Source organism: Tetrao urogallus (assembly GCF_951394365.1).
Source record: "Tetrao urogallus genome assembly, chromosome: 8".
In the NCBI taxonomy this organism is placed as follows: Eukaryota; Metazoa; Chordata; class Aves; order Galliformes; family Phasianidae; genus Tetrao; species Tetrao urogallus.
Genome location: NC_136821.1, coordinates 945,486 through 1,233,843, shown reverse-complemented (window position 1 = coordinate 1,233,843; position 288,358 = coordinate 945,486). Strand labels below are relative to the sequence as shown.

Here is a 288,358-nt window from a genome sequence, read left to right as displayed (position 1 = left end):
TCATCTGCACAAACAAGAGCTGCCACGAAGCAGGAGGCACTAAAGGACATCGCCTTCAGCCAATGGCAATGACCAATGGAAGCAACATCAGGCGTCAGTTCTGCCTCTAAGTCTGAGGGTGGGTTTGGCAGTTACTAGTCATGTTTGCTTCTTCAAACAGCTGCTTCTCCAAGGATCTCCTTCTCCAAAGCAACCACTTACCTTTTGTTTTAGTTTATTCCTTTTTTCAATAAGGGAAGCTTTATTCTACCATGTAAATGTGAATACTCTGTAAAGATAAAATCTATTTTTAAGGTGCTGGGTTTTTCCTTCTGTTTCAGCTCTCTCCAAGCAGTAGTGCTTGCAGCATCTGGCACACCTGTAGCATCTCTGCACTGAATGGCTGGGACATATAAACAGGAAGGGGAACGGCTGTTTGTGAGGGTGGGCAGTGATAGGACAAGGGGGATGGTTTTAAACTGAGATAGGGGAGGTTATTATATATTAGGAGGAAGTTTTTCACACACAGGGTGGTGAGGCACTGGAACAGGCTGCCCAAGGAGGCTGTGGATACCCCATCCCTGCAGGCATTCAAGGCCAGGCTGGATGCAGGCACACCAGCAGTGCTTGTACAGCCATTTGTGGGATTGATTCCATTCCAGGGGTCCAGTCCCTTTGCTTGGAAGTGAAGCTTTGGCTATGAGATAGGGAAGGTAGCCATTTCCCACTTAGCACAGGGGCTGGCAGCTGCCTGCTGCATCCATCTCGGCCATTGCTCCAGGCGTGGATCCAGGGATGAGCTTGGCACCTTTCCCATGCTTTCACCTGGGGGGAAAAAGCACTCCTCTCTTCCAACAGCTGTCTCTATTTTTAGTTTGCTGGAGCATAAGTGTGATAAATAATTCTGTTTTTACACACGAGTTTCTCCACATACTGTTGGATTTTTTTCCCCATGGTAGACACTCTGACTGCAACTTTCAGAAAAACATACTCTTATAGGATACAATATTCTTACTGGATATCTGATGGTACTTTATCACAGCCTGACCTCTCTTGTCTAACCTCTGCATTCAAAGGCTCTAGAGGCAGCTGTGCTTTGCTTCATTTATGTTGTTGAACTGAGTGGTCTTCTCCAACCTTAGTGGTTCCACATCCTTTGGGATGAAGCTGGGGGAGGAGCAAACTGCGCTGATGTCATGGAAAGCAAAAAGTACTGTTATCCATTGGAGGTCAGAAGAGTTTCAACACAACTTTCAACAGGACAAGGGGAAATGGTTTTAAGTTGAAGGAAGGAAGATTGAGGTTGGATGTCAGGGGGAAGTTCTTTACAGAGAGAGTGGTGAGGTGCTGGAACAGCTGCCCAGAGAGGCTGTGATGCCCCGTCCATCCCTGGAGGTGTTCAAGGCCACGTTGGATGGGGCCCTGGGCAGCCTGGGCTGCTATGAAATGGGGAGGTTGGTGGCCCTGCCTGTGGTGCGGGGGTTGGAGCTTCATCATCCTTGAGGTCCCTTCCAACCCAACCATTCTGTGATTCTGTGACCTTCACAGCTTTGTGGTTGGGAAGGACGTGTTGTGAAAAGGAGCAGACCCTAAGTAGGGGCTGATGTAGGCAGGTGAGACCTCAGGACCTCAATGTTAATTTCTTTTTCAAAACAATACTATGTTGTGTTGGTTTTTATTTTTGTGGTTGATGGCTTACACGTTTGTAGAATTTCTCAAATAAAGCCAAATGGAGGAGGTTGTGCTCCAGGTGTTGCTCTGTTCATCCCAACTCTATGGCACATCCCAGCTTTGTTCATGGCCTCAGATGAGAAGGAGAAACTAACTCTGTTGCATTTAGATTTTGTTTGCACCGTTCTCATGGGGAATAGCTATTTCTTTAGATGAACAATGGAAGCTTTGCCTCATGGCTTCTCCAGACTTCTCTTAAAAGGCACTTTGGGATTCTGGACATGCAGCTGTGACTGCAGAGGTCTGTGTTTGCATTGAATTCTATGCCTGCTCAGATTTGAATTGTTCTTATGAATTTTCTCAGAAAATATAACCCTGGTTCACACTGCTATATGGATTAGGTCAAGCTCTGTAGTGCTGCTCTCGATTGCTTTCTTTATAAGATGTCATTGAATAAATTACATTCTTAGAAACTCAGTAGAACTTCTATTTTTCATGTTGTTGGGCTTCTCTTGCATTTTGCTGTGCTATTTCCTTCTCCTTTCAGGCAAAGCAGAGGCCCTGCAGTGCAACCTCTGCTTTGCTACAGGGCAGCTCATGGTGTGAGCGCTGCTCTGGAAAAGCAAACGTGGCATTGAGCTCTGCTGCTGTAAACCAGATGAGTGAAATGTAAGAAATTATTCCTGTTTGGATGTAGGCTTTGTTTTTAAACTTGATGGTTGCTGTGATCCCCCCCAATAGCTGTTGGCCCCTCTGATATGCCCCACCATTGGGGATGCTGGGTGCAGCAGTGCCTTGGTTGTGCTCTGCTTGCTGCTCTGCTCCAAGCCCCGCCGGTGAACCATAAATCTGTCACAGCAACAGGACTTCCAGTTAATTTTGCAGCTCTAATGAGGCTAAAACAATGCTCCTGTGCTCAGTGGAAGAGCGTTATCTGGATGTTCTCTGTGTCACCTTCTGATAGAAAATTAATCTCCATATTCAGCAGCTGCCAGAGGTCTCGCAGGTTCTCCCCAGAAAAATGCCTGCATCCTCTGGCAGAACGAGCCCACAGCAATCAGGAATGGCTTTGGTTGAGAGCCATCCCAGAAACAAACGCTGCATCCAATAGGCAAACAAACGATCAGCAGCTGAAGGCTTTTGAGTTTTCTTAGTGAATGGAGAAGGCTACTTTCAAGCGCAGATTGGACACACCTTGAAGCTCCCTTTATGGTCTTATGTAGCTCACCTGCGTATGTATCTTGTCCAATGAAGGAGAAAGCTGTGATGCTTTCTTCACACTGTCCTTGAATAGTCACACTGACTTCTTCAGCTCATCGCTGAGATCTGTTAATCACAGAACCACAGAATGGTGCTGGAAGGGACCTCAAGGATGATAAATCTCCAACCTCCTGCCACATGCAGGGCCACCAACCTCCCCATTTCATAGCAGCCCAGGCTGCCCAGGGCCTCCAACCTGGCATTGAACACCTCCAGGGATGGACGGGGCATCCACAAGCCTCTCTGGGCAGCTGTTCCAGCACCTCACCACTCTGGATATATTTTAAGACCCTCTTTGTGGTAAGTGTTCATGCTTCTCCTCTTGTTACTGTCAAGAAAGGGCAGAGATTTTCCAGAACTCACATAGAATCAGCCTTTCCTCCAGGCTAGCACTATGCTGATGGTGTTACTGGTTCTGAACCTCAGCCCTGATGTCTGGGCAGAAAAGCTGGCCACAGTGTGCACGTATTCAACAAACACTGCATTCAGGAATGTAAGGTGTTGTACTGAGGGATGTGATTTAGAGGGAAATACTGGTGGCAGGTGGACGTTGGACTGGATGGCCTTGGATGTCTTTTCCAACCTTGGTGATTCTATGATTCTATTCCAACCTAGGACAAAGCATAGTTTATTTTAGTACACTGTTAATTTGCAAGGCAAGAAAAGCTTCTGCATCGTGTGTGCCTGTTTCTTTAGTGGTCTTCCTATGTACATGAAAACAAATAGATAGGAATTTACCCCGTGCCAAGGCTCCTGCTGCAGATTGCTGCTGCTCTTGCACAATGCAGGGCCCTGACATTTAACTAAAAGCAGAGAAAGCTGTCAAAGGCACATAGTGCAACATAAGGGGAAAATACACTTAATATTAGCAGAGCAGATTGGTAAGGGTTTTGCTCGTGGTCCCTCTGGATCAGGAGAGGTTCTTGGGCAATGGGAGGCTACTGGTGGAGTGTGTATCCTGTGTAAAACAAACATCTGACAGCAACAGTGAATTTTTTCTCAAGGTTTGCTTTTTGTCTGCAATGTGAAAATAATTGAATTCGGAGTCTCTTTTTATTCAGTAGTGGTCTTTGCAGTAGGAGTGGGGCTTTAATTGCTCCTGACTCTCTCTTTGTTGAAGATATCCAGATTCGTTTGGAGAAGAGAAGGCTGCAGGGAGACCTCATGGTGGCCTTCCAGTACTTGAAGGGAGCACATAAACAGGAGGGGGAACGGCTGTTTGTGAGGGTGGACAGTGATAGGACAAGGGGGAATGGTTTTAAACTGAGACGGGAGGTTTAGGATGGATATGAGGAGGAAGTTTTTCACACACAGGGTGGTGAGGCACTGTTACAGGTTGCCCAAGGAGGCTGTGGATGCCCCATCCCTGCAGGCATTCAAGGCCAGGCTGGATGTGGCTCTGGGCAGCCTGGGCTGCTGGTTGGTGACCTGCACACAGCAGGGGGTTGCAACTGGATGAGCACTGTGCTCCTTTTCAACACAGGCCATTCTGTGATTCTATGAAATTCCGAGCCTGTCAAAGCACAAATTCCATCATGACAAAGCACCTTGGGTGACAAAACACCTGGGGGTGTGCAGTGATTGAAGCCCCCTGGTAGCACGGGTGGTGAATAATTGGAAGATCAGAAAAATGCCAGCTTGTGGGTGCCTGTCTGCTCTCTAGCCATGGGCAGAGCAATTTGCTTGCCACGTCGAAGCTCTGGAGAGTGGCTCAGGAAAGAGTTGGTGGTTAATTCCTGCCAGGCATTGGAAGCTGTGGGCCCACAGAGGGGTTGTTGCCCTGGGGCTCTGGGTTGTATGCAGGAGCCAGACTTTTCAAACAAACATCAGTGTGAAAAACATCCAAAGGAAGCAGGGATGTTCTGTGCAGACAGGGCCCTGGAAAAAATAATTGCCCTACAGCAGTATTGAAAACAAATGGATTTTTCTGTGCAAATCCAAGGCAGGCAAGGGGGGAAAACCAGCTTATTGCAGCAAGCACTGTGCCATTCCCTATGAGGCCGTGCTACAGCTGTTGTGTGCTTCTATGCAATGCCTCTGCAATAAAGCAGGTTCCCTGTTTCTGTTATCCTCATATGGGTATGCAAAAGAGCAGAGAAACTCTGGGAGATCCGAGTAGCACAGAGAATGCCATCATAGGCCACTGTTATATAAATTCAGGTTCTCTCCCTCTCTAAAATCAATTGTCCTGGGAAGCTGCGCTGTGTGCTGACACATGGAAGCACTTTGTCACAAGCAATTATGCCATGCTACAGTAAATTGCCACACAATCTATTACGTTATGGGGCACTGAATGCGTGCTGCATTTTTTCTCTAATCAGCATGCCTAATTACCCGTTAGCAGAAATGGGATTTGTAAGATTGTCCTAAGACTTTTCCAAAGGAAGGGTATTTTAGAAAGGAAATATAACTCAAAACACTAAATAGGGAAATTTATCTGTTGAAAAGACTGTTGTTTCCTGAAATAAGAGAAGCTGTGTGGCTCACAGCTGTGTGCCAGCTGAAAATGACTCGATAGAGACTGTCCCCATTTGTCACAACTAGCAAGTGTGAGAGTGTTCATGGTAGTGCAGAAATATCTGTGGTTATTCCTGAGAGCTGGGGCCATGTTTTGTGAATTCATAATACTGTTAATTTGGTGTTGGTGTCCTGTATAGTGTTATTCAGGGGTGTTGGCCTCAGATTGCACCAAGGTAGGGTTAAGTTGGGTATTATGAAGCATTCCTTCTCCAAAGAGTAGTCAGGCAGTGGCACAGCTGCCCATGGAGTGGGGGTCACCATCCCTGGGGGTGTTCCAGAGCTGTGGGGATGTGGCACTAAGGGATGTGGGCATGGGGAGGGGTAGGGTGTGGAGATCCTGGAGGTCTCCTCCAACCTTAATGATTCTGAAATTTAATGATGCTATCCAAGACAGCTAAATCTGTACTAAGGCTCTTTGCATACTGGAGAATTCTGCTGTTCTCAATGCAGAGCATTCTATGGCCACCTTTATGGCGCTTTGACTTCCTAAAAACTTGAGATGCGTCTCCCATTTGTTTCCAGCTGTGTGTCCTTTTGGTGTACCAGCATCCCCAGACCAGCTGCGTTTGGGCACCTCTGCACTGGGAGGCTGTGAGCAGCTGCTGGCCAGCTGTTGGTGTGGAGCTGTGCTCCAGCTGTGCCCAGCCAACCATAGGGATGCATTTCACACAGAGGCAGCAGCCCAGCTGCTCTGCTGGCATCACTGCCTGCTCGAGCGGCCAGGCAGTGAGACAGCATCTGCTCTCTGCTCATGGGCAGAGACAAGTGCAGAGCAATCGGGGCTATCGCTGCCTTCCCCTCTACTGCTTGCAGATCACTTGTGAACTCCTTTAGCTGTTGAGTGCTGCACTCCTAGCTGCTTTGTCATCGCTTCTGGTAAAGCGTCCTTTCCTTCTTGCCCTTCACTTTCTCATTACATCTTTGTATGTCAACAGCTCTTTTGGCACAATCAGGTCAAGGCTTTAAACTCTGCAACTCTGTTTCTTTGGATCATTATTACTTTTATTCGTTATTGCCCATTCTGGCCGTCTTGGCAAGGACGTTACAGAGCTTTGCTTGTTTTGAAGCCTTGTTTGGGTTCTTATTTCATTTTCACTCCCTTTCACCTTAGGAGCAGGCATAATTTTGCAAAACTTCATTTCTTTGTTCCCCCCAGGCAGTGGGGAAATGCAATCACAGCAAGGTTCTTCTGGTAGCTCCCATCTGTGCTCAGACCTGCTGCATCCGCTCTCATTTCTGGGAAACATGGCAGCTTCACCTCCTCTCCCAGCAAGGTCCTCGAGGCAGTGGCCATGTTTAATTAAGCGGCTAAACGAGATGGATTCCAGCAGCTGCATTCGGGGTCTGTGGGAGATGCTCTCCCCGCAGTGCTGTGGTTCTGCAGCTCCTCCAGCACTGCCCTTCTTGGCCTCCCTGGGAGGGAAGGCAGACCAGCATTAACCTTTCCTTCCGACCTGTGCTCGCTCACCTGCCGCTAATTGCAAGGCTGCACAGATACATAACTGCAATCGATGCTGCTGAGGAGTAAAGGAGGGTAGAGAAATAATTTGGGAAACAAACAGTGAGTGCTGCCATACGAGGCAGCAGAGTGCTCTGCTCGGTAACGCCTGGCCATGTATTTGGAGTCATCTGATTACTTCTAGAAGCTGCCAGGTGTGATCCTCGTCCAAGGCAGGACCAGAACACTTGTGTGAAGAAGTGCCAGTTGGTTGGTTTGTTGGACATTTTCCAATGATGCACAACTCAGGTGATTCCCCTCTTGCCAGGCCTGAACCCTCCGCGTGCTCAGCCAGCAAGGTGAGCTCTCTGCTGATCCCCCTCCCCACAATTGTGGTATACAAACACACACGTGGCTGTGTCCACAGGTACACGCTGCCTGAGCTCTTTGTGCTTGTGCAACAGAGATGGGATATTTTTAAACTAAGGGGGAAAAAAAGCTTCAAGAAATAATTATGTTAATAAAAGCTGATTGGTTCCTGACTTAATTAGAGATGGGAACAGGGGAGCCTGAGTGACATCTGTTACTTCTGCCTTATTTTTCCCATGGACGTCACTCAAGGAGAAGTGTGCTCCTTGCCCATTTGTTATGAGAAGCAGTTTCACTCGCTTAGCAAATAATAACAGAAATAGCTATAGTGAAATGAAGCAAACATTGAGCCTTTTTGCACTGTGCTGTTTTTGTTCGTTCCGCCTACTGAGGATTTTTATTTCCAATCAAGCGCTAGTTAAGACGTGTGAAGCTCAGACCAGTCTGGTCCCATGTTAATGGCTGCATGCTGGTGGTTCTGCATGTCCACCGTGCAGACGGGGCTGGGGGCAGAGGGACTTAGTGGCACTGCTTCGTAGTAATGCACAGGAGATGCTGTGAGATCAGTAAATACTGCTCTGCAGTCAACTGAACTGCTTGAAGGATGTTCGTGTTGAGCAAATCACGTCGCGTGTTCCAGGCGCTACCTTGGTGCTGTGTGCTCCCCTTCACACAGAAACCTTCTCTCTCCCCCTCCCTCCAATACGAGGCATCAGCTCCCATCGGTGGCACTCATTTACCATAAATCAGCTGCAATCAGAAGCTGGGCTCGGGATGGACTCCAGAACCCCAAGTGCCATCGATCTGCACTGTTACCGCAGGCACCGAGCCCGTCTGGCGGCGGTCTGCAGGCTCCCTCTGCCCATCCTCCCGTGGCTCCTGCAGCCATAAACATCCCACTTAGTGCACGGGCTGCAGGAGGGGCTGTTTAACACGGCACTGAGCAGCAAGGGGCCGTGAGGGGCATGGGTTCAGTGCAGAGCCTCACAGCACAGTGCCAGGCTGTGGAGTTTTGAGGAATAGGGTGAGTACCAACAGGCACAGAACTTCTCTTTATGGAGGGGAAGCACTGCTGCAACAGTTTTCTTCTTTATAGCATGGTACTGCAAGACTGAATGGGAAATGAAGATTTGTGAGAGATGGGTTCTTTCATGGAATCGTTAAGGCTGGAGAAGCTCTGTAGGATCCCCACATACAACCCCACCAACCCCCATGCGCACTGCCCACATCCCTCAGTGCCACATCTGGGACACCCCCAGGGATGGTGACCCCCACAGCTACCTGACTGCTCTTTGGAGAAGGAATGCTTCCTCATTCCCACCCTGACCCTCCCCTGGCACATGAGGCTCTCACCTCTCCTCTTGCTGTTACCTGGGAGCAGAGGCTGCCTTCCCCACTTTGCTCCAGCCTCCTCTCAGAAGCTGTTGGGAGCAGTGAGCTCCTCTGCTCCAGGTGTCCCTGCAATGTACAGACCTACAGCTGCCCCAGTCAGCACTGGGCATCACTGTCATTCAGTTAATGATTCAGGAGTGATTTGCACATCACCAATGATGTTAAACTGGGAGGAGGCCAACTGGAGTGGTGCTGGTCTGGGGCGTCGCCTGCGTGGATTAAATGACATTTCTTGCAGAATCAAGGCAGCACAATGCTCCTTAGAAAGCATAAAAGCAGGTTACCATCAGTCACTTAACCTGCTTTCCACATAGGTTGGTTAGTGGTTTGTAGGGATGGCTGTCCGTAGCAGTGTGGGTTTAGGACCCTTCAAAAGGAAGCATGAGAGAACTGGTGGGGAATTCCAGTCCCCAGGCTCAACAGTGGGTATATTAGAAAAGCTGCTTCGAAGCACAGCAGCTGGCAGCTGGTGGAGGTAATTGGTTTGATAAAGCATTTTTCCCTTTCTCACTCTGCGCTATTTGTTTTGATGGTGGTGTAAACGGATAGCTTAATAAAGCACTGGAACCAATGCCCAGCTGGCAAAGCATGTGATCTCCGAGCAAAATTCGTCACATTTGGAGAGCGTGTATTAAAATTAAGTCTCACTGGTATGTTTTTATGATGATTAATATTTACAGTGCTCTGTTTACAACTCGCTGTGGAATGAATACCCGCTTACTATTTTTAAATGCTTAATTTTATGAATCGTTTCCAGCTGCAAACCCAGAATTGTAACTTCTGTGCAGCTGGAACTCTTCTGCCCTTTATCAATTCAAGCAGCCTTGCCCCAAATCTCTGCTTCCTTTGGCTTTCAGCAAACCCCAGCCTTCAGCCTAGGGGGTAGGCGTGCTGGACATCTTAGAAAGGAATCATGGATTCATTAAAGTTGGAAGAGACCTCTGAGATCCCCACCCCACTGCCCACATCCCTCAGTGCCACGTCCCCACAGCTCTGGGACACCCCCAGGTATGGTGACCCCCCACTCCTTGGGCAGCTGTGCCACTGCCTGACTGCTCTTTGGGGAAGGAATTGCTCCTCATACCCACCCTGACCCTCCCCTGGTGCAATGTGAGGCCTTCAGCCATGGGTGTGAGCAGCGTGGGTTTGCCACTGGTGTGCTCACTGCAAGGCAAAGCTGCTCACAGAGGGCAGGATCTGGCTGCTCAGGTGGTGATCTCCAGTAATTAATGCCCTGGGCAGGGCTTAGCCCCCTAGCAGTGCTGCAGCCAGACGTGCTGCCAGTGAGCTGCTTCATCTCAGGGTGATGTATTTCATTTCTGCCGGTCGTTTTCCTGACAGAAAGCAGAAATATTGCCTCGGAACAGAGCAGGGCTCCTCGCACATGCTATTCTTCTTGTTTGCACTTAGAAGAGCTGAAAAATGCTCAGATAAAATGCTCTGCCTCGTTTATGAGCTAATTGATCATCTTAGTGCTCTTCAGTTTGGTATTTATGCAAGGTTTATGGATCAAATCCTGCAACTTTTATTAGTTTTAACCAGGGGTCTGCTCAAGCTGAGTGGCCACTGAGGTGGATGGGAGTTTTTATTGCATGAAAGCATGGTAGGGATGCAAGTGGCATGAATCAAATGTGAGCATCTTCCAGCAGAGGGTTTGTTCAGCACTGATCAAACTACTGTGGCTTCGTCTGAATGAGCTGCAATCAGCTAATTACCAATCATTACCAGATGACATGTTTTCTAGAGCTGTTCTGCTTCAGTCCAGCCTGAATGAATTAAATGGACTCGGAGAGGGCCATAGTGGTGTCCCTTATATTAAGAGCCTTAACAGCTCTCTCAGAATATCACACAGCTGGAGAGATGCTGCAGGAGCCTCATCCCCAAAAACAAAATAACAGCTAATAGAAGTGAGTGGCATGGGAACATGCAGGATTATGTGTTCCACTGGTGCACAGAGGCATCACCTCCCCTCCAGCCCAGCTGTACGAGGTGCAAAGACCAAAACCTGTGCTTCCATAGTTCCCCCATTCCCTTTGTTGGGTGAAGGCACGATGTGTTTTGTTTGGAGTTGAAGAGAAGGATGACACTGCTGTAGTGTGCATCTGACATCACTTCATTAGAGATTAGAAAAGGAAGGAAGAGGGAGAAGGTGATTTTCAGTCATTTTCTCATTAAAAGACAGGAATCTTAGTGAAATTCTCTCTTGTTGTTGGACATTAATCTCTTTAATTATGCTTTTTAGCCCAGCTTCTCTATTTGACCTGATGATTATTGCATCTGAAGAAAACCTACCAATGCATGCACTTTTTTCAAGTCTGTGAATGAGCCAGGTAGAATCTGGATCACTTTGGTTGGAAAAGACCCAGAAATGAAGACCCCCCATTGCAGCCCAGCACCACACCATGTCCCCAAGCATTGTGCCCACACATCTCTTCAGTACTCTCAGGATAGAGATGAGACTGGATGTGGCTCTGGGCAGCCTGGTCTGGTGGTTGGCGACCCTGCACATAGCAGGGGTTTGAAACCGGATGATCTTCGTGGTTCTTTTCAACCCAGGCCATTCTATGATTCTATGGTAAGACTCCTCATCCCTGGGCAGCCCATCCCAATTCCTTACCACCCTTATGAAGAAATGTTTCCTGGCTCCCACCCTAAGCTGCCCTGCATAGGGAGCCTGGGCTGCTTCTTCACCTCTGGGTGGGTCATCTCTCCCTGTGTCTGTCAGTTCATCTAAATGAAAAAACATTTTGCATATGTAACAAAGATTTTCTCTTATTTCAGACAGACTCGGGGATGCTCAGGAGAATAGCAATAAATGCAGACAGCAGCCTGGCTGTATGTACACCCTTAGTGACAATCAGTTTGTTCCTTTTGATTTCCCACAAGGACATTAAGGAGTGATTTCCATGCACATCATCACCAGTGCTCACAGCCACAGCCGTGCTCCGCTGAGCCACCCAGATGGGAACTGAGCACAAATCATGGCAAAACTGGGCAGGTGACTCGGAAATGCCAACTGTTGGGGAGCTGGGATGGCTCCATCCGGAGCAGAGGAGATCAGGGGGAAACCTCATCGCTCCCTGCAGCTCCTGAGAGGAGTTTGGGGTGATGGGGGGGGTCTGTCCCTGCTCCCAGGTGACAGCAATAGGAGCACAGCCAGCAGGCAGCCTCCCTGCTGCACACCGCCCGCGTCAGCATCGATCAATCCGAGGCACAAACAAAGCAATTAAAAATCGATAGCTGTGCAGCTATTAGAGAGCGGAATTTCATTAGGGTTACTAATCGCGGAAATTAAGGAGCTCATCAGCCCTAGTGATCTCCATGAAGAAGCCATCACAGGCTCTGCCTGCATCCAGCCTGCCCACAGACCTCAGTTACTGTGCCAAACACTTAGGATAAATGGCTAGGTATTATTTCCTGACTAATGGTCACCATAATGACCGAAAATCAGACTAGTAGCTGATATGTTACTTGTGTGCCTGGCAGCAGTCCTGTTTGGGTCGGCTAAATGGGAGCAGCGTGCAGTGTAGTGCTGTGCTGGGGAGGCACAGCTGCTTGGGTTCGGCTTCTCTGCTCCTGAAGAGACCATTTTTTCTCCCAAAACCAGTTTGCAGGTGCTTCCATCATTATCAGTTCACATTGGTAGCTGTATCTCTGGGTGACTCTGCCCTCTCCCCATTCGATCCAGCCTATGGCATTTCCATCATCTCTTCTCTGCAAGTTGAATGGGGCCTTGAGGCTGCTGGAAGTCTCAGCAAAGCACCCCAAGCACTCAGGCATTAGCTGTGTTAGTACAGAGCCTCTCCTGCACTGCTTGCTTTGCTCATCATTTCCCAAGCACACCGTTGGGTTGTTAATTATAGCCCATGTCTGAGCTGTCAATCAAATCAAGACTGCTTTTTCTTCCTTTTAATTAAAATTAGCTGGAGTGCTCATTTCAAAACATCTCGTAGGTAGTCTGAAATGTAATTTGTGCTCCAGGAAAATGGCAGCGATGGCTACCAGTGTGGGGTTCACATACAGCCTTAAAGCCTGTGGCAGCATTTGTCTCTGGGTGCATAGCTGCTGTCAGCTGCTGCTTGTAGGGGATGACCAGGGCTGGTGGCAGGAACCTACACTTCTGAGTCACTTAATAGAGGTAATGATTTTAGTTATAACAACTAACGTGAGCCAACATCCTGCTCATCCCCATACAGCTATAGCTGAGGACCTCTCCAACCTGCACTGCGTGGCACTGCTTTGGGGCAGGAACTGCCTTGGTGGGACCCAGCAGGGGCTGCACAGCCCTTCCAGGGCCACCTCCAGCTATGCTGGGCTGTTCTGTATGATGAATAACTCTGAGCGGGGAAATGCACGTGTTGAACTGGGAATAGTCCAGGCAAAGTGCATTGGATTGCTGAAATGCTCACAGGTATGTACATGTTTGCACCATTTTTCTGGATGCAGCACTGTGATTGCAAATTAATGAGGTGACCTGATTTTAATTGGACTAACCTTTACGGATCAAATGATAGGCTTCAATATTTGCTTACATTAGCAGACAGAAGGAAATGGGAGTCTTTTTCATAGTTACAATTGCCAAGGAAACCACTGCTGGTATCCATGCTGGGCATCTCCTCTGCTCCTGCATGTGGTGCTGGACAGCACTCTGATTTTGGAAACAAAATGCTTCCAGTCTGACCAGATTGCTTCAGCATCTTCATCAGTGAGAGCAGTCAGGCAGTGGCACAGCTGCCCAAGGAGTGGGGGTCACCATCCCTGGGGGTGTCCCAGATGTGGCACTGAGGGATGTGGGCAGAAGGCATGGGGGGGTGGGTGGGGTTGGACATGGGGATCCTGGAGCTCTTTTCCCACCTTAATGGTTCTGTGATTCCATGATCATTTCCTGTCAGCTCATCCAAGAGCTGCTGCCATCCCACTACACTCTCTGGTCACAGGGTTTCATTTCTCTAAGTGTGTGCAGCCAGCCAAGTTTGAAAATGTGAACCTTGATGGAAAGCCAGGAATTGTCTGCCCTCAGAATGCTTTCCAGTCCTCTTGTATCTCTTCTGAGCCTTATAACGATGCGATTTATTTCACTCTTCAGTTTAAAGTAGGCCACTCTTAAGATTTTCTACTGCTTGAAACGTTTTAACAAATTGACAGTTCTAACAAATGCTAATTGGACTTTCTGCTTAAAAGTATTATACCTGGAAAAGGAGTTTTCTGCAGCTGAACAATGTGTTTAAATGAGCAGTGACACAAACCTATGACCAGCTTCAGCTCAGGAGTCCCCTGGGGATCTCAGGTGCATTTAAGAGATTGAAGAATAAAGCCCTCATCCAAGAGGCAATCTCATCTATTTAGGGGCCAGCCTGGCCCTCCTCAGTGCAGGCAGAGGATAGAGCCTGGGCCATGGACAGACTGCAGTGAGGCTGTGGCACTGCCCAGAGCTGAGGTTCCCCATGCCTGGAGGTGCCCCAGGCCATGGATGTGCTCTGAGCTGGGGGACAGCCAGCCCACAGCAGGGCTGGAGGCTCTGAGGTCCCTTCCAACCCAACAGATCCATGGTTCCATGACCATTTAGGTCCTTCCAACCCAACCATTCTGTGGTTCTATGATCTTTAAGGTCCTTCCAACCCAATCATATCGTGGTTATCTGAGCTCATTTTTCACCCTTTTGTCTCTACGTGTGCTAATGAGCTGTGATTCAAATCAGCTTCTGATCTGTGATTTTTAATTCAGCTTAGAGCAGGCTCTCTGTGGGGCTTTGCATTTGGGAATATTATTCAGTAAAATTATTACAGGGAAGTTTTCAGAAAGCTGTGTTCACAGCAAAGATAGCATCTCCATTCCTCCCGAGGTGCTCATCAGCTGATGTGAGCCCGCCATAGGCACAGCTTTCTGACCATGCCAAACTCTTACGAAACAAACACTTCAGCTGCAGTTATCAGCCAGCAACATGCCTGAGAAATTACATTACAGTCAGCAAAAAGCCTCCAAAAGCACACATTTGCCACCTCTTTCCCACAGAGAGCCGGACCACAGCGGATTTGTGTTATTGTTCATTTTTCTTCTGTCGTAAAATCCATCTTTTATTCATCTCCTCTATATCCTGGACAATTTCTAATCCTTTGCTGAAGTCCACGCAGTAATAGCTTATTTTTCAGTTTGAAATGAAATATGAGAGCCAGCAGGCTGCCCCAAACTGCTGGTGTTCTTTTTTTTTTCTCTTTTGCTCGAGCTGTAGATGTCCCTGTCCATTGCAGATGGCCTTTAGAGATCCCTTCAAACTCAAATGGTGCCATAATTCCACCATCCTGTGATGGCTTTTGCTGTCCAGGCTTTGCTGTTGCATTAGTGAATTCCAGATGAATGAAGAGTGACAAACTGCCCGCAATGGTGCGATGGCATTGTCAAAAAGCATCAAGAGGGCTGATGGCAAACTTCCCCAGCACTGTGATATGCAAACGCCCGAAGCTCCTTCTGTAATGTTTGCAAATGGTCTTTAAATATGTGCTGAGAAGTCAGTGGCAGCAAGGAGCTGAAAACTGTGTATGCTGCACAGATGCACCGTATCCATTACAGGGCAAGCTGACAGTGTCTGGCTGACAAACAAACAGTTTCCATCTGCTCCTCAGATTAACGATTTCCAACTAGGAAAAATGCATTATTTCTCTCGTGTGAGTTCAGCAATGGTTTTACAAATGCAGCAGGAGCTGTAGGAAACATGTGATGAGTGGGCATGGTGGGGTAGGTTGGGGTTGAGATTGGAGATCAAGGCCAGGCTGGATGTGGCTCTGGGCAGCCTGGTCTGGTGGTTGGTGACCTGCACATAGCAGGGGGTTGGAACTGTGGATCACTGTGGTCCTTTTCAACCCAGGCCATTCTAGGATTCTATGATGCTAGAGACCTTTTCCAGCTTTAATCAGTCTATAAACCAATGCAAGGCTGCCAGTCTGGGAAGTGCTCCTTTAAACATCCTTGTGTATAATTATGGCAACTCCAGCCCATGCCATGCCCTGGGATTGCTCCAAGAGGACGTGGTGGTGCAGGGATGCTGAGTGATGCTGCAGGCAATAGCGCATGGGTATGGCTGGGAGCTGGGGGCAAGTTGGCGCTGTGCTGTGGGTGCATCAGGGACATGCTGAGGACATACTAGGGACACACTAAGGACATGCTGGAGGACAAATGACATTGTTTGTGGTGCAGGACTCAAAGAAGAGGGGGCAAGAGCACTTGCCACAAGCTGAACAACATGGGAGTGGGATGGGGTGTTGTAGCTGCACTCAGTGCAGCACCTTATACATTTCTTCTTCCTTTCTACCTTTTTTTCCCTTTCATTTGAATCCACATTCAGCTTTCTGGCTGCTTTGCTCAGTTTTCCCATCTCCTGGCATTGCTCAAAGACACACCTCACCCCATATGAAGTTCCACCAGCTGCCAGTGGGATGGGGTGCTCTCTGCGTTTATTTCTGTTGTTTTAAGCCCCTGAAGACATGCACTCCCACGATGGCTATTGCAGGTCAGGCACCGACACCTAATCCCTTCCGAATTGCTCAGGTGACAGAGAGCTTCTCAGAGCAGGAGCTTTTCCTCCAGCCTGTAGCACAGCCAGCCCAGCCTCCTGCTGGCTGCAAGCAGCTCCCCTGCAGTTACTGCTTAGGACTGATGTGCGATGCAAAGACTGCTCAGCATCACAGCCATCTCAGTCCCAGCAGGCGCCGTTTTCCTTTCTCAACATGCATGTAGGCATTTTATGTATCTAGGAGAAATATTCATGCCAGTCCCCTCTTAAATCTACTTTCTTACACAGTCCCTTTCCTTTTTGGAAGGTATGCACCTCTAACGTCAAAGATTTGGGCACGCTGTATGCTTTTATTTTGATGTTTGGTGCTCTGATCTTATTTCCTGCACAGCGCTCGCGGGGCGGAACTGGAGGAGAGGATCTGCAGGTGGGAAGCTGGTTGGTATCAACGTGCTGGGCCATTCATCTCAGCCTATTTGAAACACAGATTCAGTACAGCTGATATTGGTGTGGCTGCAGGGAGATAGAGAATTTAATTTTCAGTGTCAGTTCTGGTGACAGGTTCATCTGTAATGGTACGAATTAGTTACAGCAGCTTTACCTGCAGCCGTTGTGCATACACTGATTGTCTGCCTCTTTCAAACACATAAGCCAGCTCTTAGAATCAGTGAGTCAGTAAGGCTGGAGAAGTCCTCTCAGATCCCCACACCCAACCCAGCCCACCCTGCCCACATCCCTCAGTGCCACATCCCCACAGCTCTGGAACACCTCCAGGGATGGTGACCCTCCACTCCCTGGGCAGCCTTCACCACTCTTTTGGAGAAGAGATGTGGATGTCAATCCAACTCAAACCTCTGCTGGGGCAGCTTGTGGCTATCCCCTCTCATCCTCTTGTTCCTTAAAAGCATGAATTTTTTCACTCTTATCTCCCAGAACGGTTTCATTTAATTGTGGATTTATCTTCTTGGATTGCATTTAGCCTTTCTATTCCCATCAGAACCTGTTTACTGGTGGGGATGGAGCTCTGCTGATCCCTGCTTCTGTGGCCACGTGTTGTGGGCTGCTGCTTTAAGGTGGAAAAGAAGTGCTGAGATTCCTCATTTTATGTAGAAGCAGCGGGACCAGAGCGACATTAATTCTCCCCATTAATCTGCATTGGGGACTGGAGGATGGCAAAGCTCTTGCTGGGAATATAAACAAAGCTTGAATCACTTTCCCAGCGCAGCGCCCATCCGCACTACACGGTCAGAGTGCTATGCTCTCAGTTGGCACATTCCTTTGGTCATTTCTGTGAAAAAATCATCAGCTGATTTAAGATGTTTTGCTTTCCTTCCTGCCTGGAACTGGGGGAGTGGGCTGGTGCAGTTTGTTTCTCATTCCTCCACCCTGTGGAACCCCCATCCCACTGTACACTATTTCTCCATCAGGCCTCAGTGCTCTCAGAGCTGGGAGCTGAAATGGTCTCCCCTCACCTCCCTCACCGGCCAGCCTTGCTATGGCACGGTCCATCTCCCTGCCATCAAACAGCCCCCAGCCCACTCCCAGCTGGGCCCCCTCGGCTGGTGAGTCGTGGAGGAGGAGGCAAAGGGACCCAAGGCTCACGGGGAGACGAAGGCCACCCAGCCTGCATGCACATCCCCACTTCTGTCTCCATTTAAGGACTGCCACGTTCTGCCCGCCAAGCCCTGACGGGTCTCGTTCAGCCCCTCTCCCATCTCCTGGTGCCCTGCTCTGCACACGGAGCCATAGATAGCCCTCTCTCTGGGAGGAATTTTTCCAGGGTTGCTGTTCCTTGGAAGGGTGCCTGGTACGTGAGTGTGACCATCCATCACCTCCGCAGCCGTTCCAGCATTCCTCTCTTAGCTGCGCATATCCTGCTTCCCAGAGCTGCTTTCATAGAATCACAGGATGGCCTGGGTTGCAAAGGAGCACAGTGCTCATCCAATTCCAACCCCCTGCTGTGTGCAGGTCACCAACCAGCAGCCCAGGCTGCCCAGAGCCACATCCAGCCTGGCCTTGAATGCCTGCAGGGATGGGGCATCCACAGCCTCCTTGGGCAGCCTGTTTCACAATTGCCTGCCACATTTCTCATGGAATAATCGAATCATTAAGGTTGGAAATGACCACTAAGGTCATCTAGTCCAACCATCCACCAGTTTTTCCATCTTCCCACTTTGGATTTCCATCCCCAACTAAACGGTCACACCGCAGAGCTGAGGCTTTCATCATCAAGTCAAGGAGAGCAGCAGCACTCAGGTGGCTGAATGCATGATGGATCTTAAATGAACTCTGGCTCCAGCATATTGTTGTGGGTACTTTGTGCTGTGCTCCTATCAGGTGGTTATAGCAACGCAGTATGTTCGTTTTACAGTCTCATTAAGTCAGTGCAGGGCTGGATTAAAGTCTCCATCTTATCAATCATTTCTCTAAAATGTATTAGAAATGAACAAAATCTGGACTGGAAGGCAAGTATAGCACAACACTGCAATTAGTTGCCAAGTTCCATGATGCATTGTGGCTTTCTCATAAGCAACACATGAGGTGCTTTCTTGCTACTTGGTGAGTAGTTTTATCCTTAGAATGGGGAGAAACAAAATATGGTTTTTTTTTTCTGAAACAAAATAATCACAGCACAGAGATTTGTGATTATTCCACATTTCTGTGGTGGGAAATAGAGCAGTACCTGTTTTGCAGCTGCAATACCACCTTGCATGTCTGGAGCAGGGATGTACCAGGTTGTCAGTGCTCCAATATTACCTTTGGAAAGCAGTTTGTTTACCCAGATCTAAGTGCCATGGTGCTTGGGAACAGCCCCAGCAGTGCTGTTACACCTCATGCTGCACACCTGGGCTGTGTGCCTGAATTCCTCTGTGGTCGTTTCATCCGTGCTGTCCTTCCAGCACAGACTGCAGGACTGCTGCTGGGTCTGCTTGTGTGTACCACACTGTACAATTTGAGCCTGACCTAGAGACTGGTGACAGCAGCTGCATAAAAGCCTGTCTTAAGCAGAAAAACTGTATTTACTGTAAGGATGGGAAGAATTGGAGTCACTGCAGTACAATAAAGGATAAAAGGCATTTAGAAACAAGTGCAGCAAAGCTTTTTCAAGGAAGGTGTTTTCTTAAAAGAAAGAACACTGCCTATGGAATTGTTACTTGATTACTAGACAGGAACAGCACTGCTGTTAATCATTGGGAGCAAAGGCAGAAATGTTAAATTTGTGATGAAAAGAAGCACTGAGCTTGCTAAAGGCTCTGCATATTTCCAGAACAAGCACTTAGAGAATCCCAGAAGTACAAAATGAAATTTTACATCCAACAATGGGCCAGTGCTTGGAGAGCATCAGAGGAGGACTCCTGAGAACTACGTGTAAGGCAGCCAAGCATTCAACCGTCCGTCCATCCGTTCATCCATCCGTCCATTCCATCCATCCATCCATCCATCCATCCATCCATCCATCCATCCATCCATCCATCCGTGCATCTGTCCATCTGTCCATCCATCCATCCATGCATCCATCCATCCATCCTTGCATCCATAGCATGGTAAAGGAATGTTAAAACAAAGAAATAATGAGTTGTAGAAGACCAGACAACTGCTGCTGATCTACATGGCTTTACAGAAGACAGAAATTATCAGACAAAATTTACCCTTGATGCAATGTGCATTTTGATGCTGCTTAGTATGGGAAATTTATTTGAGGATTAAGAAAGCAGGCTAGACGTGTAACATCTCAGTCTGTGTCCTAAGAACCATGGTTTTGAAAGGTTTTCTGTGTCTCAGCAATTCAATCAGCAGAAGGTCACAGTGAAGTGTGACACTGAAACCAAACAACAGCTGGCATCCATACACTTTTTGGAACAGAGGGATACAGATTTATGTGGCAGGTTGTGTTGTCTCTGTATCTGATTTGGTGAGGCTGCTCCTGGAATGTTGTGTCCAGCTTCCAAGGCTTTGAGTTTGCAAGTCTCATTCATGAAATGCTAATTGATGGCAGAGAGCCTTTCAATGTGGCTCTTATTAAGAGTTAAGAAAGAAGTCTATGACTGACTCTAGGTAGTGTGTAATTTCCAAACACCAACCACAGCTCGCCTTTGGAGTTGTGCTGAGTCTCCACAGTCTGGAGACAAATTAAGCTCAATATTTAGTATTTTTCTAGACATGATCAAACTTTAAAATGGAGGAATTGAGGAAAGAAGGAATGGTGATACCTCTGTGGTGTGTGAACACGTAGATTTCAATATGCAGAGATGCTGTCACCTCAAACAAGGAGTTTTGTGCTCCTTGGCAAGAGCTTTCCAGGACTCAAATGCTTGTTAAAACATGAATCAGATCTACTTATATCCACATCCATGGGTTATGGATTAGTATCTCAGGCCTCCTGGCCCTTTGTTTCTGTGGTTCCACATGGCAAATCCTATTGCTTGCAGGCAGATTGCTTGCATGTTGCTATTAGATGCTGCATTTCCTCAAGGTTTTCCAGCTGGAGCTACATTGGGAAAGGTCTCCAAGATCATCGAGTCCAACCATTGACCCATCACCCCATGCCCACCAAACCATGCCACTTGTGCTGTACCATCCAGCACACGCCTGCAGGTGGAAACACTTCTCTAATATCTACTTGGAGGCCCATGGGCACGATGTCCCTGCCTCCTAGAAGTACTGCTATAACCTCTCCTTGCTCTGTTTTGCTGTGTAAAAATGAAGAGTTTTTCTAATCTTCTGACAACTACAAAGCTCTCACTTTGCTATCACAATGATCACTGCCATCCTGCTTGGGAACCAGGCACAGTGCTGCTGGTTGCCTCGTGCACCCCACCTCCCCTGGTTGAGCAGGGGCCATTGGCCCCACTTGGGCTGGTTGACATCACAACAATCTTTCAGGACTTTCGAAGCACTAAGTTGAATCAATGGCAGTCACAGTTTCAATTCACAGTTTCTGAGGGGTTGGTGCCTTGCTAAAACCTTTCCTTATAATGAATCCAAAGGCAAGACACAGGGGGGAGCTCAGCATGGCCGAGGTGCAGGACGCTGCTTGTTCATCAGCTCCAGAGCTATTGCATTTATGGCATTTGTGTTGTAGCACAAGTTTATCCTATTTTCCCCAAAGCCTGCATTTAATTAATGTATGTGGTTTCATTTTCTGCCCAGGATACGACAAATGTTAGGTATCATTAGCTAATACCTGCTGTGCTCCATTTCTCAATAATGCTGTATATTTTTCCTAAAGCCATACATTTCTCACTCTACAAATATCCCATGGACATGCTTTGTTCAAATTAAAGGTGGTATTTATGTATAAAAGCAGTCACAGTGTACCATTGGGACAGGAGGCAATGCGACAGCAAGCAAATGGAGCATGCAGAGACAAAACTGCTGAAGACAGCACACAATTTCCTCTTTTCTTTGCCTTCATTTGAACTTCATTTGAACTTCAGTGCATTGGAGTTAGGTAATGCTTACAGGGTGTGGGGCACATAGGGAGCAGCAGCATCGTGTTGCTCAGCTGGTGGGAAGAGAGCCAGGTCATCTCATACATATACTCTCCATCACCTCTGAGTTTATATTTGGCAAAGGGAAAGGGAGATGAAGGCCTTGTTAATGACGCAGGGGTTGTAATGAACGCTGGACTGGGTTTGTGAAACTCTGAACACATATTTTGTATGCTGTGAGTGGCAGTTCCATTACACACCCAAATGCCCTCATTGGCAGTCGGGTTTGAGAGTGTCTTGCTTGCTGTCAAACAGCCACCGGTGTTCTGGTGAGTCGAGTGAATTAAAGGGAACGATTCCTTCCTCCATGGCCTGAACTTGCTGGTTCTGATGCAGCTCATTCTCTTTGCTTGAAAACCTTTAAGTAGTTCTTACATGTAGTTAACATTTACAGCGCAGTTGGCATTTTTTGTTCCTGTAGCTTCTGAAACACAGCAGTCAGCTGAGTGGTGGGATGTCCTAAGAGTGATGGAGAGGTTGGGTCAGAGGAGCAGCTTCTGGTGAATGCAGTCTTGTAGGGAACATATTCTCAGGGTAAAAGGATTTTTGTGTCTTTCCAACAGAGGTTACTCTACAACCTGACATTTCCCATTGTCGAGAATGTCATGGAATCGTAGAAATACAGAATCCTGAAAGCTGGAGAAGCCCTCTGGGATCCCCACACCCACCCAACCCCCCTTCCCCCCCCCCCCCCATGCCCACTGCCCACATCCCTCAGTGCCACATCCCCACAGCTCTGGGACAGCCCCAGGGATGGTGACCTGCACTCCATGGGCAGCTGTGCCACTGCCTGACTGCTCTTTGGAGAAGGAATATTTCCTGATGTCCCACCTGACCCTCCCCACCCTATTAACCCTTAGCACAAGGACACTGCTCCTTTAAGTCCATGTGAGGTTTCAGCTCAAATGGCCATTTTTCCTTCTGTCTGCAATGTCAGTGATAAACAGGAAATGAAGGCAGCTAAAATGAAAGCAAGAAACGGATGTGCTCTGAGCAGATGCTGACACAGGACATGAGCACAGAGCAGTGCCTGGTGCAGGGCAGCCTGGCTCCCATTGGGCATGAGAAGCCCAGAAAGCAGCAGGGCCCAGCAAGACCCAACCTGCCTATGCTAGAAGAAAGGACATAAACGTGATAGATGACTTTGTGTATTTTTCATATCATGTGCTCATGACACTTTTTTTCCATGTGCTAAAAATACCTTCCATAGCTACAGAATGGGTCCCCAGCGGCTCATGGCCGGGCTGATGGATACGCTTCGCCCCGAGCCAGCCCAGCTCCCTCCAGTTCCTTCCCTTGGGATCTACCCAGCTACAAGCACTCTATTATTTGGCATTAAGAATAATACAGGTGGGCCACAAGAGGAACTGACCCCCTAGATCCATAGCAGAGGATGAGCTGCATGGCCTCCAAGGTCACTCGCTCTGGGATTAAGTGCAGGAGGAAAGAGAGAAGATGGAGCTGCTGAAAGTGCATGTGGGTGTGCATCATCCTCACCCAAGCAAGCACTGGTGCCTCAGCTTCCCATGGATACCATTGCTTGCTTGGAAACCCACTGTACTGCCATGGGCACTACTTGAAGTCCCGATTCACCAGGAACTTGTTCAACATCACAGAGCTGCTCACAGTGCTTTTCCCATGCTGTCCATTCTTTGCTGCTTGCTGGCTTCTCTTGTCTTTTGTCCAAGAGTCCCACGTTGCCATTTTGGTGCTGGGAAGTGTTGGTGCAGAGGAAGTGGGAGCAGTGCAGTGCTGGGCTGGCTGTGGGGAGCTGGCTGCAGCCCTGGGCACACTGTGGTGTGCTTGTGGAAAGTGAGCAAGTTTAAACCCTCATTATGGAGGGGATGCTGCTGCATTATGATATCAAAGAGCTGGGAGATGTGAGGTCCCTTGGGGCTGCGCATCACTGTCTGCTGAAATCAGTGCAGCAGAAGGAACTGTGCACGCACAGATATGGGAGTGAGGTGAGCTGCTATGGTTCATTCCTTAATGGTATGTGATAATGGCTCAGATCCTGTGTGTTTGGAGGGGTCTGCCCACCTGGATGCGAGCTTGAGTGTCCGCAGGGGATGCTTCCATAGAGTCATGGCCTGAATGTGAACCCTGCAACATGCAGATCTCAGCTGCACCTTTCCAGCACTGTTTATTATTAAGAAGGTGTGGGAAGCATACAATTAAAATTGTGTGGCCTTCGAGAGGGACTGAGCCTGAGCACCTCCAAAGAGTTATCTAAAGGCAATTGCAGCTGCCAGTGAGTTTGTAATATGCGTCTCCCTTTTAAAGCATTGAACACCACTGGCTGAGGAGAAGTGGCTAAGGTACATCCTGGTCTTTGTTCCGGGATATTAGTGCACATTTTGAGCTGAAAGAGTGAAATCCATTATCTCATATTTCCCAGCCTGCTATCCCAGCCAGCTGGAAGCAAAGGAAACTGCTTGTGAGTCAGGGATGTGCAGACCCAGGAGGATGCTCTGTAGATGGGCAGCAATACTGAGCTCTGCCCGAGGCTCTGCTGCATGAGCACCTCTTGGACACTGCTTTCACCCAGGCAAAATTGCTGTGCAACCTTTGAGAGAGTAAAGCACACCAGATGTGCACCAGCCTAAGGTGAGGCTGCTCCAGCCCTGCTTTGGGGGAGTTGGGATCATGCTTTTTAATTTGCTGCATCAGTAGCTGATGTTGTGCAGCTGGGATGCTCTGCCCATGGAGGTGCTCAGGGCTGTGCTGGATGGGGCTTTGGGAACCCAGTCTGCAGGTGTCCCTGCCCTCAGCACGGATTGGGGCCAGAAGGGTTTGAAGGTCCCTTCCAACCCAAACCACGCTACCATCCCACAGTTCTCAGTGAGTGACCATGAAAGGAATTACCCCAGCTGTCCCTCTCTGGTTGGGGCTGTACGGATTTTGGGGCTCGATGACTCCAAACCAGCCATTGAGAGGCTGCAGGGGTGTCCTGCTGTGAGTCCTGTGAGAGGGCCCTTCTGCAAAGCTCCCCCCCGAGCCGATGGCCATCACAGGGCCCCACACACAATGGAGAGCTCACACCTGTCTGTACCAACAAGGGCCACTCAGCCCAACCACTGCCCCTCTGGGAATACCACGAATGGAAACATTACAGAGGAACCAGAATGCTCATCACTGAGTCACCCCTTGGATGGTGATAAAATCAAGTGCATTCTACCAAGGACAAGCACAAAGAAGTGACTTGGTTGTCAGTATTGCCTTGAAGCTAACCGTGATATGACAGGATCCTCCTCTGGGGACTCCTCTGCTCTGTCATAGGAGCCGGTGTGGCTTTGGCCATCCAACACCCAATGCTTACCACTGGGTTGGAAGTGATGGGCTGACAGCACTGCTACAGAGCCAGGACTTTACCATTCCTCAGATTTACAGCATTGGAAAAAACTGTGGCTTCTGGCAAATGTTAATTAAAACGTCTTACACTTTGCTATAATTAATAAAGAACACTTACTGAATCTAGCCCTCAAACAGTGCTCAGGTACGCAGTGCCCTGCTAGCAAGGCAGGCTACAGAGCAACTGTGCTGCATTACCACCAAGTGATGCGAGTTAACAACTTGGAGGTGTTTTGTAATCAGCAAAACATCCCTATTACTGTATTATTAAGTGCTGCATTATCCAGCATTAAGGGGTAAAGAAGGGAGGAGAGCTTTGGTTACGTTTCTTCCCACTGTTTCAGTCGATGGATAGCTCAGTAACATTTCCTTTGATTTAATGACAAATTCCACAGCATATTTGTTCCCAGGAGAACAGGCAGATCTGTTCTTTTTCTTTCCCTTAAATGAGTACACAGCTGAGATTTCTGCTCATCTCAGGGAATTACACCACATTGCGAAATCCTGCTTGGTTTCATTTGCTACCAAAAGTTTACTTTCCGTCTGGAGGCTGCCTCAGGCTCCAGCTGGATTCCACTTCCCAGCCCAAAAAGGACCTAAGCCCCGGCTCTCGTTGTGAATGCTACATTTCATAGAATCACAGGATGGCCTGGGTTGCAAAGGAGCACGATGCCCATCCAGTTCCAACCCCCTGCTGTGTGCAGGTCGCCAACCAGCAGACCAGGCTGCCCAGAGCCGCATCCAGCCTGGCCTTGAATGCCTGCAGGGATGGGGCATCCTTGGGCAGCCTGTTCCAGTGCCTCACCACCCTCTGGGTGAGACTGTTCCCTTTAGCCACGAACCATCAAAGAGGAAACTTCTCTCAGCATCTCCTGCCGATGTCTGTAATGATTTGTGCTCTGATCAGCCCGGGATAAGCCGAGGGACAACGGGGCAGCCCCAAAACCCCGCGGCTCCGGCAGGAAGCTGCCCGGCCCGGAGCGGTGCTGCGGCACAGTAGGGGTGCCGGGGATCGGATCCCTCCCGCACCCATTCCCAGCGCTTCTGCCGCGTCCGCTGCTCCTACAGCAAATGTGGCCGCATTGATTTCTGGCTGGCAACCCTGGGGGATGTGACAACTAGCTCTGTCAGCCTCTCACAGAAAGATGCTATCCCTATAAAGGAAATGGACGACGGAATAAAAAATTTATCAGGGCGTGAATATCTCCCCCTTAAACGCGGCTGTAAGAAGTCACCTGTTGGCGAGGCTTTCGGCTGCGTTAATAAAAAGCGTCGGTGCCGCTGGCCTGGATGGGCAGCACGGCCATTTGCGGGGCCGGACGGGTCCCGCCGCATCCCGACCGCTTCGCGGAGCCGCCGCCGCCTCCCGCTCCCTCCCGTTTCCCCGGCCGCGATCAGCCCGGCTCTTAACGCGAAGGAAAAGAGCAGCCCAGACCTGTTGCCATCAGAGCGCGTTTTACTTCGGCACCGCGGCTCTCCCCGCACCTCGGGGCCGCGGCGCCGCTCGGAGCGGGGCGCGGACGGGCGCGGGCAGCGCTGCGGCGGAGCGCTCCGTGCGGGGCCGCCTCGTCGGGGCGCGGGGAGCGGCGCTTCAGTACGGTCCCACCACCACCGCCTCCACCTCCTTGGACGGCCGCCGGTCCTTCACCAGAAAGTTGATCATGCCCTCGGACTTGATGAGCAGGTTGCAGCCGAGGAAGAAGATGCCGAAAACGACGGTGAGAGCCAGGACGCACATGACGGCGATCTGCACCACCCGCATGATGTAGAGGCTCCGCTCGTCCGCTGCCGCCGCTGCCGCCGCCGCCGCTCCTCCGCCGCCGCCGCCGTCGGTCACCGCGGAGGCGGCCGTGCAGCAGCGCAGCGCCCGCTCCAGCTCCAGCGCCGCGCTCCCGGCGCCCGCCACCAGCCCCGCCGCCGCCGTGCCGCCGCCCGCAGAGCCGTTCATCCCGCCCGGCCGCCCCGCCGCCGCCGCCGCCGCATGCAGCGGGCCGGGCCCCGCCGAGCCGAGCCGAGCCCCGCCGAGCCCCGCCAAAGCCGCGCCGATGCCCGCTCCGCCCGCCCCGCCCGGCCCCGCCCGGGGGGGTGGCACCGGGACTCGGGGTGGGGGGAGAACGGGTTTCTGTGTCGGGGTTTGAGGGCTGCGTGTGCGGGAGAGGGATGCGGAGGAGGGCTTGTGGAGACGGGGCGGAGGGTTTCGGGGATGGGGCTTAAAGGAGGGAGTTCTGAGGGTGGGCTTCTAAGGGGTGGGGTTTGGGAGGGACGGGCTGGCACAGGTCGGACTTGGAGGAGCGGCGTTTTGCGGGTTATTTTGCTTTAGGAAGGAAGTTTTGGGATTGCACGGGCAGACGGTGATGGGACGGGCGGGAATGGCTTTAAACTAAAAGAGGAGATTGAGGTCAGATGTTAGGGGGGAATTGTTTATTCAGAGTACAGTGAGGCCGTGGCGCTGCCCAGAGCTGTGGTGCCCCATCCCTGGAGGTGCCCCAGGCTGTGGATGGGCCCTGGGCAGCCTGAGCTGGGGGCAGCCAGTCCACGGCAAGGCTGGGGCTGAAGGCTGCGAGGTCCCTTCCAACCCAACCGTTCAGTGGTTCTGTGATGTTTAAGTTCTCTTCCAAGCCAAGCCATTCTATGATTCTATGATATGGTTGTGTGCTGGGACAGCTGGGACCAGCATGGTAGGACCAGGAGCAATGTTTGGGATATGGGGTGATAGGGGACAGCTGCTCCTGTCCTCAGGCTGAGTCAGGGCTGGGGCTATTTCTAAGCAGGGATGTGGATGTGGGCAGTGCCCACGGCTGGCTGAACATGGAACATTACCTTATGGGAATGAACTAACAGGGAGCTGAGGGCCAGGCCAGGGAAATGGTGTTTCCTGAGATCCTTGAGGTAAATTCGTCTTAAGCTTGGGGGGCTATAGCTGCTCACACAGTCACCCAGGGCTGGGGGTGCCGGTGCTGTGTGTCCCCCCCCCGAGGTACCTGAGGGCCCTGCTGGCTGAGGCTTGCAGCCTTATCAGATGGGACATGAGGAGAACATTCTGTTTTTATTGCAGGAGGAAGAAGATAATATTAATTCTAATTAGCAGCAGGAGTGCTGGCAGTTGTTTTAGCCGGAGGAAAATGCTGGAAGAGAAGTTCAGCTCCGCACAACTCCTTTGTGCACAACTCCTTTGTGCAGAGTGCAGCTCCCTCCTTCATTTGGAAATGTTTTCTAATAACAGCCTTTGCTCCCCGAGGCAGCAGCAGTATCAGAACTGTGGTAGAGACGGGGCTGCCGCAGCCAAACAGGGCAGATGTGAAAAAACGTGCAAATTGTGCCAGAAAACTGCAGAGGACATCTCTGGTTGTGTGTGTGGTGTTTCTTAACACTGAGATGCCATCTACTTTGGTGTTCTGTGGTGAGGAACAAATATAAAGAAAAGTTCTTGCTCTGGACAGGCACGACTGTGTGCTTGCCAAACCCCCCCACTGCGATCTAAGGCAAGGTGTGCAATTTAGCCTCTCACCATTCCCATCATTGCCTTTGTTCTCATCCTTCTGATTTGCAAGCCAGACTTGGAGGTGACCCCAAATAGGGGCACCCAGAGCTCACCTGCAGGGCAGCCCCCAGCCTGGGAGTTTGGGATGGGATATGGGTGGGGAGAGGAATTATAGGATAGGGATGAGAATGGAGGTGGGAATGGGGGTGGGAGTGTGCATGGGGTGGGGATGGGATGGTTTAGAGAGGGAAATGGAGATGGAATGGGTGTGGGGTGGGTGTGAAGATGGGGATGAGGATGGAGATGGGGATGGGGATGGGGATGGGGATGGGGAGAGGAATGTGATGAGGACAGGATAGGATGGGGATGGGAATGGGGATGAGATGAGGTTGGAAATTGGATAGAAATGGGGATGAGCTGAGGATGGGATGGGGATGGAAATAAGAGGAATGAGAATAGGATGAGGAAAGAATTGGGAGTGAGATAGGGACTGAAACAGTGTGTGAGTGGGATGGGATGGGATGGGATGGGATGGGATGGGATGGGATGGGATGGGATAGGATGGGATGGGATGGGATAGGATGGGATGGGATGGGATGGGGACCGGGGTCCTGAATCTATACCTTAGGCAGCAGCTGGCTTCCAGAGCAGTCACAAAGACACTAATGGGAATGGGAGACACCGGCCGGGCACTGCCTGCACCTTGCAGCCACCGGGACCGCGGCAGTGAACTCGGCGGCTCCTCTGCCCGGGACACGGCGGCTCCCGGGGTGGGGATGCCCGAAAGCCCATCCACGATGTGTTCAGACCGGAGCGGGGCGAGAGCCGAGCGCGGATTTCACGTCGCGCAGTGACACCTAGCGGGGCCGGGGGGCGGGAGGGACCGGCTGCCTCCGCTTCCATCGGGGAAAAGCTGCGCTGCTTTTCCGATGCGAGAGCCCGTCCTCGGACTGCTCCGCTTCTGCAGGACGTCGCGCCCCGCCTCTGTGCGAGATCCGCTGTGCGAGATCCGCTGTCCGTTCTCGGAGCGGTTCCAGGGAGTGTCGGTGGCTGCCCGGGCTTCTCTCGGCTCAGTGAAACACAGAATGGCCTGGGTTGCAAAGCAGCACAGTGCTCACCCAGTTCCAACCCCCTGCTGTGTGCAGGTCGCCAACCAGCAGCCCAGGCTGCCCAGAGCCACATCCAGCCTGGCCTTGAATGCCTGCAGGGATGGGGCATCCACAGCCTCCTTGGGCAACCTGTGCCAGTGCCTCACCACCCTGTGTGTGAAAAACTTCCTCCTAATATTTAAAGGAGGGAAGATTTAGGTTGGATGTCAGGGGGAAGCTCTTTGCTGTGAGAGTGGTGAGGAGCTGGAACAGCTGCCCAGAGAGGCTGTGATGCCCCGTCCATCCCTGGAGGTGTTCAAGGCCACGTTGGATGGGGCCCTGGGCAGCCTGGGCTGCTATGAAATGGGGAGGTTGGTGGCCCTGCTGTGGTGGGGTGTTGGAGATTCATGATCCTTCATGATCCCTTCCAACCCAACCATTCTGTGATATATCTGATCTAAACCTCCCCAGCTCAGCACACAGCTGCCCCTCAGCAGCCTTCTGAAAAATTCACTTTAAAAGTGCTTGCAGCCATGGCTGTTCCATCCCAGCCCCCAGCCGAGCTCCGCGCCAGCAGCCAACACCTCCAGGACCTGTCAGGTCCTAGGTGCAAATAGTCACACCTTCATCCCCCTCCATTTCTTTTATACAAAGGGCACAAACTGGTAATAATTGCAGGGTTTGATTCCGTTCACAGCAAAATGATGATGCAAAAAGGAGTGTCAAGAAATTGAGCAGAACCAGAGCCAGACTGATGCAACGGGGTGTGTGGTTTATCCATAGGTCTGAAATCACCAGTGTGCAGAAATGCAAATGCAGCTGTGGTTGGCTCCTAATGCATGCATCTCTGCTACGAGCACCCCTGCTGTGTGCACTCCTGATTGTGCATCCATGCTTTGTGCATCTCTGCTTGTGCATCCCAATTGTGCATCTCTGTGCACCCCTGCTTTATGCATCCCTGTTTGTGCACCCCTGCTTCATGCATCGGTGCTTTGTGCATCCTTTCTTTGTGCACCCCAAATGCTTTGTGCATCCCTGCTGCATGCATCCCTGTTTGTGCACCCCCACTGCATTTATCCCTCCTTTGTGCATCCTGTTTGTGCATCCCTGCTTCGTGCACCCCTGCTGTCAGCATCCCTGCTGCAAGCATTTGCTGCATTCAGCCCTGCTGTGTGCATCCCAGCATGCAAAGCAGCGATGCTTCTTAGGGTCGAGACCTGCTCAGATGAGTTTACAAGTGGTATTTGAATGGACTATTATTAGCAATTAAATGCGAAGCCATCGAGCAGATTTTTAATAAAATTACTTCTAAAAGAGGATTTAAAAAGGGCATTTTAAATGAAACCAATTTCCTCCAACCCAAACAGGAAGCCCTTTGGATAATAACGGAGTTGAACGAGCTGAAGTGCAGGAATGTTAACATACAGATGAGAGAGGAGAAAATGGCATTTCTCGACGTGAAAGAAGGCAGCTCTGTGCAGGATGGGGGTACAGCCTTTCTCCTCATAACAGCCCCTCTCTCAGCCCTGCTTTCTGCCATGTACTTATTGGAATACAGAACCGTAGAGTGGTTGAAGCAATTTTCAGTGCTGAGTTTTTGATGCTGGCTCTGCCTCACCGGAACGCAGCCTCAATTTTGGCCCTGGTTTGCTCTCCTAAGTGGGCGTTCCATGCAGCTCTGACAGCCCCAGTGCAATGCTTGGTGGGCTCCCAAAAGCGTGAGGAGTGAATGCAAGGCAGGCTTGTGGCTGTAAATGTGATTCTGTCTTATTTTGGCTGTTGGTCTGCCAGGAATGAAAGAAATCGGGGGAAGGCAATGATTTTGTTTAAAGGAAACATCTGCCGTTGTTACTGAAGATTGGGAAGAGCTGTCACTCTCAGTCTGCAGAAACAAATCCCTGCACAGTCAGCCAGGCTGCGAAGTTGGACATAATCTGATGATATTCCATTGGGCTTTTTATTCAGTTTTTCAGTCCCACAGCGTGACTTCATTCACAGGGCAGTGCAGTGGAAGCTGCTGTGCTGCCCAGAGGAGGCGGTGAGGTGAGAGAAGAACCTCAGCTTCCAACCTTCAGGATCTTCTGCTTCTGCACAGCTCTGTGGTGGGCTGACCAACAACCATGGCAGGAGTCTCTGTGTTAAACCTCAGCCTTCTGGAACAGCCAGTCGAGACTCTCCTATCTTGTGTAAGAAGTCATTTAGAAGTTGATTAATGGCTTATGAGGTCTTGAAATGGGAAAAGGATGGGGAATCATGGGGAAAGGATGGGAAGATTGGGAAAGGATGGGAAAAAATGGGAAACGGATGGGTAAGAATGGGAAACGGATGGGAAAATGGGAAAAGGATGGGGGAAATGGGAAAAGAATGGCAAAATGTGAAGAGCGTGGGTAAAGTCGGAGAAGAATGGGAAAAAGATGGGGAAAATGGGAAAAGGATGGGAAAAAAAGGGGGAAAGGTGGCAAAAAATGGGAAAAGAATGGGGAAAATGGGAAAAGAATAGGAAAAATGGGAAAAGAGTGGGAAAAGGATGGGTAAGAATGGGGAAAGGATAGGAAAATGGGAAAAGGATGGGAAAAAAATCAGAAAAGGATGGGAAAGTGAGAAAAGAATGGGAAAAATGAAAAAAATGGGCAAAACTGGAAATGAATGGGAAAAAGATGGGAAAAAATTGGAAAGGAATGGGGAAAATGGGAAAGGATGGGAAAGTGGGAAAAGTATGGGAAAAGAATGGGAAAAGGATAGGAAGATGGGAAAAGAATGGGGAAAACGGAAAAGAATGGGAAAAGGATGGGAATAGAATGGGAAAATAGGAAAAGGATGGGAAAAATGGGAAAGGAATGGGAAAATGATGGGAAAAAATGGGAAAAGAATGGGAAAAAATGGGAAAAATGGGAAAGGGATGGGAAAAATGGGAAAAGAGATGGGGATAAGTCTGTTCTTTATCCTAGCACAGAGTTTAGGAGGAAAACAATGAGTGACAATTTAGTTGGCTCCGTTGGGCATGGAGCATCCTGTGGCATCCTGTGGCAGGTGGGAGGAGCACTTTACTTTCAGACTGGCATCTCTATGGGCAGTGCTGGGTCCCTGGTGGGAGCCATGCAGAGCAGGCAGCACCACGTTGAGGAGCGCATGCATCTCTCAGGCTGCCTTCACCCCGAGTGAATGGGATGCCAAAAACAAGGGCTGGTGTGCAAGCTGCCCTGCTGGAACATTATGGCTGCGTGCAGAATGGGACATGAGTGACGTGCAAAGAACCTGAAACCTTAGGTAGCATTTATGATGCTGGTTGGAGGCAGCCCAAAGGTGTGAGCAGAAGCCCTCGCTGTTGTTACACATTTTACCCCTTGCAGCAGCTGGGATGGCAGCAGAGGGATGGCCTGGCAGCTCCTGGGCTGCTCCTCTCATGGCAGTTTACAAATAAGCCATAAAAATGCAGCATCATCAACTAAGTAAGACAAAAATGCAATCAATATGGTTTATATTTACTTAATTAAATAGTACCTGATGCCTGACCTCCAAGTCTTTCAGACTGAATTAGGTTTGATATCTAATTATCAGTCATGCATTGATTTAAAGCAAGGATGTTTAAGTGGTCTGGTTGCCAGATATATTTAAAAATAAATCACAAAGCTTTCGTTATTGTATATGGTGGGTCCTGGAGAAAGCTTGAAGAAAACCAAAACAGCTTTAAGGTAGAATACCAGAAAGTTAGAGGAGGAAAAGCTGTGCTGAGACTGATTTGTCTTGCTGCCTCTGTTGTGGTTTTCTGACACTTTTTTGCTTTTCTATTTGTTTGTTTGTTTTCCTTCATTAAAACACAAGGAAGTCTGACAAATGCACGTTCAGTCATGGAATCGCTAAGGCTGGAGAAGCCCTGTAGGATCTCCAAGCCCAACCCCACCCTTCCATGCCCACATCCCTCAATCCCCACAGCTCTGGGACACCCCAGTGTTGGTGACCTCCACTCCATGGGCAGCTGTGCCACTGCCTGACTGCTCTTTGGAGAAGGAATTGCTCCTCATGCCCAACCTGCAAGGAAGGACGTGGGAAGTGTGCTTTTGCTCTGGCTCTTCCTGCCTAACAGCTTATTCATTTTTCATTTTGTGTTTTCTTGTATAATGGCTCTATTGGAAAGCACTGGAATGGCAGCACCACAATGCAGCAAATAGAATTAAAGGATAGCTGTAGTTAAAGCATTAGAGGACAAAGAGCCTTTGGCTGTGGGCTGGGCACATCTGGAACATCCCAAATCAGGAATGCGGTGGTGTCGAGCAGCCCTTGGCCACCGGCTGGCCGTGCAGCTCTGGCTTTGGTGGGTCTGCACAAAGCTCTTCTGGTGGCTGTGTGCTGTGGCAAAGCAGGGCTGCTTCCACCTCCAGCATTGCTGGGTGGCATCGGGCTGCAGTCAGAGGGGGATCTCCTGTAATTGCACAGCCCAAACTGGCGTGGAGATGTTGGTGACACAGGAGCAGAAACCACAGCATTGGTGCTGGGAAGGGTTCGTGACTTTTGTGCAAAGCAGTGAAAGAAACGGGTATGAAAAGGCAGGGCTGTACTGGTGTGGTGCAGGGTTGATGCTAATTTCCAGCCCTTAATCCAGCTGAGATAATCATTCTGGGTCCTGTGCTGCAGGATGTGCTGCTGCCAGTTCCTGACTCATTGCTCCCTTTGGGTACCGAGGCCCGGCAGCTTGGGCAGGGGCAGGCAGCAAACAGGAGACAATGCATTGTTTTTTTCTTTTTTTCCCCCTGAAATCCCACCCTGGCTCACTGGGTTGCAGACGAGCAGTGGTTCCACTAAAGCAGCGTCTGGATTTTGCAAAGTGAATGAGTCTCACACAAAATAAGCAGCTTCTTTGCTGTGCTGGATGACAGCCGGACTCAGGGCCTCGTGGAGCAGAAAGCAGGAAGGTGGCCCAATGAAGCATCAGACGTGCAGCTATGGACATTAACTATTAACATAAGAACTCTAGGAGTTCAGCACGGGGTTTGCAAGCACTTAATGTGCTCAAGGAACTTTAAAAATTAAATCAAAGACGCTGAAATATTGAAGCAATGTATTTAGAATGTAACCCATGCATTGCTTTAGGCTGTGCTATGGGGCAGCCAGCTCAGCACCCAGCACAGGGCACTGCTCTGCATGCAGCAATGCTGGGAACATCCCCAGCACCCACAGGCAGGAGGTGCCACAGTAAAATAAATGCACTTTTCACACCTTCTTATAACTTCCCAAAGTAGGTGGGAAGAGCACAAGAGGATCAAACTAGGAAAAAAAGCCTTTAAGATTGCATTTAAGTAAGTTTCACTCTGGGGAGTGGGGCTGGGGGGGATCACCATCTCTGGGGGGGGTGTCCCAGAGCTGTGAGATGTGGCACTAAGGGATGTGGGCAGTGGTGGGATGGGGTTGGGGTTGGGTGTGGGGATCCAAAAGAGCTTCTCCAGCTTCTACTCTATGATAACAGCATGATAATAACAACACAAACATATTTAGTGACTCTATGGGGAAGCCTACAGGTGCATCTTAAAAAGGGCAAAAGAGGTTTGCCATGTGCTCTGCTTAGAAGAGGGTGTGAATGCTTTGCTCTCCCAGACCCAAGCTCAGCTGTTCTCTGTTCACTCTGCTTAGCTGAGCAGAAAGTGTGGACAAGTGATTTATGTGGCTATTGACATTCAGACAACGAGCACATGCTTTTAATTGTACATTTGTATACAAAGAAGGACACGCATGAGAGACCATCACCTACATTTTAATTATGTGAGTAATTGCAGCCCTCTGAACAAGCATTTGGAGCCAGAAAATGAGTAGCCTGAGTTATTTCATCTTCTTAGTTATCATTAAAAGTGTATTTTTATTAAGAGTCAGTTAAAAGGTTAAATTTAAAGCAGTCCTGCCACTCGCTATCATTTTTCAAACAAACATGGCACGGCAGCAGCAGCCACAGCCCTCCCAGGTTGCTTATGGAAAGCTTCACTGCCGTGCTTTAATTCATCATTTTTAATTAGTGCTTTGAAGCAATGAGCCGTCCTTTGCATGGCAGCTCTTGATGCTGGATTGCATCTCACTGCACAGTGCTACCAGGGAAGGTCACCTGGCACATTATGGGTTTTGCTGCTTCCTGGCAGTTCCTAACCCCAGCTTAACATTGATCTTTATATTCTTCAGCATCCTCTCAGGGTTGTTTGTGCCCAGAGCTGAGCATGATCACAGAATCACAGAATCACAGAATCACAGAATCACCCGGGTTGGAAGGGACCTCAAGGATCATGTAGTTCCAACCCCCCTGCCTAGCAGGGCCACCAAACATACACATTTAGATCAGGTTGCCCAGGACCCCGTCCAACCTGGCCTTGAACACGTCCAAGGACGGGGCATCCACAACCTCCCTGGGCAGCCCGTTCCAGGGCCTAACCACTCTCCTCGTAAAGAACTTCCCCCTAACATCCAACCTAAATCTTCCCTCCTTCAACTTGGATCCATTTCCCCTAGTCCTGCTATTGTCAGCCCTTATGAAGAGTTTACTCCCCTCCTGGGTGTAGGTTCCCTTCAGGTATTGATAGGCTGCAATGAGGTCGCCCCGCAGCCTTCTCTTCTCCAGGCTGAACAAGCCCAACTCCCTCAGCCTGTCCTCACAGGGGAGGTGCTCCAGCCCCCTGATCATCTTAGTCGCCCTCCTCTGGACCCTTTCCAAAATCTCTATGTCTTTCTTGTACTGAGGGCTCCACACCTGGACACAGTACTCCAGATGGGGCCTCACAAGAGCCGAGTAGAGAGGGACAATCACTTCCCTGTCCCTGCTGACCACCCCTCTCCTGATGGAGCCCAGGATCCCATTTGCCTTTCGAGCTGCCAGAGCGCACTGCTGGCTCATGTTGAGTCTCTCGTCCATCAGGACCCCCAGGTCCTTCTCTGCCGAGCTGCTCTCAAGATGAGAGCATCAAGATGATCTCAAGTTCTCTTTGTGCAGAAGCCATGTGAAGAGCGGAGCTAATTGAGTGCTGGCCAGGGCACCCCAAAGTTGTGCTGAGAATGGGACGCAGCAGCAACCTTCTTGGAAGGGCTGTGGGATGCACTGCTGGACGTGGATGTGGGGTTTTCTCCTTACAGCAATGCATGGTGTGTGCATGCAGGTAAGGCAATTTCTAGTCTCAGTTGCATGGTTGTGGACACAGTGAGGAGTTTCCCATCATTCAAAGCCTTCCTCTGACTCCTGGAGCAGTGCTGTGCCATCCAACCCCAACCCAGCACCAGGGTGGGCACATTGAGAAGGGAAATGGTGGTGTGTGACTCTCACACCGCCTCACCAATTAGTGAAGAGCAGCACCAATTAGTGAAAAGAAGCACTGCATCTCAGAAGTTTTGTTTTTAGACCCTCGGAGATTAATCACACGAAAGTAGGTCTCATAAATTATTCTGCAATTAAGTTGCTGACTTAACGCCTTTTTTGCGCAAAGGCCAACTATCAAAACAAACATTCAGGCTTATGGTGATCAGTAAATGAGAAGTCATTCCCACGACATGTAATATATGTTTCCATTCCTACATCCCACCAGCACTCACAACTTCAAGTGTCTCCCCCTACACTTTTTTAAAAGGTTCCATTAAAGAATAATAATAACAAAAAGGAAGAAAAGGATGTGGTAAAAATTCACCTGCCAAGAAAGACAAAACTTTAAAGGTCATGACAGCTGGCTTTGCCTCCAGATTAATGGAACTTGATACTAACCAAACTTATTTTACTGGCTTGTGCGAAGCCAATTTTTTGCTCCAAAATGGCTCACTGGGGATGTGTGTCTGAGTTGTGCCCGCTACTGACCCAAGGAGACACTGCTGGCCTGCCCCAGCTTATCTCATGGAATCACAGAGCCATGGAATTGTTGGGTTGGAAGGAACATTCAGGATCATAGAACCACAGGATGGTTGGGTTGGAAGGGACCTCCCAGCCCCAGCCCTGCCGTGGACCCCAGCTCAGGCTACCCAGGGCCCATCCATGGCCTGGGGTACCTCCATGAATGGGGCACCACAGTTCTGGGCAGCAGTGCCATGGCCTCACTGGCTCTGGTTAAACGATTTCTTGCTAAAACCTGATCTAAATCTCCTCTCTTTAGGTAAAAACTTTCCCCTGTACATGCAAGGGAACTGAGGACAGGAGCTGAGGAGGACTTGTTTGACCCAGTGGGGCTGGGCAGGACTGGTGGGTTTTTGCCCAGGGATCTGGGCTCCAGCTGCCTCCAGTTCAACTGCTTCCAAAGATCTCCAACAGGAGACTATAGTAGAAATGCTAAGTCAGGGCTTGAAGCAGTGATGGAGCACCTGGTGGGAAGTCAGAGCCAACCCAGGGGAGCTCAGGTGCATGCAATGTACCTGAATGGAAGGGCTGGAGGCAGGATCCACCCCTTCCCAGACCTTATTTAAGGGTGGGCGGTGGAGATGTGGGTATTTCAGTGGCAAGCCCTGTATGCTTGAGGTCTTCTAAAGGTGAGCAGCTTCTTTCCTTTATTTCTGTACCTATGCCTGTTGCATTTGAGCAAGCCCTTGCTTGCTTCAACCTGAGTTCTTGCAGCTCTGGTGTCATTCCTGTGCTTTCCTTGATGTTACAGGCACGTTCAATGTAAGGCAGTGAGAATCACATCAGGCTGGGTTATCTCACTGCTGGCTGATGTGGAAATGAACCTGGAGTGTGTTACACTGAGATGGCAGCGGGAGACCTGAACCATTTACAGGTTTAACCTGGCTGTGGGTTTGTGGGAAGGGACAGCTATAAAACTGTATGCCTCTGGTGCTTAGTGTTCAGAGAATTCCTTTCTCTTGAGCGAGAAGTGATGGGATCTGGGGGAGCTTCTGCTTTCCTAGATGAGGTGTTCAAGTGATTTAAGTGACTCTGATCTTGCAGAAGAGGCTTTCAAACATCCTTCACTCCTCTGAGAAATGTGGTTGTGGAAAGCTGTTAGACTTTCACCATTATTGTTTGGGTTGTCTTGTGGAAGGATGGATGGCCCCGTTTTGCTGATCGCAAATCAGTGCCATAAACACTGTGTTCTGTAATTGCATCTTGTGTAATAACTTATAGGTCCTTTAGTAAGAACATGCCTTATGGCTCATAAGACAGAAGCAGTAGAAATATTTAGCTAATGGATTCTCTAAGCTGCTACAAAAAGAATTTATTTGCATTATAAAAAGAGGGTTTGGAGAAGTTATACTTGTATCCATTGCCAAAGCGGAGCAAAATGATTTTCATCAGATCGCTGAGGCTTAGAAAGTGGAGGGGATGGGCAGGAAGGGCAGGTTGCCTTACAGCTTGGGTGCCTGGCTGTGGTAGGAGGGCACTTTGCAAGCTGCCTATTGCTTTGGGGCCAGGTGCTCTGGTGTTTCCTTGCAGCCTTTCTGAATGACCTTCCGACCTTAATTTTCTGTAATTCCATTGCTTGTTTTACCAGGAAGATGATGTTTATTCATCAAGCGTCATCTTTGGAATCTCTCCCTACAGATCAATCTGTCTTGCTCTGGTTATCTTTCCCATGTTCGGGCTCCAAAGACAGGTTGGTAAAACTTGAGCTACAGCAGAGATGGTTCTGCCTGAGCTGCTGACAGATGCTGCAGAATATTTCATCTAATTAATGATTACCAGGAGCAACGGTGCTGTGCCTGAACTTAACCTGGAGGGCTGACTTTGTTCTGTGCTAAGACACATCTCCAGTATGCACTGCTGCCCATCCTGCTCACCCAGGCACCTGCTGGAGGTTCTGTGGCCATTGGGAAATACCCCAGAAACCAAGCACCAGAATCATTAGCTGAGAATGGTAAAAGAAATAACCAGCTGGATCCTTACTTGTCTTTGCTTGTTGCTGCTCACTCTCAGCTGTCCTATCTAGGTCAGGTATTTGGGGATTCCTCTCCCTGCTGTTGTATCTTTGTGTCTCTTCCATAGACAGCTGTTCTGTCTGTGGCTGGCAGGGCTTCTGTACAGGGGGACAGGCTTTCCTCCTCCTGCCTTTGCCTCCTTTCTCCTCAGTCCCTCTTCTCTCCCTGGCCAGTCCTTTCTTTTTCCACGGAGGGCTCGTCTTACTTTTCTTCCTCTTTTCTTTTCCTTGCTACCCATGTTACCCATGGTTCATTTTGTCTCCTGTCTTTATGAAATGTTTACTCCCTTGCTGTCTCATGTGATGAAGATAGGGGGTAGCTATGGGTGCTTTGGGGGAAAATGGAGCTCTATACGGAGCAACACAACCAGGAGCAGCAGGAAGTCTGTGCAGCCATCACTGTAAGTCCCCGTGACCCCCCTGCAAAGCGCTCTAAAGGGAAATTCGGAGAGTAATTCCCAGCAATCTGATTTGTATCAAGTGTTGTGTGTGCAACTTGCAGTACTAGGGGTGTAATAAGAACCACCAAGGCATTTCAAAGAAAGCTGGGAAATACGTCTCCCATTGTAAAGTTTTGTGATGTCCAAAAAGTTGGTGCTTGTCTTGCCAACCTTGGTCTATTTTGCTCTCTCTGTTGCAGTCTTCAAGACTTAGTTTGTATGCTATGGCAATAATGAGTACAACGTACGGAATATTTCAGAGATCTGTGCTCAGTGGCATTTAGATACTTCTTTCTGAGAACAATATCTAGGGTTTCATCAATGTGCAGTCTCTACTTTTTATAACATTCTTTATTTATCAACACTGTGATCTGACAGTCCATCAAAGTGATGCTTTGGCCAGAGGCTCTGAACTATAAACCTCTGGAGTTTGACAATGTTGTTTTCGGTTTCTTGTTCAGGTTATCCTAACAGCTTTTCATCCATAATTTCCTGGATTCTTGTAGGTCTGAGTATTATTTGGTGCTGGAGCTGTGTAGCACTTCAGTTTGTTGGTATGATCTAACCTCTGTTCTTTCACTTCCAACTGTCTCATCTTGTCTATCTCCTTTAATAACAAGGTATTTCTTCAGTGTCTACAAAACCTTCATGGATGAATACTTCAGCTTCTCAAGAGAGTCTTTAACCTACAAAATTACTTGCTTTATGCCCTTATGGCAATGCCATCCTCTTGCTTTCTTGCAACTTGCTTGCCCCTGAGGTAGTTAAAGTCCCCCTATTGTTGACTGTCTGACCTTTGCATTCTCTCTCAGCTCATCTGTTACATCCTATGCTTAATTACCAGAGTTTGTTACTTATACATCTTTGAAAGTAAAAGATGTGACACATAGCTTGTGCTGTTGGCACGATGACCTCCAATCTCTACCACTCCATTCTCAGCTGTTAAGCATAATGAAAAAGATGCCTTATAATACTCCTACTCCTTTAAGAGTCGAGTGATTTTTGTCTTTACTTCTTTAACAACGTGTGGGCTTCTTCAGACTGTATGTCTCTCATTGGTGCCCATTGTGTCAATGTTGAGCAGTAGGGGAAATTTCAGAAACAAAATGGGCATCTTAACTGCTGCGCTGCAAGACATGGCGTTCATCTCAACAGAGGCAACACAGCTTCTTTCCACTAAGAAATCATTGCTGCTTCTTCCTCTCCCAATGGACATTCTTACCATGTGAAAATCCTTTACAACGTTACTACAGTGTTGGAAAAATGCTTATATGTTAAATAGCTAAAATAGGCATGGTAAGCCTTTAGTTGGTATTTCACTAAAGCAAAGTCCCCTGTTGGCGCATCTCTGGAGCCCTTTCAATCTTTTCTTTAGAAAAATATTTTATTTCTTAATAGAAATTTAAAACTGAAAGTAAACATTACTAAAAACAGATAAATATTACTTTAACATGGCTTTTCACAAATGGGTAAGCAAAGTTTTACTATCAAGATGATGGTCTGAGGTGAAGATTGCCCCAGATATTTGGCTGAACAAATATTTTGTTCCTAAACATTTTCCCCCATACGTTTGACCTATAGCCTAACAACTATTTCATGCGGACGTTTGTACCCAAAGCATTCCCCAGCCATGTGAGCCTCTTCTCAGCACAGGAAAGTACAGAGGTAAGCAGTCTGGGGAAACAAAAAGGCTTAAATCTGTTTAAAAAAAAAACAAACAAAAAAACCCGAAACAAGCAACCCAAAAAACTAAATGGAATTGTACTTGACAATAAGCATGCACATGAGAAGATGATGGAAACAAAACTGCAATCCAATCTCGGAGCACATTATGAGAAAGGAAGTTACGGAGAGGAAGAATTTGCTGTGGAGAATTCAGGGAACTGCTGCATGTTTAACTGCTAGTTCAAAAGGAAGCAGTAGAGCTGTTTCACCAAGAGGGCCTTAAATTAATTCGCTTATCCTTGATTTCCATCCACACTAGCATGGCAGTCGATCTCTCCTGCCCACACTGTTTCATTCCCATGACATTTCTCTCCTTTGCAGAGCTCCCTTTCACCCCTCAGAACACCCCAAGCCACGTGCATCGATCTGTGTACAGCACAAACCTGATTTCCTTTGATATGGCTGCGACTACCCCTGCAAAATTTATCTCTGAGAAATATGACCTCAGAAAACAGCAGTAACATTGGGCTCCTGGCGTTTTTCAAGTTAACCCACGTAAGGCTGCAGGGTGTAACACCACCTCCATTTCTCACATCATCACTTGATGGTCATGCCTATGTATTAGATTCCCCATTAAAACTCTTAAAAAAAAAAAAAAAAAAAAAAAAAAAATCAGAAAATCTGACATGCAATCACCCCAACAGATGTATGGTGGTATTTTTTTTAATGTTTCTGAGATGCACTAAACATGAACAGACTATTTTTCCTTCACACCCTTCAAGAAGAAGCTCTTTCTCCCTTGCTGCTTTCCCAGAGCAGTGATGAGCAGGCCCATAGACTTGGGTCCCTTAGGAGCAAGAGCACTGAGCCACTTAGAGCACTGGTTACCCAGGCAGTACAGATGGAGGAGTATATTGTATAGTGGAATACATACGTATAACAGGGGCTTTGCAAAGCTGTTGCTCACACAGGATGAGCTGTAACATTATAAACCCCTCACAGTAATGGCTGCTTTTGTCAGCTTGGTCCAGAATGCTGCACTACTGTACTGCAGCAGTTAAAGCAGTAAATGAGGAAGAAATTGAGTTGCTCTCAAGTTATGCAACGTAGTTAATGTTTGCTTAGTTTTATGTAACAATATTGCATTTTTAATGAAAAAACATCTATAAAATGTAAAAAATGGATGCAGCAGTTGCTCTTGGTGCATTAAGGTTTTGATCCCCTTACTCCATGCTGACAGCAGAGGCACCAGATGTAAATGGTTTCCTCAAGTAACACAGTGTGCTCGAGAACCTATTTGGTTTTTTTTTTTTCCTCTTCAAAGTTATTCTCAGATGATAAGCACCCAGTGGATGTGTTAATCATGTGTTAATCAAAGACTCATGTCTTTGAGTGGAGCAGACATATTTCTCCTGGGCACCTATGGGTTTGTCTATGGGTTTATTAGGCTTTTATTCCATCAATAACTCACTGTCACTTCAGACCCCCACTGGATTGGGGTACTAATGGAAGAGATTTCCAGGAGGTCTCCAGGTGAACCTTAATTCCTACAGCTTTTTTGTTGACTCTCAGAAAGCCTCCATGGCCTGAAAAATAGGGATGTCATCAGCATCTCCTGTTCTCACACAGCAGTGAGCAGGTTTGCAGTTCTCCTGAGTAAATGATTACAAATAATGAAAAGCATGCTGCTGGTTCTGTACTTTCTCACTGTTATGTTAACTCAAAGTGGTTTTGAAGCCACCAGATGCAGTGAAATCCCAGTGGCAGTTTCATTGACAGAACAATAGCCCACACATGCTATTCTAGAACAACGTGAAGTTTCAGGCAGCTTTTACAGAATATATGAATTTAACACTACAGATAATTTGCAGCAGTGGCACTACACAAGGGCTTGTGCCTGTGTAAGAATAGCACTGTAACTCTAGAAGCTCACTCTGTGCTTTTAACAGAGACAGAATCCCTAACATTAACTGTGTGCCTACTGACAGCTAAGATGCCAACAAAGTCATCTTTGAAGCCTTCAGAGAAGGGGCAGGTTAATGCTGCATTCTCCTGAACTCAATCTCAATTAATTTTTCTCTCTCCTCAAGCCTGCAGAAGAAGATCAGTATCACAAAGCTCCTAAGGTGTGAGGATAAGTATTCAGTGTTCAAAGCTCCACGGGCAACTTGCTGCCTGAAGAACTTCTGCCCATGGGAAGGGGAGCTGAAGCAGAGGCTGTGAGGATTTCTTGCACTGACATTGGGCAGACATAAGAGTAAGGAAAGGAGGGCAGAAATGAAATGTAGATGCTATTGGTAAATCATGCTGACGCAAAGGAACACACGACTGGAAGAGAAAACAAACAGCTGTATGTTGGTATTGCTGAGGTGCTGTGTTGTAAAGAATGACTTGCTTCAGTGTGAAGGCTAAAACAAAACTTAATGGTGAAAGGACAGAAAGGACACACACAAAAAAAAAGGGATTGGAAGTGTTTTCTTCAGTATCTTTTCCATGTGATAATTATTAATCGGAGAAATGAAATGGGGAAACCAAAGGTAGAAATGATAGCAAGTTTGCCTTTCCAAAGCAAAACGAAACAGAATATTGAGGAAAAATAGATAAAATGCCAATGGTCCTTCAAGATTGGAAAGGGAAAAAGACATGTTTGCAAGGACATGGTGTGAAATGCTCGTCACAAACTCAAATAAGTACTGAATTTGTTTGGGGAAGAACTCTTCATAGATTTCTATCACTGTGTGCTGTGCTGTTGTAATTGACAATTTCTGCGGGTAGAATAAGGGTGACAGTAGGTTCCATATGAGGAAAAGGTTCCCAAAAGCTATGGGAAGTAAAGTTTATCTTTCAAATATTCGGAGACATTTGAAGGTGTTTCCTTTACTAGCAGTTTTATTTTGGAAAGCGCAGAGTAATGAGATCAGATTGGGGTATTTTGTTTCTGTGTGTCTGTGCTGTCTCCCCACGCTGACAAAAAGCATTACAAAGGAAAAAGGGATATTACAGCTTTGTGGTAAGAAATTACATTTTGGATTCAGATGCCAACAGCATTCTTTCAAATCAGAGCTGATCAACAGAAAGAACACGGCCAGGATTAATTGGCTGTCATGGGAGGCTAATCACTGCAGGAAGGAAAGCACTGTCAGAGCTGCTAATGGAAAAGTAAAAACCCTTGAGATTCTGTAATATTACTGAAAAATAATAATTAATAAAAGAAGTTTCATCTTAAAGGGAACAACTGGAATAGAAACAACCAGCAGGGGCAACTGTTTCATAGCGTAAGAGACTGCAACTCTTTACAAGGGTAGATAATGGCAGGACAAGGGGAAATGGTTTCAAGTTGAAGGAGGGAAGATTGAGGTTGGATGTCAGGGGGAAGCTCTGTGCTATGAGAGTGGCGAGGTGCTGGAACAGCTGCCAGAGAGGCTGTGATGCCCCGTCCATCCCTGCAGGTGTTCAAGGCCACGTTGGATGGGGCCCTGGGCTGCTATGGAATGTGGAGGTTGGTGGCCCTGCGTGTGGCAGGGGGGTCAGACCCTTGAGGTCCTTTCCAAGCCATTGTACGAACAGGAAATCTGGAGGATGTGAGTGAGCAGAATGGAGGTGTGGTGCCACAAAATGCTCTTTTGCCACATAACCCAGCAAACCAGTGGAGTCTGTCTCCATACTGGTGTATCTCTGCTAGCAGAACTGCAGCAGTGTGTGCTGGTGTTTGGAGGTGCCAGCTGACTGCAGCCCAGCAACCTGCCTGTGTACAGCCCCTTTCATTCCAAAGATGGAAATGGGGAAACGGAGCTGTTAGCAGTACCCAAGGCATGCACTTATAAACATCACAAATGCAAAGTCTGCATTAAGCCTTCTAAGTCCTGCTCTTAAGAAGAAATTTGTAAGTGGTTTGTGTGCTGTTTTATGCTTACATCAGATAGAATAACTTTGAATGATGTCGATATGTTGAAACAGTTCTCTGCTTTTAATTAATTGGTGGAGAGGAAGAAAAAGTCTCAAAGTAACCAATTCTTAGTTGTAAATAACACACCCTGCTTTGTAAGAACTTAATTAGAAAGCTTTTCCTGTTCAGCAGTGGAACACTCATAATTCTAGGAGTCTGAAATAAATAAGCTCAGAGTTGGGCAGCTGTGCACAAATTAGCACTGTCACAGAGCTCAGCTTTTTTAACCCTGTTGTTACACAGACTCAGAATGTACTTTAACTCACAGTACACTGCTGTATTGCTGTTTAACTCCTTCCTTGCTGTGTGCTTCTTCAATATAACTGAGTGCACACAGCCACCCTGCTCTGTTCAGGACACACAGGGTTGCAGGAGGAAGCACTGCTCTTCCCTTCAGTGAATCTGCAAACCTCCCCAAGCGAGGGACACGTTAATGGCTGACAGCAGCCAAGCCCAATCCATCAAGTGCACAGTGCTGGTAGCAGTGCTGAAGGAGGCAATTAAGTCCCTTCCAGCTTGGAATGCTACCTGAGGGCTGACTGCAGCGCTGCTGATGCTCTCCTAAGGTGTGGGTAGCATTTTCCCACTGCAAGAAAGATTTCAATGAGCGGCAAGGTTTCAGATGGATTCCTGTAGTGCCTTGCAAAATTAAACCAAATGAATGTGTATTTTAACGTGGGGAATTCTGCAAGCAATACAGATGGCATTTGGGTACCACCTTGGGAAAACACTTGGAAAGTGCACTCACAAAGGGAAACGTATTTCCTGCTTTCATTTCATTTCACTTCATTTTCTACAAATAATATTTCTGCTATTACTGTTGGCCAAACCTCTCTTCGTTTAAATGGAGTAAATGCAAATGTGCTGTGAGACACTAAGTTTGTACCGCAGTGGGTAATGACTGTTCATTTATTCGTCAAAAAGAACATTTGTGGTTTACTTCTGAGCCAGAAAGATTGCTGGCCGTTGTTACACATACAAAAATGCGATGTCTCATTTAAGATGTGGCAGCAGTTACCGACAGAAGCAAAATGAACCCCCGGAAAGCACCGCACATAGATCTGTTTTCCAAATATGAACAAAGTGATCTGCGTGCTATTAAAATCAAAGATTTCCCTGGGCAGAAAGCCGTTAAGCCTGAATTAATGTCATAAATATCTAGCAGCTCCTTCAGAACAACCGATCAGAATACTGCTGCAGCTATCTCGCATCGCACTCCATTCGTGTCAGTGTGGATGTGAGCAGCACAGCGCTGTGCAGGTGCTAACGTGCCTGCAGTGTCATGGTGGACAACGTGCACTGTGTGTCCTTGGGCCTGTGGCTCCGGCACATCCTCAGCCCAGTGGCTGCGCAGGATGAGAAGATCTGGATTCCATTTCCTTCCCTGCCTCAGAGAGCTTCGACCCGCAGCTCCCATCTCCCCGGAGAGCTGCTTAATGAGGCAGGAAGGAAATCTCTCTCCGTCCATCCTATTAAAGCCGTATCGCTTTGTACGGAATCATTAAGTATTAATTGGGCCAGAAAGAAGGCAGAGGGATGCTGCGGATAGTTGAGTCCCAGGCCCGCCTCCAGCCAGTATTTAATTTGCTTCCATTAAGCAGAGCAGGGACCCAGACATGGCCTGCCCTCCTGCACAGGGTTGAAGTGACTGTGCCGTGCTGCTGTGTCCAGGGACGCGGGGCCTAACGCCAACCTCAAAGGAAGATCCATCTCCCCATTCACTGCCTGGGTTGCAGTGTGGCTGTGCCGAGTCCTGCCAGCCTTCCCCTCCCACATCAATTATTTCTTTTGTGGCTCACAGGTTGTTCCAAAGCTAGATCACGCTCCTGTTACCATTCCACCCTTCCAAACTTAAGATTGCCATTGCTACACTGTTTTACTTTAATTTCAGGAGCTCTAATTGAGTTTGTAAAGCATTATTTTTCCTCTGAGCTGAGAGCAAGATGACAGTAATCTCCCTGATCGATGCCTGTGAAGTTTCCAAGAGAACATGCTGAAATCCCAAAGGCAGTTTTATGGTGTGAATTCAAGATGCTTCCTATTTCTAACTAGAAAGCCTTATGATTTCAAGTATTCATAGAGCATTATTTCTATGTAAGATTCTGAAGAACACTTTGTCCTTCGCGCAGATATAGATTTGAAACACAGATTAAGGGAAAAAAAACAATTGATGGGATGATGCTGGCAGCAAAGGTTTTAATTTTAAAAAAGAAGACCAATTGAAGGACGAAAATAAATGTATTATGGGAAGACAAGAAAAGGGTCAAAGAAAATTGAGTTGTACTAAAACGATGTCTTAATTCATCGTGTAAGTTTTACTAAGAACCAGTCAGATAAATGGCTATAGGAGACGTGGACAAAATTGTTACTGAGGTTTCTCAAGGCGGCAGGTCCTTACAAAGCCTCTGACAGCGTAAAAAGTTTGGACTATCAAAAGCAAGTATTCCAGGCACAAGGATGTGATGCATTTCAGGGCAGAGGACCAGATTCTCTCATGCGTAGTTGAAGGCCTATTAAACTTGCTTGTGACATAAGGGGCTACAATTGCTCCTGTGCTGCCCAACAAAAATGACCTTTATACAGGTTTTTGAGAACCTTCACCCAAAATTTAGGATTTGGAGGTAGGTTTCTTGAGGCTTCACCTTTACTAGTACACTAAAATTGCCTGGGACCGTTCTCTGGCAATGCAACCACCTGGCATGGGATTTAGTACGTCTCTGGGAGCAAGGATGTTTCTCAAGGAAGCACTTTGTAAAGGACTTGTGTGTGTTGATATCATCACTGCCACGGTGATACAGATGCAAAACCATCCTGTTACAACACAACCACTTTACTCAGTCTTAGCAGTGATTTTTGTTCTGCAGCACATCAGAAGAACAACTGACAGAGCTTCCTCCTGGGAAAAAAATCACGAAAACCTTCTCCTCCCACCCCAAATGAGCTTTCTTAGCTTAATTGACTTCAAGTACTTTTACGCCGTTCCTGTTTTTAACAGCTAGTCAAAATGAAATCACTTCTGGCCTAAAATGAATGATAAGTCGCAGGTAATGAAAAATCTGTACTTCAGACACTCCCACAATGAGTGAAAAAGCTTCGCTGAGGAGGGTATGGAAGTAATAAAGTTGTAATAAATGTCAGAAAGATGCAAGCTCTTTATTGGAGAAAACTCATGTACTGCTTTTAACAACTGAACCTGTCAGTTATATAAATGATAATGTGCACCGAGGGAAAGTAAGCTATAAATCCTTTATTCCTGAAATGAAATTCCATCAAACGTGAAGAAATAGGTTGGCGACAAAATTAATTCTCTGTTATGTCGAATATAGATGCATCTGGACAACTGTGTTTTGAATTCAGAGCAAAAAGAATCATAGAATCACAGAATGGTTGGGTTGGAAGAGACCTCAAGGATCATGAAGCTCCAACCCTCCTTGCTGTAGGCAGGGCCACCAACTCCACATTTAATAGCAGCCCAGGCTGGCCTTGAACACCTCCAGGGATGGATGGGGCATCCACAGCCTCTCTGGGCAGCTGTTCCAGCACCTCACCACTCCCATAGCAAAGAATTTCCTCCTGACATCCAACTTAAATCTTCCTCTTTCAACTTAAAACTATTTCCCCTTGTCCTGCCATTACGTACCCCTGTAAACAGTTCGCTCCCCTCAGGGATTCAACCAAATTTGAATTTTCTTGCCTCACAAATGCTCTGCATCCAGAAGTGCCCGTGTCCTTCAGATCATTCTCGTTTTCAAACTGTGAACAATTTGGGAACGCTATTTTTATCACCACTAACTACTTCAGAGACCTGAGTGCCAGTTCCAGCACACATACAGCCAGACAGCAGCAGGCTGCTGCACTCGAGGAACCCTGAGAAGGAATGCTCTTTGCCATCCCTAAGGCAGGCTGTTTCGGTGAGCAAATACCTCAGGGTGCTCAGTAGCAACTTCTCATGCACTTCCCTTCCATTCTAGAAGGGCATGACCACTCAGAAGTAGCCTTTATACATAGAGAAGGCAAGACAAGGGCAGTTACTATGACGGAAAAAAAAATATAAATTAAAAAATGAAATGAAATCACAAAGATGAAGTGTCTAGGAGGCTTGAGGGAACTGAAGTCTAAAGCAATGGAATCACTGCCAAATGTACATAGTTTATCATTACACACACCTGCTCTATCAGATGAGAGGACTCAGTGCCATATCCTGCTTTAAAAAAGCTCTAAGATTTGTGTTTGAGGCATAAAGCATTTAAATGCAAGGGTATTTAAACCTTCTCATACAAGGCAGGGAAATTTATCTCAGAGGTTATCCAATTTGTTTTCAAGTGGTAAAACCAGGCAGTGCAGTTGTAAAGGAAGCCGCTGTCGGAGGCGGTGTGGGATTAACGGGTGCAATAAGTGTGATGGCTTTAATATCACAAATGATAGTTCCATGAGTTTGATGAATAGTTACTTTTGGTTTACCTGTGGTCCTGCGTTTGAGAAGATAATATAGAAAAAGCAATAAAATTGAGTAAGTAGAAGAGCATAGGCTGCTGTTTGCTAAAAATAATAAATGGATTACACTGAAAGGCAGCACACATGCAATAACTGTCAGTCGGTTATCTATCAGCCCATTTTATTTCTATTGGGTGCTAGGAAAGAATACTGTATTTTGTGTAATTATCGATGTGAAATTCAGATGGAAATGAATTGGCTCTTCCTTCAGCTTTGTTTTCCTTTCTGCATATGACCACACACAAGTCAAAGGATCTGCTCCACGAGATAAATATACATAAAATTTGTCTCCAACCTCATCTGCCAAGAAGAAAAGGTTACCTTCTGGCATGACAGATTGGTTGGAAGGTCACGGTAGATTTTCCAGTAGAGCTAGGAATACATTTTTTGGCACACTGATATGTATATACATTTTAAATAGCACAACAGAACATTTAAAAGTACTTGTCAAGAAAAAACACCGGTTGTATTTCAGTGCTATTCGGTTCCTGTTCAAGCTTAGTGGATGTGAACTTAGGCAGGGCAGAAAGCCAGCCTGCTGCTGAGCGGTCTGACTGTGCTGCTCATGCTTCTGGGCAGCAAGGGGTGGTCTGCAATTCTGTTTTCTCTGGGTGGGAAAAAGTCCTGGTGGGAAAAAATATATATATATATAGGAAAAGAGGGGAAGATGAATAGTAGTGAAGATGCAGAATGGCTTCTGCATAATGGGAAACTGATGAGACCTGGGCTTCCCTTCTGCCTGGTAAGGGTGAGGAAAGATTGGAGCTTATGAGATTGCAGAGACATTTGTCCACTGTTTTCCAAAAGACAGAATGGCAAGCCCCCCCAGTAAGAATCCTAAGCGGCAAGCATAAAGCAAATGTGAAGCTGAAGTGCTTTCATACAAAAGGTACATTTATTCTTGGAACTCTGTGGCTCAAGCTGGTACTGAAACTAGTTAAAAGTGATTAAAACAGCTGCTAAAAGAAAGAAATGCATAGACTTTCAAAAAAAAGATGCTACATGTAACAATTTGAATCACAGAACCATAGAATGGCCTGGGTTCCAAAGGCCCACAGTGCTCACCCAGTTCCAACCCCCCGCTGTGTGCAGGGTCCCCAACCAGCAGCCCAGGCTGCTCAGAGCCACATCCAGCCTGGCCTTGAATGCCTGCAGGGATGGGGCACCCACTTGGGAAATACCTTTCTAAACTTTCAAGAGCTCCAATACCTAATGTCGTTATTAAAGGTGAACAGAGACCACTTGGCTCTTCTGTAGGCAACGTGCACTTCTGCACCTCCACACACTGTACAGAAAGCAATTAACGCTTACAACACCCATGTGAGGCTGGAGATAAGAGCGCTGCAATGCAGAGGAATTGACTTTTTCAGCCTGAGAGAAACACAACACGAAAGATTTCACGTCCTGGGCTCCACGCACTAGGCTAAGTTCTCTCCTTTGTCCATACTAAATCTGCATTGGGAATAATTTAATACTTTAAAGGCTGTCCATCACACGCACTGAACTGCCTTTGCACCCCTGCGGAGGTGTTTTCTCCAAAGAGCAGCCAGGCAGTGGCACAGCTGCCTATGGAACGGGGGGGTCACCGTCCCTGGGGGTGTCCCAGAGTCGTGGATGTGGCACTGAGGACGCGGGCAGCGGGCATGGCGGAGCGGGGATCCTAGCTGTCTTCTCCGACCGTGACACGTCTACTCTTCCCTCAGCGCAGTGCTCACAACCGACCCTCACAGCACGAGCGGCGGCACTGCGGGCCGGGCCGGGCCGAAGCCGCTCCCCGCCATCCCGCCCGCCGCTGTCGGAGAAGCGCCGCCTCGCACCCACCGTCCCGCCCAATCCCTCGCTCCGCGGACTCGCCGCTCGCCGGGTCCGCCGTGCCGGGCCGCAAGTATCGCGGGAGCCGAGCGCCGCCGCAGCCATTGGGCGGCGCGGCGGAGGAGAGGCGGCCGCCGAGCGGCTGAGCCGAGCGCCGGGCAGCGGCGACCGCATCCCCCGTCCCGTTCCCGGCGGCCATGAGGAGGAGGCGGGCGGCGGTGCCGCGCCGCGCCCCGGGCGGGGGCGGTGCTGGGGGGCGGCGCTGAGAGGCACTCCTCCGTGAGGCGCTCCGCCGCGGGTGCGCGCTGCCCGGAGTGGGGTCTGGCGTTTGACAACTTTCAGCGCGTAGCAGCTGCCGCCGGCTCAACGCTTCCCCAGGTACGTCTACATCCGCGGCTCAACCCGTCGCGGGTTTCCCCCTCGTGAGCCCACGGTGTCTCGGCTATCGGAAATAGGACGTGCGGGCGTCCCCGGGGAGCGCGCCGTGTGCGGCGGGCGCGGGGTGACGGCTTGGGCGGCGCGCTGCCGCCTCCTGGATGGCCGCCCCGGGCGCGGCGTCGGCCGGAGAGCCGCCTGCTGTGAGCCGCGTCCCGCTGCAGGGCTTGAGCTGAAGGGGCTCCGGAGGTCCCTTCCTGCCCACACGGCGCTGTGGTTCTGTGCTTTGCGGAGCACCGCGGAGTTGGGTATCCCCGCTTAGTTCTCCGCTGTGGAGCGAGAGCGGACTGAGGAATTTGGGCACTTCTGGAAGCAGCGAGAGGAAAGGCGAATGGGTAAGGCGCGCTCGGGATGATGCAGAAGAAAGCAGGAGGGCTTCTGCCGCTGGGTGCTGGGCACCATGCCTCGTGGAGAGGGAACGGGCCTTAGGTCTCGGGCTGCTGTGCAAGCAGGCTGTGTAAATCCCTCCGTTGGCCGTACGGTGCGTGCTGCTGGAGCTGTGAGGGCTGCCGCAGGAGCTGCGCTCAGCTCCCAAACTGCTGCTCCCTTTCCGGGCGGTGCTCTCGCTTGGCCTGTTGCTGCAAACCAAGGAGTGTAATGTGGCACTCGTTTGGGTTCCCCTGGGATCAGCCGTACGAGGTTTAGGAGTGATTTCTTCACCGGAGCGGTTCTCGAAGAACCCGGATCTGTACCGTGTCTTCCTGTGGCTGCGTTGGTGTGTGAGAGCTCGGTGTGCGCAGGTTGCGGAGGATGAGTGTGCGTTACGGCGAGAGCTGGTGCCGGTACGGCAGGGGGAAGCAGGCTGGCAGCCTCCTCTGCCTGTAGGTGAGTGTTAAGGAAGGACTGTGCCCAGCTTTGCCTCTCAGGCACGAATGAAGGTCTGTGTGAATGCAGCCCTGCGTGGCTCCAGGCTGTGCTGTTAGCTCCTGCCTCCCCCTGCAAGAGAAGTCTGATTCTCCCGAAGCGTTTAGGAAGAGGAGAGGTGGCATATGTGTTTCCACTCTCCGTGCCCCGAGAACCCTATTGTAGGATTAGTGAGTTGTAAAATCATTCCTTACCGTCTACAGCAAGAGCTTACTACCATTTTATGTTTTGAGCATTGCTCGCAGAATCAGAGCGCGCTGCTCTGTTCATAATGCAAAGTGTGCTGCTGCTTTGGGTTGAGGCGGCATACAGCACAGTGCTACCTGTGTCCAACGATGGGAAAATTAAGGCCAAAGAAGGAAAGCAGAAACGCTTGGAAATAGGAAACTTAGAAAGCTGGAAGCTGCCTACAGTTCATAGAATCATATCACAGAATGGTTGGGTTGGAAGGGACCCCAAGGATCATGCAGCTCCAACCCCCCTGCCACAGGCTGGGCAGCTAACCTCCCCATTTAATACCAGACCAGGCTGCCCTGCTCTACTATTAGTATAGAATGGCTTGGGTTGGAAGGGACCACAAGGATCATCACCCAACCCCCCTGCTGCAGGCAGGGCTGCCAACTGCTAGGTCAAGTACTAGATCTGCTTGCCCATGGCTAGTGGTTTGGGGTTTTTTTGCTTGTTTTGCTTTCTGTTAATACTATTTTCTGATTTTATTGTATGTGTGACATTGGTGGATGAATTTGAGGGAGTACTTGCACTGTAAATATGGGGGAGTCATTTTTATCAACACAGGAAAGTATGGTATACGATTTTTTTTTTTATTCAGTGTAGTGAGGCGTGTGCTCTTCTGTTTTCTTCAAAAACACTGAGATTATATACTGATTTTTTTTTTCTTTCTGTTTTTTCTACTCCCTCTTGGTGATTCGCTTTTAAGTTAGCAACTATGATGTGAAATTAAAATTTGGACTGTCAGCAATGGCCTTTTCAGTATTCACAAACATTGCTTTTCGAGGGCTTGTTTTGTGCGATTGGCAGTGAGAGAAATTCTGCAGATTCTCAGCACTGGAAATGGGTTTCTTTGGTATGTAGGAAAATGAATGAAGAGGCCATTCAGTTCACTAGGTGGGCAGACTGCATGCTTCCAGGTGATGCAGCTGCTGCTGTTCCTTGCAGTGAGCTCCCCAGCTTCACATGGGCACAGCACCTAGTAGAAAACTGATTTTGTTCAGGCGTTCAGCAGCTCTTGTATTGGTGTCAGAGGAATGCTGCTGTTGAGCACATTGGTGAAGGCTGTCCCAGCTGGACAGCTGGTTCCACGTCTCTGTGGGATGCCTGGCGCTGCGCTGGCATTGCCAGAGGAAATCCTTTGGTACATGGCTGCGCTGCTTGAGTTGTACCAGGTGCTCGTCCCATAGCTTTTCCCCTGGCTGTTGCCTGGCTTGTTGTACCGTTTCATCAGCGTTTGAAGGGCTGGAAAACTGGTTCTGGGTGTTATCTGTCAATTTGTCAGTACCACTCAAGTACTTGTTACTTCTGAATTTCTGTGTGGGAGAGCACCCACCATCTGAAAGCAGAGCACATGCAGTCAGGTTTCTCTGTTAATTAGTTGCAGGGAGGCTCCAGCAGCTTGCAGGGGGATCCCTGCCTGTTTCCTGCTGGGGAGGATGCAGGTTTGGGGAGGCACCACCTGGCTGAGTTGGTGCCTGTCTTCTTTGAGGTCAGCATTTTCACTGGGTTTACACTTTTAGTGCTTTGTGCTAACAGATCTGTGGAAACAGCACGTCTTGGTGCAAGAATGTGAAGGTGTGGACTAAAGGCAAAGGAATCCTTTACCATTTTGCCATCACTTGCAGGCTCAGTGGTGAACAGCGAGTTTGCTCTGAGCACAAAAAGCTTTTTTTGTCTGGATGTTGGGGACCTGGGAGGTTCATTGCATCGAGGTATTGATTCTGGGAGAAGCTGGTGCTAGGCATATTGCTTGCCTCCAGTCTGAACAAAGCAACAGAAAATAGAGGATAGACTAACAAATAAGTTTGATTAGGTGAATTAATAAGCCTTTTCTACTTTAATTTCGGAGTCATGGAACCACTTTTTAAAATGAAGAACAGGTTGACTTTTAAATGTCAAGTTGTCTATTTCAGGAAAGGAAAGAGGGAGAGAAACTCAGTCTTAAGACACAAAGCATGGGTAGCTCTAACCTGATACACCTGATTTTCTTATTGAAAGTGAAAGCTTCCTGTATTAATCTCTGAGATTGGCAGTCTGAGCATTCTGAGTTCTTCAGGTAACTGTACATTCATTAATAAACTGCTCATGGTATTGGGTGATGATTCATGCTTCTTTTTTTTTGGAGATAATAGTATATATTTAGGTTTGGTTAAATGAGTGTTAACTCTTGGAAGGCAAAATGTGTTTTAAACGTATTTAGCATGTCACAGAAAATAGGATTGCAGTCCTTAGTAGTTTTTTAAGCAAGTTTGCTTCCTCAGCTTTTTAATGATTATTTGTCTGGAAGCAACTGTAATGGACTTTTATTTATAACGCAGAGTAGCACATATTGCACCAAAACATAGGCAGTGGGCTTTGGTTTGTCAGGTCTCATTTTGTGATGTGCTGGCAGTTGTGGTGCAGTTGTGTTTATGTACTCTGTCGCTTCCTGCTGGCCAGCTGCCATTCGGTGCAGTGCTGCCCTTGTTGCATTCTGGTTCTGCAGCAGAGATTGGCAAAAATAATAACACCAAACCTTTCTCTTAGTGGTGCTTAAATGTTGTAAATGAGCTGGTTTTCTCACATACCCTACTCCTGTGGTCAGTATCATCATGGTATCTGTGGCTATCCTGAGGTTTCTAGTTCTTAGCCTCTAGCCTGAATTTGCTGGGATGCAAGAGGAGAGCTGAAGGCTGTGCATGGAGATGGCTTGTGAAAATACAGAGATGTCAAGCAGGGTGAGTTGCAGCCCTGACTGAGGTGGTGAAGTTGCATGCCTCAAAAGCATAGCCCATGTGATAGATTCACTAGAGAAGGCAGCATATCTCGGTTGAATAATGAAAAGGCAGGAAATTACCTCTGGAGTCATAACAGTAATGCAATTCCATCCACTTACTCATCTTCCTAAAGCACCTGTTATCTGCAGTCTGCATGTGATAATTGAAACGTAGCTCTGAAGGTCAGTGGAAGCAGTTTTCTGCCCCCCAGCTCCTGACCGCATGCTTTTCCCTCAGTGTTCATGGTTCAGAGGAGTGTAGGAGGAGAATAGGAAGGGTTCTTCTTGTTGTATGTGATGCTGTTGGAGAATAGTCTCTGTGGAAACGTGTAGCTTTATACAAGGATTTGGGCACTCCATTAAGCTGTCACTGCCACTGCTAAGAACAGCATCCACTTGGACAAAATGGTGTTCACCTCTATTTTACACTCAATTCTATGAGAAATTAGCACATCAAAACTTTCCGTACAGTGCTGATCTTCAGTTTGCATCCCTTCTCATCTGAGCACCTAGATGTCAGTGCAGATGTGTTGGTGAGTGTTGGCACCCCATTGGCCATAGGCTGGTTGTGGCTGCATGCAGCTGGGGCCCAGGCAGAGGTCAGGGTGTCCTCACATTGCTTTGGAAGATGTGGCCCCAGTTCTGGGAGTACACCTAGCATGTAGGTGTGCCCTAGGACTCTCATGGTGCTTTTCCTATTAAATCAGTGAAGGTGCTTAGTAGGCACTGGGTGATGCTTCCGATTTTCTTTGGAGGATCTTCTGTACTGAGTTTGAGTCTTGCCTAAGGCTTAGGAAACTTAATATATACTCAGTTCTAAGAGTGGCAGTAGATTAAGGGGCCATTCAAGGGCGTACTCAGATTGCAGACACTGGCCATTTGGAAATATACAGAGATAAAGCTCCATACATTTTTCTGCATGCAGTTTTTGCTTGCAGTCCCTCAGGTGCTGCTGCTATACCTTCCTCTTGCCCTCACTCCCATGTTGCTGAAATTGCTATCTTGCATCCACAGCTGAGCCATGCTGACAAAGGGTGAGAGCAAAAAGCAGTGAGGGGAAAGCACTGGGCTGTGAAATGGATGGTTGCTTCAGAGAGGAGCCCAGCTTGGGATGATCAACAGGTGTGTTGCTAACAGCACTGGCAGGAAGATGCTGGCTTGAGGTCTGTGGTTTGTGGTGGGATCAGTGCACTGGTCGGGCTGTGTGTCAGCTTTGGGCTGTGTGGATATAACCAGGGAGCACAGCCGGTGCTGGATGTTCCTCAGAGCCCTGGCCCCAATTGATGCTGCCATTATTTGTAACGAAGGGGTGATTCTTTTGGTTTGTAATCTCATAGAAGTGGCATGAAATTAAATTAAAAGCTTTTTAGGCAACTGGACAGAGTAGTGGTGAATGCCACGGTGTTGAGTCCCTGAGGAAATGAAGGGGGTTGCAGGGAGCAATGCTAAGCATGTGCTTCATGTCCCCAATGCTGGGTGGAAGCAAGCTCTGCAGGGGACTGTTTCAGTACCCGATAAGGGTGATGTGAGCTTTTAATCCTGCCAGTTGTACAGAGCTTGAATTTATAACCACCGTAAGATCCTCTTAGCGCTGCATTTTGCTGTGGCAGTTTTAGGAAAGCCTGGCAATGCAACTGAATTCTAAATTTGCATCCTGTTTTCTATTATAAAACCCTGCCTTTATTGCTTCCAGCGCTGCCAAACTGCAGTGTTTTGGGGCAGGGATTTCCCTGCTTTGTTGCTGTTTCAGATTAGCTTTGTTCTTTGCGGTGGTAGCTGGGAGACCTGGCATATTTCTCTTCCCTTTCCTCCCCTGAAGCCTTGGTACCCCAGATTTTAGTAAAATCCCAAATCAAAGCAATTTAGGGCCAGAGTAATGGGGAGAGCTTGTGGCCAGGGCTCTTGGCACCTGGTGTGTATTGCTGCATAGGAACTCGGTGGCCCAGCATTAGCTGGGTTTCAAGTGCTAAAGCAGGTCTGATTATTATTTTTTTTAAAGTAGTGGGGTGAGTATTTAATTGAAATGTTAATTATTAAAAAAGCAAAGCCGAACTATAATTGCCATTGACTTTATAATTGCTTGTCTGGCTGTCTCTATTTTAACCCCTGCAAACTGCATAGCTCCTGGCCACAGTGTTACAGAGGCGATGGTTCCTGCACAGTTGATTTAGAAACTGCACAGATTTGGGAATAGGAGATTTTTCCACTCATCCCTCCGACTGCTACAGTGCTGACTTTCACTGGGTTGTATGAAAGCGAGAATTGATGAAGAAAAGAATTCCTCTGTATGTTGAAGTGCTCGGGGAGGACGTGCTTTTATGTCAGCTGGTGCTGAACAAATAACTGTGCTACTCAAGGCTACAGAAGCCAATTACAGCTGCTGCGGTGACGGGCTGCGTGGGGGGTGAAGGCCTCTGCATGTTTTTCTGTTTTTTTCCCTAATAAAGATCTGTGTCATTTTTCTGTGTTTTTTTTTTTTTTTCTTTGTAATTTTTTTCCTATCACTAACCGTTCCTGTTGACTAGCATGAAAATAAATTGTGCTAACTGGAAGCAAGTGTTCCAAAGCCTATACAGTTTTAAATTAACCGGCCCTGCGTTGCTCTGATGAGAAAAGGAGCTGCTGGCTGTGTTTACGTGGCAGATGAACAGCTTTATTGATTATTACATAGTAAAATAGCACTTCAAGCAGATTTCTAAAAAGCTTATTTAAATTGTTCTGTCTCCTCCATCTCATTTGTTCAAATGAAGTGAAACTTAAACATAAGTTTCTTCATAAAATGTGCTGGAACTAAGATGAGTGGGTTAAAATGCGGACACAATTTATGAGAATGTTCTTTCTGAGAATCTCACAATATCTTGGGTTGGAAGGAACCTTCAAGATCATCCATTTCCAATCCTGAAAGTCCTTTGGCTGTGTCCCCTTTCCCTTCCTACTGTGCCCCAGCACATTTGGGGCACCCCTAGGAGCTGGAGGCCGCACAGAGACAGCAGCAGGCAGCATTGATTCCTTTCCATCCACCCCACAGCCAGCTTAGCCAGGAAGCAAATACTCTATGGGTTTCTTGTTCCCATGCTAGGAAAGGCAGTGGAGCAGTTAGGCTTGTCCTGTGTTTTGTTTTGCAGGTGCTGGGACTGCTATCCCGTGGTTCAGCTCCAAGGCTGTGCGTGGGGACGTGGCTGAAGCACAGCTCCCAGTGCTGGCGTGGAACGCAGCGTAGGACGGTACGAGTGAGGTGTCCACGTGTGGTCATCTGACTGAGCAGACAATCCCAGAGCTGTGGGGGCTGGAAGGGATGCATGCATTAGGAGCTAAGCACAGCTGCATTTGCATTTCTGCACACTGGTGATTTCAGACCTATATATGGTCTATATATATATATATAGACCTATATATGTGGATAAACCACACACCCCGTTGCATCAGTCTGGCTCTGGTTCTGCTCGATTTCTTGACACTCCTTTTTGCATCATCATTTTGCTGTGAATGGAATCAAGCCCTGCAGTTATTACCAGTTTGTGCCCTTTGTATAAAAGAAATGGAGGGGGATGAAGGTGTGACTATTTACACCTAGGACCTGACAGGTCCTGGAGGTGTTGGCTGCTGGCGCGGAGCTCGGCTGGGGGCTGGGATAGAACAGCCATGGCTGCAAGCACTTTTAAAGTGAATTTTTCGGAAGGCTGCTGAGGGGCAGCTGTGTGCTGAGATAGGGGAGGTTTAGATCAGATATATCACAGAATGGTTGGGTTGGAAGGGATCATGAAGGATTGTGAAGCTCCAACCCCCTGCCACGTGCGGGGCCACCAACCTCCCCATTTCATAGCAGCCCAGGCTGCCCAGGGCCCCATCCAACGTGGCCTTGAACACCTCCAGGGATGGACGGGGCATCCACAGCCTCTCTGGGCAGCTGTTCCAGCACCTCACCACTCTCATAGCAAAGAACTTAAGTAAGTGTTAGTGAGAACTATTGATGATCAGTGGATTGTTGGGCTGGGTGATCCTGTGGGTCTTTTCCAATCTTGATGATTCTATGATTCAAACGTAGTGTTGCAGGGAAGAGCCTAAAGAGGTGCGTGGGTAACTGCTGTGTCTTTTGCAGGTGTCTTTGGTGCTGCTATGGTAGTACTCAATTTTTTTCCTTCAGGATTAATTAAAAAAAAACAAAAACAAAAACAAAAAAACCAAATTGCTTCTAGTCCTTGCAGGGCATATTTAAGGCAGCACTGTAAACACAGTATTTGGGGCAAAAGGAAACTTCTTTGTGTTAATGTCTAATGTTCAAAGAAGTGCCCATATGTTTTTTCTTCAGTACTCCAGCAAGAACTGGTTGCAGTATGGGTTAGAACTGTCTGTTAGCACTACTTTGACCTTTTGCATGCTCTTTATTAAAATATATTACATTGTATTAGAATATCATTAAGATGATTGAGGTATACATGGTGTGCTTCTAAATAAAAGCACTATGGAGACTATGAATGAAATCTGTAAATTTAAATAGTTGGTATTCATGGACGAGGGTGGAAAGGGCTTGGGCTGAAAAATGAACAGTGCCTGCGTACTTCACGTGGAAGTACAGTGTTGAGATGTTTACTTTTTTCAATTCAGACTGTATTTGTTAGCTAATTGAGCCCTTTTCTTCTTTTAATCACAGTGGGATGCATGCCTTTGCTTCCATGTTGGATTTTAGCTCTGGGAGTTTGGTGCATCTCAGCAGCGGCGTTCTTTCTTTAGCGCTTTAGCTGGAAAGGAAGCAAAGCGATGAGGAGATTTGTTTACTGCAAGGTGGTGCTGGCCACTTCTCTCATGTGGGTGCTCGTGGACGTCTTCTTACTTCTGTACTTCAGTGAATGTAATAAATGCGATGACAAGAAGGAGAGGTCCCTGCTGCCTGCTCTGAGGGGTGAGTGCCAAGTCTGAGCCATCTCTCGTGGCTGCAGATTTATTATTATTTTTTTAATTATCTTTCTCATATCTTTCTCTGTGCTTCCTAAATTATTTTTCCAATTCAAACAGACAGAATACCAAGATCTGAAGTACTCTGTTTTATTTCGCTGGTTTCAGAATTGCAGATATCTTAGTGTGTGACCTTTTACCATATTGAAGCCTGAGCCTTGTACATTATTTATTTATTTTTTTTTTCAGTGAAAGCAATATTAAATGTCTGGTACATAGAAGAGAAAAAAATAATTATTATTTGGTAATCTAGTATTTGAAGTCATTCTTATTATTAGAGAGGAAAGATCCTGCTTGTGTAGAATGTACATAGAAGTAAGAGGTAAGCTTCCCATGCCTTTTTTGTCGTAATTATTGCTCTGTAAATGATTCATGAAGACAACTTTGCAGTAGGTGCACAGTGTAAGTGGTGACAGTTCACAGACTGAACACAGCTGTCAGAAGTCTCCCTCTGATGTCTGTTGCATCTTGAAGCATACAAGTGACAAGTACAAAAGCTGGGTGCTGTAACAGTGAGCTGTGCTGTGCTGGTTAGTGACACTGCTTAACAACTTGCAAGTGTTATCCCAATTAACATGGAGCTGGCTTCCAGTCAAGCTGTCTTTACTTCTATCTATTTTTGTACCACGATTGAAGGAAAATATGCTTATTTCTTATACCTGCTTCCTGCCCTAGAAGAAAATTAATACTGGTCAGTGTTTAGCAGTCCCTGTTTATCAATGGCATATGCAGAAATTTTGTGAAAATGTCAGCATTCTGCATCCTTTTAGTGTGGGCTCTGCATCTGTAGGGTTGTGTTCTCCTCTTGCTGCTTTCCCCATACCGATAATGCAGGGGGCTGATGCCTGACAAATCTCAAGGTGGCAGAGGAGTAACTTCCCAGGGCATGGACCAGACAGGGTGTGGGATGCTCTTCCAAAAGCAGTCAGTAGAGTCAGAAAAGGTTTGTAGTCCTTCCTTTCCTCAGAGGCACCTCGTGTCTTGTAGCAAACTGCATAAAAGCAGAGATTTCTCTGGAAGCTCAAGTTTTGTCTGGAATTTCAGCAGATTTAGAGCACTTCAGAAAACTGTAAGAGAGGTAAGTTTTATGGAGAGCATCGCATGAAGTGGAAGCTGGGTCTGGCCTCTATCTGGGCTGAAGCACACTGAGGCAGCCAGTGAGAGAGGTCTCAGAGGGCATCTCTTGGCTTGCATGCAGGGCTGCTCCCCTCTACTCTTTCCTGCAGGAGAAGGGACCGCAGCTGTGTGATGTGGGAACATCCAGAGCCAAGGTGTGCTGCTTGAGCCAAGGCTCTGAGGGACAGGGAAAAGTTGGCAAGTTTGCAAAAAAGCCTGTGAAATACAGTGTTAGTATTGATAACAGTTCTGTTTCAAATGCTTTTTAAAAGATACGAGGACAGCTCGGTTCTGAACTTTTGTGGGATTTTTTTTGGTAATTTGTTTTTAAATGGGTGAAATGACAGAGATGAGTGCAGCAGTTGCTGGCCCAAGGGAAGAGATTGGAAATGAAATCTGATGTTGTGAACTAATTGCATTTAATCTAATATTTCTAGCAGATGGTTCTTCTGAAACATGCAAGGCTTGCAAAAGGCAAGGCAGGGTGCCTTCAGGTCTGGCTGAAGAAATAATCCTTCTTGTATTTAAAGCAGGAGTGCTTATGCATGGACTGGAGGTCAGTTTGCTCAGCGCGCTGAGCTTTTAACAAAGGAAGTGCTGTTTAACTCATGGTAGTCCAATGGCCTGGAGCTTTATCAGTTCAGCTTTAATTTTGTTTTCCATGAATTGGAGGAGTTCTGAGGGACTCGAGAGGCTCGTGCTTTGGTTCCTGCAACCCCATCCTTCCCACAGCAATGTCTGGGAGATCAAGTGAAGGCCAGCATCCCTTTGGGTTGTGTGCTGCAGGGGGCTGAAAGCTTAGGATGCGTCTGGGGGACAGAGAAAGGTGCTGTGGATTTGGAATGGAAAAATACTTTCCTGCAGAAAAATACTCGGATCTTTTAATTTCAAAATCAAAATTGTTAATTAAACACAACATTTTCTGTTACAAAAGCTGTCTTTGGAGATACTTGTTTAGAAGCTTTTGGAAAATTACCTGTTGAACCTGGGGAAGTCAAAGCTCTCCAAGCAATAAAGCAGGGATCGTGTGCATTGACTGAAATAGTAATTGTTAGGGAGTGTGATTATTTTAATTAAAATGAGCGAGGGTGATGAGATGGAATTGTATTTTTGAATGCTTGTCTTTGCAGCACGACTCATGTTTTTGTAGCGTGCTGTATGCTTTAGACTTTCATAAAGTAGTGTCAAATCCGTAATGTTTTTGTCTAATGTTTTAATGCAGATTTCTGTTCCTGTATTATGAATTGTATTCTGAAGTAGTACAAAAGGGCTTTCATAAAATCGGTACAAGTTATTAAATTGCTATTTTGAGGACAACTCGGTGTAAGGGAAAGGTTCATTTATTCAAACCCTGTAATGTATTTCTATTTCGAGAGAGAAAAGGTCTGTTGTGATCATGTAAAGCAAGTGAATGAAACATTGGGCTGTGGTATGAAAAGTTTGGGGTTATGGCCAAGTTTAGAAAAGAAGGCATTCATTTTGGTGGTTTCCATAGTAACGTGTTTATCTGTCAAATTACTGTATGCACTGGGCTGTCTGCCTTCACAATGGGAGCAGATATTTTTTAATAGCATGCCATAAAGATTTAATGGATGGAGGGATGAATGTGTACATTGCGCTCAAGTCTTGCCACAGATTTGTTGACAAATAAAACTTGAAGTGCTGATTCGGGTATTGTGATGGGACAGTGGGCTAATTTCTAGATCAGTTCAGTTTCTAGAGATCGAGGGGAAAACTAGAGCATAGCAGATGCCTTTATCTGGTTGCAAACATCTAAAAAGAGAAGAAAGCTTTCCTCAGAGATCTGGTGCCCCCTGATCGGAGCAAGCAGGCTGCAGAGGAACCACATTTTCCAGCAGGCTGTGGAGGACCAGTGGCAGGATGCTTCTCACTGCAGCGATGGAGGATGAACTGGTGTTGTAGGTCACCTTTGCTTTGGCGATGGCAGGATGTGATTTCCAGCTGATGGGTAGGTTTTTAGATTTCCTTTTTATGTTCAGCAGATGATTCATAAAATTACTGGAAATTCTTTCCAGCCGGCAGCTCTCCTTTTTGTGGAGTACCTATCACCTTTTAGACCCGCTTGCTTGCACATCCTTTCATTTTGTGGGAACTAATAAGTGATTCTTGGAAGCTGTGTGCTTCCAGCATCTGTTTTAATAATGGATACTGTCGATGAATTATGGCTCCTTTTTGTTACTGATGCCATGCTTTAGGCCTTGAATGAAACTTCATTGATTTCAGGAAAGCTCTGCAAACACTGTCTACGTGCTCAAGCCCCGTTGCAAGAACTGAGGCTTAAAAATGAAGCTTGATCTGCCATCAGCCTCTTTTAATCCGCTGTTAAACAGTCCCTAGCTTGTTCTGAAAATAACAGTGTAGCTGAGCACGGCTACACCGTGAGTAGGTTTCCATCCTTTGTGAGTTCTGTGTAGGTGTTAAGAAGTGCAAGAAGACATTGGAGCAGTGATAACTGCAGAGAGGTCATAGAGCATTGGAAGGGGGCACAGCACATTGGGTGGCTCTGTGCTGCAATTCTTCTGTTTTGCAAAGGGAGAGAGAGGTTTTTATAATACTGGCTTTAAGCTGTGGTTCTTGTGATTACTGTTGTGGTTGTTTTTCCCCTTGTGAAGTATCAGTGATATGGAATTGGGGGGCAACTTTTGCAAGAAATACTAATTGGTGTTATCACTGAGAAACACTTCTCGATTATGTTTCTCTGTAGTAGTGCAGTATGAGACTTGAATAACAATTACAGATCATGATATCTGTGTGAAGCCCTGGTTGTTTGTGTATCTGAGTGCTGCTCCTGGTGACTGTTTTCTGTAGCTGTCGTGCAGAGTACTTCTCTATCTGGAATGAAAGTTTTCAGCTGCAGACGTTCTCAGGAGCCCTGATTGCCAAACCTGACAAGCTGAAGTGTGCATTCATCTGCATAATAAAGAGTGAAGAATCAGAGTGGAATTTATTCCAGTGTCGTCCTTCTTGTCCTTGGGAGCCTAGTCTGTATTAAAAATCAATTAATAAGAAAACAAAGCCAAAACAAGAACCCCAGGCTCTTACCGTGCAGAAAAATGAGCGAGATGAGTAAATACCATTGGGTACTTTGTGCCCTCTGTGATATCCCAACAACAGAGAGGTGTTGTTCACCTTCTTGTTGGGGTAGGAAGGCCTGTGATTAATGAGAGCTCTGGTTGCCTCCCAATTCCCATGTTACATGGCAGTGTTACAACAGTGCAGTGGAGAGGCTGTGGATGCCCCATTCCTGGAGGTGTTCAAGGCCAGGTTGGATGGGGCACTGGGCTGGGCAGCCTGGGCTGGTATTAAAAGGGGATGTTGAAGCTTGGCGATCTTTGAGGTCCTTTCCAACCCAAGCCACTCTATGATTCTATGATAGGAATTTCTGCATCAAACCGGTGTAACTTTTGACACTTTTGTCTTGAGTTTCATCCTGAATAGTTACAAGCTTTTCTGAGGCTAAGCAGCAAAATAAAACAAATACAAACTATTTTTGTTCAAATGGTCCATTGGGTCGTATAACTAATGCTTGTGTGTACACTATGTGGAGTTTCTTCCTTTTGGGGGTTGGACTCGATGATTTCTGGAGGTCCATTCCAGGCCCTACGATTCTGTGATTCTATGTGATTCCTTTCCTGTCTGTTAAGGTTGGAAGCAGCCTGGAAACATTTAGCCCCTAAATCTCTTAATAGTTTGTCACCATGCCTGGGCTTAGCTGTGGCAGAAATAGCCCTTTCCTCCTGAGGGTCATCATTAATTACGTACTCCATGGCTGTTCTGTGTGCAGAAAACCTGCAGCAGTGCTTTAAAAATTGGAGCTATGGGGTGGGATGAGGGAGAGAGGAAAGCTGCATGTGTGCTGTGTGCCTCCTGAGGAGCCGTTCTGCAAAGCCATGCAGGTGCAGTGTGAATGTACACCTCAATGCCTTCTCCTCCCTCCATTCCCCATTGCTCTTTCACTGATAATCACCACACAAGATGTAATTTTGCTTTCCTTTCATTGAGAGAAAACAGCAGTTGCTATTGAGATTACAAAAACTTGGCTGGCAAAGAGGCTTTTTAAGAGGAATTCCAATAAACATTTGGTCTTTATCGAGGAGAGGGCTGCTTCTTAAATGTACGAATTAAGCACTGGAATTCAATTATCACTTGGTCAGTAAGGCCTTATTTCTAGGCTTGCAGGAGTAAGTATAGCACTGATCACTTAATTGGCTTTTGGCCCTTCTTAAACTAGAGTGTTGCGTGCATTTCTGTGCCAAGGAAGGTGTACACTGCGGTGCTTTGCTCCTCTCCTCCATGGGAGCAGGGACGGGTACGATGCTGTCCCTGTGCTGCCTGATTCCTGGGTTCACACACTCTTGGACAATCTGGTGTGGTTTATTGTCATAGCCATTACTGTGCTTTGCACAGCTTGCTCTTAAATGTTAAGATAATTTCAAGTCTAACCAGCTGGAAAGCGTTTTTATATGCAGAACGCCTGTTTGTATGCTTTGTGTCTTACAGTGCTGCATTCAAGAAAAAAATATGTGGAAAATGATATTTTGTGGTAAATTTTAAGCAGTGCTTTGACAGATTATGTTCTGAAAGTACAGTGGTTAGCAGCACACCGACACTGTGCTGAAGGGCTGTGTTTGCTGTGTTATGCTATGGAATGTTTTCAAGTACAAATAAGCTATTTTTTAGTTAAAGAGTGTTTATTTTATTTTGTAAAGAAGCTGTCTGTAAAAGTGCAGGGATACACTAATGCTTGCTGTAGGTTCTGTTAAGAGCAATTTCTAACACTTTGGCATTGCTCAGTGATGATATGGTTAAAAACAGAATCACAGAATGGTTGGGTTGGAAGGGACCTCAAGGATGATGAAGCTCCAACCCCCTGCCACATGCAGGGCCACCAACCTCCACATTTCATAGCTGCCCAGGGCCCCATCCAACATGGCCTTGAACACCTCCAGGGATGGACGGGGCATCACAGCCTCTCTGGGCAGCTGTTCCAGCACCTCACCACTCTCATAGCAAAGAACTTCCCCCCGATACTCAACCCAAATCTTCCATCCCTCAACTTAAAACCATTTCCTCTTGTCCTGCTGTTATCAAAGTGTTGAAAACCTATCTTCAGTTCCCATTTCTCATTAGCTCTTAAAGGTGGTTGTATGCAAATGTGTGCCAAGCACTGTGTCCTGTGCCCAGTGCCTTGGCCAGTCTTCGCTTTGTTTAATAGAGGGTTTTTGGAGGACATTCTCCAGTCACAAAGCCTTGAACCTAGAGCTGCCATGTTCTTGGTAACTTCACATTCCCAAGGCAAGCATGATAAAGCTGTATTTGTCCAGGTTTTGTTGCAGAGGCAGATGGCTCTGGCCTTGGGACCTTGGCATCGCTGCACTCAGTGTAAGTGCAGAGGGACTGTGACAAAAACATCTAAAACCAAACCAAAATGATCCTCACAATGGTATCAACCTCCACAGTATGGCATACTGTGTCATTTCTGCAGTGAGTTCAGTTGTGTGTTCCTTGCTGCTGCATGGAGATAATTCTGCACTCCGGAGTGCCTTGAATTGCAGGAGCAATATTGCTTGAGTGATGTTGGTATCTGAAAACCAAATAAAACTTTAATCATAAAAGACTTTCTCCATTAAGCGATAAGAGCGCTTTGTAATAAAAGAACTTGTCAGTCTTCCATGGTTTAGGAATAATTTAACCACGTTAAACTCCCTCGATTTAGTCTTTATATAATGGCAATTTCTCCTACTTGCTGCTCGGAAGTTTAAATACAGCATATAGGGACCTTACTGCTGATGGGTTCAGCAGTTGGTTCCACTTTTGATAGTCTTAAAACTTAACTGCATGAAATTATCCTGTTTTAAACTTCATAAAACGTCAATTTGCCTCATTCTTCTACTGGGTGGAAATGATGATTTTGGATTGAATGTACCGTAGCATTAACACAGGCAGCGTGCCGGTGTGTGGGATGGCTCGGTGCTGTCTGCTTGACAACGTGTGTGGCTGTGTTTGTGGAGCTGGCCCTGGGATTGTGAGCTCCTCTGTCACCAGGACCGACCCGTTGCAGTGGGGCGACACGTCACTGATGCTGGGCTGTGTTTGAGGCCTTTGGGTGCCCCAGAATAAGACACGGGTGTTGCTTCCTTAGCGGAGAAGTGCAGAAGTGAGCCCAGGTGGGTAGGAAGAGGTGTTGGTTGGGCCCCGTTTGTTTTCTTTTTGGTTTGTCTCCTCTAAGGTCTGTTGTTGTTTTGAAGATTAAAGGTTTGTATCGCTGATAAATATTTCCTTTAAGCATTTCATTTGATTTCCTCAAGGATTCTCTATTTACTGTCATAATTATTTATGCCTCTGCTTAGCCCTCTGTGCTAGGTACTTTAATCCTTATGTGACACGACAAGACAAGGAAAATGGGAACATACGCTGTGTGAAAGAGCATTTATATTTAAATATAATGAATACTTCATTCATTTCGCTTTCAGAATGAGTTGTTAGATGGTTCTGGTGTGAGTGCTGAGCAGAGAGCTCAGTTCCTTCATACCTACTGCTGAACAGAGAAAAAGAGCAGTGGAGGCCAGCATCTACTGGTGGGTACGGGAGGATCACAGAATGGTTGGGTTGGAAGGGACCTCGAGAACATGAAGCTCCAGCCCTCCTTGCTGTAGGCAGGGCCACCAACCTCCATGTTTCATAGCAGCCCAGGCTGCCCAGGGCCCCATCCAACGTGGCCTCGAACACCTCCGGGGATGGACGGGGCATCACAGCCTCTCTGGGCAGCTGTTCCAGCACCTCACCACTCTCATAGCAAAGAGTAGTGTGCACAGAGTTGCTGTATATCCCTTGCTGCTTTGTTCTAAAGGTGCTGGTATTCAAGAAAAGTGTTTTGCTGTTTGTGTGGTGCAGATTTCTTACACTGTCTTCTTACTGCTGGCTTTAAAACCAGCTTTAATTAAGCTACTGTGCTTGAAGTGATTTTCTTAAGGGACTGTGACTTTCTGTAGGTGTAGAAGTTGCTCTGACATTACTTTGAAAAAGAGCCATGTGTCACAAATGAGACAGGGCAGATGCTCCATAGAAATGCTGTTCATCTGGCGTGTATTTTATGGCAGCATGAAGAATAAAGTGAGAGGAAAGAGCTGCTTCCTCGTGAACAGGTCACGCGCCTCCAATTCAGCCACTAAACCAGCCTTGGTTTGTGTGTTGACCATCAGTGGCCCAAGGTACAAGGAGTGAATAAATAAATCATTTAAATGTATTAAAATTGCTCAGTGTGATGAATATGTATTCTTTCAGTCATTATCCTTTCTGGTACTGTAGAAAATGAATCTCATAGGTAAGTAGTATGGAATGAACTTTGGCTGTAGATGCATAACTTTGTCATTCATTTATCTGAGGCCATGTGCCTCCTGTGTTTCTGGGCAGACATCTGGAACCATGAGGGAAGGTAACCTGCTTGGTGTTTGGGTTCTCAGAGGAATTAAATAGTCGGCTTTGCTGCTCTCATCTGCTCTGGGTGAGCCCTTCTGGGGCTGCGGGTGGGGGGGGAGTAGTTATAGGTTAACTGTGTATGAAAATAGGATGATGAGAAAATAATGAAGCATTCAGGACTTTGTGATTCTGTTTCAGGTGTTGTTATTAAACAATTAAGAGATAGCTGGTTCTCTTTATATTAAAAAAAAAAAAAAAAAAAAAAAGCCCCAACAAAACAGCAGCTAATAGTCTGTTTCTCTTGCAATATGATAAAGTATAATTAAAACGTGCTGCCAGAATGGAAGTGTAATTGCTAATGTCGATTACTGTACCGAGGAGACCTGCAACAAGGGAAAGCGTTGGGCATTCAGTGGCAGTTTGGAGCTCCCATCTCTGTATTTTCAGATTCCTGCTGCTTTTATGGTCAGAATTGTTATCCTGTAAGCGTGGAAAAAGAAGGCAAGAACTTTCCTAAATTATCACAGTGGGTACAGTTAAAGCAACCTCTTGAAACAGTCTGTAGATAATGGTGCCATTGTAAGCCTTAATTTTAGCTTGCAAAGGCCTGCACAGGCATTTTTAATTAAAAACACCTTTTGCTTTTAGCTTTCTGTAATTTAGGGTGGAATTGATATCCAGGCTGGATTCTGTGAAATCCTTGCAGTTAGAGCAGAAATTATTAGTACCAGAAATGCATGCTTTTTGTTCTACCCTGTCCAGTCTCCTGTGGGTGCACTCCAAGCTTTGGAATGCTTGTGATGATGACATTTAGCATTTCCTGTGATTGCTTGCTAGGAGTTGAAACTCTTGTAACCGAAGCTGAACTTTCAGGTAGAGTGAAGGGAGGAAATGAAAAGGAAATCTTTAAATCTTAAATAGGTGATAGCTCTACAGTTCAGCATGATGGTCAACATTTGTAGAGGTAAGAAGTGTTAATATTCCAAATGGCCTAAAGCTGCTAGCAGCAGATTAGGGAGGCTGCTGGTGTGGAAATGAGGCAAGCTGACCCACATAATGACTCTGACTTTATTCTCAGGCCTCCTGCGTTGTGACATCTACCTCTGAGAGTACGTTCATGGGATTTGCTTGGCTGTAATCTCAGTTGGCTGGTATTGATTCAGGCATCAGAAGTCATTCTTCATGCAGGTGCATGATGCTCCAAAGCCCTCTGCTAAGAAGGGGAGAAAATCTCAGAGGAGGCCCTCCATGCAGCGAGCGTTTGGAAGCAGGGAACTTGCGGATGAGAGTCCCCAGCAATGGCAGAACCTGCTCAGTGGATTGTTCAAGTGGCTTATCAGCAGGTTACAAGTGTCACCTGAGGATATATCAGGTTATGCACAAAACTACTGGGTTGGAGCCGTGGTCTAAAGTACGGTGGAGAACACAGTGTTTGCTTTCTTGAAAACGCTGCGTTGTAAACAAAACTTGTGTGTTGTCCAGCAGACTGAGAGGCTGGTAATGGGATTTACCTAACAACCTCTGGGAATTGCCCACTGGTAAGCTCACAATTAATTCCACATTAGTGCAGACTGCTGTCAGCCACTCATGGTGTCTGGTCGCTGCTGGGCCATCTGTGCTCACAGCAGGTGGGGAGAGCAGGAGTGTGGCTGGATGTGGGAGGGAGGGGGACAGATAGGTGCCATGCATCTGTTCTGGGAGATGCTTCCTTCCTTAGGTCAAGTTCTTCATAGAATAGCTTATGTTGGAAGGGACCTCAAGGATCAGTGAGTTCCAGTGCCTTGCTGTGGGCTGGCTGCCCCCCAGCTCAGGCTGCCCAGCATCCACTCACAGCCTTGGGCACCTCTAGAATGGAGCACTCAGAGCTCTGGGCAGCCCTCATTGCCCTAAGTGTACATTCTGAAGTTACTTCCCACATTGGCATCAAAATCATTTCAAGAAGATGTATTTTTCTGGGCTCAGTGCTGTCCTTCTCCACATAATCTTCACAGTTAACTTCTGGGATTGAGCTGTTCACAGCAATGAGAACAGCTCTGTATGTTTGCAGGTATTGGTTTTAGTAGTTTGAGAGCTGTGAAACTAATGGGAAATAAAGAAAAGGAAAGAAGTAAAGATTTGCCTGTCTCATCAGCTTGGGAATAATGAACTAACATGAGAGACAATCGGGTGTGTTTCAGTAGGATTATTCCTATTTTTTTCTCCAGTTTCCTGCCATGGAAGCATCACATTCAGGATAGCTTTAGCCCTGCTCAAGCATGGCTGCTGCCTGTGGTGCAGACAGGGCTGGATTTATGGCTGCCTCATCTGTGCCAGCTGGTGAATGGCAGTGATGGGATGTCACTGGGATGGAGGAGTGGTGTGAGCCTTATTAGTGCTTGGAAATGTTGCTGGCTCTTAAGAGGTGAGACATATTAACCCATTTATTAAATGGTATCAACATTAATTTTAGTTTCCTTTTAAAGCTTGTTGTTATTCTCTTCCTTGTGCTGAAATATTCTGCAGTCAGTCTGCACAGCTCCTTCACACTGCAGGATGAGCTCGAGGCTTTGTGTGCTTGACTTTGCTGTCTCAGTGTATGAGAAATTCCCCTGGATGTCACAGCTTCAGTCAGTGCTTCTTGTGCTGAAAATATGTGTTCCTAAATGGGCTCTGTTCAGGGAGCACAAATAATTACTCTCCTGCTTTTGTGTTTGCTACCTGTTACTGCAGTCTGTGGAGCCGTTGCTTTAGAATTTGTTTGAAGTCTTTTAATCTTTAGACCCTACACTGTGTGCTACCATAATGATGATACTAACACATCCATTAATTTAGCTAATGCTTCACCAAATTTACAGTTGTCTCATCTGTTGCAGCCGTACATAACTGCTGAAACACGCACAAGATGTCACACCCCCACAAAGCCTCTCCAGAAGAACAAACATATTTATGTCCCCTCTAAATGCATGCTGTCTGTTTTCCTGCAGGCTTCGTGCTGTGCTGGAAATAGGTTTCACTCAGTTTTAGAGGTACGTGTTTAAAACATAATTAAAGAGAGTTTGCATAGAAATTACTTGTTTTTTTTCCTGCTCACCCCCACATGTGCTCAAACACACGCTGTTTGCTTGACTGTGAGTCTGCTTTTGCTTTTGGGTTCATTTTGTCTGAGATGTGATCATCTTTGACTGCTAGGTTTCTATTTCTGCATTTTACAAGATTTTGTTGACAGCACACTTCCTGTCCTTTTGCTGTCTTTCCAAATTAATTTTTGTCACTGCAATTTTCAGACTTTTTAGCCTATTCTTTATGTATGTCTCCTTTTTTTTTTTTCCTAAATTAGGTTAGTGCTCTGTCACATTGTTAGTGTTTGAACTTTGTCATCTCACTGCCTCTCATGAGAGGCTCATTTTTATTTTTAAATCTGATCTGTGTGATCTGCTGTATGTTCATGCAGTTCCATGGCAGGTGTTGGTGCAGTGGGCGGTGGCTCTTAGCGGTGCATTGAGCACATGGTTGGACTTGGTGGCCTTTTCCAACCGGAATGATTCTATGAACCAACAAGTGAAAAGTCTGACAAAATAAGCAACACATCAATGACTGTTCTGTAGCGCTGGCAGTCTTGTACCAACTGAAGGGTGAAGCCCTGCTGTGGTTCTTTCTGCATTCTACAACCCCGACTGGTGATAAGGGAATAGAAAATGCTATTTTTGCAGCTCGAGCCCCAGCAGCTCGCTGTTTCTGACATGGGCAGCAGTGAGGACAGGAGCTAAGTGCTTGCTGCTAATCCCTGGGATTGCAGCCTGACGGGCAGAAAGCTTCTAAGTGGGAGATAAGCACATAAGGAGGGATAATGTGTCTGTTACTGCTCAGCTGAGGAAGGAGGAGGCACAACTACCTGACCCCACAGAGGTCCCCACCCCTCATGACAACTCTTCCCTCTTGCTCCAGTTGTCATTGTGATAAGTTTATTGGAAGCAGAACAAATTGATGAGGGTGTCTTCTTGGTACTTCTCAGCAGCTGCTCCATTCTCACTAAGTGAGATTGTGTTCAGGATGAAGAATTGCTCTCAATTTGTACCTGGCTGGCAGACTGCTGGGTTGCTGAGCTGATCGCACCCAGAAGACTGCTGCCGTGGGTCTGGGCCCTTGCTGTGGGGCAGGCAGCGATGCTCCTAGGGGCAGCATCCTTGGAAGGTGGCACAAACTAACCTGCAGCTCAGCGCTGCCTCATGTAAGGGCTGTAATAAATCAGAGAGGATCTACTGCCTAATGCAGAGCTGCTGGTCTCAGCTGGAGAGAATTGGGTGCCCTCTGGAAGTGCCTTTTCGTCTCTGGCAGCTGGAGGAAGGCTTTATCAACCACTGGTAGGTAAACTTAAATTAGCTTAATCCAACATTGTTTGCCTGTCTAATGTTAATGAGATCCAGGTAGCACCTTCTGGTCCCCTCAGAATCAGAGAATGGCCCAGGTCGGAAGGGACCTCAAGGATCATGAATCTCCAACCCCCCTTGCACAGGCAGGGCCACCAACCTCCCGCTGAGTCCCCTAGTGAATGATTTTTTCTTCCCAAGGTGTAGACAAACACCTGTCTGTGAGCATGCTGGGGCTAACATGGAGCTGTTCAATGAAACCACAGGCACCGAGTGGTGTGTGGATGCTGTTTCCCTTCTAGGATATAAAACAAGGAAGAGAAAGTAGACCTCCAGATGCGTGATGTAGGAGGCAGCTGGGTGCTTTCCTTTAGCCTCAGGAGCAGGTGTTCCACATTACTGTCTTCCAAAATAGTAACCCTGATTGCATTTCAACATAGAAAACAGGTCAAATAAAGGGCATAATTTCAAGCTTAGCTTGTTTCAGTAGAGTATTGGAAGGTGTTTTATCATCAATGTAGAAAAACTGAAAAAAAAGAACGCTGATCTGGTATCAAAGTGAGAAAGGTTTTGTGGCTCATATCATCTTCACATTTTTCTCTTTGCTTTTCTTGAAAGGAATTAAGGTTAAGACATGAAGGTTTTCCTCTCCAGGAGCATTATGGCTGTGGGAGATGGAGCTCTGTGCAGTGGTGTTCTCAGTTCCCTCCATCCGGTGCCACCTCTCCATGGTTTCTTTCACCATCCTGCCTGCACCAGCTGCCTCAGTGCACTCCTCCTGCATCACCTGCCTCATCACCTGCCTCGGCTTCCTTAATTGCCACATTGATTGGAATTAATGACATTAGTGGGACAGCTGGCATGTTGCAATAGAAAGGAAAATTAATGAAGGAGGGCACAATTACATCAGCCTGTACCCTTGCTGGAAGTTTTCAGCTGTAAACTGCTCTCAAACTATTATAAATGCAAAATAAGGCAATTCCTGCCTCGGTTTTGCTCTTCCTACAGAGGAAGAGAGGGCAAAATTTAAGTGAGTATTAGAAATGCTTTGTTCCTGCTGTGAGTGCATTCATCCTCACCCTTGCTGAGTGTAATGAATTTCCCAGTTCTGTGGTGCAAGTTAAGTGCAGGTTACGTAAGAACAATTAATATGTGGCAGGATAATATGTGAGGAAGTGAATCTTGTCAGGGAAATTAGAGATTTTTCTCAGAAATTCATGTGGTTCAGCTGGGAAACTGACAAAAGAAAAGCTGCATAATTTAACTATATCACAGAATCATAGAATCACAGAATGGCCTGGGTTGCAAAGGCCCACAGTGCTCATCCAGTTCCAACCCTCTGCTGTGTGCAGGTCACCAACCAGCAGCCCAGGCTGCCCAGAGCCACATCCAGCCTGGCCTTGAATGCCTGCAGGGATGGGGCATCCACAGCCTCCTTGGGCAACCTGTTTCATTTTACAGTTCTGGTTTTCCATTGAAACAAGGAGCAGTCTGGAAGACATTAGCTAAGGTAGTGCCTTAATTTAGTTGCAGCCAATTCTTCGATTGTTTTTCTTTCTCAGTACTTGTGTTTAAATGAAAAACCATCCTACGTTTGTAGCTCTCTGTTTGGAACTGCTGTGTGTTCTCTTCTCAGGAACATCCTTCAGGAAATGAAGCTTTCGTTGTTGACCGTAGACTTTTAAGATGCACAAAAGTCTGTTGTTAGCATGCGTTGTTAATGGCAAATTAGTTTTTATATAATTTTAGGCATTTTTTCTTTTATCAGCTAAGAGAAAAGAATGTGCAAGTTGCATCTTACTGTGTAGTTAGCTTCTGTCAAGGGTGCAGTGCTGTGTTGATCAGCACCTGTGCCTTAGATACATGCTGTCAACCTCTCTATCTAGACAGCACCTTTGATTCCTCTTCATCTATTTCAGCAATTAAAAATGCACTTCAATAAATACATGTGCAGATAGGGTGCAGTTCCTTGGAAGAGTGATCAGTTGTGTGCATGTCTGTGCAAAGAACCATTGGCTGTGCCTGCAGGCAGATACCACACTGCTACTCAGCACCAGGGAATGGAGCAGACATGGGTGTGCACTGTTTTCTCATTAAGAAGAGTGAAAATTCTGAGTTGTAAAGGAGGCAGAGTGAAGGCTGCTCTGGGTTTGGAAGGTTTGGCTTGTGCTGGTGGTTAAGTGCAAGTTTAAATTTTCTGCCTGTTTAACTGTTGGAAGACTCCAGTTTAAACTCAGATTAATTATGTTATGTTTCTTTTTTTTTTTCTGTGCATCTTAAGATGTGCACTCTTTTGGCATCAGTTGACTTGTTACTGCATAAGCTGCTCGACTGGCTACTTATTGAGATGGGAAGTTACTGGTTAAGTAAGCAGTGATGAGATATATTACCATTATGAAAGCAGTCATGAGGTCCTTTCTTCACCCTTACACAGTTTCTTCTGACGAGAAGGATGTTACACATCTGATGCAAATGAAACAGAAATATCTGCAGTATTGAATGTCTGCACATTGTTTTTGTTTTTTTAAAGCTAGTTTAAAAAAAAAAACTGTAACAGAGCCCCAAACCTGTTTCCTTTCTCCTGTCTGTAATTAGAGATGAGGCTTTTGACTCATGGTTGTTTTCAGTCTCCAGGTGTTGCTTATCAAATCCTGGTACACCATTGTATTGCCTCTTGCTGAGGAGCAGTCAGCAAGCCTGATGTATAACCCTGCCCACAGCATTAGCACTTGCTGGTGCCAACAGATGTGTTACAGAAATAGGAACTCTTCCCCTTTTGCATGTGTGATTTGTCATTAGTCACCTGCAGCAGTGCACTTACACTGCTCTCTGCTTCAATCAGTGCATGCACAGCTCTTCTCCCCAAGGAGATGGATGGTTTTCTGTCTCTTTGCTCGCTTACTCCTTTGTTAAGCATGGTTTGCTTTGGAAAATATCCTTTACTGCAAGGCAGTCAGGATATCTTCTTAATATGAAGATTGTATTAAATTAAAATATATATTATATATATTAAATATATATATATATATTATATATATATAATATTATATTATATTATATATATAAAATATATATTATATATATATATTATATTTATATATAATAAATAAAATTATATTAAACCTTACCTGGTTTAATATAAAGGTAAGGGTTTGTTTTATTCATGACTTAATTATTTTCTCAATTATGGGGGTTAAGTCTAGAACTGATTGATATACTTAAAACATTCAGAAGGCCTGACTTGATAGACCTGTGTCATATTGTGTCTGTGAGAAGTGGAAATCAATGTTTGTTAAGAAAGCACATGCATTTTTAAAACAGTGCCAAATCTAGCAGATCTTATTGCAGTAATTAAATAGGTCGTTAGGAATGTTTTTTGCTGTAGAACAGCATTCCACAATTAAAGGGAACAGTGATGGGTGCTGCCCTGTGATGTGGGGTGACCATCAGCAGGAGCACGGCCATAAATCCCTGTCTGCAGATGCACGTGTTGCTTCAAGTGACAGTTGTCCTGAAAGCTGTTAAGTCCAGCAGAGGTAGGTAAGTAAATACATTTTGGGTGAGGAATCACCTGGGCTGTGGCGGGGCTGCTGGGGATGGCGAGGTGTTGGGAGAAGGCTCTGAGGGCAGGGCTGGTAGCTGGCAGGGCCTGCTCTGCTGGTAGAGCTTTGGGCACTGCAATAGAAGGACATACAGCTATTGGAGAGCATCCAGAAGAGAGCTGCAGAGATGGGGAAGGGCCCAGAGGACAGGACGTGAGGAGTGGCTGAGGTCCCTTGGTTTGTTCAGCACAGAGCAAAGGAGGCTGAAAGGGGACCTCGTGGTAACCCACAGCTCCTCGAGAGCAGAACAGAGGGGAGGTGCTGAACAAACATGGAACTGTCTATGGGACAACCACAAAGGCGGCCTTGCTCTGAAGGTACATGTAGGTAAATCCAGGTCGCTATCAGACGCTTCCTTTTTCATGGATGTGGAAACACAAAGCCTGTTGATGAAAGCTGACAAGACCCTGAGACAAGGAAGCTGTATATCCATAATGATTGGACGTTATAAGACCCTCTAAAACGCTGGACTGCCAGCCAAGGAGGTCAGGAACGCTTTAAAAAATAAATGAAAGTCCTCTTGCCTTTATTCCATTCAATTACTGCCAGCTTAGTGTTACCTTGTGGAAGATGGCTTTTCCTGTTGCCATAAATGATGCATTCGCTGCTCCTACGCTCAGTGTTTTTTGCTTTGTTTGTAAGGTGAATTTCTCAGAATAACTGCTGCTGCTATAGGCCAACATGGCATGATGCTCTGTGTGCACACTTGTTTGAGGGCTGCATTGTGGCAGGCTCGTCAGCGTGCCATTGTGCCACGATGGAGCTCCTCCACGCTGATGGGACCAGCTCCAGCAGCAGCAGATGCAATCTGCTGGCTTTTGCTTCCCTAGCAGCTAGCATTGGGGTTTCCATTACATCTTGATTAATATTGATAAGTTAATATATCTTTCCTGGTCTATTGCTCATTAATTATTATTTGGAAGGAGGTAACTCATACCTCGTATGCACAAGCCCAGAATTCATTCATAACAGCCATAAAGGTGATAGATGAGCATCTGACTTACTGGGATGCCATTCTTTCCTTCAAGGGAAGGGGTTGTGCCCACTCACTGCAGCGTCTCCTATGGGCAGCAGTGCTGTGTGAGTGGTGGGATGCTGCAATGCACTTTGGAACGGGTGCAGGCCTTGACAATCCTTCTCTTGGATTTTGCTCCAGGACTTATTTTTATTTATTTACTTGCTACAACGAAGCAGGCAGATGAGTAGACCAAACTTTTGCTGCTTCTTGTGAGCTTGATCTTACAGCCCTGTTTGAAGTGTCTGAATAGCTTGTTTAAATTAGGAATTGTCACATCTTGTCTTGCTTTATGCAGCTTTGCTTCTCTCTCTCTCCAGAGTGTGAAACTGCAAAGAAGAAAGAAATAACTAGATGTTCTAGATGATATCTCATTAGGCTTTGAATTTCTATCAGTATCACAGCTGTTACCATGGTGTAAGCAAGGCCAGTAATGGTGGAGACCTTTAACTTTACGAGATTGCATCATGTGTGCATGATGCAGATAGGAACTCATGAGGAGCATCAGTGCCTTCCTTCAGCTCTCTTAAGGCAGCAACCAGCAGCTATAAGCAGAGCTCGTGTCCCTCCTGAATGCTGCTTAAATCTGATGTGCACTTTGTTTGCACTGCTCGTGTGGGGCTGGCAGTAGCAGTGTGGTCTGATGTGTCTCTGGACAACACGTGTGGAAATGCTATAAGAAATATTTATGGCAGAAATCACAATGAATTCTGATGCTTCTATTATTATTTGAAAGCAAATTTTTTTTTTCGTTCAAATTTGTGGAGCTCTTGTGTTAGAAGACATTGTAAAGCAAATGACCTATATAATGATGTTTATGGCAACTTTGTGGGATTTGTTACTGCTATATAATTAAAGCCAGAATTCCATATGTTTCGGATAAAGATGAGTCTGAGCAGCAAAAGATATATCATCCAAATGGCAAAGGACTGCAAATTGATCCTTTAGTTTATTGGATTCTGTGTGGAGTTTATAACAAATTACTTGGGCATAAACCAGCAGAATAATATTGAGTGTTAGAGCCACTGTAGAGGTGCAATGAAGAAAGAATTACATGTTCAGGATTCTGGACGATTGATTTCATGCCTTGTAGTAAGATATGATGAGGAACTACATAATGCAGGACTGCTTGGGAAGGGCCTTTGCTGGTAGAGGCAGCAGGGCAGGCAGCTCTGCCTGTCTCTCAGATCACACTTCAGTTACCACTGGTTTCATTGATGTTTTATTTATTTATTAATTCTTCTAATTGCAGTTCCAATCAAAGCTGTCTCCCTTGGGCATCTCCAGCAGCTACCTGGATGTGGTCCTGGGCACCTGGATCTGAGTGGCCCTACTCAGTGGAGCAGGGCAGGACCAGATGGTCCCTGCCGTCCTCAGCCTTTCTGCTCTGAAAAATGAACTTAAGTCATGTTCTCTCAACATTTTCAGCATGAGTAGAGACACACTGTCATTTACTGGGGTGTTCTTACCAGTGAGCCGTTCACATCTTATCTTCTACCCATTATGTTTCTGAGATATCTGTGAACACAGCAAATTGGGCAGATGGCAGCTGTGTGTGGCTTACACCCCTTAAGCTATTTTCTTCCCTATCGCTATCCTAAGATTGATTTTATCCTCACCTAGTTATTTTTAACTTTCCAAACTATAACGCCAGCATTCCATTGATTTCTCACAAAGCTGGGAGGTTTTCTATTCAAACTGCACATTTCTGGCAGCTGCAGAATGGAGATTTGGGCTGAAGTCCCTCCCTGCAGCACTCTGCTTGTTTTGAAGCCATCTGACTGCTGCTCTATCATAGCTGTGCTGGGCATCAGTGTTATTTCCAGCTTTCTCCTTAGTGATTTCAACTGATCAATAATATACGAAGAATCATGGGATGATGGAATAGTTTGGGTTGTAAGAGACTTTATAGCCCCCACAGCCCCCTGCTGTGGGCTCCATGTGCCCCACCAGAGAGGGCTGCCCAGGGCTGTGCTGGGAAAGGCAGATTGGACAGGGATGGGTGTACAGGAACCCTGCTGCCTGTCCATCTGCAAACCAGCATCTTTCCACAGCGCTGCTGTGGAGGTACAGGGGCTTTAAGCCAAGGTATGTGCAAGGAAAAGAAGCCTTTGGAGAGAATGCATGGGTGATGAGTCCTTATATCCCCCATGTGTCAACATATCTGAGCAGCAGTCCATGTGCAGAGCCCTTACTGAATCCTTAAGTAAATTGAATGCTTTCAGATCTATCGAGGTCAGCTTTACTTTTCCTTTCCTTATCTTGAATTTTGCACTTGGTATTCTGTGCTCCACCAAAGACCTCAGTGCTTCTGGTAAGCCCTTGTGAGGAGGCTGTATGCATTTCCAAAGCAGGCCTGTTTCCTCTGACAGATGATGTCAAATGTCTGCAGGCAGAATGCTGGATAAATAGCATTTTTATTCTTTGTGGGCATGCTTCGTGTCAGTTCCATTATGCCTGCATGCACCAAGATGGTCACTGAGGAGATGAGTGTTAATTCTTGTGCTCGGAGATGAAGCTATTTTTGATGGACACTTTTTTTTTTTTAAAGCACTTTTTATTGAAAAGCGCAACCTCTGAAATCTGCTTCAGTGAGTTAACAAACAGAAGTGCTGAATCACTGCTCCTCGCTTGCAGCCTTTAAACAGAATGAGCTAAAGCATGGCGAGACACAAGTGGATGCCTTCCTGAGTGCTGGTCTGTATATACAGCTCCTTGTTGAAACCACACGGGTGTGACAGTATTCCTAAAGAGCCCCCGTCCTCCAGTTTTTATGTCTTTAGCTCCTGAAAATTCTGTTTCCTCAGCTGGGTCGAGGCAAGAGTATAATCCACTTACTGCATTGCTTGGATTTCTTGAAAGGCTGTAAAATATCCATGAAGGTAGATACTGAATTTGTGCTGTGAGTGTCTTAAGTCCAGTTAACCCTGTGTGGTCTGGGGGAAGCTTTGGTGACCTTCTGAGATCTGCATCCATCTGTTTTTGTCATTTTTTTCCATCCTGCTTGTAAACAATAGCAAGAAGACTCCATTTTCATTAACCACCATGACTTCCAGAGAGGAGGAGGACAGATCTCTGCTTTTGTAAGGCTTTGATAGAATTGAATTGTTGGTGTGGAAGGACAGAGCTCATTGAAGTCTTTGCAGAAAGGAAGGAATGAGGAGTGCTCACACCTGGCAGCTGTCAGTGGGTTAACATGGCAGCACATACATTCAGCCATCCTCTTCTGTATTTATCATTGAAGATCACAGAATGGCCTGGGTTGCAAAGGCCCACAGTGCTCACCCAGTTCCAACCCCCTGCTGTGTGCAGGTCACCAACCAGCAGCCCAGGCTGCCCAGAGCCACATCCAGCCTGGCCTTGAATGCCTGCAGGGATGGGGCATCCACAGCCTCCTTGTAAAACATGGCTTAGCATGATGCTGCACAAACACACCAGCAGCAGGAAGGAGGCTGATGAAGAGTGACTCGCCTTTCATAAGGCAAAAAAGAAGCTTCTAATGAAGGCATCACAGTTTCCCTCTTCGATGTTAGCATTCCCATTCCATGGCACTGTGGCCTTCCTTGCAGCACTGTTGCGACTTTGTGCCTTTTGAAAGCTTGGGTGACATAGCCTGCAAGCTGTGTGTGTCTTCTCTGCAGGCTTGGCAAGCTGATGTTGCTGCAATTAGCAAAATTAAACATATCTCTTGGTCACAGCATTGCATGTACTCTGATTGAAATGTAGTCAGGTATCACTTTGCTTTGAGAGTGGGAAGGCTGATCAGAAATTCCCAATTAGTTTTGTTGTGAAGCTTCACAGAGCTTCTGCTGTCCTGAGCTTTGTCTCGATGAACCTTAGCAAGCAGCAGAAACACATGGAATCCCTTACTGAAAACTCAGTTTTACTGCAGAGTGTATAAATAACTGCTGCCTTCAGGGAGAGTTACTGGAAGTTTTCAGGCTGAGATGAGCGTGAGGCACTGTTATGGGGCACTGCCATATTGGTGAGCTGGCAGTGATTCCTGCAGCAGCACAGCACAGCATCCTACTGCAGCACAGCATCCTTGTGGTGTTTGGATGGTACCCTACACAATTTCAGGAGATGCACTTCTGTTAGATGGTTTGCTCTGAGAGGCAGCAAACTTCCTGTCATAATGATGACTGTTCTAATAATACACTGACAGATTTTTTTCTCACGCCTATTTGCTTTAATGGAAAGCTTCTGATTTCTATAGCAGAAAACTGTCGCTAAGATATTTTCAGCCAAACCCAGAGTACTTCAGCATCCAAAACGAGCCCATTTCTTGCTGTCTTACTACCTCAGCAGTGTCTCAGCATGGCTGCTTGCTCCCTGCTGGGCTCTCATTGGGCACAGGCCCTTGGGAAGCAGAGAGCTGCTCCTGCAGAACTGCCAGGGGAAGGATGCCGCCCTCAGTCTTTCCAGCAGAGGAAAGAAGAGGCAGAATTTGCTTCCATAGCCAGAATTAGCAGCTTGAAGGACCATCTCTTTCAAATTCCAGTGTGCAAAGTATCGTCCTTCCTCCAAAAAGTGATGGCAGAGCAGAGTTTAATTACCAACCATTGCTTCCAAGTACTTTATGTCTGCATTATGCATTGCATAAATATCCCTTATGAAATGCTCCAAGGGGAATTTTGTTGTGTGGACAGCATGCAACTGGAAATCACACACAGTCATAGTGAAAGCAGTGCACTGTGAGTGCAGCATCCAGCAGTGCTTCTGAGCAGAGCAAGTCATAGAAATATATCACTGGGAAAGTGTTTGCTGCACAATGGAGCATACAGTACAACTGCAGGCAGAAACCTCCTGGGTAAATTTCTGATACTCTTCTAGCAAGTGTGTCTAGACTGTGTTTCTGAGGATGACTGCCTTTTGCAGGGTAGAAGGGATGTTTGTTTTTTAAAGGACAGGTTTATAATGCCATGTGCCGTTCAGTTGGGAATAAATTAACAGCAAAAGAAATAGGTCAGAGCGATTTAATTCACGTGCTGTTCACATTCTTTCAACAGCTATACAAATGTTGCCCAGACCTTGGTTTGCAGGATCTCCCTGAGAACCTGGTGCTGGGTTTTAATCCTTATGTGAGTCTCTCAGGAGCATTCATGCACTGTCACTGTGATTCCAGCTGAAAGCTGCAAATGCTCAAAGACACCCCAGTGTTCAAAGTTGCCCTCTTGCTGTCTTGTGTTGCAGCTGTCATTTCCAGAAACCAGGAAGGACCCGGTGAGATGGGGAAGGCGGTGCTCATCCCAAAAGACGACCAGGAGAAGATGAAAGAGCTGTTTAAAATCAACCAGTTTAACCTTATGGCCAGTGACCTGATTGCTCTGAACAGAAGCTTGCCAGACGTGAGGCTGGATGGGTGAGTGCTGCTCGGGGCTCTGCTGCAGGGGCTGTGGGCTGGCTGCAGGCAAATCCTCCTTGGGCTCCGGGTGCATTGCTGGGCTCTGGTTGCAGCCTGCTTATCTGGGGCTTACCAGCTCTAGGTTTGGCTTCTTGTAACACACGCTGAGGCAAAGAGTTACTGCTTCACAGATGTGCAGTTTATTTTGTGAACTGATGAAAATTGTCAGCTTTCACTGTGGCACGTAACAAAATGCTGTCTGGTTTGTCATGTCACCTGCAATACTTTATTACTTTTTTTTCTCCTGGGAAACTTTAAGCTGTTAAAGTGATTAAAAAAAAAATCCCACCATTGTTGATTTTGTAGTTTTTTGTAATTAAGCCATTGGCATTGAAAAGTTGACATGTTAATTCTGACAAGAAGACAACGCTACCGGTGCCTGAAGTTGTCCTGCACAGTGTGACTTCCTATTAGTTCTGCCTGTAGGCTTTTCTGGGATAATCACATTTTAAAGAATCTTTTTCAGAACACTTTGCACTTGTTTAAATGGGAAGACTTTAAAGTCTGCTTATTCATTTAAATCTGATAACTTCTGATACCCTGTTTGTGACTGCTGCTGGCTCCCCACCTTCTGGGCATCTGCCATTCATGGAAGGATGCTCAGAGGTGACCTCTCCACGTAACTCCCATTTTTGGCACTTCTGCCCTGCCTGGTTGCACAGCTACTTAAACCAGAGTGGTTTGGTGCAGTTACAGGCTGTGGCACTGAATGCTGATGCCTGTTGCTGAATTGCTGACATCCATACCATGCCTTCTTTTGACTAGACGTGCTAACAGCAAGACGCAGAAACCCAGCTGCTAAAGGCACTGATGTGTTTTCAGTGTGATGGGAACAGAAAGATTAGAGGTTCTACACAGCAGCTGCTCTCTGAGCAGGTGAACAAGGCAGTGAATAACTGATCTGTCCTCAGGCACCTGTGCTGGCAGCTGGGTGGCACTGACTGCCCTGCTGTCCATCTCCCAGCTCTGCAGTGCTGCTGAGATTCTGCCTGCTCTCAGAGTTCCTTAGGGTGGGCTCAGCAATGGGTTGATGCACCTGAGCGTCGGCAGATTTAGGAGAACTGGAAGGCAGAGCTACAGATCAGAAAAACCCCATATGTTTCCCGTTTTTGCACAGCTCTTTAAGGGTCATAGAATCACAGAATGGTTGGGTTGGAAGAGACCTCGAGGATCATGAAGCTCCAATGCCCCTGCCACAGGTAGGGCCACCAGCCTCCACATTTAATACCAAACCAGGCTGCCCAGGGCCCTAAGGATGATTTTGTATCCTAGCATTATAGTTGCTGCAGCTTGCAAGAAATGCAAATGTAGAAAAATATGAGCTGATCTAAATGTAGGCAAGTTGCCAGATACTCTAAAATTTTCCATTTCTTCTACTTTTTAAGCAAAATTGTCACTTAGCTGAAATCTTGCTTATTGTGATTTTTTTCCAATTAAGTTTTTCAGGTCCCTATGAAATTTTAAATCAAACAAATACTACCTCCCTCCCACCCATTTTATTTGTAAGTGTCTGCAAATAGCGTAATTGTTCCTTAAAAACCATGCCGAGTTCACAAGCAACATGAGCAGTGCTTCTCCAGTGCATGACCATTTGTAATCTGGTGATGCTCATTTTGAATAGAACAGCACCTAACATTATTGCCAGCAGAGATGCACTTTGTGCAGCAGAAGCACCAGGAAAGGTTTACTACTTATTGCTGCTTTGCTCCTTGTTGCCTGCACTTCCCTGTGCAGGAAGGAACCAAGAAGGGACTTGATCGGCTTCAAAAGCTGCGTCCTCCCCCTGTGAGTGATAGTTGAAAAGAGAAGGAATAATGAGCAAATAGGTAAAGTGTTCATCTCAGTGAATGGATGTGCTTGGTCTAAGGGAGATGAGCTATGTAGTGCTGAGACAAATGTGCCTGTGTGCATTTCTTTTATGAGAAAAGCTTTCACACTCGATCTGCATTGAAAAGACAAAGTATTTTGGGATTTCAAAAAAAAGCATCTTTTTGTTTTTCTCTTCTGAGATTCTTTCATTTCAATTACACGTCCTGTCTTTAAGGAGGATTAAACTGTTCCAAATGCCTATTTATAATGCTTTGCTCTTAGGGAAGAATACAGTTTCTCAAGGCCAGGCTGGATGTGGTTCTGGGCAGCCTGGTTGGTGACCCTGCACGTAGCAGGGGGTTGGAACTGGATGAGCATTGTGCTCCTTTGCAACCCTATGATTCTATGAGTTTTATGGCTAATGCATTCAGTATGCAACAGCAGCACCTGCTGTATTGCCAGGGGTTGGAGGTGTGCTGCAGTATGTGGGTGGCTGAGCCTTGTGTGTTCTTGTGTGTTTCTTTCAGAGCCAGGGAGTTTTCTGGAAGGACTTGCCCCGCTGCCTGGTGCTGATGAGCTCAGCAGCACTCAGGCTGTGTCTCTTGCTTCCCACTATGCCAAGGAATCTCAGCCCCATGGCCTGAGTTGTGCTGGTAATGGCCAGCCTGAAGGTGTTAATCAATGTCTAGTTATGAGCAGTCGAATTAAATGTAGAAATGTGTAATTTTGTTTCTAAACATATTCCCCAGTGTAGGGAAATCTATCTTCAGGCTTTTCTGAAAGAATAAGTTGCCAGTGCTATTCTGCAAATTGTTAAGCCTTTATAATCAGATTTCCTTATGATGGAAATTTAGGTTGAAGTCAGCTGTTGTGCTGTGTCTCTGCTTACAAGCGTGCATATTCTAATCAGAAACAGCTCACACAAGAAAAAGGCTTTTACTTTTGTGCTTTGGAGAACCTTTTGTAAAAGCAGCAGTCCTGGGTGCGCAGAATTTGTGCCCATTACCAGTAAACAGTGTCAGAGGTGCTGCATAGAATCCAGCAGACTGGGCAGGACTGTGAGCTGTCAAATACCTGCACGAGTAATCTTTATGCTGTCAGAAGCCCTTCTGGGGGTTATCCTGGACAGCCGTGCTCGGATCTGGCTGGCCTTGTTGCCTGCGACTTATGGATACCTGGGAATATGAAGGGACTTAGCCCAGCAGTGCCACTTCAGATGAAGGTAAGAGAATCCGTTATTAAATCTGAGGCAGTAGTCATAATAAGCAGTAAGGACACTTCTCAAGGACTGAAGGTGCTCAGCTGCTGCTCTGGCACTTACTACAATGCAGGTCTGGTGGTCACTTGGTGGTGGGTTTGTCCCAACATGGTCTAGACGTGGTCATTGCATGTCTAGGAGGCCTCTTAGAAAGAGCTTGGTACAAACATGAGAAGCAGAAGCAGTGCTTTCACTGTCATCTTGCTTAGCTTCAGCTTTTTCTTAATTGTAAGTCTGGCTTGAGTGCAGAGCTATGGTTTTGTGCTGCCTTCTTCAAGTCCAAAGCCTTGGCTGTTGTATGGCTCTGTGTGCTCAGAGCAGGGAAGGGACTGGGCAAAGAAGGAGCAGCCACCACTGCCTGAAGTCCTTCAGTGCCTCCAGCCCTGTGCCTGGGCAGGGAGCATCCAGTTCAGCCCTGAGAAGGGAGAGCCAATTATTTTGATTTCTGATGGTCTCATCTAGTCCATTTGTCTCATGCCATGAAGTGTTGCCTTATTTCTTCTTCCAGCTCAAAGTGGTCACTGAAGTGTGTTCAGGTTTTACCTGCTTGCAGCTTCCTGTCAGTAACAGCTAACTTGTTTTTAAATATTTTACTGTGCTTATAAAGTTATGCATAGAGAAATTCTAAACCATCCTTAAGCAAGGAAGGTCAGAGAGAAACTAATCAGTGCTTTCAGCTAGAAAATGTGAATGACACATTAGGAATTATTTTGCCTTGTGTATGTGGAGGGAGAATTACCTGGGGGGACCGCCTGCAGGGAGGAAAGGTGCCCATGGGTAATCTGCACAACATGGAAGGCAATTCCTGGTGTCAGATTAGCAGCAGTGCCTCAGGAGGTGCCTACAGCCCCTGCAGTCCCATCAGCTTCTTCCAAATTGCTGAGCTCACGGCCCCCCGTGCTTCCAAAGCAGCTGTGGCCTCGGTGAGGTCCTTATGTATGGGATTGCTGCTGAATTTAAAGATGCTACGGTGCCATAGCGCTCATAGGGGATGAGGGATGCAGGGGGACCTCTGAGCTCTGCCAGGTGTGCTCAGGCTGCTGGAGCACTTCTCACAAGTGGACTTTGGGTTGTTCCTAGAGCCATGTAAGACCAGAGCTTTGCTTTGTTTGGCTTTGCATTGTTATTGCTTAGTGGAAAATGCTGCTCCTCCAATTACTTTATCACAGTGACAGTCAGTTGTTTGTGGTCTTGGCACGGAGTGAGCAGTGCAGAGATGAGGATGTTACATGTGTGCCAAACAGAGCCTGCTCTGTGTGACAGAACACAGGCACAAGGGGAGGCAATTCGGGTCAGGCACCAGCAGCAAAACAACCACGTGCAGGAGGAGAAGGAGAAAGTGTGAGTGCTCAGCAGGGCTGTGTTTGTACTGCAGGCTTAAATCCAAGTGGCTTGCTGTTGTTCCTCTGGAAACAGGGGAAACTTCTCTGTACCAAAGGGGCACAAGTGCTGCTGGAGAGAAGGGAAGGTACCCTGGGCTTGGCTAAGTGCTGGCCAGGTTTTGGTGCTTACTGGTGGCCAAGAGCAGGGCTGTGCCACCTCTTGGCTGTGTGCGGGTGGTTGTCCTGGCTTCTTTATATATGCTTCCTTAATAACTGCTTCATGATGGAACAACACTGCTTACGGTGCTGTCACTTATGTCCAGAAAAGGGGTTGCTGTAGGACTAGAGCAGCATAAATCCCATACTAACTGCAACCAGAACTCAAGGGTCTGCCCTGGGCAGGTGGCAGAAGCTGCAGCTGCATCCCAACAAGCATCTGGCCGCAGTGGGGCTGTGCCCATCTGGTAAGGGCAGGTGTGATGCTCAGCCATGTTTCTGTAGGCTGCTGTCCCACCCCACTGACTCCTGTGCTTTGATGGCATGCAGAGAGAGTTCCCTTTGTTAGTGAGAGCTCCAGGAGAGCCTTATAAAGAGCATTAGCATCAGGGTATGTCTGCTCCACCAGGCATTTTGGGATGGACACAGTGGTGTCTTTTTTCCTGTACTGCAGGTGTGAGCAAGAGATTTGGGGATACAGAGTTAATACTTGCTAAAATACTTTGAAGGATACATCGAAAAGTAATGGAAGGTTGAGGTTAGCCTGGTATTGTAAAATGGAGAAGATTCAGCAATGCTGTCATAAAAAGCAGCGCTGGAAATGGAGCAAAACTAATGATGAAAAGCTGTCCAGGAAAGCCTTATCTGAAGAGTTGTGAGCTCCGTTACAGGTTTGTCCTGAATTAAGCTGCATGCCAGACAATAACTGCTGCTGTGTTCAGGTTTGTGGGGGTATTGATGCTTCCACTTGGAGTTAAGGTGAAAATCCCCTGAGCTGTCTGCTGGAAGGCTCAGGATGGTGGATCTGCAGTATTGACTGCGGGTTCTTTGCTTTTAATAATGCTGTGTTGTGTAATTGTAGCCTTCCTCAACATAAAAGTAACTATGAGCATTCAGTAAACAACTTGGGAAGTGATTTTTAAGATCTCAAAGCAGAGTTTGGGTGGAAAATCCCAGAGGAATATTTGATATTCAGGGCTATACCTGGAGCTTTATGAGCACTGATAGCTGGAGGGATGAGTGAAGGGTTGCTCCTACCAAGTGCAAACCTGCTTGTACTCTGTAATGAAACACCGGAAAACAATTTTCATGCATCTTCACATCCTTCATCTGCTGGCTGTAAAAATTGATTGGCACTGGGACTTATTGATACAGTAAAAGTCAGTGAGACAGCGCGGCTGCAGTGCTGGCACTCTAAGTGAAATAAATTCCTTTTCAATTATTTTCTATTTACAGTTCGTTTGCATTAATTTCAGTTTTAAAACAGGAGCTGGGGCAGTTCAAGTGAATGTATTGAAGCAGAGCTCCAACAGGTGTGTGCTGAAGTGATGGGGCAGGTGGCAGAGCTAGGTTTTGCAGTGGGGAGAGGTGACAAATTAGGCCTAAATCAAGTCTCTTGTTTTATGCAGCTGCTCCAATGAGCTTTTCTCCTGCTCCTAATGTTGTACCATGCATTTCCTTATAGCAGTTTAAATTTCCTCACAGGTCTTATATACAGTATACAAGAGAGAACTGTGTTTCAGACAGCAGGATTCTCTGAGCACAAACGTTATCACTTATGTAGAAACGAAGCACTGCTGACTGCAGGTGGCCAGCGGTGCTCCAAAGTGCAGCTTCTAGAAAACACATTCAGGATTGCACCAACATCCAGCCTTTTCTATGTGTTTCCATCTTTATATTCTTAGTAATGCAAGGTAATAGTGGGTAATGACTAAATAATCATCAAAATCCCCCAGCTCATATAAACTACATCTATTTAACACAGTTCTTTATGTTCCCTAATGCACCGTATCACAAATACTGCATAATAAATTCTACTTACTGGTTACGTTCTCATTTTCCCTCCAAGTGTTTTGCCTTCCTGCATGATTTTCTGTCTTGATTTTCTTTCCTGAGAGCCTCAATATAATTCTGGAAGAGAAAAATCACAGCACAGCCCTTCATGTTCGTGCAATTTGCACACAGCCAACGGGAAGGATGGTAAATAGTCTCACTGTTTCCATATTACTGATCTTGGAAAATGTGTTTTTCCTGCATTTAAACAGCTGTATTTACTTCATGTGTATTTATAAAGTAACATCTGATGAGTGCAGAAGGAAAACCAGTGTTTCTGGGGAAGTCTTGCCAGCATGCCAGCATCAGTTAACATTGATCATTGTTAACACAACTGGTGTGCGTTGTAAGGAGTTTTGAGGTGGTGGAGTGGCAGTCCTCGGATCTGATGGCTGTGTGAGCAGTGCATGGCTTACCTTTACCTCTCCTTCAGCAAGCTGTGTGTTCCTGAAGCAGAAAAAGTGCAGTGTGTGTCAGTGCAGTGGTTGCAGTGAAGGGAAGATGTTATCTTCCGTATGGTTACAAACAGGTGAGCGGTGCTGTGATGGAGATTACGCACATGATGCATGGCTGAAGCAGTACTGATGTCTTGTTTAGCTTCCAGAGCTGAGTGCTGGCATAGGATCCAGGGAGTAGCACATAGCCTCGATGGGAGATACGTGAGCAGCTTGCAAGTGTTAGGTAGCCAACAGGTCAGTGAGCTCATGGAGTTATTGAATCCAGGCAATGAATGTTCTCACCATGGGACTGGTGCTTGTGGACTGAGGTCATCCCAGCAGCCAGTGCAGGAATCACCTCTGTTACACTCATCAATTAGCACACACTGATGACTTTGTGCCTGTGCAGTTTGTCTGCTCCAGAGCAGCTGCTCATTTAAAATTTGATCCTTAGGTCACTTCTTTTCAAGGAGGGAGGCTGTGGGCAGCCTGAGCTTGTAGGGGCAGCCAGCCTACAGCAAGGGTGGGCTCCTTCCAGCCCAGCCATTCCATGGCTCTGTGATGGTTAAGGCCCCTTCCAGCCCAACCATTCTATGGTTCTGTGCTTTTTAAGGCCTCTTCCAACTCAATCATTCTATAGTTGCATGAACTTCAAGCTCCCTTCCAACCCAACCATTCTGTGGTTCTATGGTCTTTAAGGTCACTGCCATCCCAAACCATTCCATGTTTCTGTGAATATTCTGTGAGAAATAAAACAAAATGCAACATGAACTATCCCTTGAGCTCAAGAAGCATACCAAAACATTAGTGAAAAAAAAGCACAAATGTAGACAAGCACAAATGTAGACAATCCCCAATTTTATCTTTGTGCACAGTGTTGCTGCTTAGGTGATGCCTTGCTCTTGGCCTCCCCTTTGCACAGCCAGCCCTTTACTTTTGCAGGCGTGTTTCCAGAACCTCCCAGAAAGCTGAGGAAAGTTGAGCTTCTTGTAGAACTGCTCCTCTGAGAGCACCTTTCAGATCTGATGACTGCATGCTGTGGGGTGGAAGTCAGCATGGGCCCCAGTTTGCCACCCGGAGCAGACTAAATGCTCCTCTGGGTGGGCTGAGCACTGCAGTAATCTACTGAAATATGGATTTAATACCATAATATAGACAAAGTACATGCATTTACATTTTCTACTGAAATCAAATGACCCAAATTAAGCAGAGTGAATAGATTTAATTTGGTCTCTGATGAGCGGACCAGATATCAACAAATCCCAGTTCATCGCTTGAGGTACCCGAGTAACCATACATAGCCAAGCAGCAGAATGAAGTCATTTGGAAATTGAATAACCCTCCCCCAGAGGGGATAATCCCAGCCTGGAAGTGTCTGGGATGCTAAGGAGGGGATGAACAGCAGGGTCTGTTGCTGTGAATGGAGCCAGGGCTGCCAGAGAAGGACTTGACACTTCATGGGTCCCTTCCAACTCAGGAGATTGCATGATTCTGTGATCAAAGTTAGTTAGCCTGCCTCTTTGTGTCCTGGCCTTCAGCTGCTAATGCACGTGTCTGGACGTTTGTAAACAATCCCATGGAGCAGCTCTCTCCCAGTTTTCAAAATTGAGTCTGTTCTAAATATAATTCAAGTGATTGTTGTGAATTGTGACAAGCAGAATTTATGCTGGCTTTGTATATACCCATTCAGTGTGCCTTGCAATTAAATCAGTTCAGAATGTCTGATTTTGGACACACTGTTCTGCTGAGCTTTTGCTCTTTTAGGCACCTCTGTTGTCATGGATGATCACAGAATCATAGAATCCTTAGAATTGGAAGAGACCTGTAAAGGTCACCTAGTCCAGCTCCCCTGCAATGCACAGCTAGGTCAGGTTGCCCAGGTCCTGGTCCAGCCTTACCTTGAAAGTTTCCAGGGATGGGGCATCCACCACATCTCTGAGCAACCTATTCCAGTGCCTCACCACCCTCACTGTAAAAGACTTTTTCCTTTTATCTTAACCTAAATCTGCCCTCTTTCAGCTTGAAGCCATTCAACAGACTCTGATAACAAGTGATGAACTTTTTCTGTGTGAACTCTGAATCCAAATCACGATGTCTAGATGCAAAAAAATTACTGACGTTGGAAAGGTGGGATGGTGACCAGCAGACCTGAATGGTGGTCTCCATCCAAATGATGTGAAGGCCATTATGTAGCTCTGTGTGTGCGTATATTCATATATGTGTTCATGCACATGTTTGTGTATGTATGGTTTCTATTAACACCATACTTTCTGCAGTCAGATCTGGTGTTCAGTGATTATCTTGTGAACCTTTTGCCTGTTCTGCAGAATGCAGTGATGTTCAGTGTTCTGTATTATCACCTCACCTCGCATTTTGAAAGCTGTGATCACGATTTCACATACTTTTTTAATGGCAGTGATTCAGAAGAAGAGATTAAAGTGAGTTTTGTTATAGTAGATAATGCTTATGAAAGAAACCATATGGACAAGCTGACTTTGCTGCAGGGACCTGGATCGTTTGTTTTCCTGGCTCTTAACAGAGAGGTTTGATGTACTGGAGGAGCTCCTCCTAAAGAATTCACGCGTATGAGGATTCCTTCCGACCTTCCTGTCCGTAGAACTCATTAGGGATCTTCCGGATTCACTTTTTTTTCTTTCTCCTGTACTTTTTTTGGTAGGTGCAAGACCAAAGTGTACCCTGACGAGCTCCCAAACACCAGTGTGGTCATCGTGTTCCACAACGAGGCCTGGAGCACCCTGCTGCGCACTGTGCACAGCGTGGTCGCCCGCTCCCCACGCCGCCTGCTTGCCGAGATCATCCTGGTGGACGATGCCAGCGAGAGGGGTGGGTGCTGCAGGAAACGGTTAGCAGCCCTTTGTGCTGTGCTTGGTCACTGCAGAAGGCAGAATTCCCTTCCCCCGTCTCTCTTTTGCTGCATTCCCAAATGGGATCATATCCCCTAGCTGGGATGGATGGGACGATGAGAGGTTTTCCCCGGTGCAGCCAAATGTAACATCCAGTTGCAACCATTCAGTGGAAGGAGGGTGCAAGCCAAGCCATCCTTTACTTCTGCTCCATGTAGCACTAACTTCACTGTAGTCACTGTGCTGGTTTTCCCTGCTTCAGAAAACATACAGGCTTGTTACTTCTCTGTGCCCAAAGGCTGGTCCTAGAGGGCCCAAACGGTGCAATTTATCAGGAATAGCTGTAGTCATATTAAGCCATATATGAATGAGCAGAAGTGTAATCATCTTACACCCTATACTGATTGCTGATTTATTACTGGAAAACAGACTGTGACTTATTTGAAGATCCTTTTATCTCTGTGATGTTTTCCTGATGTGCACTCATGGATGTGTGCTTTGTGGCTGCACAGAGGTAAGTTGCAGCATGAGCCTCTGTAGCTCTGCTCTTGCTCTTCAAAACAACTCCACACATGTCAGGAGGAGTTTCCTGCACTGTGCCAGTGTTGGTCCCTGGCAGGGCAGAGCATGACACACATGTTCTGCAGCTGCATTTGGAGCCCTCAGGAGTTGCTGAACCTAGCTGTAACAGAACAATAGAGCAGTTGGGTTGGAGGGGACCTTAAAGATAATCAAACCATAGAATGGTTGTGTTGCAAGGGACCTTAAAGGCCACAGAGCCATAGAAGGCTTAGAAGAGACCTTAAAGGCCATAGAACCATGGAATGGTTGGGTTGGGTTGGAAGGGATGCCACAGCCCCAGGTGTGGGCTGGCTGCTTCCCAGCTCAGGTTGCCCAGAGCTCATCCATGGCCTGGGGCACCTCAGCTCAGGGCAGTAGTGCCAGGACTTCAGCACCCTCAAATAATGTTTCTCTGTTATTATTATATATATTTTTTTTTCCTACTGCCTTTGGCAGAATTTCTGAAGGCCTCCTTGGAGAACTATGTGAAGAAGCTGGAGGTCCCGGTGAAGATCCTCCGGATGGAGCAGCGGTCAGGGCTGATCCGTGCAAGGCTGCGGGGGGCAGCAGCTGCCCGGGGGCAGGTGGTCACCTTCCTGGATGCACACTGTGAGTGCACCCGTGGCTGGCTGGAGCCACTGCTGGCCAGGATCCGGGAGGACAGGTGAGAGGAGGATGGGGGGCAGCAGATCCTTGCAACATCAACTGGGGCTCTGGGCCATCCCTCGAGCACCGTGCTGCTAAAGCAATAAAAAAGCAGAAAAACATTCACTGATCTGAAAAAGAAGAATTTTGTTGAAGATTTGTTTTGCAGGAAGGTAAAGGATTCTATACAATTTCTATCTGACATACTGAACCACAGAACCTTAGAGGCTGGTAGGGACCTCTGGAGCCCCCTAGCCCAACCCCTACAGGAGTTCCCTACAGCAGCTGCATTGCGCGCAGTGTCCAGGTGGGTACAAATATCTCCAGAGAAGGAGATCCACCAATCTGAGCAGCTGTGCCACCATCCAGGTGAAGAAGTTTTTCTTCCTGTTCATATGGAACTTCCTGGGTTCTGGTTTATGCCATGTCTTGTCACAGGGCACTGCTGAACAGAGCTTTCCTGCAGAGGAGCCACAGAATAAAACAGTGGGGGGATTCAAACAACAGTTTCGTTTTCAAATGCCTTTTATTTTTTTCCTCACAGGAGGACTGTTGTGTGCCCCATCATCGACGTGATCAGTGATGACACGTTTGAGTACATGGCTGGGTCAGATATGACTTATGGAGGCTTCAACTGGAAGCTGAACTTCCGCTGGTATCCCGTGCCCCAGAGAGAGATGGACAGGAGGAAGGGGGACAGGACCTTGCCTGTAAGGTAAGGAGGGGAAATGGAGTTCTAGGGTGTTTGGCTTTGCTGTACGTAGATGATAATACTGAAGGTTTTGCTGCAGTATTGGAGAATACACACCAGATAGCTGTGGCAGAAAGCACAAGCATCTGCCTTGTCCTTAATACTGTAATGTAACTATCAGATAACTATCAGAGCTGAGAAAACTCTGTCAATATTTCCTTTAGAACGCTCAATAATTCAAAATAATACTTGCTTTCTAAGTATTGAGCTTCCTTCTGTGTTTGTTATCTGCAAGTAGCCTTGTTGAACTTGTTTGCAGACATTACTGTTCTCATGATCTAAAACAAATATTAGAGCATGTTTCTGAAATGCAAAATTTTGGACATTTAATGCAAGCATTTGGTTATGGTCTGCACTTCTTAAAATACATACTGCCAAAAAATGACAGTGATGACAGTGCACACCCGGACAAAACTGATCTAAGAATATATCCTGAGTTCCTCTGAGCCTTCCTGACCTCCTCCTCCTAATTGCTGAAATCAAAGTCTGTTACAAAACCTCGAGAACAGTTCTAAATGAAGTTGAAACCAAGCAGATTGAATGCATTACTTGCCATGGGTTATTTGCTCAGCTCCAGTAGCTTCTGTCATCTCCATGAGAACTGAAAGAAAAATTAAAAAAAAAAAAAAAAAAGGAAAATGGAAAAAACCAACTTTTAGTTGTAATAAGTGGATGTAATGGTTTCAAACCTGTCCAAAGAGACATGATGAAGTAGAAAGAATTCTAGTGCTGTAAACCCCCTGACTGTGGGCGACAGGCAGGTTAGGAGAGAGGCAGCTCAGGGGATGGCAGTTCCCAGCAAAGGTTTGCAGAGTTTCCAGGTAAGGCAGAGCGTGGGCACAGAAAAGCTTTTCGGATCTGCTGTGACTGACAGTGGCCAAAATCTGTCACTGTAATTCTTTCAAAGCCTGGGGTCAGAGAAGTGCTGGGTGTTCTACATCTCTTTCTCATCAGACCATCTCTGGAACCACTTTGCTTTCCAGTTCCTTACCCAGTTAAGCCTGAAGTGTGTGTTAGGTTCACAGTGTTAATTGTCATAACGAGCTGCACGGCCCCACGCTGTGCTGGCTGGCACTGCTGGCTGCTCCTCCAACACCCTTGGCTTTGCTCCAGCCCTTCTGTGCTGACATAGGAAGCTTTGAAAGATGGGCAGAAGGGAAGCAGTACGTAAAGTTAATCCAGAATCATACACGTAACTGACTCCTATTAAAGCAAAGCAGCTTTTCATCCTTTCCTCGATGGCTGTAGCTGGTGTTTGCCTGGTGTTTTGGGAGCCCTCCAGGTGAAGATGGGTGTTAGTGAAGGGTCAGGAGTTAATGAACAACACAGCACGTCCTCTAATTAGCCCTGTAACAAGTATTTGAGAGGGAGGTGGTGGCTCTAGAGGTGGTGTAATTGGGCTGCCTGGGATGCAAGCTGTTAGCTTTTAGGCACAGGTGCCCTTTCTGAACACACAGTGGAGATTTTTTGGTGCAAAACAGCAGTGAGATTTCTCCTGGAAACACTGGCAGCTGGTGAGCACTGAGAAGAGGTGTAACAGTCTTCATATGGGAAACGGCATTTAATAAGTCATTGGCTGCTTTCAGTGCTGGCCACTATCTGGAAATGCTTATCAAAAGCAATGCGAGAGATTGTGGCAGTAAATCAGTCTTGAGGTGTCAGAATCACAAAAATGAACTCTGCATCCAACGAGAAAAAAGTCGAATATTTCATTTGAGTTCAGAAGGCTTTTGGCAAATGCTGCTCCTTGTCTGTTCTAAAGATGAGAGGCCAAAAATAAGCCAAAGCCAAACCCACACCAACCATTTGGGAACAAGCTGCTGACTTCATTTTTTTTGCATTGCCTTCCCCATTCTATAACATTATTTCAATCTCATGAAGATTGAATATGTGTGCATTCATCTTTCTTTCTTTGCAATCAATGGAATAAGCCCAGAATACATAAAGATCAGTGACTTATGTGCTTGTATGTGTAATGTAATCATTGCACTCAAGTCCTGCGTTTTATTACACTAAAAAGCCATGTAATCAGAAAAAGTGTTTTACTCAAATTCTTACCTGTCGTAATAACAATGATTAATTCCTACTGTGACTTTTTACGTTTAATACCATAATGCAGATTAGACATCATCAACCTGTGAGTGCAGTGAGGCCGTGGCACTGCTCAGAGCTGTGGTGCCCCATCCCTGGAGGTGCCCCAGGCCATGGATGGGCCCTGGGCAGCCTGAGCTGGGGGGCAGCCAGCCCATAGCAGGGCTGGGGCTGAGGGCTCCCTTCCAACCCAACCGTGATGTGATTCTTTTAATTATCTTATATAAAATGTATTTTTCGTGCATATATTGTTACTGTATATACAATTTTTAATGGAAAAATCACTGCTAAGAGGTCAGTGGTTGGCATGAATGGGTTTCGGCCATCACTGGGACCATTAATCCCAAGGGGGAGTTAAGCACAGACCGTATGTTATCCTCAGGGGAAAGCACACGATCCTGTCTAATTAGTGGATGTGCAGCACAGCTTGTTTGTTTGCTTAACGAATTAAAGAAGCTCTTAAATTGACAAATCAGGTATTTCAGCCCACTGAAATATCCGTCCTTGCAGGAATCTCTGGAATTGATGGGAAAAGGTTAATTAATGCAGTGACTCCGACATCCTACATCTCCCTATTGTGCAGTATGGCTGTAAAAGCACTTTCTTAATGGAATCTATTAGAAAAGTTGGATTGTTTGTCATATTTCTAGCAAAGAGAACAGTGAGAATTCATAGGTGCCTCTCATACCGATGAGCAATGCCTGCCTCAGACAGAATGGGTTCTGATATGGCTGCTCCCACGTACACTGCTCCTTTGCTGGCCATCACACCTCAGCCCCTAGCACTTTTCCCCTTACTTTTTTCTTGTAATGCTTCAGCACCAGCTGTAAAGGACCATTGCTGTCACTCATTGCTGTTTTAAAGTTCCTCAAAGATTTTGTCTTGTTCCTATTCTCTAAATGCTATCACTTATGCTGTCACTGGAGTAACACCTGGTTTGTGCACTCGGTCCATGGCTTTGCAAAACACGTCACTTGAAGTGCAAAGCCTCCTGTTCCATTGGGCTGCCTGGGGGCAGAATCCATGTGGCTGCACAGGTAGAGCTGAGGACGCTGGCACAGGGCTCTGGGCAGTGCAGCTCGGTCGCAGGTCTCTCAGGTTTAGTGGTAAATGCTCATGGAGTGCTAAACCCAGTGGTCTCAGTCAATCTCTCATTGGTGTGCTCTGCTTTCCCCACTGCAAAGCAGTACTCGCACATCCCGTGTCTCCAGGTGAGCTCAGTGGTCCTTCTGTGATTTGCCAGTGGTGGTGCAACACTGTGCTGAGATCACTGTGCAACCAACTTGTCCTACAGCTGCAGGATCCCAACCAGAAAGCACTTCTCACTGCACTTTTCTACGGATATTGCCATATCTGCCTTTAATTGCTTTGGAACAGAAGACTGATGAGACTTGTACTTAAAAATACTCAAATATACGTATATAGTTCCAAAAAATCTAAATTAAATGGGTTAGGAAGAGGAAAGAACACAAGATCGAGGACCTCATTTTATTTGTCCTCTTAGGCTCTAGCTGGTGCTGTAGGTGCTGAGGTGAGTGCTTTGGGCAGCAGTGGGCTGAGGTGTTTGCAGGGGGTTGCCTTGGGCAAGTAATGTGGGCTGGTGCTGGGCTGAGCAGCATTGGGAGCTGGTGCTGGGAGCATTGGGATGCAGCAGAGTGGGGCTTAAACACCCGTCTGCTCTGCTCTTCCCTATGGGAAGGCAATGGGGCGAGCATGGGAATGGGAATCCTGCTTGCTGCTCACAGTCACAGAAAGCAAAGGCAGACCTGTCTCCAAAAGAAAATGAGAAGTGGGTTGGAATGATGGCTAGCATTAATCATAGCACCGTATTGCTAGTGAGACTCCAAGTAGGCAAAACAGAGCTAATAAGCACAAAACTGAGAAAATCTGCAGAGATGCTCCTTCTTGCTCAAATTACTGTTTCAGCTGTTTTTCAGTGAGAGCTCTGCAGTTCTGTTTATGCAACATTAAATTTACTTAGCAAAGACGAGCTCTGCTTGCTGCACCTCAGTTATTTAACATTGTGGCATACAGTGGTTCCTTTGCTTTTACAGTGACTTCTAATCCATGATAGACATTTGAATCTATGAGTAAACCAAGTGCTGACTCTGCTTTTGGTTTTATTTTAAATTAGTTTTGCATAGACATATACACTAAGTAACCAATCACAGAAATTTCTTTCCGCTCTCTCATTTTACAGTGGTAGCATCTCAGCTCTGAGGCAAGGTTGTGCTGGGGCCAGGTGGAACAGGCAGGAATGATCCATAGAATCATAGAATGGCCTGGGTTGCAAAGCAGCACAGTGCTCATCCAGTTCCAACCCTCTGCTGTGTGCAGGTCACCAACCAGCAGCCCAGGCTGCCCAGAGCCACATCCAGCCTGGCCCTGAATGCCTGCAGGGATGGGGCATCCACAGCCTCCTTGGGCAGCCTGAGCTGAACTGGGGACGTGGGGAAAATAGGAAATGTTGGTAAGCTTGGGGCTGCAGGCTGCCCCTGCTCACATAGCAACTGACTACAGGCAGCTCTATTAAATCAGTTTTCCTGAATTGCACGTTAATTCTTATTGACTTGTTTTGCAAAAAAATCCTGGAAGCATGATTGATAGCAGTGTTTGCATAAGGGCATCACCAAACATGTGGAAGCTGCACTTCAGATGGGCAGAGGTGCTGGTGCTGTCTTGTCCTAGAATCACAGAACCATTAAGATTGGAAAAGACCTCTGGGATCCCTTGCCCACCCCCCCCATGCCCACTGCCCATGTACTTCAGTACCACATCCCCACAGCTCTGGGACTCCCTCAGGGATGGTGACCCCCCCACACTCCATGGGCAGCTCTACCAGTGCCCAGCTGCTCTTTGGAGAAGAAATTCTTCCTCATACCCACTCTACCCTCCCCTGGTGCAGTGTGGAATCCTCTTGTCCTGTCACTGCTACCAGTGGGGAGGCTGAGTCCTCCCCTCCCTCGCAGTCCAACCTCCTTTCAGGGTTTGTAGGGAGCAGTGAGCTCTGCCCTGAGCCTCCTCTTCTCTGCACTTACCCATGCCAGCTCCCTCAGGCACCCTCCATTGGACTGTGCTCAGACCTTACGCAGTTCTGCTGCCCTTCTCTGGATGTGCTCCAACACCTCCATGTCTTTCTGGGGCCCAAAGTCTGAACTCAGCACTGAGGTGCAGCCTCACCAGAGGGACAGTCACCTCCTGCTGGCCACACTACTGCTGACACAACCAGGATGCCGTTGGCCTTCTTGGCCACCTGGCACCCTGCTTGCTGACGGTCAGTGGCTGTTGGCTTGGCATCCTCAGATGCTTTTCTGCCACACAGCCTTCAGCCACTGCCCCACAGCTGCAGCACTGTGTGGCGGTGGTGTGTGTGGGTTCAGGGCGCAGAGGCCTCTCCCAGCACCGCACAGAGTGCTCAAAGCAATGCCCTGGGCCGTGCTGCCCTGTGAGCACCCAGTGCTGTGAGCACAGCTGCATCCCAGCAGCTCTCAGCCTGCGTGTGCAGGGCTGGGTGGGAGCACAGGGCTTTGCTGCTGGCCCTGGTGTAGGCATTGGGTGCTGCAAAGCCTGGAGCAGGCATCGGTGTGGGGAAGCAGGGCAGGAGGAGCTTTAAAGGAGGAGCTGCACGCTGATGGGATTTGCCCGTTGTAAGGATCCCTAATCCTGTTGGGAGAGATTACGCCCAGTAATGTTCCGCACATTCAGTCTCCCTCTAAGGCAAAGCTAAGGCATTGAACTCCCTTCTCTAAGCATCTCAGATGGGATTTAAGTGCTGTTCTGGATGCAGTGCCAAAATTCCATCCACTTTACTGTTGCAGTGCTCCTGAACTCATGGCAGAGAGCCGGGGGAACCGCGTGGTTGTTTTGTATTGAAGTTGCTGTGCGTAGAATGTATTGATAGTCAAAATGTCTGAGGAGATGTGTGCTGTAGTATCACGCGATGAATTCCACAGTGTCTTTCAAAAGGTATTTCTTTTCTTTTTCCTTTTTTTTTTTTTTTTTTTTTCTGTTTGTTTTCAACTAGGACCCCTACTATGGCTGGTGGCCTATTTTCTATTGACAGAAACTACTTTGAAGAGATAGGATCTTACGATGCAGGAATGGATATCTGGGGTGGAGAGAATCTTGAAATGTCTTTTAGGGTAATTGCCGTTTTCCTTCATTTTCTGTCAACAAACACTTTTGCTGTAACAGTTCCTACATTGGGGTTAGGGCCGCTGTGTTTTAGCTGCCATGCAAGTCGTGGGTTAATTGTAATGCTGCAGCTTTTTGGGGATGTCTCAATACAGTATTTGGTCCTTTTTACTGCATGAAACGTTTTGTAACTGTTTGGAAACTTTGACCTTGCACTTCTGAGATGATATATATGTATTAGAATATGTCTTTGTATGGAAAAGTGAGGCTTTCTGCGAGATGGTGCAAATGCTAACTGACATAAACAAGGTATGAATGTGTCTAGGTTAAAAAACAACTGATGTCTGTGTTTCTGAAAGCATATTTTCGCTTGAACTTGTGAGTTGTGGCCGTGATGCTTACACTGCATGGGATGGCACTACCTGCAGGAGAGGGTTGGTACATTGCCTGGGACAGGAGGGAATCTGATGGAGTGAAATGCATTTAGTGATTGTCCTTTAGGCGTAAAGGAAAATTGAAACACTGAGTCTTCAATGAATAGTCTGTAGGAACGATACTGGGAATGGTTTTTAATGCCTGTGGTGGATCACAGTTTTTGCACTTGAAGTAAGTATGCAAAATAAAACCTGCCACACCTGTCCTATCCCCGCAGAACTGCACAGGTAGATTCTTCCATTTTTTCTCTCTCTTGTTTTCAGCGAGGGTTGGTTGGTGGAATGTTTTCTATTGACAGAGCGGGCTTTGAAGGGTTCTGTCAAGCAGGTATTTCTAGAGGAGATCAGCTGAGAACCTGAAAGCATCTTCAGGCCATTTTCTATTAAGTACACATCATTCACTTTCCAGTAAAATGGAGAGGTAGAGAGACTTACTCTGAGCATTGACGTTTTAAATCCGATTTCAGCTTTCTTGGTGCACAGCCTTCCAAAGTGTTCCTTGGATGCACACGGGATGCAGGCGTGTGTAGAAGCGTATGCTCAGCAGAAGCCTTTAAGGCAGCACGTTTGTTTCTTGTCTTTTTAGAAGAGATCCCTGCAGCAGGGAATAGCACAGCCTTAGGGCATCGGCCACGTGCCTCTCCTGGGTTAATTCTGTGGGTTGGTGCTGCTGCCCTTTTTGCTGAGCATCACTGTGAAGCTCACCTTGTTCACCAAAATGGTGAAGGGCAGAGATGTGCATTCAACCCCGACTGGAGGAATCCTGCAGCAATTTGCTGTCACTTCATTTCCTTGGTGCATAGAAAAAATCCTTCCCAGAACCAGCTTGGGGCTGTTGCATTCTCTTAGCAGACAGTCTGAAATATGTCACTGCATTCTGAGGAAGAGCACCACAATTTCAGTGTAAAACATTGAGCCCTGGTGGCATGGCTGCCCCACACAGCTCCATGTGCACTGTGCTGCAGAGCACCATCCTGCATCTGCAGGAGGGTTCCCACTGAGCTCAGGGAGCATTACGGGCTGGGAAAGCACTCAGAGAGGAGAACAAACGTGTTTGCAGAGCTGGGAGGTTGTGTAGGATTGGAGTGGAGGCCAAGCTGTGCTTGGAGCATGTGTGGGTGTCCAGCCTGCTGAGCTGCATGGGAAATATTTAATAGAGTTAATGTATACACATAACAAAACTTCTTTATATACATATGCATTTTTATTAAAAAAAAAAAAAAAAAAAGTCAACAAAAACCTTAAACTAGTGGTATGGAGATATATGGCTAGAGCCTTTCTCTTTAAAGAAACCCAGTGAATCAGTTGGGCTTGATCGATGAGGGAGATTGGTTAGATGGTTAGCAGGGAGGTTGAAATTAGATGATCATTGTGGTCACCACCCTGCGTGTGGAAAAACTTCCTCCTGATATCCAACCTAAACCTGCCCTGTCTCAGTTTAAAACCATTCCCCTTGTCTTATCACTGTCCACCCTCACAAACAGCCGTTCCCCCTCCTGTTTCTATGCGCCCTTCAAGGCCACAATGAGGTCTCCCCAGAGCCTTCTGTATAACTGCTTGTACCCAGAGCAGTGCCCTGCTTGCAGAATGGACAAGGGACCAGCAGCAGCCAGTGTTCAGCCTGCTGGTATGGGAGGGCTCTTCTTCTGGCTGCAGAATTACAGGGATGGGAGCATGTTTGGCTGTGGTTTGGTAAGCAAGCTTAGCATGTTTGTTGGTTTGGATGGCAGGGAGACTGGTGCTGTGCTGTTATGGGCACAATAGGATGTGACTCTGTAGGGCTGGAGGGGTCACATGCATGTAGGATTGTCTTACCTTTGAGAGTGCAGTGACATTGGAAGTGAGTTTTTGTGGTCTGAGTGCTGTTGGGATGTATAAAGCCCTGGGTAACCAGTGATGGGATGAGAGGCAATGGCCTCGAGTTGCGCCAGAAGAGGTTCCTATCGGATAGCAGCAGCAGAAATCTCTTCTCCAAAGAGCAGTCAGGCAGTGGCACAGCTGCCCAAGGAGTGGGGGTCACCATCCCTGGGGGTGTCCCAGAGCTGTGCGGATGTGGCACTGAGGGACATGGGCAGTGGGCATGGGGGGGTGGCTGAGTGGGGTTGGGGATCTGAGAGCTCTCCTCCAGCCTTAATGGTCCTGTGGCTCCAATCTCCTCACAGACAGACTGAAAATGCACCTCTGTACAGGTATGGGGGAAAATATCCAAGGTATGCCGACTCAGTTTCAGTGTGGAGGTTTGTGGGTTGACATTAGAGGTATTTCTTAACTCTCCCTTATGCACCACTGCGCAGCAGCCAGCAACTTCAACTCATTTAACATACTCAGGCTGAAGTGTTAACTTTCTGGTTGCAGCAGTCACTGGGGATATTTCAGCACAGCTTCAACCTGTGGGAATGCAAGAGAGCTTTGATCTAATGCCACCATCCATAAACACACATTAGGTAGTGCATACTAAAAAGAGCAATCTTTTATGGAAGTAAATATTTCTAAAATGCTGTAAACAAAGTCATTAACATATAAACAGCAAAACCAAATGCCTTAATTCTCTCCAGCCTGAAACTTTAGTTTTATTTTAATCCAAGCTCTAAGAAGCTGTCTATCTCATTTGGACTTAGTTTTACATATCCTGTCACAAAAGGAGATTGCCTGGCTCCTGGGAGAGCCATTTCCTTGCAATAACCACAAGTGCAGAGCCACCCAAAACGGCCCATCAGCTAACCTGCATGAGTATTTTTTCTGCTCATTTTAATGCGTTATTTTTATCTGCATACAAATTGATCATTATTAGCCTTCTGCATTTATGATGGGCGGGTGGGAAGTGGCTTTACCTGAGCGTACAAAAATGACAGAAGGGGCAAAGGATCTCAAAGGTGGGCTGTGCAGAAACGGGATGGAGTTTAATGCACTCCTTTTGTGCAGTAATGGGAATGACTGCCAAAAGTCTGAGATCAAAAGGTAGTTTTAAATAATTAATGCCAATACTTAAAATGGGATAAATTATCTTGGCAAATAGGAGCTTGCAGTGAAGAGTGATTAATTGTATGCTGTTGTATGCTTGTCTGTGCCAAATCAATGTGATCCTGCAAGCTCTAGCCACTCTGAGCCTGGGGAAAGGAGTCATTTTAGCAGTGAGTATTCAGGAAACTTGGTTTTGTTGTAGGCTTTTCTGGTTGGTTTTTTTTCCTTGTAACGCTGAAAAAATTAAAGCCCTTCTGAGCAGTGTGCAGGTTTATCTGCATTCCTATGACAACTGCAGTAGCTAGCAGCTTGTAACAAGGGCAGCCAAAAATACACTTTAAAATGTGCAGAACACACTTATAAAAGTGTTAGTATGGGAGGAAGCTCCTGCCAGGAAGGAGGGTTGGGGTGAAGCTGTGAGAGCACTGATCACAGCACTGACAGAGGTTAAAATACCCCTCAAACTGTTTGTGTTCACTGCTGTCCTGTGTGGGGGATTGCTGCTGTGTTGCTGTGTAAATACATCAGCAGTGCATATTTTGGGTTTAATAAGTGTTCTCTTCTTGCTGCACCCACCGACCTGAAGTTTCACCTGAGCTGACTGGTTGTCACTGAGCTGCAAAACACAAGATGTTAAACACCAGAATATTTTGATGTTGTCGTTGCTCATCCCAACAGAGTACATCACTTAGCATACTAATGAAATCATATAAAAGGATCTAGTCCTAATTAAACAAAATCTGCATTAAGTTTCTATGGTAACTGTTATGTCTGTGTCGAGGAGCTCTAATTACAAGGCTGTACCAGTGATCTTAAGACACCAAACGATTCTTAAGCCCTGCTTCTTGTTAGGAAGAGGTATTGTGAGTTTTAGCCCTGCTCCCTGCTTAGCAGGAGACCACTGCAAAGAGGGGATGAGCCTGGGTAACAAGCAGGGCAAGCTGATGGTACCTTTGTTGGTGCCAAAACTTGTCAGTGAGCCTCGGTGTAGGGGGAGCTTCAAGAAATCACCACTGTCAGAACAGCCAACCAGAAACAGAAAGTTGGGTAGCCCTATAAGCATCCCTTGGGAATCCTCATTTATTTCTGTACACATCTGCAGTCAGCTGCCTCTAGTTCTGTCCAGTTGGACCTGGAACCTCTGCTGGTTCCTTCTCTAGCTTTTCCCAGCACCTAGAGAGGCAGCAGATTGCAGGGAGTGCAGCAGCTGATGTACATCACACCAAGACTACTGAGCTGCCAGAAGAATGGTACCTCGTTTTCCAGCAGGATACCTAGCTCAGGATTAAAGGATTGTTCATACTGGTGCAGACATATTGAAGGCACTAAGCTTGCTCAGGGTGTAGATTTGGGGATATCTGTGATGTTCGAGGTGCCAGTGCTTCTGGTTCAATATTAACCACAGTCTGCTGTGCCTTCACTAGCGTGGTCGTGGACTCGATGCTGCTTTAAAAGCTACAGATGTGGGTAGATAGATTGTAAAAGTTCTTCTTTGTTTCTTTGAATATTATGTATTCCTTCAAAACTCAAATACATGGTTAGCATTCAAACCCTGTGCTTGGAAACACAGTACAGTTACTCCTTTCTGAGGCAGTGGTTTGTACGTATTTATGTAATAAGATCACACAACCAGTTGTGCCATTCACCCAAGTTTTCACTTTGTGGTTAAGGTCTGTGTGCTTTCATCGCTCTCAGGAATTATGTCCCTACTGTTCCCCTTAAACTTGAGTTTGAAATTCCCAGTTGAATTGTGACCTGGGGAAATAAATGAGCAGGTAGCTGCTAACCTATCAGAGTTCTTCCTGCTGTAAGCTTTTCATCTTTTGTGCTGGCTTCAGTCAACCTTTTCTGCATGTTTTCGTTTCAGGTTTGGCAGTGTGGTGGCTCCCTTGAGATTGTCACATGCTCACACGTTGGCCATGTCTTCCGTAAAGCAACCCCTTACACCTTCCCTGGTGGCACAGGACATGTCATCAACAAGAACAACAGGAGGCTGGCAGAGGTCTGGATGGATGAGTTTAAAGACTTCTTCTATATAATATCCCCAGGTAAGAAATTAGTTTCTGAATCCTTGGGGTGATGTTTAACATGACTTGAGTGGAGAGTTGAGTACTACAGTCACAGATGTTTAATGCGTTCTTCTTTGAGCTTATTTTCAAATTCAGAGGTATTAACTTTAATACTAAATTTCAGCCTTCTCCATGGTAGCTGTTACTCGTTCTGCTGATTTATTTGTTGGTTTGGGTGTACATTTTGTTGAATCACCCTTTCCTGGCCAATATACTTAGAACCACAGAACCACAAAGGTTGGAAAAACCCTCTAGGATTCCTAACCCAACCCAACCCATCCCACCATGCCCACTGAACCATGTCCCTCAGTGCCACATCCCCACAGCTGTGGGACACCCCCCAGGGATGAGGATTCCCTCACTTCTTTTGTGGAAGCCCTTCTTTTTAAAGCCACTGGTATTTTGTCTTTACTTCTAGAGCTGGATAAACAGGCATTTGTGTGCCACACTGTCTTGCTCCAATTTATAGGAGGGAGAGAAGATTCTTTGATTAATGTATACCTGATGTGAGATTCAGAAACAATGGTTCAAATGTTGCTCCAACCAGTATATTACAAATCTTAATCAGGGAGATGGGGAAGGGGAGAAGGGTGATAGAAAAGATAGGAAATAGAAGCAAGGAATCTTTGTAGAAGAGGAAGATAGTCACCACTGTGGATCCAATGTGGTTTGTAGTTGAGTCATTGATCTTCAGTAGTGGTGGGTTGTCGGGCATTGTTCCATTGATGACAACAACTTTTCAATGGTAGTACCAAATTATTTACAAGTCCAAAGTGGTCGAGTCAGCTCTCTTTGGAGTGACAGCTCAAATCCAAAGTGGTTGAGTCAGCTCTCCTTGGAGTGGCAGCTTCTGGCTCTGGGATCTCAGCAGAAACTCCTTTGTTCCCATCTTCCAGGCCTTGCCAGCAAATAAGAGGGAGCAGGGATGCCCACCTGCATTCTGCTTTTCACAGGACACAATGGTATCATTGCCCAGTTTTCCCATACCAGGCTGGAGCTATTTAGTCACAGGCCAGATCTTCAGCCAGTAAACACTCCTGAGCGCTCTGTTCCAGAGGCAAGCAGCTCTGAAGGAAAGGTGCTTTCAAATGTCCACAAAGTGATGTTGATTGTCACACAGTAGCACCCATCACTTGCCTCCTCAATAAATCAGTTAGGGTCTTATCACAAGAAATACCTCAGGAAGCAAGCTTTGAGCCAAAAAACAGGGGGTCTCACACAGACTGTAGGGAAATGCCCTGTGGATGTTCCTCCTTCTGGATTTAGCAGCATGCGGAGAGTTCACCTAATGTGAGTGAAAAGCAGCAGTACCAACAGAATCCTCTTAAATATGGGAAGTGAGCTGTGTGAAATAGGCAGGACCGTGTCCCTTTATAATTGATAATTATATCTACCCAATTGAAAGTAAAGGAATACAGTATGTGATGGAAAATTTGGCTGTTATGAATATAATAGGTTTCTGTGCTCCTGTAAGAGGAGGGAAAAATGCCAACACAAAAAATCCCACTGAGAAATGGATGTCTGTGATGGCACAAAAGTGAACTCAAAGCCGATATAAGATGCAGTAGAGTTCAAGTCCTGAGGTTCTCCCATCAGATAAGCCGTTCTTTTGTGCAGGCCTCCTTTGTTAAGTTCAGCTTTTGTGCAGTCCCATAATACCAAATTCCTGTTGCATTTTTCTTGAACTGTAAATGCTTTTTTAATAGTTGACCCTCAAAGTGTGCATTTGCTAGTGAATACAAGACATGCAGATGCTGCCCATTCATTCCACTTTGGGGCTGGCACTGTGCACTGTCTTCTGCCAGGGCAGCAGCCTTTTCTGGGCTGATGAGGAGTTTGCTGCTTTAATGCCTTTAGCTAAGCTGCAGCTCCAAAAATACCTAACTAAGGGCTATTTAAAATACAGTACATTTAAAATGAGATTTTAGTAAAATACATGTAAATGTGACTAGAATAATGCATATGGGAGAATAATTTAAGAATTCCAGTTTCAAGAGGAGTTCATGCTGTGTAGTTTATTTTTTTTAAAGAAAAAGTGTTTTCTTTTTCCTTCTCTTCATTTCTTTGGTTTTAGGGTCTTCTAATCAGCAGTCCATTTAATTACAGCAGGACTGCCCTGGTCCTCCTTGACTTTTTAATGCATTCTCACCACAGTATTCTGAGTTGAGTGGGGAATTCAGCGCTGGACAGAAGGTTAGGTTTGGGCATTAGCAGTTACAATAAAAAGGACATGAAATAATAAGTCTGATATGAGCATACCTGTGGCAGGCTGAACTATTTCTAGGCAACATCTGTAAAACTGGAGCAATCCCCTCTGCTCCTGACTTCTCCCGGTCTGCTTCTTTGGTTTGATGTGTCAGTGCTCCAGTGCAGTAGCTTAACGTGTTCTTTGCATTGGGATTTTGTTGTGTAAGTGGATATGAGAGCACACTGGGGGGTGTGAGTGAAGGCAGCAGTCCTCCCAGCTGCTGGTTCCTCTGGAGCACTGCAGGCATTGCTTGGGCAAGCAGTCTTTTTCCATAGTGCCCAAGGGGTGCTCCTTTGGTTGGGGAGCAGGGAACAGTGCTGGGTCATCGTCTGAAGTTGCCTTTATTTCACTGCTCAGCTGAGGAGAAAGTGCCTGGTTAGAAGGTCTGGACACACAGCTGGCATTTCTGGGGACAGCAGCCATCGTGAAGCTCTGTGCTGAACCACATCTGCTGTGCACAGATGAAGATGTGTCCTGAAGTTTCTCCATTACAACATGTATCTTGGACAGGAATAACAGGTTATTTTCTGTTACATTAGCGAGGAGTTTCTGCAGTCACTTTGGAAAATACCTTTACAGTTCCCAGGCTTTCAGCAGGCAACGTTTATCAGCAATATTTTTTAGCTTGGATGTCCAATCTTAGGCTTTCTAGCCAGCATTTCATCAGCTGCATTGGAAGGGAAGAGACATCCCTTCTTCCATTGAAAAGCCCAGTTCTTGCCGCGGGCCATTTTAATTTAGGCTCCCAAGCACAGCTATAAATGCAAGGCTATCTTTAACAAACCGTTTTTCAGCAGCCTGTCATCCAGCAGGACACGTGCATTGCTAGTGCTGCTTTCTGCAGTCATTGCCTGGGGAAGAAGGCAGTTGGAGAAGGCACCGCTGTCCTCCTCACACCGAGAAGGACATTTCACCATCAGTTTCCCCAGCAGCATTTCCCCAGGGCTGGCACAGTGCTTTGCCCTTTCTTTTATGCCTGTAGGGTGCCGAGGTGGCTTGAGAAGTGCTCTCTCCATTGGAAGTAATGGAAAGTAGCAAGCCAGAAAATGAAAAAAATCCCTCAGCATTTCAGCTCCCATTCCACCTGCTGAGCTGGACTTTGTCATCACCTCAGTGTCTGCGTGTTCCTCACTGCTAAGTGTGCCTGGGGGACACACATCCCACTTGGGCACTGCAGCTGCTGGCAGCGCTTGCTGCATTGCTGGCAATTCACTCTTGTAGGTGTGAAAGTAGAGCCAATGCATGATAAAATCCTTTGGTTTTCCTCACAGTTTTTATAGAGGCATAGAATATCCTGATTTGGAAGGAACACATAAGGATCATCCAGTGCAACTCCCAGTTCTCAGTGAGGCTGTTTTTTCTAACAAGAAAAGTTAGGTTAAAATACTAATGCATTTACTCTGTGTATTGTTAGATTGAGACTCCTCTTTCTATGAAGAAAGCTGCCTTTTGCTTCCAAAGTGAGCACAAACTGGCAGAATTGAACGCTGCTGAGCATCTCTCTTCTGCACACAGCTATGTGTTTGCTTATTTGCAGCAGGTTTGAATGGAGAACCTACAACACTGTATTAGTGTGGAAGAGTGAAAGCAGGTCAGTGATAACAGTGTTGTTGGCAGGACCAGGTTTGTTTAATTCCAGCCCCAATGCCCGGTGCTATTCCTGTTGTGGGCAGTTATTTAAGGATATGCTATGTAAACTGCCAAGTAAAATGCCATTACAGTGCTCTGTGGGATTCAGAAGCAAAGGAAGGAGAAAGGTGCTTACGTGTTCTAGAAAGATTGATAGAAGTTAATATTTTAACAGCAACAAAAAAATCTTAACAAAAATCCATAGGAAATAATTGATTTGTTTATAGGACATTGCAAAATGTCAGAAATCTTTCCTAGTATCACTGAACTCCTTTTTTTTATCCTTCTGTCTGGCACACATCTCCTTCAGGTTCTTAATGTGAAACGTACAGATCTCCAGATAATTCTGTTGGAGAACAAAGCAAGATGCATTTCAGTAATTAGGTCTCTGAAGCTGTTATCTATCAGCAACACTCATCTTCCCCGCTCTCCTCTGGGCCCTGCTTCACTCTGTTTCTCAGATGATGTCCTGAGAGGAACCCGGGCTGCTCACAGCAGCATTGCCTTCAGTCTCTCTCAGCATAATTAGGGCGCACACCTCGCAATTATAGTTGGAGGTGAAAGTCTTCGTTAATCAAGTTAGGGATTGCTTGCTGGAGGCTGTCTCTGCTCCCTGCTGGTTCTGAGGCACTGGTTTTGCTTTCTGTCCTGAGCGGACCCTGTTTCTAAGTGGCCCCTGAAGGAGCTGTTTGGTGAGGCTGGCGTGGGTCTGTAGCTGTCAGTGGGGTCACAGAATGTAACTGCAGTAAGGAGTGCTTACCTGTTGGATTTGGTGACAGAATCACAGAATGGTTGGGTTGGAAGGGACCTCAAGGATCTTGAATTTCCAACCCCCCTGCCACAGGCAGGGCCACCAACCTCCACATTTCCTAGCAGCCCAGGCTGCCCAGGGCCCCATCCAACGTGGCCTTGAACACCTCCAGGGATGGACGGGGCATCACAGCCTCTCTGGGCAGCTGTTCCAGCACCTCACTGCTCTCATAGCAAAGAACTTCCCCCTGACATCCAACCTCAATCTTCCCTCCCTCAACTTCAAACTAATGCAATGCAGTGTTTGACAAGGAGCTTTGAATTTTACCCTGCCCGGTAACTCAGGAGAGTCTAGAGAATGTCAGAAATACTGGGCACACTTCAAATGGGATTAAAGGAAATCCCTTTCTTAGAGAAGAAAAAAATACATTAAGTCATTCTGAAAACAGCAGAGCTGCTCTGTGTGTATGGCCCACATTGATGTTAGTGGTGCTCTTAGGCATGTTTCACTTGTGGTAAGTCAGTAGGTCCTTGCAGTGTTCCAAATGCAAAGAAAACCTCTTTCCCAGCTCCTTTGCAATGCAGAGTACCCAAAATTGGGATGGTCGACCTCATCCCCTTGGGGCAAAGTATGCCCCACTCTGTCCCACTGTTGTGCTTTCCTTTGCAACAGTTCACTCATGCTCTGTATCTTATCTTTCCTTGGCTCCACTAATGAAAAAACTAATTGCTTAATAGTAGCTCCTCACTGTTAGTCTATTTAGCAGTCATTTTTCTGTTATTTTCACTGCTGGGCATTGTTTTCAGTGTAATTGATGTACACCAGTAGCACAGCATTATGCTCCAGGTGGTGCTTTGCTAATGCCAACATCTTTATCATTTGCAAAATATGCATCTTAGTTTATTATTCCGAGACACCTAAATATTTATGTGTCTGTCTGGGTGGATTTGCACACCCTTCCCTTCTCAGCTTGCTCCACTTACCTGGTGTGGCATTTCCAGCAGCATAGTTCACTTATTTCTCTGGCTCTTCCAGCATATCTCATTCCACTCGGTCTGTGCGTTTCCAAATACAGGCAGCTTTGTCAATCTGTGCATATTAAAATACTGTAGCTAATCACTGCACGGAAATAATTACAGCTCAGAACAGCCTGCTTTTGCAGAGTCAGCTGAAAAGCTCATGCCCATCCTCATTTGGTTCTCTGTATGCCCACTGCATCACTGAGCCACATGTCTGTGGCCTCACTCATCAGCTCGGGGTCAGTTCTCCTGCACCAGCCAGGCTGCTCAAGCAAGGCTAAAATGCAGAGTTCCACTGTTTTTCAGGCACCTTGTTTAAAACATTTTTGAGGATTTAAATATAGCACTTAAAGTTTTAATTTCGGGTTGCAAGATAAGTGCTTGTGTTTACTCAGCGGATGATGTGCAATCCTCCTGTCGAGTGTAATTATATAATTAGGTTGATAATGACTGTATCAATCTTGCAAGTAAGAGCTCTCGGTAAACATTTTCACTCTTCAGCAAGCTTTTCAGCTGGTGGGGAAGAGCAGAAGGAGCCTTTGCTTTATTACTTTTCATGTGATAAAAGCAGAATGAGAAAACAATGCGCTCGTCAGTGGTGTGGATTGTGCCCAATATTGAAGTGCCAAGGCATATAAAACATGGTGGGAATGTGTGGAGGAGGGAGGCTGGCTTGTTTGTTCATCCCTAATGTTATTGCTCTCCATTGGGAAAGCATCTTACTTCATGGGCTCGTGTGGATGTTCAGAATGAAACTCATAGAAGATGGCTGTTGTGGTAGAACTGATCCTCTGCTTGTTTTACTGTCAGGACCAACCTGGTGATGTAGGATTCAGCCTCAGTAGGCCTCTGCTTTTCTCTCTACAATATCCACATATAAATATCATTGCAAGTGTGTTTATGGGGCAAAATGTAATTTAAAGTCTTTTTCAACAGAAGAGGCTGTGCTTGTGGAGGTCTTGGCACTATTGACTCATTCTCTTGATGAATAGTATCTTTTGTGGTGGACACCTGAAATGTGTTTTCCCCAAATGGTGACGTTTTCCCATGCAAAGCTCAGAATCTTCATTCCAAAATGTATTTTCTGTTATGCTGCATACATTTCTCTTGCATCAGTTCTGCAGTGATGTGAGACCCCTTCAGATGTGCTTTTTTGTTACGCATCTTTTTGTGGCGGCGTAAATAGGATTCCAAGGAGTCCCACTGCCAACTTTGTTGTTGTTTTAGCTAATTAGGAAACGTGCTCATTAAGCAGTTAATGCGTCTACTTTTGATGGAGATGTAAAGCGGAGCTTTCCCTGGGCTTTGGAATTGTGCATGATCATGTGTTACCTTTGGAACGGGGCTCTCAGAAGCCTGGGAAGCAGAGGCTGTTGGTTGTCCCTCAACATTGTCCCTTGTCCCTCCTGCTGGCCTCATCCATGGTCCTCTTTTGGCTTCATATTGGGACGCTCCCATTATTTCCTGGCCTTATAAATGGTTTCTTGACCTATTGAGTGACCTTCAACATTGGATGACCATTGGTGGCATCCCTCCTGGTGGCCCTCAAACCTCCTTAGGGACTTTTTTGATCATCTGGGGACACTGGGGACATTTAGATCAGGTTGGGAGCAGTCAGCCATGCTGCCCACGTGCTGCTCTGCTCCCACTTCTCTCCCTCTGAATCACAGAATCATACAGTTGCTCAGGTTGGGAATGCACCAGTGTACCATGGGACACCTTCCTCTTTGACTTCTCAAGGAGCAAATGATGGCAGAAGCTGAATTTGGAGTACGTTTTCTCAGGGTTATCTTCGTATAAAGGCAGTCATTCCCAGCTCTGCAACTTCATCTTACACTCCAGTGAATAGTTTTCATCTTTATCATCGTGAATAAATATCTTCTTACACAGAAATGGTACATTTAGCCAATTCTGAAGCCGTGTCCTTGTATACCAATTTCCAGGACGTGCCCATTAGAAAAAATGCAGGTGTAATGCAATTCTGCAGCTATTCAATTTGTTCCACTGGCAGCGCATCTGCTGCTCTGTTATTATCATCTGCCTTTTTCCCTGGGACATTTGCCTTTGCACACAGCCCTTTCTTTGCCTTCCTGCGATGTTTCATCTTGTTTTTTGCATTCAAGGACATTTCACTTCCATTTTCTTAGTGGAATGCAAGAAGGCTTATTAGTCACTAACTGTTATTTTGTTTGTTTGTTTCTTCTGAGTCCCATTGATTATTTAGTGATAGGATGAGAGTGAATGGCTTTAGGTTGTTGCCAGGGGAGGGTCAGGTAGGTATGAAGAGCAATTCCTTCTCCAAAGAGCAGTCAGGCAGTGAGTGGCAGCTGCACAGGGAGCAGGGGGTCACCATCCCTGGGGGTGTCCCAGAGCTGTGGGGATGTGGCACTGAGGGATGTGGGCATGGGGGGGTGGGTGAGGCTGGGGATCTGAAAGGTCTCCTCCAACCTTAATGTTTCTGTGGCTCCAGTCACCTCAAAAACAGTCAGACTGAAAACGCACCTCTGTGTCTGTATGGGGGAAAATATCCAAGGTGTGCTGACCCAGTCTCAATATGTGGGAACACACAGAGGAAGGAAAGAGACTTGATTTGCAAGGTGTTCTGCTGATCCTGCTGGTGTTCCTGCTACAGGGCTTGGGGCTTTGCTCCTCCTGTGGCATCCCTGGATCTGAGGTTAAGTCTGTGGTGGGCACCCCAAGAGCAGCCAGGCCTCCAAGCCTTGCTGCTGAGCATCATTAAACATAGGGCCCAGTGCCTGTGTGCCTAACACCTGTCTAAATGCCTCTGAGCTTCTTGGCACCAGGCAAGCACATTCCATTTCTTCAGAGATTTTGGTGGTACAGTGCTGATCAACCAGTGCTGATTTAACCAGTGGCACTAATTGATTGGGTATTCCATATTTTAGTTAATTATTTAGAGTTACATCACATCCTACAATTGCATGATGGTACGTAGAACTAATTTGTCAAAGACAGCTGGTAGATACTTGGGAGCATGGATAAGGGTTCAATTTTTGGCAGTAGGAATGAGTAGTTTCCCAGTGCTGGATTTCATTAGGAATGGATATCACCTTGTGTGTTAGGATGGGGCATCCTTGGGGGTTCACCTATGTAATAAGTTCAAAATGAGATCCCATGGATGATGGAAAGCAGGTGATGGAACGCAGCGTGGATTTCAGATGTAGATCTGGTGGTGTCTTTCAAGCTGCGACCTGGAGCTGTGGAGGTACAGCACTGCCACTGAGAAGCAGCAAGCAGTCACCTGTCACCAAAACAAGGGGGCTGTGAATCTGCATGCGCTGCAGCTTGGAATAGACATAGAATTAAATCCCGTAGTCTCCTGCTTACTGTCTGTCAGAAGAAGGCCCAGTAGGTTGCACAGCTCTGTCTAAGTTGTGTTGGTCTCGAGCAGGGCACTGCAGGCTGCTGCTGCAGGTCTCCTTTAGCTCAGAGCCATGTGCAGGCCAACCTGCTTGGTGGGACAGCAGGTATGGGGTTTGCCTGTTAGCCTTCCTTCATCTAGCTCACCAGAAGTCCCTGAGTTGTGTGCTTACCACAAGACTGCCTCCTGCATCCTCTTGTTGTGGTCCTCTCTCCTGGACACGGACCTAAAATGATAGAACCACAGAATCATGGAATTCTTAGAGTTGGAAGGGAGCTGTGAAGGTCATGTAGTCAGCTGCCCTGCACTGAGCAGGGGCTCCACAGCTGCATAGGTCAGCACGCAAATTTGTGACATGCCAAGCTCTTGGCTTCAGAGCATCATCTCTTCTTCTGTCCCAGAGGGATTTCTGGCTGATTTCCTCTCTCATTGAATGTTCATCTGCATTTTTTCCTGTTGTGATCCGTATTTTCTATTTATGGCCCATTTCCCATTCAGTGCTGTGCGATGGAGGTGGTTTCCTTTCTGCCAGTATCACAGTAACTTACTGCTACATCACCTTTGTCAAAGAGGGAACTGGGATTCATAGTTATTCAGTCAGAAATCCTTGGATTCTGTGCAATTGGACTTTGGTCCTCAATTTTTAAATGAACGTTTGAGGGTATGAATTAATGGAGGCATTCAGTGGCCCCACCTATCTGAACTGGTAAATCATCAGAAAAGAAGAAAAGGCACTTTTATCAAGGGTTCCATTTTGCTGAAGGAGTCGCTTAGTGCTGGTAGATAGCTGTGGTGTAGCAGTGTCAGCAGCTGGGCCCGGGTGGGAGGGAATTGGCCAGTTGGTGATGTCTTCCTTTGTGACAACTGCTCATTGACCCTCTGTTTCTCTTAATGAAACGATTTCAGGTGTTGTGAAGGTGGATTATGGCGATGTGTCGGCCAGGAAAGCACTGAGGGAAGCCCTGAAGTGCAAACCCTTCTCGTGGTACCTGGAGAACATCTACCCCGACTCGCAGATCCCGCGGCGCTACTACTCACTGGGAGAGGTACACTGCACTTCCTTGCCTCACTCCATCCTCAGGTCTTTCCCTCTTGCTTTGAGCAGGTGATATTTGCACTAAGCCTTTTTAACGTGGCTGTTGCTGTTGGGAAAGCATTCACCATTAGGGATTTGTCTTTGAAACGGAGCCCCGCATCAAAAAAAAGGGGGGGGTTGTGACTGATGTGTGAAAAGGATTAAATAATACACAGCATTTGAAAAAAAACTCTGCAGCATTGTTTGTCATGTGGAGCACAATAGGGTTGTTTTCGTTTCTCCCTCTGCCCCTGTTTCTAATGAAGTGTGCTCCACAGTGTAGTCAGCCTGCTGCCCAGTGCCGTGTCACCAGCATCCCTCATAACCCTGTGGTTCAAGTACCACTGAGTGTGGAAGGCTCTTTAAAACTCAGATAATTCGCTGTTAAAAGGCTTCTATTGAGTTGTATCTCAGCTGACTTTTGAAAGCTCTTGAATGCTTTGATTTAAAGGTACTGTTGGAATAGCAATCAAAGGCGCAAATGGCTTTATTGCAGCTGGGAAAGCAATTTGCTATTGAAACTTGCCATTGGAGTGGAAAATAAAAGCCACTGTAGGGCTTCAGGTTTAACTACGACTGAATAAAGTGTAACATGGTTTTATAGCAAGCAAAGAACTCATCTAACAAGTGTCAAATGAGGGTGTTTTGTGCGATATTGTCAGACTGGAAAATAAAAGCACGAAGAAGTCATACAATAGTTATTAAAACACCTCATTTTTAACAACAGTGCCTCAGTTTCTAGGGAAACAGGAATTTGGTACCTATGAATTAGAACCTGTGCCTGAGTGTCACAGCTGCTGACTGTGCCTGAAGCCTGAGTTCCACCAGCAGCAGCAGCGGGCAGGTGGGAGAGCACCAGAGCTGGGCCTTCACAGGCAGGTCCTGGCAGTCACTGGGATTTTATTTGCAGCTGATTTTTTCCTTCAGTTAGAATAGAACTGACAGGTGGATGCTGCATTGGATTATTTCCTGGGTAAACAGAAACAGGCGTCAGAAAGTGCATAAGCTGTTGGCAGTGTGGTGAATGCTGAATATTCCTTTTTGCATTTTGATCATTTGAATACAAAGCATAGGCAAGGCAAGGATTGTTTCGTAAAGCTGAGACATAAACATCGCAGATGAGCTTTGGAGTCACTTTTCATTTTAGTCCTCTGATTGAAGGAACCCAGGGACTGCCTTTCTCTTAGAAACACTTGCAACTCTATTCTGCAAAAAGGTGATGTGAGACAAAAAGGCTTAAATGGAGCTTTTCATGATAACGAGTTGGGGAAAATCACAGAAGGACGTGAAACAAGCATTTTTCTCTGAATAAAAATGGTGCTTAGGCCACGTTTCCATTTCCTTGTGGTCAGGGCTGGAAATATTCCCAGTTCCCAGAGCTCACCCCAGCTTGCTGCTCACCCCTGTGCTGTGCTCTGCTGTTCTGTGGGTTCAATGCAGCCCAGAAGCGTTTGGAGGAGCAACACCTTGCTGTCACTCAGGTGCTCCACATTGCTTCTGGGTCTGGTGGTCTTTTCTGACAGATGCATGAGCTGAGCACCACTGGAAGTGGTCTTGTAGTGCATTGTACTGCTGACAGCGTGTCTGTAATGCTGGGTCCTGCACAGCTGTGTTGTGCAAAGATGGCAGAGGGATGGTTTGAGTCAGCAGAAGTGGTCACTGCATTTGTCTGCTCCGCATAGAGTGGGTTCTGAGGGAACATCTGCTGAAAAGTATTGGTGTTTCTGTGGTGATGGGAATGCTCTAGGGAGTGTGACATGTACAAATTGCAAGTTAAAACACATTGCTGTAGCTGAATGCATAGATAGCTGTAGGCTGCAGGAGAAAATACATGGTGTAATTTTTCTCTGCACAAACATGACATTACAGGCATACTGTTCTAAGGCACGTTTCATCTTTTTCTTTCTTCAGATCAGGAACGTTGACACCAACCAGTGTTTGGACAACATGGGCCGCAAGGAAAACGAGAAAGTGGGCATCTTCAACTGCCATGGCATGGGAGGGAACCAGGTAGGAATGACAGTAAGGAGGTAGATGTCCCACAGGCCAAATGGTGATCTGGAAAACCTGTTGAGAATTGGCTCACTGCAGCAGACGTGTTGGATCGCTGCAAAAAAAACCTGCAGCAATCAGTAAATGTAGTAATAAAGGTTCTAAACTGAGATTTTGAGCTTTAAGGTATGCATACTCTGCCCTGTCCCTGGAGGTGTTCAAGGCCAGGTTGGATGGGGCCCTGGGCAGCCTGGTCTGGTGTTAAATGTGGAGGTTGGTGGCCTTGCCTGTGGCAGGGGGTTGGAGCTTCATGATCCTTGAGGTCCCTTCCAACCCAACTATTCTGTGATTCTGATTCTGTGATAAAGCCATTTTTTCACGAGTGGCTTTCTCCAGTGTCACATCTGCTACAAACAGATGAGAGAAGATGAAGGACCTCAGAGCAAAATCTTCCACTTTCCTTTCAGAGGTCATCACAGTAATCCCAGACTTCTCTCTCATTGTTAATTTGACTTAGGAGATGGAAGGGTTATCGTTTTGGTAAGACTTTATACAGCCAAGGTTCTGTTTGCACCTTGGCTGTTTGATGTATCTAAAGATACCCAACAATACTGTGCTTCCTCAGCCTTCCCAAGCCAATATATCTCAAAAAAAAAAAAAAAAAAGAAATTTTTCTCCAATGTCTGTCGCTTATCCTGGACACAAATTTTGTTAGTAACTGGGGAGCTAACAGAGGCACAGTTGTAGCTGTGGTCTATTGTGCATCACAAACAAAAGTTCTCCTGACTGTGGGGATGAGTCCAAGGAGCTGCTGGGGGCACATGGGGCTGGAGGGCCATGCTGGGATGTAGGCATGTCCCTGCCATGGGCAGGAGGAGGGCAGGAGGAGTGCTGCTGTCGTGCACTGCACCACATCGCATGGCATACGCTATTTAATTAGCTCTGAGATGCAACCTGTTGTTCCTCACCCTCTGTTTTTATACAGTGACGTTAATAGGATTATGTATGTAATTAATATGGACGTTAGTAAAATGGTAGCTTGATAATTTTACATTGTCTTAATTAACATTCATTTTTCTTCCTGAAGACTGCGTGTTTTTCAAATCCATCTTCTGTAATTGTTAACTCTGACATCACTTATTCTTTCAGAAGATATAATGGAGTATTGCAGTTATCAAAGAAGAGAGGAAAAGGAAAGATGCAAATGAAAATACATTACAGAATCTGAGTATTTGCTTTCCGTAAAGCACAGCAGAAAACAGCTGCTGTGTCCCTGAGCCTAGAAGATGTCTGATGCAAACTTGTTTACTCTAAGAAAACCAACACAAATAAGTTAAAATTTTAAGTAGAAGTTGCTTCAGGATAAATAGTAATGGATAAATCTCTCAATAATGAGCATGGCAGGAGATAAACTATCTGTACAGTGTGTACATGGGAGTGTATGAGTGATTCCTGCAGCCAAATGCTGCTACTTGCAGTGAGCAATATTTGGTGCTACAAATGTCGCTGAGCCTTGCATTAACAGAAAATTGGGCCTTTTTTCTTGTTCTGGTTATGTCCAGAGCATCTTCTGCACTTGTAGCTCCTCTGGGGAAGCCTCTCGAAGTGACACCCATCTGTCTTCCTTAGTTTGCCCTCAGCTATAAATTTTCCTTTCTAAATCCTTCTGAAAAGTAAGAGAATGAGATGGGCCCTACATACACTTAGCTTTCTGCACGTCAGCAAGCACTGGCAAGGCTAATGTTTGCAAAATAGAGGTTACACAGTGTTTTTAAAGGCCATAGAATGTGCTTTTGTGCACAGAAAAGTGGGGATATGTATACTTACAGCATATGAACATTAACAGATTTCTGATGTGGGCTCATCTCACCCCTTTCCAACAAGACGATGTGCTTCAGAGTGTGACCTCAGCAGAGCACCCCTGGCTCAGTATTTAAAAGTGCCTTTCCTCTTGAGAAAAGCCCATCTGAGTGTTAACTGTGTCTGATGTGTTGAAAGCAGCACTTGGAAAGCCTCAGTTTGATTGCAGAGATTTATCACAAGATGAATAAATGCAACAGGTGGTGGCTGGTACTTCACCATGCCTGTGGAGCCTGGATTTTCATCCAAACGAGTGGCTGCTGAGCGGTGAATAAGAAGTGAGAGAAATGCAGAGCCCACTGATCCTTGCAGCCTGCACTTTCCCATATCTGTCTTACTGCTCAGATTGGGACCTGGCAGCTCCTCTACTGTCTTTGCACGCTATTTCATTTTTCATGGTTGCTCTAATTGACTTATCTGAACCTCAGCTTCCCAATACTTGCCTCTGTTCCCATGACAGCTGCATGCAATTCATAGATTTTGCAAGTTTTTACAGAGTATTGCCTTTACTTAACCTAACGTTGCCTTGTGCTGGGGCCAGCAGCACCATCAAGGCTTTGAACAGTGGGTTGGGAATGCTTTGAGACGCTTTGAGTGAGTCAGGGCCTTACAATTTAACACAACTAGTGGCAGTCCTGCCATCATCCTCCATTTCGTCCTCTTATGGTCTCTACATTTTCCTCCGCCTCCTTTCTGTCTCCAAGGGGTGAATGCATTGCTGAAGGCATTCTGTTAAAGAATCCCTCTGAAGCTTATACCTAGTTTGATAGAATTTTGTTGGCGGATGGCTGCCGTGTCTTCATTTATTTCCTAATTTTATTAAGAGATCTGCAAGTTGTGTAATTCTTGCACACATCAGCCTTTAACATGGATAATCCTTGGTGCCAGCAGTTAAGATAGACGCTCAGGGGAGCGATTCATTTAAGGAATTACGGAATCATTGAGGTTGAAAAAGATCTCTAGGATCCCCAAGTCCAACCCCAACCCATCCCACCATGTCCCTCAGAGCCACATTTCTACACATTTCTTGAACACCACGTAGCAGTGCATGGGGTTGCTGGAGCTGAAGCGCATGACGCAGCACTTGGTCTTGTTGCACTTCATGTGGCTGGCCTCAGCGCAGTGATCACCCTGTCCAGATCCCGCTGTAGGGCCTTCTGACCCCTAGACAGATCAACACTTCTTCCCAACATGGTGTAAAAGAGGCTCAGGTTCTCCAGATGGGGGGGTCAGAGTGTCACTCATGCAATCCAAAGGTCTGTGGGACTACCTCTGAGCTCGGCGCTCACACTTGCGTTATGTTGCAGTCTTTGTTCTGTCTCCGCTGTGTTGTTCCCAAGAGGTAAGGCTGAGTGGCTGATGGCTTTCGGTGCATAAAATGTGTTTTCCTAAACATGGTGTTCCTTTTCTTATGTACTATGGACTTCCACAATTGGAGAACCTTGCATGAAATGCTTATGAAATCCATGATACCACGTGGTTGTTGGGAGAAGAAAGTTGTGTTCCTTCCAACCCCTGCTGTGTGCAGGTCGCCAACCAGCAGCCCAGGCTGCCCAGAGCCACATCCAGCCTGGCCTTGAATGCCTGCAGGGATGGGGCATCCACAGCCTCCTTGGGCAGCCTGTGCCAGTGCCTCACCACCCTGTGTGTGAAAAACTTCCTCCTCATATCCAACCTAAACCTCCCCTGTCTCACTTCAAGACCAGAAATGTTGTCTGTTGCTGCGTTTTGCCAACACCTTGTCACTGCAGGCACTTTTCTCTTGGCAGGTGTTTTCCTACACGGCAGACAAGGAGATCCGCACGGATGATCTGTGCCTGGACGTGTCGCGGCTGAACGGCCCTGTGACCATGCTCAAGTGCCACCACATGCGAGGGAACCAGCTCTGGGAGTACGATGCTGAGGTACTGGGTTCCCCTGTGTGCTCTTGGGACAGCGTGTTGCTGACCATCCCTGTATACAGCAAGTCAGCCACTTGCTGGGCTCAGTGAGCTGGCTGTCTTGGATATCTTTAGAAAACTGAAGAAGCATTCTGCTTGATTTATATAAATGAAATGGAAAACAATACGTATTTGTCTAAGTTAGAGTTTTACTACTTTGTTTCTGCTGGTTCTCGAAGCTTTTAGACTGGATTTGAACTGTTTAGTTATTTTCCATGTGCCAGTCACCTGTTTATTTAGCTGCTGGGATGGGACGTGGCTTTCCCTGGGTTGTGAAAGGAAGAGCAGTTTGTACAGATGCGGTGACTTAGAGATAAGTTGCAGCATTAATACAGAATGCACGTAAGAATCTCAGTATTTTAGGGCTGAATTAGTACCTCTCTTTAAATGCAGCAGGGAACAGCAGGTTGAAAGCGTTAGTTCTGAGCTTTTGCTTTGAAACATGGATATCAGTTTTGCACAGTGAAGTCCACACGAAGGTATTGGCATTTTTTTCTACCAGCCTCTGATAAAAACCATGCAACCCTGCCATTCCACAGCACTGATCTGCCAAGAAGGCAAAAAAAAAGCAGTTAGCTCCAGTGTGTTTGCCAGGTTTTGATTCATTTTTGAGTTTCCCGTCTGAATTGAAACCAGTGTGCTCTGTAGCAAAGATGATTTTCTTCTTACACAGAACGTGTTTGGGTGGTGTTAAGTGCTCATGCCAGCAGTTAATGTTGGGGGTTTAAGACCTTTCATCTCCCCACATTTTATTCCATAAGCAGATTGTAGCACTGGTCAGTAGGTGCACAGAGCTCAAGACAAGGCTTCTCACCAAACGCTTTTTCCCTGCTGCCAGCACAGAGAGCGATCTTTCCTGATAAAAAATCAGAACACTGGTTGCTTTTCTTTGGATATTTCAAGCACAAGCTGCAGCAAATGAATCCCACGTGGAGTTCTGACACTGAGTGCCTGATGGTTGCAGTTGCACGGTTACGCTGTTCTAGGCTTAAAAATGCCACCTTAGCTTTGGCCTATTTCCATGGCAGCAAAGCTGGGAAAGTGCTGCAGAGCTTGGAAGGTACTGCCTTATAACAGCACAGTCATTTGTAACCCTCTCCAGCATCACAGAGCAGCTGCTGCTTTCAGCATTCTGTCTGAATAGGTTCCATTTCTTCCAACCCATTACTTTTCCCTTTACTTTTAGCATTACAGACAAGCTATCTTCTTACGTTCAGCATAATAGATCCCCAGCAGATTGTAGCTGTGTAAAAACGCCGTCAGCCATTAGATGGAGCTCATAAAAAAGAAATACTCTGCCTTTTGTGCTCAGACCTTACATAAGGGATCTCGGAGACGGCTGCTTTGCTGACTGCTCTGTGCACAGAACAGTCCATTGCATCACACACCTTTTTATTCACAGGAGTTATTTGTTTGAGAAAACACTTTTACTCTGCAAACATTCAGACTCAGCTTGTGAACTTTTCTTATGAAACGGTGTTGGTGTTCATTATTTAGGTTCATCTGTGGATAAATCTCAGGTGTTCCTGGCATTAAAATTCCCGTAGATGTGCCTGGCATTCATATTCTTTTCAAAAATGAGCAGGGAAATGGGATAGGAGAAGTAAATCTCAGCCATTCCATACGTATTTGTGAAGGTATCGGATGGAATCAGCTTGAAGGAGAGTATTTAAAATGCCCCTCCTCTCATTTTCCCAAGCCAGAAAGTGTCCACATTTGTGCAAAATGCTTTTGAAACATAAATCACTAATACATGTTAATGTGAACTAGGGATGTAGTTACTTTCTGAAGCAAAGATGCTGCTGTTAGAGGAGTGGGGCACTTGCCTTGCTCTCGGTGCCATGCTGTCTCTATGGCTCACAGCATGGCTGTGCACCTCCTCCTGCAGGTTCCTCCTGCAAATAAAACACGTCTTGTTTAATGTCTGCAAAGAAATGAAAGTCCGTGTTGAAACAAACTTGCTTTCAATCAAGATGTGGGTGGGTTTTTTTTTAATTTTCAGGTTGATTTTCCATGGTTCTGCTGTTTCCAGTGGCTGGAGCACAGCACGTGCTGCCTGCAGCTCTGGGCTGCCTTGTTGGGCAGCACTGCTGGACCTGCATTCTGCCACTGCTTCCTGCCTGCTGGTTTTCCATGAGCTTAATCCATCAGAAAGTAGTGTGCACCAGGAATTGGTGGATGGAATGGGGCTTTGTGGGAACGCGTGGTGAAGAAACCCGGTGTGGGAGCCCTATGAGACAGCTCTAGCAGCCCAGGCAGCTCTTTCTGTTTCCAATGCAGACTGCCCCTGGGCAGTTCAAGCCACAGCAGTTTGCAGCATTTGTAAACCGAGGGGTTTTTTTTGTGTGTGAATGCATTTACATCTTGGCAGGAAATTCATTTTGTTCGATTTTTTTTCCTTCTAATCCATTGCCTTCTGTTATTGATTGGTAATGCTTTCATTTCCTACTCCTTAACAGCCCATTAGGATTCCTGGCCCATTTTCAAGCTGCCTATTTCACTGCAAGGGAGCTGTATAAATCAGCTCTGTCAACGGCATGTGCCAAGGTGGACTTTCTCAGCTTTTGATGGCTTCCCATCAGCACGCATTGTGTAATGGTTTTACAATGCTTGCCTTGGGAAGGGATGGGCTGGTGGATCCCATTGTGTCTCCCCACAACACCCAAGCAAGTTTTAGGCTGTGTAGGATGGTGAAATCTTATGATGTACAGTAAATGCAAATGGTCTCAAGGAAGAAAAAATACTAGTCGTGTTTGAGAGAAAAAGGCTTCATTTCTTCATGCGTGAATAACGATGTCAGGATTTGATCGTGCATAATTACTCTTAAATTTGTCACTAAATATGACATCTGCACAATGCGGTGGAATTTACACTCCCTGGAAGATGAAGGTCTTCACAAAAAATGTGCCTTGAGTCACTGACTCTCGTTTCCTTCTTTTCTTTTTCCTCCTGTCAGTATGTTGGTAAATGGGAGTATAGCTTTGAGGTAAGTTTGGAAACAGCTGCAGCTCCTGTGCCAAACCCTAGAATAGTGCATCTCCTCCTCCCCCAGCAGCACAGTCCTCTCCTTGCGGGTCTCCCCAGAGCTTCATCTGTTCAGATAGCAACTCACTGGTGTCAGGCTGCCAGTGCTGTACCTGCAATACAGGTGTTCATCAAGACACACTGGGAACTCAGAAATATTTACAGCTTGGCATCTTTGGAGCTGATTTCATAGTATCATAGAATCCTAGAATGGCCTGGGTTGCAAAGGAGCACAGTGCTCACCCAGTTCCAACCCCCTGCTGTGTGCAGGTCACCAACCAGCAGCCCAGGCTGCCCAGAGCCACATCCAGCCTGGCCCTGAATGCCTGCAGGGATGGGGCATCCACAGCCTCCTTGGGCAGCCTGTGCCAGTGCCTCACCACCCTGTGTGTGAAAAACTTCCTTCTAATATCCAACCTAAAGCTGCCCTGTTTCAGTTTAAAACCATTCTCCCTTGTCCTATCACTGTCCACCCTTGTAAACAGTTGCACCCCCTCCTGTTTATAGGCTCCCTTCAAGTATTGGAAGGCCACAATGAGGACCGGACCTCATTCCATGGGCATGCCTGTTTGTATGTGTGCTCTGTGCATGTGAGCTGGCCCTGTGAGTGGTCACAGTGCCATCTGACTCCAGGGTATCACAGTCAGTCCCCCCCCTCCCCTCTGTCAGCACTGCTTTTAGATTGACCTGCCTTGCTGCTGTGGGTGTCTAGTCAAAGGCTGTGGCTTTCTCCTTTGCTTCTCCTCCTGTTTGCTGGTTTTGTTTATTTTCACCATTTTTTTGTCATGCAGACCCACACATTTCTACACATAATCACCCAGTCATGCCTGACACTCAGCAGAATAGAGGATGGCACCCATGGTCCCACGGTGGAGGCTTGCAATGGTAGCCCCTTGCAAACTTGGATGCTAAGGAACTACACCAGGCTGGAAGTCTTTAGAAACATTTTTTACAGCCCCACTGATTATTTCCTTTAACAAGCTGTTGGAGGTTAGTATCTGAATATAAAGCATCTCATGCAAGTTCATCCAGACACAGCATCGAAAGTGAATGTAACGGCTATGGATTTAAGCTCCTTGCAGGAAAATGCTTTTCTTTTCTCTGCTTGTTTACCTCAAGAGAATTCCTTTCCTATCTCTTGGTATATATAATAGTATGCGTGTTTATTGTTAGTTGTTAATTACAGCAGACAATTATGAAGCATTAACCACTGAAGGAATCAAAAATATTGTGCTGACCACTGCCTTTCTTGCCCAGATGGTTTCACTGATGTGTATGTGTAGTGGAAGACAGTGGGACCACATAAGTTCAGTGGCACAAGCAGGGGTTGCTCTCATTTCTTATATTTTCATGCAGCAAACTGTTCCCTCCATGTCCAAGTGCACCACCCTGAAGTCGAGGTGAGCACTGCTCTCATTAGTGCAGACCCCCAGAGCTCTGATGAGCTGAGGGATTTCCCCTCAGAGCTATCATTTGCATACATTGCTAAGTGTGAAACAACATAGTTCTTGAGCATCTGAATGTGTGTGCAGCTCGCTCTGCACCCATCCATGTGTTCTCAGCTTTGAGTGAAATAGAAATTTTAGGCTGCCTTGTATGAGTATTGTATTGCCTAGTAATTAATTGTTTCCCAAGCAAATGAGGCCTTTTTTGTAATAGCATAAATAATGACAGAACACAGAAAAAAAATCTATGAGACGGTTGAAAATCCCAATAATATGTCAGTCTAGCACTAAATTATACATTGAAAAGAAGGGAACAGCTGATGAAGGCGACGGCAGCTTTTTTAGACTTCTTTGCATTTCTGGTTATAGCAGAAAATGATAGCTGGTTAATTGCTCAAGAAACAATGTGAGTGAAGAATCAGTGCTGCTTTGAGCTGTGCTGTTTAGTAAACAAGCTGCTTCTGTTCGCACTGCTAACTCTTTCCTCCAGTAATTAGAGAAGAATTCCTTATATTCATCACTGAATGCATGTCAGATGGCCCCCCAGTGATTTCTTGCAATATCTGTAGGATTTTCATTGAGAAGTGCGTAATAGTTTGTTTTAAACCAAGGAGCCAACCTCTAAGAATGAGCCAGTGAAATAACATTTGTAATAGAAATGAAGAGTGTTAGTATGTGATGTGTCAATCCAGGATGGACTGCAGTGTAAAATTACATGGTGCAGTAGCCCAGGTATCTGTCTGCATATAAAACCAAGCAGAATGTGTTGCAGTTGTTAATAAAATCTGTTCCCTTGGGTGTTCTGGCTAGGGCAGGGTTATAACCTGCATGGAGCTGCTGTACAGAGCTCAGTCCGCAGTGATACGTTCACCTTCCCTCAGTCTCTTTATGTATGTGTGCTGCCAGTGCTTTTGAGCAGATGATTTCAGGTAAAGGTGTTCAGCTTCCTTCTGTCCCCTTCTGACTCTCCCATTCCCCAGGAGTAGTGCAGTATAGTCAAATAATGAAAGGGACACAGAGAAGAAAAAATATATTGAAAAGAGAAAGATTATCACCTGTACGATGATGTTGTTCATTTATTACATAACAAATTGAAGTTTGCTTCTGAAACGTAGGTTATCCACTAGCAGTTATTTCTAAACTAACACCAAGTGACCTGAAATGCATATCTGTTTGGGTTGTTGGAGTCTGAATTCCTTAATCGTAGAATTGTTATAGAATCACAGAATGGCCTGGGTTGCAGAGGCCCACAGCGCTCACCCAGTTCCAACCCCCTGCTGTGTGCAGGTCGCCAACCAGCAGCCCAGGCTGCCCAGAGCCACATCCAGCCTGGCCTTGAATGCCTGCAGGGATGGGGCATCCACAGCCTCCTTGGGCAGCCTGTGCCAGTGCCTCACCACCCTGTGTGTGAAAAACTTCCTCCTCATATCCAACCTAAACCTGCCCTGTCTCAGTTTAAAACCATTCCCCCTTGTCCTATCACTGTCCACCTTCACAAACAGTTCCCCCCCCCCCCCCTTTCCCCCTCCTGTTTATCCGCTCCCTTCAATCATTGGAAGGCCATCATAAGGTCTCCCCGCAGCCTTCTCTTCTCTAAGCTAAACAAGCCCACTTCCCTCAACCTCTCTTTGTAGGAGAGGTGCTCCATCCCTCTGGACATCTTGGTGGTCCTCCTTAAAGCAGAGCACTGCTGCTTTGTGGTGATACTGACACATGCTCACTGTTGTGTTTGTGTTCCATCTGCTGTGCCCGGCTCAGCAGCAGGACCCCTCGGTCTGCAGGCAGTGCAGTTGGGGTGGCACAGAGCCGGGCCTCGGGTAGGGCTAAAACAACCCACAGAGCATTTCCAGCCATGATTGTCTTGTTGCTTCAGCTCTTCCACTTCTCTTTTGCAGAAGCTCACCCTGAGGCACGTCAACAGCAACCAGTGTCTGGACGGGCCGTCAGAGGAAGACAAGCTGGTCCCCAGCATGAAGGAGTGTGCGGGCGGCCGGTCCCAGCAGTGGCTGCTGCGCAACATGACGCTGGGGGCCTGACGGCCCGGCCCCGTGGCTCCTGCCGACATGCAGCCCTCGGGGCTGCTGGAAACCTCTCGCCCACAGGAGGCCCCGGCCCCGCTGGAAACCACAGCCCTGTCGGAGGCCTCGCGCCCGCAGGAGGCCCGCCGACCGACGGAGCCGTGCTGTGTTGTTCTCCAGCAGGGCTCCACGTGCCCCCTTCAAACCCGTGACTGCTCAAAAGAAGTGCATCGGAGCTTATAAATATCAAAACCCGCGCCGTTAGCAACGCGAATGTCCTCGGTGACTGTTTCAAGAGAAACCTTTGTGAAGTTTGGTGGGAGAGGTTGGGTGCAGTGTGTTGGCGTGTGTGTGGTACATCGTGCTGCAGAGCAGTGGCACGGCACGAAATGCCTTACGGAGCTGACGGCGCTGGGAACGACGGCCAGTGGTTCTGCAGCCTCCACGTGTTGGTACCTGGCTTTCCTGGCAGGGCAATGGGATGTTGGCAGTGGGGAAGACCTGCACTCGACGGGCCACTGAGGTGGTGTGCAGAGTTTCTGATGTCAAGAGACAGCGGCATAGCCACGTGTGTGTGTTTGAAACAGCAGCAGGATGGAGCGCATTCATAAACTGAGATTGAATGGAACAACAAAAGAGACGTTGGAACAATGCTAAGAAGGAGTGACACGCGTTGAAATCTGCAATAGGAAGACTGGGTCAGGGCTAGGGCCTGCAACCTCACACCTGGCAGACAAAGGGTTTTTGCTGCTTCCACTGAATTGATCCTCTGTGAGAAACAGAGGCCAGGTGTCAGGCTGGACCCAACCTGCAGCTGCTTTTGAGCATCACTGTGTCCCTGCATCCTATGTGAAACGCAGTCAGGAGCGTTCCTCCAGGGATCCCCTGTCACAGTGGGTAAAACCGTGGGTCGGGTCCAGCTCCAGTAGAGATGGCAGATGCTTATTTATATTTTTAATAATTTTGTGGCTTAATCATTTTGCTTTGTTAGCATGGTTATTAAAGAAGCACTGATGACACGTGGTCGTGTCGGAGGCATCCCAGGAGCTAATGTGTCAGCCTGTGGCTGGGTATGGGAAGGCGACCTGTCCGTTCAGTATCATTTCCATTGGCCATCACAGCAGAGATTCACATAATTATGGGTCAGTATTCTCATATGTAGATAGTAAAAATTCATAGCCCTTTATATTTTCTAGATACATATCATTACATGAAATGTAGAAGCCTGTTCAATTTGAGAAGTGTCCATCCTGACAACCCTGCTCAGAACGGTGTCAGGCACTTCCAGTCTCATTTTAAAATCCCCCCAGAATTATTCAGTATGGCTTAAAAGCCAGCAAAGCAGAAGCTGGCTGTAATCTTTCTTCACAGGAACAGCATACAAACCTCACAAACAAATGTAAACCAATCTTCATGCAGATTTTCTTTTTTTAAATTATTTCTTTGTCTCCTTTCCAAGGGCTGTTCGGGATGCAGAGCCACTCAGGCCGGTGGATGATACATCCAGATGCTTGGCTTTTGCTTGCTGTTGCAGAAGTAAAAGTTATGGGAGGTCCTACAGCATCTGTGAGCGTTAGGAGTGAGCACTCCTGGTGCCAACTGATGGCTGCCTCCAGTGTGACGATGTCACTGTGTGACAGGGCATCCTCAGTGCATGAGGTGGCACCCCTTAGAGGCTGTTTGCATTGGGAGGTTCTTCTGGCATCGTTGCTTGAAGGTGCAAGCAGTCTGCAGTGGGCTAGGCTTGAGGTGCAGTCTCAGAGTGACTGAGGCTGAGAAATTACGTTCTGACTTAGGAAAAAAGCACTGAATTTAGCCTCAGACACAGTGGGTGTTTCTGTTGGCTCGAATCCCAGACCTACCTCCTTGATGAGGGGTCAGATCCTGGATCTGCCTCCTTTGTGAGAATGTGCAAAACCCCTGAGTCCTTCCAGAAGAATTTCACATAAACCTCTCGTGTAGAATGAGGTGGTAGTGGTGAGGGGCAATTTAAATGCTGATACAACATCAAGGGTAACAAATTGTGATGTAGGAAATGAATGTAAGTTTCTGAGTGCATGGACCCCAGTCTTTCCTCCATCTCCTAAATTTCTGTGTTTCCTGGGCAAATAATTCGAAATCTCTCCTTTGGTTGTGTGCCCACAAAGGGCAGCACTCAGAGTCACAGACCACATCTGATAAGCATGGTTCTGTTTGGCTCTCCATTGACAAAATACCTCCAAAGGGTGTTGGGAGGACTGGCTTCTATTTGCACAGTGTGTTTAAAATAAAGAGAACTCTACAAATACTAAATATAATAATTATCTCATCGGAGAATTGCTTGTAGTCCTTGTGTTAAGAACTGCACTGATGAAGTGAGGGCCAGCCATCGTGCAAGGGGTCATCAGCACACTGCGAGCCCAAGGAGACAGGAGAAACCAGGCACAAGTGGGGCCTGAAGCAGTGAGGCGTTGTGATCTGTCCAGCTAGATGAGTTTCTCTGCACACATATTTCCCAGTCACTAGAAGGATTTATTTCTTTGAAGGGCGTTTTGAAGAAAAGCTGTGTGCTTTGCTGCAAAGCTGTGCGTTCTGACTTTGGGTCTGCGCCTTCTGGTTGTTTGTGCTGTGGGTGCTGGGCAGAGCCTCCAGGCTCCCTGGGTTCTGTGCTATCTCAAAGTCCTTGCATTCCCCGTGTGGAACAACCTGGGGATACAAAAGGAGTTGGTGAGCCCCAGTCTGTCCCAGCAGCAGGAGCTGTGCTGGGCTGGTGGTGCTGAGAGGGCACCAGCAACATCCATGGCTTTGTGTCAGCGCTGCTTCTGCAACTCTTGGTCACTTTCATCAAGAACCCCTGCTCCAACGGTTACCAGCCCTGTTTATTTCTCTTCTCCACATTCAGGCCAGCTTGGTAAGTGGGCACTGAGGAACATTTGGGGCACACAGTTCCTGGGGGGAGCATTGGGATTGTGGTGGGCTTTGGTGAAGTGGGGAGATGGCACAAGGCATGGCAGCCTGCAGCCTTGCTTAGCAGTGCTCCTGGATGAGGGCAAGGATTGACTTCAATTTACAAAGGTAGACTGTGGATAAAGAATTGCACATTTTAAATGTTGTAACAGTTATTAAATGGCATCCTGGTACTCTTTGCTGTACATTTAAATATTTATACATTTTTGTAGAATTAAAATATACTGGTTTAGTTTTCTTTTGGTGCTTCTGTCTGTTTCTGCTTAAGTGGTGCTGTGTGCTGAAAGGTTGGCTTTGCAGCACAACCCATCTGTTTGCCCAGCCCTTGTTCACGTGCACAGTTTACAATTGGCAGAGAGGTGGGAGGTGGGGTGGTTGCTGTCGTTGCCTTTGGCTTCTCCTTGGGTTGCAAAACCCAAAAGGACACCTCCTGGGGTAAGCATTCTTCAAATGCTCCGTCAAGCAGCTGTGCTTTGGGGAAAAATACCAATGGGAAAGGTACAGCTTTCCTATAAATCCGATTTCTCTCTGGAGTGGGGCACAGGAAGGCCAAAGGATGAGAAATGTGGCTGCTGATGATGCTGCAGCAGTGCCAGTGGTTGCAGAGGTGCGTGCAGCTAACACAGCAGTGATGCTGAACGCACGGTGCCAATAACGGTGTTTTAGGCTTATTTTGGCAGTTGGAGGATTTTCTTTCTTCCAGTCACATCTTGAATGGTGAGGTGGTCGGTTGTGCTGAGGGTGGAGGAGAGTCTGCTTTAAAAATAGAGGATTGTAAGCATCAGTGCCAAAGAATCCTTGGCAGGTGGGGAGGCAGGGGCAGGGTTATGGCATTGGCTCCATGGAAGGGGCTCCAGAGAAATCCAATCCCCAGTGCTAACACGGTTATGTCAGCTTTTACTCTAATTCCAGTTCTTGTCTAAATCAAATCTTCTTGGTATTAACCTTGTGAAAATGAAGTCATGGTGTTAAGAGTCAGGAGAGGTGATGTGGCCTTCATCTACAGTGCGTCATAGAGACTGACAAGGACACTTGTGCAAATAGAAAAAGCAGACAAATCTTTTCTCTCAAAGCATACCTGCTTCTGTGTTTTCTAAGCCTAAAACGACCCGGACAGTCTGTAGAGAAAAATGTATTTGTGTGTTTGCTTCTAATAAGCTGCAGTTTATATAAAACATCCATCGCACAGACGCCGTTAAAAAAACGCCCGTCAAGTCGCTACTCTGATTATTGAACTATTTCACAGAGATGCAATTAACTGTAGAGCTCGTGTTAATTATAGTATGTGAATCATTTAGATGAATCATAAAATAATCTATTTGTGAGTAATGAGTGCAGGCAGAGGTATGTTTCTTTTTGCATTTTGCAGAAGCGTTAATGGTTAGGATTGGTAATGGGGCTATAATTACAGCGAGGGAAACAACCAGCATCTCATTTTTCATTAGGAAAAGGAAAAGCAAAAAAAAAAAAAACAAACTATGTGTGTTTTTCTCTCTTCTTTTGAGGTACATTTAGGAGTTACATGGAGATAAAAAATTCCTGGGGGTCGAGCCCTTAAGCAAATCCCCATGAGTTAAATGCTGTGCATGTGGGGACATGCCAAGCCTGCACGAGCCGTCCCAGACCTGCCTGGTGTCACCCACCATCACTACTGATAAGGCTGTGCTCAATGGGATACGTGAGCAATGGGTTCAGCCTGCACAGCCAGCACAGCTCCTCTGCTCACAGCCCCAGCCATGTGAGAGGGGCAACTCCATTCGCTGTATGATACGCCCTCATTGTCTGCCAGGTGACATCTGCCACAGGGAAGGAGTCACGCCTGCAAGTGATTAAATTGGTGCTCCTTAATTCAACCCTCAGCAACGCAGCCGGGTTCTTCTTTCCTGCACGGCTCTGTCTGGGTGCTGCACTCACTGCAGGACAGGTTGGTGGCAGGGGCCACGTGCCAGGGGCTGCTCACTGCTCATCCCAATGGCTCGGCCCACCCATCCTCTGTCTGCACCTCCTTTGGTCAGGGAAACGGAGAGAAAATCAGTATCTGGCCCTGCATTATATAGGAGCTCAACCCTGTGATCTTCACGTGCCAGAGCAGGATGCTCAGAAATCACCAAGCTGCAACCCCGTATTTCATCCATCTCTGCACAAGTGATCTCTAGCCAAAGCTGTGAAGATAACCTCTTGTATGGTCTGCATGTGAGAACACTTTTTGCTTTATTTACCACTTTTCTAATTCTGAAATACCTTTTTACCACACAGGAATTAAAAAAAGAAGAAGAAACAGCCCTGCTGCTGGTCTATGCTGGCACTCCCTGGGGGCAGCTCTCTGGGACCTCACCAGGCAATTCTGGGGATGCAGGTGTTACTTTCCATTGCAATGAGAAGCTGAAGGAAAATTCCTTAAAGGAGAGTTTACTGAGTAAAATGAGCCAAATGGAAGCAATAGGCTGAAAAGGACGTGGTGGGTCAGAAGGTCTCCAAGGAACCCAAAAAACCCATTTGTAGAGAAGTGCTTCAGCCAGTGCTTTGTGCTGGCTGCGCGTACGTGAACAGCCAGACATGTTAGGAAAGAATGGGGAGAGAAGGGAGGAAACGTGCTAAGGAAGTGCTAAGATTGGTCAATGCTTTGTAGTATTTAACATTTTAAAATTTGTCAAATGGAATTATCTTCCAGCAGAGTGTATGGGAAGGCTGTGAGAACTGGGTTGGAAGAATATACTGTAAGGAGCTCCTGCATTTGCAAAGCAGATGAAGCCAGACCTTCATAGAGCTCAAATATGCTTCATAGTCTCTAATATACTAAATCCGTAGATACAGCTACATTCTGTGTAGCTGAATGTATGTACATACATTTATATATATATGAATGCTGCTGTTTTTCAGCATATCTTCATGGTTTTATTGCAGTTTGCTCCAGGCTTGCCTTAAGGGTTAGGCTGGGAATGAGGAAGAACTTCTCTGAAGAGCAGTTGGGCACTGGCACAGTTTCCCAGGGGGCTTGGTGGGGTTGGGTTGGGTTGGGGATCCTAAAGGTCTTCTCCAACCTGAATGGTTCTGTGATTCCATGGGCACATTTCCTGTGCTCGGGTGGCAATGAGGGATGGTTTTGGTGGGCATAAATTGGGCTGCTGGTGAGAAATCCCCTTCCTTGGGGTGCAAGGAGGTGCTCTTGGAGGGCTCATTATTCCCTCTTCTGGAACATTTTATTTTCTTAAGATCAACTGGCTTGTGTGCAAGCACTAGAAATAGCAGGGCTTGCTTTTAATCAAAACTGAGTAGTGAGGGATGGAAATGTATTGAGGTTCTGACATCCCAGGAACTGCAGTGGGAGCTGCGCGTTTCTGAAATACATCTGAGATGTGAGGAAAATGTATTTTAAATCACACGGTTTTGAAGCACAGCAAAGCTTTCTTTGGCATTTCCTAGGTGCAAAGGCAGAAAGAAAGGAAGGATTTATGTTCCATACATCCAAAACTACCAGTTTTGAAAGCCCTGAGGTTAGGAGTAAGGAACCAGTGAACAAAGCACGTATTGTCTGTCCCAATTTTGCACTACAAGGGAAAGAGAAGCCTTGCCATGTGAGCCCTTCCTTCAGTGCTGATGGTCATTAATGACAAAGTCAGGAAGGAAACGCATGGAGGCAGCTGAAGTATATGCAACCTTACCAACAGACCGTGCAGGGTAAGGCCTCACCCGCCTCCTCCTTGCCCGTTTCCAGTTGCCCACTTCTACTTTTGCCAGCACATCAGGCAGAAATTCTGCCCTGTGCCAATATTTCACATCAGACTCATCCCCTCACCTGGTCTGCTCGGGCATCCCTCATTCCTGCCCCTCCACAACAGCTTGGGGCCATTTCTTGGATCAGCCCAGCAAAGACAACTTAGATATCGATGTAAATGCTGCAGGTGTTTCGCTTTGCTGTGAGCGAATGAGAGAGCAGTGGTTTATGAATTCTGCATGCAGACATCCCTGGGGATGGCTTCCATTGCCAGTGATTCCATTTTGCATCCTGGTGCTCCATGCTAACACCTGCCTCAGTAACACATCTCCCTTGGTCTTGCAGGTGAGCTCATTTCAATAGCGTCCTTCTGAGCATCTCTCTGGAAAAGCTCTGCCTCAGCATACCCAGCTCTATTCTTACATTTTGCCTGGAGATGGGGTAAATGAACTTTTGTTTTATTCCCCACAGTGTTTGCACTGCTGCCCACATCCCAGCAGAGTGTTGCACAGTGAGCTCCTCAGGGTCGAGAGGGTCGCAAAGCTCCTGGCACCCAAAGCCAGCAGGAAGCCCTCCACAAAGACACACTTTTCTCTATTTATTCCTTTTTTCTTCCTTCCTTTCAGCTCTTCCAAGAAGCCCGGCCACATCCAGCATCACTCGCTGCTCTCCCAGGTGCCAGGAGCAGATCCAACTTTCGTCTCTGCTCCGTTATTTAAGATGTGATGGGAAAGGACTCGTTTGCAGACCTGTCTGTGCTGACATTTCAAGCAGAGATAATTGGGTGTATTTTTAGCTGCCCACGTTCCGGAGCACTAAGTGCACATTTTTGTGAGGTGTGAGTTTATTTAGGGAAGAATTCATGGCTTGAGACTTCAAATAAGAAGCTCATAAAAGCCTACAAATGACCCCAGGTCGGCTCTCTGGCACTGTAGCTTTGAAAATACATTTCTAAGGAAAGCAGGAGTGCTGGAAGAGCAGACACTTCTTTCTGGTTTTGTAGCTCCTGTGAATCTTTTTCTTCCATGAAATGTCAGCACTGCGCTGTGCAGACTTCAGGCTTGGTGCTGCCCCTGGGAGGACATGGCAGGAGCTGAGTGCCTGCGGTTGGCAAACAGAAAATGAGCTGCTGGTGCAGCACTGGTGCATACTGAGCAGGTAGAGAACACAGATCCATACAGATCAAGCCAAAAGTTCACCTTTTCATGACCCCATGTGCTTTGTCGGCTGTGCTGCAGGCTGGAGGGCTTTTCCAGCCTTAATGACTGTGATTCTATGGCACAGGTGAGGACACTGCTCTGGCCGGTGGTGAATTGGGAGCAGATCCCAGAGCTGCACCACCTACGCTGGGTGCTGGGCCCAGCCCTGGCTGTGGGATGGGATGGGTGCTGTGCCCACAGCTGGGTGCTGTGCTGGCTCCAGGTAGGGCTGGGCCCCCCCCACTCCCTGTGCAATGCTCCCCAGCCCTGCTGCGGTGATTTATGGCTGTGATTTACGCTCGTTTTATTGGAAAATGTGAGTTTGCTAATAGCACCGATGGGAAATGTAAAGATCATTTGAATGCCTGTCTTCAGCTAACAACCATTTATTGTCTGTAGAAAAGGATGTTTGCTGCATTTCTGCTGTAACTGTTTATCTGAAATGAAGATTGATTTCGTTTTCTGAGCACACCGCTGGACTTCTGTAATTGGCTGCCTCTACCATGCTTAGCTTGTGTGCACTGTGGGTCAGTGCTGTGCCCTTTGCATTACTGAACTGCATTTCACAGAATTACAGAATGGCCTGGGTTACAAAGGCCCACAGTGCTCATCCAGTTGCAACCCCCTGCTGTGTGCAGGTCACCAACCAGCAGCCCAGGCTGCCCAGAGCCACATCCAGCCTGGCCTTGAATGCCTGCAGGGATGGGGCATCCACAGCCTCCTTGGGCAGCCTGTGCCAGTGCCTCACCACCCTGTGTGTGAAAAACTTCCTCCTCATATCCAACCTAAACCTCCCCTGTCTCAGTTTAAAACCATTCCCCTTGTCCTATCACTATTCAAATCCATCTGGTCCTGAAAGCAAACAAGCAACAAATGCAGACAGAATCAGAAATGGAGCCGTGCTGCCTGCTGGTTCCACGCAGCTCAGGGCTGATGTGCCACATCTGTGACGTGCTGGTACAGCTCCTCACTTCCATTCACAACACTTTAAGCCACGGGAGAGCAAAGGGACAAAAGGTTGGGGCAGAAATGTAAATGATAGGGCACATAGTCGGGAGAGATTTTCAAGAAGGGAAGCGGTAGAGCTGGTTTGAACTTTGGGATGTCTCTCTCAGCTTTGCGCTTCCTTAGCTGCCTTTATCCCCTGATTTGAGCTTGTATTTGCTTATGAACCAATCTGATGATTCACGGTGGAATTTTCTGTTCTGCAACCTAAGAACATTTAGGAACTCGATTTGAATTTGAATTGGAAACCCCCACATGGGTTTCCTGAGTGGCTTTGCATCCCAATGAGTGTTTGCTTCTGCTGCCAGCATCACTGTTTGTATCAGCAGCACACCTAATTGCTGAGAAATAATCCGTTTGTGGTTTGGATGGGAAAAGGGTTCTGGGCTTTTCCTAATGGCATCACTGCTGGGATCTGGGCTCGGTTGGGAAGCTGGGTATGGCACCGTGTGGTGCAGAGGGAATGAGAGCTCGAGGCAGTTCCATGGTGCCTTGACCTTCTCCTACAGTTGCAGCGGCACTGTGGAGCTCCTGGCGGCACCGAGCAGGGCCGTGGATCCTAGGGCAGCCTGCTCGTCTCCAGCAGCACTCCTATGCTGAAGGACATTGCTGAGCATCTGTCATTCTCTTCCCCACTCACATTGTTCCCTTACCTCATCGCATGCGACAGGAGACAGATGTTCTCAGTCTGCGAGTCTCTCCAGGAGCAAGAAGAACTGGGGGAATTGAAATGCAGCAATTAGGAGAAAATAAGTCCCTTTGCACTGACGTGGCTCCTGCAGCCGCAGCGTTGGGGTTAATGATGTAACCAGCGATAGGACGGGAGGTGACCGCCTCACCTTGTGCCGGGGAGGGTAGGGCAGGGTTTAGGAGGCAGTTATCCAACGAGCAGTCAGACGCTGGGAAGGGGAAGGGAAGGGGAAGTGAAGGGGAAATGAAGTTTGCGTAAGCTGTCGTAAAGCTCTAATGAAATCCCCGAAATGTCCCCCGCACCCAGACGTGATTGGAAATGTGACTGGAAGTTCTATTTTTGCTCCCTGTTTGAAAACGTGCGATGTGTGGTGGTGCGATGTTCCTTCTGACGCGTCCCCCCCGCAGTGCGCTCCGGGTACCGCCTCTGCCCCCGGGCTCGGGCACGGAGAGAAGGTCAGCGCGGCCACCGCACATCGGGGCTCTCCCGGCCGCATCGCTCAGCGTGCCTTATTGCCGGCAGGTCGAGCGCACAGCGGCTGCGAGCTCTCCATCCCTCCCGCCAGCTTTGCACCTTTCGGTGCCCTGCGCGTCCCGGAGCGCAACCCGGGGCTCCGCGGGGCACTGCGGAGGAGGAGGCGGGGAGGATGCTCTGATGGGCGGTGCTGGGAGAGGCGGTACCCGCACTGCCCGGGGCCGCCCCGCACCGCCTCTGCCGGCGGCTCCGCGTGGGTGGCGGCCGCGCAAAGCGGTGCCTCCGCGCCCGCAGAGCGGCGGCGCCGGGGCGCGGTGCGGTGCGGTGCCGCGCGGAGCGGAGCGGAGCATGTCGGCGCTGAGGAGGAAGCTGGGCGATGAGTACCAGGTGGTGAGCACCTCGGCCAGCGGAGGGGGGCTGCCTCCGCCCCGGGCGGCCCCGCGGGGGAAGCGGCAGCGCTTCGTGGATAAGAACGGACGGTGCAACGTGCAGCACGGGAACCTGGGCGGTGAGACCAGCCGGTACCTGTCCGACCTTTTCACCACGCTGGTGGACCTCAAGTGGCGCTGGAACCTCTTCATCTTCGTTCTCACGTACACCGTGGCCTGGCTCTTCATGGCCTCCATGTGGTGGGTGATCGCCTACATGCGGGGCGACCTGAACAAGGCTCACGACGACAGCTACACTCCCTGCGTGGCCAACGTCTACAACTTCCCCTCCGCCTTCCTCTTCTTCATCGAGACCGAGGCCACCATCGGCTACGGCTACCGCTACATCACGGACAAATGCCCCGAGGGCATCATCCTCTTCCTCTTCCAGTCCATCCTGGGCTCCATCGTGGACGCCTTCCTCATCGGCTGCATGTTCATCAAGATGTCCCAGCCCAAGAAGAGGGCTGAGACCCTGATGTTCAGCGAGCACGCGGCCATCTCCATGCGGGACGGCAAGCTCACCCTCATGTTCCGCGTGGGGAACCTCCGCAACAGCCATATGGTCTCGGCGCAGATCCGCTGCAAGCTGCTCAAGGTAAGGCACTGCCGTAGAGTCGTAGAGCCGCAGGACGGGGTGTGCTGGAAGGGACCTCAGACATCATAGGATCACAGAATGGTTGGCTTGGAAGGGACATCGCAGCCCCGACCCCAGCTGCCCCCCAGCTCAGGCTGCCCAGCGCCCATCCACGGCCTTGGGTACCTCCAGGGATGGGGCACCACAGCTCTGGGCAGTGCCAGGGCCTCACCACCTCTGGGTGAAGGATTTCTTCCTGAGGCATCATCCCCGTATGATAATGTTTACATTCCACACTGTTTCACATGTAAATACCTATGGGTACTAGATTCTTTCTCTGAGAGGTAACTGCTTCTTAGCTGGAATTGCTTGGTGTGTATTTTCAAAGGGACCTGTTTGCCTTTCTGACACATTTCTGTGCTCTTGGAGGCTCCAGCTAGAGAGAACTTCATTTCTGTGGTGCCTGAACTTCACAGACAGCTGAATGTCAGGGTTAGATGTGCAAAAGCCATGCTAATAGCCCTGCACATCTAAGGAAAAATAAGCGTGAGGCATTACCAAGGAAAATTGAATATCTATTTGAGACTCATTATTATGGTTTTATATACAGATGAGCTGAAATAAATGTGCAGTGGGTGGAAGGGGATGGATGGCTCAGGTGATGTTTGGCACACACAGAGCATCCTGCACATTTCCCAGCTGTGGGGGACGTGGTGCTGGGTGTTCTGGGGGCCCCGCTCTGAGGCAGCCCCCTCTGCCTGTGAGGGATGCTCTCGTTCCATCTGCTGCACCCGGCCCCAGCGATACGCAGCTGCCTTTTGCTTGGAGGCATCAGAAGGTGCAGTGCTTTCACCCCAGTGGGTATTGCTGGTGGGGTTCTGTGGGCAGCATTGCCACTGCTTGCACCAAGCAGGGCCCCCACTGCATCCCAAATAACGGGGCTGGGATGGTGCTGGGGATGCTCTGAGCGGATACATCCAGTCTTGGTCCTTTCTTTCTGAGCAGTCGGCTGGGGCTGGGGCTCTCTTGTGCTGCTATGAGTGAGCCCCAATCATTGGCTCATGTCAGAAGTTGGGTGATGGCACAGTGTGCACTGAGCCCCGGGAGCAGCCCCGGTTCTTAGAGCACACTGCGGTGACCACCATGCCCTGCACATGGAATAAGCTGTGTCCATATGGCTTTGGAGAGGCTGAGAGGGTCCTTTCTGTCACAGATGTAAAAAACAAACCAACAAAACAGCTCTGTTTATGTCCGAATGGAACAATTCCAATGGAATTTTGTAAGTTGGTGCTTACTGCTTGGTGTGGCTCCATGCAATCTGCGCAACTTTGAAGCTACCTCCACAAAAGTCCTGCTCTGTGATAATGCTGGAAGGACCCGAGAGCAGAAGGCTTTGCTGCTGTTTTTTGTTTCTTTGTTTGTTCGTTTTTCTTCTAAAAGTGAAAGGTGCCACAGTGGCTTTTCAGCCAAAGTGGTGCTCGTTGCCCGGGGACAAGAGGACAGGAGCTGTGCTGTGAAAGTGCTCCTCTGGGAGTCCTGTCCATGGGCACCTCAGTGTGCGCTCAGTGGAGAGCAGTGCAGAGCGGTGCCTGCTTGCTGCTGCCCTGCTGCTTTCCACGTTGTCCTGCTGGGAGATGCTATGGACAGTTGGAAAGCCTGAGAATTGCTTGGCTGTTATTTTTTTCTCCCTGCTAAGAAGATGGTGTGGGGAAACAAGCAAGCTGTAATGGAAATGCTAGCAGAGAATCACTGCAAAGCCTCGCTCGTGGCGGAGCTCCTTTTGCAGAATGGATCTCCGTGGTTGTGAAGAGCTGAGGGGAATGCTGGCAGTGCTGTGCTTTGGTGCCCATGTGACGCTGGGTCAGAACAGTCCCCCAAGGTCTTTTTTCTCCACAAGTGTATTGAGCAGAACAGCAAAAGTGTGCGTGATGGGGGTGGTTATGCCCTGAGCTCAATCCTGCCTGGCGCTCCCCGAGCAGCTGTGACGGTGCCTGGGATGGGTTTCCTGAGGCCCTGGAGGATCTGCAGTAGGGGCACAGCAATTTGCCTGTTTTTAACCTTTTCCCCATCATTTTCTTCCTCTGTCAGCACATCAAATTGGATACATTTCCTTTTCCAGTGTCCTTAAAGTACCGCATTCTCTTTAACACCCATTTTTATTGATTCTCTCTCGGTTACGATGCCTGTAGTATGGCAACATCTCTTTGCAATCAGCACCTCAGCCTTCACCACCTCCTGTCCTCGGGTTCCTGCCCTGCACCCACATTTTGGGCAGCTCCCTGGCATCCTGCTGGGACCGTGCCATTCCTCTCCCTGTCTGCGCTCCGTGCTGGCTGCCTTGCCCAGCTTCTGCCTTCTGGCTGAAAAGCAGCAGGCTTCTCAGGAGGGAAGGAGCCTTTGGCCGCCGGGCAGATGTTTGTGCAGATGTGCTGTGTGTGTTCCTTGGCTCTGTGCTGAAGCTGTGGTGCTGGGCAGGGCGATGTGGGTGCGATGGGTCGCAGCGCTCACATGCACGGATGAAAGCCCATTTCTCAGCTGGAACTGCGGGGCACTGGGAGACATCATTGTTTCGCTGGGATTGCATCTTCCGATCCAGCCACGTTCTGTGAATATTGTAAAAATAGAAACCAAATCCCAGCGAGGCGCTTAATCCCTTTCTGTTCCGCTCTCTCCCTTTTCCTGCAGCCTCTCTGCAGCTCCCACCCGGCCGTGGGGCTCCATGGGGCACGCAGTGGGCAATGGTGGAAATGCATTTCAGGCAGCGCTGGAGCGCTATTTTGGGGCTCTACGTATGGCAAACACATATTCATAAAGCTTTCCTTAAACCCAAATAGAGACTAATGGGAAACTGTAATAAAAATAATGATTGGGAAGGGGTGTAATGTTCTGTTCCTTCCTATTCACAGCGCTGCGAGGAGGAATAAAGAGTGAGGAGTAAAGCGGGAGGGAGCCCTCGCTGTGGTCTGGGGGTGCTGTGTGAGCCCACGATTTGGGGCTTGGGGCCTTCCTCCCACCCTGACCCCTGTCCCTCTGCTCTCCCCCAGTCCCGCCAGACACCCGAGGGTGAGTTCCTGCCGCTGGACCAGCTGGAGCTGGACGTGGGCTTCAGCACAGGTGCCGACCAGCTCTTCCTCGTCTCGCCGCTCACCATCTGCCACGTCATCGATGCCAAGAGCCCCTTCTACGACCTGTCCCAGCGCAGCATGCAGACGGAGCAGTTCGAGATCGTCGTCATCCTGGAGGGCATCGTGGAAACCACGGGTGAGTGGTGGAGCAGATGCTCCGCCGTGCAGATGGCACCCTGCAGGGCTTGCTGCTGCTCAGGCTGCCTGCTGAAGGCCATGCATGATTCAAATGTGAATATTTCCAGACGGCCAAAGTCTTATTTTCATTGAAAGTAAAAATAATTCAGTGATTTTTCTTTTTTTTTTTTTTTTTTGAAATGTACTTATTACATTCAAAGTGAAAATATTCGACTGATTTTTTTTGGAAATGTATTTGTTACCAAAGCGATGCTCTGTGTGAGGTGGCAAAATCCCTGTTTCCTTTCTCAGTGTCACTGGCTTGTGCTCGGGTAGGATTTCCTGGAGGACAAAACACAACACCGTTAGATCCTGCAGCATTGCCCGTGGTGTGGTTGAGTATCCTCTGACATCACCCCATGGTACGGTTGGGTGATTTTTGGCATCACCCATTGGTACAGTTGGGTGTCCTGCAGCATTGCTCAGTGGTACGGTTGGGTGTCCTGTGGCATCACCCCATGGTACAGTTGGGTGTTTTCTGGCATCACCCATAGGTACGGCTGAGTGTCCTGCAGCATTGCTTGGTGGTATGGCTGGGTGTCCTACAGCACCACCTGGGCACTGGAGCTGTGGTCAGGCTGGGCCTTGGAGCTGCTTGCCATGCCCTGCTTTACTTTCTGCTCTCTGGCTTCATCACAAAGATGCTTAGTGGGGATATTCTGAATGTCTTTACCATTTTTCCAGCATTTCTGTGCTGCACAGCTTTGCTCACAAGGGTGGCAATCCCACAGAAAGTCGGGCTGCAGCATTTCAGCAACATCAGCCTTCAGCACCAACGAGGCCGTAGCAGCAGCTAAGAATCCTTGCTGCTTTTAAAGAAAACTGCTGTGCATTGCTCAGCTGCCTGGTGTTGGGGCTGCCAGGCTGATGCTGCCCAGGGGGCTCCAGGGCTGTTCAGCAGGACGGTTTCAAAATACTACTGCCCAGAGAAAAGGGATTTTGTAAATAGCCCATCAGAATTTGGAACAGGAAGTCGTGTGTTGCTATACTCCACAGATGTTTTATTTTTCAATGTAGACATACACAGAACAAGAAAAACAGGAGGTATTTTCTGGATTTATAAAGCCGAACTCGTGTAAGCTTGCAAATGTTGTGACCTAGTTTTGTGAGATGAGATGAATATTGGGTAAAATCGAGCACAGTGAGTTCTATCTCGATGAAACGTGGAGGGATGAAAGGGTTTTAAAGAATCTTTAATATTGTGAGTAGAGGAGGAAGGCCCTGTGGGGCGGTCTGGTGATATCAGGCACACAGCAGAGGGTTGAAATGCCTTCTGCTGGTGTGGAAAGAGCGGTGGAACAGAGGGGCCAGAAATAACTCGCAGTTGTTCAGAAGCTGGGCTCCTATTTTTGGTTCTGTGTACAAATGTTGACTGCTTTTCAGTTTGCCTGGGAGAATGAGAAATGTGAAAAGTTGCTTCTTTTTGCCGTTAATTCAGATCGCGTCTGTGCAATCCACTGCAGTGCCCACTGCGTGGTGTTTGGTTGGATCACATTCCTTGCTTTGCTGGAATTATGGTTGGCTTTAATGGTGAGGAGACCTTATAGGTGGTCTGCTGTGTCCCCTTCCAGTGGTGGTTTCCTTCCCCATCCCAGGATCAGGAGGTGCTGAGCTGAATGCAGAGCTGCCCTCTTGGCAGCCCTGAGTGCTCCCTTGGAGGCAGTCACTCCCTGCCCTTCTATCACCTCCTGCAGGGAAACCATCACCCTCATTCCACATCATTCATTTTTAAACAATATGAAATTGGATTTTAAAACCCAAAAGACTGCATTGGCGCTGTGAGAATGGGTGAGTTTGAGTCACTTTGCAGTGTTGGTGGCTGGTTGGGTGTCCGGTGGCCGATGGCAGCACCCATTGCTGTGCATTGTAGGGATGCATATTTATAGAAGAGGCTTTGGTATTCATCACCTCTTCAGCTTTAAGGGGTTTAGGGGAGATCCAGTGCCTTCTGCCCATGCTCCTACTTTGTTTTCCAAGTAAATTATTTTCTGTATGTGTGCCCATAAAGTGCTGCAGAGCTGTGCTCAGACTCACAGCATCCCTTGCAGTTCACAGGGCGCTGCGTTTTCAGAGATCTGCTGGTGCCAAAGCCAAGAGAGGGGCAGCCAGCAGATCAGAGAGAAGAACAAAAGTATGTTTCCTGCGATGCTCTTAGTGCTGCTCCTGTTTGCATTGCCATTGCAGGAGCTGCCTTGGGACTGAAGCAGAGTGAGGCAAAGTGAGCATGATGAAGGAGAATCATAGACTTATAAAATCATAAAATGGTTGGTTTGGAAGGGACCTGAAGGATGATGAAGCTCCAACCCCCCGCCACACGCAGGGCCACCAACCTCCCCATTTCATAGCAGCCCAGGCTGCCCAGGGCCCCATCCAACGTGGCCTTGAACAGCTCCAGGGATGGACGGGGCATCACAGCCTCTCTGGGCAGCTGTTCCAGCACCTCACCACTCTCATAGCAAAGAACTTCCCCCTGACATCCAACCTCAATCTTCCCTCCTTCAACTTCAAACCATTTCCCCTTGTCCTGCTGTTATCTCCCCTTTCAAAGAGCAGAGCCAACTCAGGGTTTGCGGCTTGGCTCCATGGCACCATCAGGGCTCCCCACCTGCTTTGAGACTCTCCAGCATTTGACTCTCCTACAAATCACAGTTTTGAATTACAAGGTTTTGTTGATGTTTGTCTTTGGCTTTGTTTTCTGCTTCAAGCTTCTGATGAGCAGCGTTACCCAGGGGTTGGGGAAGTGGTAAATATGTACAATAAATGTTGTGCTGAGTGTCAGCAGGGACAGAACAGTCTCTGGGAGAAGTGAGCTACGTTCCCTAAGCGGGCGGTTCTTGCTCACGAGCCCCACTTGGCTGATTAAAATCACCATTTCCGATGCCTTCTCTCATTAAATCATGTAAAAGTGATTTCTCATAGATGCCTCCCAACTTGATTAAATTATTTCGCTGCCTCGTCGCTGACATTTTAATTTCTGGGAATATAAACATTGCTTTACGCTTTCCATACCCTCCTTAATTACAGCTTCGGGTTGTTTAGATACCAACACGTGGTGCATTTTTGGGGCTTTCTGAGTGTTGCTGTGGTGGAGGAGGAGGGGTGATGTGGGGCCAGGCTCCTTCTGTGCCCACCCCATGGCTGAGCCCCAGGGGCTGCACGGGAACACCCGGGGATGCTCGGGATGTTCTCCAGGCTCTGTTTATTTCGGGTTTTTGGAGCGTTGGCTACGATGGAGGAGCCTCACAGCTGAAGTGCTCAAATGGCTTTTCAGCATTCAAAGACGGTTATGATTCACCAGGGTAATTGCTAATCATTTTGGATTATTTTTGATATATCACCAACCCCTCCATTATTATGATAGCATGTAATTTGGGAGAGCGCTCGGAGCGTTTATTTTCACAGCCCATTGTCCCTGTTTCACGCTGTTGTGATGGAGCATTCCAGCCCCACTGCCAGCACTGGGACTGCCCAACTTGCAGGTGGAGCTGGAGAGGCTGGGAACCCCCCCAGCCCTCTGTCTGCCTTTGGGAGCACAGAGGCCTCCAAACCGCTGCCATTGCTGGATGAGGAGCTGGTAGTATGAGCCTGAAATAGGCATGAAACCAGCAGGGATGTGCATCGCTGTGTCCTCAGAACTCATGAAATGTTATTTTGAAAACCTCTTAACACCGTTTTTCTGATGAAAGAAATCAAACAGCCTGCCAGGTTCTTTAATTGAACGAGCAGAAAGTGGGAATCAAAGGCACATTCCACTGACTTTAACTTTTAGAAGCACGAATAGCGTGAATGGCGGAGATGCGGTCTCCGTGGAAAGGTTTATCTCAGGAGCAGCCACTTGTGAATGATTGCAGAACTGAAGCGACTCAAGGGAACCAAGAGCTGCAATACGAAGCTTTGTGTTTGGGTAATAGGTTTGGGTAATTTCTAGAGCTACTTAAAACACTGTTCCCATGTGTGGTTCTCAAGGTCGCAGAGATGTAAGGAAACCACCGCCTGCATTGAGCGAAGTTGGAGGTGGAGTGAAAAATGTATTTGTTCTCTGTTTTCCTTTTATCGTGCCATTTAAATCTTGTGTTGGCTTGGGAGGGGATGGGATGCAAGGGGGAAACATACTGTGGGCAGAAGGCAGGAGGGATAAAACTGCTCAGGTGCTCTGGACAATCCCAACCCAGTGCTGGGGTACAGCAAGCACTCGAATGTCGTGATACGATTCTGTGGTTGGGGCAGTTCAGCACATCTTTTTCCAGTGCTGGCATCACGTAGAGGCTGCTCGGGGAAAGCACAGCAGGTGCTGTGTGCCTCCTGCTCACAGCACAACCCCCAAAGCTCCCAGCTTCACTGCCTGAAGCCTCCACGGCTCTTCCCTTTTCTTCCTTAGATGTCTTCTGAGATACAGAAGAGACAAATGGTAGTCGTTCTAATCTGGAGTTCTGCAGATGCTTTGCTTTCATCGTATATAATCTAAACAAGCGGTGATTCATCGAAAGTTGTGTCTTTGTAAGGATACTTGTTTGCACTGCATCAAACTGAAATGAACAAAGTGTGAGTGTTTTACAGCCCCTGCAAGGCTGTTGCTGACGTATGGATGCTAGGATGATCTCCAGCCATCAGTGGTGTTGCATGAAACACTTGGAGATGTGCTCAATGAATGCATCTCGTTGTCTGTTGTAGGTGGAGAAATTGGTGGGAAAATACGTGGCTGAAATCTGGAATTTGTTTTGTTCTAGGGGCAAAAATCAGTCGAGTAGGACAAGTAATGCGAGGTGCATTTCTCCCTTCCTAAGTGCAGTCTGAGCTCGTCCCAGCTGGGCTCCTGGGTGCCGTTTTGGGGTGCGCTCACAGCGAGGAAGGGAAGGAGGAATGGTCCTTGGGGACAAGGGAGGATGGCAAGCAGGTGAAATGAAATTAAAAATATTAATTGTCATTAGGGCAAAGAATTGTCTGCTGAGTGTGTTTCTTGCTGCTCCGTGTTGTATGAATTGCGGACTTCCATGCCATCACCGCGCTTGGGATGCTCAGTCTGTGGCGTCTGTCCTTCCTCACCACTCGGGGTGCTGGGGGCCATCCTGCCCCATCACAGAAATGATATAAAACATAAACCTAACTGAAGATCTTCAGCTAAACGTCGTTCCTTGGATAGCAGAGCAGCTCTGTGTTTTAGTGTGCACCCTGTGACGGCTGGGCTGGGCCCATATGTGGCATGCCAAGCTGGCATATGGAAGCCACGTGGATGCTTTACGTGGTTTCCCAGCACGTATCCCATCTCCTGGGCTGCAGCCTGTCACAGTAGCACGGTGTTGAGTGTGCTGAGGCCCTGCAGTGGCTCTGTGCCCTATTGGAGCACATATGGATCTCAGTGCGGTTTCATATTTGCAAGGGCAACTTGATTAAAGAGACGGGGACAATTTAATTCATAGGGCTCAGGGAACATCATGAGCAAAGTCGGTGCTTCAGACTGGGGCTGAGGTCACTTTCTGCACGCTGCTGAATATTTTAATGTTGTTGTGAGCTATTTACTTACATTTTTAGATACTCCCTAGGGGACACATCCAAGTGCCGGGTGATTCTTCACTGTAGTTTAAGTATCATTAAGTGTGTTTTCACCTTTAGACCTGGAGGAAGAAACAGATTAAAGCAGGCAAGGCGAGCTTCCTGCTCTGCACAGATGTATTTGCAGCCCTCCCGAAATGGGCCTTCACGCTTGACTGAGAGCAGAGCCCTTTGGTGATAGTTAAAACTTAGCAAGCATTATGTTCTTTGCATTTATAAACACCCATGTGGCCTCTTGATTTGCAGTGCAATTTAGCTGGGAGGCAGGAGAGATGGAGCATGGTGTGTCTGGTGCTGGAGCTGTATCCTTTGCTGCAGGTCTTCTCCAACCTTAGTGATTCTGTGATTCCCTGCAGGTGTCTGAGGCCATGGATGGGGCCCTGTGCAACCTGAGCTAATGGGGTCAGCCAGCTCATGGCAGGAGTAGGGCTGGGGGGACTTTGGGGTCCCTTCTAACCCAACCATTCCATGGTTCTGTGGTCTTTAAGACTCCTCCCAACCCAACCATTCCGTGGCTCTATGGCTGTGGGACTGCCTATGACAGCATCCTCAGGAGGTTCCTCACTCACTGGCATGATGGGTGCAGCTGGGACCCCTCTGCAGCTCACCCAGCAGTAACAGCACACTGCAGGACCACCCTGCGTCCTGCACCCCTGCACTCAGGGGGGGACCTGCCTGAGTTCCAGCACTGCATTTCCAGAATGCCTCAGATGGCCTTTGCTGTGCAATTATTGTAATAACTGAGTAGCAGTGCCTGATGTACTTTTTCTGAAAGAGGCTGTGTTGGCACATAACCCAGACTTCTCCATTAGCTGTTTTGTCTCTTTTTTTCTCTTGGAGGTTATGAACCGATGGTGCTGATGGGCATCAGCAGGGAGCAGGTGGCAATGGCAGAACTGAGTGCATTCTGAGCTTGCCAGTGATGGGCAAACTGCTGTGAGTGGGTTGGATTTCTAACTAAAAATGGGTTGTGTTATCTGGGTGTGTCATCAGAGAGCAGAGGCTGAGGATGCTGTGGGTCCTGGAACAGCTTCCTGCTCCAACAGCATTATTTACCACAGGTTCATGGACCTTGTTTTTTTTTCTTACCTATTAACTCCCTGGAGATCTGCACCACAGTATTCCCGTTAGTTAAAGAAAACACAAAACGCATTGCATAGCAAACTCAACCTGTCTGTTTTGAACCCATTTGGTGTGGTGTGTGCCTTCTGGCTGCTTCAGATGGAGCTTTCCAGTTCGTTGGCTTCTAAGACTGGGTTTTTTCACACCTGCTCATTGTTCATTTGAAAACAAAACAGCATTCGATGTGGTGGAGATGGGTTGGGGCTGGATGTGATGATCTTAGAGCTCTTTTCCAACCAAGAACATCCATGATTCTGTGAAATAGTCACACTTTGTGGATGAGGCATTCATGGCACACGGCTGCACGTTCTCTGACTTGTATCAACAGCTTTGTTAGTAGCACAGAGGGTAAATGCAGCAGAAGAGGTAGAATTCACATTGCTAAAATAATGCTTTCTTGTTTGACCCGATTCCTCCTGTCTTGTGTGTTTCTCCTGTCACATACGACTTGTCAAAGAGCTTCTCAGTTGCCCAAGAGTTGATCCCTAAATACTCCTCCAAGAGGCTCCCTATCACAAAGGTAGATTCACTGTATTTCAGTGGGAAGGCCTTTAGGAACTCCCAGGTTTTAGGGCTCAGCCTCAGAATTTCCAGAAAGTTTCCAGTTTTTGGAAAAACTTGCCTGATGTGCAGTGGTTACTTTTGTAGTGACTGCCTTGATTGCAGTTTGATTATCAGCATCCGCAGCGTTTTGATAGGATTTATTGTTTATGATCACTTTTAAACAAATTACAAATGTCAGCTTTTGTTTTACTGCACAGCTTATGCAGCAAATCACACAGCAGCTCCTCGTGGCCCTTTCCAGCTGCCAAGAGGTGGCTTATATTGAAAAACCATTGATTTTTCAGAGATATGCTGTGTGCCAAGGCAAGGCATGACCGTAGGGGCAGAATAAGTGATCGCAGCACCGTGACTGCTGCTGTGCTTGCAGCACTGATTGGAATCACAGAATCACAGAATTGCAGGGGTTGGGAGGGACCTCAAGAGATCATTGAGTCCAACCCCCAATGAACACAGCAGCCAAGTGACCAGTGTGTGCTTGGGAGCCTGCTCTGATTTCTGCAGCTAGGTAAGGGTGCTGGGAGACTTGCTATTTCCCATCTGCCTACGATATGGAAGTAAAATATCCAGGAGTTCACCTGGGTGTTAAGAGTTTCTGCATGTTGAAACACACTTCTTCACCATCCCAGCCGTACGGATGGAGCCAGGAGCACTGGTGGCCATTGGATATTGGGAGAAGGTTCTTCACTGAGAGGGTGGTCAGGCATTGGAACAGTGGCAGTGGTGATGGCACCAAGTGTGCCACAATTCAAGATGCATTTGGACAATGATCCCAGACATATGGTCTGTTTTTTGGGTGGGTCTGCGTGGAGCTTGGACTTGGGCTCAGTGATCCCTTTAAGTCCCTTTCATCTTGGGACGTTCCACAAATCAGCACCAGAATACTGCAAAAAACAGAAAATTCAACATGTTGGGATTTTTTTTCTCTTGCACATTGTTTAGAGATGTGCTTATTTCCGTGCATTTCGTATCAACCCTGACCAATGTTGTTGTCTCAAACTCCTCTACCAGATCAGCACTTTGAAGCCTTGGGATTAGTGCTGCTTACAATGAGTGCCTGGACTTAATGCTTGACTTAAAAGCTTGGGCACCTGTAGTAGCAATGCTGATTCATGACTTGAAGCAATGATTGAGCACCTGGTGGGAAGGCAGGGCCGACCCAAGGGAGCTCAGGTGCATGCATTGTACTTGTTTGTCAGGACCCACCCCTTCCCAGATCTCATTTAAGGGTTGGCAGTGGAGATAAGGGTATCTTGTTGGAGATTCCTGCGTTCCTGAGGCCTTCTGAAGGTAAGCAGCTTCTTTCAGTTGTTTCTGCCCCCACGGCTGCTTCATTTGGTCTTGTTCTCATTTGCTGAAGTGAAAAGCTTTGCCACCCTGCTATTATCACTGTACTTTCCATTGCATTACAGCACTGAGCAACCAGACATGTTAATAGTGTTCTGCTTATCTGGGAGTGCCACAGCAGTGTAAATACACAATGCATTGCAGAGGTCTTGGCATTGTTGGCATGCAGGGGTTTCTTGAATGCTTTTGACCAAAATACAGTACAGAGTCATCCTGGGAAAGGCGAAATCAGTCTGTGCCTACAGAAGGAATCCTAATGCCACCTGGAAGTGCTGTTTCTGGGATATCTGTGGGATCTCACTGCTGCTCAGGTGCCCGTCACATCAGGAGCGGTCCCTTTTTTAATCTGGGTTAGTTTCACTAGGGAGTGATAGCACAGAGAGGCAGAGGTAAATGAAGCAAAACAAAGCGGCCTCCTCAAGCAGCAATTTTTCTAACAAGATTTTCTCAGCTCCTTGTTATGATATTGATCTGTGTCTGTGGCCTGATAACTCAGGATGAAGCTGAGAGCTCCCATCCCCTGAGTAAATAACGAAGGACATGGCGTGACTAATTGTCCATGATTAAGGACATGTGTCCCCACCACGTCAGTTTGCTCCACAGTGTGCTCTGCTCTGCGATTCTTCTGTCGATTGCTGTTTGCCATTTCATGGTTCTGCATTGCAAAGCAGCTTCTCTATCAGAGAAATGACGCTTTGCTCCCTTCTGTGTTGTTTTTGGTGTTGAGTAGCTGTGGGTTTCTGGCTGATTTTGGCTTCCAGAGGGTTTCTGAGACCAGAATAACTAGAAGTTGGAACAACTTTAAAGTTAAAATTACAACCACAGAGTACAGAGAAGCGCAGGGGTAATAAAGGTGATGCCTGGACAGAGCTGTGAATCAATGCTATCCTTGTTCCAGTGCTGGATTGGGTTGCCTTTAAGCACAGAGAGCTGCAGACTCATTTTCCTCTTCCATCGACCAGTCGGGCTCTGTCTGCTGCTAATCCCTGTGCCACTTGCACTTCTCAACTGTAATTTTACTTTCCGCATTAAAAACCACATTTCTGCCCAGCTTGTAACCACATCCAAAGTGCAACATCTCTAATTTAGGAATCATTACCCTAGATAATAGGCAGTAAAGAGGCCAAAATTGGTCCAGGAAGTAATCTGGCTGCACTCTGCAATGTGCTCTGTCTGCTCCTGGCGGTCAGATCTGTGTTTAAGTGCAGGAGGCTGGGGTGCTCAGAAAGCTGAGGCTGTGCAGCAGCTGGTAATGCACTGGTTGGTTAGCTGAGCAGTGGCCAGTTAGTTAGTTAGCTGGCATCATCAGCTGCAAGGTGTGCTGATAGGTTTTGGTGAAGTAAGGAAATAATAGGCAGTAAAAGAACTGGCAGAATATTGAAACCAAAAGGAATAGGGAAAATAATAGATAACTGAAGTAAATTGTGAGAATTATTTTCTTTGATGTCTATCAGCATCAATTGTGATGCTGGAAAAGAAGCAGACGTAGATTGCTGTGGTTCTAAAGTGACTTGCTCTAGCCTTAAGATTTATTGTTCAGATCACGTTATTGCAGTTATTCCTAATGGGAAATGACATCTCCAAGTGGTGCTATTGATGTTCCCTTTTGTGCATCTGAGACAGCAATGCTGTCTAACAGTGAAGATCTGTGCCCTGCAATGTAATGTTAAGGTACTGCGGGAGGGATTTGCAGGGCAGCTCGGTGCAGATGCAGTTGTAGCTCTCTGTACTTTGGAAGATGGACATGCAACATTGCTGTCCTTTTTCAGCAAATTAGTTGGACTCAGTGGTCCTCGAGGTTGTCTACAACCTTGATGGATGTAATGTGTTGCTTTTGAACTGGTCTGGGACAATTCACGTGCACCAACTAGTTGCTCTTTGAAATATTTTGTACTTTTCTACCCTTCAGTTTATGTCCATGTTTACCTGAGTTCCAGGGCTGCCTCACTTATTTCATGGGGTTGATGAAAGAGCCATGTTGAGCTTGATACAGGGATGTTTCTTCTCAATGTTTAAGAGTTTCCAGAGGGAGCTTAAGCACATGAGGCTGTGAGAGCAGGAGAATAAAAAAGCAAATTGGGTGTGCTCTGAGGTTTTGGTTTTTCTATCCTCACTCAAAGCTCGCATCTGATGGGTAGCAGGATGGGTGTCACATGGCAGCTTTTGCAGAGCCTGTGTCCCCATCTATGGGCCATCAGACTTCATTAGCAGCTCCCTCTGTGCCAGAGCAGCTGAATGTTTTGTCTTGTTTAAATTATTAAATGGTTCCCAATGTTTTGCATGTACTTTGCTTTGTGACATGACAAAGCCAAGGATATCTCATGGGTTTTGTCTCTTCACCAGCTTCTGAAGTACAGTAATTAGGTACATTTTCTTCTTGGTTTCTTGTCTCTGGGTTCTCATCTTCCCTGTAAGAGTTTGCTTCTTGGCAGGGGTTGGAACTGGATGATCCATTCCAGTGTTCTGTGATCTGTAAGATCCCTTCCAACCCAACCATTCTGTGGTTCTATGATTCTTTCTCAGCTCAGAACGGGACGTGGAGCTCTTGGAACTGTCAGTGTCTACATTACAAGAACTTGGCTGGAAAAAGGCTGGAGCTGACAGTGTCCTCTGGGGCTAGCTGAACATTTTCTCCTTGCCTTGGGGTGCTTGGGAGCTTGCCAAGGAGCAGGGCTCTGGCAGAAAGAGAAGGAGATTGCACATTGCTTGTCATCAGCACTGTGCATTGCTGGCAACCCTGGGAGATGTGGCACTGTACTGCAGGTAGGGAAGGCACCTACGTGGCTCACCCCTGCTTGCACCCATTCCAGCTGTGGGCACCCAGAGCACAAGGAGCAGAGAGAAAGCAGGCCCTGGAGGCTTCCTCCCTAAATATAGATATCTTCAAACTTCCCCTCAGAGCTCTATCAATAATTCATTCTTTTTTGCCCTTTTATTTTTTAGCATGACGCCTCACATCTATTAGATGCAATCATCTAACGGGCACAAATTGTAGTGCTAAGCATATTCCCAGTGTTTCTCTGTAGCTTGTTTCATCTTCTCATTATACTGCAGATGCTTTAAATTCACGCAGCACGCAGTAATGGGGATGAAATTTCCCACAGTGGAACATTGCTGACTTAATGTTGCGTGATGAAATAGCACAGATTTATATTTAATATTTCTTTTTGAGCAGGCATTGCATTGCAGGAATTCTCTGCTCGCGGCTGCTTCTTGCAGCACCGCTCAGCAGCCAAGGCTGGGTAGATTTTAAAGCTGGAGGAAATGCATGCAATGCCTTACGCTGTGTACCTTGTACAGAACAAAAAGGTGGACCTATTTTTCCTCAAAACGCTGTTGTTCAGTATGGGAGCTCGTTGCACAGAGGAGAGGCACCAGCAGAAGGCTGAGCGCTCACGTTGTAATTAATTCATCTGCAAAACTCACTGGAATTACAGCTCACTTCTGCAAGAGCCTTCTAATTGAGAATAAATGCCTCATTAGCACTGAGCAGATCAACCTGAGAACATCAGTAAACACAAACAAAATAATTAATGGTGTTCAGGTAGTATAGCACGGCATCCTGGTGCTGCTTGGCTGCTGGTGAGCACAGAGCAGGGACTGGCCCAGGTATGGCTCAGGGTGGCTGCCTGGGGGCTGCAGGAGTGCTCCTGGAAACGGGCGGTAAGAAAGATGCTGAAATGATGCAGTGCATGTGATGAGCAGGGACTTGTGTACGTTCCTTGTTCCATGGCGGTGTGGTATGGGCAGGGATTGTGTTTGTGGAAGAAAACCACGTTTCATGCCCTCCCTGCCAGGCAGTGTTGCTTAATCCTGCTCAGAGACGTGGGGTCGGGTTGGTGCCCATCAGCAGTGTAGTGGCATGGCTCTTGCTATGGGATTTAGAAACATAGGATATTCTGAACCAGATGGGACCCGTGAGGACCATCAAGTCCAACTCCTGGCTCCACACGCGACCACCCAAAAGTCAGACCATGTGTCTGAGAGTGGTGTCCAGATGCTTCTTGAACTCTTGCTTGCGGCACACGCTGAGCGTGACATCCCATAACCTGAGACCTTGCAGTAGAGATGGGTCTTCTGATGGATGGGAGCAGTTTCCATATACATTCAAGGTGTATTTTTGTTACGGTGAAGGATCTCCCAAGCAAGAAGTTACTAGAGAGACTTTCCCAGCACCTTTTTCTTGATGTGTCAGCATAAAATCAGATATTTAGGAAAATAATTAACAAGTCCTTGACTTGGAGAATATAGCTTGGATAAACTTGTAATATTTTAGGTATCCATTTAAGCTCTTCTTAGTATTTCTTGGATTTATCTTATATAAAATATTTACCCTAAAGCTTAAGAAGTGATGGAAACTGATGCCAGCTTTTTTTGGCTATGAGCAGAGGTAGTAGTGGCAACTACTGCCTGGTGGCAACATCTCTGAGCACTTCAGGTTTGCTCCTTCTGCACGTGCTGCATGGAGGCGCCTCTGTAGCCCAGCTGCAATATAGGATTGGAAGCTATAAGGAATGCCACACATCATTCACAAGGAATTGTCAAAAACATGGTCTGCATCCTGAAATTCATTTTTTTCCCCCCAAATGTCAGAAAGGTCCCCCAGATTTTTAAAGCTGCCTCTGGGTTTGCAGGCTTGGGGTGAGAGCATTGATTCAATCTGCATGTAGGGGAATGGGTTTATATATAAAATTAGAAGCTCCTCGTGGGCATATAGCAGTTTGTACAGCACGGCTTTGAGTTGTCTTATTTATTCTCTGAGGGTGTGCATGGGAATAACAAGTATACTGTGTGATGTCACAGTGCAATCTATATTGTTGCTAATTAACCTTTGCTGACTGCTGTAATAGTCTCTCTCCTGTGCACGCTGCGGGAAATTATTTTCTGCTATATTATCTTCTAGATGCTTTGTATGTAAGGCACAGTGGCAGATGGGCCATGTGAAGAAAGCAGGATTCAATAACTTGGGGTCTTGCCTGCCTGACCTCCCCACCAGGAATTGTTGGGCCTGTTTTTAGTGTGGGATTTTTGTTTGTTTGAATATGGGAGAGGTTTGGGGATGCTGTGAATGAAGTGGCAGCTTTGCAATGCATCTGGTAGTAAGAAGTAAAAGTAAGGAGGGACCAGCCAGATGTATTACCAAGAGGATAACATAAAGCAAAGCTATTGAATGTGTGGTGAGGCTTCTTAAGAGTTTGGGTTTAGCAGAGTGGGCAGGGGAGGTGGTGAGGGATGCTGTGCTATAGCCATTCCTATTGGGACATCTGATGCTTTTCCTACTGACTGCTTCTGGAAATGAGTGTCTGATGCTGACTCTCGTAGCTTTGCTGTCATTTAGGTGTAATTCTTCACATTACAGAGCAGCACAGGCAGTTCCTGCTGGCACTCATGTATCCCCATAGCGACCTGTAAGGCTGTATTGACTTGGAGTTTCGTGTCTGTGGGCAGGGCATTGCTCACCAATGTATGGGCTCAGGAATGTGAGCAACACTTCACCTTCTCACCCCGTTATTTCAGCAACGAGACAGGGTTTTCTTCACTGTGTCTAGTAATAAAAGTGTGGGCAAACTCAGCCTTGTGCTTGATGCTGCAATGAAATGAAGCATGGATGTTTAGACATCATGTTGAGGGACGTGGCACAGTGAGAAATACTGGTGATAGGTTGGACTTGGATGATCTTGGAGGTCTCTTTCAGCCTTGGTGATTCTATGATTCTGTGTGTGGTGGAAAGGCTGTGGTCTGGCAGGAGCCACACAGACCTTATGGGAGCTTTCTACCCCCCATCCCATAACTTGTTTGCTACACACGTGTGCTATATATATATACATGTGGCGTACTGGGGAGAACCTGGTTTCCTGAAGATACTTTTATAGCCCCAGGATTATCAAAGAGATGATCAAAATACTCATTTCACCCAGAACTGACAACGTTAAAGCATCTATTTCTTGGGAAGCTCTGTGTGCCTGACGTGTTTGCAAGAAATGTTTGTCAGCTAAAACTGAAGACGCTGCGGCAAATGCTATGTTTAGTTCAAGGGATTTTGTGTTAAGCACTGCGAATTAATTTTAAATACATGACACGAGCTGTACACATGAGGAGATGCTGGTGATGGAGCTGTGTTTCAAGTGCAAAGCAGGCACTCTCACAGTGGGCAGCCGTGGTGAAGTTGCTGCAGACAGAAGAGCTGCTCTAAGCATAATGCCAGCAGCTATCTGTGCAGCAGAGAGATAGAGTGTGTTCCCCAAGCTGCTGGGCCTAACAGACCAGAGCTGCCTCTGAGCACTGTGCTGGTGGTGCTGAGGGTACGGCAGGAGCTGGGTATCTCTGCTTCCCACCCCTGATGCCCATGGAGGGTGCCCGTGGTCACCTCCAAAGGGGAATTATGGCTGTGGGTCAAGGAAGGGATGGCCTTTAGCAATCCCATGCCCCAGGAATTTGCCATCCATTTGCAGCAGGCAGCCCCTTGCTTGCAGCCAAACCCCCTGGGGGCTATTTGTTCCTTTGTCTGCCTGAATTTGGCTTCCAGCAGCTGAGACCCCATCCTTCAGCCTAAGCCCTAAGATACGTGTGAGCTGGGCATGAGTAGTGGGACTGCCAGTTGTAGTCCTAACTGTAAATACTAGTACATCAAGAGGGGATAGTCAACTAGACTTCCCCTCTTTTGTGGGAGGCTGACAGTCATCCTGGGTGCCTTATGCTAGTTGGAGGCAGCCAGAGGGATGCAGATCAGACAAGTTACAACAGCACTGCAGCTTCATTTGAAGCACCTCTGGGGATGGATGGGTTGCCCTTCAGTGTTGAGTGTTGTGAAGATATTCGCCTAATTATTACGTATGTCAGACCAACAACACTAAGTAGGGAACACTGACTTTCAAACACAGTGTTGTATTTTATCTTCCTTGTGTTGCTGCCATTCAGTATGGCATGCTGTTTTCAGCAGCATTGCTTACAGACTGCTTGCTATGTTTGAGGTATGTGTAGGTGAGCCCCAGCGTCCCCAGAAGCTGCTGTCCTGCTGGGTCCTGCATCTCCTTCCTGCACACAGCAGCTGATAGGCTCCTGCTGGACCTGAGCCCCAAAAAAACCACCAGCTGTGCTGCTTAGTGCCAGTGCTTTTCCATGTGGAGATGCAGTTCTCCATCCCAGGAAGGCAGTCTGTGACGTACGATACTCCTTCAGACTTGCTAAAGCCCTGAAGATGGATGAGCCCTATTTTGGTGCTGAGCAGCATATGGTCTGGTGGGTGTTGGAGGAGCATGGGACCACTGATGGGTTTGTGGATTCCAAGGGAACTGGGACTCATGTTTGCATTGCTGATCTCATAACTAAAATGTTCTCATTCAAAGGGAATAATAATTTTTCAACTTATTTTCAATTTCTTTTTCTTTCCTTTTGTGGTGAATTGGCAGACTGCTCCTATGTTTCCTTTAAGCTGTACAGTCCCACTGCATCCTCTGCCCACCAACAGTTTTGTTCAGATACTGCAAAGCAATCCTTTCTCTGTGGCTTGTCCAGTTACACTGTGCTGCAAACAAAACCACTGTGGTTTGGGTGGGCCTGGAGGAGAGCAATGCAGCATCACCTTTCCTCTTGGCCTGGGGTCTGCTGTTGGCTCTGTGCTTCTTTTGGAAAGATTAGCAGCTATGAGCACGGGGAGAGCTGCGCAGGGGCTGGGAGCACTGAGCATTCAGGCTGGAAGGGGCTCTGCAGAGCACTTTGCTGTGTGTGGTGCAGGGCTGCCATCTCAGTGCTGGTAGGTGGGGAGCAGCACGCAGCAGATGGCTCTGCAGGGAGAGCTGCTCCAAGAGAGGGGCTGGAGGGCTGAAATCAGCCCTGACTCACTGTTGCACGAAGAAGGGAGGGAACAGGTTGCTCTTCCAAAATAGCATGGTTTTTTTTTTTTTTTTTTTTTTTTCATGTTAAAAATGTATATATGAAAAATACCTATAGTATATAGGTATAGATAGTATATATTGCTGCCACTGCATTAACTGTGCATTCAGCTGTTAGGCAGGGGCAGTGTGGCTGTGTGCAGCAGGGCTGGGCTTTGTCACACAGGTTTTGTGACACTGAATGCCCCGTACAGCACACGCTGGCTGCAGTCCTGCTAGACATCAAGGCGAGCTGTCTGCAAGGTGCCAGAGAGCTGTGTGCCTCGCTGATTAAAAACTGCCCTAGGAGGAGCAGCTGATAGAAAAATACCCTGACTGTCACCAGCGCTTTTTAAGTGTGCAGATAGATAGATAGCTGCTGGGAGAAGAGCACAGCCTGAACGAGCTGGGAGGTATTTATAGCACTGGAGCACAAACAACGCATCTAAATCGGGCAGCAAGGCAGCACCCTGCCTTTGCTATTCAGTGCGATGAGAAATTGCAATGTTTAGCACAAGAGTGATGTCTGACTGTTGCATAAATGTGTGCGTTTTGTTACTCAATCCCCCTGGCTTCCCTCTTTGCATACATCCTTCCTTCGTTTGATCTCTGACCTCCTTTCACTCCCGTGGTTTATAGATTTCAGTGATAGATGGTGATTAAGCGTTAAGTGTTCTGTGAAAAGCTGTCTGCGGGTTGGAATTGCAAGGCAGAGCATGCTGTGCCATGGGGGACATGCCAGCACCCTGTCCTGTCACTGAATCCCACTTGTGCTGTCGTCAGAGAAAGTGGAGTGGATCTAAAAGGACAAAACGGGCAGCCTCTCTGCTTCCCTGCTGTGGAAAGCAAAAACTGTGTGGTGCAGAGCTGTTGGAGTCAAAATGTTTTCTTTTCTTCATAGCTGCAGCCTCACCCCTCTGCTCCTTGGCACGTGGATGCTGGGGGTTTGGGTGCAGATAAGGAACAGCTGATGGCTGCCATTCTGCAGCAGTGCCTGTGAGGAAATATGTTGGATGCAAAGAACCATTCCTTCTCCAAAGAGCAGTCAGGCAGTGGCACAGCTGCCCATGGAATGGGAGGTCACCATCCCTGGGGGTGTGCCAGAGCTGTGGGGATGTGGCACTGAAGGATGTGGGCATGGGGGGGGGGGGTTTGGGAATCCAGCAGGGCTTCTCCAACCTTAACAATTCCACAATTCTATAAAATGCCATTTTTTCATCTTTAGGGAAGGTTATTTAATTGGAACATTATTTAAAAATAATCAAAGCCATTAAGCATGTGAAGGTGGCACAGTGTCTGCCTGCCTCTCCTCTGTTCAGGAAAATGGGATTGCAGAAGTGCTGTACCATAAATCAGGCATTAGGCTGGGCAGCAGCCGGGGCTGGCAGCTGCAAATTGACAAAGTTTTATGGCACTTCTAATGATTGTCCACCTAATAAAAAATGTATCCTGGAATTACGGTGGAAGAACACTGGTGCTAAGAATAGCTGCTCCTTCAAAATAGATGGGAACTATTAAGGTTTAGACACCGTGCCTGCTGTCAGGGTAGAAACTGGGCTGTGTTTCTCAGCTGTGCATGGCACAGCTTGTCAATTTAAGTTGTATTAAAAAATAATGCTGCAGCAAACATCGGGAGGAAAAGCCTGAGAGCATCCATCACTCCGGGTTTGGCTGAATTGTTTCTGCCCTCGCATTTCAGGCACCCATTTTCTGTCTTATTGCAGAATTCAGCCATTTGTTTTCATTTCAGGCGGAGAGAGGCTTGGCAGCCAGGTGCTCCCATGGGGATATTGTGCTGAACTTGCTGCCAACCAGCTTGTCGTTCCCTTGGTTTCCAAAAGCCACTGTTTCCCTTCTCTACCATCCTGGAAGCCCAAGAGAAATGGATTTCTGTGGCAACCATGCCACCTCCGTGTTGCTGGAGCTGCTGATCTTCCCTTGGTGCCATTGTAGTGCAGCACAGAGCATGGTGTACCAATATGCCAAGTTGCACACCAAAGTTCTCCCCTTGCATTGCTTTCATGGCCTCAGATGGCAGTGTAAAATTAGTTTTAATGCACAGGGCCCAAGAAACAAGGAGAAGTGGCAGCGTGTCTGCCAGGTTTGTAAGGCTGCATGTTGTGAGTTCCAGGAGTTGCCTGGATACAGCCATCCCCCACACAGGTCCTTTAGAAATTTAGACATAACTTGAGGGTTATTGCTGATAGAATTAGCTTTCTGCAGGGCTTTTGTCAACAACTGCCATCCTTTGAGATGGCCTTGCTCTTTTGTGGAATGAGCCTGATCCTGTAGCGAAGCTTAAAGCAATCGGGATAATGATCTTAATGACTGGGATTTGGGATGCTGAGGGATCCTGTTCTCTGGGTGGCTGGGAGCTGTGCTGGGAGCTCCCCTCCTGCCAGCTGTGCTTGCTGGGATGGGGAGCTGAGCTGCTGGAGCCATGGACAGGAAAACAAAAGCTGGCAGAGCTGCCGCCTGGCTGAGCTGAGTTAATTGCGTTCACTTCTTCAGCCCAGTCGGGGCTCTAACAGCAAATGTTCTACCTCATTAGAAATAATAACTTGTAGTTAATAACTTATAATATGGCAGATAGATGCCTTTTGCTGCGAGTGATAGCGCTCGCTTCAGACAGTGCAAATGATGAAAGGAAAAGGCATGGTTATTAAAAAGATGCCTTCAGATAAATCTCAAGGTTCACCAATTTAACCCATGCTTGGCTTGGACAGCAGCTCTGCTCTACTTTATTCAAGGGCAGTGATGGAAAATGTTCGGAGATGTGCATGGCCAGGCTGTCCCACTGTGACCAGATGAGCATGGAGCACATACATGGGGGCTGGCATCCTATAGAGTTCAGCTCTGCAGCCCCTGGCATCTGCAGTGGTGGAGGGGCAGGGGGCTGAGTGCTGTACATCATTGCATGGCTGCTGGGGTGGAACAAGAGGAAGTTGTTATAGTAGGAAGTTTTTCACACACAGGGTGGTGAGGCACTGGAACAGGCTGCCCACGGAGGCTGTGGATGCCCCATCCCTGCAGGCATTCAAGGCCAGGCTGGATGTGGCTCTGGGCAGCCTGGGCTGCTGGTTGGTGACCCTGCACACAGCAGGGGGTTGGAACTGGATGAGCACTGTGCTCCTTTGCAACCCAGGCCACTCTATGATTCTGTGATGATTCTATGAACATGTGTGGCACTGTCAGCACGGGCAGGAGGAGGAATGGCGGCTCCAGCTTCTGGTGGAAGCACTGCAGGACAGTCTTAGGTGAGGTGGTCCAAAATGCTCAGGATTTTGGCATGCAGTGTATCAGCCAAAATAACATGTTTTGCTAGCAGAAGAGCAGCTTCTGTTTGGAAATCTCTTCCCTCTGGCACTGTGAACAATGTTATTGCATCTTGTGTTGTTTTGTTTTGTTTTTTTAATAATAGAGGGTTTTCTTATTGGACACTCGTTCCTACTTTTCAGGTACATTATTATGATTTTTATTCAGCTAGAGCTTTGTTAATGTGCATTGCAATCAGCGGCTGCTAGCAGCCCTGAAGAGCACTTTGTGGTGGAAGCCCACGTTTGGAGTGATAAACAATGCTCATCTCAGCCTTTTCCTTTGACAAACGGATGGCTGCGCAGCATTCGGAGAGTTTATTCCAAAAGAGAGCTTAAATTTTATACTGCAAATGAATATTAATAATAGACAAGTTGGTAGAAATGCAAGCAGCCCATTAATATGATGAAGGCATGGAAAGAACTGTCAGTATCATACCTGCTGATGGATAACTCCTTGGGAAAAAGAAGAATCTGTAATGACGGAGCAGTTGATTTTTAGAGGTCTTTTTCAACAGTGGTGGCTCTATGAACAGAGGGAGAGCAGAACATGAGCATGGTGCTGGGACCTGGTAGATTTGGTGGGAGCAGAAGGAGCTGTAAGATGGCAGGGCTGCTCACAGCAGAGCATAGATTAGGTATGGAGACATAGAAAACAGTACAGTGGTGGCTGTTCAGATAGGCTGTCATCTGCAGCAGTGCTCCTACGGGAAAGCCTGGAAATAAAACTGCTTTGAGTTTTGGTGTTCTCCCATTTGGATGTGCTGTTTGAGCTGAAGTTCATCATGAAGCAAGGAGGAAGGTGAGGTTCCCTGCTGTGCTCTATTTGGTGCCATGCCTTCCCATCTCTTGCTGTTGGAGTTTGACTCTTGCTACTGGTGGCAGAGAAATAGCTTTTCCATACCTGGCATGTATTGAGTAAGCTGACTGCTTGCAAAGAGGCACTGCCACACTCATAGGATTCTGCCATAAGGAGCAAGGGAGGGAGAGCAGAGCAATGCAGTAGAACTGAAGGAAAATCTGAGAACTGATTTCTTGCCCAGTGCCTTAACAGAGCACGTTCAGCACCTCCTAGCATCTTCTGCTGAGCTTGACAATTATTCCTGGTGCTGACAAGCGAATCAGTAGCTGCAGCTCCTCTGGGGGACTGCTGAGTAATTTGCAACCTTGGCTTTGTTAGTGAATAGGATGCATTGAACTTGAAGAAAAATGATACACCTGCAAATATTCCTCTCTCAGATGAGCTTCCATAGGGTTACATTGATGCAATAAAACATGGATTTTCTTGCAGAAGAGCCTTGCTGCATGAGGCAGCCTGGAGCATGGAGGGTCAGGTTGGGTATTAGGAAACATTCCTTCTCCAAAGAGCAGTCAGGCAGTGGCACAGCTGCACAGGGAGTGGGGGGTCACCATCCCTGGGGGTGTCCCTGAGCTGTGGGGATGTGGCACTGAGGGACGTGGGCATGGGGGGGTGGGTGAGGGATGGACTTAGGGGAGTTCTCAGGTCTTTTCCAATCAGTGATTCCATGGTTCTGTGATCCTATGATCCTGTGATGCAGCTCTGCAGCACACGTCCAACTTTGTATACCATCAGCATAGTTACATTGTCCTTCTCCAACTGTCCTGTAAGAGCTCTGGATTTGAAGTCATTTGCCATCTAAAACACAGGTCATGGAGTCAAGCAGCCCTTGCTCTGTGGGCAGCTCTGAGTGCTGCTCTGCCATGTGCATGCGTTGCTGGAAGCACTCTGTCCTAATGAAGGCTCCCTTGGGGTCAGGTCTAGGGGAGCTGAAGGGAAAGGGCCATGCTTTCCCTGTGAAAATTCAGCTAATGAACTGCTGCAGGATAAAGGCTGTAGATGGCAGAAGTACTCACTGTAATTACCTTCTTTTTGGTAAAAAAAAGGTGGATTTTTTTCTAAACCCATTACACACGCGTTTGCTTCCACTTCATAAAGAAAATAGAAACAAAATAGAAAAAGCATCACGAGGTGTAAAGTATTGTCCTGTTGGTGACAGCAGGGATGGGCTGGGTTTGAAAGCCACACTAGCAGCGGTATTTAGAAGCACTGTGGGCAGTGAGGTTTGCATCCAGGACAAAACCTTACTTTCATCCCGATAGTGGTAACATGAAGCATAATGTTTTCCTTCTCTAGCTGTGTCATCAGATGTATATTCGTGCCCCACTCCCCTTTCCTACAGCCCTGGTAGTGTTTTTCATGTGCTTTCCAAAGTTTCCTTTCACTTGCTCCTGACTTAAAGGCACTGCTGCCAACCAGGCAGAGTGTGTGATTGTCCAGGCAGATTTGACTTGTTCTGAGAATAAAATGTCCTTTTGTTACATCAGGAGTTGGACTTGATGATCCTTACAGGTCCTTTCCAATTTGGGATATTTTATGATTCTATGATCGTAGGATAAAACGGCTGTGTAGCCATATTTCTAGATTGCTGTAGATGCCATTTGGGAAATAAAGACAAGAAAACCCAATGCAGCTGGAAACCTCCAGCTGCCCCAGTCACTGCTTCCCTGTGGTTCTTCAGGTCAGGAAGGCAGCCAGGGGCCAATGGCCCAGAGGAGGAGGAGAAGGCAAGAGGGCATGGGCAGAAGGGAAGGCAAGGGCAGCGCTGGGCCCTTTGGTCGTATTTCTTTGTCTGTGTTAACTTTTGGAACCTTTGATCTCAGCCTGATCACTATATATCTGTGATCTGTGGGCAGGTTGCCATCGAAGCACTTAAAGAGAAATAAATGCGTTTCCTAACCCATGCTTGCTGCGTTCCAATGGAGCACAGTGCACCAGGATGGGCTTGGTTCATTCAAGGGATACATAAAGTGTGAGGGCTGGTTTTGTGCATTTTGGTGAATATGATGAGTATGTGGAGCAGCCAGGCCATCCTTTAAGATCGCAACAAGTCCAAGTTCACACTCAAGTTAGCAGCTCCTGCTAGTCTGTCCTGAGGCTATCAAGATGGCTTGTGTTTTGCCTTCATCAGCAGAGCCTTCAGAAGTGGCCATAAGAACAGACATGAATTATTCATACAGGCAGATCCCTTTCTCTACTTTTTGGCTCCTCTCCCATCAAGAATGACAATTTAATAGTAACTATGTGAGAGTGGTAGACATGCCAGTGTCTTTTCTTTCATATGTTTAAAAACATCAACTCTTTTTTTTTCCTTTAAAACATTCAAAAACCTCCAAGGTTTGTGCACTTCCTAAATTGTGTATAACGGATGCACTTTTGTCCCTTGCTGCTTGCAGGGATGACGTGCCAGGCCAGGACGTCCTACACTGAGGATGAGGTGCTGTGGGGCCATCGCTTCTTCCCGGTTATTTCCTTGGAAGAAGGGTTCTTCAAAGTCGACTACTCGCAGTTCCACGCGACATTTGAGGTCCCCACGCCGCCGTACAGCGTGAAGGAGCAGGAGGAGATGCTGCTCATGTCCTCACCCTTGATAGCACCCGCTGTCAGCAACAGCAAGGAAAGGAATAATTCAGTGGAGTGCCTGGATGGTCTGGATGAGGTTGGCATAAAACTACCTTCCAAACTGCAGAAAATAACTGGCAGGGACGACTTCCCTAAAAAACTCCTCAGGATGAGCTCCACCACCTCGGAGAAGGCCTACAGCATGGGCGATTTGCCCATGAAACTGCAGCGGATCAGCTCAGTCCCTGGGAATTCAGAAGAGAAACTGGTGTCCAAAGCCACCAAGATGATGTCGGATCCCATGAGCCAGTCTGTGGCTGACTTGCCTCCCAAGCTCCAGAAACTGTCGGGCGGCGGTCGGATGGAAGGGAACCTTCCTCCAAAACTGAGAAAAATGAATTCGGATCGCTTCACATAACCCAGCTACCAAGGCCGGACTGCCCCAGCAGGAGGATGGCCTTCCAGAGCTCCATGTGGCTCCGTGCCCTGTGCTGGCAGGGCTGTGGGTGCACCAGCAGGCTGCCCGGGGCCAGCAGAGCCGTCTGCCCCCGGCATGTAGAACCACGATGCGCATGCAATAATAGTGTGCAATTCCTGCATCTAATTTTCTGGCATGGCTCCTACTATATTTATACTGTATAGTCTGAAGAATGCGTCCAGGGGTGTTGCATTCCCTGTGTATTTCTTAAGAGTCAGTAGCAGGTTGAGACATGTGAATGGGTAACTGTCAGCATAGGTTATAATTTGAGTTCATTTTCTTTTTTTTTTCTGACGTTGTGGGTTGTGATGTTACACACTGGAACAGGTTGCCCAAGGAGGCTGTGGATGCCCCATCCCTGCAGGCATTCAAGGCCAGGCTGGATGTGACTCTGGGCAGCCTGGGCTGCTGGTTGGCGACCTGCACATAGCAGGGGTTGGAACTGGATGAGCATTGTGCTCCTTTTCAAGCCAAGCTATTCTATGATTCTATGTTTTGTTCAACAAAGTAGTTACAGTGCATGTGATTTTTATTTTATTTTTTTCTTCTCCTAAAAGGAATTGTATTCATCAATTCCTCACGCCAAACCTGCTGGCCTTAAACTAACTGTTGGTTTACATTTTGCGTTAAGTTCTTCTTGGGTTTTCTTTTCCTGCCTCTAGACTGCTGGGAAAAAAAGTCAGTGTATTTAACAAGATGCTGTTGAGAAAAGAAGCTTTTATTGGTAAGGCTAGGAAAAACTATAAAGAAATTAGTGAAATTGGCCCTTTGGATAAAATTAGAAAAAAAAATCAGAATCCTTCCATCATTTATCTCTGTACAGACAACAAGCTTGGTTTCTCAGGACAGCTGGACATGACAACAGTTATTACTCAGTTGTTTCTGAAGTCAGCCAGGCTTCTGCTGTGGGTGCTCTGCCTCAGGCGCAGAGCTGGGCTCCCCCTGAGCCCCTGTTGTGCTGGGGCTTTGCTCTCCCTTAATCTGAGGCCCCATCCTGCAAACCCAGGTCCCAGTGGTGGTTCTGTGAGCCCACATCTTGCAGCCAGAGCTGTGAGAGCTGCTGAGTCCCATGGTGCTGCTTTCTCTTTGGTGAGAATGTGTGCAAAGACGTTAACCAAGGTTGACCCTGTGGGTTTTGAAATGAGTAATACATTGTGTAAATGTGTGGTTTGGTATCCTCCTGTGGCTCTGTGTGGTTTTGGGGTTTTTATCCTGTTGTACTTGTTCTCTGCTGCTGTGCCCCAACACCTGTGCTTAACCCTGCCTAACACCAGGCTGTTGCAGTGCCTGGGCTGTGCTGAAGGACCCAAAGCAGGGTGGCTGTTTTGGAGCTGGGCATTGACAAGGCTCTCTGTCTTGCTTTAGTGGGAGGTCTGGGTGAGACAGACCAATAGGCAGCACTGGCAGCATGGTGTCATGGTGTTGGAAGCAAAGCACAGCTGTGTGGTGTTGGAGATGTACAAGTGCAATGGCAGTTGTGTAGGGCAGTTCTGGCTTGAGAGCTCTGGGCCACTGGATGTGAATGCTCATGCTTGCTCAATAAGGATGGATCTGCTCTTCACTGGGAGACAATAGTTTGGTTTGGGTAGAAATGATGGCATGGGATAAGAAGTGAGAAATGCAATATTGCTGGAAGGGTTGGCTGAGAGTCCAGAAGGGCTCAGTGCTTGGCCTGGAAGTTGCCAAGTGCTCCATTAGCTGTGCACTCATGGACTTTATACTAACTAAAGGTTTTTTTCACTGTTTGTGATGATTTTTGAGTGGCACTGCATGCTTTTTACACCTCTGGCTGTACTGAAATACTTTGCCTGTTGTTGTTAAAGGGAACTGTGTGTGTGTAGCTCCCTGCACGCTGATGCTGTGCACTCAACAACTGATGAGCAGAATTCCAATGTTGCAAGGTAAGAGCTGAATGTTTTACCTCTATTTGCTAACACTTATTCAGGCCATGTTGTAGACAGAGTTTTGTGCCATTTGGAACTCCTCCACAAGACCTTGGCTGAGTGAAAATGGCCACATACAAAGGTCAAGCATCAACATTAAATATGCCACCTCCAGTCCAAAGCAGAAAGCCAAGGACCCTGAACCAGTGTGATGGAGGCTGATGAGTCAGAGAACCACAGAATGGCTTAGGTTGGAGGGGAATTGGAGGGGACCTTAAAGATCACCCAGTCCCACCCCGTGCCATGGGCTGGCTGTCCCCCATCTGCTCAGACTGCCCAGAGCCCCATCCACAGCCTTGGCATCTCCAGGGATCAGGCACCCCTTGTGCTCAGGGCAGCCTGCAGCCCCTCCTGACACAGCAGGCTTTGGGTCAGCCCCCTGCACCCAGGCCTCCATATGGACAGCCAGCATGCCTCCGTACCAAGAGCAATGGGGTGTCCCCAGCCATGGCCATGTGCTGCACAAAATGAATGTAAGGGGCTGAGTGGGAGCGGTGGCAAGGTGCTGGGTGCCTGTGCACCAACACTGGGAAAGCGCTCTCGTGTCTGTTGAACTAATGCCATATAAAATACTGAAAGTGACAGTTGATTCAATGTTTTAAATAATTCTCCTGTCCTTGTTGCACACAAGTTTTCTGAGGCTTGTGGCTTGTATTGCAATGTATGATGTATGTTAAGGCATCTTCTGTTACTGAGAGTGAATGTAAAAACATGGATGGTTGGTAACTGTCTTTGGTTATTGGGTTCAGGAAGTTATTCCTGGTGAACATTTCATTGTTACTGATGTGGCCCCTCTTCTGTTTTTCCTGACTGTTTTCACCCAGCCCTAATGCTTGTGCTAAGAGAAGTGTAGCTGTTTGTTCGACTGCACAGCCGGTCTGTGTTCTCTACTGCTGAATTTATGCTTGAATTATATTGTAAATTGTACATATTCAAATTAGAATAAACTAAAAGCATTTTCTGGCATGCACTCTATAACTGTATAAATGTACAAGTTTATTTGAATAATGCAAAACAATATCTCTTGTATTCATTAATACTGCAAGCTCAGTTTTATCTACAGCTGTATTCTGTATTAAACTTTCAGAATTGTTCAGTTTGGTGATGCTCTGGGTGTTTGTCTGTCAGCCAGTCCCCTTTTTATTACCTTCATGAAGGGCTGCGTGTCCTAGAGTGGCTGCTGTTATATTGGTAGATGGTATTTCTCTCCCCAGAACTCCATAGTGGCTGTCAGGTCCCTCCTTGCCCATAGCAGCCCTTCCCCTCTGCTTTCTTCTTTCTTAGCAGGAATTGCACAGTTACTGGGAGTCAGCCCTGCTGCTGGGGCTAGGAGTGCCACAATGGGGGAATTGAAGCTCTGTTTAGCATAATTGAATTACTGAGTGTGGCAGAACAAAAAGACATGGCAACACGGAGCTGTATCAATCACGCCGTGCCGCCAGACGCAGAATACATTTGAATTTATTTCCTCAGCTGTGTTGTAGAACAGCGAATTTGCATTGCTTACTGGGAGAAATGGAACTGGAATTGTTTAAATACTTAGAATAAAGATGGCTGGGGAAGAAGGGCAAGAAAGAAAGAGAAGTGCCCCACTGTAATAATAGCTTGAAACAAATTCATGCTCATCATGCGTTGGGGCAGAGAAGAAGAATTTGGTTGCTTTTTGAATGAGATCTAAGGGCTTTCTTCTGCCTGCAGCAGCAAGGGAACCACACGAGGGCAGGACTGTGGGGTGGCTGACAGCTGGAGCTCAACTGCATCCACAGTGTCCTTAAAGATGTTGGATGGCAGTGTTGCATTGCTCCTGAATGTGTGCGACCTGGAGACAGCCAGACTGGGAAAGAGATGGAGGATGGGGAAAGAGACAGGGATGGATACAGAGCCTATCATTTCTATCAGCCTAATTTCCATATGCCTCTAAGCACTGTTTAGCATGAATGCAGCACTGGTTTTGTTCACCTGTTTACAGCCCTCCCAGCACAGCAGAAATGCACTTGAGTTATTATTTCCAAAACAAATACTTGTGCCTCTTCCCCTGCAGGGTGTGGGCTGGGGGTGCACAGATTTCCCCCTCTTTCCTTCCAAGGGATACAGGATGCTAACAAGAGGAGGGCATCCCATGGCACTGAGATAAGCAGGTGTGGGGTTTGTCTTTGCTCCAGCCCAAGCAGTCCTAGCCCACCAGGACCTGCCCTGCTCAGCCCAGTGCTGGGCATTAAAGCTGAGGATGGGCTGAGGAGCAGCAGGAGAGGAAAGTGAGGATGGGCTGAGCTGGTGGCTGCAAACTGTGCGCTCAGTGGAGCTTCCTTGGGTGTGTGCCCAGGTATGGCACCATTTGTGTAAGGAAATACATGTGTTCACATAATATATGTGCATAAATCCCCATGAGACGGCTGTGTATTTATAATACATAGCAAACAGCAAGATAGCTTTTTGCTACTTCAGATGTACTCCCCTTTTCCAACTGCTTATGTTTATTTCTGTCCAAAATGTTTGTGGTTTTTTCGTAAGCAGCTTTTTGGGCACTGTCTGGACTCATTCCACACCAATGGCATGAGACAGTGCTCATGGCAGATGGATGAGCGTGCAGGGCTGAGGCAGCACAGAGCAGAGCAGCGTTTCTGCTGAGTGAATAACCAGGGAGCTCTGTCTCTTGGCATCCTGCAGCAGCTCCCTGGGAAGGTTCCAGCCGTCCCTTCCTTTGGCATTCTTGGAGCCCTCTGTCAGTAGCAGAGGAAATAAAAAACAAATGACACATCTCTCAAGGTGGGGGAAAAAAAACACGCCCTAAGCTGGGATGTAATTGGTGCTCTTAGTTTTACAGGGACCACTTTTATCTCAGCCCTTCACATCGCCAGTTAGGTGGGGAGTTACTGCTGTGCAGGCTGGTTTCCTTGCCTTATTGGCTCCCCCCATCACACCTACAAAGCCCAAGGCTGTCGGCCACTGTGCGATTGCTCACGGCCCCAGTTCACATTGTCACACATTCACAACAGCCTCAGTTGCCATTGTCACCAATTCAGAACATCCCTAATTCGGAATATGTTCAATTCACATCATCCCCAAGTTGCAACATCCCCAGTCCACTTCCCATCATCCCAAATTCACCTTGCCACCAATTCACAACATCCTCACTTCACATCATCTCCAATTCATGCTGTCCTCAATTTGTATCACCCCCAGTTCACATCGTCACCAATTGACAACATCCCCAATTCACATCACCCCATGTTCTCATTGTTCCCCAATTCACAGTGTGAGAACGAACGATACAAAAATAGAAGATACCAATTGGAAATAACATTGATAATTCATAACAAAGGTATTTAAGAAATTTGTGATGTTCGCATTAAAGACTACAAAGCAAAGTATTTTGTTCTTTTTCATTAGCACATTACACTTTTACCTGTATTTCACTATATGTAAACTGCAGAAACCCCTTAATGTATCTTCCCGAATCCATTGCCTGTTATTACTTTGCTCCCTTAGCAGAGGCAGCTCAGAGGGCAGAGTGGCAGCAGTGTGACAGGAGCACAGCAGCACGCGGTGCCGAGGGCAGAGCAGGAGAAACAGAGCTCAGAAACCAATCCCATAAACACATCTGTACTTTCTGCCTCCCTAATTGATCATTTGAATCTTACCGAGATGATGGAGTCATCAAATGGAAATATGCACCCAAAGAGCTCATCAATACACATTGCTGTTACTGTTGATGGGAATAGAGTCATTTAGGAATACAGTCATTTAGGAATATATAGGAATATAGTCACTTCTGCTTCAGCTATCCCCTGTGGCATCAGTGAACAGAAAGCTCTGAGTGAAGAGAATTAATTTCCCTTCTACTGACTTTATGGCATGCAGTAGGGCAGGACCAGGCAAACCCAGTGGTTTCCCCCAGTGTGTAACCTATACTTTAATGTTTAAAAAAAGGAAAAAAGAAGAAAGAAATGACGGTTTCAACAACATATATATGTTTAATGGTATCCCAAAACAATCTGCCACATGAGTAATATGCCTCAGTCACATTGCAGCCCCTGCGTGGTGCAGACACTACCAGCAGTCCCATACAGCTGTGAACGCACACCACATTTACCTGCCCACCATCCCTCTATGCTGATACCTTAATGTCATCGCATGATTTATGTATTTTTTGTACGTATTTCTTGCAGTACATACACACGTGGTTTGTTCAGCCCTCAGGAAATCTGTGTAAAGGAAATGACACACTCTGTAAGAGATGTCAGCTACCTTTCTGATGCTTCAGCACCAAACGTAATGAAGCAGAAAGGCAGCAGCGGAGGAACATTTTAAAGTGCTGGTAGGGCTGGGTGTTAGGGAGACAAGTTATTGTCTTGTTAAATTCAGGCATCAGCATCTTATCCTGTAAGCAAGTGGATGTGCAAAAAAATAAAATAAAATGCTGATGTAGCTGTCAGCCCCAGACCTCTTTACTTGTGCTGCCTTTGTGCATGGTGTGGAAGTGTCCAGCTCCTCCTGCTTCCTGCACTGCCCTGGGCTCACAGCAATGCAAGGAGCAGGATGGCAATGCTCAGTTTGCACCCAGCTGTGCGCTGAGTGCTTGCTGCTCACAAGGGCCTGGACCCAGCCTTCTGTGAATGGGGTGAAGCCCCATTATGCCCCGTCTTGCAAACTGGCTTTGTTGACATGGACCTTTGGTGAATTATCTGTTTCTATGGTGACAGAGCAGAATAAATGCACCATGGGCCTGACTGTCTTCATCTCCCTGTTTTCTGCAAGGTCTTGGCTATTCACAGTAAAAATACAGCATCTCCTTTCCTGCAGATCATCAGCTGAGACCTATGGCCACAGGCTTCAGTCTGTGACAAATTACTCTGGCAGAGCTGCACATAGAAGGTATGGGCTGCACCAGCACAGTTAATAACAACCATTGTCTATAAGGCAGAGTTGCAGGAATTACTAAGAGAGGAAAGAAAGAAACACTTCTCAATTTTGGTCTTGCAGAGACAGAAATACCTGACTGAAAAATCCATAGCTGCCCAACATGGTAATACAAAAGGAGATGGATGTAGACAGGAATTTTAGGTGGTGTATAATTGCTGGGTGGAGTGTAATAGAAATAGACATTATCCTCCTAAATTATGCCCCTCCTATGCTCAGAACTGGAGCAATATGAGGAGTCCCACCACCTAGGGGCACCTGCATGGGCTGGGCCCTAGAGGAGAACGCTCTGCACTGAGAGTTCCAGGGCTTTAAAATGCAAACACTGCCCAACCCTTGCACATTTGTAAACACCACTGGGAACTGAAGTTGTTCTGGATGTTATTTTAAATCTCGCTTTCTTGCCAAGAATGTGAGTTTTGCAGGAGCAAAAACATGATGAATACCTTCCTGTCTCCTTATGATTCACATCACGACTCACAGCCAAAGCAATATCATCGAGCCTCTCCTAAATCTTTAATATTTCAAATGAATATTTAGAAAATGCCTTTCCCGATATGAGAAGCCTCAGCACAGCTCTCAGGAGGATTGCCCTTTGGATTGAGGTAGAATTGAAATATTTAAATGTGCTACAGTTTCAAAAGGCAGCTTACTGCTCTCCTCACTTGTAAAAATAAGAAATAAAATATTGAAAAGTGAAGCATATGATTATCATTCCCCCCAGGACTGAAGATGCGGATTGACTGAAAAATGGTGGTTTTATAGGCAGGAGAGTTCACCCTGTGAGCATGGTCATAAGCAGCAGGGGAGAGCCTAGCGTCAACCCAGCAGAGATCATAGGGCTACAGAATGGCTGGGCTGGAAGGAGCCTTAAAGGTCACGGAACCCTGGAATGGCTGGGTTGGAAGGGACCTTGAAGATCACAGAACCCTGGAATGGCTGGGCTGGAAGGGACCTTGAAGGTCACGGAACCCTGGAATGGCTGGGCTGGAAGGGACCTTGAAGGTCACGGAACCCTGGAATGGCTGGATTGGAAGGGACCTTGAAGGTCACAGAACCCTGGAATGGGAGGGCTGGAAGGGACCTTGAAGGTCACGGAACCCTGGAATGGGAGGGCTGGAAGGGACCTTGAAGGTCACGGAACCCTGGAATGGCTGGGCTGGAAGGGACCTTGAAGGTCACGGAACCCTGGAATGGTTGGGTTGGAAGGGACCTTGAAGGTCACGGAACCCTGGAATGGCTGGGCTGGAAGGGACCTTGAAGGTCACGGAACCCTGGAATGGCTGGGCTGGAAGGGACCTTGAAGGTCACAGAACCCTGGAATGGTTGGGTTGGAAGGGACCTTGAAGGTCACAGAACCCTGGAATGGGAGGGCTGGAAGGGACCTTGAAGGTCACGGAACTCTGGAATGGCTGGGTTGGAAGGGACCTTGAAGGTCACGGAACCCTGGAATGGTTGGGTTGGAAGGGACCTTGAAGGTCACGGAACCCTGGAATGGTTGGGTTGGAAGGGACCTTGAAGGTCACAGAACCCTGGAATGGCTGGGCTGGAAGGGACCTTGAAGGTCACGGAACCCTGGAATGGCTGGGCTGGAAGGGACCTTGAAGGTCACAGAACCCTGGAATGGCTGGGCTGGAAGGGACCTTGAAGGTCACGGAACCCTGGAATGGTTGGGTTGGAAGGGACCTTGAAGGTCACAGAACCCTGGAATGGTTGGGTTGGAAGGGACCTTGAAGGTCACAGAACCCTGGAATGGGAGGGCTGGAAGGGACCTTGAAGGTCACGGAACTCTGGAATGGCTGGGCTGGAAGGGACCTTGAAGGTCACAGAACCCTGGAATGGTTGGGTTGGAAGGGACCTTGAAGGTCACAGAACCCTGGAATGGTTGGGCTGGAAGGGACCTTGAAGGTCACGGAACCCTGGAATGGCTGGGCTGGAAGGGACCTTGAAGGTCACGGAACCCTGGAATGGCTGGGCTGGAAGGGAGCTTCAAAGGTCACAGAACCCTGGAATGGGAGGGTTGGAAGGGACCCTATAGTCCCCCCAGCCCCATCCCTGCTGTGGGCTGGCTGTCCCCCATAGGTCAGGCTGCCCAGGGCTCACCCATGGCCTTGGGCACCTTCAGGGCTGCACAAGGTACTGAGCAGCTCTTGCCAGGGCACTGGGACCCTCTGCAGATTCTTCTCCAGAGAAGCATCATCAGATATATGGTATGTTTGGATTCCCTGCCATTTTCAGACAGTTTCCTCTGTGAAAGCAGTTATCAAATCTCACAGACAGCCCTGAACATAATTTAATTAAAAGTACACAGGGATTATTATTTTATTATTCCATTATTATTAATGGAATTAATCATGTTGTTTATTATTCAAAAAATGAATAATGCATCTTAATAAGCACACAGATTTAGAGCTGAAAAAACACAGCTCCCTCTGAAAGCACTCATGTTGCCAGAAAGGCCAGCCTCAGATAATTGCCCACTAACCTGCAAGTGTTTGCAAGGATGAAGTCTAACTGACCATCCAGCTCCCATTCTTTGGAGACAGGAGCCAGACTTGTCCCGTACCACAAAATTGCATGTTACTTCCATGATCTTACATTGCATTTAAACCAGCTCCTAAGCTCACCCTTCTGGAAGTACACAGCATGTGTTGGAAACGGTATTTGGGTGAGTAAAGCGACTCAGCCATGTTTCTCCCCCTGCCTCACCACTCTTCCTTTGGAAATGACTCTCCCACAGGTTCCCCAGCCCTGTCTCCATCAGCCATTCAGCAAAGCCAAACCCAGAACAAAGCAGCAAACCCAGCGTGCTGCTGGAGGAGTATCTGCACATCAAACAGTGCATCTAATGTGTTGTTCTGTGCTAATTTGATACACACCCCCGTACTTGCATACCATACCATTCACCAGGCATTTCTATTTTCTGGCTAACACAAGTGAAACTGTAACTTGTACCCAGCAGAATGAAGTCTGGTTCCATGCACATTGGCAAATGCCTTAGCTTTGAGCGTTTTAGAAGGCAGCCTATTGCAAAGATGAGATCCAAAGGCTGGTGAAATTCCTCTATTCTTGAAGTCTTAGGATAAAAAAAAAAAAAAAAAAAAAAAAGTATTTACTCTCAAAGCAGCACTAATCTCAGCAGGAGCTTCCCCAAAGAACCCATGGGACAAGAGGTGCTCAGCACCCCGGGAGGAGCCATGCCATGCACCAGGGCTTTTCATCATATCTGATGCAACTCTATATATGTTTATATGAACTGCATCCAAACAAGCTGTTTCATTGGTTTTTGGAAGGATTTAGTGTCAGTAACAAACATAAGCAACATCATGAAAAATCTGCTACATCTACTCAAAGAGATGGAGTAACTTATGGGAGTAGAATATACATGCATGTATGTACACACAACTAGCTGTTCTAGGTTGGGACACAGATTTCCTGCTTAAGCTGGCCAACAAGCAACTTTATCTGTTTTATGGCCTATTTGTGACTTGTCACATTGGCATCCTGGTGGAGCAGTGAAGGGGCACCTAGAACTCTGAGGGTTGGAGAAGACCTCCAGCCCACCCCCCCATGCCCACTGCCCACATCCCTCAGTGCCACATCCCCACAGCTCTGGGACACCCCCAGGGATGGTGACCCCCCATTCCATGGGCAGCTGTGCCACTGCCTGACTGCTCTTTGGGGAAGGAATGTTCCTCATACCCACCCTGACCCTCCCCTGGTGCGACCTGAGGCCTTCATCTCTTCTCCCATCATTATTAGCCTTTCTAAAGCCCCTTCTAGGTTTCTCGCTTTCATCCCAGACTACGTGAGGAGTGAAGCACCACCAAAACAGCTCACATTTAATGCAGCACTTTTCTCACTTCCCAGTTTTTCTGTTCAATAACAACAACTTCTGGCAGCTGCACTATCATGCACATCCAGTCCAATCTGAAATGTTGCTTGTCGTAAGAGAGTTTTTTTTCCAGTATTTGGTGTAGAACTGTTTTTATGTAGGTGGTTGTGATTAGAGCTGACATTAATTAGAAGAAATGCTAATATACCAGATGGGTTTTTTTTTTTAAAAGGCGCATTGAAGGAGCAATAAGCACAGTACATGTGCGTGTGGGGAAGTAGGAGTTGGAGTTGCTAGCAATATATGCCCAGCCCACACACCCCAGCATTTAGGAGACTGCTATAATCCACTGTATTAATAGCACAGGATTCTGGCACCCACCCGTATTTTGGGATGGGGATTTATCCTCACACAGCTCCTGCGCTCTGCCCCTGATGTCCCACGCTACCCCACAGTGCAGCATGAAATCCCAGCCTGGGAACCAACCCTGGCTGGAGGTGTAGGGAGAGCTGCAAAAGGAAACTCTCACAGCAGAGCCCATGGGGCCGTGCACCTGCTCCTGCCCGCTGCTATGCCAGCACCCAGCCCTGGAGCTCCAGCAGCGTAGCAGCAAAGGACACTGGAGCAGGAGTGTGTTCTAGTGCCATGGCAACTGCTGTCCTTTTCTTAGCACCAGCATTTCCAAGGTTGGACTTGGAAATCTTTCAGCATAGCACAGGGTACAGGAAGGAGATCTTCCCTGATCCCATTGATAGCTACGAAGAAAGAGCTCCCCATAGGACTGAAGGCACCAGCACAGAGCAAAGCGCTTTGCCAAATGGTTCTCAAAGCCCTGATTGGGGGTGCTCAGCCTGCCTGTCATTAACCATGCCCTGAACTGAGCTGGGAGAGATTTTCACAGGTTGAGAGAGAGCTTCATAATGACACACTTTAAGGATTTGCTACAGCTCTAAAAGTCACCGAGCTGTAGGTCCCTACTGACCCAAACACGCTTTGGTACAGCATCACACCATCCTGCCTACTGCATCCCAGCTGCATGTGCTGTGTGTTGGTGGAGGCACGGGGATAGGAGCTGGGCTGTCTTTTCTTAATCCTTCCACCTTCCTGTCACTTAACCTATCCCTGACACCAACATGTCAGCCTTTCCAAAAACATCTTAGAAGACAGAGCCAGAAAAAAGCACTTCACTTTCATTTACCAATGCAATCTGTGCCCTCCAAGGCACCATAAGTTACCCCAGGTTGGATGGGACCCATAAGGGTCACTGAGCCCTCTCCCACCCTGCACAGCCTTTGGTGGATAGAAAGCAAAAGGAAACAGAACCTGCTTTGTGGAAACAAGCCTGAATATTCCCATTGTGCAAACTCACCCTGTGGGTGGGTGGGATAAGTGTGAATAACACAGTGGGTATTTCGGGAATCGTGCTATTACAAACCCTGGCCAAGCACCCCATGGAATGCAAACTACACAATTAGGGAACGCTTGCATAATTGCTGTAGGTACACGAGAAGAGCAGCATTAATTGCTTTGAAAGATGCATTTCTTAAAGACTTAAAAGCAGCACAACTACAACACCTATGTTCACCTAAGACTATTTTACCTTGGCATCATTAATTACCTTGCTTTTTAACCTATTAATTAAAGTAACAAAAAAGCAAGTGTGCAAATTTAAAGATTAGAAAACTTTACATATAGAAGCGGGTGACATTTTCTCAGGAAGAACCACAAAAGCTGGGAAATGAGCAGGGCTCATTCATTCATTCAATACATCACGTATCTGTTTTATCTGTGCACAATAGGTGCATGGCTGCACAAATTTACCTTTATGTGCAAAGGAAGAGAGCAAAAACCCTTTAATGTTGCTGACTTCCAATCATGCATTCCACATGTACTCACTGCAGTCTGGATTTGCTTGGGGTGGGAAGTTGGAGACAGATGAATTGCAGCAGCTCCTCTGTGCCTGTGTTGGCACTGACCTCTAAGGGGCAGAGACGCTGATGGTCAAAGGGAATTGTAACTATCTCCATCTCTGGGAGTGCCACAAACAGCAGGAGACCCCCTGGAGGTAAGGGGGACACCTGCACTGACAACATTCCCACTAAAACAGGTAAAGAATCATAGAATCCTAGAGGTCTTCTCCAATCTAAATGGTTCCATGATCCCACAAGTTCTATTTCTATGTCATTCTATAGATACAAAGTGGGATCACACAGATATGTTATCACTGTTTGGGGCTCATTGTCAGAGCAGGGCTCATAGGCCATCACTTCTTATGGTGCAGCACCCCATGAGGTCACTCAGGGCCATCTCCCTTCACCCTGCTGCTGCTGTAATTCACTTCCTCCATTCCACTGCCAGGCTGCCAACAAACAAGTGCAAATAATTATATGCACATTCTTTCAAGTATGAAAAGCCACTTTTAAGCACAATTGCAACTTTTCACCACAATTAATTCCATCATCTTTGCTTCCTCTAGACTTGCTTGATCTATCATCTACAGATACCAAGTTCAAACCGGCCAGTGAATTCCTAAAGCACACATTCCCCACCAGCAGTTCATAAGTATGGAGGCAGCACCAAGAATCTCCTTTAGCATTAAGTAATAACTTGGAGCCCAACACCGTGGGGCTGCTGTTGTGGCTGCTGCAAAACAAACAAGCTGCAGGAGAGCAGCAGCTGCCAGCCCGGATGCAGGGAGCTGTGCATGGCCAGGGATGCTGAGTGCTGCCATGGCAACGGGCGCGCAGCACCAAAAATCCAGGGATGGAGGAGAGATGTGGTGGAGATGATGGGCTGCAGAACTGCTCAGCTGTTGCTGCTGACTTTAAAGACAAAGAATTGTTTGGTGCCATGGATTTTCTACTTTATTTTTAGATAGTGCTTTGATCCTTAGCAGAGCCATTGTGTCCCTCCTGAGCACTGCCCTCCACAACCAGCTTTCCTTCATCTGTGCACAGCAGACATGAAAGAGAAAAGAACTGGAGATAGAAAGACAACTTCTACACCTGTCTGCATCATTAATTCCAGCTCTGACTGTGCAACTCCCTAGCAAACTCCCGAATATCAGCAGCCACTCAGGAAAGGAGCAAAGCTACCAAACTGCAATTTCAATATAGAGACAAAATAGATGCATGAAATGTGATGCTCTATCACACACATAATATTTGTGAGCACACTTGGCACACGTTCCTGTTCAGGTGTCCAGGTGTGCACAGGCAAGAAAAGGAGCAGCTGAGCACCTAGTGCTGCCCATTGGCACCGCCTGGGGCTGCAGACCCCCCCAGCAGATCTCACTCAGCACTGTGCTCCTGCAGTGCACTTTCCTGGGTTTATTAGAGCAGAAATAATGAAAACCTAAAACCCGAATAAGTTTAATAAGTTTTTTTTTCTTTCACAGACGCATTAACTGCCAAATTACAGATTTATTCTGTTCAGCCAGCCGCAAATGTTTTGGCAGAAATAAAATCCATCCTTCACAGAAAAGCAAAAATTCCTTTCCCAGTAGCAACTTTGGTCACAGCAGCACAGAGGAATTCAATGTCCAGCTCTGCAGCCACACCTGTGGTGCTGGTGGGGAGGGCGGGCTCTGGAAGAGAAGGCTTTGTGCTCACCCTCCCAGAATCCAGCCAGGCTCCCACAGGTCCAATGCAGAGAGCAACCAAAGCTGCCCAGCAGCTGGGCTGTTTTCCAGCACAGGATGGCTAAGGAGCCTACAGAGCATCCCCCACATGGAGAGGAAGTAGGAAAATTTCTGTCTGGGGATTCACACGGGAATTGCATGCTCACGGATTCAATTGCAGCCCCATCTCACCACACGGGTCCTGACTGAAGAGCCAGCCTTTGCACCCTGAGGCACCATTTGGAGGATGCTGTTTGCCCACCTGAGGCTCAGGTGCTCTAAGGGCACTGGGCTCCTGCATGCCAAAGCTGCTCTGGCCCTGGGACAGAGGTGAGGTGTGGGCATTCCTCCCCACAGAGCTCTCTGTTGCTTCAGCTGGTGATTTACCTTGCTTTACTAAACTATCCCTGAATTATTTGTGTATTTATAGCAAGGAAACTATAAATACCCACAAACACCATCATTTATAAAGTCCTCTTTTATATCTGTTAACTTACTTAGCATTTGATTGCATGCACGTTCCCTATCGCCCACACATATATTTGGGCTGCTCCCAATAATCCTGTGCACATTTACGCTGATAATTTCTGGACACACCATCATTTAATCACAGAATCCCACAACGTGGTTGCTGAAATGGGCCTCTGGATCTGTCCCAGGTGTGTTTGGCCCCATCTCCCACCCTTCAGTTGTGGGGTCAGCACCACTCACACCCCTCAGCCTTCTGTCCTATGGGCACACAGCCCATCCCCATCAAGAGGTGCTCCAGCCCCCATCAGCTCTGCAGCCCTCCTGGGAAGTTTGGTGCTTATTTACTCAATAGGGTTCAGAATGATATAAAATCCATTCCTGGGCAGTCAGGCTGAGTTCAGCCTGAGGAAAGGTCAAGAAAATATCCAACATCAAACACAACCCCACAACAAGAACTATCTGTATGGCTGTACATAAGAACACATTGAGACAAAGTACTTCCCCATAAAGATTCAGCAGTGGAAGGGAGCACCAGGTCCAGCTGCAATAGCAGCGATGTCACTTGAAATACCACAGCATATCAAGGATTGACCAGCACAGCAGCTAATTGCTCCCAATGATTAGCACAGGAAGGGAGAAGCTGTATTTCATCTTGCAGTGTCTTTCATCCCAAATTGCAGCGTATGAGTTTGGCAATAAAGGAGGGCTGATAAATCCCCCCAACAAACCCCAGGATGCCCTTCCTGGCTGGCTACTTATCCCTGAATGAGACTCCATGCCTGGGAAGTCCCCTCCAGGAGCCCCCCAGCTCCCTTCCCTCCCACCATGACTGACTGGTGCTGGTGAGGCAGTGCCAGCTGCCCACAGCTGTGGTTGGTTCTTGCCAGCCCTCCAGCACCAGTCCAAATCACATCAGCAGGCCAAAACACAACAGCCGCTCCCAAAATAAGCCTGGGCTGCTATTTCCCATTTTATCCCCAGTTCTACAGAAGGGCAATAGATTGAACTGACAAAAGCCAGCACCCCACTGACAAGCTCATTACCTTCCAACAACGCTGTGATCATAGCACCAGCACTTCTCCAGGAAAGCAAAATATTTTCCAAATCACATCACCCATCAGAGCACTCTGAGTCCAATGACCATCATGCAGCTGCCACCAGAGGCACCACCATAGCAACCCACACAGCAACTCATGCACAGCTCCTGCAGCAGCAGAGGCTCCCAATGGGAACTGGGACACGCCTCTCCCCACAGTTCTCCACCACCCCATCTGAGTGCTGGGGTGGAAAAGCTGTTGCGAGTCTGGCTGTGGCAGTGCTGGAAGCTTCCCATGGGGTTCTGCTGAAAACAGGACACAGAGGAAGCTGCAGGATGTGGGAATGGGAACAGCAACGGCCATTGGGACAGTGGGGGAGGCAGCAAAGAAGACAGCCATTAGAGGATACAACTGCTGCCTGCAGCTCTCAGCACTTCCCTCTGTCACCTTTTTGCTCTGACAGTTGGCATATCATCTCTGAGCAATCAGGATTACATGGTTGCAATTAAGGGCCAAGCTCAGAATTGCAGCAGCTAATTAAGAACACACTCCAAGGCAAAGCTCATGCAACTTGGTGTATGCTAACCTGTGCTGAGGTGCATTATAACCTCAGGGAAGGAACCTGCCATTGGTGTCGTCCTTATGGGGGTGGATACATATGTTTTAGGAAAAAAAATACCTGTTCATAAGAGGGAGGAGGCAACCGAAAACCAGCACCTTCCCCAGGACAGACAGGGATATCAGAGGAGAGCCTCATTCCCTGAAGTGTTTAAGAACAAAAAGCCAAGCCATGCTCCCATGGCTATCCAAGCCAGAGGCACCTGAGCTGCTTCATGGTGGAGTCACCAGCACTTGAATGAGATGCCATGTCATGGAAATCCAGAGCAGGATGCCTGCTGGTGTCTTGGAAATCATAATGAAAAACCCAGTCTGCAATTGAAGACAATTTAACAAACTACATTAATTCAAGGACGATGCCTCATCATCATCCCCATCAAAGCTTCACAGGGGCTGTAGGACACAACCCCAGCACCTGTAATGAAGTACACACAGCCTGTTGGAAAACAGAAAGAACAGGGTGTAGTTTCAGATGTCAAACAGCAATATTAAGTAGGGTAAATGTGTCCCTACAGAGCTGCCAGATGCAGAAGTCTCCTCCAAAGAGGCCTTAACTGCATTGGCTGAACTTGTGACTCCACCAGGAGCAGCTTGATCCCCGATAGCCAACACTGCATGGATGGCACTGCTGTCTTTGGTAGCCTCCTCCTGCTGAGCAACGTGACCAACTATTTTTGTTGCGTTCAAATAGAAAGATTGAGTACATAAATAAAATGGAGAAGTTCAAAGCCAACCAGGAGCAATTAGAGGCCATGTTCAGTGGGCTTACATCACAACATCTAAGCAAGTCTCAAAGAGGTTACCAAGAAAACAGTAGGATTAAGGCACTCATTGAAGACAGAAGGATATCAGTACAGTAAATAGTGAACCATGTCTCAGCTTACAGCAGCAGGTAGCTGAGCAGGAGCCAGGAGGAAGCCAGCAGAGCAGCTGCCATGTTTAGAACAGCCTGCTCTGTTGTGAGACTCCCAGTGCTCACCTAGGGATGTTGCAAAGCACTCATGGAGGGGATGGGCTCTGTGGTCCTTCTGACAAAAACAAGGTGCAGTGGCTCAAGCTGGGTGATTCTGGGACTGAACACAGATCAGGTCTGATGGCAAAGCTCGTTTTCTCTTGGTAAGTTGCTTTGATGGTTAGGAGCATGCCTTTTCTAAGAGCAGTTTTCCATTAGAACTCGAAACATTCCCTTCTCTCATGTAATCAAAAAGAAATTACGGCCTACAGGGGGAATGAGTGGAGTGCCCAAAGCCAGGCAGAAGTGCAGTGGACCCAAATGGGCAGCACTGCCTCGGGCAGGAACCCCGCATCACCCACAGAGCATCCCACAACACCACCTTCCCTGGGTAATCACAGTGATCAGAGCCAGAAACAGCACTTTGTGCACGCAGCACAGGGCTCTACAAAGGCAGGAGGGCTTTGAAGCACTCCCTGGGATGCTATTTTCTGAATTGCCTTTAGATTTTTCCAGAAATCTCTAAAAGCACTCAAGCAATAAGCCTGTGGTGGTTTTTTTTTTTTTTTTTTTTTTTTTAAATATGTTCCTCCCCCCCCTCCCCCCGTTCTCATTGGAATATTTCTTTTCCCACTTTGCTTACTTATCAGTGAATACACAGGTTCTTCTCTTCATTTAATATGCCCAAAAGCATTGTGAGCAAGAGCTGCATGAGGACAAGACAGCAGGCATATGTTGTCACTGCATGGCCACAGTGACAAAAAGCAGGTTTCAGCATTTACTACCTGGTTTCTCTTAGATACCATTGTTACCAAAGTCGTCCTAGGAAAGCCCAGGTTTTCCGCAGATGACAGCACAAAGACTCTGAAATGACTCATTTGCAGCAGTAGAAATGTTGCGTTTATTTCACTTTTCATCATACTATTAAAGATAGTGCTCCTGTTGCTGTAAAACAACTGCCCACACAGCCTCTGCTAATGTCATAGCTGGAGTTGTGCGTTCACACTTCTTTTTTGGGGGTTATTTTGGAAGCATAGACTCTTTGGCATTTATTAGAATGATAGAATGGCCTGAGTTGCAAAGGAGCACAGTGCTCATCCGTTTCCAACCCCCTGCTGTGTGCAGGTCGCCAACCAGCAGCCCAGGCTGCCCAGAGCCACATCCAGCCTGGCCCTGAATACCTGCAGGGATGGGGCATCCACAGCCTCCTTGGGCAACCTATTCCAGCGTGAGCAGAAACCCTTCTTTGTATGCAGTTTCTACACAGAGTCACCATTGTGCCAGGGCACAGAGATGAGCAGGAGGCATCTGACTCTCAATATAGGGATGCACCTGGGCACTCTGCAGGCTTTTGGTCTGTAGTGAGAAGGAAGCACAGCCCAGAAGCAGCGTGGGATGAGCTGTAATGCTCAGACCAACAGAAGCAGAGCCACACCGCAGCCAAAGGCTCCATTACTCACAGGGGACAGCCCAGTGACCGACCAGCTGTCTTGTTTCCACCATCTGGATTTTAACCTCATCCTCTCTCTTTTAATGCATGCCCATAAGGACGAGCACTGAGCTGTCTCTGATCTGCTCCTTCTGCCCAGCCTGGGATGCTGGCCAGCCCAACCCCATAGCCAACATTCAAGGCCAGGCTGGATGTGGCTCTGGGCAGCCTGGTCTGCTGGTTGGCGATCCTGCACATAGCAGGGGAGTTGAAACTGGATGATCGTTGTGGCCCTTTTCAACCCAGACCGTTTTGTGATTCTATGATCAGGGTGATGGATCTGTGGCTGGTGCTGTTTAGGACAATTTCTCTCCTAAATTTTACTTTTTTTTTTTTTTCCCTCTCCACTAAGCTGTAGATATTTGATATCTTGTTGGTTGAAAAGCTATTTAAATAATTCTACTCTTTCACATATATTAAACTGTTGATGAAAAAAAATATAAAACCCACCCTAATTTTTTCTTCCCCCCTTTCCGCTCCATTAAGATAAAACATTTCCTTCACTTAAAGATTTGATCCCTCATTGTATCTTCCCCTGCCTTTAAATATCAGAGCATTTATTACACGGAACACTTCAGAAAACCACAGAATCTGTTTCTATAGAGACAGATCTATCCTGATTCAATAAAAGGTTTGCAAAAGGGAGAAAAGACTGGACATCAGGCAGCCCCAGATGCACTGGATAACACTGTCCCACTGTGATCCTCGCTCAGAGATGAGCCCAATTAGTGAGTAGTGCTTTATGAGGGGTGTGTTTGAGCCAGCAGCCTGGGAGGGATGCAATCACAGCACTGCCCAAAGGCCAGCCCCACCTCAGGCACCCAGCTCTGCACTTGTGTCACAGTGAGCACTGCAGGGGCACGTAAATCCAGCTCCAGGACAGATTCATTTCCTTGGTGCCTCAGGTCAGGAGATTTTCTAGTAGTTTGCAGGCTGTTTCATGGCTATAAAGCATCTGCTACAAGGGAAACCAGCTAGAGATGTACACCATCTGTATTCCACAGCCCGTTAGGAGAGGGGGGCACTGATTTAGCAAAGCACCACTCCACAGACATCATTTCTCCTTATGGTTGTGCTGCATCCCACACACAGCACTTCTGTAATCTGATTTAAAGGGTTTGTGTCTCACCCCAGGAAGCAATGCATGGGCATCTCTGGGACGTCCCATGCATGAGAAGAGATTTTATGCTGCCAGCTCACCCCCACCCCTGTGCCTACTGCTATAGGAAAACAAACAGCACAATTCCTATAACTGGTGCACGGAGCCGAGACACTGCTGATCCCAGCCATCGTTTTCAGTTGCCATAGAAACAACCTTGCATAGAAGGGGCAGTGTTTAATGTTCTGTTAATACAAAGTACCGCAGTGAATTATGCTCATTTACAAAGGGGTGTATTTCTCACACGATGTAATTCCTGCATTTGTGCGCTTCACTGGAAGCTGGCTTATGGTGTGGGCAGGCTCTCCTCATAGCACACAGCCAACACTAACGGCCACATCACCTGCAGCATCAGCAGAGCTCCCCAGGAGAAAGGTCCCAGGCAGGAAAGGAATACCAGGACACACGCAAACCAGAGGGAGCTTCCAGCTCCTGTGCTGCTCACCCTGGCTCCCTGCCCCCCTGGATGTCCATGAGCAACCTGCACGCTGCTAACACCCCACACCTCCAAGTTTACCCGTGCTTTATTTGCACAGCAGTTATTTGCTTTGCTGAAAGCTCTTCAAGCACTGCTGAACTTATTTCCAACCAAAGTTTGGCCTTTAAAAGAATCAAAGAAAAAGCAGAATCAAGTCAAATGCCACAGCTTTGCCCCCACCTGTCCATAAAACCACCTCAAGTCTTGCTTCCCGCAGCCCAAACGTGTCTCATTTCTCTTATCATTGCCTTCTCCATGCCACTACCCATTTATATATCCTGCTCAGACATCTCATGTGCCTTTCCTATCATTTTCTCCACTGAAGAATTGTACTCTACTTACTTTTCCTTGCAGAAATCACTTCATACTTCAAAAATTAGATAAAAACATGACATCAATTATCACTGCTGTAGTCTTTTAGACACTGGATAGAAGGAAAGGATGTCAGAATAACATTTAAAATATAGAAACACCATCAATTTATTTATTAGTAAAAGATTCTGTCTTGATGTTGGTCCAACAAGCGTGGTGGATCATGCTACCCACAACAGCCTGAAGATTCTTTTCTACAGTCAATGTTGAGGTCATTTTTACTTCGTACACTTTGGATGGCATCCCCATGCAGTGCTGGGAGTTACGGCCAGGTTCCTAAGTACCTCAGACTTGGAAACAAGTTCTTTATTCATTTTATCATTTAACTACTGTAATTATATTTTCAAAACAAAATATATATTTGTGTTTTCATATAGAAGTGCTGCTCCACACCTGCATTAAGAAGCCCAAGGACTGCTGCTTCACACTCCTGGGGACGTGGCCTTCCACAGGAACACTTACATAAGTCATAGAATGGCCTGGGTTGCAAAGGAGCACAATGCTCATCCAGTTCCGACCCCCTGCTGCGTGCAGGGTTTCCAACCAGCAGACCAGGCTGCCCAGAGCCACATCCAGCCTGGCCTTGAATGCCTGCAGGGATGGGGCATCCACAGCCTCCTTGGGCAACCTGTAACAGTGCCTCGCTACCCTCTGGGGGAAAATAAGCATCAGGATCCACAGCAGGTTGTCACTGCTGTGAGCACAACAGCATCTAGCAATCCTGTAGAAGGACTCTCAGAAGCAAACAACTCACTCCAAGCTATGGAAGAACTCAGACTCTTGAGCACAATCCCACAGAGAGGACAGAAACAGAGCCCCAGCCAAGGCTCCAGCCCCGGCTGCCCCTGCCCATCCCATTGGCAGCTCTGGCTGCAGCACAAGGAAGCCACGGGTGCATTTTTGGGGACCAAGATGCTTCCAGCAGCCAATACACGAAAACCACTTTAGGAACACAGAACTAAATAAGCGCAAGAACCTCAAAACCTCAATTGTCCTGTGGCACGCTTACAGATACAGAGGCAGAAGCTTTCCACACCCTAGGATTGACAACACAGCACACACCACAGAGACAATGCCTACTGCCAGCTACACCACGGCTTTGGCATACATCATGTGATACTGTACTGCACTCCACCCACACGCACAGTCATTATTTGCAGTATTTTTGCATATAGAAAATAACAGCATGATGCAAATAATTCAGCTAGCTTCCAAGAGGCAGAAAATAAATCTCAGATTAGAGCAAACGCAAACATCAGCATGCTCTCTGGCAAACTTAGAGCAAGAAACAATTCTTCAGTAGAATTCTTCTACATGATGCAATAACAGTGCAATACAAAGCGTAACAAGATAGCAGAGAACCAAGATATTCGGCTACAGCAAATTAGGATCTGTTTACACGTAATAGCAGTAGGCACAGAAAGAAAATAACTGCCTACCTTTAGAAGGCCTCTCAGATCCTCTGATATGCAAGGACCTCCAGATGAGATGCCCTCACCTTCACTACCAACCCTTAAATGAGGTCCATCTAGGAAGGGTTGGATCCTGGCTCCACCCCTCTGGTTACTCAGGTATATTGCATACACCTGAGCTCCCCTAGGTTGGCCCTGCCTTGCCACCAGGTGCTCCATCACTGCTTCAATCAGTGACTCAGCATTTGCATTACAAACAATATTCAGGTGTTTGTATTTTCTGAGAAAATCCTAACCTTTGGTTATTCTTAATAATAAGCTTCTACGGATATTACATCAATGCTGGCAACTGAAAACCATTGCCCATGATGGTGGCTGCACTCAGATGAGAAAATCTAACTCACATTGAGGGAAAAACCTCAGAAACAGCATCAGTGCCAGGGATGTGCTGGGGGAGAGGCACTCACTTGCTGCCCATGAGCCTGAAGCCATCCGAATGGATTTCAGCCATCCCAGAGGTGGAATTTCAGCTGATGCAATGTTTTTTCAATAGAAAAGCAAGATGCTAGATGTGTTTATTTTCCCCTCAAACCACCAGAGGTCATTAACTCTTATAGGAAACAATGGAATTGTCTTTCTCTGGGGAAAAATATGCGCTCAACCTACAGCGTTAGGTCTAACCCCACATGAGGTACTGTTACTTCTTTCTTCCTATGGACAGATAAAGTCAATCTCTGCAGGCCCTCAATGGAGTGTTAGGTAGCAAAACTTAAATGATCCAAAATACCATTTTTATTAGAACACACAAAACAGGGTTACAAAAACACAGCGAGTGGGTTGGGTACGTATGCTCTATAGTCCTTCAGGTGCTAAAAAACAAACCAGGAGGCAGAGGAGCACTCAGCAACCATCAAGGGGATATAATTAAGCAAAGAAAGTAACTATTATTAGAAACCCCTTCCTTATTTATTAGCAGTGGGATATTTTAACCAGGATGAAAGCAGCAGCGGCCTGACAAAACCCAAAGAAATGAGGACAGGAGATGCACTGAGGGCTCTCAGTCAGCCTGCACGCAGGAGAGGATGGCACTGGAGAACCCCCTCCTTGTTCAAGGCTGACGTCCAGCAGGAAGGGCTGCAGGACAGTGGGGAACAACAGGCAGAACAGAGAAGCGATGGGGCTTTGGTGGATCACCCAGATTAGCAGACTGGCAGTAGCTGTGAAGCAAGCCCAACTCATCCACCCACAGAGTACAGGGCTGGGCTAAGGGAGGGCAGCTGTGCCACAAACAAGCTGTGAGCCAGAAGAAGCCAGCTAGCATTCATATTGATTTACCCCAAAGATGATTTTTGCTGTTTTATGCAAGAAAGCTAATCATGTGCTTGACCACAAAATTATAAGCTATTAGAAATAATGTTACTCATTTAGTAATTAGAAGATTAACCAAAGCTCTCTCTATAGCAGTTGTAAGAGTTCATCTCGCACATCATCCAGGATACAGTTCATTAGTTGCAACTAACTGCTCTTAATCTAAAGGATAATAGCCCTTTACATTCAGCAAAAAATTCCCATCCCTCTTACAAGGTCCATTAACTTCAGCTGGTAACTACCAGCCCATTATCTTCATTCTGTAGATGGCAAACTGCCCATGCATGGGGTAAATAGACTGCATCACACTTCTTGGTGCTTTCAGCAAGCTCTTCTGAAGACACGTGCCAAGCTGCTTCCACCTGCCCGTGCTGACTGTGGTTGTGCACAAGCAGGTCCCTTTTGGGGCCTGGCTTTCATTCAGTACAACACAGCACTGCAGAGTGGACCTACAGATGAGTGAAGGGAAGCAGGAAGAGGGGACAGCAGCTATGGTTGGGTGTTAGGAAAAGCCTCTTAACAAGAGGGATTGCCAAGTGCCAGGGCAGAGGCTGCAGCATCCCCAGCTGGGGAGAGGCACTGAGCAGCCTGGTCCTGCTGCAGGAGTGGTCACACAGCATCCCAGGGTCCTGCCGGGGCTGTGTGGCTCTAAGAGGCTTTGCTTGTTTGTTTCCTTTAATTTTATTATCATTCCATCAGTCAACCAGCTGATTTTTACTAGCAGTATCAGTCACCTGCTCAGGACTATATTAAGATCCCAAGAGCTCCTGGCTCTGATAGGAACATGTCAAAACATCGCACAACAGCATCTCATGTGATTGCATACATACTGAACATAAAATCCACTCATCACCTGGCTATTAAAAATGAGTCTCATTAGCAATGCTAATTCCAACTCAGGTTACAGGCACAGTTCCCTTAAAGCCAGCCCCAGACCCCACAGGGAATCCTTGGTCCTGGAGTCCTCTCACTGATGCAGAGTTCAACACCACAGAAGGATTACACTGCAATTAACCCCAGCACTTGCTTTAATCCCTTCTGGCATTAACGAGCTATCCTGTTTGCTCCAGCACTGCTCCCATTTCTACACGAGACATTGACCAGGAGCCCTCGTCCTCTGAATCAAAGGGTGAATCTAACAAACAAGCTCTTTAATTACTCAGCTAGAGGATGCCATGAAATGGCTGGAGTGCCTTCCTGCATTTTCCAGGCAAAGCTGCTTACTGATGTTTTGTGCTCAGTACCTGGGAGCAAAGCACAAGCAACATACAGTGCCCAGGGGCTGTTAACGGGGAGGACAAGGGAAATAAACCAAGAAGTCATCCCCCTCACACTTACCATAGGGGTAGTTAGAATAGTTTTTTGACCACTACGTACTTGATTTCCACTATATTCTCAAAAGTCATCTCAACCAAAGTCACGGATTTGGAAGAAGTAGCCTCTCTGGTTCTTGTGAGTGCATCTTAAGATCAAGGAGCCAAAGACCACATACTATTACAGATAGAAAGTCAATCCATCGTCCAATTTCAGAATTCATAAGGCTCCACACACACTTTTATTGGTATTTAAGAAGTAGTATCCTTCAGCAGTAAAGGCTTCCTGTCCTTCTGGGAAGAAGTAATTGCAGCCCGAGTGGATTCCAGTTTGTTTTTTCAAAAAAGGAAATAACAAACAGTGAAGCACAGATTGAAAAGCTCATGATTTTTCTGTAGGGATGAAATAAGATTCCTGTTTGATTTTAAGGCCCTGCAGAGTGTCCGAAGCAATTTTATTCAGAGTCCCAGCTGTATTTGCATTGCCCAGAAGGTAAGCCCACAGTCTGCCCCTCCTTCCCTCTTTCTCCCTGTTAAGTCATATATTAATATATAAGATATTAAGTTATTTATATGCTTTCCTTCCAATACTTGAAGGGAGCATATAAACAGGAGGGGGTGCAACTGTTTGTGAGGGTGGACAGCGATAGGACAAGGGGAAATGGTTTTAAACTGAGACAGGGGAGGTTTAGGTTGGATATGAGGAGGAAGTTTTTCACACACAGGGCAGTGAGGCACTGGAACAGGTTGCCCAAGGAGGCTGTGGATGCCCCATCCCTGCAGGCATTCAAGGCCAGGCTGGATGTGGCTCTGGGCAGCTGGTTGGTGACCTACACACAGCAGGGGGTTGGAACTGGATGAGCACTGCGCTCCTTTGCAACCCAGGCCATTTTGTGAGTCTGTATCAGCTGCATACATTTTACAGAAGCACAGAACTGTAGGGAAGAGACCTCTGGAGATCATTGAGTCCAGCCCCCCTGCAAAGCAGGCCTCCTACAGCAGGCTTAGACAAAATCAAGGTGACCAAGCAGGCAGACTCCATCAGAGCAGGAAAAACACTTGTGCAAAGTAATCAGAAGCCCTTGAGAGATCTCGAGTTCTGCCTCCACAGAGACACCTATGCACTGCCATGTCCTTGGTGCGTAATGAGTCTGTGCAAGGGATGCCAAATCAAAAGGGAGAATTCAAAAGGGAGAAAGGGAGATGACAACATCCAGGTCTGCATGCAAATACAGCCCTATCTGCAATGCAGATGGCTATTTAGCATCAGGTGGAGATCAAAACATGCTCAACAGATTGAACTTCCTCTAGCCTAAACACTGCTTTCATTTCTCACATGAAGCTGGTGATTATATTTGCCATTTTTACCTGGAAATTTCAGCAAATACTCCAGGTGAGCTATTCTGATAGGAAGGATTCATTTCAACAGAAATATGCTACAAACTAAAGAGCATTTCCTTTTGTTTTGTTTTTTAAAGCAGGACTCCTGTTTGCAAAATTAAGCAGGTTTTCAATGTTTTTTAGGTGAAGTCAAGACTCATAGAACCATTAAGGTTGGAGAAGCTCTCTTGGATCCCCAAACCCAAGCCCACCCACCCTCATCCCTCAGTGCCACATCCCAGAGCCCTGGGACACCCCCAGGGATGGTGACCCCCCCATTCCCTGGGCACACAGCCCCTCACATTACACAACTCTGCTCTCTGGGCTTCCCTCTCCATCCCACCCACCCACCCCTCTGCAGCAGCAGAGCTCCATTAGCTGGGTTAACTCCGTTTGCAGCAGAGCTCCAATTATGCTCAAGACAATACAAAACGCTCCAGAAAATACATCTAATGAGGTTATGAAGTAGGTCTGCAAAGTCAAAGTGAAAGCTCCCACTCAGCTGCTGCAATTCTCTTCGCCACAACCCAGCTTCCCACACAGGGTTCACGTACACAAATCCCCTCCAAGGGAGGCACGCAGCATTCTTCCCAACAGAACAGAGAGCTCAGCTGGATTTCAGACCTCAAACATAATATGATCAACAAAAGCAAAGCATTGGGCAGCCCCCAGGAGCAAGCTTGCTGCAAAGCAAGCAGCCCCATCCATACCAGACAGAAGCAACCCCACCTCCAACCACCCCACTCCATCCCCACAATCCTAATACCCCCTTCTACAGGCACCACACACAGCAGCAAAACCTCCACTCCTCCCCCCAACCCTGAGCTGGTCTTCAAAGCTAGGCAGGGCCAGCTGAGCTAATTAGCTAATGAGCTGTAACCTCTTCATGGCCTCTGTGCTGTCCTGCCTGTGCGACTCTCAGAACACCACAAGAAAGGAAAAGGAAGCCCAGATCTAAGGCCAGGCTGGATGTGGCTCTGGGCAGCCTGGTCTGGTGGTTGGTGACCCTGCACATAGCAGGGGGTTGGAATGAGATGATCATTGTGCTCCTTTGCAACCTAGGCCATTCTATGATTCTATGGGGGAAGTGGGCCATGGGGACACGTTCCTTATGGGAAGCTGATTTATGAATTATGAATTACAGGCAGCCATGAATTTAGACAGCTGAGCATTTTGTCTTCTTTCCTGACATCTTTCTCATGACAGGCCATAGCTTGATTCTGCTCTAGAAAATGACTTGGAGTGAATTAGCTGTTAAATCACCACTGCCCTCTTTTCAATCCTTTAGTTCTGATACACAAATTAAATGACCGTCTCTACCCATCTCAAGCAACGTAGCTGACATCTTATTAATTAAGGAAATTTGTACTTTCCATGTACCATGCTATACTCTGGGGCATGCAGACAGAGATGGCGGTGGGAGGAGAGCACACAAGACCTCCATTTGAGGAGAACAGTCCTTCAAAAATAATTTTAAAAAATCACTTGTTTGCATTTTGTAGCCCATTTTAAGATACTTTTTGTGAAAATTCACCCAGGAAAATGACTGAATACCTTCTACAGAGCTTGTACATTGCCTGCACCCGGTGCCTGCAGGGAGCAGAGCTCAGTGCTGTGCCCAGCTGCAGACATAGGCTGTGTGGATTGCTGGGGTCAATGGCTCATGCTGGAATTTGCAGGTCTGTAGGACGGAGAGAAAGACTGTGTGAGCAATTCTGCTAATTTCCATCATTAATTACTCAGTGATGCACTGTGTAACGTGGTGGGTGCCATCACTTGGGACATGCTGCCTTCTCAATTTAATGTGAATATTCACAGATTTGCACCTTCCGGGTTTTCTTGTAAATTAGTGCCCCATCCCTGCAGACACCCACAGTCAGGGCTGGGCTCTGAGCACTGCTGGAGCTGTAGCTGTCCCTGTGCATTGCTGGGAGTGGGACCAGATGGCCTCTAAGGGTCCCTTCCAGCTCAAACCATTCAGTGGTTCTATGGTTCAATGAAAGTCCTGCTCTTGGGCCTGGCCAAAATCCTTTAAAGACAGCCCAGGAATTCATGCAATTGGATTTGCCTCTGAGGCTAATTTAAAAGTAAAAACTGGTAATTAAAATCCACTTGTAATTAAGATCTACTAGTAATTAAAATTTACTTGGTTGCTTTGCTCAAATTCTCGCCACTTTCTTGAGCCTACATTTATCTTAAGATGCTTCTTAAATTTTTAGTTTCCTGCACTTAGTATCTAGCCTTCCAAAGTGAGGAATTTTGGTGATTTACCCAACAGATCCTTCTGGGAATCAGCAAACGCTGTTCCTGCTATGCTTGAGTTTGTGTCTGCGAGGATCCCAAGGTGTGGGAACAATCTGCTGGGTTTGTATTGCAAGGGACACCACCCCTGGGGGCAATACCACCAGTGACACCATCCCTGGTGACACCACCAAGGGGACACCACCAATGGGGCCTCATCCCAGGCACATGCACCAGCTCTCACTCAGTGGATTCCAGTTGCTGCCTCTTTCACGCTTGCTGCTAACATAAACTGTGTCCAACCCAGCTGTATTCATCTGGGAGTAACTCTCATAAAGCCCACACAAAATTAATATCTATATTAAAGCCTGGTGTGTCTAATTTTAGCTCCGTCAGAAGAAGATCTCATCAAAGAGCAAGCCTTGATTAATTTAGATTAGTAGCAGCAGCATCTAAAGCACATAAATGCATTTATCTTCATGTGTTTTCAGCAACACATTCTGCAAATCAGTGCAATGTGTTTAGGAAGCAGGGTCCTTTCCTACCAACACATTAGCACTTCCATGAGATGCTGAGATCCAGAGATCCAGCTCCATAGCAAGAACATCAACTGGCCACACTGATAAACCCAGCACCGTAATTAGTGTGAGAGCAATTAGATGGCGGATTTTCTAGGGCAGGGTGAGGTGTGCTGCTTGTCCCTCACTAGAACACTCTGCCCAAAATGCTGCCAGGCAGACAGCAAAGCCCAAAAATTGGGGCTGTTCTTCCAAAGCATGGAAACGTCACCAATTGCCACTCCAAATTATTTTAACGGGGCAATTAATAGAATTTCTGCAATCAGAGAGAGAGGGAGCTCTGCTGTGTAGCAGGAATTCTATTTTGATTTAGTTCCTTTTTGGTACTGAGGAGCCCCAGAAGCAGAGGGTGCATTTTGTCATCGGTTTACAAAGAAAAAATAAAACAACCTCCATTCAAAATCCTTTTTAACCACTGCCTTATCCTATCAATACCATCTTTTCCATTCGGTGTCTATTATCAGTTATGCTACACAAAGTTTTCTTCCCTGTACAAAGTCCTTGCTAAGAATTGATTTGCTTTGGTGTTCAAGGAACGTTTGGATTTTGTGTTGAAGGACATGGTTTAGTGAGAGCTATTGGCGATAGGTGGATGGTTGGACTGGATGACCTTGTAGGTCTTTTCCAACCTTGGAGATTCTGTGATTCTGATTTGCACATAGGAGCTGCTGTTATTTGGGGTGTGTGTGCTTGGGGTTGCATATTGTGTTCTCAGCTTCCGGCCTTCACAAGGCATCCATTGAGCAGCCACCTCAACCAGCACGCAGGGGCACCAGAGCCAGCCTTTTGCCACACCACATCTATCCATTTTCCATGGGCCATCACACGTTTGTCCATACATTTATTGATATTTATTACAGCTTGGCATCAGATCCAGATGTTGCTGCTCCGAACACCACCTGGAACGTTTCCACTCTTTGCATTGCAGCTTGGAGGCCCACACACTGCAATCAGCAGGAGATCACTGCCTGGTTTCCAGATTCCTCCAAGCAGGACAGGAGTCTGAATGAGCATCAGCCCTGCGCCCCAACCAACCAGCAGTCCCACCACAGCACTGCCTGTTCACCACAGCTCCCTTCTTCTGGGGAGTCCATCACTGATTTTCTTTCCTGACTTCACAGAGCTGCCCTGGGGAGGCTGATGAGGTTCATTTTTATATGTCCCAACCTTCTGTGCAGGAACCTCCACATCGTCAAGCTGCAAATCCAAATAGCAGGGCTCACTCTCCCCTCTTGCAGGCATTGTCAGCTATTTCTGCTCCTAATATTATTCATGAGCTGCGGTTCTCTTCTGAGCCCCTCCTCAAACATGACCTTGCTGGTGGGTAATGCTGCCCCGCTGTAAACTGAATGGGAGAAAACTGCTCTGGGAGGCAGATGGGAAACCCCCCTCCTGCCCTGCTGCTGTGTCATCAGGGGCTGAGCAACACGCAGAGCACAGCACCGACACTGCCTGGGATTGATTTTAGCACCCCACGGGCTCGTAGTTTGCATCTCGCTGCCAACAGGTTTGACTGTGCTTAATTACATCACTGCTAGCCTTCCCCCTTGTTAAACAGCTGAGACCTGAGGAGTCCTTGCAGGCAGGTTTGTGTCATTACTGTGAGAATGTGAAGGTCACAAAGTCAGCTAACCACTAGGTGATGGCTGACGATGCAGCTACATAAAATATAAGACATTCTGAGGTATTTCTGGAGAAAAAAAAAAAAAAAGAAAAAAAGGAAAAAAAAATAGAAATCTTAAATGCTGTAATTGCTCAGAGTTGTGAAGATGCTCAGTTTAATGGATACTTAATCTGGCTGCTGCAGGATGGAGAGTAGATGTGGGACACAAGGGCATCCCTCCTTGGTGCAGGGCTCCCAAGGCAAAGCCAGTGCCCCACAGCTTGTCCTTGCAGCCTGGTGCCCTGATGAAGATTGATCCTAACGATCCTGCAGTCGTTATCTACACGTTAAGTATTGGCTAGGAGTGACCAACTAATTAAACCACTATCTTGTGCTTTGCTAAGCAATTAACGCACCAATTAGCTCACACTTTAGCCTACAAATGGCCCATCCTTTTGCAAGACCAGCCCATTAGAAGTGTGCCTGGGGACGTTGTCAGGCCTCATCTCTCTAACACAGTGCCCAAAGCCCCTCGTGGCACACTACAGGTACATCATCCTCTTTGTGCCTTGTCAGTGGCACAGCAATATGCTGCCTGTGCTTCTGGCATTCATGCCCCTCCTTGTATCCCACGTCCATTTGGAAACACAGAATCGTGGTAATAAAAGCTGGAAAAGACTTACCCCCCGTTCAACCCCCACCCCCATGCCCACTGCCCACGTCCCTCAGTGCCACATCCACAGCTCTGGGACACCCCCAGGGATGGTGACCCCCACTCCGTGGGCAGCTGTGCCACTGCCTGACTGCTCTTTGGAGAAGGAATTGTTCCTCATGCCCACCCTGACCCTGGTACAACTTAAGCCCATTCAGGAACATCTCATGGCTACATGCAGAGCAACATAGAAAACAAAATACAGCTTGCCTGGAAACTGTAATTCAGTTATTTTTATTTCAGGTTTCGATACTTTAATAGATATGAGCAGACTCATCCACATAATCTCAAAAATTACGTGATGCCTTTCATGGATGAGAGCACTCTTTCATTAGCAGCACATCTCCTCCCTGCAGCTCTATCCCTGCTCTTCCCACCCGATCCGTGCCAGGCTGTGGGGAGCAGGGCACAGTGATGCCAGCACCGCTCCCCTGGTGCCAGCAGGTTGATCTTCATGCAGCAGAGCATTGCATGCAGGAGGAGTGAAAGCAGAGCACAAACTGTTCTGGGCACTCTTGCTCTCTCTGTGCCCTTCAAACTCCTCTCTGTCCCGAGGTCTTCCTCCCAGATAAGCTGTATTTTCCACATGGCAGCGGTCACGAGTCTCTGATTCCTTGTACAGAGATCTGTACAAAGAGGAAAGGCAGCTGGCTCCTGCAAAGCCAATGCACACAGGAAACCTGGCAGAGACCTCGGCCTCTGGAACTCCTCTGCCTCCATGGTAGGGGGCTGCCTGAAGGGAGGGGGAAACGCAGCGGCTCTCTCGATGTGCCTTTTGTTACTTATTTTCCCTCTGTGATGAAAGAAGCATCTGACCGTAAGTCATAAAAATAGCTATTTATAGAGCTGTAATTAAACACCACTGGAAGTGCGAAGACACAAAAGCATTGCCATCTGCCTCGCGTTTGTGGCAGCATAAATAGAGATGAAGTGCTACTACCCCTTTTGTCCTTTGCAGAAAACTTTTTGTTTACATGTGCAGGGGCTGCAGCACAGCTCCCATACAGACCCCCACAATCACAGCACTGTAATGGTGGGAAGGGACCTCTGGAAATCCCCTATTCCAACCCAACCCCGAAGCAGGATACCTACAGCAAGTTGCACAGCAAGAGTAGGTCACAAAGGAAAAATCGGCACTAATACTATCACAAAGGCTGCCTCCTGCTGGGTTCCACAAGTATGAGCCGAAGGAAGTGCAGAGCATTTCCTAACACATGGCCAGCTCCTGGTGTGCAGTTGGTGGGGACATGGACATGGGCACCAGCATGCAGGCATCAGCTGAGGCCCAGCCTGCTTCCAGCAGGTCCTGTGCAATCACAGCCCTCACTGGTAACTGCACGTGAGGGTAAATATATACATATAGACTTTGGGCTGAATGGGGATGACTCCCCATTCACTGACTCTCCTGTGTCAGTGATGCTGAGGCTCCCTCCCCACATCCCATATCACAGAACCTTTAAGATCAGAGAAGGCCTCTAGGATCCCCAACCCCATGCACCCCCCCATGCCCACTGCCCACATCCCTCAGTGCCACATCCCCACAGCTCCGGGACACCCACAGGGATGGTGACAACTTCTCCCTTACAGCTGTGCCACTGCCTGAGAAGGGTTTTCTACTAATAACCAATGTGCACATCTCCAGGCACTGCAGGTGCTCCTATGATGCCACGCTCTGAATTTCCCATTGGGAACAGCAGCAATATGGGAACACAGCCTGGGGTGAATTTGGCTGAATTGACAGAACTGGATGGCAGCTGTTCTCTGTCACCCCAGGCTTCATCTGAGCCCACCACAGGCTGTCCCCATGTCACTGCTGCCACTGTCACCGTGTCACCGCTGCCTGCTGGGCACCCGCTCCCTCCCCAGCTGCAGAGCTGGAAACCACTTGCACGCAGATAACAATGACAAATATAGCCTGTGAGGAGCATGTGATAGCCCTCAAATCATTCCGAGAACTGCTTGAGAGTTTTAGATAAGACTTAATTACAAGTGCGTTACCATATAATGAAGAAGATGCAAAAGGGCAATGCGGGCTTCTGGAGAGCCTGGTGCAATTCCCATTAAAGGTAACAAATAGAAAGCTGTCCTCAGCACGGGATGATTCAACTGCTTTAGGCCAAATCCCATCCTTCAATACAGGGGACTTCTGCTGGGAATTTCTGGGGCTCATGGATGAGGACGGTGGGTTTCACCTGCACTAATTTCACCTGGCAGTGTGGAACTCAGAGATGGGAGACAGCTCCAGAAGTTTGGCTGACTGATAAGAATAGCCACCTTGAAATGTAAAATCTTACACAGAACTTTAGAATCAAAAGAGAGCCCTAGAGGAAAGGCATTCCCTGGGGTGAGGGAAGAGTGCAGCTCCTGCCACCGAGCTGTTCCTGGTGGGAGCAGAGCTCCTTGGCTTGGCCAACCCAACTGCAGCCAGGGAAATATGAACCAGATTACACAGCATTCCTCAGCCAGAACAAACTTAACTCCCCAGCTCTGATCATAGTGATATTTATGGGACAAAGGGGATCTCAGGGACCCCCAGCTTTGTCCCCCAGCAGCTGCCAGCCACAGGCGGAGAGATCCCCAACATCAGCTGTGTGCTGCTGGGGATGGCACTGTGAGAAGTGTCTGGCCTGTGACCTCCACCCACACTATGTCACCAGCAAAGAGCTGTAATGTATATGTATAAATATATATATATATACACACATATGTGAATATAAGATACAGCTGTATATATGTATATAAGAGGTCAGAAAAGGGGTTTGTTGGACACTAAGGCTATAAGGCATGAAAAAAAGACCCAGGCTCAGAGGGGCTGGGAACCTGACTGCTTGCTGTTGGTGACTTCAGTTCTACCCGCACTTTAATTGCCTTAAACCATTCTCATTTCTCAGCAATACGCTCTGGATGTTCACTCAGTTATCTTTTCCTAGAATTTTCTAAAATCTCTCCTAAGCACATTAAATTGTGTAATTTCACAGCCAGCTCAAATTGCTGACATCCAGAGCAGATCTGTAGAGCATCAGTGTGAGCCCAGCCATGCTATTACAGGTAATCCCGCGCTCACTTCCCAACAGAAGTGCTGGCAGCAGCCCAGGGGCTGAGCTGGCATCGGTATGGTGCCTTTCACCTCTCTCAACCCCAACACACATTTCAATCACAGAATGGCCTGGTTGCAAAGGAGCACAGTGCTCATCCAGTCCCAACCCCCTGCTGTATGCAGGTCACCAACCAGCAGCCCAGGCTGCCCAGAGCCACATCCAGCCTGGCCTTGAATGCCTGCAGGGATGGGGCATCCACAGCCTCCTTGGGCAACCTGTGCCAGAAAAAGGTGGATGGTTGGACTGGATGGCCTTGGAGGTTTTCTCCAACCTTGGTGATTCTGTGATCACTTGAACACTGTCATAAATGGGTATAACAACCCAGGTTTTATCTGTTCTGTTTCTGCCTTTTGTTCCCATACAGATGTGTGCTTTGACAGTATCACTCTGCCGTGGCACATGCAGTACATATAGAAGTCATCATTTAGGAAGAATACGCATTTCTGTGATGCTGTAAAGCTCAGAATCCCCATACATCGCCTTTGGATCCTTAACAAAAAGAAAGAAAGGGAAAAAAAAAAACAAACCAATAAAACAATGTTTTTTTCTTGAAGAATTAGCTCTGCAAATATACAGGGGGCTGGGACAGTCCTCTAGAGGCTGAAATACGAATTTCTAGGTTTCTGCCGAGAAATTTCCCTTCCCGGCAGGGTTATCGCTGGGGTTGGAGCTCCCCTCAGTGGGCGGCGGTGGGGGCACAGCCTGGGCCGGCCGGACGGACGGAGGGACGGACAGAAGGACGGACAGAGCCCGGAGCCACCTACAAGGCCACGAGCAGGTATCGATCCGTGCTAACACGGCATCAAAAAAGTGCAGAAAGAAGCTCATGGCCACACAGCAGAACATTAAAGGACACGGCAGAAGGGAAGCCCACGTTGGGATCGCATTGCTGGGTACTTTAAGTGTGATTCCTCACTCTGGGTGAACAACGTAATGCTTCCTGTGAACCCTCAAATAGGGGAAGGAGTTCACCTGGACCCTGGTCTGCACTGCAGACATTAGAAAGGAATATTGAAGAAAACAGCAACTTATTGACGGCTCTTTAGAATCACAACATAATCTTGGGGTTGCCAACAGGAAAAGGCAATACAAGAGGTTTGGTTGCACCTGGTGAGGTGATAAATGCCCAGTATGCCTGTGAGCATTCCAGAGGGATGTGGACAACGCTCTCAGTAATGTGCATCCATTTCGGTTGTTTGGGTTGGTCCTGAGGAGGTCAGGCAGTGGGACTCCATCACCTTTGAAGGTCCCTTCAAGCTGAACTTATTCCATTCTATTTCTGTTCTGTTCTACCTTTAGCCAGGAGAAAGCCACCCGTGGGCACCTCGGGGCAATGGCTGCTCATCGTGGTCTCCAATGCTCCTGGTGCCTGGGATTTCCTGCTTGGTGGGATGCATCCTAAGACCCCACTGATTTAAGATCCTTGGGAATTTCTAAAACAGAGCTTTACATGGGCTGTTGGCTGCTTTGTCTCATAGCTCCTAGGAATGGGTTGCTCCTGGGAATAGGACCCCATGCTTTAAAGGCTGCTTGTACCCCTTGGGGTCTCATCCCCAAGGCTTTTCTCACTTGCACACCCATTGCAGTTGGAATCCTAATGCAGGTCCTGCTGCCGGGTGCAGCTGCAGAGGGGTAATCAGATGCTCAGCATCCCTCCCCACACTGGTGGCAGCAGTCAGGGGCAATTTCCAGGCACCTTCTTCTATTGTCTGCCAGAGATTCTTTGTTTTAAATTAGCAGAAGATGCCGTAAGAAAGAGAATGACAGAATTAAAAGGATAAAGAAAAGAAATTAATTGAGGTCTGCAGGCAGTAACGAGAAATATCTCTGTTAATAATACATGTAAAGCCCAATAAATGTAATGATGTAACTACACCCATTGTGCTGAAGTGGGTTTATTTTAATCTCCCTAATAGGTCATTTCATGCCTGCTTTACCACAGCCAGCCTCCCCTCTCGTTCAGAGCACACTGTCCTCTTACAAATGGCTCTTCCTGTGCCTCAGCCCTACGTATTTATGAGCATTATTAAAAATAACAGCATTGTGCTTGCCTTCCTGGCACAGGCACACAGCCAGCATTGCCCATGGCATTGCCCACCATGAGCAATCCCTGCAGGCAATGCCCTTGTCCTGTGTGAGTCCAGTGCTGGGGAAAGGGGAAGGAAGAGGAAGCTGCCAAGAGGAACACACAATCAAAAACAACACCGAAAGACTGAGAAAGTGCAGTAATGAGGGAAACCACTAGGGCAGCACCTAATGGCTGCCCCAGCTCCACAAATGTTGGAACATTTCTGCCCATTCTACTTCACGCTGGGAGCTCCATAAAACAGCCTGAACCATTCCAGAGACTCAGGAGGACTCATTACAGCGTTCATAGAATTGTCTAGGTTGGTAAAGACCACTAAGAGCATCTAGTGCAACCATCACCCCATCACCACCATGCACACTAAACCCCGTCACTCCATAGAAATCATTAAGGTTGGAAAAGACCACTAAGACCATCTCAGTTCCTGATCAAAATTCAATTCACACTTTTCCAAAGGTGCCCCCTTTGGTGGGGCACTGCTCCCCCTGCACCTCAGCTCAGAGCAGGACCAGGAGGACCCTCCCTCGGTGCTTTCCTTCCCGTGTCCCCATCCCAGCCAGTGTGGGATGGGAAAACAGGAGGATGGATGGCCCTCAATGGGGCTTCAGCTGCATGAGTGCGACACAGATTTCGGGGAACCAAACAAACAGCTCTTCTCAGCCAAGATAAACGAAAATGACCATTCAGAAAGAAAGCCATCATCTGTGTGAGGGTCAGACTAGTTGGAAAATAAACTATCCACAACTTTCTGGTATGCCCCAGCTTTTCTTGTCAAATTCTTTTTTCACATTAAGAAATATTTTTTACTGCAAGGAAAAGAGCATCAGAAGCTGATTATGACTGGAGACAGTCACTTCTTTTTCCTAATTCTTCATCAAATCGTATTAAATTTAAAACCATTTATTCACAGAATTGTGGCATGATTTGGGTTGGAAAGGACCTTATCTTACCCCCAAGGCTCCTGCAAACCCTCCATCGAGTTGTTAAATGATACAAAAAATCTTCAGAGACAATGAATGTGAAGATGATCAAATTATAGTAGTATAAAATATTTCCTCCCGCTAACAAATATTTAAATTTGTTTTAAATATACCATTTCCATGAAAACGCCATTTGAGTTAATTACTTTACAGTAAATGCACCTCTTAAATAATTGCTAAACCTCAAGAAATGCTTTCAATAATTGACTGAGTTTTCATAAGGAAAAATGGTGTTATTAAATCAAAATTAAATGCACATTTGAGACACTTAACTTAGAGTGCTAACATACCAAGCATTTCCATACCATATAAGAAATAACTTGGGAAATGAATGGAGGAAACAGTCACTCTGCAGCTATCTACAGCCATCCCCTCCTCATTTTTTGTGAATGCACTCAAAGTCTTTGAGAAATCCATCCATAGGTGAACTGAGAGCAGTTTAAGCACAGGGGCTTTGCGCACTGGACCAGCAGCGCCCTGGGCAGGCGCGTGGCTTCAGGTCTGCATTCTGGGCTCTGAGCAGCTGACTGAGCCATAGGTGCCTGTTTATCACAGGGCAATGGGACCAGGTGGCCTTAAAAGGTCCCTCCTGGTGACTGTGTGGCTCTATGGCTCTGTGGACACATGGGAGCTGATGCACACACGGAGCTGCTCCTCCTGGCCACTGTGCTGTACGGAGGAAACCTCCATCTGTGACTCGGCTCCCCGGAAGCAGAACAGCAATTTCCTCCTTCCAAATCTGCCCTGTATCCTATATTTTTCAGAGCTTGACACGCAGTGTTCATCTGAGCTAAGTCTCCCTTTCTGCTTCTCTCTTCCTTTCGCTGCCCTTGGCCTTTATGGATGCGTTATTCTGCTTCAAAGCAACACCAGCCATAGAATCATAGAATGGCCTGGGTTGCAAAGGAGCACAATGCTCATCCAGTTGCAACCCCCTGCTGTGTGCAGGTCACCAACCAGCAGCCCAGGCTGCCCAGAGCCACATCCAGCCTGGCCTTGAATGCCTGCAGGGATGGGGCATCCACAGCCTCCTTGGGCAGCCTGTGCCAGTGCCTCACCACCCTGTGCGTGAAAAACTTCCTCCTCATATCCAACCCAAACCTCCCCTGTCTCAGTTTAAAACCATCCCCTGTTTTGGGAAGAGCCATAAGAGCCAAGTCAGAGCAGACAGCATCCCAAAAAAGCTCAGCATTTTGCAGCCTAGACTCCACGAGAAGTCCAAGCATCTCCACAGCGCATCCGACCGCACAGAGAGCAGCACTAGAGGGAAGCATTTCCCCACATACCAGGGGCTCAGCACAGCTGAAAATAGCAAAATCCAGCGGCAGAGAAAGGGTAACCGTAATATTCAGCTATGTTAATCAACTGCAATTAATAAGAGTGAGCTGCAACTCGTCGTAATCAGCTCCCATCAGTTGCCAGTGATAAAGATATTACCAAGCAGCAGATAATGAACTGATATTTAAACTGAATTACATTATTTAATGTATAGAAAGTTTCACTGAGCCTTACAGTGCAGATTGTTTACATGTTTATTCTAATGAGCAAAAGAGCTCCAGATCCAGGGAGCGGGAGAGGGAAACCCCACCCTCTCGTAGCATGGCAGGGGCTCAGTGCTCACCTCTTTGCAGCAGGGCCCAATGGCTGTGGTTAGGACACGGCCACATGTGGAGGTTGCAGTGATCGATCAAATGCCCTTATTACACAACTGCCAGACAGAGATTGGTGGTGACGATTTGTGCAGCACTGCCCATACTTCAGCACCCAGGTGTTTCTGATGGAGAGGAGAAAAGCTTGTCATGGATTTTCCCATCTGAAAGAATGTCCTAAAATGGATGACATTAGGGATAAAACATGTGGCAGCTTGTCCCTGTGCCCACCAAGGCTCTGACACACCAGAGGTGTCTCGTTGCCTTCTTTTTCCTACAACTTCCATCAGGTCTCAGGAAGAGATGAGGACATCAATTAATGACAGTATGGGGATGGAAGCGGTGGAGGAGCAGCACACAGAGCAGAAGTAGTGGGTGCTGCAGGACACAGGGTGACACAAGGCAGTGGGTCAGCTGCTTGATTCCCAGCACAACAGCAAGTAGGGAAGGCAAGTGATCCTCCGAAGACATGCAGATATTGGTAAATTAAGACTGACACGTGGTTGGGCAAGAACTGACAAGGAGGAAGAGCAACTCACTGATTATAAATACTGACTCATTAATGAAATACCCTAAAATAAAACGACATTACTATCTCTAGCCACTTCCAGCACTTCAAGGTGCTCAGCCCTCTCAGCACGATCAGGGTGGCAGGGAGCACCTCCAACATTGGGGCAGTTGTACCTGCAGTGCACTGCATTGTTTGTGCTGGACTGGTGCCTGCAGCACCAGATCTGTGCTTAGAGTCATAGGATCACAGAATAAGGGCTTGGGTTGGAAGGGACATTAAGGATCATAGAACCATGGATTGGTTGGGTTGGAAGAGACTTTAAAGACCACAGAACCACAGAACTGTTGAGATGGAAGGGGCCTTAAAAACCACCCAGTTCCAACCCCTGCTGTGGGCTTAACATCCCTGCTCATCTATCTATAAAAGTTCATCTATTCAAACTTCAGAATGACTCAAAATCATGTTTCTTGCACATGATTAACCATTTCCTAGGAAAATGCATTCTGCTGACAGCTGTTTCAAAGGACAGCAACTGTTTAATGTAAAAGAGTGGATGAAGAAACACTGTCAGTTTTTTTATAGCACGGCAGACTCGCAGCTACCTGGCTGTGCAGTTCGGGTCTGAAGGCCACAAATGGGGTTTTGCAGACATCAAAGGCTCACTGGGCTTTGTCAGCCTTCTCTGAATGAGTTAATGTCAGGAATTAAAAAAAATGTAGGAAGGAAAAGTTTCTGGTTTGAGAAACAGCTGCAAAATTGAACCAAGTCCAAATCTGTAGTAAAGATTGATGTTCACATAAACAATTACAGCTGTAGCTTAAGTGTTCCATGATAAGCAATGGTACATCCCAGCCTTTCACTTGCTGTTTCTGTAATAAAGTTGTTATAGCTACATTAATTAATCTAAGGGCACTTTTCAGCGCTGCTCTATCCACCCACCTCTCTGAGGAAGCAGAAATCTGGAGCTCTTTGTAAAACAATAAATAACAGCAGCACAAACTCTTGGCTGTTCCCAGCTCCTCCGAACTGTCAGAAGCCACCGGAGCCACCAGCTCTGTCCTCACCCCAACCTCGGTGGGGATTAACAGTGCAGTGATTTATTCCCCCAAGGAATCTGCCTTTAGATAGCTCAGGGTTGGGCAGCTTTGCAGGAGGATGCTTGGGTCCCCTCATATTTCCTTGGCAAGGAGGGATTGTGCAACACTCGCTCACGTGCTCATGAGCAGCACGTGGACAGGGCTTCCGTGCTGTTATTATTTATGGGACTAATCAGAGTTTCTTTCTTAATGGAACTTTTTTCCCCACAGAAGAGAAGTGCCATTTGTATGGAATCAAGTCGCCTTGTAGGGACCTGCCTCCTTCTGAGGTATTTCCCAGGGAAACCCATTTCTGTGCACACCACATCGTGGTGGCAGCCCCGTATCATGGGGAAAGGGGGGATACCCAGTGCCCCCCTACAGCACCTGGCCCCACATAAAGCTATCTGCTGCCCTTGGTTGCTCTGTGTTGAGAGAGATGGGAGAGATGCTTGGCTATAGGAGCCTTCCTGAGATGAATGATATACTTCAGCCTTACCAGAATGACTGCTTTGGATGCTAAGGTTTTGGGAAACAAACAAACAAAAATCTACGCTATTTGTTCACATTTTCCAAACATTGCAATAACTTCTCTTTCAAAAAACCGAAACAAAACAAACAAACAAAAAAACACCAACAAAACTACCCATGCATTGTTATATATATAAGCAACCATTGAAAAATGAAAGTAGGGAAAGTGACACAGGTTTGGGTGTGCATTGCTTGCTGCTGCTTCCGCCTTCTCTCCTGCCTGTGCTTGCATCTGTGCAGCATTTTTTTTTCCATCCCCAGGGCTGGAAATGCACAGCTTGCTGTGAGTGAAGTGCCACGCATGGGGCTGTGAGGGCAGCAGCATCCCTGTGGTGCAGGAGCTTTCCCCTCCCATTGCTGGGAAGCCTGAGGGCTGTGTTTTCTGAACAGCAGAACAGAGTGGGAATCAAAATAATAATAATTCTAAAAGGTACTATTTAAGAAATTACTGAAATTATAAACAAAATAAATGGTTTGGAAATCATTACAATAAGCAGAAAAACACTGCTATGCAGCTCCCAGGCTTCTTGCCTCCTTTTCTCTATTCCTGATGGTAATTCCTCTTCCCTATTCCCAAACCTCTCTCTCAGCAAACACCAGCACTGCACATCCAGGGTGAGGTGAGAGCACCACGCACTCAAACCATGGCTTTGCCTTTCTTCCAGACCCTCAGTTTCAGGGCATCGCTTCATGTCCCCTTGTTTTGGTCTGAGCTTTGAGGCTGCATTTCTGCACCGTGGGGCTCTCAAAGCCACTCCTCCCAATGGAGTGGGGTGCACATTTTGGGGCCCTTTGGGGCATCCTGGTGGGCGAGGGCCCCACGGGGCCACAGAGCACTAGATGGCATTGTTACACCGGCGCTGTGCTGAGACCCAAATTAGTAGACAATTATCCCTCTTCCACTCCTCCTTTCCTGTGATGAAGCCGGTTCCTCATAGCCCGCAGGATAAATTCTATAGGGTGCCTGCCTCAGTCAGGGCTGTTCCTTCGCAGGCTCGCTCTTCCCAGCTTTCACCTCAATCTGTCATACAGATTTGACACTGCCTCGTTCCAACAGTGCTCAGAAATGACATGTATATAATGTGGAATATTGTGCACATTTACAGCCAGGATTTTTTTCCCCTTAAAACATTGCTCGCTATATTCTGGCAGTCGTTGTTCTGGAAATAAAATAAAATTTAAGGGGGGGGGGGGGGGGGGGGGAGGAGAGAGAAAAAGCAGAAGGTTCTTTTCCTTTCTGTATGTCAGTGACCATATTAAACAAACTTTTGTTTGGATGCTGATGCTGTGCAGGACAACGCGTGTTGGGTTTCCAGCTGTCAGTGCATGTGATTGCTAATTAAAGTGACGACATGTGCAGCCCCGGTGCAGGGCGCCTTTATGATTCCTTTCCATTAATACCCAATATTATAAAGCAAATTAACCGCTGTGGCTATTTGGAAAACAAAAAATAAACCGAGTCCTTCTAAAAGAGCAGTGAGAGCGGCGCAGCGGGGCTGAGAGCCCTTTGCATCAGGTGGGTTAAATGTGTAACCGCAGCTCTGTTTTCTCATGCTGCCTGTAACCAGCCTTCTGCCCTACCATAATAATCGGGGACTGAGTTCACTTATTTTATTCAAGAAAACAAAACAAAAAATCCCAATTACATTGGAATGACTTCACTGCACCCTTGGGCTCTGCTACTACCTCTAGCTGAGAGCAGAACTGTACCCATGTGGGGCCAGCAGTGCCTCTTCCTGCAGTAGGGGCACACGATGTCAGTGCTGATGCTTTGAGCCAGGCCAGTGCTGGCACATGGGGAGACAAGGAGTGGGATGGAGGAGTAAGGGCTGCAATTTGTCATCAGAAAGCAAATCTGAAAGGGATTGAAAACAACGGCTGCCTCCTCTCTAATAATTGCAAGAAGAAACAAAGGTCCAAATTCTTGGGGATTTCCAGCACAGATTTTGGGCCAGCCCAAATGGCTTTCCATTCCCCTTGCAGAATCAACCAGGTTCAGAAGATTTCAAACCAAAGTGCATTATTAATTTCTGCCTTTTAATCCAACACTCAGCGCAGAGCCAGGGGTCCAGCCCACCAGGCAGGATGGTCCATGGTGCTTGCAGGCACTGCCTGCACCCACCACACTGGGCAGTGAGAGCGAGCACTGCTGCCCAAACCCACATTGGTTGTGTTCACATAGAGCTCATGGCCCAGAGCCACATCCAGCCTGGCCTTGAATGCCTCCAGGGATGGGGCATCCACAATCTCCTTGGGCAACCTGTTCCAGTGCCTCACCACCCTCTGAGTGTCAATGGAAGGCTGATGGAACCACAATAAACCTCAAATGCTAAGCAAAGGGCTGCACGCTCTGGCAGCACACAGCCACCCAGGCTGTGCCTCCCCAAAATTCAGGCGCTGTTATTAAGGCAATCCTTGTGGCTGCTGCAGGAGCTCGGGGTGCAGGAGGGGATCTGTGCACCATTAATTTTTGGTGGTTCACAAGCATTGCACAGAGCTGACTGCAGCTCATGCATGCATGCTCTGCTCAGTGCCATGCAAAGCAAAGTTTTCATTGCCAAGCAGAGAGGAAACCTCACTTGGCGGCACTTTATTAATCGTTGTTTATCTCAGGATAAACTTTTGCTCAGGCACTCCGAGGGTGTTTATTTTTACTTCAAGCCTTGTCAAGGTCTGTGGAAAGATAGGAACCACATATAGACCTGCGCTCTGCTGAGCCGTGTGGGGAATCATTTTAACTGTCATTGCAGCAATACTGCACTGTCACTCTGTTTGCTTTTCTGTAGAAACTTAATTCTGATTAAAAATAATACCCCGGGCTCTTCCTCTGCCCTAGAGGAAAGGATGAGGGATTGTGTGCAGAAATCCCAGTTTATGAAAAGTAATACAGAGTTCTGCTGCACGATAGCTGTCCCATGCAGCTGCAGCCACAGCAAGGCTCCTACCTGCAGCAGCAAACTGCAGCTCCACCACTTATTCCTTAACTGCTGTTGTCAACACAGTGCATTTTCCAGTGCTCAGCACAGGCTGCAGGTAAATGCTGATTTTCTGGCGGGGCTGCTGCACGCTCACAGCAGTGATACGTGTATGGAAGACACCTCCCATCCATCAGAGGCATCTCTGGAGCGCCCACCAATCACCATAGTAACTGAGAACCAATTACTGTAATTAAGATTCACATGGAGTTGTCCCTTACAATCAGGAGCTATTCTAATTTTTAATTTATTTATTTATAGGCCTCTGGTGCTTAACGTGGCCGGTAGAGCTCCGGCACGCTTCCTACCAGGCACCACCACCTCTCTCATTGAGCAGTGGCTTGATGGGGAGGGCAGCCTCAGCTCTAGCTCATTTTGAGGACACCACATTTAAAAATAAAATAAAATAAAATGCCCACTGTCAACTGTGGCAGCAGCACTACTTTGTCTGAGTAGTCAGCGTCACACATGGGCAGGCACAGAGCATCTTCCATTCCATTGGAAGCGCACATACAGTGGGGGAATGCAAGGCTAGTGTGTGCTCTCCTTCCCAACTGCCCAAATCTGCTGGTGTTATCATAAAGAGCAGCAGCATCAGATAGGCCAAAATGACAAAAAAAAATTACAACAAGACTGCCTTATTGTTGTATCGTCTCTGTAATGTTTGTTAACAGCACCAGTATACTTATGTTAGCTGTTTTGACTCCACTTCCTTGAGCCAGACATGAATTAAGTACAGAGTTAAAGCAGAAAAAAATGCAGGTTCTGAGCTCCTTCTGCACACTGAATACATCAGTAGAAATACATTAAGAATCCTATACTTAAAAATGCACGCCAGAAGTCAAACTGCCTTCCTTTCCATTGAAAGAGCAGGTACAACAGGTACGTGCTCCAAAATCCCCCACCAAGGATCCCTTCCAGAGCCCCACTGAGCTCCTTCCCCGCTCAACTCTGCACACTGACTGGCACTGGAGACGTTCCCGTGGCGTAGAGTCAAGCAAGGTTAGGCCGGGTTACATTGCATCACTAGGCACAAGACATAACCACATGTAAAATGACATAATGCAAATTTCAACATGATGTGGGTTTCTTCCTACACACTGAAATGCTTTCCAGAACTTGTACACTGCTGACTTTGCGGATGATGAGCGAGGATGAGAGGTGCTTTCGGGGAGCACCACACGCAGCAGAGCCTCCACCTACCTCAGGTGCATCGCAGACAGGATGCTTTTGTCATGGTACAAGCCTCTCTCTTTCCATCTGTTACATTCTCTAGCTCGTCTTTTCTTTATCCGATTCCCAAGAGCTGAGCTAGGTGAGACCACGAACCATACAGGCACAATCCATACATCTGGAATGCCCATTTTCAAAACCTGCAGTTCGGAGGAGGAGGCTCCCAGAAACTCCAGGACTTACCATTATTAGGAAGCCAGCTCTTTTACACTTTAGGAGAAAAAAAGAAGAAAAGGAGGAGCTACACAAGGATGAAGGGATCACAGCTGTCCTCATTCATGGCCACGCTCATCCGCTCACACCCCGGTAGCTGAGCTGCATCAGCCTCTTCTAAGCTGAGAAAGGCAGTCTGCAGCCAGGAGTGATCATGCAGATGTGTAAATATTTATGAACTTGCAAGTTGAGAATATGCAGCCTTGATGGCTGTCAGTCTTCATGGCTGTACAGCTTTTTGGCTTACAGACTCACCACCGAGCCTTTGAGCTGGTCCATTCCAAGCCTGCTGAGCGAGGAGATGCTTTCACACCAACCTCAGCTCACTGATAACCCCACGGGAGCCCACCACCCCAAACGTGCCCCTGAGCTCCTTCCATGCCTCTCCCAGCAAATCCCATGAGCCACAGCTTGCTGTGTGCTCGTTTTTCTCAGCACCAAGCAGGCTGCAGGGACAGCAGGGCAGTGACCACCCTGCGCACTTCAACTCGAACTGCTAACAACAATAAACACTAATCAAAGGTACTCAATTTTCCAACGACCTCATAAGATTCATTGCTGTCAAGCTTCAGATTTTCCCCTAAAAATATTATATATTCCTGCAAAGCAAATTCCATCATCTCCAAGTCGGTGTTTCCCACAATGTTTACAACCCGACCAACTGCAGGGCAGAGCCCGCTCCATCTACAGCCCGCTCCATCTACACACCAGAGCATGAGTTTTATTTATTTATTTCAAGTAAGCCACTCCTGCCAATTTATTCCAAGCTCGTAAGCCTTACAATAAAGATAAAAGGAGCAGACGTCTCTTGGCTCAAATAGCTCAGCTGAGGAGCTGGGAGCTATCTGCAGCCCAGTGAAGCCTGCTGGATGTGTGCTTTTACGTTCGCAATCTCAGGCTCCAGCACAATATAAGGAAGGATTATGAAGATTAAAAAAAAAATAAATACATACAAATGAAACTCCCACTTATTTTATTTAAATCACTCTGTGTAGGATCAGGCTAGCTCTCGGGGTATATCAAAGCCTTTTATAATTATTAATCTACTTATTATTGTAACTGATACTTTCTCCTATCTAACTGAACGCGCTGTTTGACAAATCACTCAGCATCTAGTCAGCTTTTGTGTCACTGAACTTCAATAGAAGTGTGGCATTTTCCACTGCTTTGGTTCTCTTCAGTCTGTTGATTTAATTTAGTTGTTTTTTTTTGTTTGTTTGTTTTTGCCAAGACTGGGAAACTGTGAAATACCTTTTACTCATCTACACGTGAGAGAAGAATAACAGATTACTTTCTGCAGCCCCTTCATTGCTCATCTAGGATCCAGCTGGTGGGAAGAAAACCCAACAAAGTTGTGGACCACCAGGAGAAAGAAACAGCCCTCTGGCTGTTGGCTCTCTCAAGGGCCCTGTGGTAATGCCCTTCAGCCCATGTTGTCACACACCTGCCTCCAGACAGAGCTGACACCAAAGCAATACTTCACAAAAATAAAAGGCTCAGAAACAAATTTTTAAGGCATCCCAGTTCTATTTTCTGCTTTCAAACTACCACAAACGTATGGTCTTAAACAGCAAGGGCACATCTCATCTCACATAAAAGCCTCTCTTTGGTGTGATATTAACAAGCTCATATGGTAAAGGTCAGCCCATCCATGGCCACCCACACCCCATGGGAACAAAACCAAGGCAGTACCTTTCATCCAGCACTAGGAGAAGAGCCAGGATGCATAATCCCACTTTGAGTGCCAGGGACAGCACACCTGTAACATTAACAGTGCTCTTGGCTGCCCATCAGATAGAAAAGCAGCTCTGGTGCACTGCCCTGTGCTAAGCTATCCCCCAGCCAATGAGAGCAGGTGCAATTCATTGCCTACCTGATCACCTTATTAGTTAACCTTGGGGGGGGAAAAACAGCATCTGGGGGCCTGAAGATCATTGATGGGGTTCATCTTCTCATTAGTTGAGATTCTTCATAGACTTAGAGAATTTTGTTTTATGGGTCTAGCCACGAACTTCATCTGCCCTAAACTGTTCTAAATAATGATTTTTCTCTATATTTGATATGTTGTGCAACTAATGGGACAACACTGTGTCTGTCAAGCCTTACTGAGGGAACAGAGACTCAATAGGTAGAACAGAAAGTGGTGAAATGCAAAGCAGACTCATAGCAGTGCTTTGGCTGGTGAGCACTGGAGGAATTGCAGCCATCTGTGTCAGCAGAGCATCTGCCCTCCGTGCCTCTCTCCACTGATATAACTGCAGGAAGAGCTGCTGGGGTGAGCCCTGTGCTTTTTGTTCCTGATGCACACCCAAAGCTGCCTGGGCCCTTCTCAGCAAGGAGCTAATTGCAGAGTCCTCCAGCAAGTTCTCATATTAGCAAAACTTCATTATTTCATCAAAACATACAAAAGAACGTTTCCTAATCTATGCTGAACTGCTATAAATAATTACACCGGAGTATTCTTGGCAAATTAGTGAACATTTGCTTGTGGTCATGAATTTCTGCATGCCACACATTCCTCCCTTCGGTGCACAGTCTGCCCTGGATATCTGAACAAGTAAACAAGGCAGACTATATGTCCACCTACTCATTATTTTCAACATATAATTTACAAAGCATGAAATAACGAGATTACACTATTGATGAAAAACAATTCTTGGAGATGCACCTGAATGGAGACGTGAGTCAATACCTTGCTCAAATCAAGATTTCATTTCCTCCCATACCTTGTTGTGTGTGTGTGAGTATGAGAAGGGAACCTGGGGACAAAGGTTACTGGACTCAGGATATTAATTTTGGGGGCTGAAATCTTGATTTTGAAATGTAGTGTGCCGTGTTGCTTTGGATGCAGAGGCAGACAGCCCTGTACTTCAGTAGGACTATGGCAGTAACTTCATCAGAGAAGAGAAACATCTCCGATGGATGCATGGGCAAAGCGAACTGGCCACAATTCAAAGACCATGGTACCATTTATATTGGAAAAGACCTCCGAGATCATTGAGTCCAACCTTCAATTCACTGGGGAAGCCAAAATATGTATCTTTTCTGGCTGCAGAGAACACTTTCCACATGTTTTGGTTGGGCTGCAGCCCACTGGCTTGGAAGGAGCTATATCTGCCTGTGGGGCTGAGGGGTGGGCTCTGCAGCATGGCAAGGCTAGCAGCTCTTTCATGTCATGCCAGTAATTTAAGCAAGGAGTGGTTAAGGCTCTGGACAAAAACTGCAAATAGGTGCTGTCTGAGTGCATGAAATCCAACAGTTTTCTGTTCCTCATGCTCAGAAGAAGGCGACCACACATCTCTGAGCCCCCAGACTCCACATGTTGTGCAGCGTAGGGCAGCACCCATGCATGGCTCTGCATTATCAGTGTTCTGGAATGCAGAAGCCTGCATTTCTTCCTTAATGCAAATGGCTGTGTATGGTCTGGGGCACTGCAGGACTCACCATACCTTGTACTTTTAGCCACTATCAAGAGCATCGTTTTTTCCAGCATTTATGAGGAACGTACTGGAATGAATCTCTGCCTCTATGGCACAACGTCAAAGAATTGAACAGGCTCAGGGGTAGCTCAGACCCCTGTTCAGGATCAGCCTTAGTTCACAGGAGGTTTTTCCCTAGCCCCAAAAATAACTTGTCTGGAAAAGGCTTTAACATCTAACCAGCCTGAAGTTAGCAAAGTAAATGCCAGGGCTGCTCACCCAGTTCAACGTGTCTGCATGTCTGAAACCCTCAGATCTCAGAAGCTTGATTTGATTATCTTGATTATCAGCATCTGCTTTAGTGGCTCACACTATCAAACAGAAGACATCAGTTTGAATTATGGCTTCTGTCCTTTACCTCCTGACAGAGCTGTCAAGCCCAGGCTGCGAGGAGGAGGATTGCAAAGGCAAAGGAGAGAATAAAGCTGCCTGTGTGCAGGGGCATCCAGAACAGGAGGGATAAGAGCAGAAGCCCTCGGGAGCTGTGGCTGCAGGCCACTGCCCCAGGAGAGCCTGTCCAGGAAGGTCAGATCCTGAAGGAGTCCTGGTAAGTGGGAGCTGCTCTGCACCTCCAGAGGATGATGGAAACCTCGCCATGGTGAGATGTCCAAAAGCACATCCAACCACACTGGTAGCCATTCATGTCTCATCTGGACGCTTCTGGATGTCTTTGGACAACTCCTCCAGGCTCTCTGGCAGGATCTCTCTTTTAGCTTTAACAGCTTTGCTGCATCACTCGGTCCTTCTCTTCCAGCCTCTTCAAATCTGCAGGGATCTGGGAAAAGTCACTTATGGAGAAGCAGTTGTGACTCAGCGTAGGTACCAGACTTCTGTTGGCGGAGATGACGACATTCAGCCTGCACATGGAATGGAGCTGAGCAGAAGGAAGGTCTGTAGGTAGGACCTGAATTTTCTCATATATTTTGTAAGAGAAACTATTTGCCTCACTGGAGTTTGGGTGTTACTGGAAAGGAAATGTCAAATATTAATATTTGCAAAGGCTCTTTTTCTGGTCCACAGATCGCTGCCTCCAAACCAGATTGCTGTGAACAGGCAGATCTGGAGTTGCAGTTATTTCAGATGTTCCCCCAGGTTTTTTGTCTTTTTTTTTTTGTCTTTTTTTTTTCCAGGCCCTTCAATTTTATCTCCTTTTCTTTTTCACTGTTTCAAGACATCTCCAACTCCTCCTTTTACTCAAGGTTTGTTCTTCTCACTCATTCTGCTTTTGACTTCCTTCCCTCCATTTTCCCAAGCTCCCTGCCCTTTCTCATCTTATCATAGCATTCTTTTTTTCCACGGAGCATGAAAATAGGTATTTCCTCTGCTTCATGCTAAAGCAGCTGCTTGTCATTATAATCATCAAGAAAAATACATGTAGAAATGATACTGAATCCTTTAAGCATATTTTCCTTTTATTACTCCAATAATTGCTCCTTTACCAAATGCCGTACCTTTGTTGCAGTGTTTTCCAGTGCTCTCTTTGTGGCCCAAATCCCAGGCCTGATTCTTCCTTCCAACCCCTAGGATGACTGGAGCTCACAACCTGCCTGGGACAGGCTCTCATTGCCAGCATTAAAGACAAGCAGTTGCTGCGTAGCGACTTGAGTGACCACTCACACAAATTGACAGACATCCAACCTGCAATGTCACGTGCAGTTACAAAAAAGAAAGTTGTGTAGCCTCCACGGCTTCAGGTATGGTCATTTAAAACACTCAAACAATTATAAAGGATGATCAATTTTATCGATAGTTTTTGCATGGACAAAAGAGCTGAATCTGACAAATCACCAGTGATGGATAGTTCAGGGTATAAATGAAAGAATAAGAAAAAAAAAAAAAGTAAGGGAATGATTTTTATTAGATTTTGGATGAGCCAAAAGGTTTTTAAGTATTGGTGTTTTTCTTTCTTTTCTTTCTAAAGAAAAGAAGCTGCTTATCTCAGGCTCTGCATATTGCTGTCATTTATAACCAACGAGCAAGCGAACAAACAAAACCTGCGGCAGAAGAGGAGGATGCAGTTTTGCTCAGCCAAGAAACTAACCGGGTCAGGCTGTTCCTAAGCTACTCCCACAGCAGCCAAAGCAGAGGGTGGCTTCAGGTTGTCACTATTTGTTTGCTGTGGGCCATCTCTGTGGGTGACCAGAGCTGGCAGCCGGGCCAGGATAGGGAAGGACAGCCCCTAATCACAAATCTGTTATACCAGAGAGATCTGGGGTTGCTTCGTGAGCAAGTAATGCATTGTTATTTAAATTGTTTTAATCAGGACGGCATGAACTGTTGTTTAAAGTGCAGTTTGAAAGTCGGGACTGTTTCTTTGATAGTCTTGAAACTATTTCAATAAATTCAGGAGATAAAATCTTCAATACGCAACATGAGATGTTTGGCAAAATCATCACATGTTCAGAAAACAGAACCTGGATTTATTTTCCCTGAAACGCGTCCAACGTTAACGGGACTGTAAAAATAAGGTTAGATTTTCCCAGCATGCACAAAACTGGGCGGATTTGTGGCATCCCTGCTCTCCCCTCCAGCAGCACGTGCAGCTCTCGGTGTCAGATGTGGATGCACATTTCAAAGCGCTTATGATCCCTTTTGGTGAGGGAACTGGTGGAACAAAAGGGAATACTGCAAGAACAGACCCGACGGGTGCACTGGGAGCATTGGGAGCACCACTCAGCAGCAAACTGCAGCTCTATGACTTTCATCCCCAGGATTTAAAGGAGAAAAATGCTACAATTGAGCGGGTACTTGAAGATACTTGATGATGCTCAGCCGCTGATTCACCAGAGAGGAAATTTGCAGCATCTCTGACACCTCATCAGAGACGTGAGAAGCTGCTGCAGACAGCAGTATAGCTGTTTAACAAAGATTTCTACCTCAAAACATAACCATAAGCCCACCTGCGTGTTGTGTAACGATAGTTGGACAGTCTCCAAATGCTGTGGTGTTGGACACAAGGACAAATCCCATCACAACATCCCATGTACGCACAATGCATTTTCAGTCTAGAGGTCTGTAAGGACTTTTATAACAAAGCCAACCTGAAGCTGCAAGATGAACTGTGTATTTTTGGACCATAAAAATAAGATATTCATGTATGAGTTGTCTCTACCACTGAAAATTAGAATGCTATGACTGCCAGTACTCCATGCTTGTAGTGCTTTACATGCACCACTGATCACTGCATGAACAGTGAGGAGGCAGGCAAGTATGATCAGCAGAGATGGTGCCAATAACTGAGAAATGAAGGCAGCCTCATCTTCTTGCCTGGTGCCACCAGTGAAACATTTTCTGCATTTCCTGAGCTCATGTCCATTGAGCAGCCTGCATTGCCCAGCCACGTAGGACATGCCCATCCTGCCCCATCATTCCCCATCCTGCCCCTTCCCAGCCCCTTTTTATGATGGCAAAAAGGTATGAACATTCAACAAAGGGAAATCCCTCCTACAGGATCCCCGAGCCAAGCAGGTGTTCATCTACTTTCAAAGATGGTGCTGCTTTAAAGAGGGGAGCTGCACGAGGGGACAGGAAAGCTTCAGTTGTGCAGAACTGCCTCTAAGAGGTACCTCAGCTCATTAAGAGGTAAACTTCTCCTGGGCTGTGCATCATGTCAATCACTGCTTTTTTGCAGACCCAAAGCCCTCTTTTCCTCTGTTAGAAGCTGTTATCATCTTCAAAGCCATATCAAAACAGCGTTTGTTCTGCGCTTTGATTTCCCCTGCACAGAGGATTCAAAGAGGACAGGTCTACTGGAGAGAAAGAGGGGAAGTGCTTCAGATGCTGTGTTCCTCACGCTGGTGAGCTGGGTGACGGTGATGAGTTGAGCCCAGTTCGGCCACCCTCAGCACCCCCCACTACCCACACCCTCATCCAAAGTCACAGTAGTTTAGGAACAGAAAATGGTCACAAGGCACAAACTCAACACATCTGGCACAAGTTTTGACAGCTGTTGGTACCAGTCATTAGAAACACAGATGAAACCACAAACAAGTACCAGCAACGGGTTTCCACACACAAAATAGGTTCCCATACACATCATGCACACAGGGGCTATTGACGAACGCATAACAACGGGAACCCAAGCGCATCAGGTTTATGTCTTCCTACTGCATTCGACCTCGTTAAAGTGAGGAAACAATCGCTGTGTACAAAACACCCTCACAAAGACTTTGTTTCTTCTACATTTATACGTTAATGTCTAGGAATTACACAGCCCTTATTTTGCTCTTTACTTGCACAAAGTAATTCTCAGCACTTCTCAATAATTCATGGGGAGCTCTGCTGCAGGGCTGCTGTATTCTGGAGCTCTGTGGTTGAGCAGTGATGCAGTTTGAGCTTTTTCAGCAGAGGCTGATGAACACGCCGTGTTGTACAAGTATGTCTTTGTTGTAGGTGCAACTTCCCATTGCCCACGCGGGCAGAACACAGCAAAGAGCAATAGGCTGCACTGGGCTTTGCAGCACCAACAGGGTGGATTGGATGCTACCTCTCTGCTGTGCTGCAGGACTGCACGCACACTACTAGATATGGCTGCAACAGGAAATCCAGAAACTTTACACAGGGCTGCACCCCACTTTGCATTTTGTAAATCCACATTAAACGCTACTTTTTTTTTGCCCATCTGAAGTAGGTGGTTACTGACAGATTATTATTTTTTTAACCCAAGGAATTAACGGACCTGAATCCAGAATGTGCACGTTCCACTGCTTTCTGCCTCAGAGAGAGGTGGATTTATTTAGTTATTAAAGGATTTATTTATGTATTTTCACAGTGTAGCCCAATTAAACTTGACAGCTTATTCACGATGGATTCCAGCCCGATGGCAGCTGAGACACATTACATTAAGAAAGACAGCATAATAAAGGATATAACTAGCCGAATTAGCTATCGGTATTTTTCGTGCTCCTTTGTTTATGGTTTTCTGCTGTCTGATATTCACAAATCTTACATTTGGGTACAGGGAAGCCTGCTCTGTGCGTGGCACACCGCTGGATGTTTAACCAGCTGGCATGGCTCCATGCTGTATGTGGTAGAAGCCCGCAGAGCCCCACGCGCACCTTATTAATATTGACACAGCTTTATTACGAGTGGCGGTGCTCCCTCCCTCCCCTCTGCCCACAGAGCTCCGTTTCTGGAAGGTCTGACTGCTGGGGTCCGCAGGCTCTATCACTGCCATGCAATTCTGTTAGTTCTTTTATTATAAATGATGCAATTTTGCAATAAAGTTTGCTTTTAAATGAGTAAATAAGGGCCCGGCTGCTGCTGAGGGAGCTGCTGCTCCGCTTAATGCTGCCTGGGGTACTCACAGGAGAGAGCAGCCTGGCTTCGGGAACCGCAGACAAACACTGCATGGGTGAGGGAGCGCTGGGAAGAGCACCGCGAGTGCTTACAGAGTAATATTGATTTAAACAGCTATTGAAGCACAAAGAGAATCCGCTGAATGCACCGGGTGCTGTGCCCCAGAGCAAGGCTTCCATAGCAGAACTTTGAGGTTTGAGTGAAAGATGCCGGAAATTCCACCAGCTTTGGAGCCCAGTGCTCCTCATCACCAGCTATGTCCACAGTTTCCACCTGCTTCTCCTGCAGCTGATCGCAGGGGCACTGTGCTTATCAGCTGAACTATGTCAGCTCTGAGCTGCTCTGCTTTCCAGCCATGGCCTTAACACCAGGCACAAGTCTCCTTCCCAAGGACCGAGCAGATACATTTTGTAAAGACTTTCTGCCTTCCCTTAAAACACAAATTTTGAGCAACTTTGTTGCGAAGCTTTCTATTTTCTTTCCATTCACGGTATGAAAAGAAGCTTACTTCGCTTTTCCATGTGGATTTTCATCAACCAGCATTGCACAGATGTGTGGGAAGAAATACCCGCAAGAACACATTCAGATCCTGTTTAAATTTGTTGCTTCTTTTCAAATATTAAGAAAATGTAAAATGAGAAATAGAGAGCAGCACATTTCCTGGGAAAGCACAATGACGTGTGCTGCTGGCACCCAACATTATTGCTTTGCAGGCTCATTTCTATTGCTCCACCAGGAAAATATTTAGATCTGGTATCTCCAGGATTGGTCTAATGATACTGGTATTATCAGCATTAGTATCACTGTCAGGTTTATGTATCTCATCGGCAAAAACTTCCTAATATTAATTCCACCAAAAATACAGCAATAGCAATTATTTGCATTCTGACCAAGATGATCATTGCTGGAATTCACCTCCCAAAAAGAAAAGAAAAAACAAAAAGTATAAACCAATTCTTGGGATTTCCAATTCAAATATCAAAGCGTTTCCAAATAATCCTGCTCTTTCATAAGCTAAAAATATCGGCCGCTTCAAGGAGAACCTCTGTTTGGATGCACCCAGAAGTAATGCATAACAGGCAAAGAAAGCTGAAGCTATGTAAATTTGACTTTATAACAACCCACCTGGTGTAAGCCACTTGCAGCGAGCACGGACACAGTAAAGAAAATGGGAATAATGATACTTGTTCTCTTTTGTGAAGTACTTTTTTAATAAAGGCATTATGCAAGGGCTTAGCCATACTATGAGTGTTTATAGCGAAATAAATTGAAAATCCCGAATTATTTCAGTCCCTTGCAGTGCCACAAATTGAATGTGGCTTCTATTAAAGCACATCTCGAAGAAAAAGAAATTCCGTGAAAGCTGGTTATCTACGAGATATTTATGCATGCTTCTAGGAGTTAATTCTCTTTGCCATAAACCCCACGTACTGCAGCAGGACTGATGGAGATGCGCTCAGCCTGACTGGCGGCAGCAGCCCGGCCACGTCTCTGTTTCCATTCCTGTAGTAATAGGGTAATTTCAACTGCGGTGCTTGTTCACAGCAGAAAATGTTCCTGTGGCATACAGCACTAAAACCTCCTACTGGGAAGATTTGGCACTTAGGCTATCACCATTAAAATCTTATTAATTCTAATTATTATGCCATTCCCTGAAGAATAAACCATGTTGCATCTTCATAAAGTGCATAACGGGTTCCTATTCCTCCACTCGCCGTAATTCCAGCACGCGGTGTTTGCTGTCACTCCCACCTTCCAACTGCCTTTATTCCAGCAGCACCGTGAGCTGAGGGCAGCTTTCTGCCAGCTGACTTCCAGCCCCGAGGTCCTCCTGAATTTATTCGTGTTTATGTGCATTCCCCACAGTAGAAGAGGGTTTGGGCTGTGGAATTTTTTGCAGTCCCTGAGCATCCCAGCACCAGGAATTGTCCTCTCCCCCTGCACAGCTGTGCCCCGCCAGGCCCTGCAGCAGCTCACTGTCCCATCCTCAGAGGGAACCTGATGCTAAGTTTTGCTTGCCAGATACCAGAAAACCTTGCTGGAAACTCTGCATGCTCTACACAGACCTAGAAAGATTCCTGTGTTATGGGCTCGGATATAAAACTATCACATACATATATACTTTATATTATTTTATATGTACTTCTTATACTCTTTTTAAACACATTTAAATTATGCATCTATCTGCTCTCAGTGCAATCTTAGGAGCAGAACCAGAAATTGGAGCATGCTGTTGGGAAGATGTTCAGGTTCTCTCCTGGCCCAGGCTACCTGGGCTAACAGCACAGGCCTAACTGCCATCACAATTCCCCAGGTCTCAAGCTACATAGAGCCATCAGAGCTCCACACAAATCCATTGCAGCCAAGGGTGTAGAATCATAGAATTGCTCTGGACCTTCAAGAGCACTGAGCCCAACCACAACCTAACCATACTACCCTAACTACCCTAAATCACGTCCCTGAGCACCACATCCAAACCATTTTTAATCGCATTCAAGGATGGCGACTCAACCACCTCCCTGAGCGTATCCCCATGAGAAGACACCCCAAGCACTGTCCCAGCCTGGCACTGCTGCCCCACTGCCACTCCAGCCCCCTCCCCCAGCCCAGGGCACGACCAGGCTCTACACCAACGTGAACCTGATCTCTCCTTGTAGAACCCACAATATTTCTACATCACCCCTTTTTTATGCAGACGTAACACTCTGTCACACCGCACACTCCTGCACAATATTGGTCTATACAGTGAATTAACAGCACCTTTTGACAAAGTGCTATCCCCGCCGCCATCCCCACACGATAAAGGTACTTCGACATTTTTCATTATTCAGGCACACTCCCAAGCACCCAGAATGAGCAGTGAAATACTTAATGAGACATTTATCTAGTCTATGTATTTTACATTTTGCTGATAGCATAATGAGGCAGAGGTACTGAAATGAAACATCCCTAACATTTCACATAATTTTCCACTTCCACTCCACCATTTTTAGTATTGCTTTTGGGTTTTTCACTGTTCGATGTTTTGAACTTTATCATCGCTATCAATAATCACTATGTCAAATGCAACACTCTGCCACGCTTTTTTGGCTGAAAGAATGCCTCACCATTTATCTTCAAGCATATTAGGAAGATGATTGCAGTCTAATAAATAAAGCATCAATTTCTCATTCAGTTTCAGTACCTCATGTAGATTTTCCCCACTACCGCTGCATTTTTAGTTACCCAAACCTTTATCAAAGCTATTAAAAACGTATTCTTCACAGTTCTTAAGAAGATTTCTATGTGCATTTCTGCCACTTCTGCTTTCCACAGAACCCAACGCTCCTGACCACCAGAAGTTTTTGTCTTTATTTCTCCGTGATGTCCTAATTAAAGAGAAATGAGATTTACGGGGAGATACAGTCTATTAGACTAATTTATATAGCTGAAAAGCAGCCAACTTGTTGGGCTCACACGTCCTCATTTAAATCCCCGTCTTTAATGTAACTTTATGAATTGGTATTTTCTTTGACTACTTCTTAATATTATTTATATTGATTGTGCAGTTTATTTCTGCAGCAATACTAAAGAAGGTCAGAGAATATCCATGTAACCATATATTTTATTTATACGACACTCTCGTCTACATAAAGAGCACTGGAGATTTCCTTTATGTGAAAAATTACATGGGGTACAAACAACAGCTTGAATCTTTCTGTAACCAGCAGATCCTTCCAAAACTGAAGTGACCACTGCTTCCTCCAATGCATTTGTTCTGCATTACAGGATATGCTTTCATTCAGTAGAGATGTATTTGCTGTTGGTAGACTCATATGGGATAAGCAGACAACTTGGCCATGTGCCCTGTAAGACCCAATGCAGTATTTTATTTTTCAAACCTGTTCCAAAATATCTGCATTCATGCAAACACTGTTTTGTTTTTTTTTTTTCCTAGTCATTACATGGGATTATTTTCTCTATCAGGTTAGTAATTTTTGTGGCCAACACCCAACATTTCATGACCTGCTAAGTCCCACGGCCATGTCAAAGGCAACCAGAGGTATAACAGTGATAGAAACCTTTCTTGAATGGTTGAGAGACCGTGGGGACCACTGGGCTTTAACGCATCCCCCGCCTTGATTCCAGCACAGATAGATGCTTCTTCCCTGCTATAAAGGAAGTGCAGCTCTCAGGCTCTGCACCCATCACACCCCCTGACAGAGCATAAGAAAAAACAGACGTGCGCTGGTGTAAGAGTTCAGAAGAGTTCTGCTTCTGAACTGAAATCAAGGGAGGCTTGAATATTTTGTTTTGTCTCCTGCATAAAAACAGTCCTATCATATTCATTCTTCATTTAAAAACAACAAGAAGAAAGAGTCTATGTAGCGCTCCTGATTTTTAAAATGTTGATAATGTTGCTTTTATTTTCCTATTATTTTGTGTTCCCTTATTATCTCTCAGCCTTGTCTCCCCCTCCCCTGATACAAAGCACATTAGTCACCCTTTCTTTTTCTAAACGACTGGTACAAATATCAGATTTATGAAAGCGATTGCCTCTGCCCAGGGGAGGCCCTAAGCCTTATGGCACCTTATGGATTCGCCGGTTCCCAAATGTAATCCCATCCATCCATAACACCCGTTTCACTTAATCCCATCCAGCCATGCAGCTGAAGAGAATTGTGAGGGCTTTGGTGGGGTTCAGGTATGAGCTAGCGTGGGTTTCCACCAGCAGAGCTGCAGCTAGCTCCAGCCAGCCCGAATACAAGATTGCCTTTAAAACAGACCTTAGCATTAAAGCTGCAAAGCAGTTGTATAATCCGCTCCCAAACAACTGTCAGCTTGCCTTTCCTGAAGCATGAGTTGTATGATAACAGTCCTGCAAATAATTCTCCACCCAAAGAGCAGAGTCACACTTCCAGTTCTGGGCACTTGATTTCCTCCAGAACGACCATCCTTTTCTATACTAAGATCATGACTAACCAGAAACTGCATGACTTTGGCCAAATTCAATGTGCTTCTGCAAAAGGAGTACATGACGAATTAAAATGGTCCAGGTGAATGAGATTCACAAACTCTGGTCTCACCCAGTGATGAACTGGGGCTTTTCAGAGGTGTTCTCATAACCCTCCCGTGAAACAGACCAGCAACTTTCTGCATATATTTCTAAGCATTTGACACCTTCAACAAACAGATTTCACAGATTTTCTCCTCATACGTTTTATGTACTGCGCCCGTGCTTTCCATTCCACTAAATAGATTATTAATCTAGTTATCATATAAAGGGATTTTGAATATTTGGAAGATGTTCTGGTATAATGAATTGTAAGTAAAACTCCTGGAGCATCCAGATGAGAGGCAAAAACTACCACATCTGCCAGGTTCTGGTTGTAAAAAAGACAAGTTAATTTGCTGTAGTGTCATGTATTCAAGCACACTGCTCATGTTTAAGTTTATTTGGTTATATCTGAGTAATATAGGTCAGCTGAGTCAAATAATAATGACACAGAACCGAAGTCCGAAAGATTTTTTGCCTCCTGTCTCAGCCCTTCATCTTCAATTGTCAACACACTCCAAACTTCACTATCTCTGTCAGAATTGACATTGGAATCTGCAGCAGCATTTGTCTTAATCCAATATTTGCCTCATTCCCACTTCTTACTCTCAGTATTTACCTTATTCCCAAGTGTTTTAATTTTTGTGTTTGTCCTATGCCTTCCCTGTTCCCAAAGACTCATCTGATCTGGTTCCTTCTCATTGCAGCTGTAAATGATGGTGCAGCACATGCATGTGTAATGCAGGATGCTGAGAAAGTGAGGGACGACAACCCAAGGCCAGCGAGTGCTCAGCTGCTCCTGTCAGACCAGGCAGAGATGGGCAGGCTGTGCTGACCCTTCTTCCTCTTAGCTCCCACTCACCACGTTCTCCACTGGCAGCATGCATACGGACTACCCAAGCCCTAACGAAATGGATCAGAGGCAGCTGGGCCCCTCTACACAATACCTTAGCAATCTCAACAGTGTCCTGGGCACGGCCAGAGCCCTGCAGAGGGGAAACAGCCGAGTGAGATGGTCAATAGCTGCACAGAAAGGCTACTATTTCCTAATCACTGCAACCAGCAGCTCCAGGTCAACAGGCCTTCATGCAGTCCTCCTTTTCCTACATCTCCAGCAGTCTACTGAGGAATTGACATTTATCACACAAATCCACAGCATGAGCTAGGAAGGGGAAGAAAGAAAGAAAGAAAGTCTTTATTCATAGGGCACAGTGCCTTGAAGAATTTTAGGAAAAAAAAAAAAAAAGAAAAGAAGAGAGAAAGAAAGACAATGAAGGGATGTGCACAACCCATTGCAAAAGGCATTCTCTGCGTTTACAGGCCAGGGACTCAAGGACTTCCCAGAAGTGGTAGCTGGGCCCAAATGAGGAATGATAGGTGCTACGATGAAGGGAGTGCCCAGGGTCCCCCCCCAGGGAGAAGTGAAATATAGGGAAAAATCCCTGAGAGCAAGCCAAGGGCTGCCTTTGACCTGCCACAGGAGAAAAAAAAAACAAATGGACCAGAGCAGCATTAGAGCACGGAGCAGATCTTGCAGGACTGTGTCCTGCAGCCTCAAAGGAAGGCACAAGGCTTTATGGAATGGATGCTCTCACTATAGGGCCTGGAGCCAGCTGCCGTGGCCAGGCTGCCCAGAGAAGTGTGGGTGCCCATCCTTGGAGGGCTCCAAACCAGGTTGGATGGGGTCCCACACAGCCTTGGGATGGGGGCAATGACAAGGGAACTGGATAGACATTAAGATTCCTTTCTAACACAAGCCACTTTAAGATTCAGTGAACTCATTGAATCTTCACATAAACCTGCCTAGTGAAGAGCTGACTTTTTCCACAAGGCTTGAAACATAAAAGTTATTTAATGTCTCAGATATTTACTTTACAAAACACACACATGCATCACTGACTTCACTTGTGTTCACATATATCTTGTAGGAATTGATTCCTGTGGGGGCTGCTCCCTGTAAGCCTAAATCTGCTTAAAAACACCTGTAAAAGGAATCTGCCAGATTACTCCACACATCACTGTGCTGACATCATACTCAAGGCAACAGATATTATGAACTTTTTCCAGAAATCTAATAATTCCAGATCTCCTACTGCAGTAGTGACACAGGATACAGATCTCAATGCAAATAAGAGGACTCTTGTTAGCTTTCCTATGATACATCTTGGTAAACTGTTCTAAACAACCAATTAGTTCCATCCCTATTATTCACTGTATCATTACGATTCCATTAAAATTTTTGTTTTGGGACTCTCTAATGCCTTCTAGAAAATGTATGTTCCTTTGACTAAGATACAGAATGAAAAGATGAAAGGATGGGGGAACGAAGAAAAAGCAAAAGGAAAATGGTTGAACAAGAAGAACAGACATTAGCCAGTGTCTGTTCACAGCCACACAGAACTTCAGCAGACCATTACACACATATCTCACTGGCTGTAAGAGTCATACCAGCACCGTAGACCTGTAGTGCATTTTAACCATGCAGCACCAGATACATCAGGAACAGATGGGTCAGTGTGGAGAGGGTCTTGTTCAGTGTCCAAGCAAGGCCTGATGGAAAATATCCCATTTTCCAGACAGAAGATGAGGATTGCAAGATGGAATAAAGCACTTAGAGTAGTTTATGCCATTCTGTAACAGGTACACATCCACAAGTGGTCAGTTTAATTCCTAGTTTAACCACAGCCCAGCACTTCTTGTTCCTGCTCAGAGTTTCTGTGGTGCTCTAAGTTGTTTCTTAGAGTGTTTATGGTCTTGTATGACCCAAGGAAACCATGGATTGTCCACAGCGTTGTTCCAGAAGCCAACAAATTTCAGCACCTTGGGTGCAGCCATCCAGCTGGGAGATGATTTTTCTGGGTCAGCTCAGTTCTGTTCTCTCATTTACCTCTTGGCAGGATTGCAGATGTTCTTACAGAAGTTTCTGCCCGAGCTTGAAATACTAGAATTATTTTCCTGGAACTTAATTCTGTCTAATACAGTCAGTTGTGGTGTTGTCAAAGTTAATTCAATGGGATGAAAATCAAGGCCTTACAATATACAACACGCTGACCCTCCTTGTTCTTCCCCCACTCAAACACTGCTATCAATATAATGCACATAACAGGGATGGTTCTGATGTGCTGAATTCTCTCCCTCAACTGGGTAGATTTTTACTGCAGCTTTTTGGATTACTGAGCCCAAATGCTGCAGTAATAATAAAGAAGTATTAATGTAATTAGCTAGTATTTCCCCCTTTGAATGTTATTTAATACCCTGCTCTCTGGGTCTCTCTTCCTCTCATCTGCTGTATTACAAATCATAGCTTGCTTTACATACTGAGAGGCACACTGATGAGCTTGACAGTGAAAATTAATTGATAGAAATGACAATAGATTTTCATCCCATATCAAATGTACTCAATATACTAAAATACAAAAAATACTGCCAAACGGGAAGATCTTTTCTGAGATTTTTCTTTTCTTCCCCTGCCCCCCCCTTTTTTTTTTTTTTTTTTTTTTTTTTTTTTAAATCAGAAATGACTTTAACAACCCGAGGAAATTCTGCACATCACTCCATCTCTTCCTATTGAGAGAAGTAGCTCTGCCAGAATACACAGTACAATACGTCATGAATTCACATGCATAAGCATTTCGAAAATCCTTCTTGGACAAGGTTTCTATTTAATTGGCTTAAAAAGCCACTCTTCTCCCACACAGTCTTATGCAGAGCCATCTGTGCAGGGAATTAGCAATCTGGATAAATAGTCTGTGAAGGAATTCGCTCTGCCTGGCGCGGCTGGACGTTGGGGAGCTGAATTCCAGCAGCTGTGCTGACCGCTGTGCCGAGCTCACCGAGGGGCTGAGCAAATAAATTATGATGGAATAAAGGGCTCGGAAATGTACTCAAAATTCAAGCCATACTTGAAAAGGCCTCTTAGATGCTAGGGCTGGAGGAAAGAGTGAGAGCAGAAGAGCACAGGGGTTGCTGTGGAGCAGAAGTCAGGCATTTTATAGTTATTTTTTATGTGGACATAAGAATGCCTGCAGCCTACCTTTCTCTGCTTGCTTATAGAAGGAATATAGGAAGAGACATTAACACCTTGCTAATTATAAGTGAGGTAAGAAGAACAGCACCTAGAAATTGCCATTGGGCACACAGCACTGCTATTGCTATCTAAGAAGACTAACAATACCAGGTATCACCTATGGGCAGTCACACCTTGGTGCCAAGCATCTCCAGCACGGTAAGCTCTGACAAGCAAACCAAAGGGAGAAGCTTTGGCACATGCTGGCTGTGAAACATAATCAATAAAAGAAAAAGAATACAATCAAAACAAATATAAAGGGCACTCGTGTTGTGTTTTTCAAGCCGCGATGCCTTTGAGCAGGGCACCAAAAATTGCCAGCAGGAAACGTGCTGGATGTTAGATTTGTGGCTACTGAATTTGCACATAGATAAAAGAGTAAGATTGCAGCTTCCTCCCCCAGCACACCCCCCTCCTAATTTTTGCATGGGCAGTTGGGAAAAATCTTTTTCTCCTGATTGTTGGGGCTATAATACAAGAATTCGGTTACGCTGGAGCTCCTATCACTTTGGGAGTGAGACGTTCCCATCCTGCCGCGAGACTCCACTGTCTCCCACGGGGACCATATGGAGTTTTCTTTTGAAAGAAAGAAAGCAGCATCTTACCCTACTTTTAGCATGTCACGTATTTAAATGCTTCTAAGCAAAATCCCTTGGGCATGCCCTAGGGATTATTCTCCAGATTTAGGATGGGAGGAAGACACCACGCAGCCCAGGCCTGCTGAAGGGTTTCCCAGCATCACCCTACACATTAACAAAACTGTGGTAGCACCACTGGGACTCCTTGGGCACCATTAAATGGCTCCGCATGTGGTACATTAATACAACCTGTGTTCAAGATGTTTGATGCCCAAACAACGGACCAAAGCCTTCTCTGGACACTGGCATTCACAGAATCATAGAATGGCTTGGGTTGGAAGGGACCTCAAAGACCACCTTGTTCCAACAACTCTGCCTCAGGTTGCCAATCACTATTTCAGGCACCAGATGAGGATTCCCAGGGCTCCACACTGCCTGGCCTTGAATACCTCCAGGGATTGTTGCCATTGCAGTACAATAACCCTGAGTTGGCACCGTGGTGGGGCACCTCTAAAACATCCCTTCCAAAGCACAACTGCCAAATCACTCAGGTGTGTTCTTAGGTGCCAGAGGCCTGCACAGCCTGTCATGCACAACTGCAGCCTGCAGCCTCCACCCCTCGTTCTGCTGCAGACTCCAAGTGCCCTGCGTGCCATTTTCTCATCACTTTTCTCCTTCCCCATTCCAGTTCGTGAGAGTAAAAGTATCAGATGCCTGCTATCCAATCCGATCTCCCCAGCGGACACTAAAAGGATAATAAAAGGATAATTTACTAGTATTCATTCAGATAATCCATCTTGAGCAGATTTTGAGCTATCTGCATATGCCTAATTAAGATTCACTGCAGAGCGTCTGCTGCCGCTGTGGTGCGGCTCCCAGCAGCGCTGCCAGGCCCTCACCCCATCTCATGGCTGCTCTGTGCCCAGAGGTTCCCCACGGGGCAGAGGGTTCCAGGCAGAGCAGGGCAGCTGCAGCCAGGGAAGGGGCAGAATTTCTCCACGCAAATGATGGAAAAAAATCTTTTCTCCGTTAGCAACAGTTTCAAAGAATATACCCCTAAGGGAGTCATCCTTTCAGCAATATAAATTACTTTAAAGGGAGAATCAGCCCAGGCAATTAGACCTTTTAGAACAGGTGACCACCCTTCTACACATTAAGTCTCTGATGGCAAAACCGCTTCTCCCATCCCCGGCGACGCAAGGTGCTTGAAGTGTCAGTAAACATACAACCATAATTACATGAGCTGCCTCATTTCACCAGAATCTTTTCAAGATTCATCATCTGTGCATTGATTTTGGATCACAGGACTACATGTTTTTCTCTTTTGTTAACACATTTTTAAGCAAGATTTAACTGCACAGCGATAATTTGCTCCTGAATATTTTGTTTTGTTGCAGCGATAAACTCTCCCAGTGGCAGGAATGCAGCCATTCATTGTTACCATCACTGGGACATCTGCCCTTTTGCCCCAGCACATCTTCAGTCAAGGGCCAGGAAGCTTTCTCATGCTTTCCCTTATCTGCATGCCAACGTCCTCATTGCTCCTGCTGCAATGGGAGCCCTTGCACCCTCGCAGAGCAAATCCCAGACATACCCACCACACTGCTTCAATGGTGGAAACTGACGGAAGACCCAGGGCTTAGGCAGAATATGGCACCTCCATGACTACAGCCTTAGTTCAGTGATGACTAGAGATCAACAACAACAAAAAAGTAGGAAAAAAAATATATTATGGGTTGGAAGCGGATGATCTTTGAGGTCTCTTCCAACCCAACCACCCTGTGACTCTTTGACCTTTGATGTCCCATCCAATCCAACTCTTCTATGATTTCACAGGATAAAATAAACACAGAGCATACATTTTGATAAACATTTTGACAAAAATAGCCAGCAAAGAGTTTGTTTCCCTCGCTGTTACTCTCAAGGCTGTACTGTCAGCTCACTGTCACTACTAGTGCATCACTGGGACAGCTGATGCCCAGCCCTCACCCTTGTCCTTCTCTCATTTTTCCAGCATACCATATTTTTGCCACATCATAAAGAGGAAATAATCCAGTTTTGTTGGAAGGGTCAGGCCCGGTGGATCAGAGCACATTTATGTGGTTGAGCCTGAGTTAGACGGAGATAACAATTACCAGCAAGTCATTACTTAAAAACGGGATAATTTTTCAAGCAAGCATGAATGCATCTGCACATCTCCAGCAAGCAAATAGGTTTGAAAACTCCCTGAACTGGAAACAAAACCAACAAAAACCATGGTGAGTTCTGATCACATGCTTTTCTCTAACTGTATTTTAAAGAAATATTTGCTCAGTCCTATAATCTAAAAAGTGAAACAGGATTTTAAGTTCATCCGTATCTCAGCGCTTCGATGTTTAGCCTGTGGCTAAACAAGATTTTCCTGTTCACAGTTATGGTCTCATGTGTGGCTGTAATAAAAAGGCTCGATAAAAACGTAGGCACTGTCAAACCGTTGGTTTTTAACTAAAACTAAACATGCATTACATAAAAAGAATCCTTAAGCATACTGCTAATCTCCCAGCGCAACATTTCACTGTAATCGGGGCTGTCATCAGCCTGTGCTGAGGCAATGGTCCCACTGCACAGCACATGTGTGGACACAACACAAGAAGCAGCAGAGTTAGCCTAAGATTTTGCTTTCTCCCCCCCCCTTAAAGCATGGGAACAGAAACATCGGTGCTCCTCGCCTCCTTTTGCTAGGAGCTCGCATTTGCTGCATGCTTCTGTAGTGCCAGGAGATGATGCATCACTCCAAAGCAAGGAGCCAGCCAACAGCAGTGCAATGGGAAAGCTAAGTATGCTGTAACAGTAAAAAATAATAATAATAAAAAAAAAAAACCCCAATCAAAGTCTTTCAAATTATATGGAATACTGACAGCTTTTTACGCTGTTTTAATTAAGTACACTGTAATTTAAACCACTGAACCATAACAACCCAACGTTTAGTGTTATATCCCTAGGAGAACTTTAAAAATATGCATAATTCTGCCCGGAAGGTAATTGAGGGATATTTTTGGGGTGGTGGGGGTAATTAAAGGTTATACAGGAGAGTAATAGGAATTTTACTTGGGTACTGACAGCACCGACAACTGTGCTAAAAACCTCTTCAGGAAAGCGATTCATGTTTCTCCTGGCGTTTGGGAAGGCAGCAGTGGGCAGCGCAGGAGGGGCTGCTGTGTGCAGCAGGCTTGGGGACACCGCTGGCACAAGCACAGGTTGGTTTGGGCACATAGTGGGACTCAGCCCACAGCCCCTGCTCACAGCAATCCCATCCCCAGCCCACGAGAGCAGGATGTTCACATCTCTTCTATGGGAAGGAGGAAAACCAATGCACGAGGGGTACTTAAAGGCTCATTCCTGAAGAAGCATGGCCCAAAGCATCGCAATACATCATTTGAGGGGCAATATTTGCTATACGTTAAGCAGCGAAAGGTGCTCACAGCCCCCGAAACCTGACGGGCTGCATAGATAGAGCTGCCATAGTATGTACAGGGAGATTCAATGTGAAAAGTGGAAGATAATGTGCTCACACACTAATGGGCACTGAACTAGACACAGGCTCATTTTTCACATCATGTCATCTCTAAGGTTTGAATAAAAAGTAATGGCTAGAATGAGCCTGGATCTATCTCAGACATTATCATTTGCCTCCTCAGTTTTATTTGTGTTGACTTGTACAGTCTAAAAAGATGACAGTCTCCGGGCCCCCGGATCAGTCTGAGTGATAATACACAGCACATTACACTGCTGGTGACAGGTTCTGTTCTCCTCGCTGGCATATGAGCGCGGCGCATCTCCCTCCGTCATCTCAAATGCTATAAACTGACAGAATAAAGAATCTTGCAGAGGGGACATCACAAACCCTGTCTGTTATGATTTTATGAGATAAACTGGAGTTTCTAGGGTATCTTGTTCAGGAAATTAGTGTCAGTCAAACTTTAGGGGAATTTTTTTCTTTTTTTTTTTTCCCCTTCTTTTTTTTCTTTTTAAAAAGATAAATAGCAGGCTCCAGAAAAGTGGCTCTCTCTATTTACATCCCCACACAATCAAAGCCTAATTTCGCATCATGGAAAAAAAAAAATATATATCCATTTTCAAGTAAGAATCCTATTATTCTGCTGAGGGTGAAGGGAACATTTCCGACTTCATCCACACATTCTCACAGCGCTTTCACCCGAGCATCACCACAACCTTATGTTGCATCAGTATTTTTCACTCTTAAAATGCCTCAGATACCCTCACAGCCCACAGCCCTGATCCTAGAAGTTGCTCTAGCCATTACATCCAATGATAAATTCACATAACCTGAGATTTCTCAGCTGAACCTGGCGCGTTCGGCCCCATGGGCATAATGCTTAATTAAGTGTAATATCTTTATTTAAGACCGGCGCTCTCGCTAACTCTGAGTAGTGTTCCAGAAATTATTTTCAGAGATTTTTAGTTACAGGAAAGCATAGGGAAAAAAATATTACTGAGATAATCTGCAATCTGTAGAGATAGATGAGAAATCTAATTCTTTTGTTTAACCTGGAAGATAATTCTAAGCCTGCAGTTAATGAATCCCAGTAGGTTTGAGGGGCTCGGATTAATCTCTGCCATGCTAATCCTGCCGTGGGGGGAGGATGCTCACATCCCACATGCAGAGGGCAGGGACTGATCCCAGAGGGTCACCGTGGGGCTGGGTCTGCTCCCACCCCACTACCATTAGGTACGGCCAAAAAGGCTTTCCAAGCCACTGCTGTTCTCTAAACCTAACGAGATGCTTTCCTCATGCTTTAAAAAAATATATATACACATTTCAGAATCATAAAAATTTACAAGTACTTGAACCATAATCTGCCAATTGTGGCAGCTGTTTCCCATGTAATTTCAGATACTTCTGTTATAATGAATGTGTCTCACTTGGCTGAAGTTCCTGTGAGTATTTAACTCAGACTGTACACGGTCCTTTCCAGACCTGTTTCCTGCTCCGAATTTCCTCTGCTGTCTGGATGAAAGGATGTCACAAAACATGCAAAAATGTATAAGATATACAGCACTGGCTCCCATCTCTGTTTTAGTAGGAACTCTCTCCCAAGGATGCTTCCACTTACCGCCAGGCAGATTTCTCACATCGCTTTTGAGTGTTACATATATTTTATAAGGAATAGGAATTGAAGTCATAACAAAAGTAGAAACCATGTAGGAAAGGTGAAGAAACAGAGGGAAGCAGCAGGAAGCACAGGACTTATTTCTCCTCTCTACAAACTGTAGCACTGTGGTTTTAAAGCGTTTTTGCACCGCCTCATCTGTGAGACCCCAATGCAAAATGAGCACTGGGCTCCCACATCAAGTGTTCTGTTGGAGCATGGCATTGTAGGGTCACAGGACCGTTAAGGCTGGAGAAGACCTCTATGACCCCAGTCAAAGCACCATGCCCACATCCCTCAGTGCCACCATCCCCATGGCTCTGGGACACCTCCAGGGATGGTGGCACCCTCTTGCATCCCCAAAATTGTAGATGTTTTTTCCACATCTCATCTTCAATCGCCTCCCTGCAGCAGCACACAGCGTGTGCGCCCCGAGTATCTCACACACCGACCTCTCCAGACACTGGGAAGGAAAGTAATTACTGAAAGGTAACTATTAAATAGTACCTGCGAGCGGTTCTTTCTTAGAACTGGGCTTTAATTTCATTCACTACTGAAACTAGATTTTTAATAATTGCTAAAAAAGTCAATTCTGCTTTCTCAAAGATTCTCCAGTTTTTGTAGCCTGAGCAGCACTCGTGTTCCCATCCCCAACAAGGAGCAGTGCCATGCAGGGTACCACAAAGTTGGTGCACCCAGCAAAACAGTGCATTTAAGGAAGAATTTTAGCAAAGGGTGTCCAGTGCCAGCATTGCTATGGCAACACCCAGCAGTCTATAGCAGCCATAGGAGGGCCATATGCTGGCAGGTTGATCTGCACTGTTGCTGCTTCCACACCACGAGGCATGAAGATGTCCCCAGCCCAGGACCTGTCCACAGGGGGCCAAAGGGCTGGTGGCACAACAGTTTGCTTCAGTATTGCAGAACCACTGAATCATTAAGGCTGGAAAAGACCTTCTAGAATCCCCAACCCCACCCCACCATGCCACTGCTCACATCCCCGCGGCTCTGGAACACTCCCAGGGATGGTGACCACCCCCCTCACCTCACTCCCTGGGCAGCTGTGCCAGGATGCTGTTGGCCTTCTTGGCCACCTGGGCACACTGCTGGCTCGGGATCAGCAGCCATCCACAAACAGCCCCAGATCCTTTTCCTCCACACAGCCTTCCAGCCACTGCCCCACACCTGTAGTGCTGCATGGGGTTGCTGTGGCCAAAGTGCAGGACCCGGCATTTGGTCTCATTGAACTTCACCCCATTGCCCTCAGCCCAGCGACCAGCCTGTCCTGGTCCTCTGCAGGGCCTTCCTACCCCCAGGCAGATCAACACTTCCAACACACATGCCGAAATGCTGATATATCAGTGACAGAAAGATGCAGCAAGCCCTGAGCTGCCCACCTACCTTGCAAGCAGGATCACCATACCACACCGTAACCCCACTCACGTACCCAGGGGTACCACCCAATTCCCCCAGACAAAGAAGAAGCTGCCCCAAACAATCCCGTGTGGGATTATATAAGGCCCCATCCCTTGGGGAACCTCGGCTGCTATTTAGCTGATTGCAATTTCTCATCACAGCAATTCTCAACATCATCATTATCAGAACAGCAATCAAACACAAACAGGAGCTGGTTCTAAATGAGAGGTGGATGGGTAATGAAATAATTGCCGTGCTTCACAGCCCAGGGACACTCCCCAGCCCCCAAATACCTGACCTTCTCCTGGCATGTCAGGTACGGTGGTTTCCATGTTTTACATCACTCCTGAATACGTTACAGCCATAACCCTTGTGTTGCCAAAGGCACACTGGAAACTCCAGCTGATTTCAGAGAATTCCCTTTGTAATTTCCAATTTGAAAACATGTGCTCTGCAAACAAAACAAAAAAAAAGCAATTTCTTTTTTTAATTGTTCCTTTCTGCTGCCCTATGGTTCCCTTCTGCAGCAAAAGGAAATGTCTCAAGGCACAGCCCCACTGCAGCAGTGCTCACGCCCGTGCTGGGGCCGTGTATCACAGAGCAGATTCTCAGATGCCATAACTGTTGCATTTCTGATCATGCAAAGGTAATTTATCACTCAAGAAAAGCACCATTACGTGCCCACTCCAGGTACAAACACTTATCCAATTAGTGTCTCTGCTGGACAAAAAATCCCAGAAGCTCAACTTCTCAGATTTTGCTCAAAGTTAAAAACCCTGGTGAACTGTTTATAAAAATCTTGAAAGCACTGAGACAGGCCCTGCATTCATCTTTTGGTACCTGTAGGCTGCATTGGAGGGCTGGCAGGGATGCACTGCCTGCACAGATCGGGAATGACACCTCGACCTTCCCTGGGGGCTGCATTGCAGGATCCAGGAAGTGAAGATGAGCTTTCTTTTAATTGTTCTAATTTGTTTGAGCTTTTTAAAGTATTATTTTAATTTTTTATTCAATGATAAGAATCCTACCTCCAAGCACCTAGGCCAATACTGTGTGCAAGGAGCAGCTCATTGGGGTCCCATTGGGAGCAATGTCACTGGGCAATGCAGGATAGGGCACCTTTGGGTGTCAATGTGGGGACACTGATGGGATGCAAGACAGGACACCTCTGAGTAGCAGTGTGGGTGCAGTGTTCCTAGGCACTGCCCAGCTCTGAGCTGCATTGAGATCTGGATCCAGGAGTAGCTGCATGCATGAAGCTTAGTGTAGTTCAGAGCAACTAAGCACTCAAGCAAACGCTGTGCTTCAGGTGTGAGGGCTGCCTGGAGCTGCTCTCCCTCATATCAGACACAGCTCAGTGCCAGGGCTGACTGCAGTGCATGTGCACCATTCTGCTCTATGACAGCAAGCCCTTTTCACAGAGATAAAAGTCAGAAAACACTGCAAGTTTGGCTTCCTAAGTGAGATAGAAGACATCAATTGGTTCCTGGGAGCTTGTTTGGTGACATTGGATCACTTCCTAAATCACTAACTCCTCTAGCAGCAATGCTGCACTGTGCCAGAAGTCAGCAGTGAGCAGGGCTTGGGGATCTCCATGGAGGTGGCTGAGCCTGTGTATTCAGATATACTTATCTCCCTGATATATGCATGTATACACTTCCAAGCTGGGGATTTTTTCCTCTGCAGTTTGAGCAGAAATGCCCAGAACTCACTGTGTGCATCTCAACGTGTGCCCAACCAAACATCTCCCCATGGCTCCAGTCACGTTCCTACAGCCAAGCCTTGACCCACAGCTGTAGGACATAAACATATAGATACACACCTCCACACCCTACAGACTGCCTGGCAAGCATCTGGGACAATACCCTGCAAGAAACCACCAAATCCTAGAATGGCCTGGGTTGCAAAGCAGCACAGTGCTCATCCAGTTCCAACCCCTGCTGTGTGCAGGTCACCAACCAGCAGCCCAGGCTGCCCAGAGCCACATCCAGCCTGGCCTTGAATGCCTGCAGGGATGGGGCATCCACAGCCTCCTTGGGCAGCCTGTTCCAGCGCCTCACCACCCAAATGCCAGTAACAGCCCCACGACAGCCATCCTCCCTCCTCCCCACAGCACACCTTGCACATGGCAACGCAATGCCAGCACAGGGCTCTGCCCACACAGGAGCACCCAGGGCACAGGTTGGATACACAGCCCCAGGCTCTCCCATGCCCAACCAGGCTCCCACATGGACCGGAGCCGCCGGTGAATTCGAGGAGCAGATCCTGACAGCGTATTTCCAGACGTATCGCATCTTAATCAAATTTTAAAACAAAACATCCCCGCGTCGGGCTCCGCCGTAAAGCTAAAATTATAACACACATGTTTTTATGCTTTGCCAATTACATTTGAAATAGGGACTGTTTGTTTCAGCCCCTCTAAAAATGAGACGAGGATGAGAAAACAACCTATTTCCTTATTAGGTTCAGGAGTCAAAGGACTCCGCCAGGAGCCGCAGGCTTCAAGAGCAGAGAAGATTAAGACATATATTGGATTCATGATGGAGGGCACAAAGTTCATTTTCAAAATAAAACAGAATTTTATTCATATTCCTTTTAAAATTCAGATTGCCATTTGCCAGCTGACCTGTGACATGGCAGCAGTGTATTACATTTTCAATGAGCAGCCTGTCTGGAGCTGCCGGCAGAGCAAACTGCTTCCTGGTCGCGCTTCCCCAGCACCCCGAGAGAGCAGGAATTTGTCGGAATCCTTGTCAGCATTGTCAGCAGTGAAAACAGGGACGAGGCTGCATGTTTGTTTTTAATAAGGACACATGCAGAATAGCAAAGTCACCAGCATTATGCACCGAGTGGGGCTGGTAACAAAGAAATGTGAGCCTGGCTGCAGTTTGTGTGGGGGAATCGGGGTGGGAATGTTTGGTGGCGAAGCTGAAAATAAAAACAAAAGCAGACTAAGGGAAAAACACATCTATATTTAAAAAATAAAACGCAGAAGCAGCTGAAAGCAAGTTTGGGGAGCGTGAGTCAAGGCAAGGCTTTCTATAGCGTGGAGCTTGAATTATCGCTCTCGCCATCTGTCAAAATTCTATTACAAAAGGCACATATGCAAAGATACACGAAGACTGATTTTCATATATATTAAAACCCACAACTACAGCAGAAAAGCAGTGCCCGAGAGCTCCGTTCAGAACTTCTGGGGCTTTGCTCTGATTCAGCTGCACCAGAACAAAGGGGGATGTTCAGCAAGGACCCGGAGCCACAAACACACACAGCAGTCACCACACCACGCAGCTCTGTGCAGGGAGGAGGAGGAAGGCTGCTTGGGGGGCTCCATGCAGGACCCCCCCTGTCCCACACCTGTGTCTGTCCAAGCAATCAGAGCAAACCTGCTGTTCCCCAAACAACTCCATCAGTAACCGCCTCAACCTACTTGCATGTAACGCTCAGGGCGTGTTTGGGCACCGATAAACAAGCCCCTTTGTGACAGGTGAATTTAGCTAATCACATATCAGTGCAAACACACCTCATGCTCAGTGTAAAGCTGATGATGAATATCAATTCTCTGCATGCTGAATGTTGAAGTTCTCCCAGCCGAGGCTCTCTCAAGTGAGCCATGTTAACCTGCAATCCATAGTTACCCACGTGTCGGCAATGTATGAGCAGGATAAGCAATTTTGCTGGCAATCTATTTCACCTCATGAACAGCTGAGCTCTGGGACAGAGCACTGGGTGTTAGTGCAGGAGCTATGGAAGGAAGCACGAGGGGTGGCTTTTCCATGCTGCACCCCAAGTGCTGCACGCCAGAGCACTGCAAGCACTGCAGCCACGAGCAAATCAGGGCAGATCCCATCCCCAAAGCCCCCCAAGGGCACCTGCAGGGAGGGACACACACAGCTGCTCCCATCCTGCAGCCAGGAGTCAAGCTGCATCGCTTCCACCATAACACATTACTGCACAACACAACAGGACCTCACTGATGGCAACACTGCTCTGCAGATATCCATGGAGCACAGCTGGCTACTACAACTCTTGACTTCCAGGAGTTTGACTCATACAAGTAAAAATAAATAGAAAAATAAGCATTCTTTGCAACAGCAATGCATTTTAGACCCTATTTTTTAAGTACTGATGCTCATCGTTGCCAACATTCATCACCAATAATCAAAACCATAGGCTTATTTCACATGTCCATCTATTGGATGGCCACCATCTACCTGGTGGAAGTGAGACGTGCAAAGCTTAGCTATACGTTACACTGCTGGTCTGTACCATCAATACTCTTTGGATGAGTCTCAGCAACACTTTCTCAGTGCCAGACTGCCAGCAGCACTGAGATCACCAGTGCTGCCCTGGAGAAGCCTCAGTGCCCACAGCCCTGGTGGCTCCAGGTTGGGGCAGTGGGCACGGGGCCCATGCTGCAGCCAGAAGGGTGCACTGCCAATAGCATGAGCTGCTCCACTCTGCTCTGCCTCCCAAACCTGGCGCTCGCCTCCTTGCAAATAGGGCAGGATGCAGAACCCTTAATTGGTGTGTGCTTCTCCAACACGTTTTTAATGAAAACGCAGCACATAACTCTTAGTTTGTTGGCTGGCAGAGCCCAATTTACAAAAGTGGGAGTGCAAGATAAGAAAAGAGTACATCTGCAGAGCAGGCTGTGCAATGAATCACACAGTGCCAGAGTTGAGCAGAATATAATTGAGTCCAACATCTCTGAGCACTTTCACCATAATTAATGATAATCTGTAACAGAGGAATCTGAGATTCCAGTTCAGAGAACTGTTTAATTAGGCCAAGTAATGAAAGCAGAAGCAGTACAAGAATATGGCCTGCCTCATGATTAATGATTCATGCTACTGAACACAAAAGTGCCGCACCGTTAACTCTAACGGATGCTGCATCTCTCTGGCATTTACAAAATAGTGAAATGCATGCATTTTTGTATTTTAAAGACGAAACTGGCAGTATCCTTTTCTGAGCTATTTACATGATAAATATGGTTGCAAAGGTAACCGTCTTCCTCTCGGGTCCTTTGCTCTGAGGTGCTTCAAGATAAATATGGCACTGCCCGAGCGTCGGCATTAAGGTAAGGTCTCTCCTGCTCAATAATTAATACCTTCACTTTTAAAGTTAGCCAAACACTGATGTTTTTCCTTTGTACTTTGATGGCACAGATGAGCCCCACTGAAATGACCTGCTCACAGCACTGCTGTGCAGACATTGAGCTCTCCGGAATGGGAAGAATAGTTTGCTTCATAAGGCACAAAATGGGAAGGGAAGAAGAAAGGAGAGAAGATGGGAAGTTTTGTGCAGGTTTCTACTCTCCCTGGGTCAGGGTGCAGAATGTAGAGCAATTTGACACAGAATTGCCCTAGAAGTGTAAGGGACATGACAAAAGAAGTGATAAGACTGCCTGGGGCTTTAACTTACAAGCCAGCAAATTATATGGGTTTTATGTGACTATTTACTCCGCCATTCAACGAAACAAGGAGCACTACTTATCACAGGCACCGCAGAAGCCCACGGTACATATGCAAGGTCTGAGATAAGAACACTCTCACAAAGGAACACGTTCACTAATGTCTCCATTCCCACCAGATGAGGTCTCCTCGGGTGCCTGCCTCAGAGGCTGCCGCGCTCCTGCACCCACTGCGACTAATGTGGGTGCAGGACATTACCTCCTCTCTGCTCTAATGGCCACCATCTCCATCCTGCTGCCATCCTCATCTCAGCAGGGCACCCCAGTGCCACCCCCCACGTATGGATGCTCCAGGGCAGCCCAACGCTCCTCAGCTCAGCAGATGGGGCATACTCAAGTTCTCAGAAAGGCAGCCTGCTCTACTGCATGGCAACCCTGCCCATGGCCCTACGGATGGGCTTCAGGACCCCTTCCAACCCAAGACGATCCATGGTTCAGTAGGGTTTCACTGCACAGATTAATACCAAACTCACTACCACTAGTGAGCACTAGCAACATCTAATCCTTGCAATAAGTGAGATTCTCAAGAAGAAAACCCTTAAAAACCTGAAGGCACAGAAAACAACAACAGCTCAACCTGGAAAAGCATAAGCCATATCAATAAAGTGACACAGCACAGCTGCAGCAGCCTGCAAAGGCAAAGTACAGGCTTGGAGCATCTTGCCCGCTTCTTACAGACAGACATAAGGCCTGGAGAGGGCTCAAGAACAACAGTGTTTTTTGGAAAAGCACAGGAAAATTCCCATCAGAAATCAAAGAAGCATAGAGAAAGCAGTTCCATCTTACCTTCTGGGCAAAGCAGGACAATGCATGCACCTCCTCCTGTGTAGAACACAACTACTGCTGCTGCTAGAGGACCACCTCCAGGGAAATGCTTCAGATGACTGGTTACTCAGCCCACCTGGTTGTAGGTTCAGATGTCTCACCCAGTTGTAATTAAAGCCCCGGTCACAGCAACCCAGGGGGCTTTTAGTATTTAATTACAGATGGCTTTTTCCCTACCAAAAGGTGCAGGTAACTGTGCTATCTACAAATCCACAATGGATGTTGTTGCAAAGGAAGCTCAACTTCTTGAGCATTTAGAAGGGAAACGTAGAAATAATACAGCCATAGCAATATTTTTAAAACTCAAGATAGAATCCTCATTTTTCTCTATCATTAACCTAAGAGAAATTAGCATCATGACATCTGGCCTTGCTGAGAAAATAAACAGAAAAGGAAGTGTTGAGATTAGCCTGAATTTTCCACTTTCCATCACCAAATACGGACTTATTTTAGGTCTCTTAAGAAGTATTTAGGAAGAGCCCGAGGCTTATGGCACTGGGAGAAGAATGCAGCTGCCTGCCTTGGCCACCTGTAAGAAGTTCTGTTGGGAATGGCTGGGGCTCCTGCAGCTCTGCCCTATAGCAGCTGCTCAGATAGTAGGAGCTATGATTCACAACTTTTCATCCTTCACAGTGGGAGGGAAGGGACCGTTCTGTTCTCTCAATACCTGCTGCCCCAAAATGAGGCCTGAAAGTCTCAGGAACGTTTCTGTGCACAATGCTGGAAACACAAAACCAAGCAAAAGAAGTGATTGTAGGGTCTGGTTTTTGAAGCATCCCTTTCCTTCTTTCCTATGGCCTCCCTTTTCTGGTGCTGCATTCAGCCAGCCCAGCCTGCAGCTTTGCAGCAGGTCGGTGACAGCACCAGGTGAGTCCTTGCACCACGCAGAGCAACGTGAGTGCAGCTGAAATGTAACGCACTGCAGGTGGAGAGAAGTGCAGAGCTGAGAGCCCATGGGTGGATGTACGGTGCCCAGCAACTCAGCCAGTCCCTGCCACTGCCCCACGCCAGCACTTGAACAGCTGGAGTTATTGACTTTGCAAAATCAATAGCTATTTTTATTAATCATCTTTAGATAGCATGATGCTCCTACTATATCTCTTTCAGTGACTAATACAATAAATTTCCCCTTTTGATGTTCCCTGACATTTGAGCAAATTAAATGGAGCATTAAATATGATCCTCTTTGGGACAAAAGTGGGCAGAATCATTTGTGACTACTTTATTAACTGCTAGGAGAACACTGGCAGCACCTTCAGAATGTTGTTCAGCAAGCAGCATTTATTATTATTTAAATTTTCCAGAGCGGTGCTATATTGCTATGGATCAAATGGTTTTAGTTTGACCCAAATGGAAATATTTCTGTATTTACTTTCAGTGTAAACAGGATACCAGAAGTGGAACCATGGTCCATCTCTTCCATGAGCACTGCCAGAAATATTTATAAAGTATGCTTTGTCATTCGAAAGTAGGATATCTCTTGGAAAGTTCACACCAGTAAACCTGTAAAAAAGATGTAATGACACAAGAATTGTTATTTTCTCCTATTACAGAAAAGCAACGCCAACTCACACAGTTTGTCCAGAGAAGAGATGGTCCCCTCAGCCCACCCCTGTGCCATGGGGTCGTGGCGCTTTGCAGCACACAGCCACACTTACCTGCCATGCCCTTTCCATCAGCCATTTGCCACCATTTGCATCTGAATATTCAAAGCACGTTAAAAACCTAAAATAGCAAATTACATCACTGAGACGTTTGCTTTATCACTGCTTGACAGGGAAAATACTTTGGGAAGAAAGACTGCGTGAAGGAAGTCACCCAGCACTGCTGCAGGCCAGTGCAGCAGAAGCACACTTCTGCTGTATCAGCCCAGCCCTTGGTGAACAATTTTTGCACAAAACATCCACTCAGCACCTACACGTGCCTTCGTTACGTCTTGATAAGAGATTAATGTTACGCTGCTTTCTCCTACTGCAGCCAAAATTAAAATTCCCCCCATCTCCCACAGAAGCATTCGGAATCACTGCTGCTTCTGCTGGGCAAACATTGAAGTTTGAGATTAGGGAGATAAGAACCAAGTGACACGAAGTAAGAACTGTCCTGAATTTTATTCTGGGCTCAGAGCAACCCCAGACATGAACTTTGATTGAACCTGGAGTACAAAAAGGAATTACAGCTGACCTCCGTCCAGGCACGCCGCCTCTGCCTGTAGAAGCAATACAGGTATGTTACCACAGCGCTCAGCTTGAACTAATTAGTCCTGCATAGAAAATAATTAAACCCAGATGAGCATTGTCTGAGCACCCAAGCTCTGTGCCCAGCAGGCTGCAGGGCTGATCTTTGGGCTGAGGTCCTGCAGGCTGCAGGGCTGATCTTTGGGCTGAGGTGCCCACAGTCCTGCTCAAAAATTCCTCCCATCGTTCCTCCAACCCAGGGCTCACTTTTTGGCTTCACACGTGCACCTCTGAGGGGACCTTCATGAAGGAGCAGCTGAGAGGGGTGCAGAGGACACCCACACACCCTTCTGCATCCTGGGGCATGGCTGCAGCCCACAGTGGGCAGTGCCATGCACAGCACCAGGTAGCTGCTGGCTTTAATGAACGCCAAACTCGATGCCTTATTATGCAGAAAATAAAGGCTATGCCCACCTAATTGGTATTTACTGTTAAACAGCTGGCTTGCTGTGCTTCTGCTAGAGCTCCTAGCCTTTCCCTTTTGTCACCTGCATGGGGTGAAATGCAAAAATGACAGCAATAGCCTTAATACGCTAATAGCCAGCCTCAGGCAGCTGGGATATGTGCGATTTTAAAGTGTGAAAATGAATAAAACAAAGTGGTTGGAGCACAGGGGCCGCTGCATGCCAGGAGAAGGGGAGAGGGCAGAGCCCAGGATGGGTCAGCCCTGCCCGTGGCAGGGGGTTGGAACTGGATGGGCTATAAGGTCCCAACCACTCTGTGGTTCTATGACTGTAGGGCAGCAGCACTTTCATGTGCCTCTTTTGAGCTGAGATGCTGACCACTAAGGCCACCAGTGCACCACCTCAGTACAGCTGGAACGCTGGTGGCTTACATGGGCTATAGATACAGGTTTTAAGTCGTGTTACACCACAGCAGATATTTTAGCTACTGAAATGCTTAAACCTCCTGAAGTTTTACTCTTTAATTTCATTTACCTGTCAGAGAAAGCATCAGGCGTTCTGCAGCCTGATATAGAATAGAGCAGGTTGTATGGAGGCCAAGTGACAGCAGGGAGTATTTGATCCCAAGTCCACAGCCTGCATGCAGACCCCCAGATGTCTGTTCAGCCCCTCAGTGCATCCCTTGTTGCATCAGTGCAGGGCAATGCACCCCTCCTGTACAAACCCTCCAGGATTTGCAGCACTGTAGAGCAGTTTATCTACACTCTGCCCACCGATGAAGCAGGATTTCAAGAAGAGCAATGATAAATGATATGCCAAGTCTTGCTACTCACTGAGACGTATGCTGAGAAAAGATGTGCTCGGTCAACATAAGGCAGGTGTGTGGGTACCATCAACTTACAACCAGAGCGAAGTTACTCTGCAAAGTCTTTCCTTGGCAGCTTATTTTCTATTCAGAGCATCACTTGGAGTTTTCAGATACCAATATTTGTCAATATTTAACGTGTTACATAAACTTACACATCACAGCTTCTACTCTCATCCGCTGTTTTGTTCCCAGGACAGTGCTTTCCTGGAAGCAGGCTGCCCCTGTTCCATGGAGCTGTGCTTTTGTAATTGCACAGCAGAATGGTGACCCCTTTTTCCAGCAGACAACAATGAGATGGCACTTCCTAAGTGCCCCACGCACTGCCCAAACTTACCTGTGCCCCAGAGAAAGGCAAAGCACCTGGGTCTGGCACTTGGAAAGGCAAGACACGCTTAATTATCTCTGTTTGCTGGTTGAATTTTTCGGTTATTTATTTTAACACTGGAAAAAAAAACAAAAGCAAAACCAACACAACAACAAAACCAGCATGTCATGAGCAAGAGCCCATTTCTGCTTCCCAGAGCAGGATGGCGCGAAGGACTGGAGGATCTTCACAAGAGTCACTGAAATTAGCTTTCTGCAATAAGCCCAGTCATGTCACCAGGCTCCTTTTAGACGATCTAAAGATTAAAGGCTCTATTCCTGGAGGGTTCCTGTGGCATTTACTCAGGGATTTTTATCAAGCTTTATGTGATGGGCTACCTAACACACCTCTTCCAACCTTAACAGCTAACAGGAATTTGGTATCTCTCAACATGGATTTTGTGCTGTACTGCAGAATATTTGGCAAACATCTTGAGACTGTAACTAGTCAATGGAAGGGAGATAAAATGAAATAAGGGGAGAAAAGTGGGAAAAGATTCAGAGCAAACATTTAGATTCAGAAGCAAAGCATGTATGTATACAAAGCCAGTACGCAGTACTGAATCCACAGCTTCAGCCACGGAGGTGTAGTTCTGTACCCTGGGATCAGGGCTGGTGTGGTAGGACCCAGCCCCAGGCAGGCTGCTGGGATGGAAATCTCGGTTAAATACAAAAGAAATACAGCTGCAACAACACCGAGGGCTTGCTGGGAAGTGCAGCTGGCCGTGCTTATGTTCCCTGCAAGTGCATCAGATGCCATTTGAGCATCCAACACCATCTGATGGAGAGCCACGTCCTCAGGACAGACAGAGATGTTTTGTTGATTCCCTGTTGAGCACACCCAAATTCTGTTACTCTCCAGCCAAATATCCTAGCCACCACGCAGGAGCCCTTCCATAAGCACCAAGTACACTGCAGTGGTTTTTGGGCAGCATCATTTCTGCACAACAAACCATTTAGCTCCTATGTCCTATGTTTGCTGGTAAATGCTGTGGTTCCACAGACTTCTCAACATGGTAGACTGCAAGTTGCCCATATTTCCCATCCGCTTCCAAGCACAATCACAGTGCCCAAAGGTGCAGGCATGGAGCAGTGCCCTGAAGGCTCTGGAAATGGTTCTGCTTTTGGTTTTCTGCCAGGTTTTCTGTTTCTAGTTACAAGTAGATTGCAAAGGAAAGGGTCAGGATTACGAACTGATGAGCGAAGCGCATATACAACTATGCTTGTAGCTGTACAGTTACTTGCTTAGCGAGTGCTGCGAGCTGGTAAAAACTCTATGTGAGGTATGGGAATAAAACACAGCCCTGGATCAGCCAGCAGCACGGCTCAGTCCTGACACTGCTGGGTGCTGGGAAGGAGCTGCGGCCGCTTAATTCCTTGCTGCAGATTTGCTGGCTCCCGTTATAAAATGCTGCAATTACTGCAGGTCATGAACATGAAATGCCACCAACGCTTCCAGCTGTGCCTCCCCAATAGCCTCCCGACAGAAGTACTGCAACACGGTCATAATAACATCCCAGCTGCAGCCACAATCACAGGAATCACTGACGGTGTCAATAATGTATAAAACCTCAAGGAAACTCAACTGTACTCACCAAAAGGCATTCATCAATTTCTTTGCATTTTATCTACCATTCAGAATGGGCTGGTTTTATTGTCGGGCTTTTAAATAAATGGGGAGAGGGGGGAGATAGGAAATAGGCCCTGGGTGAATTGCTCTGTCTGCAGTAAACGGTATTACAGAAAGTTTTGCCTTAACACCTGAGTGCTCCGGAGCCTGGAAGGGTTGGGGTCTGGGCAGTGCTGGGGGGCAGGGAGCTGCAGAGAGCCCTGTATGGGGACAGGGGGAAGGGGGGGCTGGGGGAGCGCGGGAAGAGCTCAGATCAAAGGGAAGCCTCAGCCCTGGGGACTCACACGGGCTTTTACTTAAGTCTTCTCTGAAAGGAAAAGAAATCAATTTAATTAACAAAATGCTTTACATTAGAATTCATCAAAATGCCCTTCAAAGGGAAAAAGAAAAAAAAAAAAAAAAGAAGGTGGGCTTCAAATGGCGTGATATTTTCATAGATACAACCACCATACCCAACAAGTTTCCATGACTCAACTGTGGAACCATCACCCATTTCTGGGCATCAGAGCAGGGGCTCACCTGGCACTGATGGGGATGGGGATTGGGAGATACCAGACACTGGGCAGCATTGCACAGCACCCACGGGCACAAGGATCTGCTCCAGAGCTTCTCTTGTTTGCTGTTGTTTGCTTGTTTGTTTCAAACCTCCATAGAGGAAGTTTAAGACCTACTCAGGATTCTCTATAATCTCCTGTTGCAGCACAGGTTTTCCCTGCGAAGCACCTTCATGTTGAACTCAGAGTTAAATGGACAACCAGGTTCACAAAGTGCACGTGCTCACAACGCTCTGCATTACGACTGGAGAGATGGGGATAGAAAGAGGCACAAATATGTGGTAATTATCAGTGATAGCTTTCCCCCTGCTTTTTTATTAATGCACGCACTAAATGAGACTGTGCATTCCTGCTGTTGTGCATCAGCCTTCAGAGAGCGTGTGGATGGGTGTCCAGGGGAGCAGGGAAATAAAAGCAGAGACAAAAGTAACTCATCCTGCAACACCAATTATATCCACACGTACCTGAAATAAAGGAGCTCAAGCTAAAAATGCATTTGAAAGAGTGTTTCTTCACCTCCCGGGCTGTTATTTTGTGGCTGAAATGTGAAAATAAAAATAGATTTTTTGCACTGGCAGGGAAGAAACTCCCTGTCTGAATAGAGGATGACAGCCTGTCCAAAACTGGGACCAGATCTACCGCTTGTAACCAGCTACACAGCACTACACGCCCAGCATGGGACCAGCCTGTGCCAGTAGGAGCCTCACGGGGCAAGGCAGGCAGTAACTGGGCATTTGTCAGCCTCCCCTTGTCCTGAGTTCCGTAACGCAGAGCCCAGCGTGATGAGCAACCTCCGTTGAGGAGGAATGCTGCAGATTGGTGGCACAGCGCCGTGTTCCCATGCAGGGGCCCAGTCACGCCTCGAGGACTTGGGGCAGCCATGTGGAAGTGGCAACTTCCTCCAAACACCTTCAATAAATCTTCTTTTTGTCTTCCTCTCTGTCTGCCCTGGATCTGGCTGCCAGCGCGCATGAAAGAAATTACGAGAGCTTCTCAGTCACCGCTACTCTGGTTCCTTTTGCACTACAGCATTTGTCATTGCCAAAACAGCAGAGTTTAATTAAGTGTTGTGAGCAGCCTAGTGAGAAACACACTTTAAATTAAACCTCTGTACATGCAGCTATTGGTTCCTTACCTCCTGAACAATCAGCGGGGTGTTCGGCATAAATTCCTCCTCTCAGGGGAAAGGCAGCTGCACGCACCTCCAGCAATTCATAAACGATCCGGCTTCCCCACAACCATATCTTATTAAAGCACATTTAATTATTTCTTGGTTTTAAGCACCGGTAGATGAAGGCGATAATTAATGTGCCTACCACTAAACATTTTATTTACTCTTGATATATTAATGGTATTATCAAGAAAATACGCTACAGTTTCAGGTTTAACAAAATTACATGGCAAATTATCTTTTGATGCATCAAACAGTCGTTAATATAATGGAATAAATTATTTTAACACCTCAGTAGTAATGAATGGGTACAAGTGTGGAAGCATCTTAATTTTTCAAAATGTTTTTACACATACAGATTACTTAAATCAACGATGCAGGAGTTGGGGACGGAACGGATGAAAAAAACCAACACCACAAAACCGATGTTGGAAGGGATTGATTATTTTTGTTCTCCAAGAGGGAAATATTTCAGCCTCACCGGTCTTTCCAGGAGAAGGTACCCTACTGTACAATGATCATAGCAAAAATAATCGCTGTCAGGAGCAGTAAGAAACATTTTGGTGACATTTGGGCATTTTTCTTGCCATCTGCAAACACTCTGCATTCGTCTCATGGAAATTAAGCATGTGCTCGGCACCAAAATGACTCCTAACAAAGAATGTTTGGGGAAATATTGCCACTAATAAAGCAGCTGTATTTTTGCTGAAGTGTTTCCTTGAAATCTGGACAGTGACAAACACAGGCACGCATTTCTATGGCCCAACATGAGGGGTGCAGGACTGCAGGCTCCGCTCCTCCTCCGCTGGGATGCAGAGGGGTTTCCAAAGGTGAAACACTCAGTCTGTGCTCATTTCTGTTTGGGAATGTTCCAGTGAGTGGATAGAGACTCCCTCTCTCCCTGGAAGCACTCGAAGCCAGGCTGGATGGGGCTGTGAGCAGCCTGGTCTACAGGGAGGTGCTCCGTCCTGTAGCAGGGGGTTGGAATGAGATGGTCTTAAAGGTCCTTCCAACCCAAACCACCCTATGATGCTGTGATCCCTAACTCATTCCCAGATACTCACGCTTCAAAACTGGTGAATTTGCAGCAGCTCCTTTTGCCAACCCAGAGCTGTGCAGCCCACAGCTGGCAGGCAGTGCCCGGGGTGACCTGCAGGGCTGTAAGAGCTGAAGTAATGGAGGGCAACACAAGTGATGAGGAGGAGGTGATTTATACAGCTGTGCAGCTGTTGACCACTTTGTTTAGGCACTTATATCTATATTTCCTCTTATTGTGTCTCTCTCAAGTGTTTGCTAGCTAAGATGGAGGCATTAATTGAATTCAAGTGTAGAGACCTGAAGTATTTTTATTATTATTTTTAGTTCTCTCACCTTTTATTTCCATTAGCAAAGGAATGTAATCACTGTGGGGATTTATGGCTAAAGGAAGCAAACAGAGCTGGTTACAGTTATTAAAGTAAAGCTACTGGCCAGAAATAACACAGCCCCAAATGCACTGCAGTGGAAAAAAAAACCAGAATGGAACAAACCCTTGATGGTCTCACAGGTCTCAGAGCCACAATGGGCATTCAAGTTCGTTCATTTTGCACATTTTGGACAAAATCAGCGAGCAGTGGAAGGGTTTTATCTGAAGTGGTGTTTTCTCACCTGTTTTAATGGGTTTGAGGCAGGTTTTTAATGCAGGTCAAAATCTGAGCAGCGTTAAGTAAAACGCAGCTCTAGAAACAGAGAAGCTGCTGCATGCATTGCATCACTGGAGCCTGCATTTGTATGGGAGCCACTAGAAGGGATTTCACATTGAAATGCAGACACATATGTCATGTGTATGTAAACACGGGATCCTTCAGCATAACTGCAGAAATGAGGACATGGTTACACCACTAAGAACTACTAGGAAGGGCACACGCTTGTCGGCCGGCCCTGCAGCTGCCTCCCACTGCTATTGATTTCAGTTAAACTATTCAGAAAAGCAGACAGGTGCCTCCAGAGGGCAACTCGGAGAATCTCAACGAGGAAGGCCCAGTTTGGCTGTGTAAAGAATGGGTTTCCATCACGTGTCAGGGAAAAACTCCCTCACCTCTGTGAACGTGTATTCCTCTGCTGCAAAATGGCACATTCTGTTGCTTTCTTCCTATTATTTGGCATCACTAATTCCTTTCAGTCTTTCTTTTGCCATAGGACTGAATGTAACATAGATGCTGTTTGGAATTCTTTTTTTCCCTGAGATTTTTTTTACCTCGTGGGATGAGTTCTGAACCCTTCCCTGTGCCAAATACGTGTGCAATCTCAGACTGCTTCAGCTTTTACCCCCCCCTCCCCAAAATAAGAGCGGATTGGCAGCTCTGTTATTAGGCATTTTCAGAGGCAATTCCCAAAGGGTGCCTTCTGTAAAGAGAAAATAAAAAGTGTTGAGGGGTGAAAGGAAGAGAGGAACAATGCAAGTGGCCAAATCATGGCTGGCCACATCCCAGCAATAACAATATCAGATCGCTGTGGGTCGTGGTTGTGCTCCAGGCAACATCTGTGCAACAGGAGAACGTTCAGATGAGGGTTAACACAGGACAGGTGTCTGGAAAGCAGCACTGTGCGAGCCCTGCAAAGGGAGGAACTTCACTCAGATTTGCTGACCTGAAAATGAGAACAGCCCCAAGCTCCCAGCAGTTCCTGGGACAGCAGCCCTGCACCCACAGACCCCAAAGCAGAGCGAGAAGAGGCAGAACCCTGCATGTTAAAGCAGATTGCTCAGAGATGTGCCCAAAGAGAAAGGCATGCACAGCCCTTGCTTCCTCTCAATAGCAAACCCTGATTGAAACACATCACTTGCAGAATCACACAGCCATCCTGGGGCTGTTCAGGATGTGGCTTCTCCTTGTCTATGTCTGTAGGGGCTTGCAATACACAGCTTTATCAAATTCTTATTTACTGTCTTTGATAGATTTTTTTCAGATTGCTGCTCAGCTCCAATTTTTAAATCAAAATGCAAATGCCCAAACCCAGCACTGAGTGTCCTGCTGTGTCATGGAGGTATTACTGGTGCCATGACTGCTGCTGTGCAAGAAGAAAAAAGGACTTAAAGAAGCGTGTGGGGTTGGAATGGGGCAGGAGTTTCTCATCCCTAAATGGCTGCCATGGCACAGGCACTGCTGCTGCTCTGTGGACACAACCTGAGTGGGATGCCCACAACCTGCCTGGCTGGGAGTCCTCCCAACGCACGCCGTCCTATGAGCCTCTGATTCTGCGATTCTATTTCATCAAGAACAAGCTTGCCAAGCTGGGATTCTTAATGGGGCAACACTTCCCTGGCCAGCTTCATGCTTCAGCCACTCAGACGAATGAAAGCAACTCTCCAACAATCCCTTCCACGCAGTGAAAGTACCTGAGGATGAATCACCAACCCACAGCCGGTGTGCTGACAGAGCCACCTCTCAGTGCACAGAAGCGCTGTGAATTTTGCACAGCAAATCTCTCCCTTATATATATATATATTTTTTTCTAATTTGCTAGCAGTATTAATTACCACTTCTGCAGTCCGGTCCGCGTTGCCAGCTTGATTATTCTGGCTTGCTTCAATTCAGGGAAATGAGTTCTGCCATGGCACTTAAGAAGTCGCGAACATTCACCCTTTTTAGTGGCGTTAGGCTCACGTGTCACAAATGGGAAGTGACAAGGGGACCACACTCAGCACGAAGCACGGAGGGATGGCCGGGCCCTTACTGCAGCCAACGGAGCCCAGCACAGCCCAAACAGAGCCCACCCACAGCGATGCATTGAGCCGACAGCCGGGGCTGCGGGAGCGTCGGGGTTAAATCCAAAAGCTCTGCTGTTAACGTGAACCTTAAACAAACTTCCAGCAGCATTTTTCTTTTCGGCGACTGACATTTTTCTTTATGTTTCGTCAGTCATATCTGAGCGATCAGACAGCCGCACACGTGGTACACCCACCAGGATTATTATCTAGACCAAAGGCCCAGAGCTCATTGTAGCAGGCATGTAATTCTTTACAATGTATGCCACGTTAACTGTGTTGGGTTATCTATTCAACAGCTGACTGAGCCGGGCTCTCAAGCTCTTCTCAACAACCATGTAAGAAGCGATGACAATTGTACTACTTCATAACCGCTGCATGCAACTCTGACACACACTTCACAGCAACCAGTCATCTATATAAACCAATTTCAAGAGCAAAATTGCATGGTGCCTCCACTCTGTTATAAACACAATGATATCCACTCACAGCTGATAAATGCACTGCATCTCTCCGGAGCTTTAAAGAGTGACTTCCCTGCGCTCTGTGCGGTGCCTGCTGCTGCTGGGGGCAGCTTGGGGCAGGGGGCTGCCATGCTGTGTGCTTGGACACAGTGTGCCCAGCTGAGAGAATAGAAAAAAAAATGACAGGACTGCATGTCATTAAAGCTTTAAATACTTATCGACTCCTCAGCAATTTTCAAATTAATTACTGTATCTTTTCACAGGATTACGTGCCATATAATCCTTATTATGGAGGAAAATATCTAGAGCCACCGCAAAGTCCTTGAAGAAACACTTCAATACCAAACACTCGAACAAAGGGGTAGATTAACGGCTGCCAAACAAATTACAAACATTTTCCCAGCCATTATAGCTGTGATAAAATGGTGCTGTGGGACCTCAGAGCATTTTCCCACACCCCTCGTCGAGGTGATGCCTTTGGCTGCACCGGGGGTGCAGAAGGTCTCCATCTGGAAACGCGGCGATGTGCCCCAACCGCATGCAGCAAAGGGCATCTCTGGGCTGCAGGCAGCCAGGTGGGCAGGAGGTCCTTCCTCGTGTGCAAAGTCACACTGCAAAGGAAAGATGAAATACAAAGGTACCTCCACCTAATGAACCCCGTAACTGAATACCGAAACAAAGAGTTGTCCTGACAAAACACAAAAAAGGTAGGATCAGTCTCTGTTTGCTTACAGCTCTAAAAAGCAATCCAGAACAATCCATAGCTAATAAGCCTCGCTGCACAGAGCATAATAATTCGGATTCATCGCCGTTGATGCTTTGCTACCACGTTGGCACAGTTTTCCCCGCTGCCCCACATGGAACGGCCCCCCATTGCAGCCCCGACCTGGAGGATGCAGCAGCACAGCCAGCCTACGGCCCTGCTTTGGATTAACTCGGCTTCCGAGATTTGTCTGCAATCCTCATTTTACTCTAATTTAACCTTTCCTAGTTAATTTACACCGGTTCATCTTGCCAGCCTGTACCTGCCAAAGTGATCATCCTCCATCAAGTGTCTGGGCGTGGAAAGGGCTGCTCCCTGTCGTCTCCCTACCCGGCGTACCTAATTAAAGTCCTTACAAACCTTTAGGATGACAAGACGAGACGGGGATCACTAAGGAAAATAAGAGCACCCTTTCGGGGCCGCGACCACGCCGCGTTCAGACCCGCACCGAACCCGGCCGGGAGCTGCACGTGGGGGGAGCGGAACGCAAACAGAGAAAGCGCCGCAATCAGCGCTTAAATTGTCCTCCGGGCACGTTTTGCATATGAATATAGAAGTTGTGATTAATAGGTTATCTAACACATTAACAAAGGCTTTCGCAAACACCGGCCAGCGTCACAGGACCTGCCAGCCCTTTCGGTGCTGAATGGAGCTGTAGCCGCTGCTTGCTGGAGTCCGGGCTCGGGCCAACAAGGCCATCAAAGCCCCGAGGTTGCCGCTTTCTCACCCCGTGGGCTCTTTCTTCATTGTGAGCCTCAATGCCCCCGCTAGGCTCGCGATTAAGAGCCATTTTCAAAAATACGCAGAAAACAGCGTCCCGTGCCAATGGGAAATTGGAACTGCTCTGGGCAGGGGAAACAATGCGGCTGAAACAAAGAGGACATCTGGAGCGTGGGCACCACGAGGGGCACTCGGCATCACCCCGCCTGCACGACGGCACTGCGGCACACCGCGCGCATCGCTTCCCTGCTGCATTCCTGAGTTCCGCCCCGAGGTTGGGGCAGCAGCGCCCACGTGTGCGCGACCCTTTGGGGACAGGTCCTGCTGTGAGTGGGGACAAGTCCTGCTGTGAGCGAGCAGCGGGCACAGGGGAGAAAACATCCGGGGAGCGCTCACCCAAAGACCTGCCGGAGCACCATGGGGAGAGAGAAGAGCAAACCTGCTTTCGGGCACAAACAGTCGGGCTGCAGCAACGAGCAATGCGTCTGCTTCCTTTTTTTTTTTTTTTTTTTTAATCCTCTCTTAAGCACTTTTAAAGTGCCCAATTTTTGACTCATTTGAATTTAAATCAGCTTGCATGGAGAACTTGGAGAACTTTTTTTTTTTTTTTTTTTAAAAGCGCTTGTTTGGCAGGCACATTTTCCCAAGATCACCCGGCTTTAATTTTAAATTTCAAAAGCCTTGCGTTTAATCCCTTGAGCTGGCCTGGTACCTTGTGCCATCTGTTCCGGGGTTTTGTTATAACAGAGAGCACCTGCAGAGTTTTGCAACATTTCAAGCTGTCTGGGAACAAAAATCAAAATAATTATAATTTTCATAAACTAAAGACGTTGATCCAGACGCCGCAGCCCCACCTAAGAGATTTTTTCATGGGTGGGGGAGTTCAGTGATTGCTGTCCCTGGGCACCGGACATCCCCAATGGCACCAAATATCTCCAATAGCACCAACCATCCCCAATGGCACCAAGCACCTTCAATGGCAACAAATGTCTCCAATGGCACCAAGCATCCCCAATGGCACCACACATCCCCAATGGCACCAAATATCTCCAATAACACCAACCATCCCCAATGGCACCAAATGTCTCCAATGGCACCAAATGTCTCCACCGAAACCAAGCATTCCCAATAACCAAGCAACCCCAATGGCACAGAGTGTCCTCACAGCACTGAATGTCCCCAGAAGCACCAAGCATCGCCATTGGCACAGTGCATCACCACTGGCATGGCCAGAGGCACACATGGCATCCAGTGGCTCAGGATGGAGGTGTCCCTACCACAAGCTGATGGGACATAAGATTTGCTGCTGCCTAGAACAAACAAGAGATCTATTAGAAATATGGTGTTTGTTTAAACTTCATTATCCAGAGCTCTATATTACGGATAAATCTCTCCTTAGGGTAAGCTGACTAATTTTGAATGGGGTATGTATGTCACATTCCTACCTGTGGTACACATATATATGTGCCTATCCCATATGCATGAGGTAGATTTGCAGCTCTTGCAGATGTTGATGGTCCCCTCCAGGACGGTGCTCAAAACAAGGATTCAGCCCTCAATCTGTATTTCTATCAAGGAAAAGCTCAGCCTAAAATGGGAATTGTTTGTGGTCTGGGCCTTGCTAAAGAGTGGATGGAAAAAGAGTAGAAAAGAGTTTTACAAATGGTGCAGATGTTGTCATTGCAAGGCTGTGAGACAGCCATGGAGGTCCAGGGGATGTCCCTGGAGGTCCAGGCTAGGGATGGCTTAGAGAATGAGAATGGGCCACAAGTTGGAAGCAATTTCCTACAACCTCTGCTATTTCCAGCCTCACCAAACCAAACTTCCCTCCCTTCCCCAGGCAGCCCTGGGTCAGGCTGGCTAGCTGTAAGCTTCACCCATAAAGCAATGGATCTCATCCCTCCCATCAACATTTGGGAGTCCTGTGCAATGCCTCGAAATGCCACATAGGGTCCTGTGATTTGTTACCCACCTGGCTGAGATGTGCCATGAGAAGAACAATTCCCCTGACACCAGCATCGGAAGCCCTCTTGCCCTTTTGGAGATGCATAGAGGCTGACGCCTATGAGGAAAAAGGGAAGAGAAATAATACTGTTGCTTCTGAAATCTCAGGCTAATTTTCCCAGCTTGCTGCTGCAGCAGTATCCCTGTTAGGGAAGATGTGCTCACAAAGTCCAGCTCCCAAAGGCTGGAGAGAAATCAAATCAAGTCCAAATCTTTTGTCCAAAACCCCAGCAATCTTGCAGTGCTGATACAGAAGGTTTGCAGTTACCTGCTGCAGAGTCAGCACTTCACCTTTCTGTTTCCTGCCCCAGAAATTAAACCATTATTGTCCCTATTACTTTGTTGTTCCATCATTCCCACCCTCACTTCCAAGCAGAAGGAAGAAATTCTCCTAAAGACTACGATCCATGTGAACGAATTTGTCATTTTTTACTGATGGTGCACAAAATTAGACACATTTTTAAAGCCAATCACCAAATAATGAAAAATCAAAAATTAAAAAACCTCATTACAATATTTTCATGAAAGGGAACTAAATGTTGCATTATCCCTCTTGTGATTTTGCCCATTCTTATGGCCACATTGAGAAACATTAGGAAATATAAAACCAAATAGGATTACGATATCAAATGTTGGCAATGCTTTATGCATTTTATCTGTTTTGCAATGGACCAGTAATGATGAGGGGCTAATGGAAACTGTGGACCCAAAATTTATAACAGCTGCTTCAAAGGGAAATTCTTCTGCTACGTGGATCTTATTTGTGTGGGAAAACCCAATTACTCCCAGGTTCTTGTACCGTACTATTTTCTTTTATGATGCTTTTTGCTGTAAGTGCTTATTACGATTAGATAACCCAGTTACAAATAAACTGTGACCCTCCGCTCTTATCTCCAAATTCACAGCTTTCCAATTTGTCACAGCTAGTTGAGAACTTGACTTCTTATTAATTACTACCATGGGGTCCTAAAGGGAGTTGCAGGACTACAGCATCGTCTCCTCTCCTGTGAGGCCTCATCTTTGAGCATCTCCGAAAGCTCAGTCTTTGTAGAGGCAGCTGCTTCTTACTGGGAAGAAAAAGTTAAGAAACCAAGAAAGATTTTGGGCGTATATCCTGAGATTTGAAGAGCCAACAGTCACCCAGCTGCGGTTTACAAGGCGCAGCCATCTCAGGTACACACCTGAAGGACACAGGTGGTACTCACGTTCATAATGACATCAGTGAAAAATCCCAGGGATCAGAAGATCTTGTATAGCACCAAGAATGTAATTTCAGACTTCTTCAACCCACAGCAGGCTCAGGTTTCTTGCTCCCATGTCCAGGCGTGGGAATCTCGAGCTCAGCCACGTCTGCACTGTCACATGCTGAGCCCATCTTCTCCCCAGGGCAGCTTCATCCATCCACTGGTGCCTCCCATGTCTGTCCAGCAGCACATCCTCCCATGGCTGCTCAGGCCCTGCTTCCAGTGTGGGCACATCCATGCTGCTTCAGGACAGCCCCAGGGCCAGGGACAGAAAGGGCTTTGGAACAAAGTAGACATTTACAGCTGTTAAACAAAAAATAATTCAAGCAACGTGAGAGTTGCATAAAGCCTTCTAATTACAAAGACCTGGCAAAGAAACATATCTGGTGATTCCTAACATCCACTAATTATCAGCAGCATTTCTACAGTTAAGAAGATAAACGCTCAGCTACCCTCTAATAGAACTCACTAAGCCCAATTTCCAAGTAAAACAAATAAAACCTGATTTGCAAAGTACACTATTAAATATTTTATCCATTAGCCACTGTTAAAATCATTCTGCTATCCAAACTGAGCACCTTCTACTTGGACTGTTTCCAGTGCACTCCAAGAATAATATTCGGCATCAATTAACGACCAGTTCTCGTGCTGAACCCACAGCGTGCATTTGTGATGACTGAAATGCATCCTTGCTGCTCTCTGAATGATAGATGAACTGCAATCCAAGCTAAGTTACGGCAGCTGCCTTATTTCGGTACTTTGTTTATATTTTAATTAATGTCATCAAGAGAATATATTGATTTGGTAAGCTGTTTTTTAGTGAATCATCATAGCTGCTTGTGGCTTTTTAAAAACCTTTGGTACAGCGTGTGAGAAGGCTTCATCTTAAAAAAAAAGGAAGAAAGAAAGAAGAAAGAAAGAAGAAAACATAAAGGAAAAGGAAGGTTTCAGTCAGCCCTAATGCTACCGAAATCCACAGTGCTTAATTTATCGAATCTCCTGTTAGTGAATGAACAAAGGTAAAAATAACAGGCTAGTTATAAACTAGTACTATGATGATGACATCGTGAATTATTTAAAAAGGGCATATTCAGTGTGACCATAGAGCCATCAATCATAATAGACATTGATGAGAAAAAGAGGTTTCAGTCACTTCCTATCTGCCAGGAGAACAATTCTATCTCACAGGTAGCTGTGAAGTGCCGCTGACCCGATGTCACTCGCATTGTTGCTCTACCCTTTGAACGGGGAGAGCAGATTCTCTCAATATTAGAATCGAATGAGTAAATAAATTCTCAGTTCACTGCCACACTCCTTCAGAGTGCACACTTCAATTTGTCTAACAATGGAGAGGACAGAAAAGCAGAAATCTCTTAAAGCACGGATGAATTTTTTATGGATGCTCAAATCCAGCTGCAAAGAATGGGGTTTTAAATGGTAGCAGCTCTGCTTTTAGCAGGAGCCCCCAGAGACAAAGTCCTCTGGAAGCGTTTTGTGTTGGATTCAGCCTTTCCAAGCGCACCATCCCTTCCTCCAGGCCCATCCCACCGAACCGCTCCGCTGTGGTGCCCGCATCGATCCCACGGAGCTGAGAAGATGGCAGCTCCAAACCAAGGAGCAAAGCAAGCAAAACGAAGCAAAGATTGTGGCTGAGAAAATGGCCGGCGAGCAGAAAGGGAGAGAAAAAGCGCTCCGACTTTTAATTTGTGCGGGATTCATCTAGAGGAGACTCTTTCACCTGATGCCCCCGTAGTTATAGCCGAAACTTTCCCTCAGATCACAGGTTCCGTCATTGTTGGTTAGCCTAATTAGCCCATGGAGCTGTGCATCTGCAGGGAGGGGGCAGAGGAAGGCTCGAGCAGTGCCGAGCTCCATCCTCGCTGAGCGCATGCGCCCTGGGGACACCTCCCCACTGCTCTGTCAGCAGCATCCCACCGCAACCCATCGTGTGCCAACGTGTTCCACCGCGTCCCATTGTGTCCCATCACGTTCCATTGCATCTCATCGTCTCCCATTGCGTCCCGCTGCATCCCATCACGTCTCCTTGCGTTTCATTGCATCCCATTGCATCCCATCATATCCCGTTGCATCCCATTGCATCCCATCGTGTCCCACTGCGTCCCATCAGCTCCCATTACGTCCCACCACCACACCCAGCTCCTGCCTGGCACCAAACTCCCTATTTCCCCCAACCCCGCCATGCCCCAGCAGTGCCCAGCCTAGTTGCCTAATTGTTACCGACAGGTAAATCAGAGGTAAAAGAGAGCTAATTAATTTTCCATCCCGGTTTTATTTTACTGTTACTGTTTTGAGAAAATATAACTAAACCCCATTAGTGTTAAGGTAAGACCATGAAACAACATAATATAATGCAAGAAAGACATTTAATAGCGTAGAGGAATGTTAAATTACTAATTAACTCCAAGTTACTGTATAAAAAAGCATAGTAATTTACAGGATTATTGCAATATGCAGCTTAGATTGCCACAAGGGTCAGCTAGGGAGCATTTCGTTCCATTTCTTTCAGTGTGGTGGTTATTGTAAAATTCTTCTCACATTAAAATGTACTGTCCTTACCCACAGTTCATTGCTGCTAATTAGCGGCGGTTGAGATTTCCCTAGCAGTCATTTTTTTCTCTGTTCAGCTGCCAAATGTTACCAACTGCTCGCGATGCTCCGCGCTGTCCGGCTGCCCGCCCCGCTCCGTGGCACTGCTCCGTGTCGGGTTCAGCACCTGTGCCAGGGAAACACTAATCTAATTATTTGTAGTGCTTTTGTTGCACGGAGGCAGCCGAGCCGAGCGGTTCGTGCTCTCAGCGCAACTCAGAAACGGGCATTTCTTCCTCCTTGCTCCTCGGCGCACCGCTCAAGTACTCGAAACTGGAATCTCTCCAAATATGTCTTTTGTATGTCTTCAAAAGCGAGTGTTTCCGCATTCTATTTAAGCAAGAAAAGGCGTCTTTTAGTTTTTTACCTAAATATATAAGAAGAATGCCACAACTTTGATTAATAATTGATTAAATAAACCATCCGGACATCAAAGGCAGGAAGAGGAGCTGTTCCACAGAAAGGCTACGCTATCAAATAGCACTTTGTTGTCTTAAACACCGCTCAGATCTGCAGCATTACATGGCACATTCATGTCTGAGGTTATAAACGGCGCTGCTTTCCAAAGGGTTTTTATTATCTTTATTTTAAGGAGAAGAAGAATTCAGATCTTCTTTTATTTTGGTGTGGGGTGTTGCTTTTTTTTTTTTTTCTTTTTTCTTTTTTTCCCCAAATTTAACAGTTTGAAAACACAGAGATTTGGATGAAAATCATCCAGCCCCGTCCTTTCCTCTCTCTTTTGTCGGCTTTATGACTAATTTATGTTTAACCTTCTTGAGAATACACTTTCTAAAAAAAAAAATTCAAAGCAACTTTCACTGGTGCCCAATCCTGGGGCAAAAGGTCTCAAGAGCCCTGAGATGGTTTGGAATTGATGGAGGTGACACGATCTTTTCCACCTCCTCTTCACAGTAGTAAGAGCAATCAGGAAACAACCGCTAATTGCTTCATCAAAATTAAGCTTCTCTATCCTCGTACCAATTATTTCAGCGTTGCTCTTTGGCGTTCCATGCGCCTGCTATCCATGCTCAGAACAAATCAGGCCTCTCGACTGCAGCGTGTTTCCCGGAGTCGCTCAATAAAAGAGGGTTTCAGACGTCAGCTCTCAGCCCTTCTACCTGCTGGCACCTTTCTCTTTGCCTCACCAAAGCCGGCTGAAACGCCGAGCACCTGAACGTGCTTGCACTTCATTTACACATGAGAAAGGTTTGTAAAATCTCCGCACGACAAGAGTGAAAAATTCCTTCTGCTGACACGGATAAATCCATTCGGTCGGTGATCAAACCGGTAGCCCAAGGGCAACAAAGAACAAGTGTCAGCCACATTCGCTCTGAAGTTCCACAAAAATACCCCCTGGGAATTCCAATCATGATGCTCTATATCTATATTTATATAAGAGGTAGGAAAAATAACACGTATATATATTGCTCATATCTACATGCATCTACATATGCTCATATACATATATATGAAGGCATTATAAAGGGTAGAGAGAGTGGATTTTGAGGACCTTAACCAGATGAAGAACTTCTAAGCTGTTTTAATTTTTCCTCTGAAATATGATGGCCGGAGTATTTCCAAGTGAAGGGCATTGCTCTCTGCTAAAGATACCTTTTTTCCTCTGTGATCCGTACCTAACACCTATAGTATATATATGTACATATCTATGTGTTGTTTCTCTGTGCTGTAATTTAGGTTACATTCCTTGAATACTTCTTTTTGGTAGCAAAATGCTAAATATCTTAAGAGACCACAAATATATTTCTGTGAGTGATGAAGAGAGCAGGAGATGAAAGAGCAGAGCTGACACAGCCCTGTGTTATTTCCTACATTTTGCTTCTGTTAACGCTCTCCCTCTGTACACTAATTACTAGAGCATCAGCTTCAAGCACAGACCTTATTCTTCTGCTAGCACCTTGGAAAAAAAGCAACACAAAAACCAGGAAGTGAGACAGACAGGTATCAGGGGTACAACACGAAGATATTCGGGCGCATGCTGAATATAAGCATTATATCTGTGTGTCTGTGGGGGGGTTTGAACGCATGTGTGCAGAGAAAGCGACCATTCTCTGCGAGACCCCAACAATTCCTGGATGCAGCTGATAATCTTTGATTATTTTTCCAAAAATGAGATTTTTCATCCCATCTAGCTAGCAGATCGAGCCAATCACAAGCCCATTTCCATACCGGCAAGGTTTCATATTACTTTGAATTATTAAATCCAGCCCACGGTTACCGATACTGTATGTGCTCTTGGAGAGAAAGCACACACACACTCATGCACAAACTTTGCATGAAGATTGAAAAGCGAGGCAGAAGAATAAACAGAGCAGTGGGGAAAAATAAAATATTTAGTACCTACTTTTCATTTATAGGTGGTACAATAGGTCACAGTTCTCCACTATTTCCACACCTAAAAATAAAGCACCTTGAAATGACACAGACCGAGGGCTTCCTGGGATGTAGCAAGCCCATATTTATTTGGTTGGTTTTTTGGATTAATTTTTTTGAATGAATCCCAAGATTGCCCAAAACAACTGTATAGGTGCCATCACCAGGGCAGCGCGAGCCAAAAAACAAGACTCAAGTGCCACTTCCCAGGGGCTGGTCATTGGGCTCTGCCCCATCTCTGTGCTGCTGGGGCAATGCCAGGAGACCCAGGGCCCTAATGGAAGGGCACGGACGTCAGCACCCGTTGGCAGTCAGCGCTCCTCTCAGCGCAGATAACTCCAAAAATAATCAGAGTGATGCTGCACGCTGCTCCTGGTCAATTAGATCGAGCGATTGGAGCCTGGGCGCTCGGTAAACAAGCTCAGAAAATGTCCAGGACCGGAATACTTATCTGCTTCTACACACTCAAAATGATTTTCCACTTCCCATATGGAAAAATGATAATGCAGAAAGCGGATGATTGCGAGTTTGCAGTGACTCCAAGCGATTGGCATTGTTATTCGTAGCACTCACCGGCTGGGACAGCGGAGCTGCACACCACGAGCCCTCCCCAAAGGCAGCACTGCCTCTGGGATGCAGGAACCTTCCCCAGAGTGTGGTAGGAGCTGCTGAAGACACCACCTCGTCCACGCAGGCCCAATTAGCCAGCAGAGACAAAGCCAACTGGAGAAATGGAAATGGCTCATCTTGCAGAGCAAGGACAGGACTCACTGTGCGCTTGCATCCTGTACACGCGTCTCTCCTCCGCTTTCTTGGGAAAACTCACAGCTTCAGCATAAACTCTTGCTCATGGCTGAAATGCACAGCAACTGTACAGAAGACAAAAATGAGGATATGTGGTAAGAGTTAAAAACAAGTGAGTGTGGAGGATGGCATAATCCATCATTGGAACAGGTTACCCAAGGAGGTTACGGATGCCCCATCCCTGCAGGCATTCAAGGCCAGGCTGGATGTGGCTCTGGGCAGGCTGGTCTGCTGGTTGCTGACCCTGCACACAGCAGGGGGTTGGAACTGGATGAGCACTGTGCTCCTTTTCAATCCAGGCCATTCTAGGATTTTATGATTCATCCAGTTTTCAAGAGCCACAGGGACGTGGCACTGAAGGGCACGGTGGGCTGGGGTTGGGCTTGAGGATCCTAGAGGGCTCTTCCAGTCTTCATGGTTCCCTGTTTCTGTGATTCTCACCACATTAGCCCATAGCATGTAGGGATATTTTCACATGCTGGGTTTGTGCCAGAAGCTCCTGCAGCACAGGAAGGGAGCAGGGAAGCTCTGTGGACTGAGCTCCTGGGGGCTGATCTAGAACAAGGCAGCAATGGGAAATGTGTATTTCACATTTCCTACTGAATTACTGCATTCAGGCTGTACTGAGGACTTCAAAACACCAATTTCTGTATTTCTCTCAATAGTCTGATTTGTGTCATCTATGGCACAATTGCTCTGAACTGAATTTGTACGTAAGCTATCAATGGGAGCAAATGGGAGCAGGCAGCCCTTGGGGAACAGGCTGTGTCATCAAGGGAGCCCATTGGGTGCTATGGTAGAACTGCAGGGTTACAAACATTGCGCTAGAAGAAGAAATGCAATTCCCTTTTAAACAAAGAGCCCCCCACATCTTAGGAGACTTGAAAACAGTGCATCAGAACACCCATTTAATTTGAACATACTCAAATCGTATTCACAAGACTGTAAGTGATTTTTCGGTATCACATGACTGAACTGGGACTCCAAACTCGCATGAATCGCAGCCAGAGAAAGTCTGAAAGGAAACTGATCCCAAATCCCAGCTAACAGCCGGTGCTTTCGGGGAGCTGCGGGGTTTTAATTGCTCTGTTGAATCAGAAAACCGAGTGTGTGCTCTGCTGTTACCGCTAATTAATGCACTGACTGCTCTACGCTAGCTCGACCAGGACAACACATTTTGGGGTTGCCTGTTTTTTTGTGTTTCAGCACTGATCGTTACTGACCTTGTGTAATAATTTGGGCACAGTTCCCCTGCTGATATTGAGATCCTCGCTGTTGCTACCGACTTGATGGAGAACAAAGTTAAAGCCAGTGCAGCACAGCAATCACGGACGCCGCTCAGTTCGTTATCCTGGCCGTTCTCAAGGTCTGTTGGTCATTTCTGTTTCCACTGCTCTTCCAGGAGGAGTTACAGAAGCTCTGAGTAATGCTTTAGAGAGTTTATGATTAGAGCTTCAGTGACCTTTTACCTTGATGCTCTGAGATGCCACACAGTGCTTCCTGCAGACTCTGCTACTTGGTTGTAACCTTTACTATCCCGATTCAAATCAAACTTCCTCTGATTAAAAATTTCTTCTCTATGTAATTAATATCTTCCTCCTTCCTTTCTTCCTCCCTCTCTCATAAAGAATTTAAATAGAAGATTTTTGGATGCGATGCCTCAAAATATGTTTGGTTTTTTTTTGTCATTACTGTCTTCGTAAATCATTATTTCTTAATGAACAGCTAGCTCATTCTCCACACTGTTGATATGCCTCAATATTCAGCATCACTGTCAGCACAGATTTGCTGTTCTTCCCAACATTCATTGAAGAGGCACAAATAAAATGTGTTTCAGACTTTTGCTGACTGTCATCCCCACCCTGCTCTCGAAGGTGGCCTTGGGGCACATCTCAGAGGCAGCACAGTCTTTTTTCATTAGATCTCTCTGATTTTGTATCGTGTACAAGGGAAATTCTGGTACGTTTAGCAAACCATGTTGCTGTTTAAAAATGATGAGGAATTGGAGGTGTTTCTCAATGCATGTAGAAGATGATTATTACCTTCTTGAGTAACATTATCAATATGTCTGAATATCTCTACCTGACTGTACAGAACTAGGCAGGCATTTTTGCTGACACATTAAGAGTTTTAGTGGTTCTATACATAAGTCACCTAACCGTAGCCAAATATTAGGCCTTCCAAAGCAATTCAGGATCTCAGAGAGATATACATGCATTCCCCTGTGACAGCACCCCCTCCTTTCTGGCTTGGCTTTCCCCAGGAAGCCTTGCAAGCACTCAGCACCGCAGCCCTTCCCCCTCTCACTGCCCTTGACGGAGCACCAGGGACCCAGCAAGAACCTGGTTCTGTGTGTCCCAGAGCTGGGCACTGAGAAGACCTTGTTCTTTATTCCTCTGTCTCATGATGCCAGTGACATCCTCTTCACGCTCTGGGATCTTTTTCTTTTTTCTGTTTTTTGCCAAATATGTTTTTCCTTTCATAACACATATAATGGATTTTACCAATTACGTTTTAACTCTTCAATCCCCACAGGGAACTCGAACCAAGGTTTTGAAGTTATTCTCCAAAAGAGGAGAGCGGGGAAGCAGCTGGATTTTTTACCTCTTTTTTTTTTTAATCTATGATTGGAATTTCATACAACTCTGCTTTAGAAACCTTCTAAATTTTCAGTAAACCTCCAAATACAGTTTTGTTGGACAAAAACACAAAATAACACGAGCCTTTGGGCATGGGTTTGTTCCCCCCTAGCACGAGGTGCTGGGGCAGGTTCTGCTCCTTTTCTCCCCATACAGACACATATTGCATTTTCTGGGTTGTTGCCCACACAGACAAATTTTGTGACTTCCTTCTGCAGAGCTGCAAGAGTAATGAGAAAAAAAAAAAGAAGAAGAAAAAAAAAAAGGAAGGGAAAGGGAAAAAGAAAAGCTACGGAGAGCTCACACCCCCATCATGGCTCCGTGTGCCCCAGCTGCACATCATACATGCGGAACATTGAACCATCCTCTTAAATATTATGACATGGAGAAAATCACATTGTGCTTTAGCCTATCAACAAAGGAGCAAAGCAATTACAGAGCTAAACACAGTCGAGGAAGACCCAATAAAGAGAAATCCAAGAAAATTTGGTGAAAATTCTTAGGGGGCCTTACAATGTTTAATCATGCTTCAGGCCTAAATTAATATTCTGCTTCTAATTCAAAAGCCTGAACCACAAAGGTACATCTTTTGGGTATTTTTAATAACCGTCGTACAACACTCTGTGAATTAGCAGCTGGTCTGACTGGTATTTTACCTTTTCTTTGCTTACTCAAGTAAAGCAGTTAATATTAGTATAATCATCAAACTAACATTAGCCAGACAGAAGGACAGATTTTTTTTTTCTGTACTGTAATGCAGAATTATAAAATAAAATAAAAAACAACAACAACAAAAAAAACACAACGAAACCAAGATTTAGGAATTCCTCTGTGTATTAGTTTAAATAATTTTTTTTTCCTAGGCAGTTTCAATAAACCAAAAGATCTTTGTTGTATTCAGCCATTTTATAAGACAAACAATAGATTAAAGAGCACCCAGGCACACGGGAAGCAGGAAAACCTGCCTCCCGCTGGGTGAGAACAAAGAGCTGAGCACACACTCCTACCCATGGCTGCTGAGTGGCATGAGCAGTGAGGATGGAAGCAAGCCCATCCTGCTCACTGCAGGCAGAGCGATGCACAACTCACCTGCCAAGTGCAGGTTAGTGGGCTTGCTTCTGAGCTCTAAAACAGACCCAAACTTCTCACTGCCATGCCTCCTCCTTCCAGCCCTGCTATTTTCAAATGTGACATCAGGTCAGATGCTTGGTTTCACATCTGGTTTATGGAGGAACTGGTCTAACTCAAGTTTTAGCTGGGTTTGGGTAATCATGTGCAGTTGTCAAGGAGAAAGAGGATTTCCTCTAAATGAAAAAGAGAGACTGGAAGGAACAAAAATGTTGAACAGAAGTCTCTGCCATTGAGAATCTCATTGAGAAGTCTCTGCCGTGAGATCAAACACTGCTCACAGACAACCCACAGCTGGCCCCACCTGAAGTCTGCAGGTTTCTAATTTGGATACTGACCAGAGCCACGGACTTTGGTACATAGTCCCCATTTTCATACAGTTCCTACTTAATAATCCCTTAAAATTACAGCCCAGGGTACCTGAAGCTGTGTCTGTGATAAGCAAGTAGTATAAACACCTGCTTGTGCTGTTCCTCCTGTAGCTCTCAAATCACACTCTGACCATACGCAGCCCCTAGAGCACAGCAGGTCAACCACATGCAAAGCTTCACACAGTGCCTGGTATTGTCTTGCTTTTGCTGCAGATAGACAAAAATAACAAATGTATGTAAATACAAAGGCAAGCAGGCAGGATAGGAGAGGAGCCATTCTTTTGAATCTGGGGTTGTATGAATCCCTTATGGGCAGTGTCTCCATTAACACCTGTGTGTACTTGTACCTCTGCAGCTCTCTATGGGTTACACTATTCTATGTTACAAAATGCTCTAACGTATTTTTTCTAGAGGAAAATTCCACAATGCTCCTGACCTCACCATATCCCCAGCAGACATGAGGACCCACACAAGCAGAGGAGGCAATGGGTCTGATGGGAAACAACAGGGTGTAAAACTCTGCACTAGTGACCGTGGCTTGCCAGCAGGTCTCTTGGTGGGGACGTGCTGCTGGTAGCTTCTTTAATATCTTCATGGATTAATGCCCCAGGAAAGCACAGCTTACAATGTGTTTGCACATGGTCTTAGCCAGAGTCCCTTGCTCTATGCTGTGCTGATTCCCTCTGCACTGGACCATCTGCTTCCAGTGAAGACAAAGAAATACCAGGAGCCCCTGCCCACCTGAACTCCAGCAAAGAAGCCCCCTGAGCACTCATCAGCCCTCACCAGAGCAAATCCTCTCGTTTTTCAAGGAAAAAAGTACAGTTCTGCACTTCTTTATTTCCCATAGTTGGCTCAGCACTGCATCCTCTGCCTGTGTTACGAAGCACAGGCAGAGAATGAATGGATGGGAAGAGCAACCCCAGCTAGCAACGAGCAGGGCCTTGTGTTGGTGTTGGACCAGTATCCATAGGAGGGGCTAAAGTGCAAGGGGAGATCGGTTTGACAGAGCAAAGATAGGCTTAGCAATGCAAAGGTTGATGAAAAGAGACGGAAATGGCAATGAGAAAATTCAGAAAAGATCTAAAGTGTTACATGTAACATCACAATCAGCCCTTCTGTGCGCCCATGTGTGCAGAGACATTCAGACATCTCAGCCATTGCAGGCTCACTCACCAGTGTTCCCAGTAAAATTAAGGCAGCTTTAAAGGAGTGTATCGCTTTGTCACGTTTGTTTCGCATCTTCCTGATAACACGGTTCATGCTGTAAAAGGACGACCTGAAAAATCAAGCTTGGTTAAAACAAACTATTAAAATAATGTAAATACGGGGGAGGTAGGGGGAATAGAATTGGGAAAATGGAAGAAGATCTAATGGGGAGTTTAATAAAGAGAGAAAAGCTATTTTATGTCAAGGTAGCAGCTCAGAAAGAGAGCGTACGGGTGCCCTGAGCAGGGCCTGGGGTGCTCCCTGTGAGCGCTGGGATAGCTGAGCCCTGCCACACACCACACACAGGTGCTGCAGGGCAGGAGCCCCATGAGATGGACCAGCGCTCTGATCCAGCATGGCAAATCCTGGGAGTCCCAGTAATATCTGCAGACAACGTAATTTAAGGTGTCCTTTCCATTATTCAAATGTGTATGTTGCTACAGGGTGAGAAGACAGGCAATACGGCGTGGAGCAGAAACAAGAGGACACCGGTGAAATGGAAGGAGAGGGGCTAGCAGTTTGCCTGGCTGTGAGCAGGCAGCACCTGAGGACACTGGATGTGGTACCTGCTCTGCACCAGGCAGGAGGGAACAAGGAAGCTGCTGGTGGGAATCTCCTGGCGCCTTCTGGGACACTGCACACAAGGGGAGACAAACCGCATGGAACAAAACCATCTCTTCTGGCCCAAAGCATCCCAAGCCAAAGATCTTACCACCTCACTCTGTTTTGCAGCAGTTGACTCTTCCTCTCACAGCACACAGCAGCTTCCTTGTTCCATTCTGGACAAGTGAACACAGAACCATAGAATCCTTTAAGGTTGGAAAAGACCTCTGAGATCCCCACGTTCAACCCCACCCCCCCATGTCCACTGCCTGCATTCCTCAGTGCCACATCCCCAGGGACACCCCCAGGGTTGGTGACCCCCCACCCCCTGAGCAGCTGTGCCACTGCCCAACCACTCTTTAAGAAAATAATTTTTTCCTAATATTCAACCTGAAGCTCCTTTGGCACAACTTGAGGCCACTGCCTCTCATCCTATTGCAGGTTACTTGCATCAAGAAGTGCACGAGTATTTAATCTATTCAACATGCAAAAATCAGCTGCATATATGAATTCTCAAATTTACAATATTTGAAAAGCTCACCAGTTCTGCAAAGCCATTCTCCAGTATGCTGTGATTTCCACATCCCAACAGTTAGGAAATTGGAACGAGTATGTAGAGCATTTCTTCCCTTTCTGCAGTATCCTGACGGCATGATGCTGCCCCAAGTTCCCAAATGAAGCCTACCAGCCCATCCCCAGGCACTCCCTGTCAAACCAGCAATGTCCACAATTCTCTCCTAGTGCTGTTCTGGTGCTCATTGCCCCACTATATCTGATTGTATTAATTATAAATTACACCCCGGGTTACTTCTCTCACACTTTAGCTTCTTTCATGCTCCTGGCATTGCCAACACCTCAAACATTGTGTTGGTATAAACAGTTTGAATTATTTAAAGGGATTCCCAATGTACACGTGTACAATGTTTCTACACTTAGTTTCCTATCTTCAAGCCTTCCTCACTATAATTTAATTTTTTTGTCATTATATAGGAAACAAAAATGTATGGCAGATTGAATCCCCTGTGTTCTACAGTGCATTTTCAGACTCACAAGCCTGGCTTGTGTCTATGCATTCCCCAAGAAGAAGACACGATGCTGCAGATGGCTACTTAGATGCATGCACACACATCTTGCAATGCACATACAGCTCATTACAACATACATGATTTCATATTGCACTGGAATACATACGTGAATGCTCATAAAAAAACTAAAAAAAATAAAAGAATGATTGGTTACACTTACCAGAAAAGAATGTAAGTAGTGATAGATTACGGTCTATTCTATAGCTTCCATCCAAACGCAGCAAGAAAATCTACAAATAATGCTTTCAAGCACGTTTTGGTCTGCTTTTTACAGCAAGCAATTTAAAAATAAAATAGAGAGAGCCTTTGTAACATTGATAATGTGATTGTTTTCAAGGTGAACTCGTTCCTATTTTTCATTACGCCCATTAATAGCTGGGCGGCGCGCCAGGAGGCAGGGAGGTGCTGCCAATCGCTGCCATGGGTTTCAGCACTTGGTGAGCCAGTTTGTGAAAATACCCTGGAATGTCTTCCTCCACTCTGTTCCCACAAATCTTGAAACAGAAAACACTTTTCCAAGTGACTTTGGAATCGGCTCTTATGTCTCTATTGCATATTGCTGCATACTCACCACGGCGACCGAGGAAAGCTGACCCCGCCAACTCCCGACCTAATCAAAGGACAGGACTATAAAAAAGAATCTGGTGAGAAGCAGTTTTCGCAGTAATTTCAGCCTAATTTTGCCAACATTACGTTAGAGAAATGAGCTGTAAGGCACGTTTTAATAGCAGAACTATAAATATCTCTGCCTTGGAGGGCGCTTTGCTTTATCTAACAGTGTTATACCTGGGGCAACTCTACTGTTTATCAAGCAAAGAGACAAATGTTGTAAAGGTGCATCTTGCAACCTGCAAAGCTCACGGCTTTTCAAGCTCTCCTGCTGCTTGTGTGCTAGGCAGCAACTCATAGAATCGCAGAACCACAGAATGGCCTGGGTTGCAAAGGAGCACAGTGCTCACCCAGTTCCAACCCCCTGCTGTGTGCAGGTCGCCAACCAGCAGCCCAGGCTGCCCAGAGCCACATCCAGCCTGGCCTTGAATGCCTGCAGGGATGGGGCATCCACAGCCTCCTTGGGCAACCTGTTCAGGTGTGTCCACAAGTTTGAGCTCAGCAACAAGTCATTCCAGTAACAACACATTTATAGACATTCACGAGCTTCTCCAATCCTCCCACCACGCACACAGCCCCAACAACAGGAAGGGTTTTCTGAGCCCCTCTGGCCCTGTCCCTTCCGACCCTATGGGGGCTGCAGATGGGATGAACCTGCTGGCATTTGTCATTTGAGACAGTATTTGTAAAATGTTTCAACCTTGCATATAATGCATAACGGTATTAAGTAGAATATCTAAAGTACTTAAACTAATTATGCCTATTTTGTAAGATTAATTATAATTAATAATTTAACATATTTTATCATTTAAGTCAGTATCCGTTCTGATCTTTAACTTTAGAGAGCACACTGTATACGTACCACATAATTAGGGCTTATGTATCACATAATTAGGGCTAAATACTAGGAAATCAGGCTAATTAGACCAAATCAAACTGAATTATTTAAGCTTTTTTTTTTTTTAGATGTAGAATATTTAGTAATTAAATACTGATTTCATTTTCTTGTACTCACGCATCTCACTTGTCCCTCGGCCGCCTGCTATAATGAAGCATTATAAAAGTGTTTGTCACGGAAGCACAGGACTGGGGGCTCCAGCAAACAGCTGGGGGGGGGCTGGAGTGCACACAGCAGTGCAGACATCCAAAGCTTTGCCCCTGCCCCATGCCCTTCTTTGGCCTCTTTGCCCACAGCAGTACCCTCACCGGCTGCTGGCCACGCACCCAAGAGCACCATTAGTGGCCATGGCTCTGGTAGGAAGCGTTCTGAACAGGGGCTGTTGGCAATATCACATGTAATCAGGTCTTTCAAACAGAGCACGTTGCTGCCAAAAAAAAAAAAAAGCATAAAGAACAAGTGAACAATAACAGGACTGTACACAAAAAGAAAGGACCGGCCCTAAAACGGTCGCAGCAAATTTGTCGTTCATTTCTCATATACATTTACAACTATAAAAACTTCTCGTTTTCTGTGGAGATTAATTCATTTCATTAGAATTCATCCAAAAAGACAATAAAGCCTGGTTATGGTTTATCATCCTTCTAGGGCAGATGATCTAAACAGAGTACTTCTTTTAGTGAGCCACTGGTGAGTGCTGCGTGCAGCCCAAACCCACAGGTGTGGGAGTAACATTGCCTGGTTATACGCTGGCACCAAACTCAAAGGATCCCTCCTAAATGATCTTGTGGCTGGCCTTCAATCAGAGCAAATCATAGAATGGCCTGATTTGAAAAGGACCAAAATGCTCATCTAGTTTCAACCCCCCCCTGCGAAGTTCGGCTGGGGGCAAAAAGAGCATCACTTTCTAATGGTGTATTTCTCAGTTTACCAACTATGGAACAGGCTTGAATAGAAAATACATTGATGGGTGGCAAATCCAGGAAAGCTGAATGCAGCAGTGGGCACAGGGCTGGGTGGCATCACTGTGCTCACCTCCCACTTAGCTCCAGGTGTGCATATTCCAGGATTAACACCCCAGCAGTGCAAGCAGATGGAAATATTCTTTATATCAAGGTAAATGTTAAAGGAATCCATATGAGATCAAAGGGCCAGGAAATTGAAAACAATCCTACACCATGTAGTTGGGGTCCCTCTATCTGAGCAGCATTCGCTTCTGCTGCCTTATCCAGCGCTCAGAGGAGTCAATAAAAGGAATCCCATGGACTTCCAGGGGCTTAGGCGTGGAGTTTCCTTGTGTTTTCTTCTGAAAAATCAGTGTTCTTCCTGTTTAAAGTGCTTAGGGGCTAGATTTGCACACTGACTTTTTTGAGTGTCGCTGCTTGAATCAAAATAAAACGGCCTTTGGCTGTTTTTTAAAAGCTCACCGTGGCACATGTGCAGGAGTGTGAGGAAGGCAGAGGTGTGGCAGAACCAAAGGAGCAGGCATTGGAGCTGAGACAGCCCGTGTCATGAAACAACTGAAGTAAAACACTGCTGAGGATGCTGGGTGGTGGCATTCCCTGGGGAAGGGAGAAAGTACAAATTTAGCTCTGAACACAGACCCACAACACCTGGCACAGCTGCACCAGCACTCAACAGGATTGCTACCACCTCCATCCATTGGCACCCAGCATCACGTGCTGCCTGCTCTACCCATCAGCACTTGGCACTATAATAGAACATAGAATGGTAGGGTTGGAAGGGACATTAAAAACTATAGAACCATGGAATGATTGGGTTGGAATGGACATTAAAGACCACAGAACCATGCATTTGTTGGGTTGGAAGGGACCCCAAAGCCCCCCACCCCTACCTCTGCTCTGGGCTGGCTGCCCCCCACCATCTCAGGCTGCATGGAGTCGGACACATCCAGGGATGAGGCACCCACAGCTCCAGGCAGCAGTGCCAGGGCCTCACTCCTCCCTAATACATCTAATCTAATGTAATCTTACATGCCACCTCCTCCATCTGCCAACATGGGTTGAGTTCCACGTGGAGCTCACAGCCACAGCTGCCCATGTGCCCACAGACAGCAGCAGGGCCCAGCTCCAGGCACATTGAGCTATGGGATTTCTCAGGATGTGCTCAGCTTTTTTTTGCTGTCTTTTAGGCTCTTTGTTGAAGAGATGCAACATCAGTGAACCCTTAACGATTTCCTTTGTGAGCAGCACAGGTTCTGCAAAGCAGAGGGTCCCAAGCAGCATCAGTGATGGCATGGAGCAAGGAGTGCTGCTTATGGCCCAGGTGGAAGAGCTGAAGTCAGGGAGAAAGGTTTGTTCTGACCTTGCCTCTTAGCATTTCTATTTCCCATCCACACGGAGTCCAGGTTTAATTTGTCCTTGCAGAAGGGCTCCTGCTCTCCTCTGTATTCTCTGGATTGATGTGGAAGCACAGCTCTCTGTTCGGGCAGCAAAATGCAAAGAATGAATGGAGCTCAGAATACAAATAAACTATTAACAAACATTGATTTTGCGGGTTTATGCTTTTTTCTTAGCCCTGTAGCAATATCTGCAGTGTGAAATTCATGAAATTAAGCTATTTTGATTTTTTAATACTGGGCTTTCTAATCACTATTTTATTGGTAATTTATTACACATTTCAAATTGGCCTGGAGATATCCCCTGGCAGGATCAGCTGCACAGAATTAAAACAAAATGTCAATTTTCACTTACTCATATGAAAGGAAGGAGGGTGGGTTTTCTTTCTTTTCTTCCTATTTTTGTGGTCACTTTTTAAACACCCTTTTTGACAGAGATCTATGCAAAAGTGTACAGTTCCCGCTCAGAAAAGGGTAATTTAGCAAATCTCAAGCCTAGGAGAAGAGGAGGATCTCCTTGAAACTGCAATGCACAGTGGGTGGCATTTTTGGCCATTAGGTTAATTAGATAAATCCATAACTGACACGGCAACACCCTCAACGCACACACCACCAACTCAACGCGATTTAACCAAGCGTCCCCCAGCAAAGGCAGCCCAAAGACACGCAACATGCCGGCACAACTTTTCACCCCTAATTAAACACAGCCCTTCCCAACAGCTCAGGAAATACAGGGAACGTTTTTGGATGCGCAGCATCTCATCATCCCACAACGGCAGCGGCGCTCCGGCTTCGCGAGCAGCATCGCCACAAAGAATAATTTAACGCCCATTAATAAAGGAATTTTCAGAGGAGCTCGAGCTCAAATTATATCAATCTTCCACTGTTCCAAAATAAACGCATCAGGTGGCATTTAAATGCAGGTGGCTAACCATTTTATCAGTGCACATATTTAAGCTATTAGAAATTTAATTAGAAAAATTAAATTAAACACACTTAATGCAGACTCTAATTCTAGCGACACTGTCCTTATCATTATGCCATTTTTATAGCAAATTATAAAGTATGTCTAAATTGTACAGGTTTGTTTCTGACTGATAGCTGAACTCAGATAATTAAGTTGTTAACCATGTACTTCAGTGGTCAACATGGTTATATATCTTTGTCTTATCGCTTCCCCTCCTCCTTGTTTCCACAGATCTCAGGGGAAGCAGATGAATGGCACTTGACACTACCCACCTACACAGCGACTGATTAGACGCAGCCCTGTGCCACAGGTACACTCAATTATGGGCTTTTCTGAGACTCAAGCGTTTCCTGACGCCGAAAGAGCTGAAACTGTTTATTCGACGCATTTTGCAGCCGAGGAAAGCCGTGCTGAATTGGACTTTACGCCCGCAGTGTATTTTACCACCTTGGAGCCTCCAAGCAGAGCTGTGCAAAGGGATTTATTGCATCCGGGCAGAAATGAATAAATCCCCTCTACCACGTCAAGCAAACTGCAGCAGAGAAGGGCAGCACGTCCCGGGGACAGGGATGGGGATGGGGACAGCACGGACGTGCCTGCAGGGAGACACGAGTGCAGGCAATCTAGCAGTGGGTTGGACCAACACCTATCAAAATACAGACACTACAAATGCAGGCAATCTACCAAGGGGTCGGACCAATAAATGCCAAAATATAGACACAGATGTATAAGTAACGGAAAATCCGACTGCAATTCCCCTTGCAAAGCAATCGATATTCATATAATTCAAATGCTGCCCAGCAGAAACCGAGCATTGGTTTTCTAAGATTGGAAAATACTTCTGGCATATTAGAAAGGAGAAGAAATTGAGATAGTTCAAATGCTTCAGCTAGATTCAGCTAGATGCACGTATGTGTAGTTTGGGGTGTACAAGCTTTCCCTTGACACTAACAGAAATCGTGCTGTTCTTGTAATTTTTGATGTCATAGAATCAGAGGTCCTGCTATCCTGTTTGCCAAAACCGTCGCAGGAGATGAATTACATTACTTCTTATCCTAACCTGGTTGGGGCAGCTCCCCTCGTCCCACCCAGCTGGGCCCCGCTGGATGGTACTGTTTCAACGTTAGATGCAATGCAAGCACGTGGAAGATGCACAGAGCCTTAACTAAGCATCTGGCTTTGCCCATGGCCCCTACAGCGACTATTATGAACGCGAGAGCTGGGTAATGACACCAGACTTTTCTATCAGGCAGTTGCAGTAATTTCTTCTTCCATTTAACATGGCTCTGTGCTGAGCACCACCCACACCGAGCGTTGGCACAGCAGCTTCGGAAGGACTGAGGACCTAATGGAGTTCCACTTCATTGCTCCTAAGTGATTACAAACTAAATATCCTCCGTTCAGAAGAGGAATATGTGTTTCTTCCCATTTGCACTTGAGAGAGTAACAAACGGGGTTATATTTGCAATATGTCAACAATAAAGGCTTTGACACTGCAACTTGGTTACACAAGGTGCTCTCTATGTTATTTGGGGTTGGGTCTTTGGTTTGGGGGGGGGGTTATTTTTAGCTCCCTTTGCAGAAAATGTGGTAGAGGGGGAAAAAAAGAAAAAAAAAAAGGTTATTAATGAATTCAATAGGGTCTAGTGGCTTTCTTTTAAACTTCTGAACACAGGAAACATTTCAAAAGATGCTCCTGAAAGGAAAAGGAAGCTCTTCTGCCTGGTGGGGGGCAGCAGCCCTTCCCTAGAGACCTCTCCCAGAGAGCAAAAACACACACATACATATAGGCCAGGCAAGTAGGATTAAAGAAAATCCTTTCCACAATGCATTTTGCTGCTTTTGCTTCTACGTGATCAGACTGATTTCAACCACACTTTCTAAAAAATATGTAATTATTAGCATATAAATTTAACACCTAGCTCTGCTGTAGTGACTACATGTCTTTCATTATTTCCTTTACTTATTTAACATTGGTAATTATTTGCCTGAAATTATTGTTTTCTGGTTTTTTTTTAATTGTATTTTTGTTATTGAATCTTATTTATTGCTTAAAATCTTATTTATTGCTTAAAATACCTTTATCTTTCAGATCCCTGCAGACTTTCATTTTTAGTATACTTAAAATAATTACAGAGGAGATTGAAAATAAACGTCTGAATCAATTTTTTGATCCTTTGCTCTTGAGTATTTAAGCACACAAGCCTTCTCTTTCTCAGTTTAGGGGAGAGCAGTGAGTGCAGGACGTATCGTGGTCTGCTGTGAGTGGTCTGCAGCGTCCAGGCTCAGCAGCACTCTCAAGCTGGACATCAGGAAACACTTCTTCACAGAAAGGGTGGTTAAGCACTGCAATGGGCTCCCCAGGGAGGTGGTTGAGTCACCATCCCTGGTTGTGTTTAAGAACCATTTGGATGTGGTGCTCAGGGACATGATTTAGCAGAGGGTTGCTAGACTTAGGGTAGAATGGCTAGGTTGTGGTTGGACTCAATGAAGGTCTTTTCCAACCTGAGTCATTTTATGATTCTATTCTACAATTGCTTTGGTGAAAACGTTGTATCTTGCCTAATTATGAGCTTCTAGGAACACAAACTCTGTTGGCCTACCATAGGGATGCGCTGGGCACACTCAGACAGCCCTGCTGCTGGTGTGGCACAGCAAAAACAGGAGGAAGCTCAACTGGGAACTGCAGAGAAGACTTCTGGCAATTGCTTAAACAGTGCCACACTTCTTTGCTGAGAACGCTTAAGGTAGCTGCTATGTATTTACAGGTTTGAATTCAAGATAATAAAGCTTAAGTTAATGAGCCTTGAAGGAAACCGTGCATGGAAGTGTGACGCTGGAGCTGGGATGCCTTCAGACCAGGACCACCTGAGCACAGCTGGGGGCCTCAGTCCACACCCCCATGGCAATGAGAAGCACCAGATGGGCTGTGAGCCCCTTGAGATGCTCCTGGGCTGGGGCATGAGGCCACACAGGGCTTCCTGCAGGCTGAGATTGTGGAATCACAAGGTCGCAGAACTATTGGTCACCTTGAGTTGGAAGAGACCCATAAGGATCACAGAGTCCAACTCCTGGCTCTACACAGGACCACTCACAAATCAGATCAGAGATCCTGGAGACCACCAAAACTCGGAGATCCCAAAGACCACAGCAGGAGTAAGGCCAGCTGGAAGGGAGAAAAGGAAGCAGCACAGGCAGCACTCACATCTACATGTGCTGAGCCTGCAGAACAGTGCTGGTAACTTCCTTCCTTACTAGTGGCAGCAGTAGTACTATTCTATCAGTGTAAAAGCCTCTAGGAATGTCTGAAAAAATATCATTTAATGTTAGGAACAGAAATGTTAGAAGAAAAGCCTGGGGAAAGTTGATCCTTTTTTTCCTAGAAGCCAAAGTTTGAGGGGGAGAAAATAATGGCCGTTATTGATACTGTGTGAATTTATTTAGGAAGATAAAAGGAAAGCTTGTGTGTGAGCAGAAAGGGAACAAAAGAGACTGAGAAGGAAAGTGAGAGCAGAACAGAGAAAAGATGGGAGAATGAAAATAGAGAGGAAATTTCAAAGGAAATCTGGGAGTCAAACTACTCTTGCGGAAACATGAGAGTTGTGGAAACAAAAGCAGTTGTTCTGCAATTCCGAGGATTGTTTTCCTCTATTGGAATTACTGTAAAGTCCATTTCTTACCTTCCTTCAGCGATGTCAGTGCAGATGATGCACTGTTACAGGTGAGACCCAGCACAACTGAACTCCCCACTGCAGCCGCAGCCCCTGCAGGACCTCCTGGACACACGGACATCACGGACACCTGAAGGCCTTCCACGTACAGTTGCTGCAAACACCTCTCCCAACACAGAGTCGTCCTGACCTGCCAGTGAAAATGCCCTGTTTTGACAAACACAACCTAAACTTAAGTTCTTTACAAGGAGAGTGGTTAGGCCCTGGAACGGGCTGCCCAGGGAGGTTGTGGATGCCCCGTCCTTGGACGTGTTCAAGGCCAGGTTGGACGGGGTCCTGGGCAACCTGATCTAAATGTGGATGTTTGGTGGCCCTGCTAGGCAGGGGGGTTGGAACTACATGATCCTTGAGGTCCCTTCCAACCCGGGTGATTCTGTGATTCTGTGTGATTCTGTAAACTGAACGGCACGTGTTTCCAGCATCACGCCCCACGCACTCCACACTTGGAAATGAAGCGTTCCATCATGACAAGCCTGCTGTGTGACCTGGGAGGTGGCCAGGGCCATTTTTAGAGCTCGACTTTTGAAAATTAAGCAATTTGCTGCTATAGAAAGCCCCATATAGAGTCTACAACCATCACTAAACACCACTATTTGAAAACTTCCCTAAAACAACAGCAGGACGTTTTTCTCCTTCCATCACCTAAACCACGAGGATTTCTGAAGTATTTCTCTTTACAATACGTCACCCAGTTTTGCTAAAAGTTTTATAAACTCTCCTGTTTTCAAACGTTAAGCATTTTATTTTCATACCAGCAGGAAAAAGTAACTTGGGCAGCACGGGGAGGTGAGGGGACGGCACTACCTGGCCACACACTCTCCTCAACAGTCACAGTTTACACTGCACTTACTGCTAATGCATAGCCCTGGTGCTTACCAGCAAGCATTACCAGCAAGTCCTGAGGAGAAACCTGCTTAATGATGTAAGAGGCCAGACAATGGACATATGTCAATATTGGCCTTTCATTCCCCAAGCAGCACGCCTCTGCTATCCAACTGCACAAGAAGTTGCTAAAGTTTCCAGGAGATGAGACAATGAGCAGAGGATTTTCTGTGAATTTGCCCTTTCCTTTTAGAAAAACAATTGCAGAGCTAAGAAATCTAGAGCAGTGCTTTTTCCTTTCCTTTTCCAGGAAAGGAAATTCTGCAAAATTCTTGTTGCAGAATTATTTGATTTTTGATAGGCTTTAAGACGCTGTACTGAAAGCAATGCCCAAAATGTTATCCTGGCATATCCTGAAGTCTAAGTGAATAGAAATGAGGACGACAGGCAGACCTGCCATTCTGATAAACCTGAGAAGGCCACACAATCCTAAACAAGAGAAAGCCGCAGGAACAGAGAGAGAGAAGCCCCCAAGATGCACACTAACTGTTAATTATACAACGCGTTTACGATCGCTAATAAACAGAATCACTGCTGCACAGTCTTGTGGTCTCTGCTATATCACTACAGAGGGCAGCAACAGACAACAGAGATCTTTAGCATTCAAGGAAGCGTTAAACATCTCTGGTAAACAGGGAGCTGTGTCCTGTGGCACTCCGGGAGTGCACTCAAGGAGCCTCGCTGCTGCCCTGGGTGCCAGGGAAGCCAGGGCTGCTTCACAAGTTCAGCCCATTTTTCTCGGTCCATATATCAATCCCAGAGAGTAAAAATTAACCATAAACCATGAGTCATAATATAGGAGCTGGACCATATGGTGGCAAGAGCGATTTGTTTCACATTTCCTTTCCATTTTACACTCAAAACCATTCGCTTTGGGCTCTGTGACATGCCTGCTAGATGCACGAACAATTGCCTGATGGCTGCATCGTCTGCAGCCCCTGGGTTGGGAAGGGCCACTGCAGACATTCGGTGTGAAGGCACAGAAGTATGGATCCGATGAAACTTCCCCAGATGAATACATTCAAAGGACTTGCTCTGTAGTTTTGTTTCAGCAGCAAAACGTGGCTGGAGGATGGGGGGAGTGGGCACAGCTACTTGCAGTGGTCACATCTTCCTCGGGCTCCTGCAGCAAAGGAGGGCAGCAAAGGTCTTGTGATCAAAAGGGAGGAAAATGACTGACAACACAGAGCCAGTTCAAAGGAACCGATGGAATAATTAGTTCCAAAAAGAGCAAAAAGACTGAAGAATTCATGATGTCATAAAAAGCAGAGCTACTTAAATTGGATTAGAAAATAAAAATGACACGAACATTGTAAATATTCACAGATCACATCATTGACGTGTAATGTGCCGTTAAATGATGTCAAATTAAAGGGGAAATTACATGTGTAAGAACTAGGAAGAATAAAGGGAAGACATTTTAAAGATGCACAGTCCTTCAAGTGAAAATCCCTATCGTATATCAGGGCTGATCACTGCATGGATGAGGAAACTATGAGAGAAGAATAAAATAAAGTATGGGAAAGAAAACACAGGGTAAAAACATCTCAATTTAAACGCTGCAGGGAAAGGCTGTTAACTCTACAGCCAGCACAGCTTCTCCTCGGTGCTTTGCCAGCCTGCTCCTCACCAAGGAGATGCCCTGAGCCACGTGATTCCATTGCTGAAACCCCATTGAAATTGAGCCTAAAGTATTACATGAATCCCAGAAGTTGCGTGTGTTCACGTGGGAGGTGTGGGAAAAAGGATTTTGCTTTCAAATCCAACGGAATTTTCTAAATTGCGCCACAATTAATGCAGTGTTGCATGAGTGAATGGGGATGGGAAGATGGCACTTCCCAATCCACCATGTTCCCTCAATGGTACCTCAGAGCCCTCAGCCACGGTGAGATATCATCGTGCCTGTGGCAGATAGCGATGTTCATAGAATCGTGGAATCATTAAGGTTGGAACAGACCTCTCAGATCCACGAGTCCAACCCCAACCCATCCCACCACGCACACCGTCTCTCAGTGCTACACTCACCCTTGCGGCAAATAATTTACCTACAGTGCACCTTCTCAAACAGTCTTTAAAAGATCCTCTGAACTGCTTTCCCTTCCCTCCACGTGCTGTCTGAATCCCGCGCTCCGCAGATGGCATTTAAATCTCCTGAAAATACCCACATCATAAGGGGTAGAAGATGCTCTGCACACACACATATGCACATGTATTTTCTTCTTCCCTCGCGGTCCTTCCCCATCTCTGCAAGGCGCTGGAAACGCACAGCACACGAGCAGGAACTCGAGACTATCGGTGCTATCTGGTTCCTCCGCCTGCTGATAAGGCATCCTGATGTGCACACCGCGGTAACGAGCCGCCCCGCTCCCCACAGCGCTGCCCAGCGCCCCATCCCTCCTGCCCTGGGCTGTCCTCGCAGCAAACCATCGCTGAGTGTATTTCAGCCCATCCCAACCCACGCAGGCGCTGCTTTGCCCCAATCCTGGCACGCAGGCACGCTCGTATCCACACTGCTGGGGCTGCTCAGCGGGCAGCGGGATCGCTTACTCTGTAATTACCCACATTTGCACCGAGCTAAGACATAAAGGTTAACACCTGTACTGCTATAAAAATGTCACGCGGTCTTTAATGATCAAGACGTCAGTTTGGTCTTATAGCCAAAAGATGTATATTTACGTTGTGGTGACTCATGCAAACATATATATTCACGAGGAAATATAAAGAATAGAGGACAGAATATTCTTGCATTCCACTGTGAGGGAAGCAGTGCTGCGTTTGCTCTTCAAAGAGCCCAGGGAGGTCTGTGAGCACACCAGGGCATTGCAGCCCTCCTGCCCAGCCCACGCTGCTGTTTGCACAGCCGGGTGTGCACACATACCTGCTACATGTGTGCCCCGAATATCTATCATGCATATGTTAACTATGCTCAGAGGTATGTGAATAAATACAGCGGGATGGTTTTGTCCTCAAACTCAGCAGCGCGGCCCCGAATCGAAGAGAATAACTGCAGACAAAACCACAGTTTGCTGTAGAGTGCTGTTCACTGTACTGCTGCTTGGTGAAGGAAAATGTCGCGTCTCATGGCCCCTTTTCTGTCCTCTTCCTTTCGTGTGAGGGACCAGAAGCAAACCGCCAGCCTGCCCCTGCCCTTCCTACTCCCCAGAGGATGTGGAGGTTATGCCTTTTTTAAAAAGCACATTTTAAAACATAAAGAGCAAGGAAAGCTAGCAGAAAAGCAGAATCTGCTCTGCAACACCTGGTGGTTGTCTCTGTTTCATCCAGAGGGTCACGGCTAGGACATGCATTCAAACAACCAAAGGGAAGACAAAAGGGGGCACTTTTACATTTTGCTATTGCAACTGTATATAAGAAAAAATAGAGTTCTGGACAGCAGTGTGCTCTCTTGAATGTCTTTACCCAACCAGCTCCTATTTTGGCCCAGAGCTGCCGTCACCCAAGCCCTGCAGTTGCTCCATTACGCGCTGCTCCGGTCCATACCTGCAGGTCGCCGGTCCCATTCTGGGTGAGGAGGGGCAGTGTGTCCATGGGCTGCCTGGGGATGCTCCTGCTCCACACTGCCGTGGGGTTGTGAGACCCAGCCGACGCTCCGCAGCTCCCAACCAAAGTGCAGCTGTCTGAGCCCAGGAGCAACGGAAAGGACTCCGAGGTCTTTATTTGCTCAATGGCATTTCCATCCTGCTGACTGCATGCACATTGTCTCTCAAACAATTAAAAAAATTAGACATGAGAGAAGAGAGTCATTCTTTAGCTCGAGATTTCTCTTCTCTTTCTTTCCCCCCTTTTTTTTTTCCTTCCTTTTGGCTGAGTTTTATAATGTCATAAGTATATGCATGAAATGAGATTACCCAAACAAAGGCATTTATCGGGGAGAACTTTGCTCACGTGCCCTGAAATGTCTCGGAAAGAAACTTCAACACAGAAGTAGATCGGTGAGGGACGCAATATATCACAAGGCCTCAGCAAAAACAGAGCACAGCTAAATAACTTGGAAATATTATACTCCTAATGGCATTGCAGAGTCAATCAATTTAAATGTAATAAAGAAGAAGACAGACAATGAATAGAAAGTTCAAGGACTTTTCACCTCGGGCTTTGCTATGGCTGGAAGTCAACCACCCAAAGGCTGCAGCAGTCTGTGCACCCTCCAAGTCAGCTCCAGGGTTAAGAATCAAAAGTGGGAACAAAGGGCCCCTTCGATTTCAGGGAGCATTGCTCCAAAATATGGGCATACGCCTAGGAAAAGCAACTCGATTTAGAACACTTTTAATGCAAGGATAAATTTTCACTACATAATCTTACCAGGAGATACTGCAACTTATCTCTTCATGCTTTTGCTTATCACCCTTATCGTGGTTAACTTATCACAGAACATCACAGGCGGGACTGGGCAAACAGCTGCACTGATTTTCCTCTATGCTTCTGCTAGTATTTAAAGGCTAATATGCTGTGACCATTGTGCATGTAATTTCTAGGCTCGTTCTTTTTACAACATTTATTTCCCCAACTTTCGCTTATTCCATCACCACACAGCAACAATACAGAATATAAGCTAACGTTTACCACCAGACTTGATTTTGAACATGAAATAGTGGAAACCATTAAATGTTTTAAACGTAGGTGTTGATTTGCATACGCACACCGTTTATACTGAAGCCTTCACCGGGACATCACAGAGCATAGGCTTTCTATGGAAATGATGTTGTTTGCTGCCTTCGCTACGAATGTAGAGCGAACCGCAGATTGCAATTGGGATTCAGTGCAAGATGAAGCTTGGAAGCGTGAGGTGGAAAAACTGCATCTCATTTCTCCTTGCCAGGTGGTAAGGAGCTGGCTTAGGATTCCGTAAAGTCTCAGACTTTGTCCCCATTTCAGCCTTTGGAAGAGAAAACTGAACTTTGGTCTTGCTCCAAGAGCTCACGGGAATCAAGAGGCAGGTTTCTGGGATGCATGAGACTGTACATAGGAGCATGGGAAAGGCCAAAGAGCTGAACGTGATCGTGGTGTGTGATGACACAAGGGAGAA

At 46.8% G+C, this 288,358-nt stretch overlaps 3 protein-coding genes across 5 annotated transcripts; 2 read left to right on the top strand and 1 right to left on the bottom strand.

Moving 5' to 3' along the window:
* Positions 1 to 26,570: 26,570 nt before the first annotated feature.
* RPRM (reprimo, TP53 dependent G2 arrest mediator homolog) lies at positions 26,571 to 26,927 on the bottom strand (the record flags this gene model as incomplete). The annotated part of the gene is made up of 1 exon (XM_079538775.1): positions 26,571 to 26,927. One exon carries the CDS (start codon positions 26,925 to 26,927, stop codon positions 26,571 to 26,573), a length of 357 nt encoding a protein of 118 aa, XP_079394901.1.
* A 33,878-nt stretch (positions 26,928 to 60,805) lies between these two features.
* GALNT13 (polypeptide N-acetylgalactosaminyltransferase 13) lies at positions 60,806 to 129,709 on the top strand (the record flags this gene model as incomplete). 3 transcript variants are annotated; one of them, XM_079538818.1, is made up of 11 exons in its annotated part: positions 60,806 to 60,947; positions 83,713 to 83,881; positions 93,476 to 93,642; positions 94,680 to 94,887; positions 95,413 to 95,583; positions 101,735 to 101,852; positions 107,107 to 107,287; positions 117,244 to 117,383; positions 119,324 to 119,422; positions 123,034 to 123,168; positions 129,569 to 129,709. In XM_079538818.1, 11 exons carry the CDS (start codon positions 60,806 to 60,808, stop codon positions 129,707 to 129,709), a joined length of 1,671 nt encoding a protein of 556 aa, XP_079394944.1. The 3 variants fall into 3 exon arrangements, with proteins under 3 accessions (XP_079394944.1, XP_079394943.1, XP_079394942.1); XM_079538817.1 differs by lacking the exon at positions 129,569 to 129,709 and adding an exon at positions 127,050 to 127,205; XM_079538816.1 differs by lacking the exon at positions 129,569 to 129,709 and adding an exon at positions 127,020 to 127,205.
* A 10,360-nt stretch (positions 129,710 to 140,069) lies between these two features.
* Positions 140,070 to 167,632, top strand: KCNJ3 (potassium inwardly rectifying channel subfamily J member 3; the record flags this gene model as incomplete). The annotated part of the gene is made up of 3 exons (XM_079538811.1): positions 140,070 to 140,747; positions 143,771 to 143,987; positions 167,049 to 167,632. The coding sequence occupies 3 exons, from the start codon at positions 140,070 to 140,072 to the stop codon at positions 167,630 to 167,632; spliced, it is 1,479 nt and encodes a 492-aa protein (XP_079394937.1).
* Between the last annotated feature and the right edge of the window lie 120,726 nt (positions 167,633 to 288,358).